Source organism: Phyllobates terribilis, unplaced genomic scaffold (genome assembly GCF_046119375.1).
Source record: "Phyllobates terribilis strain yellow unplaced genomic scaffold, ASM4611937v1 Scaffold_1__5_contigs__length_1240528914, whole genome shotgun sequence".
Taxonomy (NCBI): domain Eukaryota; kingdom Metazoa; phylum Chordata; class Amphibia; order Anura; family Dendrobatidae; genus Phyllobates; species Phyllobates terribilis.
Genome location: NW_027362761.1, coordinates 555,452,188 through 555,740,545, shown reverse-complemented (window position 1 = coordinate 555,740,545; position 288,358 = coordinate 555,452,188). Strand labels below are relative to the sequence as shown.

Sequence of the window (288,358 nt, the reverse complement as noted above, 5' to 3'; positions counted from 1 at the left end):
CTCAGTCCTCGGCCAGTGGGGATGAGGGATGGCTGTTCACAGTCCTCAGCCTGTGGGAATAAGGGATGGCTGCTCACAGTCCTCAGCCTGGTAAGGGATAGGGACACACGGGGAACAATTCACACTTGTCCCAACGGGGACCATATTTTAATTAGCAGCAGTCCTTGTACCCTGACGGGTAGCTATGTACAGTTCCACTTTACCATACTTCAGTAACGGTGTCCTCCTGATGCTTCCTCCTTGTACTCTTCAGACCCGTCCGGATCCTCAGGGTAGTATGTGTCTGGACGATACCGCAGCTCCTCCTCAGTCAGACGGTGTACATGGAGGGCGTACAGTCCTTTGGCACCCTTATGCCGGGTGAAGGTAACCACATCACCCGGATAGAGATCACGTCCGCGGTGCCCGTCCGGGCTGGTATGTTGTGCGAAAAGATCTGCGCCCAGGGGTGGCACTGTGGAGGTTGAGGGCGCCGTAGGGGCGGCAGCGCCCGGGGGTACTCGGCCTTGCGACCAGGCGGGGGTGCTTTGGAAGTAGAGGGCGCTGTTGGAACAGCGGCGTCCTGGTTCACTAGGCCTTGCGACCGGGCCTGGAGAGGGTCGCCGTTGATGACGCCCGGGGTCAGAGAGTGCGACTTTGGGCCTGGGCGCGGGCTGGTGGTGGCGGTGCCCAGGGCTGGAGGGCTCGGCCGCAGGGCTTGTTGCGGGGGCTGGAGCAGGTCGGTGTTCGCAGCGCCCGGGGTCAGCGGCTCCACCAGGGGGCCCGGGAGCAGGCTGACGCTGGCAGCGTCCGGGACAGGGAGACTCCTCTTACCTGCTCCCGCGACCGCTCCTGAGTCACGCGTCTTCTCCTGGTGCTGGTCGGGGCCCGCGACGGCTGGGGCGCTGCCGATGCTGGGCAGCTTAGTCTGCTGCCGGTCCGCCATCTTGCTGTCCGTTCCTGGTGTCCTCCTCCCCCCTAGTGGACCGTGGCCTACCTTGCGATGATCCTCTTCCGTAGGCCGCGGCTCCGCAGTGGATCGTCAGGGTTGAGGACCTTCCGTCGCGCTCCTGTGACGTCGGCGTCTGCTGGGCTCCTTCCAGGACCTTACGCAACGTCCGGACGTGAGGCGGGGCTTCAGTTCTCGCGCGCTTTCGGAGTCCACGCCCCTCTTCTTCCCGCGCGGCGTCCTCAAGATGGCGTCCAATGGCGGGAAAACTCCACGGATGGCGGGAAGAAGGCAGAAGATGGCGCCGGATGGCGGGAAACTTCACCGATGGCGGGAAGAAGGCTGAAGATGGCGCCGGATGGCGGGAATCTTCACCACAGGTAAGTTTGAAAAGTCTCTTTTTCAGGCACGCAGTAACCGGTGGTTGCGGGCACGAAATCCTGCCGACTACGCCAAAGTTGACGCGCCCCTGGGCCTGTGTCGCGCTGCGTTGCGCACGCGGGAGCTTACCCGGAGCCGGATCTCTTGAGGGTTGTAGTCTCGTGGCGGTGACCCGGTCCGTGCCCAGGGAGTCAAACTGAGCGGCGACGTATCAGCGGTAGATGTTGTACGACTACGCCACCCATTGAATGCAGCTATGGAGCTGCCGCTGCAGGACAGTCCGCTGAGGCCGGTGGATGGATGATGCAGCGTAGATGGTATAACCCCCAACGGGAGGGGTATGGCCTCAGGGCAGCAGATGTGGATGATGGGGGTAGCAGGAACCACTCAGAGACGATGCGGTGTAGTTCAGGGTCTTTACTGGTGACAACGATAGACCCTCCCGGAGTACTGGCTAGCGATTGGGGCCTGGTCAGTCCTTGAGCAGATGGGATCTCCCCTGGCCAGGCGGAGTTGTAGGCCTCCCAAACTATCTGTACTCTTCTGGCTACCTTGCTAGAAGCGGGTATAAGTTGCCCACGTCCCTGAGTGTACCGTGTGGTGCTCACCCGTATGGCCGGTGACTCGGGGCCTTCTAGTGGCTTCCGCTCCACGGTGGCGGTGCTGGTCCCACGCGTGTGACCGTGCCTTCGGGTTTCTGGGCCTGAGGACCTGAAATCCCCTGCCGGTCGGCTTCTGCTGCTGGGTAAGAGTTAGTCCCCACAGCCTCGGACGCCGGGTCCGGTAAGAAAGCTTCTCAGTCAGGGCGAGCTCTGCAGCTGCCAGCCCCTGACTCGTAGTAGTATTGCTTCTGCTGTTTCTTGTCTCTACTCTCCTTGACTGACTAACCCTGCCTCAGCCCAGGGTTTATACAGGGGAAGTTCTTCCCCTCCCAAGACTGGGCAGGAGGTGTGGCATGCACAGGATCCCTGACCAAAGGACCTCCCACCTGCTCTCAGACATAACATTACATTACTGTGGAAACCAGACCCCTGGGGTGCCACACATATAAATGAGATCATCCAGCATAAGCAAACTAAAAGGTGTAGTCCAAAAATAAATAGTGAACTAAGTCCTACTGTTGGGAAAGATGCATTACAGTTTTCATCTATTGCACATACATGTTCCTATACAGCACATAAGTGGCAATGAATATATAGTATAAGTAGTGGACAGAGTCCCACTGTTACACGCATGCCGCTAGGTTCAGATAGGGGCGAGACAGGTTACATGAATTCTCTGGAATCCTGGGGGAACAGTTACTCAGCTCGACCATAGACCATGTGCTGCAGCTTCTCTAAGGCACACAGGGGTATTGACCCTCAGGCACAGACACGTAGGTTGTTTCATTTGCTGACCAGACACACTTGAGAAGAATCCTCATAATGGTAGAACAATAGCATTTAATAAGAAGCCGTACAGTCAGTGCAAGTTAAGTCTTATGAGCAACAGGCTCCAGTGACAAACAGTACAGTTTCCTTAGCTGCACAGCAGTTCATGGTCTTCCCAGTATACAGGACAGCACAGTTCTAATGCAAAGGCACATTAATGAACACAGCATTCTATATGGCACAGTGAGATGGAGGGGAGAGGGTTTGCTGAGGGAGATGATCCCTGTGACACCATTTCTTCCAATCTCTATCTTTCTGTCTGACAATACTCTGCACTGCTAGTTCAGGAACTCTACCTGACCTGTGCTTTGCTTCACTCCTGACTTGAATCCTTTTCACTTACAGGGGCGCTTCTGTGAGATACAGAACACACACACTACCTTTCTCTTCGGCTCCAGCCAGACAGTAAACAACTTCCCCGCAATCCCCCTGGGTCTCTGTTAAAACACTCCCTGTCTCCTGTGACTGTGTTAACCCGTCTAGTTGCTGGATGCTTATGGAGCACAACACTTCCTGTCTCCTGTGCTTGTGTTACTTCTAATAGTTGCTGAATGCTTTTAAAGCAACAGCACTACTTCTGCATGTCACACTACCATTAGTATATACACATTGTAATAGTCATCCACTGCACGCACAAATCTCTATAGAGCCCAAGAGTGACAAGGCAAGCCCAAGTGAAAGTCATACCAGAGAAGAACCACCCCTAAGGTGTTCCTATGACTAATGTAAAGATAGAGGGGAGAAAGGAGAGTACTGATGACATGGAGACGGCACACTGCAATGAGATTAATATTTCTAAAATCTATATGTTTATGCTTAGACATTATACATACCTTTCAAAAGGTAAAACTCATTATATCATGCATCTGAGGTTATTTTTACAAATGTACAAGTGCTTTCTCACTAAATTAGAATATCATCAAAAACTTAATTTCAGTTCTTTAATACAAAAAGTGAAACTTATATTATATAGAGTCATTACAAACAGAGTGATCTATTTCAAGTGATTATTTCTGTTAATGTTGATGATTATGGCTTACAGCCAATGAAAACACAAAAGTCATTATCTCAGTAAATTAGAATACTTTATAACAACAGCTTGAAAAATGTTTTTAAAATCCTAAATGTTGGCCTACTGAAATGTATGTTCAGTAAATGCACTCAATACTTGGTCAGGGCTCCTTTTGCATCAATTACTGCATCAATGCGGCATGGCATGGAGGCGATCAGCCTGTGGCACTGCTGAGGTGTTATGGAAGCCCAGGTTGCTTTGATAGCAACCTTCAGCTCGCCTGCATTGTTGAGTCTGGTGTCTCTCATCTTCCTCTTGACAATACCCCATAGATATGGGGTTAAGGTCAGGCGAGTTTGCACAGGGATACAGTTGTTTTTAAACCAGGTATTGGTACTTTTGGCAGTGTGGACAGGGGCCAAGTCCTGCTGGAGAATGAAATTTCCATCTCCAAAAAGTTTGTCAGCAGAGGGAAGCATGAAGTGCTCTAAAATTTCCTTGTAGACGGCTGCGCTGACTTTGGTCTTGATAAAACACAGTAGACCTACACCAGCAGATGACATGGCTCCCCAAACCATCACTGATTGTGGAAACTTCACACTAGACCTCAAGCAGCTTGGATTGTGGCCTTTCCACTCTTCCTCCAGACTCTGAGACCTTGATTTCCAAATGAAATGCAAAATTTACTTTCATCTGAAAACAACACCTTGGACGACTGAGCATCAGTCCAGGTCTTTTTCTCTTTGGCCCAGGTAAGACGCTTCTGGCGTTGTCTATTGGTCATGAGTGGCTTGACACAAGGAATGCGACACTTATAGCCCATGTCCTGGATACGTCTGTGTGTTGCGGCTCTTGAAGCAATGACTCCAGCAGCAGTTCACTCCTTGTGAATCTCCCCCAAATGGCCTTTTCTTAACAATCCTTTCAAGGCAGCAGTTATCCCAGTTGCTTGAGCACCTTTTTCTACCACACTTTTTCATTTCACTCAACTTTCCATTAATATGTTTGGATACAGCACTCTGTGAACAGCCAGCTTCTTTACCAATGAACTTTTGTGGCTTACCCTCTTTGTGGAGTGTGTCAATGACTGCCTTCTGGACATCTGTCAAGTCAGCAGTCTTCCCCATGATTGTGGAGCCTACTGAAACAGACTAAGGGACATTTTTAAACACTTAGGAAGCCTCTGCTGGTGTTTTTTGTTAATTATTCTAATTTACTGAGATAATGACTTTTGTGTTTTCATTGGCTGTAAGCGATAATCATCAACATTAACAGAAATAAACACTTGAAATAGACCACTTTGATTGTAATGACTCTATATAATATATGAGTTTCACTTTTTGTATTGAACAACTGAAATAAATTAACTTTCTGATGATATTCTAATTTAGTGAGAAGCACTTGTATCTTTAGGTGTAAAAGACTTCTTAATAACAAGGCTTATTGGTCACAGGGCTATAAGCAGAGCAATCCCCCCACAATTCGCATTTCAGACAGTTTTTTCCCATAACTAAATTTCTGCATTTACAAAAGGATGCATTTAAAAAATCCAAATAGAAATCCCATATAATGCCTTAATAGCTCTATAGAAATTTAAATAAATAATGTAAGTGTAATATATCGCACTTACAACAAGGCTATTCAATGTAAACTAAAATTGCAACACTGTGTTAATACTATATTATGCTGAAATTAGTCTGACAATTTTATGCTGTTACGGTATAAAGAGAAATGGAGAACAGAGGAATGTGTGATTTATCAGCCTCACATTTCTCTCTATGGTTCAGGGTAAATGATTGGAAGCCATTATATGTATGGATCAAAAAAATTACTGCTATTTTTCTGTTGTATAGCTCCTTCACATAGCTGGCTATCCTGTAACTTCTGCCATAGATCCAATAGCACACTGTTCTTGGCTGTATCAGCTCTATTTGCTGTCCCCTTCCCTACTCTCATGGTTAGAGATAGCAGCAGAAGGGACAGAGAATGGACAAGACATGGTATATCAGAATGCGGAAAGTAAGGAATGCATCAAAATGTTCAGTGATGGCACATCGCAAAAGCTGAACTGTATCAGAGTCTAATTAGGGAGGAAAAAATGTGCATGGCAGTCTACAAGGTTAGGGTGATCATACATGCTATAGTCAGCATACAGAGAGATGAGCACAAATGTCAGACTCTACGGGGTGATCATACACTACTCAGCACAAGGCAGGGAGGCAATATCTTATGGCATGTAGCTAGAGAAAGCAGTATACAGTTACAGACCCTTGTAAGTAACTAGAGGTAACATTAACAATGGTACAATCATTTTTCCATGTCAAATATGGCCAAAGGTATGTACACCGTCTTGAAATTATTTTTCTATTGCTTCAGTCTGTGTCAAACACATATTAAAAAGTCTGAGAACATAAGCACTGGCCTATGAAGAATCCTTCGATCAACAATATTCTTCACCTTAAAGAGGTTGTCCATTAACCTCAGTTATTGGTTTTGTAATAAATACTTAGGCTGTGTGCCCACAATGCGGATTTAATGCGTTTCCGTGGTGGTATTTCCGATGCGGAAATGCATTAAAATTGCTTGTTAAGCTGTCTGCCATGTTTCCCAATGATAATCCGCATGTGCTGTGCACATGCTGCGGAAATGTCCGCTGCGGATTTTCATTGTGGAAAAATCCACAGCACAACCATTTATTGTGCGATTTTGCGGTGAAATCGCCGCCATTGACCTGCATTGAATCGCATAACAGCCACATGTATACATGTGGCTGTTATGCGGTTCAATGTGCGGATGGTACCCGGGTCTGGAGAAGAGGAGACTCTCCTCCAACCCAGGTACCATGGTACCTGCAAGTTAAAAAAGAATTATAAAGTAAAAAATAAAGTACACACCTCTCCGGCGGCCCCTGGTCTGCTCCCAGGGGCATCCTCTGTTCTCGGCAGCCCGCGGTGTACTGGCAGGACCTGCAGTGACGTCATTTAGTCAACTGATGGTCACGCGACCGTTGACGTCAGCGGTCAGGTGATGGTCACGTGACCATCAGCTGACTAAATGACATTACCGCAGGTCCTGGCAGAACACCGCGGGCCGCTGAGGAAAGAGGACGTCGCCTGGAGCAGACCAGGGGCCGACGGAGAGGTGTGTATGAATATATATATAATTTTTTTACTTTATAATTCTTTTCTTTTACTATAGGTGCAGTATTTTAAGCAAAAATCTCAGTCACACAATATAAATCCATGCCAGTTGTATGGATTTATATTGTATGACCAATTTGTCAAGCCCTTTTCCAAGTAACGCTCAAAATCGCTTGGAAAAGCGCTTGATAAAACGATTGCATAAACGCATGTAAAAACGCTTAAAAAAATGCTTTTCCCTGGCAGAAAAAACGCATGTAAAATCTGCATGCATTTTTTCTGTCAGGGAGAGGAAAAAACAAAAAACGCTCAGGAAATTTCTGCTTAAAATCTGCATCGTGGGCACATATCCTCAAGGGTAATGCCCCTAAAGATTCCATATACCTTTTCTGACAAGTTTCTTGTTATTTTATGCCATTTTGCTTTGCTTCTGAGCTGGTGTCACAGCCATCACTTCCTCTTCAGGCTCTTCTGCTCCCTTATGACTACATTTCCCATCATTCCTTGTGCTGGGCTGCAAGCCAGCAGTGAGCCCATACAGTACAGACCAAAAGTTTGGACACACCTTCTCATTTAAAGATTTTTCTGTATTTTCATGACTATGAAAATTGTACATTCACACTGAAGGCATCAAAACTATGAATTAACACATGTGGAATTACATACTTAGCCTTCAGTGTGAATGTACAATTTTCAAAGTCATGAAAATACAGAAAAATCTTTAAATGAGAAGGTGTGTCCAAACTTTCGGTCTGTACAGTATATGTAATTCTGCCTACACCCCTCCCAATCCTACTCTAGCATCACACACAGGTTTAGCACAATCTCCTGTATCGGACACTGCAGGGAATAGAAGTAATGTATAAAGCACCATTACACCAGCCCTGACAATACAAATTATCCTCTACTCCCCCTCACTGACAAGGATGATGTCAGGGCTCAAACCCAGCAGCTCTTGTGCACCAGGCGGCAGCTCTTCCCATTGAGCTATTCAGCTCACTGGACAGTTGGCTAACTTAGATTCTAGTAACTGTATTATTCCTGAGTAGTTCCACTCTATGTTGTTCGTGATTGGCTTCATCCTGATTGAACACACTATTTCAACCTGGCCTGGCACCTACTTCCTTCCAAGATTATTGAGTTCCCAGGCTCTAGATCAGCTCTCCCTTCTCCTGCTGCTTCATACAACTTCATACTCCTTTCCTGTGTACCGATTCCTGGTTTACATGACTACGCTACTTGACAAAACCTTCAAGATTATACTGCTTTCCTGTGTACTGATTCTTGGCTTCCCTGTCTACGTTACCTACTGCTGCTTCTAATGGTTGCAATATCACTACTCCAACCCAGGTCTGTTACAGAGGATGGGGTGAATAAATGGATGGATAGATAGATGGGGAGAGACCTGAATATAAGGAAACATTCCACTTTTAGTATACTGAAGACAACTGCTTAAAAAAAGCAATGACATACACCAAAGACAACTGCTTAAAAACAGAAACCTGATTAAATTGCTACCAATGCTGAAATTTTTTTAAAGTACCTCATAGGAAAATGATGGCTGTATCACAGATTATTTAATAAAAAATGGGGTTGCTAAATAGAACAAAATATAAATAGCATACTAAAGTGAGAAATAGGAAGTTAATTGCCTTCACTATACAGCCAATGAAATAAGTATTGAACACGTCACCAATTTTCTAAGTAAATAGAATTCTAAAGGTGCTATTGTCATGAAATTCTCTCCAGATGTCGGTAACAACCTATCACCTCCACTCAGGCAAAGAAATCAAACCATAGATGTCCATAAATTATGTGTGATAATGAGAAATGAAACAGGGGAAAAGTATTGAACCCGATTACTGAAATGTAATACTTCGTACAAAACAGTTTGTTGGTGATGAAATCTTCAAGACGCCTCCTGTATGGAGAAACTTGTCGCAGGCTTTGCTCAGGTGTGATTTTGGCCCATTCTTCTAGACAAACACCCTTAAAATCCTGAAGGTTCTTTGGGCTCCTTCTATGAACTTTGAGCTGCAGTTCCTTCCATAAATTTTCTTGTGGATTCAGGTCAGGTGATCGGCTTGACCATTCTAGCAGCTTTATTTTCTTTTTCTGAAATCAAATAAGAGTTTTCTTGGCTTTGTCTTTGAGATCGTTGTCTTGCTGATATGTCCACCCTCGTTTCATCATAATTCTTCTGGTAGATGGCGGCAGATTTCTATCAAGAATGCCTCAGTACATTTGTCCATTCATCCTTCCTTTAATTATATGAGGTTTGCCAGTGTCATATACTGAAAATCATCCCACACCATAATGTTCCCTTCCCACCTCCAAACTTCAGTGTTGGTATGGTGCTTTTGGGGTGATATGCCTGTTAACCTCCAAATTTGATGTGTATTATGGCATCCAAATAGTTACATTTTGGTCTCATCTGATCAGACTATATTCTCCCAGTATTTCACAGGCTTTACTAAATGTTGTTGAGAAAACTTTAAACGCGCTTGAACATGCTTTTTGCTCAGCAGTGGAGTCTTGTGTGGTGAGTGTGCATACAGGCCATGGATGTTGAGTGCATTTCTTATAGTTTTCTTTGAAACAATTGTACCTGCTGATTCCAGGTCTTTCTGTAGCTTTCCACAGATGGTCCTTGGCTCTTGGACAACTCTTCTGATAATTCCTTTCACTCCTCTGTTTAAAATCTTGCAGGGAGCACCTGGTCATGGCTGGTTTCCGCTGAGCGGATGAAGTCACCGCTGCAGGTATGATGGTCTGAAGAGACACAAAAAAGTAGTGGTGACGTCACCTGCTCAGCGGTACCGTGCGGACTGTATACACGAGATTGCTGTTAATGCTGCTGGATGGGGCACCACAACATGGAGAAGTTTTCCCTCTACAAATCCAGTATACGGTTAATCTAATCTTTCAAATGGGATTGAATTTACTTGCTATATCCATGAGACAATCATATGGACAAACGGTGAAATTTCAATCTCCTTACTATCTCTCTTCTTAGTACACACACCACATCTTTTCCCCTGATGAAGCCACAGCATTAGTGGCGATACGCGTGGGGTAATGGCCCTCTATTGATCTTCCCACCCTCTGCACACTGCGACAGCCCCACTTCTAACCCACTGGCTGGAGTTTTGGAGGTATTTATTCCTAACTCCAGGGATTTACATTCCCTTTATTTTTGGGTTTATTTCTTTAGATGCCTCCCCCCTGTGGGTTTTTCTATTGAATTTAATAGAACCAGGATAGACTGGTAGCTTATTTTGAGAGCATAGAGGCTGACACGGGTTAATTTGCACTGATAGATGCACTTTAATGTTTCAGACACCCATTTATGGTATCTTTGCTTTGGGATAGGAGGTTTTACTATCATCATTTTTTGGCTATTGTTGGTACATATTGATATGTGATACTTTTTTGTGGTTTCTACTGAAGCATCATGCTTTTTTAAATGCTTTTAAGTTTCTATGTTGTGTCTAGTTCTGTATTCACTCAATAAAAATTATGATATTTTTTATCCATATGCTCCCTGTCTAATTATACATGACGCGCCCCCTGGACCGTGTGTGTATGGGAATACCCGGAGTCGGGTCTCTGTATAATGCTGGGGGGTTGTAGTCTCCATGGCGGCGACCCGGTCCCATGGCTCAGGGTGGTCAAACCAGTGGCGGATCTGTTTCTTTGGTTTTGTAATGTTTAAGTGTCCGACTACGCCACCGGTGGATTGCGGTCACTGAGAACCGCCGCTGCAGGGCAGACCGCTGAGGCCGATGTTGTGTGCGCAGCAGAGGGTAGTATAACTCCCCACGGGAGGAGTATAGCCTCAGGGCAGTGTCTATAGATGGTGAGGGTTGTGGTGCATGGGCGCAGCAGAAATGACTCAGAGTCCGTGCAGTGCAGTTCAGGGTCTTTACTGTTGGTAATGAAGAAGGCCCTGCCGGGAGTACTGGCTAACATTAGAGGCCTGGTCAGTCTGTGAGTGAACAAGAGTCCCCCTGGCCAGGTGGAGGTGTAGGCCTTCCCGTCTGACTGCACTCTTCCTGGCTACCCTGCTGTAGTCGTGTAGTAGCCCACGTCCGTGAGTGTACTGTGTGGTGCTCACCCATAAGGCTGGTGACTTGGGGCCTTTGGTGCCTTCCGCTCCTCGATGGCAGTGCCGATCCCTTGCTTGTGACTGAGCCTCTGGGCTTTCTATGGCCAGAGGACCTGAAATCCCCTGCCAGGTGGTTTCTGCTGCTGGGTGTATATATCCCCCACAGCCTCGGACTCCAGTGTCTGGTTCTCTGCGTCTCTCTGCCAGGATGAGCTCTGCTCCAGTCCCTGGTCTTCAGCTCCTGGCTCCTACAGAGCTCCTTGCTGCTCCTTTGTCCCTCTCTCTGGAACTAGACTCTGCTTTAACGGTCTAAACCCGCCCCAGATCCAGTTTATAAAGGGCAGGTTCCTCCCCTCCCTGGACTGGGGCAGGAGGTGTGGCATGCAATAATGCTCCTGACCAGGACAACCCATGCTCGCTCTCAGACATGGTATTTCTACCACTGTGGCAACCAGACCCCTGGGGTGCCACATTCCCCCCTAGTAAATTTTAGTACTCCGAGACTAAACAAATTTTATGAAAACATAACATAACAGGGTATAAACAATAACACAACAACATATGTACAAGAAGTTTAGTCTTTAGAGGTCACGGCGCTTCCGTGACCAGGTGTCCAAGTCACCCAAGAAGTATTTTGAGGGACCTGTCCCAAACCGTCCACGTAGGCCCTGGGTGGCTACAGGGCATAGATGATCCGGCATTGGACCACGTCTTCAGCCACCTCCACGGGTTTTTGTTCTGTGGTCTGGGACAAAAAGGGGCCCTTTACAGGTGCAACTACAAGGTACAGTTCCGGTTATTCATTGTCCATAACCTGTTAGTCCATGAACCCAGTCTTTTAACTAGAAAAACACAATTAGTGTGCAGTCAACAACCATTTTAACATTTGCAATATACAGGCATTTATATCACATTTTAAATTCTCCAGCGAGTGGGCATTTGACCCCTAGTGCTCCTGGTGGACCTACGTAACACACTATCTGGTGGTGTTCTTTCTAGGTCCCCTGTTTCTACCTTTTGTGTAGTGGGCTCACTAGTGTCTGTACTACAGGTGTTTGGAGATGTTACGGGTAGGTTGGGCAGCTTTCTGCGTACTCTTTGGCTTACCACGGGCATGCCAGGCTCACTACTAACAGAGGGTTGATTCTCCTGGGCTGCTGGTATGGAATCTTCTGCCTCCGGGGCCGGTTGCTCTCCCAACACTACTTGCTCTTCTGTAGGCCCTTGAGGGGCTGGCTGGAGAAAGGTAAGGATGGGTACCACAATAGCGTTGTTAATTTATGTCCAGGATCGGGGAAATTCTCTGAGTACTGTACTGACCATTTCTTCCCTTTCCTCTGCGGGTTGAGGGCTATCTTGGTCTTCATCAGTGCTTTGCAGCTGCTCGGGACACTTCTTCAGGTGGTCTCTGGAGACAGTGGCTGTGGTCTCTCCTCCATACTTACTGATGATACATACTTTCGGAATGTCATGACTTGAGGGCAGTACTGTGTACGGGTGTTTCTCCCACTGGTCATCCAACTTATGGAGCTGCCTCTTCCGCTTCAAGACCTGCTCTCCAGGTGCCAGGGGAGCAGCAGGAGCATGCTGGTTGTAAGTCCTCTCTTGCCTTTCTCTTGCTTGAGACAGACTTCTCTCAACACTCTCCTGCACTTTCCGGTACTGCTGCTGCCGTTCTGTATCCCAGTCTGCCTCTGGCGAGGTGTCCTCGGGTGTGAGGACTCCCATTTCCAGGTCAATAGGCAGCTTACCAGGTCCTGCTCTCATTAGGTAAGCCGGGGTGCAGTTGGTGGAATTTACTGGGATGTGGTTATACAAGTCCACCAGATCAGGCAGTTTCTCAGGTCACAGACTACGTTCTTCCAGGGGCAACGTTTTCAGTAAGTCTATCACCACCTGGTTCATTTTCTCGCACAATCCGTTGGTTTGGGGGTGATAGGGCGTTGTCCTTATTTTCTTGCTGCCATAGAGGTTGCAGAACTCCTGGAAGACCTCCGCTTCGAAGGCTGGACCTTGGTCAGTCAACACTTGCTCCGGATACCCGTGTAGACGGCAGAAGTGCTGCTGGAAGGGTCTAGCTGCTGTCTGAGCTGTTAAGTCCTTTACAGGGACCACCACCAGGAACCGGGAGTAGTGGTCTACGATGGTGAGGGCGTAGACGTACCAGGACCTACTTGGAGTCAACTTCACATGGTCCAGGGCTACCAGTTCTAGTGGCTGCTTGGTGATGATAAACTGCAGCTGGGTCTTCTGGCTGGCACGGTCCTTTCTTCTCAGGTTGCACGGGCCGCAGTCTCTGCACCATCTCTCAATGGCCCCTCTCATGCCTACCCAGAAGAACCGTTCACGCAACAGGAACTCCAACTTCTTCCATCCAAAGTGCCCTGCTCCGTCGTGGTATGCCTCCAGGACCATAGCTGCATCTCGTCTCGGGACCACTACCTGCCAGGTCAGATCATGTGTCCGGGAATTGACAATTCTCCGGCACAGCTTCCCCTTGTAGAGAAACAGTTTACTCTTCTCCTTCCAGAGCTGTTTAGTTTCTTCTGGAGCGTCTGGGTCAAGGCGGGCATCAGCCTGTGTCAGCATCTCTTTTACCAGGTGGATGGCTGGGTCACTGTCTTGCGTCTCCGCCCAGCTGTAATGGGGTAAGGGATTGAACGTGGCAGAGTGCCTGTTCCTCACACGGTGGGAACACTGGGTAATCCCACGACGGTGGAACGCAGGGAGTTCAATCTCTTCCAGTTCTTCTGGATCTTCCCCTCCGTCCGGCAAGTTCGGCATCCTGGACAGGACGTCTGCATTGGCATTTGTGCGTCCCGCCCGGTATTTGATGGTGAACTCATAGTTGGATAGGCGGGCCATCCATCTCTGCTCCATGGCACCAAGTTTTGCAGTGTCCAGGTGTGTCAATGGGTTGTTGTCCATGTACACAGTGAACTTGGAAGAGGCAAGGTAATGTTTAAAGCGCTCGGTCACTGCCCATACCACCGCGAGGAACTCTAGCTTGAAGGAGCTGTAATTTTCAGGATTCCTTTTTGTGGGCCGGAGCTTCCTGCTGGCATAAGCGATCACCCGTTCTCTGCCCTGTTGGATCTGGGACAGCACCGCCCCTAGCCTGATGTTGCTCGCGTCTGTGTGGAGAATAAAAGGCTGGCCGTAATCAGGGTACGCCAGGATTTCATCCCTCGTGAGGGCCATCTTCAGTTGGTGGAAAGACTCATCCTCCAGCTCGTCCCATTTGAAGGGCGGCTTCAGGTTTTTGGCCTTCCTGGACTCGCCTATCAGGAGGTCCTGCATAGGAGCTGCCATTTTGGTGAACCCGGAGATGAATCTTCGGTAGTAGCCTACCAACCCGAGGAACTGCCGCACTTCCTTTATGCTGGAGGGTCTTGGCCAGTCCTTAATCACTGTGATCTTATCAGGATCGGGAGCTACTCCGTCAGCACTCACCACGTGTCCCAGGTACTGTACCTTTGGTTTCAGTAGATGACACTTGGAGGGTTTCACTTTTAGGCCGTAGCCTGCCACGGTGTCAAACACCTCTGCCAGGTGTTTCAGATGGTCCTCATATGTTTTGGAATACACGATGACATCGTCCAGGTATAGCAGGACCGTCTCGAAATTCCTGTGCCCCAGGCAGCACTCCATCAACTGCAGGAAGGTTCCCGGTGTGTTGCAGAGCCCGAATGGCATACAGTTGATTTCGCTGAGATCCATCGGGGTGGTGAACGCGGTCTTCTCCTTGTCTGCCTCTGCTACAGGAACCTGCCAGTACCCGCTAGTAAGATCCAAGGTAGAAAAGAAGTTAGCAGTTTTTAATGCAGCTAAGGACTCTTCTATTCTAGGTAACGAGTACGCATCTTTGTGTGTGATACGGTTGACCTTCCTATAGTCTACACACATTCTCATGGTGCCATCTTTCTTTTTCACAAGAACTAGTGAAGCTGCCCAGGGGCTACAGCTGTCCCTGATTACCCCAGCCTCCTTCATTTCTCGCAACATTCCCTTGGCATTCTGATAGAGTACAGGGAGTACAGGTCGGTATCTTTCCTTTATGGGTGGATGGTCTCCTGTGGGGATGTGGTGTTCTACCCCCTTTACTTGCCCAAAGTCTAGCGGGTGTTTGCTAAAGACTCTTTCGTACTCCTGCACCACCCGGTAGACTCCCTGTTTTTGGTGTGAGGGAGTGGAGTCGGTGCCCACATGCAGCTTCTGACACCAGTCCTCCATTTGTTTCTTGGAGCCGTTACCCTCCTCTGGCTGAGATGGAGGCAAGGGTTCCACGGCCTTTACAGAGTTTTGGTTAACGGTGAACAATTTGGCTAGTGTGGCATACCGGGGCAAGTATACTTCTCTTTCCCCAATGTTTAGGATGTGGACGGGTACCCTCCCATGGCGTACATCGACCACCACCCGTGCTGTCAAAATGTTGGGCCTACTGTCTGAGTAGATGGGTTTTACCATGGCTTGGTAGTCCCTCCCTCTTAACCCGATTGCAGTCCGGCACCAGATCATCATCTCACTTTTTGGGGGCATGGCGATAGGGAACGGGTCACTCATCCTAACGCTACCAATCTCACCACCAGACAGTTCTATCTATTGACTTTTCATCAGGGCTCTGATCTCTTTGTGTAGGACACGCTGCTGGCTGGCGCTGGCGTTCATCGCAACCTGCTGTAATATAACAATTATTTCTGCAAGACAATTTTCAATAACATTAGTACCCAAGGTTATTTTAGGGTGGCTTTCACAACGGTCAATGTCCACAATAATCAGTCCTTGCTCTGGCAGTTCAACTTCACTAATTTTTATGGTCACCTCCTTGAATCCCACCTGCGGTACGGGCTGACCATTGCTGGCAATGATGCTCAGATCGTCATCTGCATAGCGGGTAATATCCGAGTCATTCCAGTACCGCTTAAAGAGCACATAGGGGATGGTGGTTACCTGTGACCCGATGTCCAGTAGTGCACTCATAGGAATGCCATCCAGCACCACAGGCAAGACCGGTCGTCCCCCTACGTACTTATCACGCCAGCTCGATGGGCCTGATGATCTTATGCCTGGGGGTCGGCCCTCTGCCCCAGGTTGGGCCCGTTTCAATGACAGTACCTTGCCATATGTCCTGGTTGATTGCAGCGGTGGCAGATGGGTTGTCCGTCTGGTTGTAGCTGTCGCTGGGACTTCCTCTGGATGATGGGATCCTCCTCTGTCGACTCCAGGGGACGTCCTCCGGACTGGAAGCCAGCTGGATCTTTCCTGGGGAAGATACCTGTAAAGACTGCACAGTTCTGGTTAGCACAGCAACGCTTTTGGTTAGTTCTTGGACCTGATGGTGCAGGTCTTCAGCCGGGTCTTTGTCCAAAGCCTGTGCATCAGCTCCCACAGGCTCTGCAGACAAGGGCGCCGCCTCCTGGTGATAGGTGATTGACGCGCCCCCTGGGCCTAGTGTGGATGTGTGTGGGTTACTCAGAGCCGGGTCTCTGGGGGGTTGTAGTCTCCGTGGGGGTGACCCGGTCCCGTGGCTCAGGGTGGTCAGGCCGATGGCAGTCTTTTATGGGGGGTTTTAGGTTAATTGTCCGCCTACGCCACCCGTGGATTGCGGTCAGGGTGTACCGCCGCTGCGAGGCAGTCCGCTGAGGCTCGTGTGGTGTGCGCAGCAAAAGATGGGATAACTCCCCACGGGAAGAGTATAGCCTCAGGGCAGGGAATGTGGATGATGGGAGTGATGGTGCACGGTAGTCCCAGCACTAGTAGTGCTGGTGCGGCGATGAGCAGGAACGACTCAGAGTCTTTGCAGTGCAGTTCAGGGTCTTTACTGGTGATATGAAGGCAGACCCTCCTGGGAGTACTGGCTAGCATAAGGGGCCTGGTCAGTCTGCGAGCAAGCAGGAACTCCCCTGGCCAGGTGGAGTTGTAAGCCTCCCCGTCTATCTGCACTCTTCCTGGCTACCTTGCTGTAAGCGAGTGGAAGTAGCCCACGTCCCTGAGTATACCGTGTGGTGCTCACCCGTATGGCTGGTGACTTGGGGCTTTCTGTTAGCCTCCGCTCCGGGATGGCGGTGCTGGTCCCTTCCTTGTGACTGAGCCTCCGGGCTTCTATGGCCAGAGGACCTGGAATCCCCTGCCGGCTGGTTTCTGCTGCTGGGTGGATATCAGTCCCCACAGCCTCGGACTCCGGTGTACGGTTATCAGATTCTTCTGCCAGGGCGAGCTATATCTCTGCTTAGCTTCCAGCCCCTGGTCTTCTGCTCCTAGCTCCTACAGACCTCCTGCTGTCACTTTCCCTCTCCAGGCTCTGACTCAACTAATCCCGCCCCAGACCCAGTTTATAAGGGCAGATTACTCCCCTCCCAGGTCTGGGCGGGAAGTGTTGCATGCTTAAGGGCTCCTGACCAGAGAAACCTCCCACTTGCTCTCAGACGTAATATTTCTATTACTGTGGTAACCAGACCCCTGGGGTGCCACATGATAGCAGGGCGCCTATGGGTTACAGCGCCACCTGGTGCCGGTTCTCGGAGCACCCGGATGGCCCTGTCTTTGAACTGCGCAAAGTCCAAATCAGGGTTCTGCAGGGCCATTACACGCAGCTGGGTTCGGTGGGCACTGGACTGTAGACCCTCAATGAACTGTTCAGTCAACAGCTTATCCTCATTCCGCACGCTGTCAGGGTCTGCCTGCTTAATGGCTCTCAGGGCCTCCTGCAAATTCAAAGCATAGTCCCGTATACTGTCTTGTGCCCGCTGTTTGCACCCATAAAATTTTAGTTTAATCTCTGCTGAGGTGCGGGTATCAAAAGTGTCCTTTAGACGGGCCAGTATTTCCATTACAGTCCCCTTTTCCCTGGCTGACCAGGACTTCACTTCTCTTTGGGCTGCCCCAATTAACTGGCCTGTCAGTATGCTCACTTTTTGTTCCTCGGACAGGGGGTATACTTTAAAGAGGCTATACAGTCTTTCTTTAAAGTCGCTCAGGGTATGCGACTCCCCTGAGTATTGGGGTAACCACGCCGCTCCAGTGATATACGGCATCATGAACGGCATCACTGCGGCAGCAGCCGCGCTGGCGGTGGGAGCCCCCTCCATTCCTGGCATCTTCCTCCCCCCTAGTTAACCTTGGCCTACCTTCCGTTGCGTTTACTCCGTAGACTGCGGCTCCGCAGGCGATTGTCGGGGTCGAGGACCTTGCGTCGCGCGCTGGTGACGTCGGCGTCCGCTGGGCTCCTTCCAGGACCTTGCAGCATCAGTGCGCAAGGCGGGGCTTCAGCTCTTGCGCGCTTTTGGTGTCCATGCCCCTCTTCTTCCCACGCGGCATCCCAGAAATGGTGCAAAATGGCGGGAAAATGGCGACGGAAAGCGGGAAAACGGCTGCAGATGGCGGGAAACTTCACCACGGTACGTACAGCAGTCTTCCTTCAGGCACGCAGTACCCGGTGGTTACGGGCACGAAATCCTGCTGACTACACCAAAGTTAACACGCCCCCTGGGTCGTGTGTGTAGGGGAATACCCGGAGCCCAGTCTCTGTATAATGCTGGGGGGTTGTAGTCTCCATGGCGGTGACCCGGTCCCGTGGCTCAGGGTGGTCAAACCAGTGGCGGATCTGTTTCTTTGGTTTTGGAATGTTTAAGTGTCCAACTACGCCACCCGTGGATTGCGGTCACTGAGAACCGCCGCTGCAGGGCAGACCGCTGAGGTCGATGTTGTGTGCGCAGCAGAGGGTAGTATAACTCCCCACGGGAGGAGTATAGCCTCAGGGCAGTGTCTATAGATGGTGAGGGTTGTGGTGCATGGGCGCAGCAGAAATGATTCCGTGCAGTGCAGTTCAGGGTCTTTACTGTTGGTAATGAAGAAGGCCCTGCCGGGAGTACTGGCTAACATTAGAGGCCTGGTCAGTCTGTGAGCGAACAAGAGTACCCCTGGCCAGGTGGAGATGTAGGCCTCTTCCTGGCTACCCTGCTGTAGTCGTGTAGTAGCCCACGTCCCTGAGTGTACCGTGTGGTGCTCACCCGTATGGCTGGTGACTTGGGGTCTTTGGTGCCTTCCGCTCCTCGATGGCGGTGCCGGTCCCTTGCTTGTGACTGAGCCTCCGGGCTTTCTATGGCCAGAGGACCCGAAATCCCCTGCCAGGTGGTTTCTTCTGCTGGGTGTATATACCCCCCACAGCCTCGGACTCCCGTGTCCGGTTCTCTGCGTCTCTCTGCCAGGACGAGCTCTGCTCCAGTCCCTGGTCTTCAGCTCCTGGCTCCTACAGAGTTCCTTGCTGCTCCTCTGTCCCTCTCTCTGGAACTAGACTCTGCTCTAACTGTCTAATTCCGCCCCAGATCCATTTTATAAAGGGCAGGTTCCTCCCCTCCCTGGACTGGGGCAGGAGGTGTGGCAGGCAATAATGCTCCTGACCAGGAAAACCCATGCTCACTCTCAGACATGGTATTTCTACCACTGTGGCAATCAGACCCCTGGGGTGCCACATACATACCACTTTTTCTTGCTGTATGTCTTTGGTCTTGCCTTCAGGGTATGTGACGGGTAGAGCAAGCAACATTCATTGAATATTCATTGAACCTTTGGTGCCCTCCTTTTGTGTGTTTCCTCTCCTCTTAGTATGCTATTTATATTTTGTTCTACAGTTATATGAAAAAGTTTGGGCACCCCTATTAATCTTAAGCTTAATGTTTTATAAAAATTGGTGTTTTTGCAACAGCTATTTCAGTTTGATATATGTAATAACTGTTGGACACAGTAATGTTTCTGCCTTGAAATGAGGTTTAATGTACTAACAGAAAATGTGCAATCTGCATTCAAATAAAATTTGACAGGTGCATAAGTATGGGCACTTCTACAGAAAAGTGACATTAATATTTAGTAGATCCTCCTTTTGCAAAAATAACAGCCTCTAGTCGCTTCCTGTAGCTTTTAATTATTTCCTGGATCCTGGATGAAGGTATTTTTGACCATTCCTCTTTACAAAACAATTCCTGTTCAGTCAAGTTTGATGGTCGCCGAGCATGGACAGCCCTCTTCAAATGATCCCACAGATGTTCAATCTTTAGAGAGCCAATGAACATGCAGGGATTGCTTGCCACACACTGTAATGCCGTAACCATGTTGGTTGTGGCATTACAGTGATTGGCTGGCCACACAGCGTCATCAGGTCTATATAAGACCTGGCACCGCTATGCTCGCCACAGTCTACCCTGGAAATAGGCAGAGTAGGGAGAGCTGCTGCTGGGTCAGGGAGAGATTTGCTTGTTTATCATTAGGCAGGGTATGTGACAGAATGCAGTGCATGATAAAGCACAAGAGGGTCCATTGTACATTAGACTTCTGATTGATCCTGCTGTAACAAATATTTGTAGACATAGCCCCAGATATCAGGGGCCAGGGCAAATTTTTTTTAACTTAATCCTGATTATTTGCTTAGAAAGCAATACAGAGTACATCATTTTAGTGCTTCATTTGCTAGTTAGCACTGCAGAATACAGCCAGATCTTTTCCTTATTACAGCGATAAAAATCCAGAAATTTAAACTGAACGTGGAAAACTTTTGGCCTCCGTTTCCATTTTGTTGCAGTGTGTCGGTCAAGCTATTCACACGAGGTCGCTGTGAAGAATAGTATTAGTAAACTACAGTCCTGCTATTTAAAACCGTGGTTCTCTGTCAGACGTATCACATATAGCTGCGTTCCAAAATCAGCCATTTCTGGCTTTCATTTCCATTTTGTTGCAGTGTGTTGGTCAAGTAATTCACACGAGGACTCTGTGAAGAATAGTATTAGTAAACTACAGACCTGCTATTTAAAACCGTGGTTCTCTGTCAGATGTATCACATATAACTGCGTTCAAAAATCAGCCATTTATGGCTTCCATTTCCATTTTATTGCAGTGAGCTGGTCAAGCTATTCACACGAGGTCTCTGTGAAGAATAGTATAAGTAAACAACAGACCCGCTATTTAAAACCGTGGTTCTCTGTCAGACGTATCACATATAATTGCGTTCCAAAATCAACCATTTCTAGTGAATGTGGAAAATATTGTCCTCCATTTAAAATAAGCAAGGTGCGTGGCAAGGGACGGGGAAGTGGAAGTGATGGTGATGGTGCATGCAGAGGCCAAGGCCGTAGCTGTGGGCAAGCTGAAATTGTGCCACAACAAACACCCACATCTTGTCGCTCTACCTTCCTGTCACAATTACTAGGGGACCGCAGAACACCACTATTGACAACAAAGCCGTGTCAAAAGGTTGTTGGTTGGATAGCGGATAATACTTCCAGTCACTTTGCCACCACCACCACCACCCTCTCTTCCACACAGTCAAGTCTCAGTAGCCGTGAGTCTGGACCGCATATTCCTCAACCTGATCCTCCTTCCTCCCACCATGCCAAGTACCCTGAGACAATTGATCCCATACTTGGACACTCAGAAGAGCTATTCACTTTTCCATTTGTAGATTCGGGCCTCTCGCCCGGCTAGCTTCTAGCGAGTCAAGAGGTGAATGCGTGTAGCGATGCCCAAATATTTGAGCAGCCACGGTCACATGAAGGCAAAGGTGGGAAAGTGCAATTACTGTCACAAGAGGTGGATGATGATGATGAGACACAATTGCCAGAAAGTCAGGAGGAGGACCAGGGTGCGGAAGTGGAAGACGAGGTGGTGGATTATATAGTAACTGACCCAACCTAGCAGGGGGACATGCAGAGCGAGGAGAGCAGCACACCAGGGGAGGGAGGAGTAGCACCACAACAGGCAGGAAGAAGCAGTGTGGTTGCCACAGACCGAAGGCGGGAAAGCGTTCCCCATAACGCCAACATGACAGTCAGGCACATGGCAGCAAAGCAACCGACTAAGTGGGCCAAACCCCTGGGTCCAGCAACAGTGTCTGTGGGTGATATCATTGCTTCTTTCGCTGTTGTGCGTGCACGTCAATCCCCTGTCCATGGCGCATGTGAAGATGCCTCCCGCCCAGCACGTGTCATTTCTCCCAGTGTGTCGTCCCCGCATTACAAGAGCAGGTATCCCACAACATTAGCCGTGCCCTCAACAATGCAGTTACTGGGAAAGTCCACCAAACCACGGACAAGTGCTTGTGGGCAGGGACGGTACATTTTGCTGACGACACACTGGGTTAATATAGTGGAAGCTGGGACCCAGATGGACCCTGGGACGGAACACGTCCTCCCGACGCCGAAGATTGCGGGCCCTGGGTCAATCAGGGTTGCCCCCACATTCTACAGCTCCTGCACCTCCTCCTTCTCTTCTGCCTCAATCTCCGAAATGACCACATCAGTCAGAAGCTGGAAACACTACAGCACTGCCTCGGCCAAGCGGAAACAGGCTGTGCTGAGGCTAATATGCTTAGGTGACAAACCGCACAATGCTGAAGAGTTGCTGGCAGCTCTGAAAGAGCAGGCAGATCTGTGGCTGACACCGCTGACCCTACAGAAAGGCATGGTCGTGTGTAACAATGGCCGGAACCTGGTGGCAGTTCTGAGGCGAGCCCCCACACGTACCATGCCTGGCCCATGTGCTTAAAGTCGTGGTTCAGCGGTTTCTCAAAACCTACCCTGATCTGCCGGATCTGCTTGTCAAAGTACACCTCATGTTTGCCCATTTTAGAAAGTCTACAGCTTCCGCTGCTCTTGCCATGCTTCAGCAGCATTTGCAGCTTCCAGCTTACCGACTGGTGTGCGATGTACGCACGCGTTGGAACTCTACATTGCAGATGTTTGGAAGGATTTGTAAGCAGAAGAGGGTAGTGGTTGACTACCAGCATAAACAAGGCCGTCGGTATTCATGTCAGGCTCCACACATAAGACCTCAGGAGTGGACATGTATGTAAGACATCTGTACCATCCTCCAAAACTTTGAGCACTCCACAAAGATGGTGAGCGGCGATGACACCATAATTAGCATCACCATCCCGCTTCTCTGTCTTCTGAAACGCTCTCTGCTTACAACTATAGAGGATGCATTGCAGGTGGAGCACGATGAGCTGGAGCAAGGAATCATACAAGGTGAATCCAAACAACCCAGACTCATCTCATCCCAACGTGGATTGGGTGACAATGAGGAAGAGGAGGAGGAGGAAGAACAGGAGCTAGTTTCCTGCGCTATAGACAGTACTACCTGCACAACTGTCATACCGTCTGTTCAGCGTGGATGGCCTGAGGACAGGGAGGACACGGAAGTCTTGCATGTTAGCCGTGTGGCACACACGGCTGAGTTTATGTTACGCTGCCTTTCCCGTGAACCTTGCGTTGTCCAAATTTTGGGTGACAGTCATTACTGGTTGGTGACACTTCTAGACCCATGCTACAAGGAGAACTTTCTGTCTCTTATTCCCACGCCGGACAGTACTAATAAGATTGGGAAGTACCAGAATGCCCTTGTTGCGGAATTATTTTAAAAAATCCCATCGGAAAACGCTGGCAGCAGAGGTCACAGTTCGTTGGACAACCAAGGATTACAGGCGAGAGAGATACAAATCCAATCCAGCAGAGGCAGGGGAACACTCTCAAAGTTCTGGGACAGTTTTCTCAGACCCTCCCATCGCACAGGCCCTGAGGCGCGGGGTACTCTCTCAAGGAGGGAAAAGTTTCGGAAGACCGTACCAACGTCCTCCATGATTCATCTGTGCCTTATAATTATTGGGTATAGCGTTTTGTCAGAGCGGGTTTTTAGTGCAGCTGGTGGAATTATAACCCATAGATGCATTCGCCTGTCATCTGAAACTGCTAACAGGCTGACTCTTATAAAAATGAACAAGGGCTGGATTGGGCCAGACTTTTCAACACCACCGAATGATAGCAGCGTAACATAAACTCAAATACAGTGTCATTGTTTTGGGAGGTCTAACTCTATACCCATGCACCTCTATCTTCACACCCAGACATGGGTATACGATTTTTAATTTTGTCTATTTGCTCTTGTCCTCCTCCTTCTCCTCATCCTCCATCACCATATCACCACTATATCTACCAAATCACCATATCTACATCTCTTGCAAGGGACGTTGGAGTTTCTCCAAATTTTTGGCAGCCGTTGAATTCACTGCATAGGCAAACAGTATGGGAGACCCAATTCCTAAAAGTGGGAACATTGTTTTCAGGAGGCCCTTCGACCTCTACTTCTCTTGAAAGGGGCATTGGAGTGCCTCCAAATTTTTGGCAGCTGTTGCATTCACTGCATAGGCAAAAAGTATGGGAGACCCACTTCCTAATATTGGGAGCATTGTTTTCAGGAGTCCCTCCGACCCCTCTTGCAAAGGGCATTAGAGTGCCTCCAAATTTTTGGCAGCTGTTGCAGTCACTGTATACACAAGAACAGTATGGGAGAACCACTTCTTTCTAATGGAAACATGACATTACTGTGGCCCATCTCTATGTGTCTTTAACTTGTTATTGGCGTGTTTCCTCAATTTTGGCAGCCTCTGTACTCACTGCATACCCTATAACTGTATAGCAGACCCGCTTCTTTCTAATGGGAACATGTCGTTACTGAGGCCCAGCTCTATGTGTCTTTAAATTGTTATTGGGGTTTTTGCTAAATTTTGGCAGCCGTTGGACTCACTGCATACCCTATAACTGTAAAGCAGACCCGCTCCTTTCTAATGGGAACATGTCATTACTGTAGCTCAGCTCTATGTGTCTTTAAATTGTTATTGGGGTTTTTCCTAAATTTTGGCAGCCACTGTACTCACTGCATACCCTATAACTGGATAGCAGACCCTCTCCTTTCTAATGGGAACATGTCATGCTCGTTACTGAGGCCCACCTCTATGTGTCTTTAAATTGTTATTGGGGTTTTTCCCAAATTTTGGCAGCCCTTGCAGTAACTGCATAGGCATTACCACTATAGGAAACCCACTCCTTTATAATGGTAACATTTTTTTTTACTGAGGCCCACCTCTATGTCTCTTCAAAGGGGTATTGGGGTGCGTCCAAATTTTTGGCAGCCCTTGCAGTCACTGCATACACAATAACAATATAGGAGACCCACTCTTTAATAACAAAGCATATCCGACTGCTGACCCTTTAAGAATAGTAAGGGCCGTCTGATGGCCCCATAAAAATAGTCTTTGTGACTTTCAGAGTCCCTCCTTCATAAATGAAACATGATGCGTCTGATCATGTCTCACACACCACATGGCCAGATAAGGTAGTAAAATGTTAAAATTACATTTCCCGGTGAGTGAATTTTTCACTGTTGAAAGCAATGCAAAAGTGCAAAACCGCATCCAAAACGCTATGTGTGAACATAGCCCAAGGTGTGGAGGAGCATTTTTGGTTTTGGTTATTTATTTTGCCTTATAATCAAGTCATTACCCTGGAAAGGATGTTCCTTAACATTTTTCCCAGGAAAATCCATTTTGATTTCGTTTTTGTATGTTTTATTGTAGGCCCGCAAAAGTGGCATAATACCTCTGACAACGTTGTTGACAGCAGTGACCTGGGAGTCAGAGATGCTTCCAGGGGTCTTCCCCATGCTGTTCCCATGTCATTTGAGCACTGTTCCCATCGAATTTGGCAATTTTTAGGCTCTCTGCAGACCGCCGGGGGTGCCGCCAGAAAAATGCTCGAGTTTCCCATAGACTTACATTGGGCTCATTACTTGGACCGAGCACTCGATAATTCCAATTTGCTCAACCCGAGCATCGAGCACCCGAGCATTTTATTTAGTGCTCGCTCATCACTAATGACTACGCCTGAAAGTAAATGTCCTCCTTGAAGGAGTTGTCCAATACTAAGACAATCCCTTCTAATCTGAATATTTGGCACTGTTAAAATAAAAACACACACACCTCCCATCATTGCGCCATTACAGTGGTGTCAGCAATCGCATCCCTGAGGGTCACATGGTGTTGTACCCAATCAGGGCTGGTGTCAATGTCTCCGCCTTCAGACATAAGTAATCAACAGGAAGTGAGAGCTGCGGCTGGCCACACATTTCCTGTTGATTCCTTATACGTCTGAAGGTGGGGACAGTGACGACAACGCTGATTGGGCACAGGGCTCACGTGTCATAACCTCATGTGAGCCCTGGAAATGTGAGTCCCAACACTGCTAGAACAGTGCCGAGACGGGAGGTGAGTATAAGTGTTTTAACATTGGCAAACATTCAGAATTTGAAGGCGCTTTCCTAGTAGTGGACAACCCCTTTAACAGATTCTTAGGTCCAAACGATTACATAGTTACAGCTCTGCTGATTATTATTGTTCAATATTTATAATGGCCGAAGCTGCAACTAATTAATACTGAGCTTCAAAATTTCCTGAAAAGCCATTGAGCTAAATATCAAAATTCTGGTTGTCTAGCTGGGAGACGAGTTCCTTACATAATGATTTTACCTTGAGCTAAAGTAAGCAAAAAAAAGAAGGAAAATTTAACTATGTTCCAACTAGTGGTATAGGCATGCTGTAGTAATATTCACTCTGGTTATCTAGTCTATGTGGGGGATTTGGAGATCTGCACTCCAAAAAAATGCTTAAGCTGCTCTAATAGTATACTAAGAAATTAATATAATGATTTATTATTCACAGAATTTTCCTTGAGAAACAAGATTATATATATTCATCTTTCGCTATCTTTTCTCTCTTTTTTTTCTCTATATTGTATTAAAATGAGTCAATAAGAATAAACTATGTATAACACACTCATTAACACCTAAGAATTACAATATACTGTAAAAATGTCATTAACACCTGCGAGATACAAAATCTTCGGCCCTCACAATAACACTGCATCAATTTTTTTTTATCGAGCCTGCTGTCAATGAATGGGAATATTCTGCTAAAAGTCAGTAGATTTTTCTAGAAGTCTGTACAATCATACATCGAGATAAAGCAGAAGATTCCCTTAAATTTTATGTACCTATGTTTGTTTCCTTTCAGATACTTGCAAGGCACAGCCCAAGGTCATCATACCAAACTTATCTGAATATCTTCTCCAGCACATAATACCGTCTTGTGGACAAGAGTAAAAATTAAAATCATACTAACCCGCATGAACAAAAAATAACACCTGCATAACATGGATAAAAAATATCCAAGATACCGTACTGTAAACTGCTTGCTATATATAACAATATAAACTGCTTTAATACTGTACCCAATCCACTGTAATATAACTACTATAAATATCCCCCTCTACACAAGAATATTAATACTATATCATGATGCTATACATGCAAAACTATAACTATTAAAATAGTACCCTTTTGTGTAATAATATCAAGGCTATACTAGCCCCACTATGTATAAGAATATAATTTCTATAATACTTCCCTCTATGTGCAAAAACATAATTAGTATAATACTGCCCTATTCGTACTAGAAGATAACTTATTATACTGCCCCCCATGTACAAAAACATAACTACTATACTACTGCTATGTACAAGAATATAACTACTATCATACTGCTCCTATGTTCAAGAATATAACTACTATAATACTGCTCCTATGTACAAGAATATAACTACTATAATACTGCTCCTATGTACAAGAATATACTGTAACTACTATAATACTGCCCCTATGTACAAGAATATAACTACTATAATACTGCTCCTATGTACAAGAATATAACTACTATAATACTGCCCCTATGTACAAGAATAGAACTACTATAATACTGCTCTTATGTGCAAGAATATAACCACTATAATACTGCTCCTATGTACAAGAATATAACTACTATAATACTGCCCCTATGTACAAGAATATAACTACTATAATACTGCTCCTATGTACATGAATATAACTACTATAATACTGCCCCTATGTACAAGAATATAACTACTATAATACTGCTCCTATGTACAAGAATATAACTACTATAATACTGCCCCTATGTACAAGCATATAACTACTATAATACTGCCCCTATGTGCAAGAATATAACTACTATAATACTGCTCCTATGTACAAGAATATAACTACTATAATACTGCCCCTATGTACAAGAATATAACTACTATAATACTGCCTCCTATATACAGAATATAACTACTATAATACTGCTCCTATGTACAAGAATATAACTACTATAATACTGCTCCTATGCACAAGAATATAACTACTATAATACTGCTCCTATGTACAAGAATATAACTACTATAATACTGCTCCTATGCACAAGAATATAACTACTATAATACTGCCCCTATGTACAAGAATATAACTACTATAATACTGCTCCTATGTACAAGAATAAAACTACTATAATTCTGCTCCTATGTACAGGAATATAACTACTATAATACTGCCTCTATGTACAAGAATATAACTACTATAATACTGCCCCCTATGTACAAGAATATAACTACTATACAGTGGGAAAAATTCAGACCCCTTTAAATTTTTCACTTTTTGTTTCATTGCAGCCATTTGGTAAATTCTAAAAAGTTCATTTTTTTCTCATTAAAGTACACTCTGCACCCCATCTTGACTGAAAAAAAAACAGAAATGTAGAAATTTTTGCAAATTTATTAAAAAAGAAAAACTGAAATATCACATGGTCATAAATAAGTATTCAGACTCTTTGCTCAGTATTGAGTAGAAGCACGCTTTTGAGATAGTATAGTCATGATTCTTCTTGGGAATGATGCAACAAGTTTTTCATACCTGGATTTGGGGATCCTCTGCCATTCTTCCTTGCAGATCCTCTCCAGTTCCGTCAGGTTGGATGGTGAACGTTGGTGGACAGCCATTTTCAGGTCTCTCCAGAAATGCTCAATTGGGTTTAGGTCAGGGCTCTGGCTGGGCCAGTCAAGAATGGTCACAGAGTTGTTCTGAAGCCACTCCTTTGTTATTTTAGCTGTATGTTTAGGGTCATTGTCTTATTGGAAGGTGAACCTTCGGCCAAGTCTAAGGTCCAGAGCACTCTGGAAGAGGTTTTTATCCAGGATATATCTGTACTTGGCCGCATTCATGTTTCCTTAAATTGCAACCAGTCATCCTATCCCTACAGCTCAAAAACACTCCCATAGCATGATGCTGCCACCACCATGTTTCACTGTTGAGATTGCATTGGACAGGTGATGAGCAGTGCCTGGTTTTCTCCACACATGCCACTTAGAATTATCACCAAAAAGTTCTATCTTTGTCTCATCAGACCAGAGAATCTTATTTCTCATAGTCTGGGAGTTCTTCATGTTTTATTGAGCAAACTCCATGCCGGCTTTCATATGTCTTGCCCTGAGGAGATGCTTCCGTCAGGCCACTCTGCCATAAAGACCTGACTGGTGGAGGGCTGCAGTGATAGTTGACTTTGTGGAACTTTCTCCCATCTCCTTATTGCATCTCTAGAGCTCAGCCACAGTGATCTTGGGGTTCTTCTTTACCTCTCTCACCAAGGCTCTTCTCCCATGATTGCTCAGTTTAGCTGGATGGCCAGGTCTAGGAAGACTTCTGGTGATCCCAAACTTCTTCCATTTAAGGATTATGGAGGCCACTGTGCTCTTAAGAACCTTGAGTAATGCAGAAATTCTTTTATAACCTTGGTCAGAACTGCGCCTTGGCAAAATTCTGTCTCTGAGCTCTTTGGGCAGTTCCTTTTAGCTCATCATTCTCATTTGGTCTGACTTGCACTGTGAGCTGTGAGGTCTTATATAGACAGGTGTGTGACTTTCCAAATCAAGTCCTATCAATTAAACACAGCTGGACTCCAATGAAGGAGTAGAACCATCTCGAGTAGGATCACAAGGAAATGGACAGCATGTGACTTAAATATGAATGTCTGAGCAAAGGGTCTGAATACTTATGACCATGTGATATATCAGTTTTTCTTTTTTAATAAATTTGCAAAACATTTCTGTTTTTTTTCAGTCAAGATGGGGTGCAGAGTGCACTTTAATGAGAAAAAAAAGGAACTTTTTAGAATTTACCAAATGGCTGCAATGAAACAAAGAGTGAAAAATGTAAAGGGGTCTGAATGCTTTCTGTAATACTGCTCCCTATGTACAATCATATCTAATATATATAATTGTCTTATCCCGTCTGTCTGTCTGTCTGTCCAGGAAATCGCGCGTCGCTGATTGGTCCGGCCGCGGCCAATCAGCGACGCGGGATTTCAGAAAAAGATGGCGGCCGTTAGCGGCTCATCTGCCGCATGGAGGTCAGCGGCGATGCAGCCGGCTGCTGGCAGCATAAGTACCCCGACCGGAGGTGCCGCTGACCTCCATGCGGCTACCGTCGGGAGATCAGCGGCTACAGCCGCTGATCTCCTGACGGCAAGTGTGAAGGGAGGACCGGGGAGCGGCGCCGCCAGTCTGTGAGCGGTGCGGTGCCAGTGTCAGCGCCATCCCCCCCTCCTCCCCTCCCGCTTGCTCAGGGCCCTGGCACCCGGCACCCAGCACAATACTTACCCCTCCCCGTGCCTCTGCAGCAGCTCCTGTCTCTGCTGCACTGTGACATCTCAGGTCAGAGGGCGCGGTGACGTCTATACACTGCGCTCTCTCTTGAGCCATCACAGGTAGTGCAGAGCGGGATGAGGCCGGCGACGCTGGAGTCCACTGCAGCGCCAGCAGCAGGTAAGAAGTGAGGTGAGTATTGGATTTTTTTGTTTTTTTATTGTATGAGGGCATAGGGCATTAAATGGTAAAGTGGGGGTGTGTCACATCATGGAGGGGGCATTATAAGCGAGGGGGGGGACATCCTGCATGGGGCATTATATGGGGGGGGGAGGTGACTTCCTGCATGGGGCATTATATGGGGGGGTGACATCCTGCATAGGGCATTAAACAGGGGGGAGGGTGACATCCTGCATGGGGCATTATAAGGGGGGTGACATCTTGCATGGGGCATTATATGGGGGGATGTGACTTCCTGCATGGGGCATTATAAGGGAGGGGGGAGGTGACTTCCTGCATGGGGAATTATAAGGGGGGGGAGGTGACATCCTGCATGGGCCATTATAATGGAAGGGGGGATGTGACATCCTGCATGGGGCATTATATGGAGGGGATGTGACTTCCTGCATGGGACATTATAAGGGAGTTGAATTCCTGCATGGGGCATTATATGGGGGGTATGTGACTTCCTGCATGGGACATTATAAGGGAGGGGGGGTGACATCCTGCATGGGCCATTATGATGGAAGGGGGGATGTGACATCCTGCATGGAGCATTATATGGTGGGGGGGACAAGGGACATCCTGCATGGCGCATTATAAGAGAGGGAGGGGATGTGACATCCTGCATGGGGCATTATAAGGGAGGGGGGTGACATCCTGCATGGGCCATTATAATGGAAGGGGGGATGTGACATCCTGCATGGGGCATTATATCGGGGGGATGTGATTTCCTGCATGGGGCATTATAAGGAAGGTGACTTGCTGCATGGGGCATTATATGAGGGGGATATGACTTCCTGCATGGGGCATTATAAGGGAGGGGGGGATGTGACTTCCTGGATGGGGCATTATATGGTGGGGGGGAGACAAGGGACATCCTGCATGGCGCATTATAAGAGAGGGAGGGGATGTGACATCCTGCATGGGGCATTATAAGGGCTCCCCGATCCTCACAAACACGGTTTGCTGATTGGTCGCAGCCGCCAGCCGCGACCAATCAGCGATATCTGCCCCAAATTTAAACACGGTCTCCGGCCAATTGGCGCCAGATTTAAAATAAGTACGCCACCGTCGGGAGACATATTCTAGAATACCCGATACGTTAGAATCGGGCCACCATCTAGTAACTATATAATACTGCTCCTATGTTCAAGAATATAACTACTATAATGCTTCTCTTATATACAAAAATATAACTACTATAATACTGATCCTATGTTCAAGAATATAACTACTATAATACTGCCCCCTATGTAAAAGAGTATAACTACTATAATACTGCTCCTATATACAAGAATATATCTACTATAATAAACTATAATAAGCAACAGGGGTTGGAAAACTAAAATACTAAACCGCTAGGATTGGAGAACTAAACCACTACACACCAGGGGATGGAGAACTAAACCACTAGACACCAAGTCTTGGAATCCCCAAGGCTAGCGGGACAAACCTCCGTATCTAACACTTTCTCCACTGCTTCTGCCTCCTCCACCTCCGCCCTCAACCTCTACCTTAATGAGACACGCATTCCAACAGTGCAGAGAGAATCCCCTCCACCTCTGTACTGCACAGCCAGGGCTCACCGCAATCATGCACTGTTTAAATTAATATGCCTTGGAGATCGCAGTCATACAGATCAAGAGTTGTTGGACAGCTATCCATGCCGAGTTTGAGCAATGGCTGTCTCCACTGAACCTGGAGCCAGGGAAGGCCGTGTGTCATAATGGTGTGAACCTGGTGGCGGACCTACGTCGGGGCAACCTAATACACGTTCCTTGATTGGCTCATATACTCAACCTGGTTGTACAGCTATTTCTCTGCCACAATCCCGGCCTGGATGCTCTGCTGCAGAAATCACGGTCGCTGTGTGCTCGCTTCCGCTATTTGCAACCTGTGGGTCATCGACTTGCATTGCTATAGAGATCTTTTGGCCTACTGGTTAACTGGTTGATATGCGATGTTACGACATGGTGTAATTGAACTCTGCACATGTTGCAGAGACTATGGCAGCAACAACGTGCCCTGACGCAGTATGTCATTTTGCAAAGCCTGGGCCAACGCAGTACGGACCTGGTGCAAATCACACTTGCGGAGTGGACACATCTGCACCCTTCTGCACATTTTCAAAATGGCTACTAAGATGGTTAGCACTGACGATGCTGTCATCAGCATCACTATTCTGGTCATCTACATGCTGGAGCAGACTTTGAATAGTCTGTGGGAGGAGGTGGTGGTCCCAGGGGAAGAGGAGGAAGAGGAGGAAGCAGAGGATATCTCTAGATTCCGGACTGTCGTTGCACAGGCGTTTGCCATGGGAGGGTGGATTATAGTGATCAAGGGGGCTTATGGTACCAGACAAACTGTTAGTGATTGTGCAAGAACCAAGGAACAAATGGAGGAGGACGAGGAGGAACAGGTGATGGACGTGCAACAGATGAAGAGGATAATGATCCCCTCTCTGTTGTCAGTGGTTGCCAGTAGGGGATGGAAGAAGCAAGCTTGAGTGTTATCCTGCCACCAACACACTATGGACTTGGCTAAATAAAGAGTGAGCCTGCACCACCTTCTGAATGCATAATGACCGCACCTGAATCTTAACTGCAAATACACATCGCATAAACTTGCGGTGCCAGCTTTAAAATGCAGAAACAATAGTCCAATAGAAAAGAGATGATGAAAAGCTGCACTCACCATTTATGTAAAATTAAGAGTCCTTTATTTCATATTCGGATAAACTGAATGGAAAGCAGGGAGTGCAGGGAGGAGGTGGACGACAGCTGTTTCACGCTCTAACTAGCGCTTCTCCAGTGAGGCTCACAGTGTACATCGCAGTTATAGACTTCCAACCCCGGGAACTTTGAGTCGTCAACGCAAAAACATTGGCAGCCTTGCATCGCTGGGGTCCTGCGTTCCAACCCCATCAAGGACAACATCTGCAAGGATTTCATATGTTCTCCCCGTGTTTCCGAGGATTGCCTCCGGGTACTCATTTTCCTTCCCACACTCCAAAGACATACTGATAGGAAATTTAGATTGGAAGCCCCAATGGGAACAGTGCCACTAACATCTGTAAAGCGCTGTGGAATTAATGGCGCTATATGAGTAAAATAAATTGAAAAAAAATGGAAAAAAATTCTTGGAGTTATTTCACTCCTTTTTTAGACCAGACTGTGCACCTACAGAACAGAGTACGAGTCTGACACGTAGTGAACAACTGGAGAAGATGGTGCAGGAGTATCTTAAGCTGAATATCAATTCCATCAGGGGGAGAGTTTGGACACTTTTGAATTTTGGCCTAGAAAAATTGAAGAGTTTCCTGAGCTCGCCTGTCACGCCTTAGCAGTTTTGTCATGGTTGGCAGCCAGCATTCTCTCAGACTGTGCCCTCAGCGCTGCTGATGTCTTAATGGATAAGCTCATCTGGCTGTCCCCTGAAAGTGTAGACTCTTTAGTAGTGATGAGCGAGCACTAAAATGCTCGGGTACTCGTTGCTCGGGTCGAGCAAATTGGAATACTCGGGTGCTCGACCCGAGCAATGAGCCCATTGTAAGTCTATGGGAAACTCAAGCATTTTTCATTCGGCTCCCCCCGGCAGTCTGCAGAGGGCCTAAAAATTGGCCAAATCTATGGGAACAGTGCTCAAATGACATGGGAACAGCATAGGGAAGACCCCTGGAAGCATTTCTGACTCCCAGGTCACTGCTGTCAACAACGTTGTCAGGGTATTGCGCCACTTTTACGGATTCACAATAAAACATACAAAAACAAAACCAAAATGTATTTTCCTGGGAAATATATTAAGGAACATCCTATCCAGGGTAATGACTTGTATATAAGGCAAAATAAAAAACCAAAACCAAAAATACTCCTCCACACCTTGGGCTATGTTCACACGTAGCCTTTTTGATGCGTTTTTGCACTTTTGCATTGCTTTCAACAAAGAGAAATGCATTCATTGGGAAATTTAATTTTAACATTTTACAACCTTATCTGGCCATGTGGTGTGTGACACATCATCAGACACATGCATACAGTGCTGAAAAAACATGGGAACAGCATGGGGAAGACCTCTGGAAGCATTTATGACTCCCAGGTCAGTGCCTAAAAGTGTGCCCATCATAAGTGATTCTTGGCGCATGCGAAGATGCCTCCCGCCATGCACTTGTCATTGCAGACTTGCAACAATCACCATCCACGTCCTTGTCCCAGTGCAGCGTTCAATTGTCCCTACCCCATTCCTTGGAATGCAAGCTCAAGTATGCAGGCAGCCAACCACCCACCCACAGGCTTCAACACTATACTGCCAAATTTTTGACAGCTGCTTGCACTTGAAATGTGGCCTTTTAGGCTCGTGGAGGCGGAAGCTTTTCAGAACCTCATGCCGGCGGCGGCCGGGTGTCCATACTCGGTCCCGTGCCCTCTCCAGTGCACTTTCTGGGAAGGACTGCCTAACCACAAACACGTGGACAGGTGAATGTGGCCAGGGACGGTACGGAGCCAGTCCACAGCTTTTTTCGCTGAGAGTTGTATTTAACTCGGTGAAAGGCCTGGCATAGAGGGAAACCGTATCTACCCTGGGTGTCATTTCTCCCAGGAAGTCCTCTAATGCAGCTTTTTGCAGAAGCAATGGCAGCCCGTCCAACATCAACTCGCACTTGTCGGTGGTGCTTTGACACACAAACATCTTTCTTTGCGCATTTATTTTCATGAATACAGAGTTGGACAATGGCCTGATCAGCAATGCGGTTTAAGAAATAACATGCATAAGCATGTCCGATCCACATTAAAAAAGCAGCCATAGAGTGTCCGGGAACGTTCCCCCACACTTTTCTTAGCCAGGGATGTTTCTCAGCAGGATTGCACGGGCCCACCAGAGAACTGGAGACTCCGCCGGTGGGCCCTGGCTTCTCCTTCAGGAGAGTTCATAGTGCCGAGGTGAGGCAATGATGATGATAGAGGCCACTATCTGCTTAGTTTTCTATTACTTGGAATACAAGCGCAAGTATGCAGCCAGCCACCCACCCACCTACAGGCCGTAACGCTAAACTGCCAGATTTCTGGGCAGCTGCTTGTAATTGAAATATGGCCTTTTAGGCTCGTGGAGGCGGAAGCTTTTCACAACCTCATGCCGGCGGCGGCCGGGTGTCCATACTCGGTCCCCAGCCGCCATTATTTATCCAGTATCGTCTCCGCCTTCCACAAGCACGGGTCCCACAACATTACCCGTGCCCTCCCCAGTGCACTTACTGGGAAGGACCGCCTAACCACAAACACGTGGACAGGTGAATGTGGCCAGGGACGGTACGGAGCCAGTCCACAGCTTTTTTTGCTGAGAGTTGTATTTAACTTGGTGAAAGGACTGGCATAGAGCGAAACCGTATCTACCCTGGGTGTCATTTCTCCGTCACCAGGTTCCGCCCATTGTCACACACGACCATGCCTGGCTGTATGTTCAGCGGTGAGAGCCACAGATCAGGCTGCAGTGTTACAGCTTTCAACAACTCTGCAGTGCTGGGCAGTTTCTCAATTAAGTATTAAGCATGTTATCTTCAGCACAGCCTGTTGCCGCTTGGCCAAGGCAGTGCTGCAGTGCTGTCAGCTTGTGACTGATGTGGTAATTTCGGAGATGGAGGAGGAGGTGCAGGAGCTGAACAATGTGATTACATGGAGGTTAAATTGGTGACACTGTTTTTTTATACTAAAGAAAGATCCTATTGTTTTGTTTTTTTTACGTTATTTTTTAAGACAAATGCACTCACCAGGAAATGTCATTTTAACATTTTACAACCTTATCAGGCAATGTGGTGTGTGACACATCAGACATATCCTGTTTTATTTATGATGGAGGGACTCTGAAAGTCATGAAGCCTTTTTTTATAGGGACATCAGATGGCCCTTACTATTCTTAATAGGCCAGCAGTCGGCCCTCACTATTGTTAGAGAGCCATCAGCCGGCTATGCTTTGTTGTTCCCATTATTAAATAATGGGTCTTTTATACTGTTATTGCGTATCCAGTGACTGCAAGGGCTGCCAAAAATTTGGACGCAACCCAATACCCCTTTGAAGAGACATAGAAAAGGGTCTCAGTAAAAAAATGTTCCCATTATAAAGGAGCGGGTCTCCTATAGTGGTAATGCCCATGCTGTGACTGCAAGGGCTGCAAAATTTTGGGAAAAACCCCACTAAGAATTTAAAGACACATAGAGCAGGGCCACAGTAACGACAAATTCCATTTAGAAAGGAGAGAGTCTGCTATACAGTTACAGGGTATGCAGTGAGTCCAATGGCTGATCAATTTTAGGAAAAACCCCACTAAGAATTTAAAGACACAAAGAGCAGGGCCACAGTAATAAGTACGACATGTTCCCATTAGAAAAGAGAGGGTCTGCAATACAGTTATAGGGTATGCAGTGAGTCCAATGGCTGACCAGTTTTAGGAAAAACCCCACTAAGAATTTAAAGACACATAGAGCAGGGCCACAGTAATAAGGTAAGAAATGTTCCCATTAGAAAGGAGAGAGTCTGCTATACACTTATAGGGTATGCAGTGAGTCCAACAGCTGACCAATTTTAGGAAAAACCCCACTAAGAATTTAAAGACACATAGAGCAGGGCCACAGTAACAAGGTATGACATGTTCCCATTAGAAAGGAGAGAGTCTGCTATACCGTTATAGGGTATGCAGTGAGTCCAACAGATGACCAATTTTAGAAAAAACTTCACTTAGAATTTAAAGACACATAGAGAAGGGCCACCGTAACAAGGTACGACATGTTCCCATTAGAAAAGAGAGGGTCTGCTATACAGTTAAACGGTATGCAGTTACTCCAATGGCTGACCAATATTGATGAGCGAGCATGCTCGCTACTGCGAGGTGCTCGCCCAAGCATCTCACTGCTCGAGATGCTCGGCGCTCGCCGAGTATTTTCGGGTTGCTTGGGCGGGAACTCGGGTCCCCTCCTTGCATGTTTGACACTCTTTAGAGAGCCAATGAACATGCAGGGATTGCCTGCCATGCACTGTAATGCCGTAGCCATGTTGGTTGTGGGCATTACAGTGATTGGCTGGTGGCACAGCGTCATCAGGTCTATATCAGACCTGGTGCCGCCATGCTCGTCACAGTCACTCTGGATCAGACAGTGTAGGGAGAGCTGCTGCTGCGTCAGGGACAGATTTGATTGTGTATTAGGTAGTGTAGGGAGAAAAACCGTACATTACACATATCCATCTTAACAAACAGTCCTTCTGAGGACTAATCCATCTGCAGAGATATCAGGCAGGCAGGATGTATAGGCAGGCTGTGTATATAGCAGACTGCAGTGCATATAGCACAAGAGGCTGCATTCCAATTCTGACTTCTGCTGCTGTTAGATATTTATATACAAAGGCCCAGGTCTCAGGGGCCAGGAATACTTTTCTTTGGATCTTAATCCTCATTATTTGCTTAAAAAGCAATCCAGAGAACATCATTTTTTCTGCGCCATTTGCTTGTTGGCACTGCAGAATACAGCCAGGTCCTTTCCATATTAGAGCGCTAGAAATCCAGCTATTTAAAACTGTGTTTTCTCCATCAAAAGGATCACATATACATTGTCAGAAAATACTGTCATTTCTGGCCTCCATTAAAAATTTCCTTTAGTCTGTCATTGAAGCAATTCACCGCAGTTTGCTGGTCAAACTACTTACCTACAGGCCAGGTATTTAAAACTCTGTTTTCTCCATCACACGGATCACATATACGTTTGCTCCAAACTCAGTCATTTGTAGTGAGCGTGGAAGATACTGTCCTCGATTTCAAATGGGCAAAGCACGTGGCAAGGGACGGGGAACTGGACGTGATGGTAATGGTGCATGCAGAAGCCGAGGACAAGGCCATGGGCAAGCCGAAATTGTGCCACAACAAACACCCACATCTTCTTGCCTGACCTTCCTGTCCCAATTTCTAGGGGACCGCAGCACACCACTATTGTACCCAGAGCAGTGTCAAAAGGTTGTTGGTTGGATAGCAGATAATGCTTCCAGTCACTTAGCCACCACCACTACCACCCTTTCTTCCACATGGTCAAGTCTCAGTAGCTGTGAGTCTGGACAGCATATTCCTCACCCTGATCCTCCTTCCTCCCACCATGCCGAGTATCCAGAGACAACTGATCCCACACTTGGACACTCTGAAGAGCTGGTCACTTTTCCATTTATAGATTGGGGCCTCTCGCCCGATCCACTTGAAGCAGGGCAAGAGGAGATCGCGTGTAGCAATGCCCAAATATTTGAGCAGCCACGGTCACACGAAGGCGACGGTGGGAAAGTGTCACAAGAGGTGGACAATGATGAGACACAATTGCCAGAAAGTCAGGAGGAGGATCAGGATGCAAGTGGAAGACGAGGTGGTGGATGATATAGTAACTGACCCAACCTGGCAGAAGAACATGCAGAGCGAGGACAGCAGCACACAGGGGGAGGGAGGCAGAGCACCCCAACAGGCAGGAAGAAGCAGTGTGGTGGCTGCAGACAGAAGGCAGGCAACCTTTCCCCGTAACACCAACACAAAGCAAGTTGCCAGTACAACTGTTAGGCCTTCCCGAGTCTGGTTGTTTTTTAAAGACTGTGCCGATAACCCCAAAAAGGCCATTTGCACCACCTGCCAGGCCAGCATCAGCAGGGGTGGCAAAACGACCAGCCTGACCACCACCAGCATGATCAGGCACATGGCAGCAAAGCACCCGACTTTGTGGGCCGATCCCCATGGTCCACGAACAGTGTCTGCGGCTGGCACCATTGCTTCTTCCGCTGTTGTGCATGCAAGCCAATCCCCTGTCCATGGTGCATGCGAAGACGACTCCTGCCCTGCACCTGTCGTTGCACACTCTCAAGTAGCAGCATCAGGAAGCACGTCCATGTCCTTGTCCCAGCGCAGCATTCAGTTGTCTATACGCCAGTCCTTGGAACGCAAGCGCAAATATGCAGCCAACGCCCCACAGGCCACACTACTAAATTCTCACATTTCACGATTGCTTGCGCTCGAAATGTTGCCTTTTAGGCTCGTGGAGACAGAAGCATTCCGCAACCTGATGGCGGAGGCCGTCCCTCGGTACTCGGTCCCTAGCCGGCACTATTTCTCCTGGTGTGCCGTCCCCGCATTACGCAAGCGAGTGTCCCAAAACATTAGCCGTGCTCTCAACAAAGCAGTTACTGGTAAATTCCACCTAACCACAGACACGTGGACAAGTGCTTGTGGGCAGGGACGGTACATCTCGCTGAGGGCACACTGGGTTAACATAGTGGAAGCTGGGACCCAGTCGGACCTTGAGACGGAACACGTCCTCCCGACGCCAAGGATTGCGGGCCCGATGTCAATCAGGGTTGCCCCCATAGTCTACAGCTCCTGCACCTCATCATCCTCAGCCTCCTCCTCCTCTTCAGCCTCCATCTCCGAAATGACCATATCAGTCACAAGCTGGAAGCACTGCAGCACTGCCTCAGCCAAGCGGCAAGAGGCTGTGCTGAAGCTAATATGCTTAGCTGAAAAACCGCACAATGCTGAAGAGTTGTGGACAGCTCTAAAAGAGCAGGCAGATCTGTGGCTCACACCGCTGAACCTACAGCCAGGCATGTTCGTGTGTGACAATGGCCGGAACCTGGTGGCGGCTCTGAGGCGAGGCGAGCTCACACACATACCATGCCTGGCCCATGTGCTTAACCTTCTAAAATCCTACCCTGAGCTGCTGGATCTGCTTGTTAAAGTATGCCGCCTGTGTGCCCATTTTAGAAAGTCATCTACAGCTTCCGCCGCCCTTGCAGTGTTTCAGCAGTGTTTGCAGCTTCCGTCTCACAGACTGGTGTGTGATGTCCCCACACGTTGGAACTCTACACTGCAGATGTTGGGAAGGATTTGTGAACAGAAGAGGACAGTTGTTGAGTACCAGCATCAACAAGGCCATCTGTATTCATTTCAGACTCCACACATAAGACCTCAGGAGTGGACATGGATGTCAGACATATGTACCATTCTCCAAAACTTTGAGGACTCCACCAAGATGGTGAGCGGCGATGACGCCATAATTAGCGGCACCATCCCACTTCTCTGTCTTCTGTAATGCTCTCTGCTCACAATCAAAGAGGATGCATTGCAGGCGGAGCACGATGAGATGGAGCAAGGAACAATACAGGGTGATTACACACAGCCAAGCCTCATCTCATCCCAGCGTGGTTTAGATGACAATGAGGAAGAAGAGGAGGAGGAAGGACAGGAGCTAGTTTCATGCACTATGTACGGTACTACTTGCACAGCTGTCATACCGTCTGTTCAGCGTGGATGGCCAGAAGACAGAGAGAGGAGGAGGGGGAGGAGAGCTTGGTCAGTCATCCTCTTGGTGAGGACACGGAAGTCTTGCCTGTTAGTAGTCTGGCACGCATGGCTGAGTTTATGTTACGCTGCCTTTCCCATGACCCTCACGTTCTCAAAATTTTGGGTGACAGTCATTACTAGTTGGTGGCAATTCTAGACCCACGCTACAAGGAGAACTTTATATATCTTATTCCTGAGGCGGACAGGTCTACAAAAATGGGGCTGTATCAGAAGGCCCTTGTTGCGGAACTGTTAAAGAAATTCCCATATGAAAATGCTGGAGGCAGATGGCACACTTCGTTGGACAACCAAGGAGTACAGGTGAGAGAGACACAACTTCAATCCAACAGAGGCAGGGGAACACTGTCAGAGTTCTGGGAAAGTTTTCTCAGACCCTCCCATCGCACAGGCCCTGAGGCGCGGGGTACTCTCCACAAGGAGTGCAAAGTTAGGGAAGATGCTGAGGAAGTACCTTGCCAACTGTACCAATGTCCTCCATGATTCTGTTGTGCCTTATAATTATTGGGTATCCAAGCTGGATACGTGGAATGAACTGGCTCTCTATGCCTTGGAGGTCTAGGCCTGCACTGCCGCCAGCGTTTTATCAGAGCGGGTTTTTAGTGCCGCTGGTGGAATTATAACTGATAAGCGCATCCGCCTGTCGACTGAAAATGCTGACAGGCTGACTCTTATGAAAATGAACAAGGGCTGGATTGGGACAGAGTTCTCAACACCACCGAATCATAGAAGCGTAACATAAACTCAAATCCAGTGTCTTTTCTTGGGAGGTGTATTCCCATGCACCTTTTCACACCCACACATGGGTATACGCTTCCTGATTTTGGCTATTTGTTCTTGTCCTACTCCTTCTCCTCATCCTCCACCTCCATATCACCAGGATGACCGTGGTCCGTGATGCAACACCCGCATAATTTTTTTAAAGGGTGTTTATGATGCCCGTAAAAAAAATTTTTTATGCAGTATGTTCATGTATACCCCCCAGGGGTAAATATTTCTCAGCCCATACACTTAGTGCATGGGCATTACAAGTATAGGAGGCCCGCTCCTTTCTAATGGGAACATTTTTTTATGAGGCCCTCCTCCAAGTCTCTTCCAAGGGTCATTGAAGTGCCTCCAAATTTTTGGCAGCCCTTGCATTCACTGCATAGACCAACACTATGGGAGACTCTCTCCTTTCTAATGGGAATTTGTCGTTACTGTGGCCCTGCTCTATGTGTCTTTAAATTCTTAGTGGGGATTTTCCTAAAATTGGTCAGCCGTTGAACTCACTTCATACCCTATAACTGTATAGCAGACCCTCTCCTTTCTAAAGGGAATATTGTGTTACTGTGGCCCTGCTCTATGTGTCTTTAAATTCTTAGTAGGGTTTTTCCTAAAATTGGTCAGCCGTTGAACTCACTGCATATCCTATAACTGTATAGCAGACCCTCTCCTTTCTAATGGGAATTTGTCGTTACTGTGGCCCTGCTCTATGTGTCTTTAATTTCTTAGAGGGGTTTTTCCTAAATTTGGTCAGCCGTTGGACTCACTGCATACCCTATAACTGTATAGCAGACCCTCTCCTTTCTAATGGGAACATGTCGTACCTTCTTACTGTGGCCCTGCTCTGTGTGTCTTTAAATTCTTAGTGGAGATTTTCCTAACATTGGTGAGCTGTTGGACTCACTGCATACCCTATAACTGTACAGCAGACCCTCTCCTTTCTAAAGGGAATTTGTCGTTACTGTGACCCTGCTCTATGTGTCTTTAAATTCTTAGTGTGGTTTTTCCTAAAATTGGTCAGCCGTTGGACTCACTGCATATCCTATAACTGTATGGCAGACTCTCTCCTTTCTAAATGGAATTTGTCGTTACTGTGGCCCTGCTCTATGTGTCTTTAAATTCTTAGTGGGTTTTTTCACTAATTTTGGCAGCCATTGCAGTCACAGCATGGGCATTACCACCTGCTCCTTTATAATGGGAATTTTTTTTTTCTGAGACCCTCCTCTATGTCTCTTCAAAGGGGTATTGGGTTGCGTCCAAATTTTTGGCAGCCCTTGCAGTCACTGGATACGCAATAACAGTATAGGAGACCCACTTGTTAATAATGGGAACAACAAAGCATAGCCGGCAGATGGCTCTCTAACAATAGCTAGGGCCGACTGCTGGCCTTTTAAGAATAGTAAGGGCTGTCTGATGTCCCTATAAAAATAGGCTTTATGACTTTCAGAGTCCCTCCATCATAAATAAAACAGGATGTGTCTGATGATGTGTCACACACCACATTGCCTGATAAGGTTGTAAAATGTTAAAATGACATTTCCCGGTGAATGCATTTGTCTTAAAAAATAATGTAAAAAAAAACAACAATAGGATCTTTCTTTAGTAGAAAAATCAGCATCACCAATTTAACCTCAATGTAATCACATTGTCCAGCTCATGCACCTCCTCCTCCATCTCCGAAATGACTACATCAGTCACAAACTGACAGCACTGCAGCACTGCCTTGGCCAAGCGGCAACAGGCTGTGCTGAAGATAACATGCTTAATGCTTAATTGACAAACCGCCCAGCGCTGCAGAGTTGCTGAAAGCTGTAACACAGCAGCATGATCTGTGGCTCTCACCGCTGAACATACAGCCAGGCATGGTCGTGTGTGACAATGGGCAGAACCTGGTCACGGAGAAATGACAGCCGGGGTAGATACAGTTTTCCTCTATGCCAGTACTTTCACCAAGCTAAAGAATATGGCTGTGGTGAAATACAACTCCCACTGAGAAGCTGTTTCAGATTGAAAAACATTGTGCCCACCAGAGGATTTGATTCTGAGGGATAACCTTTCTCACCCGCTCAAGAGCCCCATAGCAGCTGCAAAGTTAGCGCTATCATGAACTCTCCTGAGGTAGAAGCCAAGGCACACCAGAGGATTCTCTGGTGGGACCGTTCAACCCTGCCGAGAAGCAGTGCTTGCTAAGAAAGGTGTGTGGGAAGGTTCCTGGACACTCTATAGCTGCTTTTTTTACTGAGGAGGAAACACACGCAAACACGGGGAGAACATACAAAGTCCTTGCAGATGTTGTCCTTGCTGGGATTTGAACCCAGGATCCCAGCGCTGCAAGGCTTCAGTGCTAACCACTGATCCAATGTGCTGCCGTTCACCCTCTAATATCTAACAGGCTGGAGAAACTTGCACCTACTGCCACTCTATCTTCAGCTCCTCTGTGAGAAAATGTATTTGGGCAGCCACTCAGCGTACCAAATAAAATTCCTGAGAAGAAAATTGAGGATGGCTTCGCTACTGGTACTGGGGGCAATGCTAATACCATGGCGTTGTACCATAGTTTGCTGGAAATATTCCAGGCTGGTAGGAGGCAAGCAAATTCCCACAGAAAACTACCAGCAGTAATGTTCAGGCCACATTTCAAGTGCAAGCAGCTTTAGAGGACTTCCTGGGAGAAATGACACGCAGGGTAGATACGGTTTCGCTCTATGCCAGTCCTTTCACCGAGCTAAATACAACTCTCAGTAAAAAAAGTTGTGGACTGGCTCCGTACCGTCTCTGGCCACATTCACCTGTCCACGTGTTTGTGGTTAGGCGGTCCTTCCCAGTAAGTGAACTGGGGAGGGCATGGGTAATGTTGTGGGACTCATGCATGTGGAAGGCGGAGGCGATACCGGGAAATATAGTGGTGGCTGGGGACCGAGTATGGACACCCGGCCGCCGCCGGCATGAGGTTATGAAAAGCTTCTGCCTCCATGAGCCTAAAAGGCCACATTTCAAGTGCAAGCAGCTGTCAAAAATTTGGCAGTACAGTATTGCAGCCTGTGGGTGGGTGGTTGGCTGCCTGCATACTTGTGCTTGCATTCCAAGGAATGGGGTAGGGACAACTAAACGCTGCACTGGGACAAGGACATGGAAGGTGATTGTTGCAAGTCTGCAACAACAGGTGCATGGCGGGAGGCATCTTCGCATGCTCCAAGGATCACTTATGATGGGCACACTTTTAGGCAGTGACCTGGGAGTCAGAGATTCCTCCAGAGGTTTTCCCCATGCTGTTTCCATGTCTTTTCAGCACTGTATGCATGTGTCTGATGATGTGTCACACACCACATGGCCAGATAATGTTGTAAAATGTTAAAATGAAATTTCCTGGTGAATGCATTTGTCTTGGTTGAAAGCAATGCAAAAGTGCAAAAACGCATCAAAAACGCTACGTGTGAACATAGCCCAAGTTGTGGAGGAGTATTTTTGTTTTTGGTTATTTATTTTGCTTTATATACATTGTACATGTCATGGAAAGGATGTTCCTTAACATATTTCCCAGGAAAATCCATTTTGGTTTCGTTTTTGTATGTTTTATTGTGAGTCCGTAAAAGTGGCATAATACTCTGACCACGTTGCTGACAGCAGTGATCTGGGAATCAGAGATGCTTCCAGGGGTCTTCCCCATGCTGTTCCAATGTAATTTGAGCACTGTTCCCATCGATTTGGGCAATTTTTAGGCCCTCTGCAGACCGCCTGGGGGAGCCGCCTGAAAAATGCTCGAGTTTCCCATAGACTTACATTGGGCTCATTGCTCGGGTCGAGCACCCGAGTATTCCAATTTGCTCGACCCGAGCAACAAGTACCTGAGCATTTTAGTGCTTGCTCATCACTATTGACCAATTTTAGGAAAAACCCCACTAAGAATTGAAAGACACATAGAGTAGGGCCACAGTAACAAGGTACGACATGTTCCCATTAGAAAGGAGAGAGTCTGCTCTACAGATATAGGGTATGCAGTGAATCCAACGGCTGACCAATTTTAAGAAAAACCCCACTAAGAATTTAAAGACACACGGAGCAGGGCCAGAGTAACAAGGTACGACATGTTCCCATTAGAATGGAGAGGGTCTGCTATACAGTTATAGGCATGCAGTGAGTCCAACGGCTGACCAATTTTAGGAAAAACCCGATAAAGAATTTAAAGACACAGAGCAGGGCCACAGTAACAAGTACGACATGTTCCCATTAGAAAGGAGAGAGTCTGCTATACAGTTATAGGGTATGCAGTGAGTCCAACAGCTGACCAATTTTAGGAAAACCCCCACTAAAAATTTAAAGACACATAGAGCAGGGCCACATTAACAAGTTACATAGTTACATAGTTTATAAGGCCGAAAAAAGACAAGCGTCCATCCAGTTCAGCCTATTTCTTGTGCTATTCCGCAGCGTTGATCCAGGGGAAGGCAAAAAAAAACCATGCGGTATAGGCCAATTTACATCATTGAGGAAAAATTCACTTCCCGACACCAATCTGGCAATCAGATTAAATCCCTGGATTAATTAACTATCACTAAGCATAAGATGTAATTTTATTGTTCTCAAGAAAGGCGTCCAGTCCTCTCTTGAACTCATTAAGTGAGTTGGACATCACCACTCCCTCTCCCAGAGAGTTCCAGAGTCTCACGGCTCTGACCGTAAAGAATCCCCTTCTATGCTGGTGCAGGAACCTCCTTTCCTCCAGAAGCATAGTGTGCCCCCTCGTCTTTGTCACCATCCTTGGTATAAACAGGTCATGGGAGAGATCTCTGTACTGCCCTCTGATGTATTTATACATGTTTATGAGGTCTCCCCTAAGCCTTCTCTTTTCCAACGTAAATAGGCCTAATTTTGACAACCTCTCTGGGTATTCTAGTCCCTCCATTCCCTTTATTACCTTAGTCGCCCTCCTTTGTACCCTCTCTAGCTCCAGTATGTCTTTCCTGAGCACCGGAGCCCAGAACTGTGCACAATATTCTAAGTGCGGCCTTACCAGCGCTTTATACAGAGGAAGAACAATGTTCTCATCATATGCCCCTATTCCTCTTCTGATGCATGCCATGACTCTATTTGCCTTCGCAGCTGCTGCCTGACACTGGGCACTCCAATTTAATTTGCTATTAACCAAGACGCCCAGGTCCTTCTCCATGTCAGATTTCCCCAATGGTTTCCCATTTAATATGTATGGGTGACTGCTGTTTTTCTTTCCCATGTGCATGACCTTACATTTATCGGCATTGAACCCCATTTGCCATTTTTTGGCCCAACTCCCCAATTTATCTAAATCCTCCTGTAGCTGTGCCCTATCCTCATCTGTATTAACTACTTTACAAAGTTTAGTATCATCTGCAAATATTGCTATTTTACTATGCAACCCTTCCACTAGATCATTAATAAATATATTAAATAATATAGGGCCCAAGACAGACCCTTGAGGCACCCCGCTAGTAACCCTGACACCCCCTGAGCTTACTCCATTGATAACCACCCTCTGCTTTCTATCACTCAGCCAGCTATTTACCCACTTGCACACATTATCCCCCAGACCAAGCATTCTCATTTTATATACCAACCTTTTGTGTGGCACGGTATCAAACGCTTTGGAGAAGTCAAGGTATACAACATCCACTGACTCTCCCCGGTCCAGCTGTGAGCTCACCTCCTCATAGAAGGCGATCAGGTTTGTTTGGCAGGAGCGATCCCTCATGAATCCATGTTGATATGGGGTTAGACAGTTATTATCATTAAGATATTCTACAATAGCATCCCTAAGGAATCCTTCAAACAATTTACCCACAACAGACGTTAAGCTGACAGGTCTATAGTTCCCAGGGTCACTTTTAGACCCCTTTTTGAATATTGATACCACATTTGCTTGGCGCCAGTCTAGTGGAATAGTCCCTGTCCATAAAGAGTGCTTGAAAATAAGATACAGCGGCCTGTCTACCACATTACTTAATTCTTTTAGTACCCGGGGGTGTATGCCATCTGGGCCTGGTGACTTGTCTATTTTGATATTATTTAGGCGTTTCTGAACTTCCTCCTGGGTTAGGTGGGTGATATTTAGCGGAGGGTTTACTTTATCACTCTGCATTTCCTCCGATAAATTGTTTTCTTTTGTGAAAAAAGTGCCGAAGAAGCGATTGAGTAGGTTTGCTTTACCCTCATCGCCCTCTATGATTTTACCCAGGTTATTTTTCAATGGGCCAACGCCATCAGTTTTAATCCTTTTACTGTTTATATAGTTAAAGAACAGTTAAAGAACAGTTTGGGATTCGTTTTACTTTCCTTGGCAATTAGTCTCTCTGTCTCCTCTTTTTCTATTCTTATTTGTTTCTTACAGATTTTGTTTTTTTCCCTATAAGATATTAGCGCTTCCTCGCTGCCTTCTTGTTTAAGTTTACCGAAAGCCCTTTTTTTGTTTTTCATTGCCCTCTTGACTTCCTTATTTAGCCACAATGGCTTCCTCCTATTCCTAGCCCTTTTATTCCCATAAGGTATGTACCTTCTACAGTGACTATGTAGGACTGTTTTGAAAATTTCCCATTTTCTATCCGTGCTCCTATTACTAAAGATACTATCCCAGTCTATAAGGTGAAGGGCATCTCTTAGCTGATCAAACTTTGCCCTCCTGAAGTTCAGTGTTTTTGTGACTCCCTTGCTGGGCACTCTACTGAAGCACATGTGGAATTGTATAATGTTGTGGTCACTATTTCCCAGGTGCCCCCCGACCTGCACCTCAGTTATTCTGTCTGGCCTGTTAGTTAATATTAAGTCTAAAAGGGCCGTCCCTCTAGTTGGTTCCTGCACAAGTTGTGACAAATAATTGTCTTTGATAATTGACAGAAACCTGTTTCCTTTCTGAGATCTACAGCTTTCAGTTTCCCAGTCTATATCGGGGTAGTTGAAGTCCCCCATAATAATCACCTCATTATTTTTTGCTACTTCGTCTATTTGTGTCATTAATAGACTTTCCGTGGCTTCTGCTATATTTGGTGGTTTATAACAGACTCCTATGATAATTTTATTATTGTTTTTTGCCCCATGTATCTCCACCCATAAGGACTCGACCTCCTCATTTCCCTCCCATACATCCTCCCGTATTGTAGGCTTTAGACACGTCTTTACATATAGACAAACTCCACCCCCTTTCCGATTTCTTCGATCCCTTCTAAACATACTGTAACCCTGTAAGTTAACTGCCCAGTCATAGCTTTCATCTAACCATGTCTCGGTTATTCCCACTATGTCATAGTTACCTGTAGATATTTCTGCTTCCAGTTCATCCATCTTGTTTGTCAGGCTTCTGGCATTTGCTAGCACACAGTTTACACGATTTTGTTTTGTTCCAATCTTCTCCCTGTGGATTGTATTAGAAATTTTCTTACCTCCCTTCCAAGTATCTTGTCTTGGACCTTCTTTGTCGCACTTCATATCTTTCATTAGTATGTTCTCTGATTGCATGTTCGTGTCCGGCGTTTTTCTTCCCATCCCCTCTTCTTCTAGTTTAACGCCCTCCTGATGAGTGTTGCGAGTCTCCTGGCGAATGTGTGTTTCCCGGGTTTGTTGAGGTGTAGTCCGTCTCTGGCAAGGAGTCCGTCATAGAGGTAATTCACACCGTGGTCCAGGAATCCAAATCCTTGTTGTCTGCACCATCGTCTCAGCCAGTTGTTCACATCAAGGATCCTGTTCCATCTCCTGACGCCATGCCCGTCTACTGGAAGGATAGAAGAAAAAACTACCTGCGCATCCAGTTCTTTTACTTTATTCCCCAATGCTTCAAAGTCCTTGCAGATTGTCGGTAGGTCCTTCTTTGCCGTGTCATTGGTGCCAACATGTATCAGAAGAAATGGGTGGACATCCTTGGAACTGATGAGCTTTGGTATCCTATCGGTAACATCCTTGATCTTCGCCCCTGGGAGGCAGCATACTTCTCTTGCGGTTATGTCCGGTCTGCAGATAGCTGCTTCTGTTCCTCTCAGTAGTGAGTCTCTCACCACCACCACTCTTCTTCCCTTCTTGGCTGTCCTTTTTCTTGTCGCTTCTGGGTGTTTCTGGGTGCTCTTTTCTTTTTTGCTTGCTGGTAGTGCCTCATCCTTAGGTGTGCCTTCTTCGTCCTCCACAAGTCCTTGGAATCTGTTTCTCAGTTGTGTGGTTGGTGGTGTCTCCATGGTCTTCTTGCTTCTTTTGGTCACTTGCCTCCACTTGTCTGCCTCTGGAGGTTCTCTGACGCTTCCTTCACTTTCCGTGACCAGTAGTGACGCTTCTGTTCTGTCCAGGAAGTCTTCATTTTCCTTGATGAGTTTTAATGTCGCAATTCTTTCTTCCAGTCCCCGCACCTTTTCTTCTAAAAGAGCCAGTAGTCTACACTTCTGGCAGGTGAAGTTGGTTTCAGCTTCTGGTCGATCTATGAACATGTAGCACATATTGCAGCTCACCATGCAGGTTGTCACATCTGCCATGCTGCTCCTTGTCCCTGCTGACTTGATGTCTGTCTTCTTTGTTGTGATACCCTAGGATAAACAAATTAAACAAATTAAACAAGTTACGACATGTTCCCATTAGAAAGGAGAGGGTCTGCTATACAGTTATAGGGTATGCAGTGAGTCCAACAGCTGACCAATTTTAGGAAAAACCCCACTAAGAATTTAAAGACACATAGAGCAGGGCCACAGTAACAAGGTACGACATGTTCACATTAGAAAGGAAAAGATCTGCTTTACAGTTATAGGGTATGCAGTGAGTCCAACGGCTGACCAATTTTAGGAAAAACCCGACAAAGAATTTAAAGACACATAGAGCAGGGCCACAGTAACAAGGTACGACATGTTCCCATTAGAAAGGAGAAAGTCTGCTATACAATTATAGGGTATGCAGTGAGTCCAACGGCTGTCCAACGGCGTGGGAACATGACACACCAGTCTGTGAGCCAGAAGCTGCAAACGCTGCTGAAACACTGCAAGGGCGGCGGAAGCTGTAGCTGACTTTCTAAAATGGGCACACAGGCAGCGTACTTTAACAAGCAGTTCCGGCAGCTCCGGGTAGGATTTGAGAAACCACTGAACCACGAGGTTAAGCACATGGGCCAGGCATGGTACGTGTGTGAGCTCGCCTCGCCTCAGAGTCGCCACCAGGTTCCAGCCATTGTCACACATGACCATGCCTGGCTGTAGGTTCAGTGGTGTGAGCCACAGATCTGGCTGCTCTTTTAGAGCTGTCCACAACTCTTCAGCATTGTGCGGTTTTTCAGCTAAACATATTAGCTTCAGCACAGCCTGTTGCCGCTTGGCTGAGGCAGTGCTGCAATGCTTCCTGCTTGTGACTGATGTGGTCATTTCGAGAGATGGAGGCTGAAGAGGAGGAGGAGGCTGAGGAAGATGAGGTGCAGGAGCTGTAGACCGTGGGGGCAACCCTGATTGACCTAGGACCTTAGCGTCGGGAGGACGTGTTCCGTCCCAAGATCCGACTGGGCCCCGCCTTCCACTATCTTAACCCAGTGTGCCGTCAGCGAGATGTACCATCCCTGCCCACAAGCACTTGTCCACGTGTCCGTGGTTAGGTGGAATTTCCCAGTAACTGCATTGTGGAGGGCACATCTAATGTTTTGGGACACGTGCTTGTGTAATGTGGGGACGGCACACTGGGAGAAATAGTGGCGGCTGGGGACTGAGTACCGAGGGACGGCCGCCGCCATCAGGTTGTGTAATGATTCCGTCTCCACGAGCCTAAAAGGCAACATTTCGAGCGCAAGCAGTCGTGAAATGTGAGACTTTAGTAGTGTGGCCTGTGGGGCGTTGGCTGTATATTTGCGCCTGCGTTCCAAGGACAGGGGTATGGACAACTGATCACTGCGCTGAAACAAGGACATGGACGTGCTTCCTGATGCTGCTACTTGAGAGTGCGCAACGGCAGGTGCAGGGCAGGAGGCATCTTCGCATGCACCATGGACAGGGGATTGGCTTGCATGCACAACAGCGGAAGAAGCAATGGTGCCACCTGCAGACACTGTTCCTGGACCCTGGGGTTCGGCCCACAAAGTCGGGTGCTTTGCTGCCATGTGCCTGATCATGCTGGTGGTGGTCAGGCTGGTCGTTTTGCCACCCCTGCTGATGCTGGCCTGGCAGGTGGTGCAAATGGCCTTTTTGAGGTTATCGGCTGAGTCTTTAAAAAACGACTCGGGAAGACCTAACAGTTGTACTGGCAACTTCTTTCGTGTTGGTGTTACGGGGAACGGTTGCCTGCCTTCTGTCTGCGGCCATCACACTGCTTCTTCCTGCCTGTTGTGGCGCTCTGCCTCCCTCCCCCTGTTTGCTGCTGTGCTCACTCTCTATGTCCTCATGCCAGGTTGGGTTAATTACTATATCATCCACCACCTCGTCTTCCACTTCCGCACCCTGGCCCTCCTCCTGACATTCTGGCAATTATGTCTCATCATGATCCACCTCTTCGGACACTTTCCCACCGTCGCCTTCGTGTGATCGTGGCTGCTCAAATATTTGGGCATCGCTACACGCGATCTCCTCTTGCTCCGCTTCAAGTGGACCGGGTGAGAGGCCCGAATCTATAAATGGAAAAGTGAACAGCTCTTCGGAGTGTCCAAGTGTGGGATCAGTTGTCTCTGGGTACTCGGCATGGTGGAAGGAAGGAGGATCAGGGTGGGGAATATGTGGTCCAGACTCACGGCTACTGAGACTTGACCATGTGGAAGACAGGGTGGTAGTGGTGGTGGCTAAGTGACTGGAAGCATTATCCGCTATCCAACCAACAACCTTTTGACACTGCTCTGGGTTCAATAGTGGTGTGCTGCGGTCCCCTAGAAATTGGGACAGGAAGGTCAGGCGAGAAGATGTGGGTGCTTGTTGTGGCACATTTCAGCTTGCCCACGGCCTTGTCCTCGGCCTCTGCATGCACCATTACCATCACGTCCAGTTCCCCGTCCCTTGCCACGTGCCTTGCCCATTTTAAATGGAGGACAGTATCTTCCACGCTCACTACAAATGACTGAGTTTGGAGCGAACTTATATGTGATCCGTGTGATGGAGAAAACAGAGTTTTAAATACCTGGCTTGTAGGTAAGTAGTTTGACCAGCAAACTGCGGTGAATTGCTTCACTGACACACTGAAAGAAATTTTTAATGGAGGCCAGAAGTGGCAGTATTTTCTGACAACGTATATGTGATCCGTTTGACTGAGAAAACACTGTTTTAAATAGCTGGATTTCTAGCGCTGTAATATGGGAAGGACCTGGCTGTATTCTGCAGTGCCAACAAGCAAATGGCGCAGAAAAACGATGTTCTCTGGATTGCTTTTTAAGCAAATAATGAGGATTAAGATCCAAAGAAACGTATTCCTGGCCCCTGAAACCTGGGCCTTTGTATAGAAATATCTAACAGCAGCAGAAGGCAGAATTGGAATGGATCCTCTTGTGCTATATGCACTGCAGTCTGCTATATACCCTGCCTGCCTGCCTATATACACTGCCTGCCTGATATCTCTGCAGATGGATTAGTCCTCAAAAGGACTGTTTGTTAAGATGGATATGTGTAATGTATGGTTTTTCTCCCTACACTACCTAATACACAAGTAAATCTCTTACTGACGCAGCAGCACCTCTCCCTACACTGATTCCGGAGTGACTGTGACGAAAATGGCGGCAACAGGTCTGATATAGACCTGATGATGCTGTGCGGTCAGCCAATCACTGTAATGCCACAACCAACATGGCTACGGCATTACAGTGAGTGGCAGGCAATCCCTGCATGTTGATTGGCGCTCTAAAAAGCACCAAACATGCAGGGAGCATCTCGAGCAGTATGATGCTCGGGCGAGCACCGAGCAGTAGCGAGCATGCTCGCTCATCACTACTCTTTATTATACTACTTTGCTGTAGTATGCTCTACTACAGCAAAGAGTTTGAAGTATACACTGACAACAACCCCTTGACTTATGTCCTTTCTACAGCCAAACTGAATGCAACAGGTCAGAGATGGGTCGCTGAGCTAGCTGACTTTAATTTCAGCATCAATTACAGGCCAGGAAAATGCAATGTGGATGCTGACAGATTGTCAAGAATGCCACTAGATCCTGAGGAGTTCATGCAAGAATGATTGGAGGAAGTCAGTCTGGAAGCAATTGAGAGCACTACCCAAGCAGTACAAGCTTATCAGGAGGAAGACACACCATTGTTGTGTCTGTTGACGTTGCAAACCACCATAAAAGCGAGAGAAAAAGATCACCCCCGGTCTATTCAACAACTTCCAAAAGGAAACATCCATAGAGCACAATGGGAAGATCAGGTAGAATACTACTTTATGTGGACCAAAATCGTTTTCTAAGTAAACGGGAGAGAGATAATGAGTTACCATCAGTATCTGTTTTAATTAAAGAATGGACGAAGCTCTACCTCAGTGAAGATGGTATCCTGTATCGTAAAGGAGGACAAAACTGGCAGTTGGTATTACCCAGAGTATTTCGTAGGTTGGTCTTTAAAGAAATCCATGAAAACATGGGACACCTGGGAGTGGAAAGGACAACAAATTTGATCCGTGATCGTTTCTTCTGTCCATACATGCAGAGAAATATTGAGAGGTATGTGACCAGGGAGTGTGGGTGTCTGAAAGATAAACGTCCCAACACATCAACTCGGGCACCTATGGGCAACATCCAAACTACGTATCTGTTTGAGATGGTCTCAGTAGACTTTCTACATCTCGAGACGTGCAAGGGTGGTTACGAATACATCTTGGTGGTGATGGACCATTTCACTCGATTTGCTCAAGCATATCCCACCACCAATAAATCGGGTCGAACAGCAGCAGAGAAGATCTTCAATGATTTTGCTTTGAGGTTTGGGTTATGGACAAGTGGAACGTTTTAATCGTACATTTTTGTCGATGTTGCGCACTTTAACAGCTGATGAGAAGAAAGACTGGAAGAGTTCTCTGTCAAAAGTGGTACATGCCTATATCTGTACAAAGAGCGATGCAACGGGTTACTCACCCTTTTTCCTATTGTATGGACGATCACTAAGACTGCCAATTGACATCATGTTCGATACTCCTGTGTCAGAGACTTACAGATCGTATCCAAAGTATGTTCGTAAATGGAAGGAACGGATGGCAGAGGCATACAACATAATGTCCAAAGTGGTTACGCAAGGATTTAGCAAGAGTAAGGAGTACTATGATCGAAAATGTTATGGAGCAGAATTGGCACCGGAAAGCCAAGTGCTAGTCAAAAACGTACATGAGAAAGGCGGTCCAGGAAAACTTAGTTCGTACTGGGAAGACAAGGTGTATGTGATCGTAAGGAGGAAAGCTGATGACAGCCCAGTGTATGAAATCCGATTGGAAACGGGAGACAAGAAAACCAGAATATTCCATCGGAATTTACTGCTACCCTGTAATTATCTCCCACCACAGCAAGACTTGCCAGAAGTAGACCGACATCGTCTGAGATTGACTAAGGGACCACCACAGACTGGATAGTGACCTTGAAAGTTCCAATGGAGAAGAACACAACGTTGTATTTCTCGGACCTGCAAGGAGAGGGATGTACCATCCTAAGGAGTATGAACCAAGTCCTGAGACTCCAGAGTTCGTACCAAGGAGTACAGATGAAGTCCAAGTAAGATCTGATGATCGAATACTGGCCCTTGAAGAGACCGATCGACACTCTGGAGGAGTGGAGTTACCAGAGCGTGCAGAAACAAGTGACTCAAGAGAAGTACAGGAACTTACAGAGGCAGCTCCAAGAGCATCTGAGGAAGCATGGGAAATGAGTGCGGAGGAAGAAACTTCTGAGACCGAAGTACCCGTGGTCTGTGAGGAACAACCCACCAGGGGGATGTCGACTCGAGAAGTGAGGAGGCCCGTGATGCTGACGTATGAGACACTTGGTGAACTGAGTCAAGTGCCAAAGACTGTCGACTGGAAACAGGTATCTCTGCCTGTGGACCAGATAAGTCAACTTGAGTGATTTTCACCACCGAGAGGCAGTATGGAAGATGTTGCCTGGTGGAAAGACTTGTTTTCATGCTTTGATTTTCCTTAAAAGACTTTGTAGAAACAAAGAACTGTTAAAGCATAGAGAGAGAGAGCTGGTTGAAGACATACGAAAAGCTCCAGCTGAAGAGATGCTGATTGCTTTAATTGTGTTAATTGTTTATTTCTTACAGGCATCCTACAAGAAAAAGGTCATAAGATTAGGTTGTTATCAATGTTTATGAACATTATACCAATTTCACAATGCCAATTTGTATATAAAGTTATCCAACTTTCACCATTGTCTCAAAATTGGTCAGATTGACCAATTAAGATGAATGTTGAGGCCGACATTCAAAAAGGAGGGAAGAGTGTGACTTGTAGAAGTAGTGATGTTGCAGAGTGTGACATCCAAAAGTAGTACTGTTGCTTTAAAAGCATTCAGCAACTATTAGAAGTAACACAAGCACATGAGACAGGAAGTGTTGTGCTCCAGAAGCATCCAGAAACTAGAGGGGTTAAAACAGTCACAGGAGAAGGGGAGTGTTTTACCAAAGCCCCAGGGGGATTGTGGGGAAGTTGTTTGCTGTCTGGCACGAGCCGAAGAGAAAGGTGGTGTGTGTGTTCTGTATCTCACAGAAGTGTCCCTGCAAGTGAAAAGGATTCAAGTCAGGAGTGAAGCTAAGCACAGGTCAGGTAGAGTTCCTGAACTAACAGTGCAGAGTATTGTCAGGCAGAAAGAAAAGGACTGGAAGAAATGGTGTCACATGGATCATCTCCCTCAGCAAACCCTCTCCCCCTCCTCCATCTCACTGTGCTGTAAAGAATGCTGTGTTCATTAATGTGCCTTTGCATTAGAACTGTGCTGTCCTTTACTATTGGGAAGACTGTGAACTGCTGTTCTGCTAAGGAAACTGTACTGTCTGTCACAGGAGCCTGTTGCTCATAAGACTTAACTTGCACTGGCTGTGTTGCTTCTTATTAAATGCTACTGTTCTACCATTTATGAGGACTCTTGTCAAGTGTGTCAGGTCAGCAAGTGAAACAACCTACGAGTCTGTGCCTGAGGGTCAATACCTCTGTGTGCCTCAGAGAAGCTGCAGCACATGGTCTATGGTTACCCTGAGTAACGGTTCCCCCAGGATTCCAAAGAATTCATGTAACCTGTCTCGCCCCTATCTGAACCTAGCAGCGTGCGTGTAACATGTACCCATGAATAAATATTATTATGAAAAAAAAAGAAGCAAAAAATGGTGCTTCATCATCATACTACCAAACAAAAAGTGCAATAAAACGCGATCAAAAAGATGAATGTAAATGAAAATGGTACTGCTGAAAACATCTTCTTGTCCCGCCAAAAACAAGCTGCCATATAGCTCCATCAGCCGAAAAATAAAAAAATTATAGCTCTCAGAATAAAGTGATGCAAAAAACAATATTTTTTCTATAAAATAGTTTTTATTGTGTAAAGACGCCAAAGCATAAAAAAACAATATAAATGTAGTATTGCTGTAAACGTACTGACCCAAAGAATAAAGCTGCCTTATCAATTTTACCACACGCGGAAAAGCATAAAAAAAAAAATCCTGAATTGTTGTTTTTTTGTTTATTAAAAATCAGAATAGAAAGTGATCAAAAAATGTCACATGCCCAAAAATGGTATCAAAAAGAACGTCAACTTGTCCACAAAAATAAGGCCTTACAAGACTCAGACGAAATATGGAAAAATTATAGCTCTCAAAATATGGTGATGCAAAAACTAGTATTTGCAAAAAAAAAAGCGTCTATTAGTGTGTGACATCTGCCAAACATAAAAACCCTATATAAATCTGGTATCACTGTAATCGCACTGACCTGAAGAATAAAGTTGTCTAATCACTTACACCGCACAAGGAACAGTGTAAAAAAGAAATAAAACCAATTCTTCAACTGCTGCTGATTTGTTCATTCTGCCTACCAAAGATCACAGTAAGGCTCGGCTCAAATTTTTCCTGCATTTTGCTCTGAGCGCTTACACCGGGATCTCCGTGTAAATCTTTGAAATACGTGATTCAGATGCTACCCCCAGCAGAAGACCCACTGTAATGGGGCAGATGGAGGCACAGTGGACACCGTCTGGCCTGTGATCCCATGGCTTCTGTCTTTAGGGTTGTGTTAGGGTTAGGAATAGGGTTACGGTTAGGATTAAGATTGTGCTAGGGTTGGGGTTGGGATTTTTTCAAAAATTCAAGAAAAAAAATTATGACGATATAGCGACTAGAGTTGAGCACAAGTGCTCACTACTTGAGTTTGCATCGGGTGCTGGGGTATGCACTGAGTATCGCGGGTGCTCGAGTGACATGCTCGAGTCCCGCCCTGCATGTTTCGCAGCTGTTATACAACCAAAAAAACCATACAGGGATTTCCTGCCATACACGAGCAATCCCCGCATGTTTTTTTTGGGTGTCTAACAACCGTGAAACATGCGTGGTGGGGACTCGAGCATGTCACTCGAGCACCCGCGATACTTGGTGCATAAATAAGTACCCGATGCAAACTCAAGTAGTGAGCCCTTGCGCTCCAGACTAATGACAACATATTCAATCTGATGACCTAATGTTATCAAATTCTGTGTAGTACCTCTGGGTTCAAAATGTTCACTATACCCCTTTATAAAATCCTCGAGGGGTGTAGTTTCCAAAATGGGATCACTTCTGGGGGGTTTCCACTGTTTAGGCACATAAGCGTCTCTGCAAACGCGACATGGCGTCCGTTCTCGATTCCAGCCAATTTTGCGTTCAAAAAGTCACACAGTGCTCCTTCCCTTCTGAACCCTGCCATGCATCCAAACAGTGGTTTTCCACATATGTGGGGTATCAGCGTACTCGGGAGAAATTGCACAACAGTTTTTGGGATCTATTTTCTCCTGTTACCCTTGTGAAAATAAAAAATTTGTTGCTAAAACATAATTTTTGTGGAAAAAGTTCGTTTTTTTTATTTTCACGGCTCTACGTTATAAACTTCTGTGAAGCATCTCGGGGTTCACCACACATCTAGAGAAGTTCCTTGAGGGGTATAGATTCCAAAATGGGGTCACTTGTGGGCGGTTTCCCCTGTTCAGGGCCTCTCCAAATGCGACATGGCGTCCGCTAATTATTCAAGCAAATTTTACATTCAAAAAGTCAAATGGCACTCCTTCTCTTCTGAGCCATGCCGTGCGCCCAAACAGTGGTTTTCCCAAATATATGGGGTATCAGCGTGTTCAGGAGAAATTGCACACCAAATTTTGTGGTCCATTTTTTCCTGTTACCCTTGCAAAAATAAGAAAATTTGGACTTAAAGTAACAGTTTTGTGAAAAAAAGTTAAATGTTCATTTTTTTTCTTCCACATTCCAAAAATTCCTGTGAAGCACCTGAAGGGTTAATAAACTTCTTGAATGTGGTTTTGAGCACCTTGAGGGGTGCAGTTTTTAGAATGGTGTCACTTTTGGGTATTTTATGTCATAAAGGCCCCTCAAAGTCACTTCAAATGTGATGTGGTCCATAAAAAAATGATTTTGCAAATTTTGTTGGAAAAATTAGAAATCGCTGGTCAATTTTTAACCCTTATAACTTCCTGACAAAAAAAAATTTGGGTTCCAAAATTGTACTGATGTAAAGTAGACATGTGGGAAATGTTATTTATTAACTATTTTATGTGACATATCTCTCTGATTTAAGGGCATGAAAATTCGAAGTTTGAAAATTGCTACATTTTTCCAAAATTTCTGATTTATTCACAAAGTAATGCAAGTCATATCGAAGAAATTTTACCACTATCATGAAGTACAATCTCATGAATCATCAATGAATGACAAAGAATGTCATGAAAAAAACAATTTCAGAATCAGTGGGATCCATTGAAGCGTTCCAGATTTATTACCTCATAAAATTACACTGGTCAGAATTGTAAAAATTGGGCCGGTCATTAACGTGCAAACCACCTTCGGTGAATAGGTTTAAACACACAACTGGCAGACTATAAATGGAGTAGAATATTTGTCAGGTTCCCAAAAATGTCAGAATTATTGCCACAGTAATATGGGATCACGTCTGATGACCACGGTTTTAGGCAGCAGCCTTTTAGATATGGTATTGGTCATCGACCAAGTGTGAATAGGTTTAAACACACAACTGGCAGACTTTAAATGGAGTAGAATATTTGTCACGTTCCCAAAAAATGTCAGGATTACTACCGCAGTAATATTTGACCACCTGAGACTATGGACAAGTTTCTCTGCTTCCACAATACAGCAATGCTATTAAAATCATCCAAATCTGGCTGTATGCTGATAACAAGCTAATGGAGCAGTAAAAATGGTGCATTATATTGCTTTTCACCAAAATAATCAGGATTCAAAGCAAAAAGATTATTAGCCCTGATATCTAGGGCTATGGATATGAGTAACAGGAGCAGAAAGAACGTACAATGGACTATATTCTGCTGTATACACTCTCCACAAACTCTGCCTGCCTAACTCCTGTTATCACCAGGATTGATATGCATAAGAATTAGTCCTTAGAAGGACTGTAAGGCTGTGTGTCCACTTTGCGTTTTTTAAGCGTTTCCGCAGCGGCAATTCCACTGCAGAAACGCTTAAAAAACGCTTGATATAAGGTCTGCCATGTTCCCCAATGATAATCCACATGTGCTGTGCACATGCTGCGGAAATTTCCGTTACGGATTATCATTGTGGAAAAAAACGCAGCACTACCAATTATTTTGCGGAAGTGCTGTGTTTTCGCAGCTATTGACTTGCATTGGAACGCATGGAATCCACATCACTGCATCTGTACATGCCGAATCCATGCATTTCAATGTGCGGATGGTACCCGGGTTTGGAGAAGAGGAGACTCTCCTCCATACACAGGTACCATAGGACCTGTACAAAAAAGAATAAAATAAAAAATAAATATTATACTTACCTTCTGATGGCCCCCGGAGTCCTTGCCTCTGCTTGCCGGCAGCTCGCGGTAGACTAAAGGACCTGCGCTGATGTCATTTAGTCACGTGATGGGTCACGCGACCGCTGACGTCGGCAGGTCCTTAAATCTACCACGAGCTGTCGGCAAGCAGAGGCAAGGACTCCGGGGGCCATCAGAAGGTAAGTATAGATTTATTTTTTACCATTCTTTGGTCACACTATATAAATCCATGCCTTTTGCACGGATTTATATAGTGTGACCAAGTTGCCAAGCACTTTCCAAGTGATGCTAAAATCGCTTGGAAAGCGCTTGACAACCCACATGAGGAAATGCATGTGAAGAACGCTTCACATCCGCTTGTCCCTGGCAGGAAAAACGCATGTACAATCCGCATATACAATCCGCATGTACAATGCGCATGTACAATCCGCATGCGTTTTTTCTGCCAGGGAGATGCAGAAACGCTCAGGAAAAAATCCAGAGCATTTCTGCATCGTGGGCACATAGCCTTAGAGTAGATTTCTAATAGTGGTGTGGAATGTCTGTTTAAAATAACCCAATTCTCCCCCTCACTCTTTGACCGGTAGACTGTGACGAGCATAAGGTCCCAGGTATTATAGTTGTGCTCAAAAATTTACATACCCAGCAGAATTTTTCCTTTCTTGGTTTTGTTTCAGAGAATATGAATGATAACAAAAAACCTTTTTCTCCACTCATGGTTATTGGTTGGGTGAAGTCATTAATTGTCAAACTACTGTGTTTTCTCTTTTTAAGTCTTAATCACAGCCAAAAACATCCAAATGACCCTGATCAAAAGTTCACATACCCCAGTTCTTAACACCGTGTATTGCCCCCTCTAACATAAATGACAGCTTGAAGTCTTTTGTGGTAGTTGTGGATGAGGTTCTTTATTTTGTCAGATGGTAAAGCTGCCCATTCTTCTTGGCAAAAAGCCTCAAGTTCCTGTAAATTCCTGGGCTGTCTAGCATGAACTGCGCGCTTGAGATCTCCCCAGAGTGGCTCAATGATATTGAGCTCAGGAGACTGAGATGGCCACTCCAGAACCTTTACTTTGTTCTGCTGTAGCCAATGACAGGTTGACTTGGCCTTGTGTTTTGGATCGTTGTCATGTTGGAACATTTAAGTACGTCCCAAGCGCAGTTTCCAGGCTGATGAGTGCAAATTTGCCTCCTGTATTTGCTGATAACGTGCTGCATTAATTTTTCCTTCAACTTTTACCAAGTTTCCTGTGCCTTTGTAGCTCACACATCCCCAAAACATCAGCGATCGAACTCTGTGCTTTACTGTAGCAATGGTGTTCCTTTCATCATAGGCCTTGTTGACCTCTCTCCAAATGTAACATTTATGGTTGTGGCCAAAAAGTAAAATTTTGGTCTCATCACTCCAAATTACCTTGTTCCAGTAGTTTTGAGGCTTGTCTTTGTGCTGTTTGGCGTATTGTAGGAGATACTTTGTGGAATTTGCGCAGTAATGGCTTTCTTCTGGTGACTCGACCATGCAGCCATTTTTCTTCAAGTGCCTCCTTATTGTGCATCTTGAAACAACCACACCGCTAGTTTCCAGAGAGTTCTGAATTTCAGCTGATGTTATTTGTGGGTTTTTCTTTGTATCCCGAACAATTTTCCTGGCAGTTGTGGCCGAAATTTTTTTTTGTATACCCGACCGTGGTTTTGTTTTTACAGAGCCCCTGATTTTTCATTTGTTAATCACAGATTGAACTCTGCTGACTGGCATTATCAATTCCAAGGATATTTTTTTGTATCCCTTTCCTGTGTTATACAGTTCAACTACCTTTTCCTGTAGATCCATTGACAATTCTTTGGCTTTCCCCATGACTCACAATCCAGAAACGTCAGTGGCTGGATGAAAGATGCAGGAGTCTGTCTGGATCCCAGAAACTCACTCAGCTTTTATGCACACACACTGATTACAAGCAAACAGGTCACAGGTGAGGATGTTACCTTTGGTAGAAATTAAAACCCATTTGTGTCAAATTTTGTGCATGTTATCAGGTCAAAATCACCAGGGTATATGAACTTTTGATCAGGGTCATTTGGATGTTTTTGGTTGTCATTAAGTTTTAAAAAGAGAAAACACAGTAGTTTGACACTAAATGGCTTCACCCAAGTTTTTTTTTGTTATCATTCATATTCTCTGAAACAAGGCCAAGAAAGGAAAAATTCTAACGGGGTATGTAAACTTTTGAGCACAACTTTATATAGACCCGATGACGCTATGGGGCCAGCCAATCACTGTAATGCCACAACCATTGCAGTGACTGGAAGGCAATCCCCGCATGTTAATTCGCTGTCTAAATAGCGCCAAACATGCGGGGCAGGGACTCCAGCTCCCGCCCGAGCATATCAAAATTACTCACTGAGCATCTCGAGCACTGAGATGCTCGGGCGAGTACCAAATAGTGGCGAGCATGCTCGCTCATCACTAGTGCTGATATTCTTCTTCATACAGGGTTTCACATGATAAAATCTAAATTTGTTGTCTTACTACCATGCTACATAAAATCTGAAATGTGGCCTGCTTTAAGTCTTTAGTGTTGATATTCTGTTCCATACAGGGGTTCATATGATAAAATCAAAATTAGTTTTCTTACTACTGTGCTACAGAAACCATGCCACATTTCTGCTTTTAATTCTTTGGTGCTGATATTCTGCTCCATACAGGGGTTCGTATGATAAAATATAAATTTGTTGTCTTACTACCGTGCTACAGAAACTAGGCCACATTTTATGCTAGTATTGTGCTCCAGCCTGGAGTCCCCATTTCACAATATAAATTATTTGTGCTAATAGCATGGTCCAGAAACCAGACAACATTTCAGCAAATAAATATTTTGTGCTAATACTGTTCTCCATCCAGGAGTCCAAATTTCAGAATCTAAATTGGTTGTGCTAATAGCGTGGTCCTGAAACCATGCCACATTTAAGCTTTGGATATGGCTTGGAGCAGCATTTCTAGCTTAAACTTTGATCAGTAACTGGTTGATGAGTGACAGGTGTAGGCCTGGTGCTTTGAGAGGTCTGCCAAATTCAGGAAACACACATAAAGGAGACCCAACTTGGAGACCAAACATTTTCAATAAATATGGGCAGATACCACTAAAGCGGCATCAATTTCTATTTATTTACTTTACTCACTTATATAGTGTAGCGCCCCGAGGGTTCGGTCGCTACAGAGGTATAACATCTCACCCAGAGGTGTGATATCTCACTTCCAGATAAGGATGGAGTAAGGCTCAGGACCCTAAAACCCACATGCACTACACCACATTTCCGGGGGACAGGGCGACAATGCTCCCAAGAGTGAGCACAACTGTCCCTGTCCCTGGCTGGAGTGGGGGTAGGGAACACCAAGAAAGGGGGAACCCGGTAGTGTGTGGGAGGGGAGAGTAGATCCCGGGTGCACTGTATAGGGGAGTATATATGGTGGGCACCATCTTAGAGTCAGGGTTAGAAAGTAGTAGAAAGCAGAGAGAGAAGGAGGCGGGGAGCAGAGGCTCTGCACGGGCTCTGCTCCGCAGGCAGGCCAAGTCTTAAGGCCTGGTCCTGGAGGAGAAGGAAGGAAGGGAGAAGAATGGAGGAAGCTTTAAGAGAAGACTGAAGGGACCACAGGGGTGCGGACCGGCCAGTCGCCACCGCACGCCCGCCGCTACCAGAGTAGGGGGGTCAGGCCAAGAAAGGGAACCGGATCCCTCATCTAGTGGAGGAGAGCAACTACCATCAGCTAGTAACCGGAGGCCGTGGCATTGTACGTGCATGGCCCCTCACTACACCCGTTAGGAAGGCACCACATAGGACCCAGGGAAACGGAACATACGTTTGCCCGCCAAGGCCCAAGGAAGCTGGACAGAAACGTGGTCACTTGTGGGGTACGACAGGCCAGAGAAAGGACACACGAAGGGGGTCCTGAAAAGCACTCCAAAGGTACCTGGGAGTTGCCCGAGCCCCTCACCTGGTGAGCACAGCACGACATGGGCAGCCATAATCTGCAGAAGTGGCTTGGAGTGTAAAACTGTGAGTAAAGACCCTGGACTGCATCACTGGACTCTGAGTCATTACTGTTGCTCCCACGCACCATCACCCCCACCATCTGCAAGCATTGCCCTGAGGCTATACTCCTCCAGTGGGGAGTTATACTACCCCATGCTGCGCACACAACATCAGGCTCAGCGGTCTGCCCGCAGCGGCGGATCTTAGTGACCGCAATCCACGGGTGGCGTAGTCGGACATTTTAATATCATAGAAAAACCACATAAATAGACTGCTATTGGTTTGACCACCCTGAGCCACGGGACCGGGTCGCCGCCACGGAGACTACAACCCCCAGTGTTACACAGAGATCCGGCTCCGGGTATTCCCTACACACACGGCCCAGGGGGCGCGTCATAGCGCCAATAATTCCACAGCACTTTACAGACATTATCAATTTCCCCATAGTAAAAATAGTATATTGGGGCTCTGACCCCCTTCCACTTCAGGCAATCGACCAGATTGAGACTAGTGATGAGCAAGCACTAAAATGCTCGGATACTCGTTGCTCGGGTCAAGCAAATTGGAATACGAGCCCAATGCAAGTCTAAGGGAAACTCGAGCATTTTTCCAGTGCCCCCCCCCCCCCCCCTGGCGGTCTGCAAAGGGCCTAAAAATTGCCCAAATTGATGGGAACAGTGCTCAAATGACATGGGAACAGCATGGGGAAGACCCCTGGAAACATTTCTGACTCCCAGGTCACTGCTGTCAACAATATTGTCAGAGGTATTACGCCACTTTTACGGAATCACAATAAAACATACAATACCGAAACCACAATTGATTTTCCTGGGAAATATGTTAAAGAACATCCTTTCCAGGGTAATAACTTGTATATAAGGCAGAATAAATATACAAAAACAAAAATGCACCTCCACACCTTGGGCTATGTTCAGACAGGGACGGCTCTAGGTTTTCGTGGGCCCTGGGCGAAAGAGTCTCAATGGGCACCTTTAACACATATCACGATTCATGATGCACAGATACGGCAGAGAGATATAGGTATAGTACAGTATAGAATAAATATGACCACCCATGCTGTGCCCTAAATAAGCCCTACACTGTGTCCCGGAGTAAATAATTGCCCCTCACTGCGCTCTTTGCACAACAATTTCCACACATTGTCTCTTATGTTACATAGTGTCTAGTGTTGATCGAGCACTAAAATGCACGGGTGCTCAAAGCTCGGACCGAGCTCGCCGTGATACTCGGGTGCTCGACCCGAGCAACGAGCCCAATGTTAGTCTATGGGAGACCCGAGCATTTTTGCGGTGCTACCCCCGGCAGTCTTTTAAAAGCCTAACAAGTGCCCAAAACGATAGTGACAGTGCTCAAATGACATGGAGACAGCATGGGGATCACCCCAGGAAGCATTTCTGACCCCCAGGTCACTGCTGTCAACAACGTGGTCAGAGGTATTAAGCCACTTTTACGGGCTCACAATAAAACGTTCAAAAACTAAACTGAAACTTTTTTCCTGTGAAATATGTTATGGAATTTCTTTTCCAGGGTAAAGACTTGTGTATAAGGTAAAATAAATAACCAAAAACAAAAATACTCCTCCACACCTTGGGCTATGTTCACAAGTAGCATTTTTTATGCGTTTTTGCACTTTTGTATTGCTTTCAACTGTGACAAATGCATTCACCGGGAAATGTCATTTTAATATTTTACAACCTTTTCTGGCCATGTGCTGTGTGACACATGCATAAAGTGCAGAAAAGACATGGGAACAGCATGGGGAAGACCCCTGGAAGCATCTCTGACACCCAGGTCACTGTCTAAAAGTGTGCCCATCATAAGTGATCCAGAAGATGCAGACTTGCAACTATCCCCGTGCAAGTTCTAGTCCCAGGGCAGTGTTCAATTGTACCTCCCCCATTCCTTGCAATACAAGCGCAAGTATGCAGCCTGCCACCCACCCACCCCCAGGCTGCAATACTATACTGCTTGCTTGCTTGCACTTGAAATTGGGCCTTTTAGGCATGTGGAGGCGGAATCTGGCCACCACGTCATGGCTGCGTTGGCGGCCTGGAATCCATACTCAGTCCCCAGCCGCCCGGCGGCCGGGTGTCCCCGCTTGCTCCCCAGCCTCCAGGGGGCGGCCGGGTGTCCATAGTCAGTCCCCAGCCACCCCTATTTGTCCCGGTAACCTTTCCCACACTTTTCTTAGCCTGGCCAGCTTTAGGGCAGCATTGGCCGAGCCCACCAGACAACCAGACTCCTCCGGTGGGCCCTGGCTTCTCCATCAGGGGAGTTGAGAGTGCCAAGGTGAGGACCATGATGAGGATGATAGAAGTTAGCATCTGCTTTGTTTTGTTGGAATGCAAGCGCATGTATGTAGTAGCGGCTAGGCCTGAGGTGGTCAGCGCTTTGGCGCATATCCTACCTCCTCCGAGGATTGCTGGATGTTTTCCTGCTACTATCCAAGTTCTATGACTCCCGTTAAAACAAAGCTTCAGGTGATAAATGATGGATGAGGTAGTGGCAAAGGAGATAGAGCAGGAGGAACAGGGACCATTCACATCAATATCAGGCCAGTCAACCAGGTATGTCTTGTAGGATATGTTTCTGTAACAAAAGGAGCGGTTTGGCTACACAGTTATAGGGTATACAGTGAGTGCAATGCCTACCAAAAATTTCGAGGCACTCCAATGTCCCTTGGAAATGACATGGAGGTCAGAGGGTCTTAACTAAACCTTTTTTTCCATTTATAGCAACTGGGTCTCCTGTGCACTGTTGGCCTAAGCAGTGAATGGAAGGCTTTCCAAAAATTATGAGGAACTGCAATGCCCCTTACAAGAGCCATGCAGTACAGCATATTACAAACATAAGTCCCATTATTGGGCAGTGGGTCTCCCATAGTATTTGCTTATGCCTTCCAAGCAAAAGCTGACAAAAATAAGAACGGAGGTACTTGCAATGCTGGCACCCTGGTGGTAACTGTAGCGTCGGCGTCCCTGCCTCCTGCTAGGCAGGGACGCTGTTCCCCTCACTTCTCCGCTCCGTGCCCGGCGTCTTCCTTCCGCTCTGCTGGCAGCGCGCGCTGCTTCCCGGCCACTGTGCTTAGGGCGCGAGCGCACGCGCTCCCCCTCTCTTAAAGGGGCCGCGCGCGCCGTCCTAAGGAGTCCCCGGCCAATGGCCTGAGGACCTCACCATATATAAGGCACCTCCTCCAAAATGGAGGTGCCCGAGCAATGTTGTTGCATAGCCTATCACTCTGCTTCAGCCCTCAGGTCCCGTTACCAGATACCTGCCAGTTACCTGCCAGTTACCTGCCAGAATCCTGCTTGATACCTGCCTGTTACTCCTCTATCTACTTGCATTCCTGCGGTCCGACAGTCTGCCTACCAGTCCTGCCAGTCTGTCTATGGATCTGATTGCCCGCTCACCTGGGAGCGCTCATCTGCTACCTGCCTGCTAGCCTACCTGGAGGCTCTGCCGTCACGTGCTGTGACCACCTGCCTGTCCAGAGACTCTTACCCGCTCACCTGGGAGCGCTCATCTGCTACTTGCCTGCTAGCCTACCTGGAGGCTCTGCCGTCACGTGCTGTGACCACCTGCCTGTCCAGAGACTCTTACCTGCTCACCTGGGAGCGTCCGCCTGCTACCTGCCTGCTAGCCTACCTGGAGGCTCTGCCGTCACGTGCTGTGACCACCTGCCTGTCCAGAGACTCTTGCCCGCTCACCTGGGAGCGTCCGCCTGCTACCTGCCTGCTAGCCTACCTGGAGGCTTAGCCATCACTTGCTGTGACCACCTGCCTGTCCAGAGACTCTTGCCCGCTCGCCTCGGAGCGTCCACCTGCTACCCGCCTGCTAGCCTATCTGGAGGCTTAGCCGTCACTTGCCGCGACCACCCGCCTGTCAAGAGACTGTTCCCGTCACTTGCCGTGACCTCCTGCCCTTCTACCCAGAGACTGTCCCCGTCACTTGCCGTGACTACCTGCCCGCCTACCCTGGGGGCCACCCGCTTCCTTACAAGGACTGCCCCTTTGTATCGTTGCTCAGAGGTTCCACCTCCCAAACCCGTTACAACCCGGTGGCACCCAAGCTCCCTCGCTCTCGGACTTGTGTCATGAACTTTCCCGTCAGAGGTCCCAACAGGAGTCCATCCTGAGTCATCTGCGTAGTGTTAACTCCCGCCTGGACACATTGTCTACCTCTTCGGGAGCTGCCTCCACACGCACACTTACTACCCCGGCACCGCCGCAGCCCATCAACACCATGGCATCTCATCCCGGTCCCCGCCTCTCCGCTCCTCCTCGTTTTGGCGGAGATCCCAGCCAGGCACGGGGCTTCATCAACCAGTGCACTCTGCACTTCGAACTGTTGGCACACCAGTTTTCCACCGACCGAGCCAAAGTAGCCTTCATCATGTCCCATCTCACGGGAGAGGCACTGGCTTGGCTAAATCCTCTATGGGAGAGAGGAGACCCCCTGGTGTCCAACCTGCCAGCCTTTCTCACGGCTTTCCGGAAAGTCTTCGACGAACCAGGACGGAAGACCTCATCCGCATCATCTCTGCTACGCCTCCGTCAAGGAAATCTCACCGTGGGCCAATATGCCATACGGTTCCGTACCCTTGCTTCGGAGCTGGCCTGGGATAACGACGCCCTGGTGTCTGTCTTTTGGGAGGGTCTGTCCGGCCGTATTAAAGATGAACTCGCCGGTCGGGACATTCCTACCACTCTCGACGACTTAATAACTCTTGCCACCCGGATAGACATCCGGTTCCAGGAGCGCGCCAAAGAGGTCACCCGTGAGAGGAGGTTTCCACGTCTAGCCCCTACCTTCCAGAAACCCGTCACTTCTCCCGTTACTCCCCAGGCGCACTCACCCGAGCCTATGCAGGTCGACCAGACCAAGATGGTCAAGACCCGTCAAGAGTTACGCCGAGCCGAGGGGAGCTGCTTCTACTGTGGCAGTAAGGAGCACCGGATCCGTTCCTGCCCGGAGAGGTCGGGAAACGCCTGTGTCTAGGATCGCTCAGAGAGGTCGTCCTAGAAAAGAGTAAACCCTCTCCATCTCTGTTGCTGTCGGTCTCTATCATCTGCGGGGAGAACCGTTATTTTGAACTAGCCCAACTTGACTCTGGAGCTGCCGGAAATCTCATTTCTCAGTCCCTGGTAGAGAAATACCGCATTCCCACCAAACCTCTAGCTGTACCCTTGTCTGTCGCTGCCGTAGATGGGGGCCTCTTACCACATCCCATCCAACTCATCACCGAATCTATAACCCTGCAGGTGGGAATTCTGCACTCAGAGAGCATCTTCTTTCATGTTCTGCCTGGACTCTCTCACGCCCTCTTGCTAGGCCTACCTTGGCTTCAGAAACATGCACCCGTGCTTGATTGGCAGACCGGAGAAGTCCTTCGCTGGGGACAGGACTGCCATAAGACTTGTTTAGTTCCCATCCATCCTGTCCGTCCTTCTCCTACCCCAGCCAATCTACCTGGTCTTCCGGTTCCCTATTGGTCTTATGCGGACGTCTTTAATAAAAAGGAGGCAGAGACATTACACCCTCATAGACCATACGACTGCCCAATCGACCTGATGCCCGGCGCTACTACTCCCCGTGGGCGTATTTACCCTTTGTCCGCTGCTGAGACCCGGTCCATGTCTGAATATATTGAGGAGAATCTGGCCCGGGGATTTATCCGGAAATCGACCTCCCCGGCGGGAGCAGGCTTCTTCTTCGTCAAAAAAGAAGGACGGCTCACTCCATCCCTGTATAGACTATAGAGGCCTTAACCAGATCACGGTGAAGAATAAATACCCCCTTCCGCTCATTCCGGAATTATTTGACCATCTGAGGGGGCTAGAATCTTCACCAAGCTGGACCTCCGTGGGGCGTATAACCTGGTCCGTATCCATCAGGGGGATGAATGGAAGACGGCATTCAACACCCGGGACGGCCACTATGAATACCTGGTAATGCCCTTCGGTCTCTGTAACGCTCCCGCCGTCTTTCAAGAGTTGGTCAATGACATCTTCCGTGACCTTCTCTACTCCAGCGTGGTGGTGTACCTGGACGACATCTTGGTCTTCTCTCTGGATCTTCTCACTCACCGGAGGGACGTTCGTCAGGTCCTGCTCAGGCTCAGGCAGAACCACCTCTACGCTAAATATGAGAAGAGCCTCTTTGAGCAGACCTCGCTTCCGTTTCTGGGCTACATAATCTCTCAGACCGGCCTACGAATGGATCCTGAGAAACTGTCTGCCATCTAGAAGTGGCCCCGACCAGAGGGGTTGAAGGCTATTCAGCGGTTCCTGGGCTTCGCCAACTACTACCGCCTCTTCATACCGCACTTCTCTTCCCGGACTGCCCCAATCTCTGCGCTCACCCGTAAGGGCACTAATCCCAGAGAATGGCCGCCCGAAGCAGAGGAAGCTTTTCTTTCCTTAAAACAGGCTTTCTCTTCTGCCCCGGTGCTGCATCGTCCGGACGGCAACAAACAATTCTTCCTGGAAGTGGACGCCTCCTCCTCTGGAGCCGGAGCGGTACTTACCCAAAAGTCGTCTTCCGGAAGAATGGTAACTTGCGGCTTCTTCTCCAAACTCTTCTCCCCTTCTGAGCGCAATTATTCTATAGGAGACCGAGAGTTATTGGCCATTAAGCTGGCACTGGAGGAGTGGCGTTACCTGCTCGAGGGGGCTCTTCACCCGGTAATTATTTACACGGACCACAAGAACTTGACTTACCTCGAGAGCGCCCAGAGACTTAACCCGCGCCAAGCCCGGTGGTCCTTGTTTTTTGCCCGCTTTGATTTCGTTCTTCATTTTCGCCCGGCAGACAAAAACATCAAAGCTGATGCCTTGTCCCGATCCTTCCTGGTGTCTGATCTAGAGGAGGAGCCTAAGCACATCATTGATCCCGCCAGAGTAATGCAGGTGGCCCCCGTGAATCTAAATCGTCTCCCTCCCGGTAAGACGTTCGTAACAGTACCTGATCGGAAGAAGATCCTTCACTGGGGTCACTCGTCTAAGCTAGCTGGCCACGCCGGTCAGAAAAAGACCCTCCAGCTTATTACCCGGCATTACTGGTGGCCTACCCTACACAAGGACGTAATAGACTTTGTTTCAGCCTGTGTGTCCTGCGCCCGCAACAAGGTTCCGAGACATCTGCCAGCCGGTCGCCTCCTTCCTCTTCCAGTATCTGCTGCCCCGTGGCAGCATATAGCTATGGACTTTATTACGGATCTCCCTGTCTCTGCCGGTTGTACGGTTATTTGGGTGGTCGCTGACCGCTTTTCCAAGATGGCTCACTTCATTCCCCTGCCGGGCATCCCGTCTGCACCCGAGCTGGCTAAAGACTTTATCCGCCACATCTTCCGTCTCCATGACCTGCCCCTCCACATCCTGTCGGATCGTGGGGTTCAGTTCTCCTCACGCTTCTGGAGAGCCACATGTAAGCTGTTGGACGTCACCCTGGACTTCTCCTCCGCCTACCACCCACAGTCCAATGGTCAAATGGAGCGGATCAATTAGATCCTGACCAGTTACCTCCGGCACTTCGTTAATGCCCACCATTCGGACTGGGTGGATCTCCTACCATGGGCCGAGTTCTCTTACAATAATCACGAAGCGAATCTTCCTCCAAATCCCCGTTTTTTGTAGTCTTCGGTCAGCATCCTCGGATCCCATTTCCCGTCTCCACCTCGGTGGACAATCCGGCTGCGGAATCTCTCTTTAGCGAATTCTCCTCTATTTGGGAGACTACTCGTTCCGCACTCCTTCAGTCGTCCGAGCAGATGAAAAGACACGCTGACAAAAAACGCCTGGATCCTCCACAATTCCGTCCTGGAGATAAAGTCTGGCTCTCGTCGAAGTATGTCCGGCTCAAGATTCCTTCCTACAAGTTAGGGCCTCGGTTCATCGGCCCACTGGAAGTTATCAAACAAATCAACCCAGTGGCCTATAAATTGAAACTCCCTGCCAACTTGCGGATCCCTAACTCCTTCCATGTATCTCTCCTCAAACCCGTGGTACTTAACTCTTTTTCCAAGTCTACAGGTACGCCTCCTGCTCCGGTTTCCGCTGAAAACGAGTTTGAGGTAGAGAACATTCTGGCCACCAAAAGGGTAAGAGGAAAGACCTTTTTTCTAGTGGATTGGAAGGGGTTTGGTCCTGAGGAGAGAACGTGGGAGCCCCGGGAGAACATCCATGCCCCTCTCATCCTTGATAAATTTCTGTCTGGCCTAAAAAAGGGGGGGCCTAAAGGGGGGGTACTGTAGCGTCGGCGTCCCTGCCTCCTGCTAGCCAGGGACGCTGTTCCCCTCACCTCCGCTCCGTGCCCGGCGTCTTCCTTCCGCTCTGCTGGCAGCGCACGCTGCTTCCCGGCCACTGTGCTTAGGGCGCGAGCCGCGCGCTCCCCCTCTCTTAAAGGGGCCGCGCGCGCCATCCTAAGGAGTCCCCGGCCAATGGCCAGAGGACCTCACCATATATAAGGCACCTCCTCCAAAATGGAGGTGCCCGAGCAATGTTGTTGCATAGCGTATCACTCTGCTTCAGCCCTCAGGTCCCGTTACCAGATACCTGCCAGTTACCTGCCAGTTACCTGCCAGAATCCTGCTTGATATCTGCCTGTTACTCGTCTATCTACTTGCATTCCTGCGGTCCGACAGTCTGCCTACCAGCCCTGCCAGTCTGTCTATGGATCTGATTGCCCGCTCACCTGGGAGCGCTCATCTGCTACCTGCCTGCCAGCCTACCTGGAGGCTCTGCCGTCACGTGCTGTGACCACCTGCCTGTCCAGAGACTCTTACCCGCTCACCTGGGAGCGCTCATCTGCTACCTGTCTGCTAGCCTACCTGGAGGCTCTGCCGTCACGCGCTGTGACCACCTGCCTGTCCAGAGACTCTTACCCGCTCACCTGGGAGCGTCTGCCTGCTACCTGCCTGCTAGCCTACCTGGAGGCTCTGCCGTCACGTGCTGTGACCACCTGCCTGTCCAGAGACTCATACCCGCTCACCTGGGAGCGTCTGCCTGCTACCTGCGTGCTAGCCTACCTGGAGGCTCTGCCGTCACCTGCTGTGACCACCTGCCTGTCCAGAGACTCTTGCCCGCTCACCTGGGAGCGTCCAACTGCTACCTGCCTGCTAGTCTACCTGGAAGCTTAGCCATCACTTGCTGTGACCACCTGCCTGTCCAGAGACTCTTGCCCGCTCACCTGGGAGCGTCCACCTGCTACCCGCCTGCTAGCCTATCTGGAGGCTTAGCCGTCACTTGCCGTGACCACCCGCCTGTCAAGAGACTGTTCCTGTCACTTGCCGTGACCTCCTGCCCTTCTACCCAGAGACTGTCCCCGTCACTTGCCGTGACTACCTGCCCGCCTACCCTGGGAGCCACCCGCTTCCTTACAAGGACTGCCCCTTTGTATCATTGCTCAGAGGTTCCACCTCCCAGACCCGTTACAGTATAGTGGTGGTGGAGGCTGAGGATAAGGAGAAGAACATAAAACAGCCGAAATGAGGAAGCGTATACCCATGTGTGGGTGTGAAGCGGTGCATGTGAATACACCTCCCGAAATAACACAGTGGATTTGACTTTATGTTACTCTGCTGGCTGTCATTTGGTGGTGATGAGAAGTCTGGCCCAATCCAGCCCTTGTTCATTTTGATAAGGGTCAGCTTGTCAGCATTGTCAGTTGACAGGCGAGTGCGCTTATCAGTTATAATTCCCCCAGCGGCACTAAAAACACGCTCCGATAACACGCTAGCAGCAGGGCAGGCCAGGACCTCCAAGGCGTACAGAGCGAGTTCATTTCAAGTGTCCAGCTTGGATACCCAATAATTAAAAGGCACAGAGGAATCACGGAGGACGCTGGTACGGTCGGCAAGGTACTCCCTCACCATCTTTTGAAACTTTCCACTCCTTGTGAAAGTACCCCGCGCCTCAGGGCCTGTAAGCTGGGCGGGTGTCAGAAATCTGTCCCAGAACATTGACAGTGTTCCCCTGCCTCTGCTGGATTGGAGTTGCATCTCTCTCGCCTGTACGCCTTGGTTGAGCAACGAACTGTGACCTCTGCCGCTAGCGTGTTCAGATGGGAATTTTTTTAAGAGTTCTGCAGCAAGGGCCGTCTGGTACTGCCCCATTTTTGTAGACCTCTCCACCTCAGGAATAAGAGAGTGAAAGTTCTCCTTGTAGCGGTGGTCTAAAAGTGTCACCAACCAGTAATGACTGTCACCCAACATTTTGACAACGCGAGGGTCACGGTTAAGGCAGCGTAACATAAAGTCAGCCATGCGTGCCAGACTGGTAACGGGCAAGATTTCCGTGTCCTCACCAAGATGACGACTGTCCATGCTCTCTTCCTCCTCCTCCTCCTCCTCTCCCTCATTGTCCCCCAATGCACGTTGAGATGAGATGAGGCTGGGCTGTGTGTAATCGCCCACTACGGCTTCTTGATCCATCTCATCATACTCTGGCTGCAATGCCTCCTCTTTAATTCTCTGCAGAGAGCATTGCAAAAGACAGACAAGTGGGATGCTGACACTAATGATGGCGTCATCACCACTCACCATCTTGGTGGCCTTCTCAAAGTTTGTCAGGATGGTACATATGTCAGACATCCAGGTCCACTCCTGAGGTCTTATGTGTGGAGTCTGACCTGAATATCGACGGCCTTGTTGCATCTGGTACTCCACAACTGCTCTCTTCTGCTCACAAATCCTTTGCAACATGTGGAGGGTAGAATTCCAACGTGTGGGGACATCACACACCAGTCGGTGTGCCGGAAGCTGCAAACGCTGCTGCAACACAGCAAGGGCGGCGGAAGTTGTAGCCGACTTGGGAAAATGAGCTGACAGGCGGCGTACTTTCACGAGCAGATCTGGCAACTTGGGGTACGATTTAAGAAACCGCTGAACCCCGAGGTTAAGCACATAAGCCAGGCATGGTACGTGTGTGATCTCACCTCGCCTCAGAGCCGCCACCAGGTTACGGCCATTGTCACACACGACCATGCCGGGATGTAGGTTCAGCGGTCTCAGCCACAGATCTGCCTGCTCTTTCACAGCTGTCCACAACTCACAAGCAGTGTGAGGTTTATCACCTAAGCTTATGAGTTTCAGCACAGCCTGTTGCCGCTTGGCAGAGGCAGTACTGCAGTGCTTCCAGCTTGTAACTGATGTGGTGATATCTGAGATGGAGGCTGAACATGAGGAGGAGGATGCGCAGGAGCTATACACTGTGTGGGCAACTATGACTGACATAGGGCCCGCAATCCTCGGTGTGGGGAGGACGTGTTCCGTCCCAAGGTCCGACTGGGTCCCGGCTTCCACTATGTTTACCCAGTGTGCCGTCAGAGAGATGTACCGTCCCTGGCCACAAGCACTTGTCCACGTGTCCGTTGTCAGGTGGACTCTCCCAGTAACTGCGTTGTTGAGGGCACGGCAGATGCCTTGGGACACGTGCTTGTGTAGTGCGGGGACGCCACACCGGGCAAAATAGTGTCGGCTGGGGACCGAGTACCGAGGGACGGCCACCGCCATAAGATTGCGGAAGGATTCCGTCTCCACTAGCCTAAAAGGCAGAGCATTTCCAACGCAAGCAGTCGTGAAATGTGCGAATTTAGGACTGTGGCCTGTGGGGCGTTAGCTGCGAATTTCCGCTTTCGTTCAAAGGTCTGGGACATGGACAATTGAACGCTGCGGTGTGACGTGGACAAGGACGTTGATGCTGTTTCTTGAGAAACTGCCATAATAAGTGAAGACTGAGAGGAGGGGGCATCTTTACATGCAGTATGGACAGGGGATTGCCTTGCACACACAACAGGGGGTTCTATTGCACGCACAACAGTGGAAGAAGCAGTGGTGACACCCGCTGACACTGGTCGTGGACCCTGGGTTTTGCCCCACAAAGTCGGGTGCTTTGCTGCCATGTGCCTGATTATGCTGGTGGTAGTCAGGCTGGTAGTTTTGTCACCCCTGCTGATGCTGGCATGGCAGGTGGAACATATGGCCTTTTTGGGGTTATCAGCAGAGTCTTTAAAAATATTCCAGACTCTGGAAGACCTACCGCTTGTACTGGCAACGTCCCTCGGGTTGTTGTTACGGGGAACGGTTGCCCGCCTTCTGTCTGCGGCCACCACACTGCTTCTTCCTGCCTGTTGGGGTACTCTGCCTCCCTCCCCCTGTGTGCTGCTGGACTCACTCTGCATGTCCTCCTGCCACGTTTGGTCAGTTACTAGATCATCCACCACCTCCTCCTCTTCCACTTGCGCACCACGATGCTCCTCCTCACTTCCTGGCAATTGTGTCTCATCATCGTCCACCTCTTGTGACAAATTGCCAGCATCGACTTCCTGTGGCCGTGGCTGTTCAAATATTTGGGCATCGCTACATGGGATCTCCTCTTCCACCACTTCAAGCGTATCAGGCGAGGGGCACAAATATGGAAATGGACCAGTGAACAGCTCTTCAGAGTGTCCAAGTGTGGGATCAATTGCTGTCTGACGACACTCGGCATGGTGGGAGGAAGGAGCATCAGGGTGAGGAGGAGTATGCGGTCGAGACTCACGGCTACTAAGAGTTGACCGTGTGGAAGACAGACCGGAGGTGGTGGTGCCCAGGTAACTGGAAGTATTATCTGCTATCCAATTAATAACCTGTTCACACTGATCAGTTCTCAATACTGGTGTTGTTCTGTGCTTCCTTAGTAATTCGGTCAAGAAGTGGGAGCCAGAAGATGTGGCTGTTGGTTGTGGCACATTTTCACCTTGGCCACGGCCCCATCCTCTGCACGAACCATCACCAGAACGTCCACTTCCACGTTCCTTGCCACGCGCCTTGCCCATTGTAAAGGAAGTAAAATAGCTTACACTTGCACTGTCAATGGAAAAGGGGTAATAAAAAGTAGATTAGAACCGTGGAAGAGGAAAACCACAGTTCTATTTCTCTGGCCTACACCCGACTCTTTTATACAATCTGAACAATCAGGGAGAAACTATTACTGTTTTTCTTTACGTAAAAAATACCAAAACCTGAATAATAGAGATTTTTTACCGTGGGATGGCAAAACCACAGTTATTGTTTACTGGGGTATACCAGACTTTTTTAAATATATAGATTTGCGGCTGAACAGTGAGCGACACACTCAAACTCTGTTTTTTTAGATACTAAAGGCCCAAAACTGGATAGTACAGAGATTTGACCCGTGGAACTGCAAAACCACACTGGGATTTGTCGGGCCTACACCAGACTATTTTCAACAGATATATTTTTGTGTCACAACAGTCAGAAGACACTACTGTTTTTCTTTACGGAAAATATACCAAAACCTGAATAATAGAGATTTTTTACCGTGGGATGGCAAAACCACAGTTATTGTTTACTGGGGTATACCAGACTTTTTTAAATATATACAGTTATATGAAAAAGTTTGGGCACCCCTATTAATCTTAAGCTTAATGTTTTATAAAAATTGGTGTTTTGCAACAGCTATTTCAGTTTGATATATGTAATAACTGTTGGACACAGTAATGTTTCTGCCTTGAAATGAGGTTTATTGTACTAACAGAAAATGTGCAATCTGCATTCAAACAAAACTTGACAGGTGCATAAGTATGGGCACCTCACCAGAAAAGTGACATTAATATTTAGTAGATCATCCTTTTGCAAAAATAACAGCCTCTAGTCGCTTCCTGCAGCTTTTAATGATTTCCTGGATCCTGGGTGAAGGTATTTTTGACCATTCCTCTTTACAAAACAATTCCAGTTCAGTTAAGTTTGATGGTCGCCGAGCTTGGACAGCCCTCTTGAAATGATCCCACAGATGTTCAATGATATTTAGGTCTGGGGACTGGGATGGCCATTCCAGAACATTGTCATTGTTCCTCTGCATGAATGCCTGAGTAGATTTGGAGCGGTGTTTTGGATCATTGTCTTGCTGAAAGATCCTTCCCCTGCGTAACTTCAACTTTGTCACTGATTCTTGAACATTATTGTCAAGAATCTGCTGATACTGAGTGGAATCCATGCGTCCCTCAACTTTAACAAGATTCCCGGTGCCGGCATTGGCCACACAGCCCCAAAGCATGATGGAACCTCCACCAAATTTTACTGTGGGTAGCAAGTGTTTTTCTTGGAATGCTGTGTTTTTTTGCCGCCATGCATAACGCCTTTTTGTATGACCAAACAACTCAATCTTGGTTTCATCAGTCCACAGGACCTTCTTCCAAAAAGAAATTGGCTTCTCCAAATGTGCTTTTGCATACCTCAGCCGACTCTGTTTGTGGCGTGCTTGCAGAAACGGCTTCTTTCGCATCACTCTCCCATACAGCTTCTCCTTGTGCAAAGTGCGTTGTATAGTTGACTGATGCACAGTGACACCATCTGCAGCAAGTTGATGCTGTAGCTCTCTGGAGGTGGTCTGAGGATTGTCCTTGACTGATCTCACCATTCTTCTTCTCTGCCTTTCTGATGTTTTTCTTGGCCTGTCACTTCTGGCCTTAACAAGAACTGTCCCTGTGTTCTTCCATTTCCTTACTATGTTCCTCACAGTGGAAACTGACAGGTTAAATCTCTGAGACAGCTTTTTGTATCCTTCCTCTGAACAACTATGTTGAATAATCTTTGTTTTCAGATCATTTGACAGTTGTTTTGAGGAGCCCGTGATGCCACTCTTCAGAGGAGATTCAAACAGGAGAACAACTTGCAAGTGGCCACTTTAAGTAGCTTTTCTCATGATTGCATACACCTGGCTATGAAGTTCAAAGCTCAGTGAGGTTACAAAACCAAAAAAAGGGCTTTAATAAGTCAGTAAAAAGTAGGTAGGAGTATTTAAAACAAAAAAATGATAAGGGTGCCCATACTTATGCACCTGTCAAATTTTGTTTGAATGCAGATTGCACATTTTCTGTTAGTACAATAAACCTCATTTCAAGGCAGAAACATTACTGTGTCCAACAGTTATTACATATATCAAACACACCAATTTTTATAAAACATTAAGCTTAAGATTAATAGGGGTGCCCAAACTTTTTCATATAACTGTAGATTTGCGGCTGAACAGTGAGCGACACACTCAAACTGTGTTTTTTTAGATACCAAAGGCCCAAAACTGGATAGTACAGAGATTTGACCCGTGGAACTGCAAAACCACACTGGGATTTGTATGGCCTACACCAGACTATTTTCAACAGATATATGTTTGTGTCACAACAGTCAGGAGATACTACTGTTTTTCTTTACGTAAAAAATACCAAAACCTGAATAATAGAGATTTTTTACCGTGGGATGGCAAAACCACAGTTATTGTTTACTGGGGTATAGCAGACTTTTTTTTAAATATATAGATTTGCAGCTGAACAGTGAGCGACACACTCAAACTGTGTTTTTTTAGATACCAAAGGCCCAAAAGTGGATAATACAGAGGTTTGAACCGTGGAAGTGCAAAACAACACTTCTGTTTCTCTAGCCTACACCTGACTATTTTCAACAGATATATTTGTGTCTGAAAAATCAGAGACACGCTTTATTTTGGGGGGGGGGGGGGGACACACCAAAAGGTTAATAAGACGGGTATTTGTACAGTGTGAAGGAGGAAAAAAAAAGAGGATTTAGATGAAAAAAAAAGGATTTTTCCTGTCCCCTGAGACCTGGAGCTAAGTCCAGCAATTTCAGCAACAGGAGCAGCACACAGGACTGCAATGCAGCGTTTGCTGGTATAACCACTGCGTCTCCTATACAGCCTGCCTGCCTGATATCTGGGATGGATATTAGTCCTGAGAAGGACTGTTTGTTTGATCTGGCAGCCTTTACAGACCCTACACTAACTATTTCGCAGTTTATATCTCTTCCTAAACAAGCAGCGCTGTCCCTACACTGTCTGATCCGGAGCGACTGTGTCCAAGATGGCGGCGCCCGGTTTTAAATACTTGAGGTGACGCTGTGCGGCCAGCCAATCACTATAATGCCCACAACCAACATGGCTGCGGCATTACAGTGACTGGCTGGCAATCCCTGCATGTTCATTGGCTCTGTAAAGAGCGCTAAACATGCAGGGCGGAGCCCCGAGCTCCCGCCCGAGTAACCCGGAAATGCTCGGTGCTCGCCGAACATCCCGAGTAGCGTGATGCTCGGGCGAGTACCGAGCAGTGTCGAGCATGTTCGCTCAACACTAATAGTGTCCACACTGTCACCTTCTATAACATATTCCCATTGTACTGTTCCACTTTTTTTTTTTTTTTTTTTTACTATGACTACCATCATGCTGTATGCCCTGGTGAACTACAACTGTCACATTTCCTCCATTATGAGATATACCCAAAACCCCTTCCTTCTTTATGAACTATGACCTTCACATTGTTTTCCCCCAATGCTGACCCCCCCCACTATGCTTTCACTCCATATTGAGCCCCCTCTTTACACTGTTCCCCCACTCATTACTGAGCCTGTTCTTTACACTGTCCTTTTAATGCTGCCCCTTCTCCATTCTGATCCCCATACTGCCCAATCTCCAGTCACAGAGTCCCCATATTGATCCATTAGCACACTGAGTTCCCCCTATACTTCCCAATCTCCACACCAAATTCTCACATACTACCCCAACTCCATACAGAGCCGTCCCCCTCTTTCAGACCGATCTCCATACTGTCTTATTGCCACAAAGTGACCCCCAACACTGCACCATCTCCATATTGAGCCCCCTATACTGCCGCATATCATACAGAGTCCCACTACACTGCCTCATCTCCACACAAAGACCCCATCACTGACCCATCTTTATAAACAGCATCCCTATGCTACCAATTGCCATGCTAAGCCCCCTATACTGCCCCATCTCCAAAAAGAGTCCCCGTATACTTCCCCATCTCCATATAGAGCGCCCTATCCTGCCCCATCTTGATACAGCAGTGCACCCTATACTGGCCCATATCCATATAGAATCCCCCTATGCTGCCCCATCTCCATACAGAACCCCTATAGTGCCCCATTTCCATATGGAATTCCCCTATACTGCCCCATCTCCATACACAACCCCCTATAGTGCCCATTTCCATACAGAATCCCCCCTATAGTGCTCCATCTCCATATACAACCTCCTATATTGCCCTATAGTGTCAATTTCCATACAGAATCCCCTTACATTGTCCAATCTCCATAAAGAGCCCCATATACTGCCCCATCTCCATATAAAATACACTTATGCTGCCCCATTTCTATATAGAGCACCCTATACTGACCCATCTTCATATTAAAGTGCACTATATTTCCATATTGAGCCCTTTATAGTTCAGCATCTCCATAAAGACTCACTCAGCTGTAATACCGCATCCCTATACAGGCCCGGGTCCCTTTCTATATTAATCCCCTATGTGTATATGGCCATGTCTTCAGCTCTACGAGCGCTTACGGTCTCCTGGCTGCTGCACCCACGCTGTCCGGTCTTCTGCTGCGCTTTCATGATGTCTGTAAAGACGCGAATACAAATGAAAGACCGCAGAACTTGCACTGCCTCCCCCCACCCCCTGACGGCGAGTGGGCCCCCTGCTTGTTCAGGGCCCCGCACTTGCCCGGGTGCTGACACCGGCCCTGTGTTCACACGTAGTGTTTTTGATGCATTTTTGCACTTTTGCATTGCTTTTAACCGTGAAAAATGCATTCACCGGGAAATGTCATTTTAACATTTTACAACCTCATCTGGCCATGTGCTGTGTGACACATGCATACAGTGCTGAAAAGACATGGGAACAGCATGGGGAAGACGCCTGGAAGTCTCATTTATGAAGGAGGGACTTTGAAAGTCACAAACACTATTTTTACAGCCTTACTATTCTTAAAGGGCCAGCAGTCGGCTATGCTTTGTTGTTCACATTATTAAAGAGTGGGTCTCCTATACTGTTATTGCATATGCAGTGACCGCAAGGGCTGCCAAAAATTTGGACGCACCCCAATACCCCTTTGAAGAGACATAGAAGAGGGTCTCAGTAAAAAAAGGTTCCCATTATAAAGGAGGGGGTCTCCTATAGTGGTAATGCCCATGCAGTGACTGCAAGGGCTGCCAAAATTTGGGAACAACCCTAATAACAATTTATAGACACATAGAGCTGGGCCACAGTAATGGCATGTTCCCATTAGAAAGGAGAGGGTCTGCTATACAGTTATAGGGTGTGCAGTGAATCCAACGGCTGCAAACATTTAGTAAAAACCCCACTAACAATTCAAAGACACATAGAGCTGGGCCACAGTAACGAGTACAACATGTTCCCATTAGGGAGGAGATGGTCTGCTATACAGTTAGAGGGTATGCAGTGAGTCCAATGGCTGCCAAAATTTAGGAAAAACCCCACTAACAATTTAAAGACACATTGAGCTGGGCCACAGTAACAACATGTTCTCATTAGAAAAGAGAGGGTCTGCTATACAGTTATAGAGTATGCAGTGAGTCCAACGGCTGCCAAAATTTAGGAAAAACTCCACTAACAATTTATAGACACATAGAGCTGGGCCACAGTAATGAGTACGATAAGTTCCCATAAGAGAGGAGAGGGTCTGCTATACAGTTATAGGGTATTCAGTGAGTCCAACGGCTGCCAAAATATAGGAAAAACTCCACTAACAATTTAAAGAAACATAGAGCTGGGCCACAGTAACGATATGTTCCCATTAGAAAGGAAAGGGTCTGCTATACAGTTATAGAGCATTCAGTGAGTCCAATGGCTGTCAAAATTTAGGAAAAACCCCACTAACAATTTAAAGACACATAGAGCTGGGCCACAGTAACAAGTACGACTTATTCCCATTAAAAAGGAGTGGGTCTCCCATTCTGTTTGCCTATGGAGTGAATGTAAAGGCTGCCAAAAATTTGGAGGAACTCCAATGTACCTTGCAAGAGATGTAGAGGTCGAAGGGCCTCCTGAAAAAAATGCTCCCATTATTAGGAAGTGGGTCTCCCATACTGTTTGCCTATTCAGTGAATGCAACGGCTGCCAAAAATTTGAATGTACTCCAACGCCCCTTGCAAGAGATGTAGAGGTCGAAGGGCCTCCTGAAAACAATGTTCCCACTAATAGGAAGTGGGTCTCGCATTCTGTTTGCCTATGCAGTGAATGCAACAGCTGCCAAAAATTTGGAGGAACTCCAATGTCCCTTGCAAGAGACGTAGAGGTCGGAGTGCCTCCTGAAAAAAATGCTCCCATTATTAGGAAATGGGTGTCCCATACTGTTTGCCTATTCAGTGAATGCAACTGCTGACAAAAATTTGGGGGAACTCCATTGTCCCTTGCAAGAGACGTAGATATGGTGATATGGTTAATATGATGGTGATATGGTGGTGGAGGATGAGGAGAAGGAGGAGGACAAGAGAAAATAGACAAAATCAGGAAGCGTATACCCATGTCTGAGTGTGAAGACAGAGGTGCATGGGAATAGTTAGACCTCCCCAAAAAAAGATGCTGTATTTGAGTTTATGTTACGCTGCTATCATTCATTGGTGTTGAGAAGTCTGGCCCAACCCAGTTCATTTTTATAAGTGTCAGCATTTTCATTTGACAGGCGGATGTGCTTATCGATAATAATTCTACCAGCGGCACTTAAAACCAGCTCTGAGAAAACGACGGCGGCAGGGCTGCCCAGGACCTCCAAGGTGTAGAGAGCCAGTTAATGCCACGTGTCCAGTTCGGATACCCAATAATTATAAGGCACAGAGGAATCACGGAGGACGTTGGTACGGTCAGCAAGGTACTACTTCAGCATCTTCCGAAACTTGCCCCTCCTTGTGAGAGTACCCCGTGCATCAGAGCCCGTGTGATAGGAGGGTCTGAGAAAACTGTCCCAGAACTTTGACAATGTTCCCCTGCTTCTGCTGGATTGGATTTGTGTCTCTTTCGCCTATACTCCTTGGTTGTCCAAAGAACTGTGACCTCTGCCAACGTTTTCTGATGGGAATTTTTTTTTAATAATTCCGCAACAAGGGCCTTCTTGTACTGCCCCAGTTTATTAGGCCTGTCCGGCATGGGAATAAGAGACAGAGTTCTCCATGTAGCGTGGATCTAGAAGTATCACCAACCAGTAATGACTGTCACCCAAAATTTGGACAACGTGAGGGTCACAGGAAAGGCAGCATAACATAAACTCAGCCATGTGTGCCAGACTGCTAACTTCCGTGTCCTCACCAAGAGGACTACTGATCATGCTCCCCTCCGCCTCCTTGTTGTCCTCAGGCCATCCACGCTGAACAGACGGTATGACAGTTGTGCAGGTAGTACCATCTATAGCACAGGAAACTAGATCTTGTTTTTCCTCCCCCTTTCCTCATTGTCACCCAATCCACATATGGATGACATGAGGCTGGGCTGTGTGTAATCACCCTTGTTCCATCTCATCGTGCTCCACCTGAAATGCATCCTTTTTAATTGTGAGCAGAGAGCATGTCAGAAGATTGAGAAGCGGGATGGTGACACTAATTATGGCATCATTGCCTCTCACCATCTTTGTGGAGTCCTCAAAGTTTTGGAGGATGGTACATATGTCTGACATCCATGTCCACTCCTGAGGTCTTATGTTTGGAGTCTGACCTGAATACCGATGGCCTTGTTGATGCTGGTAGTGAACTGCCCTCTTCTGCTCACAAATCCTTCCCAACATCTGCAATGTAGAGGTCCAATGCGTGGGGACATCATACACCAGACGGTGAGCTGGAAGCTACAAACGCTGTTGAAGCACGGCAAGGGTGGCTGAAGCTATAGCTGACTTTCTAAAATGGGCACACAGGCGGCGTACTTTGACAAACAGATCCAACAGATCCGGGTAGGTTTTGAGAAACCACTGAACCACGAGGTTAAGCAAATGGGCCAGGCATAATATGTGTGTGATCTCGCCTTGTTTAAGAGCCGTCACCAGGTTCCGGCCATTGTCAAACATGACCATGCCTGGCTGTAAGGTCAGCTGTGTCAGTCGTAGATCTGCCTGCTCTTTCAGAGCTGTCCACTACTCTTCAGTGTTGTGCGGTTTGTCACCTAAGCATATTAGCTTCAGCACAGCCTGTTGCCGCTTGGCCGAGGCAGTGCTTCCAGCTTGTGACAGATGTGGTCATTTTGGAGATGGAGGCTGAAGAGGAGAAGGTGGTGCAGGAGCTGTAGACGATGGGGGCAACCCTGATTGACCCAGGGCCCGCAATCCTCGGCGTCGGGATCACGTGTTCCGTCCCAAGGTCCGACTGGGTCCCAGCTTCAACTATATTAACCCAGTGTGCCATCAGCGAGATGTACCGTCCCTGCCCACAAGCACTCATCCACGTGTCCGTGGTTAGGTGGACTTTCCCCGTAACTGCGTTGTTTAGGGCACGGCTAATGTTGCGGGACACGTGCTCGTGTTATGCAGGGATGGCACACCGGGAGAAATAGTGATGGCTGGGGACTGAGAACCGAGGGATGGCCACCGCCATCAGGTTTGCGGAAAGCTTCTATCTCCACGAGCCTAAAAGGCAACATTTTGAGCACAAACATTCGCGAAATATGTGAATTTAGAAGTGTGGCCTGTGGGCTGCGTATTTGCGCTTGCTTTCCAAGGACTGGGGTAGGGAAAACTGAACGTTGTGCTGGGACAAGGTCGTGGGCGTGCTTGTTGATGCTGCTAGTTGAGAGTGTGCAATGACACGTGCAGGTTGGGAGGTATCTTCACTTGCGCCATAGACAGGGGATTGGCATGCGCGCACAACAGCGGAAGAAGCATTGGTGTCACCCGTAGACACTGTTTTTGGACCCTGGGGTTCGGCCCACTTAGTCGGGTGCTTTGCTGCCATGTGCCTGATCATGTTGGTGGTGGTCAGGCTGCTAGTTTTGCTACCCCTGCTGATGCTAGCTTGGAAGGTGGTGCAAATGGCCTTTTTGGGGTTATCTGCATAGTCTATGAAAAACAAACAGATACAGGAAGACATAACAGTTGTACTGACAACTTACGTCGTGTTGGGGTTACGGGAAACGCTTTCCCACCTTGTGTCTGCGGCCACCACACTGCTTCTTCCTGCATTATGTGGTGCTACGCCTCCCTCCCCTGTGTGCTGCTGTCCTCGCTCTGCATGTCCCTCTGCCAGGTTGGTTTAGTTACTATATCATCCACCACCTCGTCTTCCACTTCCGCACTCTGATCCTGCTCCTGACTTTTTGGCAATTGTGTCTCATCATCATCCACTTCTTGCAACAGTTTCCACCGTTGCATTCGTGTGACTGTGGCTGCTCCAATATTTGGGCATCGCTACACGCGTTCTCCTCTTGACTCACTTGAAGCTGGCCGGGCAAATCTAAAAGTGAACAACTCTGAGTGTCCAAGTGTGGGATCAGTTGTTTCCGGGCACTCAGCATGGTGGGAGGAAGGAGGATCAGGGTGAGGATTATGCAGTCAGACTCACAGCTAATGAGACTTGGCTGTGTGGAAAACAGGGTGGTGGTGGTGGTGGTGATGGCATTATCTGCTATCCAACCAACAACCTTTTGACACTGCTCTGGGTTCAAGAGTGGTGTGCTGCAGTCCCCTAGTAATTGGGACAGGAAGGTCGAGCAACAAGATGTGGGTGTTTGTTGTGGCACATTTTCAGCTTGCCCACGGCAACGTCCTCGGCCCCTGCATGCACCATCACATCCACTTCCTCATCCCTCGCCATGCACCTTGCCCATTTTAAATGGAGGACTATTTTCCACGTTGACAAGAAATAGCTAATTCTGGAACACAGTTATATGTGATACGTCTGACAGAGAATCACGTTTTTAAATAAAAGGCCTGTAATTTACGAATAATATTCTTCACCGAGACCTAGTGTGAATAGCTTGACCGACACACTGCAATGAAAAGGAAGGCAGAAATGGCTGATTTTGGAAAACTTTTATACGTGATATGTCTGACAGAGAAACATGGTTTTAAATAGCTGGCCTTTAATTTACTTATACTATTCTTCACAGAGACCTAGTGTGAATAACTTTACTGAGACACTGCAACAGAATGGAAAAGGAGGCCAATATTTTCTATGTTCAGTTCAAATTTCTGGATTTTTATCTGTGAAATATGGAACAGATCAGGCTGTATTCTGCAGTGCTAACAAGCAAATGGAGCAGAAGAATGGTGTACTCTGAATTGCTTTTTAAGCAAATAACCAGGATTAAGATTAAAAAAAAAAAAAAAAAAAAAAAAAAAAAAAAAAAAAAATTGCCCTGGCCCCTGATATATGGGGCTATGTCTACAAATATATGCAAGAACAGCAGCAGGAACGTTCAATGGACCCTCTTGCACTATATGCACTGCAGTCTGCCACACACACTCCCTGCCTGCTGCTATCACCACTGAATATGTGCAGCTGGATTATTTCTCAGAAGGACTGTTAGTATAGGTATTCCACAACATATATATATCCATCTGAACTAACTATAAACAAGCAAATCTCTGCCAGACTCAGCAGCATCTCTCTCTACTCTGCCTGTTTCCGGGATAGACTGTGACAAGTATAGCGGCGCCAGGTCTTATATAGACCTGATGACGCTGTGCGGCCAGCCAATCACTGTAATGCCCACAACCAACATGGCTACCGCATTACAGTGCGTGGCAAGCAATCCCTGAATGTTCATTGGCTTTCTAAAGAGAGCCAAACATGCAGGGCGGGGACCCGAGTTCCCACCCAAGCAAACCGGAAAAACTCGCCGAGCACCGTGATGCTCGGGCGGGTACCGAGCAGTGGCGAGTACGTTCGCTCATCACTAAGGCTATGTGCCCACGATGCAGAAATGAAGCAAAAAATTTCTGCATCTCCCTGGCAGAAAAAACACATGCAGATTGTGCATGCGTTTTTCCTGCAGAATACATGAGGAATACATGCGGATTCACATGCGTATCCACATGCGTTAACGCATGTGTTTCCGCATGAGGACGGACAAGCACTTTCCAGGCGATAGCATCACTTGGAAAGTGCTTGACAACTCGGTCACACTGTATAAATCCATGCAAGCGGCATGGATTTATATAGTGTGACCGTAAAAATAAAAAATATAAAGCTATACTCACCGCCGATGCCCCGGCGTGTGCTGCAGCGCTCGTCCTGGCTTCTTCCGGGTTGCCGGCACATCGCGAGACAGCCTGCGATCACATGACCGCGACGTCATCTCAGGTCCTGGAAGGAGAAGCGCTGCTGGCAAGCAGAGAGAAGCCGCCGGACAGGTGAATGTAAACTTTATTTTTTATTTTATTCTTTTTTTACAGGTACAATGGTACCCAGGTCTGGATGAGAGTCTCCTCTCCTCCAGAACTGGGTACCATCCGCACATAGAGACGCATAGAATCCGCTTGTAAAAATGTACAGACGCGGATATTATGCGTCTCAATGCAAGTCAACGGCGGCGCTTCCGCAAAATTAATGAACATGCTGCGGATTTATTTGCGCTGCAGAAACGCTGCGGAAAAATCCGCAGCATGTGCATTGACATTGCGGAATGCCATTGGGGACCATGGGGTGCGGATTACCATGCGTTTTTGATGCGTTTCCGCTGCGGAAATTCCGCAGCATAAACGCATGAAAAACGCATCGTGTGCACGCAGCCTAATAGTACTCTTAGTTTATGTAAACTTTTGACTGTGCAGCAAGTAATACAAATGCCTTAAAACATTCTCTTCCTCTCATTCTCGCATTTGGCAAATATTAAAAATTATGGTAATCCTAATTGACCTTAAATGGGAAAGGTTTATTCTGATTTCATATCAGATATTTAGAAAAACATGCATGTGTCTTTTTATATAGTGTATGTAAACTTCTGGTTTCAACTGTATATACAAGAATATGACTACTATAATACTGACTCCTATGTACAAGAATATAACTACTACTAGATGGTGGCCCGATTCTAAAGTATCGGGTATTCTAGAATATGTAAGCAGCCAACCGGGCGCAATCAGCAGAGCGGTGTTTAAATTTGGCGCCAAAATCACTGGTCACGGTCGCGACCAATCAGCGAACCGTGTTAGTGAGGACCGGAGAGCGTGTTTAAATTTGGCGCCAAAATCGCTGATTGGTCGTGGCTGCGACCAATCAGCGAATCGTATTAGCGAGGATCGGTGCTGCCTGTGCGGGTACTTCCGTTGCGAGCAGCCGGGAGATGACCGGCTGCTTGCAGCAGAAGTATCCCGACCGGCGGCGCCACTCCCCGGTCCTTCCTTCACACTTGCCATCGGGAGATCAGCGGCCCTAGCCACTCATCTCCCGACGGTAGCCGCATGGAGGTCAGTGGCGCCGCCGGTCGGGGTACTTCTACTGCGCTGGTCATCTCCCGGCTGCATCGCCGCTGACCTCCGTGCGGCAGATGAGACACTAACAGCCGCCATCTTTTTCTGAAATCCCGCGTCGCTGATTGGCCACGGCCAAACCAAATCAGTGACGCGGGATTTCCTGGACAGAAGGACAGACAGACGGGATAAGACGATTATATATATTAGATAATACTGACTCCTATGTACAAGAATATAACTACTATACTACTGCTCCTATGTACAAGAATATGACTACTATAATACTGCTCCTATGTACAAGAATATAACTACTATAATACTACCCCCATGTACAAGAATATAAGTACTATAATACTGCTCCTATGTACAAGAATATAACTTCTATAATACCACCCCCATGTACAAGAATATAAGTACTATAATACTGCCCCTATGTACAAGAATATAACTTCTATAATACTGCTCCCATATACAAGAATATAACTACTATAATACTGCTCCCTATGTACAAGAATATAACTACTATAATACTGACCCCTATGAACAAGAATATAGCTACTATAATACTGCTCCTATGTACAAGAATATAGCTACTATAATATTGCTCCTATGTACAAGAATATAACTACTATAACACTGCTCCTATGTACAAGAATATAATGACTATAATACTGCCCCTATGTACAAGAATATAACGACTATACTACTGCTCCTATGTACAAGAATATAACTACTATAATACTGATCCCGATATACACAAGAATATAAATACTATACTACTGCTCCTATGTACAAGAATATAACTACTATAACACTGCCCCCTATGTACAAGAATATAACTACTATAATACTGCCCCTATATACAAGAATAACTACTATAATACTGCCCCCTATGTACAAGAATATAACTACTATAATACTGCACCCTATGTACAATATAACTACTATAATACTGCCCCCTATATACAAGAATATAATACTGCCCCTATGTACAAGAAAATAACTACCATAATACTGCCCCTATATACAAGAATATAACTACTATAACACTGCCCCTATATACAAGAATATAACTACTATAATACTGCCCCCTATGTACAAGAATATAATTACTATAATACTGCCCCTATGTACAAGAATATAACTACTATAATACTGCTCCTATGTACAGGAATATAACTACTATTATACTGCTCCCATGTACAAGAATATAACTACTATAATACTGCTCCTATATACAAGAATAGAACTACTATAATACTGCTCCCTATGTACAAGAATATAACTACTATAATACTGCCCCTATGTACAAGACTATAACTACTATAATACTGCTCCTATATACAAGAATATAACTACTATAATACTGCCCACTATATACAAGAATAGAACTACTATAATACTGCTCCCTATGTACAAGAATATAACTACTATAATACTGCTCCTATGTACAAGAATATAACTACTATAATACTGCCCCTATGTACAAGAACATAACTACTATAATACTGCTCCTATATACAAGAATATAGCTACTATAATACTGCCCCCTATGTACAAGAATATAACTACTATAATACTGCTCCCTATGTACAAGAATATAACTACTATAATACTGCCCCCTGTGTACAATATAGCTACTATAATACTGCCCCCATGTACAAGAATATAGCTACTATAATACTGCTCCTATGTACAAGCATATAACTACTATAATACTGATCCTATGTACAAGCATATAACTACTATAATACTGTCTATGTAAATATAATACTGTTAATAAAAAATATTGTCATACTGATTCCAAACATATTTGTATCTTCTTCTGTTTCTCTGGCTAATTTCAGTTCAATGCGGTAGAAATCTCTTTAGAAATATTGCACACTTGACAAATATTGCCAGGTAGTCAAACAGATAAAAAAAATTATCTGGTTTATAACCAACATTTATGAGCAGAATTTTCTGAGTTCACATTTTGCAGGAATACATAATTTACTGGAGATTTTACTGTAAGGTTTTCAATCTGATATAAATAATTCAATATGTTCCGCTACAAATCGGCAGCAGGTGCGCACTGTATACAGATCACTTACACGATTAATCAAACAATTTTCTTCATGTATCTTACAACATGATAAACCCTGAATTAAAAAGGGAAAAAATATTAAAGGGTATTAAAGATTCAATTAGAACAAGTATGAGCACATGGCTTCTTTTTCTGGTAAATTCCACCCAGAACCCATCTAAAAAAAAAAAGTGGTACAAAGAGAGAACACAATGCACAGCAGTATCAAACAGACATCACTGTGCACATATTCTGTCCAATTTCATATCTTGTAGCCATATCAGGGTGTGGAAACCCTAAAGCGATTTAAAAAAAAAAAAAAAGACGCTAATTTTCCTACTAGAGGCTGACCGCTCTCTATACCTGAAAGTATAGCGTAAACTATGACCGCGACAGAGCCACCACAAGACAGAAAACCGCCGGCAAAGCCACTTCAGGAAAATTAACGTGCGAGTTTTCCTGAAGGTACTTCGGCTGGGAAATTTTGTTGGGTGCACGGTCATCTAAAAGTGCACATACTGTAAAGGTGGAGTGGACACCTCTTCAATCAAAGAATTTTTTTTTTAGAAAACTGCAATTTTTTTCTAAGTCCTATGTCCTGATTTATCAAAAACGGCATCTTTCATGCCATTGTTGATGAAGACTGTGCCTTTTACTGAATTTGGTGAAACTTTCAGCAGAAATGCACAAAAGAAAGGTAATCCAGCCACAGATTGCATTATATTTGTCAATTAATGCCACTTTTTAGCCTTAAACATAATAATGTAATTGTTGGTCGCGTTCGACTGTGCACCCTCCAGGTCTATACACACGTCTCATCACTTTTCAACAGTTGGCACAACTGACTGGTGTAAAAATGATGTGTCAAACTGTTTGCACAACCTTGACTTGTGCAAAAATATTGCATAACTTTAAATTGTTTAATGCAGGATTGCTAGCAAAAACTTGTATAACAAATTAAGTCTAATTGGAATGTGGCTGGACATATGCAAATTGCATAATTATGGCTACATGAACGCCAGCGCAGAAGAATCTTCACAGCACACTGTGTGAGGAATCACAAGTCTGCAGTCACATAGAGCGACAGCAGACTTTTAGCCTGAGGCTGGACAACCCCTTCCAATTAGACTTAATACAAAATTACTTTATTCTAGTTAATAAAGCAGAGTCGAAAATGGTTCTAAAAGGATTACTTGGTCTTGAGTCCGGTGCAAACTGCATACAGGAATAAAGACAGCCTTTCAATTCATGATTGGACCAGCGAGTAATGGGTCAATGACCGGCACAAGTCATGCTGGGAGGGGAAAGATAGTTTCAGCTCCTATAGAGCTGGCAGAATGGCAATTATGACTACTAAAAAAAGTGTGTCTTGCTAGTTACAGTGCTTGAGAATTAGGACTGGTCGCATCATTGATGGATCCTCAATTCTGGGCCACACAGATGTCTATGAGCTTATCTTGAAGACCAACATGTCCATGTATCCTGTTCTGTGGCAGTAAACATGACAGATGTCGCTACTACATGGTACATCCTGTATTCTCCTAAGGTTTTCTTGTTAAGCGGCACAAAAACATTTCTAATTTTTTGTCTTTATATATATATATTTTATTGTAATTTCTAAATATTTTTAATACAAAATACACATATAATTAGAGATGAGCCAATCAATTTGCAGATCCAGAGAAGAGGTCAGTAATCTGGAGCGGATTCTTGCAAATCTCCCACGTGCCAGCATCCACGTCCCCTTGTGTTTAGCCTTCAACGTAATGTGTGACCCGCTGCAAGGATGACATCATGACAGGCCGAAAAAAATCAAGAGAGGAACTGTCGACGCTGGCCGGTTGGACGAGGTTCATGCAGACATGTAGTTATATCCTGAGGAAGAAGTGTGCAAGCTTCGAAACGCGTGGATTAAAAACCCATTCATTACAATCTCTGGATCCTGGAATTTATTGCTATTCACCAGCAGTCCACGAATTTATTAAAGGATACCATGTGAACCGGTCAGACCACCTGTGGATCTGCAGCAGCTGTATACTAACTCCCTCAAATTGTTGTGTATACATAACCCTATCAGATTAGCACAATTTTTAGGAAATTAAGCATTTAATACTGGGTAAGACCCTATTGCGCTTTTTTGCTCTTCAGCTCCTGGACCATAATGCAAGTCAATGGGTCAGAGTTTGATCAGTGTCATTTACATAATCAACCCCATTATCTCAGATGAGAGAATTTATGGCCGTCGGCACCTGCCTTTCAAATGTACCTGTACTTTCATACACAACCTGTAAAAAAAAGCAGGAACTTCCTTCCCTCAAGAAAAAAAACAAACAGCTTTTGGTGAAAAACCGATTATGTTCAAGAACGGTTATAAATCTCATACTCTAACTTACCATATGCTCTTTTGAAGCGAGCAGTTCCTTTTTCATCAGCATTCTAACAGCACTCTAGGTGCATGGACTTCCTTTTCCTCACTTTCCAGCCCCCATTGCACTTAATATAGTCCAATCTCTAGTCTGCGCTAAATTAATGTATGACTATAGTAATTCTTCCATATGGACTGTTACAGTAATTCCACGTTTTGATTTGTACCCAATTTCACCCTATTCATTGCAAAGGCTAAAATGATGACTGAATCTGCAGCACAAATTGACTTGATGCAGATTTAAAGGGTTATTCCAAAAATTGCTCATCGCTGGGGGCCCGACCATTGGGACCCGGTCAATCCGGAGATCGGTGCTCTGAAACTCTGAGAAAGAATCCACAGCCCAGTGCTCCACTCCATTCATGGTCTATGGGAAAGATTGAAATAGGCAAGCGCTGTGCGCAGTAGTCCCACAGACAATGTATGAAGCAGAGACTGTACATGCATGCCCCCACTGCATTCAAGATACAGCTTCAGAGCACCGTTCTCAGAATCAGGGAGTAGTCAAACTTCAGTATAAATCGGACAGAGATCGGAACACAATGCATGGACTGGTCAGCGGCAATTCGGACCAGAGCAGGACAGCTGCATAGAAATATATGAAGCTGTCATGCTTGGGTCAAGAGCCGCCGGCCAGTCCGTACATTGCGGTCCGATCTCCGTCCGACAGCGCCCTTAATGTGGGTCTCCGAGGTTGTACCCCAGCGAATCCTCATGGATAGGGAATAATTATTTTTGGGGGGAATAACCCCTTCATATCCACACCACAGGGCAACTTCCATGCAGGCTCCATGAAGACTTTATTTTTTTCACACGGCAAAGATGAGATTTAGTAAAATCGCAATCAATCTGCTGGTAACATATTATACTACAGATTTTCTGCATTGTAGTTGCCCTATGTGAACATACCCCGAGAGGCATTTATGCAGCCTATTTATTCACACATTCATAAATGTTTCTTTTCTCATCTATTCATTGCTGCCAATTTACAAATGTACTATACTATAAGTGAATGTGCTGGAAGGCAAGACGTGACCAATGTGCCATCTGTTCATTCAAATCAATACGAACAACTTCTGTTGGGGAGGAAATGACTCTGAATTTACCTATAATAGGTCTTACGGAAATCGGTAAACCTTTCTTCGTGGGTGTATAAATTTAGAAAATAACAATTGATGAGAATTTGGCAATTTAAAAACACACAATTTGCAATCACGTATCAATTGGGGACACCGTTAAGTCAACATCTAAGTTTAGGAAGTATATATCTCTATAGACATTGTACGGTGCTGCCGGGTGCATGACCGACTCCGTATCCATTCAAACTTCTCACTGCAAAGTTCTCCGGACTCTCATGCTGGTGATTAATGGGGGTTCCAATGATGAAACATGTATCCTCTATATCATGGATTGGTTATAAAGGTCTATAGTGAGAAGATTTGTTATTTAACAATAGGTAACAATGTGTCATATGTCAGGTGCCAGTGTTTAGAGTTGGTTCAGGAGCTGAGCCCGCACCTTATGTCGAAGATGATGCCAGCTAGAATACATAGCCAACATTTTGCTGTAAAAAAACATGTCCATGCACCTCCTGTACAACATGTCTAATATTTTGCTTCTATGTGGGGGTATGCTGCTCCCATACATCTCTGCTCATTGAGATGAATGCACATGAGCTTAAAGAAGCACTACCATTAATTTATTCACACAATCTGTGTATGTGTGTAAGTAGTGTAGAGTGTGTGTGTTAATATATACTCACCTACCGCTGCCTTCTCCAGAGCCATTCTGCTCCTCTTCTCAGTGACATCATTGCTTTTCAGACTAACCGGCTCAATCCATGTTCCTTCCATGAGCCGGAAGTCTCTTTTACAACGCAAGTCTATGGAGCCTTGTTTTGATGCTCCATAGGCTTACATCGTAAAAATAACTTCCGTGTCACACAAAGCGAAGCATAACCAGAAGAGTCTGCCGAGCGGTGACATCACTGAGAAGAGAAGCAGAACAGAGCTGAATGCCGAAGAAGGCGGTGCTAGACAAGTATATTAACATAGATACACACATACACACTGCTTAGACACATACACGGATTTAGTTTAAAAAAAAAACCAAAAAACTTCATGGTAGGGCTTCTTTACTGTGCATCTATACAGAATAGAGTTTAACTGAGAATGGCCCAGAATTAGAAATCCATCTCCAGTGGGATTCTCCAAAGCTTCTCAGTTCCACATTGGAAGGCAAGCCTATCAGAATGTGTTCACGATAACTGCTGACCGTGAATGTTTTCTTACAGACAATGTTGACGTAGTGACATCAGAGCCTCTCTCTGCCCAAAGCAGAAGTCAGAGGTGTATAAAGAGAAAATCCCGCGATCCCAATGTACTTTATAAATCACTGGTGAGGCCACATCTGGAATATGGGATCCAATTTTGGGCTCCACATTTTAATAAGTATATTCAGAGGTTAGAGTCAGTTCAAAGGCAGCATCTAAATTACATGGGATGGAAGGCCTCTCAATGATGAGAGGTTGGAAAAGTGGTGCTTGTTTAGCTTCGAAAAGTGACGCCTCGGAGGAGATCTCATTTACATGTATAAATATATGAGGGGTCAGTACAAAAGACTAGCACATGACTTATTCCTTCCAAAGACCATACTAAGGACCAGGGGGCACTCATTACAGGTGGAAGAAAGGCGATTCCAGCACCTAAACAGGAAAGGGTTCTTTACAGTCAGAGCAGTCAGACTGTGGAATGCCGACTACAAGAGGCAGTAATGGCCGACACTATAACAGCTTTGATACAAGGGTTGGATGATTTCCTCGATACAGGTAACATTGTGAGTTATAGAGAATTTAGTACCAAAAAATGTATAATTGGTGAAGAAAGGTTGAACTTTTTTCAACCTATAACTATGTGATGGAGAACCCCTTCAAATCAATTTCTTGATAACTTAAAATCATCTAATAAAACCATCGTAAGAAATATTATCCAATTGTAAAACCAACAATATAACAATCAAATATAATCAATAAAAGCCACAAAGTAAATTAGTCTGAATTGAATTCATTTAATTTCACACAATGAATAACATATGAATAGGATTATTATTTTTTTTTTTATTTTTTTTTGTTTTAGTTAAGTGCTCTATACGGCTAACCTGATTTGGTAGCGAAAAAAAATGAGCTTTCTTTTAGAAAAAAAAAAAAAAAGTTTAAAAACCAACATCTAGGATCATGACGTAGCATGACAAGAAAGCATGCCTGATGTACCTATGCATCATATAACAGCAATTTCATATTCATTTTGTTTTGCTTTTTTCTTCGTTTTTTTTTGCTCTTAAATGTACAAAAATGCTTCATGAATAAAAACTGTTACAAAAAGAACATTTCAAACAATGTACAAGTTTCTTCTTGCCTCTATAGTCAATAAAATACAAATACAATTTTTTTTTTGTTCTAAAATATGTTTACATACAATCAAAGTAGAACATGCAAGTACACTTTAAAAAAGGCTTTTAAAAACCACTTATGAATACAAACTAAAAATTAGCCAGCACGACTTGTAAAACAATTTTGTGCCCCGTTTTTTTTTTTCTTAAATATATACATATATAACATTTCATGTGCATTACTTAAGAAATAGCTTAGAAAAAAAAAACAAAAACAAACACAAAAAAAAAACCCGCAACGTGGGACCGAAACGTAACAACCCCCTACGTTGATAGATTGGCAGCTCATTCACTTTTCGATATAACGTCTTCCTTTCCATGTAGTGTAAATATAGACTTATATGAAAAATATTAAAATTAAGGAGGGGCGGTGGGAAGGGCGGAGAGATGTGCTTTTGAATTGAACTGGGGAACTTTATTATATTTAATGGGTAAAACTTCGATCTATACACAGCTGAGCCCGTGAGGAAGTTACCGGTGAAACGTTAAAAACAAAAATTAGGTATTTGGAATTGTACATAAAAATTAAAAAAAATTTAGAGATTTTTAGGGACATGCAACATTACAATGAAGAAAACTGCACTGAATATTTATGTAGCAAAACGCAAGAGCACATTTTGCCACACTTAAGATGTAGATGCCAACTGTACATTTGATAACTTTTTTTTTTTGATATTACGGATATCCAGCCAGTTACTTGATCGTAACCATAAATCTTCCATATCCATTAAGCAAAACCCCTAAATGCAATAACACTGTTTGAACCTATTTTAACTCATTAGCATGCTTATTATATACACTTAACGGAAAAAATAAAATACGGTGTTTGTACTCTGCATTTGAGTTGACTTTGAAGCAAAAATGTCGGAAAGAGTCTACATGCTTAACGCAGATCGGTAAAAAGGCCAAAAAATAAGACATATCCTTAAAAAAAAATATATATAGCTATATGGACAATTATGGGGCTTCTGTAGTGCATACGTAGTAGTAAACAAAAATTATATTACATGGATGATTTGAAATTGACGGTACCCAAAATTTTTGAAAATCTAAATTTTTTTTTTTTAATTTTTAAATCTTGCACCTGAGACCGAGAAGCCACCTGTATCACAAGTGAAACATCTATTTTCTCAAAAATATTCACTATGGAACTATAGTCATGCCATGATTTATTAAATACTAAATAATCTCTATGGCCCAGAGGGCTCCTGTACATTATTATTATTATTATTTATGGCTTTCAAAATGGCCCAAAAAATAAAAAAAAGTTATATCACTGTCCACAAGGAATCCAAGATGTATGAGAAGACGCTGATCGTTTCTTTAATAAAGTAATCTCCCTTCAAAGAATCCAGAAGTAATGATCCCGCTCTCAATTTAAGTTCCGACTCAAGCAGTTAGAAACGGATTACATTTCTAATGAGAAATCTGGCAGAAATTTTAAACTTTTTGGCTTCATGCAGAAGAGACTAACTGGATTTTGGAAATTTCTATTTTTTTGGCTTCGCGCAGACGCACTGGATTTTGCAAATTTCTAGTTTTACTACCTTTTTTTTTTTTTTTTTTTAAAGCATTGGACTCCATTCCATGAGTTAAAAATCAGAATGACTTAATGTATAAACGTGTCAAAAGGATGACTTAAGAGTCATCCATAAACATGTCAAGATGAAACCACAAAATAAAAAAAAAAATTTAGGATTTTATTTATTTTTTTTAAAAGTACAAATTTTTACAAAGGGATTTAAGAATAATTTTTACTAATCAATTAAGAAAGTAAGATTCTACTTTAGAAAATATGATTAAGTAATCTGTGGTCAACCAGACAAGATGGAACTTTTGGAGAAGTAGAGGAGCCATACGTGGAGTACTAACTATAGGTATATTTTAGAATCAATTCAATTATTTTGATTTGAAAATCATTTTTTATTACTATTTTTTTTTTCATTTAAGAATCATTACTAATCAATTAAGGAAGATTCTACTTTATAAAATATAATTATGGTAAGTAATCTGTGGTCAACCAGACAAGATGGAACTTTTGGAGAAGTATAAGAGCCATATGTGGAGTACTAACTATAGGTATATTTTCGAATCAGTTCAATCAGTTTGAGTTGAGAATCATATCCTTTATTACTAATTTTTTTTTTCATTTAAGAATAATTTTTACTAATCAATTAAGGAAGTAACATTCCATTTTAGAGAATATGATTAAGTAATCTGTGGTCAACCGGACACGATGGAACTTTTGGAGAAGTTGAGAAGCCATACTTGTAGCACTAGCTATATGTATATTTTAGAATCAAGTCAATCAGTTTGAGTCTAGAATCATATTCGTCTTTACTATTAGCTTTTTTTCGTCTTGGGCCTCGAAATCAGTTCCTAAATTTCAGATTGAAATTTTAAAATCGATAGGTAAAAACGTATCAATAGACAGACTGAGTCACAGACTGTTTGTGATCATGCAGACTGAAAAATGTAATAATTACATTATGTACAACAGAAAAAAAAAAAAAAACTTCATTAAGGCAACCACAATTGGGGTTCCTTCTACCCAATGTGGCTTAAAGTGTGAACATTTTGCAGCTATGATATCCTATAGTTTTAAGATAAGAACACTTGCTCCACTGTAACAACTATCAATATGTCTGGTTTTATTCTAGACGTTGTCCAAATATACAGCTATTTCGGTAATTGCTTAACGTCAAAAAAATTAGAATTGTTTTTAATTTTACTGAAATTAAGTTGGCAACACACTGGAACAGTAGGGTATAACATTACTATGCTCGTCAGTTAAGGTGCAATACAGGGGTACACTGCAAAAAAAAAACCTCCAAAAATTAAAAAAATTCCTGCGGAAGCTAAAATTACTGTATGGCAGATAATGTGCATAATGATGGAATCGAACAAAGCTGACTCCAGTTATGAAGGGAAAAAAAAAAGGCAAATCTGATTTTTTTTTTTAATTAATATTTCCTATGGCGCATAGTTGCAAGTTAGAACAGGCTCATCAAAATGCACTGAAGTGAACCCACCCTCGAATAATGAAAGGGTAGAGTCATGGGAAGGAAGTATCTACATATACAATGTAGATAAATATGATAGAAAAAAAATGTTACACGTTCAATTTTCTGAAACTATAGAATGGCAGAGGGAATAAAGGAGAAAGAAACTTATTTAAAAACATAAATTAAATTCTGTTGATATTTCCCCTAATGTTTACTGGCCATTTATCTTTTGCACAGCTATTGAAGGATTTTACCTTCTCTTGGGTTCCAGAATGGAGGAGAACATATCACTACCCTGAAATAAGAAGGTACATATAGTCTGATTAATAAATATGGGCAATCTTTGTCACAATTGAGTTTAGCATGAAGGTACAAATTTGAAGTCTAATGCCGAGAGATTTGCACATTAACTGTAGAACAAAACGATCGTTTTGTAGCTTTAGTTAAATGAGGTGGAAGGAGGAAAAGAGAGTAGAAAAAAAATAGCTGCAGCTTTTCCAAGGGGTTCTACCCTTTACATTGTCAGCCTGATTATCAAATGAAACACAAGTCTGTATTGAGCTCAGGGGCCATTTTCAGACCCCCCTCGTCTCTTTCTGCATCTTTTTGTCTTCACCTGCTCTTCATTTGGAAGTTTCCTCTTTCCATTTCTTGGCGTTCGAGAATTTTGAGATTCTCTTGCCATATGTATGACTGCTTCGATGATGTCCATAACTGTGTCTCGACTTTTCTTCTCTGGTTCATGTGAATGGAACTTTTGACCTCGTTTGTTGGGGAGGTCCACACATTTCTCTAGAATAGGCATTTGGTCTCTAGAGTCATCGTCAAACAAAACCGATTGCTTCCTTGGGCGACCCCTTCTCTTCTTCACAAAGTTATTGCCAGTCTTGGATTGTCTCTGTAATCTCTTGGCCTTTAGGATTTTGTTCACATGATCCATGTTCTTTTTGGTGGACAGAATTTTGTTGAAGTTGCACATTTTCCTCACTTCGCCCTGGATGGCTTCGATCTCACATCTCTTGAAACGATTTCGGAGTGAGGCATTGGCTAAAGGAAAACAAAACAAATTTTTTTTTTTTTTTAGTTGAATCAACAATACTTAGATCAAAGAAGTTATGTAGAACTACAAAGTGATGGTCTTTTCTTAGAATTCTGAAGTCATAAATATCAGATTGGTAGGGGTCAACTCTCAAACCCTATCAATAAGGTAATTGAAAGAGCTGGGGGGTACCAGCAGAGGTCCCCCTATGTAGTTTACCAGACATACTCTATATCAGTTAGCTGATCGATAGAAGTACCGAGTCTGACCCCAGCCATACCCCACCGATCTGATATTCATGTTGAGTCTTAAAAATAAACCATACATTTTGTAGTAGTCTTGACAAATTATTTAATAGTAAATTTAAAGAGAAATTCCAGTAAAACTTGACAAACTTAATGGCTCATTCACACGTCCAATTTTCTGTGGACAAAAAAAAAAAATTTCTCCACTGTTTCCTTTCTGACAGTCAATGAAAATCAGACCGCACTCAGATGTTATCAGAGTGCAATACGATTTTTTCCATAGATTTGCATTGTCGATTTTCATTCAATGCTTGTCTCAAAATAGGACATGTCTCCAATATGGTCCTTGGACGACTCGGTGAGAGGAAAAAAATCTGACGTGTACAGCCCCATAGACTATCATGGGTACGAGTGCTATCCGTGAAAACTACGGATAGCGCTTGTACAAGAAGATCGGTTGTGTGGATGAGCCTTAAGTGGGGGAAGTACTCCCACTTAAGGCTCTTGCTTTTTTGTTTTATTCTGTTCTATTAGTTTATTCTTAACTATTTTTTTTCTTAAATACTTCTGCATGGCTGGCAACTTTTCCTTTTCCTCAAATTTCATCTAGACTATTTAAGTCTTTTTCAACACTTTATGGTAATAATAGCTTTGACTAGGAATTTAAAATGGTATGTATTGTAGGGATACTTATGGTAAACAATTACCACCTTTGCCTTTAGGATACGTTTTAATTAAGTGCAACCAGAGGCAAAATAAAGCAATACATGTTTCCTATCAATGAGATGTCTAGGTCCTCCAGAGGGAGACTCACTCCTTGCATCCACTCTTTATACTGGTCAACAGTAAAGTCCTCTGAATAGGACAAAACGTTCTAAAAAAAACCCTTCTAAATTATTCAAATCATAAAACACCTTTAATGATTGTGTCTTGTATTAAACGGGTAATCTAATCAAAGACTACCTTTTTAGAATACAGCTGCCATGTCAATCAGATGATCCACATTTGGGAACTCCAGAATAAGTCGATTTTGCCAGGGCAATCTTTACATGGCATATGGACAAAAGGTTGATTTCATGGGACATCCACTGTTTTAATTGTAATACTAATATTAACCACCGGGCGAGCTGTTACAGAACTTTGCAAGAGCAACTTCGACACAAATACAATACAGCAAGCCTCCATTAACTTACATATTTTATCTAAAAATGTTACCATCGTTTGTGGATAATAACTCAATTCCTAGTTACATCTAGGGGCTCGTTAAAAGATCTTGAGCTCCTAGTAGCGAAATCTAGAACTTACACGGCTCTAAAATAGTCTACTAAATAAGGAAAAAAAAAAACTTTCCATAAGCCTACTCTAACCACCAGCATCCACACGTTACAACTACTTCGTCCAGTCAGATATTAAAAAGGTGAAAGCAAAGTTTGGTCTTAATTAGTTAAAACTCATTATTCAGTTTATCAGGTTGTTTTGACTTGGGGGCATTCTGAAGGATGGAGCTTATATTCTGAGTAACATCTGGGCTCCGCAAGCAGATTTCATCTTAGTGAAGACATTTTCAAAGAGATCTCCATTAATTACAGGAAACTCACGGTGCAGTCCAATTTCCCCATTAACAGTTTCTTGTATATTTCAACAATTTATCCCAGCATCTGGACTGCAGATAATTCCCAACATTTTTAAATTACACTTTTAATAAGATTTTCTTTATAGGATTTTTTTTTTTTTTTTTTTTTAATTCCTCATGTGGATAGTTTGTTACCTAAAAAACGTATTGAAATAAATTGGATAGGAAAATGTCAACATATTGAAGACCTCTAAAACAAGGATAGCCAAGACCCATTCCAAATTTTTTTTACCTTTTATTTACTGTTATGAGAGCACACAAATCGTGGACCAACCTACTGAAATGGTCAAACGTTGTACCCACATCTAAAAAGGTTATTATTGGAATCTGTCACCAAGTTTTTGCTACCGTGAGAGCAGCATCATGTAGAGACAGATTTTGATTTCAGTGATGTGTCACTTATGGGGCTGCTTGCTGTCATTTTGATAAAATCCCTGTTTTCTCTGTTGTAGATCTACCAGTTCTCTGAATGCTGAGCGGTGTATAACCACACCACTGCTGCCAATCGGTGCTGGGGGTGGGGTTATACAGAGCTCATGAATATGGAGGACTACCTGGCAGGTTTACTAGTCCCCTACTGATAATTTCCTGCTGAAGTAACAGTGATTTTATCAAAACTACACTTAACAGTCCAGTAAGTGACACATCATTGGAATCAGTCTCTGTCTCTACATTTTGCTGCTCTCAGATTAGGTGGCAAAAACCTGGTGACATATTCTCTTCAAGATTAACAACAACATGGCTGCTAAAAAAATATAGCACCACACCTGGTAGAATCTAGAACTACACCACTATAGCACAGTGATTCTCCGTAATGGGAGCAAAACTGCAATACCAGATACATTGAACGGACATGTGCTGGTTCTGCATCCGGATCACAGTGGCAATCTTTTTCTAAGCTTGTACCTCCTTCTGTTCTTATTCTGTAAGTAACACATAGAACCCTTTGGTTGGGTCTACAGAAATTATCTTGCAGCACCATAGATCCCTATAGTGGTCCAAATTTAGTCCAGTAAAACAATTGGAAATTTCGGTGTTTCATCCAGTATACGGACAGTAAAATTATGGGTGCATCATTCTAATGATTTTAGTGTTGGTCCAGTTTCTGGATAAATCAATGAACTTCAGATGTGAGGACAGATTTAGAATTTATTCAACAACATGTATCACATTAGGATTCATTCACTTAATATACAAGTAATTTTTAATGTCTCAACTTAAGCGATCAAACTTATTTGCAATACCATGCTTGACCACATGTTGTGCCATATCTTAAACAGATTCTACCTTCACCTGCTATCTCTTCCACTTTTCTTGTAAACCTTTCCGGCAGGATCTATTCTAGTTATATACCAGACAGTCACAGACAAGTGTACAGTTATGGCTAAAGGTTTTGAGACAGACACAAATTTTGGTTTTCCCAAAGTTTGCAGATTCAGTTTTTATAGTGGCAATTTGCAATAGCTTTAGATTTTAATAAGTAATCAGGTGAATTTCAAAATATTGCTAAATCATTCCTTACCATGAAAATTAACTTAAACCACAGAAAATCAATTTCCGCTGAAATTCAGCCCTGCCATAAAATTACCTGCTTGCCTCAGTTTGATGATCTCGGTAATTCAGGAGAAAGTGTTAACGAGGACAAGGCAGCTGATATAATTCAATCAGCATGACCGTGTGATAAGAAAAAAACTAGTTACTTTAAGGCTATGTGCCCACGTTGAGGAACTGAAGCATATTTTTTACGCTTCTCCCTGGCGGGAAAATCACATGCGGATTTTACATGCCGTTTTCCCGCCAGGTAGAAGCGTTTGTGAGGCGCCTTTGCATGCATTTCCGCATGCGGGTTATCAAGCACTTCTCCAAGTGATTTAAGCATCACTTGGAAAAGTGCTTGACGACTTGGGCACACTATATAAATCCATGCAACCGGCATGGATTTATATAGTGTGACTAAGTAATAGTTAAAAAAAAAAGAATCAGAATGGTAAAAAATAAAAAAAAGAAAGTTTATACTCACCTACCGATGCATTCTCGGCCCCGTCCGGAGTCTTGAGCGGCTCATGCTGTTGTGTGCAGGACCTGCGGTGACGTCATTGAGTCATGTGATGGGTCACATGACTCAATGACGTGGCAGGTCCTTCACACAACAGTGCGACGGAGGGAAAACATCAGAAGACAAGTATAAACTTTATTTTATTCTTTTTTTTACAGGTTCTTTGGTACCCAGGTCTGGAGGAGAGTCTCCTCTCCTCCAGACTTGGGTACCATCCGCACATTGATTCCGCATGCGGAAACGCAAAATTAATGAACATGATGCGGATTTTTGACCGCAGCATATACGCTGCAGAAAAATCCGCAGCATGGGCATTGACATTGCGGAATGCCATTGGGGATCATGGGGTGCGGATATACATGCGTTTTACAAGCGTTTACGCTGCGGAAATACCGCAGCATATACGCTTGTAATACGCAACGTGGGCACGCAGCCTAAAAGGGGACAGGTATTTGAAATCATTGTCTTCTTGTGTTAACCATGGTTACCTCCAAGGAAATACAAGCTTACTTCATTGCTTTACATCAAAAGAGCTTTACAGGCAAGGACATTGATGCTTGTAAGAATGCCCCTAAATTAACCATTTATCAGATCATCAAGAACTTCAAAGATGCACAATATAAGTAAAAAATGCTTCAGAACACCCAAGGAAGTCTAGCAATGGTCAGGACAGTCTCCTAAAGAGGATTCTGCTATGGGATCATTTTAACACCAGTGCAGAGGTTGCCCAGGTATGGCAGCAGGCAGGCATCACTGCATCTGCACACACAGTAAGGCAAGTCTTTTAGCCAGGTGTCAAGAAAATGAGCCAATTTTCTCCAAGAAAAATAACTAGCACACACTGACATTCTGCAGGAAGTACAAAGATTGGACTGCAGAGGACTGGGGTTAAGTATTTTCTCAGATGAAGCCCACCTTCAGACTGTTTGTGATATCTGAAAGAAGGATTGTCCGGTGAAGAAAATGTGGACACTACCATGTGTCCTGTGTCATGCCAACCGTAAAGCATCCTGAGACCATTCATGTATGGGGTTGCTATGATTACATAATGGAACCTAAACATCCTACAAGGAGAACTTCTCCCAATGATCCAGGAGCAACTTGGTGAAGCTCTTCCAGTACTTCACACCATGTCACAAGGTAAAGAAAATAAATAAGTGGCTCGGTGAACAAAATATCGAAACCCACCTAGATCTAAATCCCATTGAGAAACTGTGGTCAAAGAAAAAAAATCTATACAGATTGTGATAAACTTCAAGCACTGATTAGGGAAGAATTGGTTGTCATCAGTCAGGATTTTGCCCAGAAAAAGAAGGGTCAACGCTTTAAATATTGAGTCTTTGCATAAACTTGATTTGTCAATAAAAAGTTGAAAACTTACAAATTTCTGTACATCACTAACCATAGAAACATCTGATTAAAAGATCTAAAACACTGAAGCAGAATACTTTGCAAATACCAAAATTTGTGTGTCAGTCAAAATTTTGGCAACGACTGTACTACCAAGTACCTTATCCTGAACATGTCTTTTTTCCGTATAAATGCTGAACTATAAACCGTTTAATGGAGAGAGAAAACAAAAAAACATAAAAAATACAATCACTTTTCACATCAATAGGTCATACTGACCTGACTCATTGGATGATGAGAAGAAGGTTAGGAGGGGATTGGGAGGCACTGATGCAGATTCGGCTGCTGGCTTCCTTTTGGTCATATTGTTGGAAGTAGTAGTTTCATTTTTATTGTGTTGAGACAGCTGATCAGGTTTCTGATGAGTGCTTGCTAAACCTGAAAAGATAAAATACAAAAAAAATATCAATTAACGTTTTTACTTTTTTTTTTTTTATTAAAGTTCAAGTTTATACTATAAGTAATAGTTTTAGTTTATCATCCAGCCAATGATAAATCCAAATCCAAGAGCCAGTGGAGATGTGGCATTCGTTAGACATCAAAAAGATTCAAAATTATATATAAAATAAATCCTGCCCAAAAAATGAAATTATTTATATAAAAACACATTTAGAAGGTAAATATATACTAATTTGTAAGAAGTGGTACTGCAAAAAAAGAACACTACTTTAGTATCTACTATTCATAATACATTCTTTTGAGAAGAGTTTCCCTACAAGACCTGCCCTTGCGCAATGAGGAGACCTCCTGCCCTTGCGCAATGAGGAGTCCTCCTGCCCTTGCGCAATGAGGAGTCCTCCTGCCCTTGCGCAATGAGGAGTCCTCCTGCCCTTGCGCAATGAGGAGTCCTCCACTATGAGATAAGATGATCTCCCAAGACTAGGTAATTTTTGTAATGAATTTTAGATATTTCACAATAATTATGGATAGTGATCTCAGAAAGCTTTGACTTCAATTTTAGAGCACCAATACATTCCAATTTCAAGTCCATTTAGCCAAACTTGTTCTCTAGGTTGCTCAAGTTTGCCCGAAATACTGTAGATGGCACTGCGCCTCAAAGAGTAATGCATAGATTAAAAAAAAAAAAAAAAAAAATGATTGCGTTAGTCCAATGGATTTGCATTTATCATAAACTAGTGATAGGGGGCTTCTACAGGGGTCTGATAATAGGTGTTCATACTACTTTAGCCAAAAAGGAATTTTTTATGCCAAGAAGAGAAATGAGGCTCACAGTTACGAATGATCTATAGACACAATTATGCACATATTTACAGATGGGAATGCACTTATAGCCGTCATATAAAAAGCCTATTAGAACATCATAATGTATTAAATCAGCACAACATCCGCTAGAACATCCACATGGTATAAATGATGAATCCACAATAAGGCTGCTTTTTGGAGACATTCAAAACACAACTCAGTATACATTATATTACACTCAATATTTACATATCAGTACATTAGATTCTTCTCTCCCTTAAGTCCTACCAGCCTTGATGCATCATTTATTCCATACACATATTATGAGCTAGGGGCTTGTTACTATGGATATATAGGATGAAGGTTAAACTGCACCGTAACGAGAATCCCTGGCAGGTTGCGGCTTTTAACAGCCATACTATTGAGTGGATGACATGTTAGAGGCCAAAAAGCTTTACATAGTACCTGGACGGGTGACTATATTGGTAGAGAAAGAAAGACTGACATGTAAATTGTGAGCCCCAATGGGGACAGTGCCCATAATGTCTGTAAAGTCGTCTGAATTGTAAAGCGCTGTGGAATATGTTGGCGCTATATAAATAAAAAGATTATTATTTTACATCATTAGAGGGGTCGTCTACAAGGACTGATAAAAGGACGTTCACGCTCATACTATATGTACATATTATATGTATATAAAGAGTCTGGGTGAAAAAAAAAGCGTTACCATAATCCAGACCTGGGCTTACAGGCCTAATAACAGCAGCTGGGTTGGCTCAGAAGAGTGGAGTTATGCCAGAGCTTAACAGAAGTGTTTGGTGAATGCATTTAATACAACTTGGGCTAATTCTGCCTGTAAAACCAAGATTCGGGAGTCTGCTCATTGTACCTGTATAAAGGACTACTTAGGTTATACATTTGTACTGAAGGAAGGCTGTTTTCGTTTTGGAGTTATAAAGTTTATGATGGACAATAAACCTTATGTAGTTTTGATATAAAAACCTATATCAAGCGGCTACCGGAACATCTACTCATGGGAGCACAGCCCTTGCAAAGTTAGTCAAGCATCAAGTCAAATGGATTAATACTCCATTCTAATAGTAGGACAACGAGGAAATCATAATAGAAATGATTATTATTAACCTAAATGGAAAAAACCAAAACCTTGTTGGTATCAATAACTGCCAAGGCAAACCCCAAGGTTGGCCAGGTGTGGCATGACAGTCATTTGACAATAGTGATGACCCTCTGTTCAGAAGATTTTTGGGATGTGGGAGGAAATTGGAGAAAACCATAGAGAGAACACAAAAACTCTGCATAAGTGACTTTATTAGACGGATTTGAACCCTTGACTCCATGGCTAACCACTGAGCCACTATTGCATCTTAAAGGTAATCCTAAAATAACCTACTGTTTAAGTCAAGTTTTTATGCTTAATTTGTTATTACATTTTAGTAATTTTTTAATACATCTTTCATATCACGGTATTTAAAAAATAAAAAAATAAAAAATATTGAAACTTTCCCACTGATCCCTAGGACTATTCTAGACTTGTACATCTTGCGGCTTCAGAAAATCCACATGCACATCAGCAGCAATGAACAGACCTAATCTTTTGTATTGTGGCATCTAATGAGCGTGTGCATATGTCATTGTGCAGGAATGGGGACGGGGGGGGGACGGGGGAGACGACTCTGACATCGCCTGTTGTGAATGGTAAATACTGTGCCATCATCTGTATATAGATATGTTACATGTCTTTGTACTCTTGCCTCTGAAGATGAGGAGCCTGCTGAAAACTTTAAAAAAAGAAGCACTATGAGTCTAAAATAGCCTCAGTGGCCATTGGGAAAAGTTGAAGAACTTTATTTTTTAATAGATTGTATTTGATGATCAATTCCCCTTGAAAAGGAATCTAGAAAATCCAATATCAACTGTTACGTTGGCCTATTAAATACAAGATTACTAGATTATTAGCATTAAAATTCAAGTTTTCATTCCAAAATCGTGTTTGCTCTTCATGTGCTTTACTATGACCGTATAAAAACAAAATAAGCATATGGTTACTAGGAAGTGTGTTTTTTTTATTTTATAAAAAAAAGATAGACTCTAAAAAGCTGTTGGAACAGGATAGCAAAATAATGGATGTTGCTGAAAGTCTCGATTATTCATTTCATCTCCATTAATCTCGTAGAAACCAGATGATGGATTTTGGTAATAACGCCTGTCACCATAAAGTGCAGAGAAGATGAGGTTTCATTGCAGGGCTGTCATACATTTCTTTGACACTACATGTTTAAAAAGGTACAGGAGAATCCATACCATCCGATTGATCAGATGTCATCACATCTATAACAGATACAAGGTCTAAGAAATTATGGAATTTCATATACGAGAAGGTAGAAATGACCTTGTCTTCTGGCTGGACAACTTTGGGCTTCGCAAAAATTAACAAAATCCAACAATGAACCAAGCAATGTGAACTGAGGTCTAAGATGGTACACATGCAAGAAATAGGAGCATGTTCACACTAGCAAAAAGAAGCAAAACCTACAAAAGACAAAAAATATCTCAGACCTCAGTTCACATTGCTTGGTTTTTTGTCTTGTTTTTATTCTGTGCAAATTAAGGGTGTGGCATCCCCCTTGTTGATCTGGTTAGTATATATATAGCTTACCACGGGCCTAGGTGGCCTGAAGTTGGGACCCAGTCCTATTTGTCTACCCTTTTATATGCATTACTTCAACTTTGATATACAGTAAGGTTTTTAATATAGACAGTGTAGGACCGTCCCAATTTAGGGTCACCTTGTCGCTGGTGGGACAGCTTGTATACTTTTTTTGATCAAAAATAGTTCACTAAGTACCCTATATGTCATATGCAACTTTGCTTTACATTTATATATAATGACCGTAGGGTATGAGATATTTTTTGTCTTTTGTAGGTTTTGCTTCTTTTTGCTAGTGTGAACAAAATCCAACAATGGTCTAGCTCCCACATTCTTCCATCATCTCAATATTACTAGTGACTTTAGTTAGGGCAGAAGTTTAGAAACCCAACCAGATCCTGTTCACAAGGTCTCGTTGGGGTTATTTTACTAGGATGAACATTTTGGTAAAACTATAGAAGACACAACCTCCTTTAAGGATTTCTTAATAATAAATCTTTGTAGAATTCTAAGCAAAATAATACAAAAGTGCCATGCTTTACTACGCCTAAAGGAAATGTATGAATAAATTAGTTCTTCCTATAGTCAACAAGGTTGGTCCTTACCCAGTCTGAAATTGACTGTAAAAGGTCAATGTTTCGGGACATGTCCCTCTGACAAGGAATGGTAACACCTAGTGGTCAATCTATTCTGGTCATTTAAAAGGGGATGTCCAATAAGTTATACTCCTCATCTGAGCAGTGTTTCTCAACTCCTGTCCTCAAGACCCACCAACAGGTCATGTTTTCAGGATTTCCTCAGTATTGCCCAGGTGATAATTCCATCACTTGTGCAATGTGAATGGAAATCCTGAAAACATGGTTCTGTTGGTAGGTCTTGAGGACAGGAGTTGAGAAACATTGTGATAGAGGAAATGTGATCACTTGGTGTCTAGATCCTGAGACCCTCACCGATTCCAAGAACAGAGGCCCAAAGTCCCCTGTGTGAATAGAACTGTAGTGAGCATGTGCAACCACCAAGACTGACCGATGTAGTGGTCACACATGCTTAATTCACACAAGGGACTTTAGGATCTCTGTGCTTGTGATTGGTGGGGGTTCCTTGACATGTGTCATTTATGAAACAACCCCTTAAAATGGGCAATTGTGCAATGGTTGTCAAAGTATCATGAAAATATTCTAGTTCTAAAATCCTAAAAAGATTTGGTTTATGAATTCCGGATGCAGCAAATAATCAAAGTCTGCTATTATCGTATGATAAAAGAACCCGGTGATGAACCATTACTGGTGAGATCTTCAGTTCTATCTACAAACAGTCTTCATCGCAGCCGTATTTTCATTGTATGTTGTAAGTAGCTACGCAGCTTTTAATCTCAAGAGCTCAACATTTTACCTTGTTCACGCGAAAACCTTCTAAGAAGAGTCATTACGTAACTCCCACCGCCCCCATCTTCTTTATGTCAAGCCACTCACTTAGAAGAAGGAACACTGTGATGAGAGCTTTGAAACCCTCTCAGGAATTAGATGAGCACCGAGATAGTGATGAACTCCCAGTTAATAAACCCACAAAGCTCATTCCGGCAGACTGATCAATTTCAGCGTGTCCAGAGGCACCGCTCCGACCGCCGACTCACTGCTCCCGGTACTAATAGAGATGAACTTTAACACTGCGCAACACAAGCCGCTCGCTCATTAAGAAGCCAATAAAGATATGACCCAAAATCATTCCATGTAATTAGACTCAATTTTTCAGTTAATTTTTAGAAGCTTGCAGAAAATTAAAGGAATTGTCTCAGTAAATAAAACCCCCTAAACATGACTTTCTTTCAAAAACAGCGCCTCACCTGTACGCAGGTGGTGTGTGGTATTGCAGCTCAACACCACACAGCAGAAATGAAAAACAAACCATGAGCAGATGCAGCATTTTTTCTTTGAAGAAATCACTCACGTTTTTGTAATCTTGGTAAGTTTTTACCATCTCAAACCTACCATTCTAATATGATAATGAGGGTGGTGATTTTTTTTCCAAGTTCGGCTACGTTATACATTCAGTCTTGAGTGCAGGGTCACATGGTTTCGTCACAGCCATTTCTGACAATAGTAGCCAGGCTCAGACTGGCCCACTGGTTAACCGGAGAATCCTCCGGTGGGCCCCTGTGAAGGAGTGCTAATAAGTACTGCTATTACACGATTCATAACTTGCAGAAAAAGGGGTGATATAATTTTTTATTAAACCGCTAGCTAAATTAATATTAAATAGAAGCAAAAGTAAATGTGTGCCCTAGGATCAGGTTACTTTTGCATGTAGCTAAAGTGTAGGCCCCAAGAATCAATGTTACTGGTGGACCTTTGCCAATCCAGTCCAACACTGACAGTAGCTGTCTTCTACTACCAAGAGCTGCAGTTGCGCCAAGCTGGAAACCTTTTTGCAGATGTAGTATTGGCACTGATCAATGGAAATCTCAGAAGTGGAGGCACTGGATATATCCATAGACCTCTGTTAAGCATCACATCCATATTGACACCTGTAGCCATGATCCCCAAAGCCTAGCACTTGGGATTCTGAACTTCTGAAATTTTTGCCATAATTCTAAAACCTAAAATTATTCTGATATACGCTCAATATTAATCAACCATACTGAACTGGAGTTATACAAGTATACATTCTACAAATTACCTGGGCAGCATACAAATTATGTTCACAGATATGAGTCTTTAATACTCCTAGAACAGTCTGTGCTTAGCAGCAATAATGTTACATAATTTAGACATAAATCTCTCTTCCATCTATTTATATATGTTACGTAATGTATCCACACTGATACATAACAAGTCTTCTAATCAGCAAAACGGGCTTTTCACTAAGAAACATAGTACATAGGAGCAGTATTATAGTAGTTATATTCTTATACATAGGAGCAGTATTATAGTAGTTATATTCTTGTACATAGGAGCAGTATTATAGCAGTTATATTCTTGTACATAGGGGCAGTATTATAGCAGTTATATTCTAGTACATAGGGGCAGTATTATAGTAGTTATATTCTTGCACATAGGGGCAGTATTATAGTAGTTCTATTCTTGCACATAGGGGCAGTATTATAGTAGTTCTATTCTTGCACATAGGAGCAGTATTATAGTAGTTATATTCTTGTACATAGGAGCAGTATTATAGCAGTTATATTCTTGTACATAGGAGCAGTATTATAGTAGTTATATTCTTGCACATAGGGGCAGTATTATAGTAGTTATATTCTTGCACATAGGGGCAGTATTATAGTAGTTATATTCTTGCACATAGGGGGCAGTATTATAGTAGTTATATTCTTGTACATAGGGGCAGCATTATAGTAGGTATATTCGTGTACAAAGGAGCAGAATTATAGTAGTTATATTCTTGTACATAGGAGCAGTATTATAGTAGTTATATTCTTATACATAGGAGCAGTATTATAGTAGTTATATTCTTGTACATAGGAGCAGTATTATAGTAGTTATATTCTTGTACATAGGGGCAGTATTATAGCAGTTATATTCTAGTACATAGGGGCAGTATTATAGTAGTTATATTCTTGCACATAGGGGCAGTATTATAGTAGTTATATTCTTGCACATAGGGGGCAGTATTATAGTAGTTATATTCTTGTACATAGGGGCAGCATTATAGTAGGTATATTCGTGTACATAGGAGCAGAATTATAGTAGTTATATTCTTGTACATAGGAGACAGTTTATAGTAGTTCTATTCTTGTACATAGGGGCAGTATTATAGTAGTTCTATTCTTGTACATAGGAGCAGTATTTTAGCAGATATATTCTTGTACATAGGGGCAGTATTATAGTAGTTATATTCTTGTACATAGGAGCAGTATTTTAGCAGATATATTCTTGTACATAGGGGCAGTATTATAGTAGTTATATTCTTGTACATAGGGGGCAGTATTATAGTAGTTATATTCTTGTACATAGGGGCAGTATTATAGTAGTTATATTCTTGTACATAGGGGCAGTATTATAGTAGTTATATTCTTGTACATAGGGGGCAGTATTATAGTAGTTATATTCTTGTACATAGGGGGCAGTATTATAGTAGTTATATTCTTGTACATAGAGGGCAGTATTATAATGGTTATATTCTTGTACATAGGATCAATATTATAGTAGTTATAATCTTGTAAATAGGGGCAGTTATAATCTTGTAAATAGGGGCAGTATTATAGTAGCTACATTCTTGTGCAATCCGATAAAAAAAAATTGCACTCAAAAGTGCAGATCTGTATGTTTTTTCATAGCTGTATTCATCAAAAGAAAAAAAAAATCGCAGCATGCTGCAATTTCACACTGAAATCAGACACTGCGAGATAAAAAAAAAAATTGCATGCCATACGGACCATCAGTGAGGCATCCGATTTTTACAGATACATTACAATTCTGAAACATAGGAAACTGTAAATGGTCCTGTAAATGATTAATAGCCTGCAGAGTAAAAAAAAAAACGGATTGCACACGGATGACAAGTGAAAGAAAATTGTCCCACTCTCCTAGATTCAGATTAGGACCGATTTTTTTATATGCAAGTGTGAGCGATCCCTAAGGCTGTGTGCCCACAATGCAGATTTAATGCGTTAATTTTTAATGTGTGCATTAAACTCGCTTGCTAATAGGTCGCCCATGTTTCCCAATGATAGTCCGCATGTGCTGTGCACATGCTGCGGAGATTTCCGCTGCGGATTATCATTGCGGAAAAATCCGCAGCACAACCATTAATTGTGCGGAATCGCCGCCATTGACTCGCATTGGACCGCATAACATCAGTACTGGTAATGTAAAAGGGAGATGCAGAAACGCTCAGGAACAATCCGGAGCATTTTTCCATCGTGGGCACATAGCCTAATAGTTATATTGTACTTCGGGAGGAAAGTATTTTTTTCTGCCAGTAGTGGGTTTGCAATTTCTTATCTTCACGTCTCCCCACTAACAGAGATCCAGGAGTGTGAGATTTACGTGGGAGAACTCATACAAGCTCTAAGAGGATTTTAGTTCTTTAGCGCGCCTTAATAGGAATACGGTAAAATGTCAAAATGTATAAATTTTCACTGGCGTTACTCGTTGGCCATTGTATTTCTGCATGTCAGGAAAGGGTTAGAAAAATATCTCCCTTCAAATATATTCCCTTATTAGCAGGAGCTAAAAATATTCCTCGTATGGTTCAAAATGTGCAAGCTAGGCCGCACATTGCCAACTAATAAACGATGCTCTATTCGCGGGGTGATTAAAATCTGCAAATTCTATGGCCGGGGGATTTGTGCCGTCTAGTTAATGCATTTACGGAAAAAATTGCTGCGTAGGTCAAATTATTACAAGTCTTCTGGGTGAAAAGATCTAATGAAAGACATTGAAGTACTTTACTGCCCAGCAAAATAGGCGGCTTAGCGACAAAACATGGCGTCTCCCGGCAGCTTAAATGAAATGCAGAGGAAACCTTCCATAGCTTGAATTATAAGAGACTCATCCCAATTCTAACCAGAGCCAAGTCTGAAAAATAAACCTGCATTGGTGTGTGACTCATGCAGTCCGTGGGGAGCGAGGAGCGGAGAGAAGAGGGAGGAGGAGTGTGAGTATGTGTATAATCTAACAGAGCCTAGAGCCTTGGAGATCCTAGACCACTTCAATAGCGCAGGCCGGATTCATTAAAAATCTTGGCTGCGTTCCAGCAGTGAAAATTGAAGCGGTATATTTATTGCTTTTTGCTCAAATAAATCTGAAAACGTGTGAATCATATTCCTCCGAGAGATGGGGGAAGAAGCAATAAACAATCTCTGACTAATACGTACAAATGCAACAAGATAACGGATAAATACATGCAAGAGTTCGGAGAGAAAGTCCACGGCACCAAATGGAAAATTGTAAGAATGGTAATTGTATGAAAATAATAAAGAAACAAACTATAGATAAGTGACGTCAATCAGTCATACTATGGTTAGTAATCATGCACTGGGTCTTTCAACAAATATCCAAGACATCACACTACCAACAACTGCCACCTTCAATTCTATCTGCTTCCATCCACCCTTCCAGTACCCCAAGGAGGTCTAAGTGGGGTTCCTAAACAGTGGCATAACGTGGGGTCCCCACATGGACAGTTTACCTGGATGTAACATGTCAAGAATAAGAGACGGGAAGGGGTGGGGAAAGGACAGGTATATCCACCTACTGTCACCAGTTGTCAGGACGATAATTCAATTGACTGACGAGTGATGAACAGGGCCATGGTTGCTTCCACTACTAGGCCAGTTACTGGGTGAACTCACAGTGAGCGTATGGCATATACACCTCTGATTTCAAAGCATGGAATACATATAGCCAGGAACGGTCACTGCCATCATCACAAAAGCAACGAAAAAAGGAACTACTAGCTGCCACCACCAATCGTTAATTCAGGCCAAATGGACACCTGTTACAGGTAGCGTACGACTTCAGGGGTGCGGTTTACAGAGCAAGAGGAACAGAGCTATTACAAAATTGCAACAAGACAATACGACATATACAATTATATAAAATGAAAAGTAACCATAGAATTACTAAACCTGATGTTACAGGACTGGCTCAAAGGGAACTATGTCTTCCAGAATGACAGTGAGACCCCGAAATTCTGCTCTTTATTAGATCAAGGTTACGCCCACATACCTCCCCTTGAAGAGCTCATGTGGGGTTTGGTTGTGGGATGTGCTAGGCCCTTTATAATTTTATGAGCTCCCCAACTTATAGGATATCTTTGCCGTAGAGGTCACAGGCGATAGATATTGTCGTCATGTTTCTTCTTATCGCAATTTTATCAATCTATAGAAATGAAACATGGCATGGATAGCACCATCCATTGGGCAGATATTAATTTGGTAGGGCCCTGCCAGCCTTACGTTGATGTGAGTGAATGCGTTATGTCCGTCCCTTCACTACAACGCCGAAAATATATCTCCCATAAATATTGGATCAATGCAAAACCCCAAATATTCATCACTAACCACTGGTCCCAAAACGTCTAAGTAGCTTATTTGATCAGAGGAAAGGTAATTCCCCACCTCTGATTAAAAAAATAAGTCTTGCAGTCTTTTTTTGTTCAAAGCATTTTTATGTGGTAATTACCTGGATACTACAGGATGTCTCTACTTCAATGAAGGTTAAAGTGTTCGCTCTCTTTCTCACTTCCCTAAATATAATTAGTTTCTTTTTCCCCCAGCTATAATTAATCCCATATGTTGAATGCGGGGTCCTACTTCAATGGAGGTTGAAGTGTTAGCAATTAATCCTATATTTTCTATGTGAGGGTGAGAGGTCTTATGGATTTTAATTTCTCTTTAGGACATAACATTTCAAAAGAAATAAAGTAGCAACAGCGTCACTAGTGCCGAAGATCCAAGCACCGCACATGCTTAGGACTTCTCACCAGGTACTTGGGATTTGTGGGAAGAGAGCCATTTTGAACTTTATCGATATAAATATGAACCCTCTACATCCTGTAGGCCTACGATCTATAAGACGTCTGTGTCCTAGAGCAGGCAGCACAATGTCATTGCATGGTACAATTCGTACCAGCCAGTGTGCATGTCACTAGGTTTTAATACCCTGAGAAAGGTGCCGGTCTGACGCAGAAACGCGTTGGTATTAATAAAAACAGTTTTTGAATCCCATGGCTCTTCATTCCCGCAGCGCAAGCCTGCCTAAACGTGCCAGCATTCATTTTTGCCATTATACATCTCGAAGAACAATTTCCTGCAGCCATAGCTTTCCATGCCTGATGTGTGCAGGCAAAACACCTACCACCTTTAGGTGAGTGCTACCATCACTTATACCTATCCTTTAGCAGACGGTATTGCCCTATTTGGTGTGACCTTCTCTATGAGGAAATTTAAACAGATTAAATTAGTACAAATGAGTCAATTCTCCCAGTGGCCTCCACCACCTCTTCTCAGATATCCATGGCATGGTGGCCATACACTTCCAATAGCTGTCAGTAAAACACTTCTTCCTTCTAACTTTCTTATATACGTTTGTACTCTGTTTGGCCAAGATGACATATATTCTCAATTGGAGAGGAAAATAAACGGACTTCAGACACCTCTGGTGGTGGAATATCTCCATTGAGGTCGATTGGGCATACTGAAATTTAACAAGCCCAAACAATATTTTCTTCTAATATTTTCCAAAGTTGGCTGAAGATCTAATGCATATACGATGGTTGGAGGGTTCATACAATTGTCAAATGTATATGGGGAGATTAAGGTTTTGAGCTCAATTCATCTTGTTTGGAGACAAGTGGCCCTTCGATCTGCACCGCCTGCTGGCTAGAAGAAATGTGGAGGTTGAGCATGCTTTGTTATCACCTGGAGATGTTGGTTGTTGAAGGACAACAGGGCTGAAGCTGGTCAACTGCAGTAGACTTTGCAGTACAGATTATATCCAGTTTAATTTAATTGTAGATTGTTTGGTCTACTTTTTTTTTATTATGGGAGGCTGGATGACCATCTTGCATTAATATCATTCAGAGAAATTCTGTACAACTAGAGTTAAGCAAAAAGTCTCAAGATTCTTGTCTGGTGTTCATGTCAATCTTCTGTGGCAACTGGACTAGGGTTCTGTGAACTACTCCAGCTGGCATATTGGGCACTTCTGGTTATGCCATTTCATGATACTGCAGGAGCCTAGTAATCAGAAAAATGCCACCATTAAAGCGCTGCCTGAGGAAGTTCACAAGGCCCTTGTTTGGCGGCTGCTCAACTCTATATTTACAGCTGTAATTGTCTGGAGAGGTTTATTAACTTCTGTGGGAGCATGTGGACATGTTCTGAGATCTGTGTGAGAGTCATTGTGCAATGATAGGGAGCAGGTGAGCGGTGACACCGCCTACTGTAAATGCTGTAGGTCTTACCATTCATTGTAACCCTGTCTGTCATGATAATGAGACTGCTGCAAGGTGCCATCTCCAGATCAGGAAATATAAGCCTTACACGAGGCTCAGTGTCCATAGTGAAGAGCTCCAAGACCATGCAAGAAGTGAAGGAAATTAGATTTTTTTATGTACCTTCATCTTTTATCCTGTGATACATACATGTCAGAAGTGGACAATTGTGGTGGTACGATAGGACTGTGGGACCTAAGCCTATGATGACCATGAGCATTTTGGGATTTGGAGTAAGAATTTGAGTAGAATGGGTGGTCCAAAAATTAACAATTCAACCATGTAAACTGGTTTCCCTTTCCGCCTGTAATAAGAGTTATGACAAGGATCCTACAGGACAATCTGTTTTGATACAATTAGTTTACATCTATGACTAATACAAAGCTGACATTTTGGGACAAGAGTTAAGAGCTTTGACTCCAGTTCAAGGTTGCGTAAAATCTCAAACTTCAGAGCGGAGGCTGCTGTAGATTTATTTGGCCTCTGGGAAACTACTCCGCCAGGGGTTGGAATAACAGCATTTGGTGTCATAGAGAAAACATTGTGTACAGCTCTTTAACCCAGCGTCAGACGAGGGCACAGCCATTTGGCACAAACTGAAAGGCGCCTCATACAGATCCAGTATTTATAAAAAAAAAAAAAAAAGGGCTTAAAGCTGTCCACATCATAAGTGACAGAGTCACAGCTAGTAGATAAGCGAAATGCGTTGTCATGATAGATGGGCTGGTGCCAGATTTATACTCCCGATACAACAATAATCTCTTTTTCTGGACAGTCAGATTTATTTTGCAGTGATATAGAGACAAATTATCAGACAACTAGCCTTGCTGAACTTCTAATCCAATAGTTGGGGTCCATTGTACTCAAAGCTTCAAAGTCAAAGAACAGTAATGGAAACTTTCCAAAAAGGATGTTCCAGAGCAGCTGTTAATAGGAAAAGGAGACACAATGACACTTTAAAATATAAAATACTAGACCGTCACCAGTTTTTACCCTCAAGCACTTTGATTTCTTCTCATTTCTTATTGACTATAGTACAACAAACAAGTCTGTGTACGGTAAGGCAGTGTACTGTATAGTGAGTAAAACATCCTGTGATTTCTTTTATAACTACACTCAGCCATCAGCCAGACAGAAAGCAGAAGGTTGCTGTCGTCTCACCACCACTTGACCATGAGATGGACCTAAAAAGTTTCTTTCCCAAAGGAGGAGAATATTACTGTAAAATGGACAGTTGGAGTGTGGGGATGTTGTCCCACTACAGAATTTGCATTAAAGATTCAGAATCTTCATATTATACCTCTGCAGTGATATGGTATATACAAGGAAGCATTGTGCCCAAGAACCAAGCTTTTAAGATGGCAAATTAGGAATAAGTAATATAGTTATGATTATGGTCAGCTCTTGGCCCATAGTTCTGGTCTTTCCTTGTTTGATTGCTCCACACAACAAATGAGAAACCTCACCTTTGACAATCGAGTTAGCAGCTGTTAATAGGAAAAGGAGACACAATGAATCTTCATATTATACCTCGGTAATGATATGGTATATACAAGGAAGCATGGTGCCCAAGAAACAAGCTTTTAAGATGGCTTAAATTTGGAATAACTAGAATAAGTAATATAGTTATGATTATGGTCAGCTCTTGGCCCATAGTTCTGGTCGTTCCTTGTTTGATTGCTCCACACAACAATTGAGATGCCTCACCTTTGACAATCGAGTTAGCAGCTGGTGGCTGTAGCAGGTGTCACCCCATTAGTTCTGCCCAAAGTTATAGAACATACTATACATTCAACCACCTGAGTAAACCATAACAGCAGTTGTATTGAGGACTATGCAAAGTGAAAGTCCAGCTCACTCCCCAAAGCTATGGTGTATGGATCACAGGACAACGGATCCAAATAGGCAAAAAAAGGAGATTTCCAGATCAAATCTTGACTTTGCTTTATTGAATAATCACAAAACAGAATCCAGACAGAAACACCGTAGTCGATCTGACACGTTTTAGATCCGAGGTGATGCTATGACTAAGGAACACCTCTGATCCCAAACCGTTAAAGGATCTACTAGTGTGTATCTAACTGGATTATATTTGTAGATCGTCAATAATACAAAGTCCAGATCTTAATGAAATTTGGTGCTGGAAATCTCCTTATAAAATATGGACACAAGTTGTCCTTATTATAACCCCTGGCCATAATTCTTCCCATGAGTTGGCATTTGTTGCGATTCCCATTTTAACAAAAAGTAACTATACAGGACAGTGCCTGGTCATATCAGTTTTTGGAGCCAGTGAATATACCAGCATTTGGGTTCCCACCAACCTGACTTTCAAGACAAAAGTAGTTAACATGTTAAAGGGGTTCTCCAAGAAATTAATAAAAGGCCCCCATCACATAATTCAAACGGCAGCATGTCCCAATCACGTATCAGAACGGGCTGCAGTTTGAAGCAACACAGCTGTCATGTGCCTCAATTGACAAAGGAGTTGTATTGTAGGCACATATACCGTTGAGCACCTGAAAAAGTGTAAAATATGTTAATACATTTCTCTTCAGCTGACTGAGCATAGAGGACAGAGGCTGGCAAAAAGTTTCTTCTGTGCTCAGTCAGCAGAGAATACTCCTGTCAAACTCTTCTCCTCGGCTCACAGATGTATGTGTGCTTAAAATACTGGTCTTCTGTCACTTGAAACAGGTGTGTTTCTTCAGACTGCAGCCCCTTCTGACACATGACTAGCACAGGTAGCCAATTAAATTATGTGATGGGGGCCATATAATTACATTTTGGGAGAACCCTTATAAAAAAAAAGGGAGTTCATGTTGAAAAAACCTAGCTCATTGCAAAAACATGTTTGGCCAAATAAGAATAATGGACCATCTTGTCTTATAAACCGCTAACAGAGAAGTGACACTCAACAACCCCTTCAAGAATCAGCATGAGTTTGCCAGAAGAGAGTTTATTGGCATGTTAGAAGATGACTTTATTCCAAAAAACTGAAGTGCATCTGGAGATGGAAAAATACCAGAAGCAAAAATACTTTTCTACCACAATAAGAACTTTCTAGCAGAAACCCGGAAAGCAATTTGAGTCCTAGGAGCTTTACCAAAATAAACAGATTGAAAAATTCACGAGGCTGCAAAACACAAACTCTTCGAGAGTCAAACAAACAAAAACAAAAAAGGAAAAATCACCAGCACCACTCGACGACGTTACAGCTCAGTGGCCTCCAAGTCTAAAGAAATGACTCAAGACACCATTAAGAGACACCCGCTGAGAAGTGCTGACCTCTTCTTCACCTGCATTGCCATGAGACTTTGCAAGACATACCTGGTGCTGAAAAGAGTAACCACCCCTGGCATTAAATGAAAGTAATTAGAGTTTACTTTTGTGCCAACAGCCGGAAGGAAAACTCCTGTTACCCACTAAGAGACTCTGAGGGCAGATTTAATATCCCATTTACACCAGTGTATCCATTCACAAATGCAAAGAAGGAGCCATACTTCAGAAGTAGTGAGGAATTCAACCTCTAAATTGATTTCTTCAACTTTTACCGCATAAACATGAAAGTTCTGCTTTTCAAAAGAAGCAGCTAGAACTTTAATTCTGTTCCACCCCTTTTAGTATTTAACAAATGTGTTAAAAAACAAATACGCGGTACATATGTACAAATATATATATATATATTTTTTAAAAACCCCAGCACTGATTTCAAGTGAGCGAGCATATTCAATCTCCGCCCACCCAGCCTAACAGATGGCTGCAGCTTGTACTGAGCAGTGTGAGATGTCAGCACACAACAGGGAGGAGGGTCACTGAAGATCTGTCAAACGAGGTGTTAAGAGATTGGTTGCATTTAAACTTTCAAAAAAGATTATACATTCTGATATAGATTATAAAAAATAAATACACCAGTCTGACCAGGTCTAAATGATGTACACAGTTTCTATTGTGAAATCTGCTGACAGATCTGCTTGAACATGGCTGCTGATGAAGGTGTAGGGCCATCAGCAACTTGCAATTAAAAACATGGCATTTGGCTATTCCCCCGAAGCAATGTTTTTCAATGGAGGTGTCTGGTTTTATGTTGTCCCTTAATAAGCAGTCATTTTGTCATTTTAATGGTGTCGTTCCTGATTGCTCATGTGGGGACCTATATCTATTGGACATTCATGGCATATCGATCTATAACAAAATGTTCGGCTTGAGAACATCCCTTCAAGATCAAGAGCACAACATAAGCTGTGGAGAAGACTTTACAAACAAAGCAGTGTAGATTTAAGAAAGCAGTGCTAGACTTCTAATAAGTTTATACTGTTAAAGGGAATCGGTCATCGGGATTTTGATATATAATCTGAGAGCAGCATGATGTAGAGACCGAGGCCCCGATTCCAGCGTCACTTTCTGGTTTGCATGCTATCATTTTGATAGAATCCCTGTTTTCTCTGCTGCAGATCTAACAGAGCTCGGAATGCTGAGCTGTGAATAACCCCGCCCACAACACTGATTTGCAGCTTTCTTGCTATATACAGTGTACACTGAAAGCTGCCAATCAGTGGTGGGGGTGGGGTTACACAGAACTGTTAGGAGACAAGTCCTGTAGTGATAATCTGATAAAACAGGGATTTAATTGAAACAGTTTACATCATGCTGCTTTCAGCTTACATAGCAAGAACTTGCTCACTTACTTTAAGAGCGATACGTGCATTACAAACTATTTGTCTAAAAGCATAAAAGCAGCCTATCGATTATGACTTGAAATCTCAAAGCTGATTGGTTGCTGAAATCAAACTGACTCCAATTACCTTTTTTTTTGCTCTTTAAGATAGAGAGGAAATGGCAAAATTGTTGCCATAAATAATAATAATTTTTATTTTTTATAGCGCCAACATATTCCGTAGCACTTTACAATGATAGTAATGCACTGGATAGCACGATATAATCCAAAAAACAAAACAAATATCAATTTATACAAGAGCTTTTTTTGTGTTCTGTTCCTTTAAATTAGATAAATGTGAACTTCAATATGATAAATGACGTGACGGCTATTTTTCCACAGTACCTCATAATAATATCACTTAATATAAAAACACCACATCAAGTACAGGCTGCGCTGGCACGTTCCGTCCTGCGCCGTGTTTACTTTCCTGCCCCAGACGTTGCAGACGCGGGGCTTCAGAAACCAGAAATAACTGAACGTAAAAGAGAAATGCTTTTGTGATTGTGATTGAATTACCTGGAAATATTCTTGGAAGGGGAAGAGGAAAAAGCCAAAGTAACCTCAGTGCACACATACTTATGTCATTTTCTGTGTTCTGTACAAAATGTAACACGAAGGACGACCGATATAAAAAAAACACAGCTAAAGCTATTCATACAGTTCTAGCTCTGCGATAACCTCGGTGGTTGAAAGAGGGGAGAATACACTAAAAGCGCAACTCCACTCATAATATATCAAGTACATTTAGAATTTTTCTAAATTCCAGAATCTGTTTATAAAAAAAATTACCCTCTTAACTTGAAGACAATACAGAAAAAATATACAGAAAAAAAGCTATTTTTCTATTCCTGTAGTTATTCCAGTGATTCACTTACATTTCCTGTAAGCGCTTTGCGGTCTTAGTTGCCTGTTTTATACATTACCCTTCGCCCTATGCATTGAGGACGCCAAAAGTCAGGCAGGTGTGCAAGCTGGGGCGCCAAAAGTCAGGCAGGTGTGCAAGCTGGGGCGCCAAAAGTCAGGCAGGTGTGCAAGCTGGGGCGCCAAAAGTCAGGCAGGTGTGCAAGCTGGGGCGCCAAAAGTCAGGCAGGTGTGCAACCAGGATTTATTTATTTATTTTACTCACTTATATAGCGCCATTAATTCCATAGCGCTTTACAGACATTATGGCCACTGTCCCCATTAGGGAATGTATATTGTCAGCCCCATCAGTATGTCTTTGGACTGTGGGAGGAAACCCGACAACCCGGAGGAAACCCACGCAAACACGGGGAGAACATACAAACTCCTTGCAGATGTTGTCCTTTGTGGGATTTGAACCCAGGACCTCAGAGCTGCAAGGCTGCAGTGCTAAACACTGAGCCACAGTGCTGCCCCAGGTTGCCAAAAATTAGGCTTGTGCGCAACCAGGGTGCCATTGTGCGCAACCAGGGTGCCATTGTGCGCAACCAGGGTGCCATTGTGCGCAACCAGGATGCCATTGTGCGCAACCAGGATGCCGTTAGACAAATGTTTTGTCTAACTGCAAAAAACTTGACATGAAGAATGAAGTACGGTTATGTCCTTCCTGAGCTTTACCTGCCCAATGTATTTTGAGAGGTGCATTATGAGATACTCTGTCAGGAGATGCTTATGCCATGTGTGGCCACTGTGAACTGCTTCCCAGAAAGAATTTGTTTTGTATTTGCTTTGGGACAAATTGGGTTTTAACAAAATTCAGGAAAAGGGAAGGTGGAACCGATTTGTACAGATTGTTATTTTGGCAGCCAGGTACAACCGCCAGGTAGAATGGGGTATTTTGTGTGTTGAGTTTCCTGAAAAAAAACACAAACCGTTTTTGGTACATTAATTATTTTTGGAAATAATAGTTTTACTACTTGGGGGCAATGAGGAATAAGTAATATTGTGAGAATATTTCATTAAAAAGAGTAACTCAACTTTTAATCAGCTAATTCAACTTCAAGAACTTTAATTGCCTGTAGCTGGTTGGAGTCCACATTGTGAGGCCCCCCACACCAATCACTTAAGAGATCTACCAAACCGTGAACAGCACAGCAGACAGGAGCACAAAGCTCCTGTCTGACAGCACACGCAGAGCGTTATACAGATTCTATAGGAGACAGATTTTGTATCCTATGCTTTCTATTGACTCCATATATTGTAGTGAGCCATGTGCATTTCTCGGGGGTCTATTGTGCGATAGTAAGGGAATTAGATCCTCGCTGATTAGAAGACAACTAAAGTGCCTGCCAAAGTTGGAAAAACAGCATCAGAACTTACTCAAGATCACCAAGTTAGAGTAACAACCTATCTTTTCAGATGCAGAGCTGCATCAAAATGACCATATTTTCTACAGCAATCCATCCTACTCTAATAACAAGAGAAGAACACTAAATTTAACTTGAAATGTGGTCTATAGATGAATGTCGGCCAAACTTACCATTGTTGACCAGAATGTACACTGCTCAAAAAAATAAAGGGAACACTGAAATAACACATCCTAGATCTGAATGAATGAAATATTCTCATTGAATACTTTGTTCTGTACAAAGTTGAATTTGCTGACAACAAAATCACACAAAAATCATCAATGGAAATCACATTTATTAACCAATGGAGGCCTGGATTTGGAGTCACCCCCAAAATTAAAGTGGAAAAACACACTACAGGCTGATCCAACTTTGATGTAATGTCCTTAAAACAAGTCAAAATGAGGCTCAGTATTGTGTGTGGCCTCCACGTGCCTGTATGACCTCCCTACAACGCCTGGGCATGCTCCTGAGGAGGTTGCGGATGGTCTCCTGTGGGATCTCCTCCCAGACCTGGACTAAAGCATCCGCCAACTCCTGGACAGTCTGTGGTGCAACGTGACGTTGGTGGATGGAGCGAGACATGATGTCCCAGATGTGCTCAATCAGATTCAGGTCTGGGGAACGGGCGGGCCAGTCCATAGCTTCAATGCCTTCATATTGCAGGAACTGCTGACACTCCAGCCACATGAGGTCTGGCATTGTCCTGTATTAGGAGGAACTCAGGGCCAACCGCACCAGCATATGGTCTCACAAGGGGTCTAAAGATCTCATCTCGGTACCTAATGGCAGTCAGGCTATCTCTGGCGAGCACATGGAGGGCTGTGCGGCCCTCCAAAGAAATGCCACAGAACACCAGATTGGCAAAGTCACCACTGGCGCCCTGTGCTCTTCACAGTTGAAAGCAGGTTCACACTGAGTACATGTGACAGACGTGACAGAGTCTGGAGACACCGTGGAGAGCGATCTGCTGCCTGCAACATCCTTCAGCATGACCGGTTTGGCAGTGGGTCAGTAATGGTGTGGGGTGGCATTTCTTTGTCAGCACATTTAACTTTGCACAGAACAAAGTATTCAATGAGAATATTTCATTCATTCAGATCTAGCATATGTTATTTGAGTGTTCCCTTTATTTTTTTGAGCAGTGTATATTGGAGGTGCCCCGACTCACCTATTGGCAAATATTTGTGAAAAGAATGATCTGATTTGTTGGATTTTTGGAAGCCTAACAAGTAGTTGGACTCAAAATGTAGAAAAGTTAACATTTTGGAATGTCACAAATGCAAAGATTAGGTTCAGATTATTCAAGACCGCTGTTGTTCATGCCGGTCTTTTTGAGGGTGTGTGCTGGAGTAAGGTGCTCCCGATTCACGAAGAGGAGCACACCTTTTCATGAATCTGGAGCGTCTGACCTTTGTGCAATACACAATAAAACTCATCCAAGTCCGGAACTAGAGTGTGATATCTGAAGTATGGAACACCAAAACTTGTGATGAACTAGACAAACTGTGGTGTCACGCCTCTGCCACACCCTTGCCCTGTCCGAGCTTCGTCAATTTTGGCAAAGCTGGGAGAAACTAGGGCGAAAACGCCAAAAGTTTAAAAATTTAGGCACAATTTCAAGTTGCTCCTAAATTTTGTGACTTTTCAAAGCTTTTACACTGGAAACTTGTGAAAGCTTTAACGACTTGGGCCCATAGTCTTCTCTTTACACAACCCTAATCTTGGCCCAATCATTGTATCGGGCAATAAAATTAGGATTTGTATGGTCAAAAAATAGAGGCAACCTTATAACATGGGTGTAGTTATGCAAGGTTCAGAGGTACAAGTACCACCTGGACGTGGAGGTTTGAAAGGCCCAAAGATACTAGGTCTCATCAGAAGACACTAATATTAGAAATTGAGCATGCTAAGTGACAAGTGGGTGGTAATTGTAGAGCTTTTGCATAGGAGGCTTCAGATTACGCCTCTCTACACCATAAAAAGATTATCATCTATAAGATTAAGATCAAGAGTGGACATACCATAGGTGCAAACTGTGCAACTGTCCAGGAGCCCTAAAAAGGCAAGGAGGGGCTAAACCCCCATTAAAAATGCCACTAAGCTCAAAATTACTGATAGACTCTGATTCAGAAGATTGATTAGTTACAGTAGGGAGGTCTACAACCAGCCCAGCGCTTTTGATTAATTAGCTGCTAAACAGCAGTGGTCCCACATACTATTTCTACACTGGTCCACCTACAGTCTATATCTGCCCCTGATTAAGAGTTTTATGGTAGAACTTGGTGTGAAAAAATGAAAGAAAATGAATATGACTACCACTATGACTTCCCATAAGCGTATGTATCCTTGCAAGACACATTGGCCATATATATATATATATATATATATATATATATATATATATATATATATATATATATATATATATATATATATATATATATATATATATACATACATACATACACACACATATACATACACACACACACACACAATATATAGTCATATTTATTTCTACCTAGCAAAGATATCCAAAGATGACCATCTTGCTTATATTCAGTGTCGCTTAAGAACTAGCCCGAAGTCATGTGGATTTAAGGAAAGTCACCATCAAAAAATAACCTATTAAAATCAGGGACTTGCGATATATAGTTTCTAACTTTTTGGCAATGTTTTCTTTTCATTTCACAATAGATCTTAAAAATCTAAATTAGTAACCTTGCAGTTCTCACAATGGCCACTAGGGCATTTTTTAGACTCCTACTTCCTGTCCTTTCAGGAAGAGGTTTTCAGCAGGTTCCTTTTCAAAAGCAGGATTACAATGACAAGTAACACATCTGATAGCACAGAATCTACTGTTCACAAGGACATCACAGCTCCTTCATTGTGGCTAATGTACATGTGTTTCCTGAAACAAGAATTCAAAGTCTAAAAAAGCCCCAGTGGCCTGTGTGCAAATTTGTGATATGTGGAGAAAAAACATTGCCAAAACGTAACAAAATTAAAGTAAAAACCTGATTTCAACAATAGGTCTTGTTCCATTAATAGCTTCCCTTTAAAGTGTTTTTTTTTTATCCTGACCTAGAGGGGTTCCTTAATATATGGATTATCTAAAATTTACACAAAAATGTAAAGTCTAGAAGTAAAAAAGTTTGGTAGCCCAAAGAAAAAAAAAAAAGTCCATCTTCATTAAAAGTTCTTGGCTAAACACCAGGAGACCATTTAGCAAAGAGGGTCTTTTATTGAAGATCACTATGTATAGCCTTGGAGGATTGACTAATGTGGGAGGAGTATAGTAATATGTCCTAATTGCCTAAAAGGGCAGAGACCCACTAGATACAGACTTAACGGCTCTTCTCTTAAAATATTTCAAAATTCCAGGGGTTTTTTTAATACAAAATTGCCAGCACTATCGATAAAAGTTTCTGAAGTTTTTGAAATCATGAAAAAAAAAAAAACCTTGAAGTGGAACTGAATGCTCTTCAACAAAATTCTAATTGTGTAGAAGAGAAGAGCCCCACTAGATATGCACCACAATAACAGTTAATAAAACTTAACTTTTATTATAATTTTTGTTAAAATATATGCGATAGGGTATAGATGGAAATTTCATATTAACCCTGTAGAAAAATAGTTTTTTTTTTTTTTTTAGAGTGTCATCCAAATATAGCCAAATATTGATTGCATAAAACTTAAATTCACGCCTTTGTCCCATCCCCTGATGACGCCATGAATTTGGCGAAACATGTGCTGCATATTTAAGCTTTGCGCAATCAATATTTGCCTAGCTATCTTTGGGTGACACCCCGAAGTGCCATCAAATACTCCAGATATACAATTGCTACTGAACATAATCTAAACAAAAACTTTTTCTATATGGAAAATATGAAGTTTTCATATCAAATATATATTTTAACAAAGATTTGATAAAGGTTAACTTTTATGACCTGTTATTGAGGGGGTCATATCTAGTGGGGTTCTTACCTTTTGGGCAATTGGAACTGAATGCTCTTCAAAATAATACTTGAAATATTTTTCAAGAATATCAAAAACTTTAGAAACTTATCGAATGCGTACACAATTTTGAAAAAAAAAAAACCCAAAAACTTGGAATTTTTAAATATTTTAAGAGAAGAGCCGAGAAGTCTGTAGAACAAGAGGAAAAATTTCATTCCCATACCTAAGGATTTTCTCAGAGTTGACTATTCTTAGTAACTCATATTATATAACTATTTTTGGATTGTGAAGAGCATTAAGTCTCCGGTACAAATGAACTGTGCCCTTCCAGAAGAACGTGAACCACAGTTGACTTCTGCGTCTGGATCGCTCTGCTGCACTCGCTTCCCGAAAATATTTAAGGAAACAAAGACGCCAAGATAAACTCAGATGAATACGATAAGAAGGGAAAAATAAGTTAAGAAAAAAGGGACATTCAAACCTTCTTAGGAAAAAAGTAAGAACACAATGTACAAAGTTAATTGGGTAGCACGCTGGAAGTTACTCTGCATTCCTCATGATGCAACGTCTCTTAATCCTTTGGATTTCCAAACACATAGGAAAAAATAAAAATCTCAAAAATTATTTATTTCTCAAGTGAAAAAGCATGTGACAACCGGACAAACAAAAGTAAACATGTCAGAATAGAGAGGCTAAAATGAGAACCAGACAGATTCCAGAGAAACTCGGGGTGGTTTGGGTTATTAAAAAAATATGACCATGGAGGCTACTTAAGCGTAAGATAACAAAATAAGCCGTATTTACCTACTGGTGTCCTACCAGCTCATCAACGGTGTATGTTGATGGGACTGAAACGATCTCCTGTCTAAATCACTGGCCACTGCAGCCAATCACAGGGCTCAGTCTTGTGCTATAAGCAACAGTGATTGTCAGCAGTGGTCATAAGCAGTAAACAAGGTCATCAAGACAACAAATAGTACTGGGATGAAACAACAAGTGGTGCTGGACACCAGTAGATATACCATATGTCTGCATCCGACCTGGTTGGTATGGAATAGTCTTACAAGGAGAGTTCCAGCAGAATGTAATAAAGATAAAAAAATCCATTTGACCGGCGTTCCCCAAGGCAAAACAAAAAAGGATCATTCTCCGGAGTTGATGAAAATGAGAATAAAAATGTATAAAAAAAAAAAAAAAAAAACACAATGCGTTTCGGCAGTATCAGGCCTTCCTCAGGTGTCTAGAAATCAATCAATGCAATGGCTACAAAGAGAAGTTCATTATATCAATTGTTTTCTAGGGTACAGCAGAAAAATGCGGTGTTTTTTTAACACGTTTTTATTCTCATTTTCATCAACTCCAGTGAATGATCAACTTTTTGCCTTTGGGAACACAGGTCACCTGGATTTCCTCCTCCTGAAGAGCAATAGTAGTTAAGAAAAGTAGCTTTGGTCACATGTTTTAATGAGACAAGAAGCCTTAAAGAGTTTTCCTAAATCAATATGGAGAGTTTTTGATGGTGGGGGGTGAGGCGTTCGTAAGTTGGGGTCATATCTTCCTTCCCTTTGAGCAAGAATGGACCAGCAGAGGACTACTCTAATCATGTCCTTGTTGGCAAATTGATATTACTTAATTTTCTGTGGGGGAAATCTCCATTAATTACAGAGTGTTAAACTTGACCTTTGAAGGCCATTATACAGTTCACCTATAGAATAAATGTGTGTAAACATTTCAAAAATACAAAAATTATCCTTCATAGTTCTTGAGTTCCAGCCACATCTGACTTCAGAGAAAAAACATCCCAGCATTTTTTGGGTTCATTGAAGAACTGAAATTCTAAAAGTCCATTTAGGTCATGAGAGATGTGTCTTTCGAACGCGTTGACCGTTTTCAACAGAATAGTGAGTTCAGCTCTGGAGTGCAATGCAGAATTTACCTCAGGTAAATAATGTAATTAAGTGCACAGCAACTAAGCCAGCAGAACAGCGATTGCAGCTCTGAAATAAAATACAAAATGTAACCAAGGATCAGTAATGTAATTATATGTACTCAGTGACAGCACCAGCCGAATAGTGAGTGCAGCTCTGGAGTATAATACAGGATGTAACTCAGGATCAGTACAGGATCAGTAATGTAATGTATGTACACAGTGACTGCACCAGCAGAATAGTGAGTGCAGCTCTGGAGTATAATACAGGATGTAACTCAGGATCAGTACAGGATCAGTAATGTAATGTATGTACACAATGACTGCACCAGCAGAATAGTGAGTGCAGCTCTGGAGTATAATACAGGGTGTAACAAAGGATCAGTACAGGATAAGTAATGTAATGTATGTACACAGTGACTGCACCAGCAGAATAGTGAGTGCAGCTCTGGAGTATAATACAGGATGTAACTGAGGATTAGTACAGGATCAGTAATGTAATGTATGTACACAGTGACTGCACCAGCAGAATAGCGAGTGCAGCTCTGGGGTATAATACAGGATGCAACTCAGGATCAGTAATGTATGTACACAGTGACACCACAAGCAGAATAGTGAGTGCAGCTCTGGAGTATAATACAGGATGTAACTGCGGATCAATACAGGATCAGTAATGTATGTACATAGTGCGTAAATGAGCAGAATAGCGAGTGCAGCTCTGATGCCTTATATAGGGGGTATGATACAAGATAAGTTTGTGTCCACTTTACAGGTGCAGTTCAACAGCAAGACCATAATACCGAGAATCATATGATCATACTTGGGGAACCTGATAATCTGCTGCTTATGACATTGGTTCATTCTTGCCTAGTTTTAGTTCATTGACAGGAGAGTGGAGCCCTGTTTTCCCACGATGCTTCATACTCTAGAAGAGCGCAGTTTTAAGTGCTTCGCTCCTCTGGCATGACATCTAAAACACTAAGCTGCGTAATGATTTAACAAATACCACCTCTACCTCAAGAGGCTTCTGGGACGGCTGCCATTTTTTCACACCTGGCTGCTGTCATAATACACAAATTAAAAAAATAAAAATGCGTTGATCAGATCAGCTGTAATTTGTAGCAGATATTTGTTACATTTATACCCTATGTCTCAAAGGAGAAATGTGAAGACCATTCCCCGGGAAAGAAATCCCTCCACCTTCCCCGTCATCCAAGGCCTGAGACTGGGGACCAGTTTCCAGCTATGTGAGAACTCGATGCAAGAAAACTCTTTGATCGTAATTACTCTTCTCCCTTGGTACTTTGGATTATCAACATCGTTTAGCATAAGCCCAGCTTGGTATGACCCAACAATGTATAACATGCCAACATGGTTTCACTGAAGCAACCATTAACCTGTGTATTATATGTATTATAGTATATTCTAAAAAGATACTTATGAGACTGAAAACACTATACTAATTGTCTACAGCCATACATTCCTTGATTTTGACAACAGTATCGTTAAATTTATTCTTATAACCATTCTCCATTTGCTAGTCATTTTTTTCTATGGTTTCCGATAAAAAAAAAAAAAAAATTACATATTCTTCCTCCTAATCATTGGCTATATGTTGCATGTCACTGACAAACATTCACCCAACTTCACGTTTTTTCTGTAATGGATGTTGTCCCCTTTTTTAAAAACAGTTTTTCTAATTATAACGACAGGGCTTCTCTTGTGCTGCCCTTATCCACCAGAATTGCCTTTACTTGCCTTTGGCTTGTCCATATTTACAGAATGGCCTGTATATTATCAAAGTCTCACTTTTATTAAAGGGACTGTCAGCACAGAATGACTGTTCAAACCAAGCAAGGGCCAAACTTTTAAGTACACCTTCCCACCTACTTGTTTTCCTCAAGCTCCACCTCCCTCCTCTTTGATTGACAGCTCTGACTTTATGAAGTCAGAGAATGGCAGAGATTGATGGAAAACAAGCAGGGGGGGGGGGGAGGTGAACTTAAATCTTTGGACCCTATCTGCAGGTAAATACAGTTTTAAATATACATGGTTTTCTAATTGGAATTGGCGGCAGGGAGAAAATGAAATTCTATTCTCCCTGCAGCTGCTCTTTTCCCTTCGCTTCTTGATTGACATCCTGCTGTGCATCTTGTGTGTGGAGCTGGATGTCAACCCACGAGCAGGTGGAAGGAATATAGAGCGCTCACTTCGAGCTGAGTGCTGACTGTTCACAACCACCATTGCCACCCCGATGACTGGAAGCGAGCAGCTGTAAGGAGGGTGTAACTTCATTTTCACCCTGCGTTTGCACCTCCAATTAGAACGCAACATATGCCTGCAGATTACCTTTATGGCTGCAGGTATGTTTTTTTTTTTTTTTTTGCTGGAAGGCTCGTTTTTATGATTTACCCTATTTTTAGGCTGTGAAAGTTTTTTTTTTTCCCAAGATGATACAATTTTTTAATGTTACAACAGCTTGCTCAGCCTACAACTATTCCACCTGACCTGCCCATAAATTTCCACAATGGCCACGGCTGAGCGTGCATGTATTCTGAATGTGGAGAGGTTAATAAGCCGGTGCCAAACCGCTCTTTAAATGATTACTGCCCCCAGGGAACAAAAAGATCAGGTATTTATTCTCTGTGTCATCTATCGGGGAAGTGTCGGGGAGGACTCCATGAACTTAGAAGATAGAGGCCAGTTTCTCTAATGTAAATGGCTACCTTCAGATGGTTTTTGCATTTCACCTAAATGGATCAAGGGTAATTAAAGAAAAAAATACTCAATAACTTCACATATTTAGGAAAACAGCTTTGTCTTGGTCAACTGAGAATGTTTTATCCGTGATAAGGGAAAGAAAAACTTGGCAAAGCATTGCACGTTGTCCAGCAGGAGCGTGTAAATTTCCTTGTCTGCATAATCTTTCATGTGGTCAATGCTGAAAACATTGACGGGAAATAATGATCGTGCTGGATGGCAAAGAGTTCAAGCAGGATAATATTTATGAGCAAATAAGCTGGAACATAAACGTATTCTGAGATCCAGATAAAGAATACAGTAAAGAAGCCAAGAAGTAAAAATGAAATGGGATTAGGTGCATAATAAAACTACGGGCATCGTACATTTATGGCCACTGAATAAATCCTTTAAAGGCAGTATTCCACCGTTCCATTAATCTCGAATAACAATCTGCTATAGGCATCAGGAAGACAGCTATACACTGGTTACCCCCTAGCTTTCCTAAAACTGATGAAAGTTCTAGCTATGGCTGCATATTGGATAGGTTGGGTGTTACTTGAAATGCCATCACTGAGTTCCTATTTGCGCATTTCTGTCTATAGTCGTAAGTTCAATTCCTTTCATATTGAGCGTGATCAATGAGTGGAACATGCGGCCACGAGAGGTGGCGAGTTAGCCTTCAATGGACTCTTCAAACAGAGGCTGGACAGACATCTGTCTGAGATGGTTTAGTGAATCCTGCATTGAGCAGGGGGTTGGACATGATGACCCTGGAGGTCCCTTTCAACTCTACCTTTCTATGTTCATGTTACTCAATTTGGGCCAAGCATAATGGCCCCGATTCATCTAACAGTTTTCACCAGAATTCTAGTGCAAAACTATTTGAAAAAAAGCAAATTTTTTTTGGCCACAAATCTTCACATTTTGACTCCAACCTTTTTAAAGATGAGCAGAACTTAGCAAGGAAAACATTTGGCCAAGCACAGCCGACAAATTCACCATAATTTATACCAAAAGAGAGGGGTAAATTACGACAGAACTGTACTCTAGTCCAAGACGAGAGGAGGACATGTTTTATCATGGTTGTGCAAGCTCTTAAAGAAATGTCCACTGGAATACTACGGAACAATTTCATTAAGACTGGTGTGTAAAACACCAAGGTAACTTACCAATTTTTCCTGAACCCATGACAGCACACCTTGAGAGAGGGATCCGCCCCACCAAGGACAGGAAGCAGTCTGAAATAAAAGGGCGGTACCTCTCCCTCGCTTCAGTTGATTACAGAACATTGAAAGGACCTCCAGAAAAGGTTAGACACATAACCAACACCTACAATATTATAATAAATATATATATCTCCCAAAACGTAAAGTGCTCACCAGGGTGTGAGAAAGACAGGGGGGGGGGGGGGGGGGGACTACAGGTGCTGTCATGGGTTCAGGAAAAACCGGCTACCGGTAAGTAACCTTGGTGTTTTGCCCTCACCCATGACAGCACACCTTGAGAGAATTTTGGAGAATATGAGCACCCTATGGAGGGACCACCGCCTGAAGTACCCTCCTCCCAAAGGTGAGGTCAGAGGAGGATAGACCCAACCTATAGTGCTTGTAGAAGATGGATGGTGCAGACCAAGTAGCACCATATCTGGTCAAATGAGACATCCGCTCTCTCTGCCCAGGACGTCGCTACAGCTCTGGTGGAATGAGCTTTAATACCGTCCGGTGCCAGAACAGCTGTAGATATGCAAGCTAGACAAATGGCCTCCCTAAGCCACCTAGAAATAGTTCCCTTTGACACCCCGTGACCTTTCCTACTCCCCTGAAAGGCCAGAAACAAGGAGTGGTCCTTCCTCCACTGACTAGTCATATCTGTGTACTGTAGTAAAGCCCTTCTAACATCTAGATTGTGGAATCTAACCTCCCCGGGTTTTCTTGGGTTACAGCAGAATGAGGGAAGCACAATCTATTGATTACAGTGGAATCTGGAAACTTCTTTTGGAATGTATGCTGGATCTGTACGTAGGACGACCAGGTCATCATGAATTTGGGTGTATGGGGGATCGACAGAAAGGGCCTACGGGCCGATGTTAGGGCCAATAGGACAATGGTTTTGAGGGTGAGGAGCTTTGGAGAGATAACCTGCAGGGGTTCAAATGGGTTACCAGAGAGTGCGTTTAAAACCAAATTCAGGTCCCAGGGAGGAACTCAGAGCCCGAACTGGCTTAGCTCTGGAACAGGATTTAATGAATCTAGAGACCCACCCGTTCCCTGCCAGGATAGAAATATAGGGCAGACACCTGAACTTTAAGTGTTCCCGTAGCTAACCCCAAGTCACATCCCTTCTGTAAAAACTCTAGGAAAATCTTTAATTGGAGGTTTATCCGACAATGGGGAGTCTATAAAATCCAGGAATTTTCCCCAGATTCTGCTATAAATCTTGTTATGGGCTTCCTACTACCTACCCAATAGGGTGGAAACTGGGCCCGGTGAAAACCCCCTATTCCTCAGTAACATCCTCTCAAATTCCAAGCAGCCAGATGGAAACCTTTGGCTTGTGCATGGAACATCGCCCCCTGGATGAGAAGGTCTGGCAGAACCCAGGGATCCGAGAGACATTAGATGAAGTAGGGAGACCCAGGGTCTTTTTGGCCAAAAGGGGGCTACCAGAATTATCCTTGCCCCCTCCTGAATTTTCCTCACAACTGCCGGGATCATTACTATCGGTGGAAAAGCATAGGCCCTCCTGAACTTCCAAGGTACCTGGAGAGCGTCTACAACATAGGGATTCTCTGTTGGAATCTAGTGAACAGAAATTCTCCACCTTCCTGTTCGCCCTGGTGGCGAACAAATCTATGTCCGATGACCCCCATAATTGGATAATCTGCTGGAAGACTATCGGGTTTAGAGCCCACTCTCCCTGTCTTAGAGTGTGGCAACTGAGAAAATCTGCCCTTGAATTCTCCACCCCCCAGATGTAAAGAGCACTGAGGGATGGGAGATGCTGTTCTGCTAGCTGCAGGATTCTGCTTGCCACTACCATCAGGGAGCGTGATCTTGTTCCACCCTGGTGATTTATATAAGCCACTGTCATCTGATTGTCGGACCTAATCTGGACATGGTGACCCTGTATGTGGGGAAGGAAGCCTATCAGGGTTTTCTCCACTGGCAAAAGCTCTTTTAGGTTCGATGTCCCTATTTCGTGACGCAACCAGAGCCCCTGAACCGAGAGATCTGCTAGATGACCCCCCAAGCCAGAGCCACTTGCACCTGTTGTAATTGTATGGTCGACTGGTCTGGAGCACTGCAAGCCTGAGGTCAGATTCTCCCCGTTTGTCCACCATGAGAGGGAGTCTACCGTCTCTAGGGAAAGAGATGGTCCTCTTTCTAAATGTCCGTTGATGGATTTTTGCGCTGACAGGACATCCCACTGAAGAAGCCTCATATGACCTTGGGCCCATTTGACCGCTGGGAGACAGGATGTCATGGAACCCTTGAGACCAAGCTGATTATTTTGCAAACCTTGTCCTCCGGAAGGAAGCATGCTTGGAGTTGGGAATTTAGGGTCAAGTCCAGAAAGATCCGAGTCCTTGAGGGGAATAGTTTTGATTTTTGAATATTTATCAACCATCCTAGCTGATGTAAGGCTGTCCTGACCTCTAAAAGTTGAGGAACAGTGGTCTTCTGATTTCCCTATTACCAGAAAGTCGTCTAAACAGGGAACAATCACCACGTTTTTGATTCGGAGAAAAGCGGTCACCTCCGCTATAACCTTTGTAAACACTCTCGGTGCTATAGAGAGTCCAAAGGGTAGGGCAGTAAATTGGAAATGCCTCAATTCTCCATGGATGAATAGGGCTACCCTCAGGTATTTCTGGTAGTCTGGATGGATTGGGACGCGATAATAGGCATTTTTTAGGTCGATAACTGCCATTAAACAATTGTGGTGTAGAAGTTTTATTGCAGAGTTCACCGATTCCATCTTGAAAGTCTGGTTCTCTATCAGCTGATTTAGACTTTTGGAGGTTGATAATGGTCCTTAAGGACCCATTTGTTTTTTTTTTATCACAAATAGGGGGGAATAAAATCCCCTTCCCCTTTGTGAATCCGGAACTTCGTGAAGGACCCGCTTGTTGACTAAATCTCGCACCTCCGACTGTAGGGCTATCTGCTCCTCCCTGGACTTCCTCTTGGAGGTGATCATGAAGGTTCGGTGAGGTATTTGACTTAAGCGTATCTTTAGGCCATTCTTTATGGACACTCAACACCCAGGGATTTGAAGTAATGGCTTCCCAAGCTGGGATAAAATGGGAAAGCTTTCCCCCGACCTCTAGCCCTGAGTCATTGGGAAGATTTTTTGGTACTGGGAGGATGGCCCCCCAAACATGTAACCAGAGTCTTTTTTAGATCTGGGCTCCCATCTTTTCCCTTCTCCCAGAGGGCGACCCCGGTTAAATCTTTTCCTCCAAAAGTAGGACCTTTTTGTGAACCCTGGGAAACCTCTCTTCCTGTCGCCAGCCTTCTCCAAAAGCTCATCCAGTTTTTGGCCAAACAAGAGTTTACCATCACAAGGAAGGGAACATAGTTTATCTTTAGACTGCAGGTCTTCTGGGCAACCCTTGAGCCACAGGGCCAGTCTAGCAGCATTAGATAAGTTTGCAGACCTGGCAGCGAGTTTAACCGAATCCGCTGAGGAGTCCACAATGAAAGAGGACGCTGCCTGTAGTAAAGGTAGATTGCAGAGGACTTTATCTCTGGATAACTTTTTATCCTTGAGCTGGTCTCCTAATTGTTGAAGCCACAACATGAGTGACCTGGCGACACAAGTGCCTGCTACCGCTGGTTTCAGGCCCCCTGCCGCCGCTTCCCAGGTGTGACGCAGGAAGGAGTCTGCCTTCTTATCTAGAGCATCCTTTAGACTGCCCGAATCTACCAGGGGTAGGGACGATTTTTTGGATGATTGAGCGACAGACACGTCAACTTTAGAAATTTTATCCCAGGACCCAGAGACACTATCCTCGAAGGGGTACCTTCTTTTAGAGGATGAGGATAACACTCCCGATTTCTCCATTCCCGGTCTATAAGGGTCTGAATTTTAGGATTCACTGGAAAGGAGCGTCTCTTTTTTTCCCTCCAGGCCTGCGAACATAATGTCTTCCAGGGACCTGGCTGCCTTCTCCTCCCTCAACCCCATGGTTGATCTGACAGCTCTGACAAACTTGTCTGTACCCTCAATAGGGAAACAGGGCCTACCACTGTCTGATGAAGAGGAGGATGATGAATTACTGAGGCATGGATCCTCCCGACTGGGAGGATGAATCATAGTCGGAGGAGATATCCTTCTGGATGACCCTGAAGCGTCCGACACCTTACTTCTCCTGATGCTGCTACAGTTACTGGACCAGCTGTCCGTGTGAGAGGCGTCCAACTGCTTCTTCCACTGGCGTTGCTGAATTGGAGGGGTCAGCTGCTGCTCCTGGCTGTCCTGGTGTGCCATTGCTGCTATACCACAAGCACGAGTATAGGCAGCGTTTGACCAGGATAACCCCCCCACCTAAAATAGGGCACATCCGGAACCTCCTCCGGTTCAGGTGTCCTCCCCCCTCCTGACGCCCGCCGGCCGAGGTTTCAAAAGCCGGCCAGCAAGCGCTTACAGGGCGCCGCCATGATGGATCCGGGTGCCGCCACCCGGAAGATGCCGCTCCCGGCGTGCGGCCAGCCAGGAGCCTGCGGCAGGGAGAGGACAGCGCAGCGGTCTGCGGGGAGCCGGAGCCCTCCTCACCACCTGCGCATGCTCAGACATGGCTCCAGGGAACAGAGGATGGCGCTTCTGGAACATGGAACTCTGTTCACAGGCTGGCGCCCGCTCTTCCACACCGGAATGAATAACTTCTTTCCCTATCAGTATGTCTTTGGAGTGTGGGAGGAAACCGGAGAACACAGAAGAAACCCACGCAAACACGTGGAGAACATACAAACTCCTTGCAGATGTTTTTCCTTGGTGGGATTTGAACCCAGGACCCCAGCGCTGCAAGGCTGCAGAGCTAACCACTGTGCCACCCATGATATTGGACAATAGATGACAAACTGTGTATGCAAAAATCTCCCATCAAAATCAGGGATGTCAAACTCAAACACACAGAGGGACAAAATGAAAAACTTGAACAAAGCCAGGGGCAAACCAGTATACAGAATAATGGGCCCCACATAGTCCTCCACACAGCAGAATAATGGGCCCCACATAATCCTCCACAGAGCAGTATAATGGGCCCCACATAGTCCTCCACACAGCAGAATAATGGGCCCCACAGTCCTCCACACAGAATAATGACCCCCATATAGTCCGCCATACAGAATAATGGCCCCACATAGGGGTGGTAGTTCTGGTATCGGGGGCCAAATATAACCACCCCGGAATTTGACGTGTGAGCTAAATCGATGCATCTCAAACTCCAGTTCTTACGGCCCCACAACAGATCATGTTTTCAGGATTCCCTTAGTATTGGTGATGGCATTATCATCAAGGCATCAGACATTGACACAGGTTATCTAACCTGTGAAATACTAAGGAAAACCTGAAAACATGATCCGTTGGGAGACGTCGAGGGCTGGAGTTCCGCGGCCTTATAGATTTAGATCAGTGTTACCCAAACTTGAGTCCTCAAGACCCCCAACAAATCATGTTTTTAGGATTTCCTTAGTATTGCACAGGTGATGGAATTATTAAGGCATTACTCATTGCCACAGGCTCTCTGACCTGTGCAATACTAAGGAAATAATGAAAACATGATCTGTTGGGGGGGCTGTGAGGACTGGGTTTGGGAAACACTGATTTACATCGATTCCCAGAGGGAGCAACCCTTCCACCAACATTAGTAGCAAAATAAAGACTTCTCTTACCACTAAAGCCCTCCATACAATTCCTTTCATTGACAGAATGGCGTTTTAGACAATTGTTGAGCCGTCGGCTATCTCAGCTGGTTTTCCCATACCCAGGAGCACTTGTTGTGTTGAGAGTTTTATTCTTTATATAGAGAGCCGCTGCCAGATGTCAGGCAATGTCTTATCTCCGGCTAACAAAAATATCAGTAGAGAACAAAAATAGAAACAGACATGCTGGATGGATTTCTTCCCGACAATAAATTTACCGGGGCTCACATACTCATTAGCCTGTCGGCCAAACCTGTAGATATCGGCAGGTTCAGCCGTCAATGATCTAAGTGTGTATGTGGGGTCTTTAGAGTCTCCCTGAGTAGGAGAGGTCGGTGGCCAGATATTCTACCATTGTCATCAAGCTTGTGCATTTTCTCCCACTCTCTATCCATCAATATATGGACTGGATAACATTGTGTAACTAAAAATTTCCCTAGGGAATTAAAAAATATCCAAAAAGAAAAAGTACTGGTGACTCCAACCAATTTAATTGTGTATAACAGCGTTTCATGAATTATGCTGGTGAAAGCCAAATGACAATCTATTGACCGTTGACTTTATTGTGCATGAAGAGGTAACCGTTGGACCACCAGTTGACCTCTGGTTACCTGCTTCCATCCACTGTGTGTCTATTGAAGAAGCCGCTACACCTGAGATTACTACTGCTAGAGTAATGTCAGGAGTTTCAGACCTTTCAAATTGCTATAATCACCAATCATCCTCTCGAATGAGTCTATGGACTCATTCTCTGAGAATCTATTTAGAATCCATTGCATTACACAAATTAAATCCTAGCTTGAGCAGCTGATAAATCCATTTTCCTTTGGAAAAAAACTCAGTCAACCACTAGTCTTCTACTGGAGATTTATAGCAAACAAGACAGAAGACACAGAAGACAGTCCGGAATAAAGATTATAGACCGGAAACGTCGAGAGAGCGCAGAGCACAGCTTCAATCAGGGGTTATATTTCTAGGATTATAAAGTCAGACATCCAAGGCAGCCTCATCTACGAGTTAATGTATGTTTGTGGTTTGGGAATGAGAAGACTGAGGTTTGAGGTTGTCGTCCATGTGAAAAAAACAGGAAGCAAAAATAAATTGCGTAACTACTTTGTTGAGAGCTGAACTTCTAGCAGCATCTTCTACTTTTGTTCTCATAATGCATCAAGAGCTTAACATTTTCGCCCGATTTGAGTTTTCGGATTGGTTACAGGTATTAATGTTAGGATGTATTAGCTTACAGTAGCTCTTTATTACCCATTATATAAACAAGACAACGATCATCTCAGACTACTTAGACATTGTACAGATCCCTAACAACCACAAAAGGAGAACCAATACTCTTAACATAATGTAGATTACTACTTTAGAAAATAAACTTAAAAAAAATAAAAACCTGTTCATACACACAATTTGTTGAACAAGCTTAGGTTTCTTTTTTTGATTTTTTACAGAAACAATGAATAATTAGAGATGAGTGGATCTTTAAAGGGAGCCTGTCAGGTCCCTCATGCCTCCGGAACCACCATGAATTGTGTCTACATATCTAAATACCCTGCTTAACAGTCCCTTTATTTCATTAAATGCAAACAAATCTTTAGAAAAAGTATTTCTAAAGTCAGTTTATGATATGTAAGTGAAGCCTACCACTAGTCGATGTGGCGTTAGTGTCCCCAGCCTACTCGGCCTACTTAGCATGTTATCACACCCCTGTGGGCGTGATAACATGACTTACAATTGCAGGCATCATTGCCAGCACCACACAAACCTCGCAGCTTCTTTCCCTCACTACGTTGAGCCTCCGAAGTCGGGTGTACACGTCCCGGATTCAGAGATGCGCACTGTGCATGATCGGAAGTCTACTGCACTTCCGATCATGCGCAGTGCGCGCCTCTGTGAAGACAGGATGCATACACCCAGCTTCAGAGGCTCAATGTAGCTTGGGAAAGCAGCACTGTCGATGATGCTGGCTCTTGTAAGCCATGTTAACATGCCCACAGGGGTGTGATAACATGTTAAGTGGGCCAACTTAGTCTGGTGACACTAACGCCCAATCGACTAGTCAAAGGCTTCATTTACACATCATAAACAGACTTTAGAAATACTTTTTCTAAAGATCTGTTAGTGTGTTTTACACAATAAAGGGACTGTTAAGCAAGGATCTATATATTTTTTTAATGTGTAGAAAGAAGCAACATGTTCATTCTTGACTTTTTGCTTGAAAAAAAAAAACTTCAATTATTACTGTCTTATATTTGAAGAGGATTTTCAAAATACACACAAAAAAAAATCTGTCTGAACACACACCAAATGCATACAGATAAAATTGCTAATTATATATATATTATATATATATATTATATATATATTATATATATATTATATATATATATATATATTATATATATATATATATATATATTATATATATATATATATATATATATAAGCTTGAAAACATTAAGAATGCTTTGCTTTGAAGTGTTTTTTTTTTTTTTAAAAAAAAGCATTTGACATGGATTTTTTCAGCCAGAAAAATCAATGGAAAAAACTGCTGAAAATACTTTTAAGGCAGCACTCCATGGGAAGAAAAAAAAAAAGTTTGGAGGAATCTTTGGTTCGTCTACATTCTAGAAGTCAATTTTCTATTAAATGAGTCTCCAAAATAGAACTATTTTGCATACTCCGGTCCTCGCTCCGCCTGTACCAGTCGCTGTCACATTGTGTTCAAGATTATTGAAATTGTTCTTGTATTATACCCCCTTTTTCACATGTAAAGCGCCATGGAATAAATGGCGCTATAATAATAAATAATAATAATAATAATACTCCGTGTTAGGGAGTCTCCAAATTCTTCCATAAGAACCAGCACTCGAGCAATGCAATGAAAGAAGCGTAACAGGAGGAGAACATTAGAATCCAAGAGTTAAGACTCCCATACACATTAAACTAATGTTGGCCAAACCAACTGATATCAATGAGTTGGGATGACACTAATATCTAAGGTGGTGCCAGATAATTGAAGGTAATGGGAGAGGTTGATCAGGAATGTCCGATTTTAGCAGAGATGTTTGTTGGCAGTGCTCATGTGTATGAGGGAACTGGACAAGATGATTGTTGGCGGAACGATATTTTGGCCAGCAGCCATCTAATGTTCTAATGTATGTGGCCTGCTTTAGGGTACATTTACACTGAAAGATTATCACAAACAAGTGTTTCTAAGAATGCTTGTTTCCCAATAATCTAAACATGCTGCCAATAACCTGAGTATTTGTCAGGTGAAATGATCTTTAATGGGATTGTCCACAATTCGGACAACCTATTCTGAATCCCTGTGTTTCCCCCCAATAAAATAACCTTTATACTAACCTCTGGTGTCATCAAGGACTCTGCCGGGGCTTGCGTGACATTGTTATGTCACGCAATCCCTGGGACCAATCAGTGCTGGCTCCACTCTTTTCCCGTACAGACATTATTGACATCCAGAGGAGGCGAGATGGCAACCACGGTCCTGACGTCCGCCGGATGTTTTGATTTCTCCAACAGCAGGGAGAGTCAGTGCAGACACAACTGGAACAGCGCTGGCACCAGAGAGCAGTGTAGATGTTCTTGTTTTACTGTGGGGAACATAGGGACTCAGAAGGGGTTGCCAAAGCAGTGAACAACCCCTTTAAGCTTGGAGAAAAATGATAGTTCTCAACAGCACATCGTACTGCGGAAAAGAATGGTACAGATCAATCATATTAATGATAATTCTGTGCGAGTGGAAGTGCTGTCGGTCTGACTACACAGGCTATTAAACAACTTCTGATTGGCTTCAATGAAGATAAATCGGCAGTCATTTAACAGGCGCGGTTTGGCCAGTGTTAATGCGCCTCGTTCTTTCTATGGGCTTCCCCCATTTAGAAATCTAAGCCGTTCTAAAACAGTGTGAACAATGCAGCTATAAAAGCTGTAAAACCATGTAAAATAAAGAAATAAAAAGAAATTAGTAGGAGTAGAGCAGAAACGAGCAAGCTATGCATGGTGGATGATAGAATGCACATATTGGTATTGCCCTATAAACTTATCAGCACACTCCCACTCCTAAAGTGTAGTTCCTGTAATGTGTTCATAAAAAGCAATTCTAACCTATAAAATATGTGAACCCACATTATAAAACGTAATTGGTTAGACATAAGGGATATGGACGAGAACTCAAGATTTACTGCATTACTTTATCATGACTTAATTAACTAGATATCCATTTTGGGGGGAGGAGAGATTATTCCATCTAAAAATATATTGGACTTAATATAAAGGATACAAATTGCAAATTCCTTCCACTTTCTGTAGCTTGAATCCAAGAACATGGCCGGGAGAACATTACTCAAGTCCCCAGCTCATTGTTGAACACCAAAGTCCATTTAATTACAGTTTCATTTTCACTGTAGTTTTTAATTAAGAGAACATTTTTTTTTGCCAATAGAAGCAGAGTAATATCTTCACAAAGAGCCATCACACAAGTTGCAATCAGAAAACCAATGAACATTTTAATTGAGCTGACTTTTTTTCCCGAAAAACATTAAACGACTTAAATTAAACATGGCCCTCGCTTTAATTATACTAAAATATAATTATGCCCTAACAGAAAATGTATACATTATTTTAACTATCCCCTACCGAGGACCCTAACCGCAATACATTCTCAGGATTCTTTACTTAATTATGTGCAATTTCTGTAATGTTCCAGCCTAACCCTACACATCTACCCAATCCCTTGGGTCACCGCATGGTCAGCGTGGTGATCACCATCTGTGATAAGGTTTGGTGTAATGTAGTGATCACCCTGCTAGTGGGAGCAGTACATTTCTACCTGTAGAATGATGTAGGCACAGCTAGTACTGCCGGCCTCTCACTGTGAATGATTTAGGTAGATCTCCATTGTGATGGGGAAACAGATAGTACTGGCGCTGGTTTCTAAGTTAATGTACTACAAAAGGACAGATGGTACTGCTGCCCTGTTTTCATCACCCTTTGCCATATTTTGCAGTCCGATCTCTGGCACTACTCTTGCCACCAAAAATAATTGTTACATGGTAGACACGAGCTGTTCAAGTTGCACCACTCCAGTGAGGGAGGGGTTTTGTGGTTTTTTGTTTTTTTTTTACTGCAGAGCTGGAGTGGTGCACCTAACATTATACTTACCACTCGCTTTCTTCAGCTGTTATCAGCGCCGCTACGGTCCCACTCCGCAATCTTGTGACTAACATCCGACTGACCGGAAAGTCAGAGGTAACAGTCACAAACTCTCAATGCAAATCTAAGAGAGCCAGAATGAGGCCCTCATAGATTTGCATTGAAAAGTGATCTCCAGCTAACTCCAGCAAACACTGGAGCGATCCAGCAGGTCAAAAAATGCTGGAGACCGACTGGAGCGGCGCAGATAACACATGAATATGGCAGATGGAAAGTATAAGACTAAGTGCAAGAGCCTTACATTAACGCCACTCCACCACTGCAATAAAACAAAAAATAACGCTGGTGTGGTGCTTTAAGATTCACGGTTGTCCATTTAAAAGGGAGCCTGTCGCCAGGATTAAGGCTCCCAAACGCTTTATCAATGAAGATGTTAGAAATCATTAATTTTGATCTTGTATCTTCTAGCAGATTCAGCATAAGGAAGACACAGATTTAATTGATGTGATGAAACGACAAAGAAGTCACAGGACGGAAATCGGCAAGTGTTACTCCTGGCATCCCTCAGGTTGGCTAGGTCATCCTAAGCCACCTGCACATGAACTGAGGGGAGGTGTAGTAGCCTTAGCTTCCACTTTACAATGTTTATGCTATGACTGGAGGTGGCTTAAGATGACATATCTAGACTATGGGACAGTGATCAAGCCAGGAGCTTGACTGTTTAAAAAATAATATTTAACATCTTGACTTTTCATTGCCGTTCTAGCACAATGCTGGATAGCAGGTTAGTGGTCTTGGGGCAGTCTTACTGACTTAAACATTTGAGAATTTCACTTCTGTTAACACATTATAAAGGGGTTGCCAAAGATTAAACTAAATCTGCCTTTTTTGCCTTCCAGAAATAGTCCTCAAAAACAAGAGTGGACCTATGTCTGGGATTGCATCTCAAACTCATTAAAGTCAAAGAAAATAAGTTGCAAAACCTGAACCAAAACAGTACCACATATAGGTCTAATGCCATTTCCAAAAGAAAAAAGGGTTAAAAAAAAAAAAAAATTTAAAAAAAAATTGTAAAACCGGAGGTGGCAACACAACCTATTGAATCTCCATGTAACGCATTGCTTCTTTGGGTCCTCCATCGGGAATACCAGTGTGTTAGAATTCTACCAATAATGTTTTTTGAACCTGTACGTAAAAAGGTCTACAGATGAACCAGGTCGATGAATTTCCACTTGAAGTGAATATCATTATGATAAAATTTAGTAGTATAAATTTCTTACCTGATCCCGAGTGATCGAAAACACTTCTCTCCTTCTTGTTCATTCGAAATGACTGAATGTCTTTCTCCCTATAGGACCCAAAACCTTCAAATGTCCGTCTTTTATTGCCATTCAAGTCTCCATCTCTCTTATCACTGGATGAGCTCATTTCTACAAAAAGGTCCGAAGAGTCAGATCTGCCAATGCAGTCATTTCCAGAATATCGTTTCAAACAGCTATCAGACTCATTGATTAAGTCACTTTTGTCTTTAGACTGAGTCAAGTGCTGCCCATCTGAAAGAGACAAAGAAGAAAGAGTGTCCACCTCGAAAGAGCTCTTTGGACCTCTTTGTCCAGATTCACTATGCTGGTGTTTCGGCCTCTCTTTGTGTTTGCTTTTTTCACTCACTGTGAAAAGGTCTTTACTAGAGGAGCTAAGCTTATCATTTGCCATGTGGCTTGAAAAGCTTGTGGGCTTGCCTGAAAAGAGACCACTGAAATCACTGTGCCCTCCAAGGATACGGTCATCCTTATGCTTGTGCTTATGTTTGTGTTTCCTTTTGTGAAGTCGGCTGCTTGAGAGACCAACAGCTCCAGTTTTGGAAGGAGTCATGTCACCCAAGCCCATGCCTACTGATGTCGGCAGGTGAACTCCATGTTTTGTTTTATGCTTGGCAACAGTAGACATCTTCATATGAGATGATGTATGAAACTGTGGTGGAGGAACGGAGGGCCTCATAAATGGGGAAGTTGCCCCAAGTGTGTGAGACAGATACAAAGGAGCTGGATACTGACCATAATAACCAAGGTTCATCATAGGCATTGATGTGTAAGGCATTCCATATGGTGCATAGTAACTTCCACTGGGAATAGGGTATCCAAACCCTTGCAAAAAAGGCACCTTTGTCATGGTGTCATTGGTTTTGGCGGGTCTACCACGCTTTTTCTTTGATTTCAAGTCAGAGGTCCGGCGAAGGTAGAGCAATGGGTCATACTGGATATATGGCACTGGGTAATAGTGATCAAAATTAATTCTGAAGATACTGGGATAAGGGTTTTCATGGTAAAATGTATAATTTCTGTGAGAAATTCTAAAGACTTGAAACTTGTTTATGAGGTCTTCAAGATCTGCAAGAAATTGAAGATTGTCCCTATTCGGCAACCCTTTTCTCTTTCTCTTGTGCTTTGGCTTTTTAACACTATCATGGGCGAGGAAATTGTCAACAATGAGATGCTTCTGCCGGTGACCATGCTTGCTCTTTGTGCTGGTTTCAGATGGAGTAACCTCTGGATTGTCCAGAGTACAAAAGTCAAAGGAATACCTTCTACGAGACTCTGAGCTCTTCTCTGCTTGATCAGAAGTGCTGTTGTTGTCTGTCCCAATTCCACTGTCACTAGGGATGGTTTCTTCACTGTGAGACTCACTTATTGGTGACAGTGTGACTTCTTTTAAGGAACTGATCTCACATAGATGAGAAGGCGAGTGAGCCATTAATCTTGGAGGCGACAACTTCCAAGAAGTTCCGTGTATTCCTTTTGGGGTTTTTGTTGGAAGAGCACTGATTGGTTGAAGATTTGGCATAGTTTTTAAATCTGAAAATATTGTATCAGTGCTGGCAGGACTAAGGTTTCCATTAGAACCTAAAAGCTGAGCTGCAAAACTGTGAATAGCTGCTGGTGAAGATGCCACAAATGACTGCAAATTGGAAGGCACTGTTGGGTTTTCGGGCTGGCTAGAAACAGGCCTGGTTTGTTTAATGGCTGTTCTACGTTCAGTTTGTTGGGGAACTTGCTCTGCTCTCGGCTTCCTTCCCCTTTTCTTGCCTATATAAATGGTTCCTCTCTTGCTGACATTAATCTGCTTGCCTAATCTAGCATCAAGGGTTGTGGTTACAGTTGCTATTGCATTTGTTTGTGGCTGAGATTTAGATTTCAAGGCCATGCTGTTTGAGCAAGACAAAATTTGGTTTAAGATATTCTTTCTTTTCAAGGTTTTCATTTTATTAATGGTTCTTATTGTCTTTTTATCCAACATTCCAAGTTTTCCAACTTTTTTGTGAAATTCTATCTCGCCAATGGATTTTTCCATTGAAGGTGTCAACTGGACCAGATCAGCAAGACTATGTCGTCCCTTTCTCTTCTTCATGCCAGGAAATTCACGGTTAATGGGACTTACTGGACTAGTCGATGTTCCTTCATGTATTGTCTCCACAGTTAATAACGGTTGTTTCTTTGGTCTACCCCTCTTCTTCTTCACTGGTGTAATCACTGTAAGGCTATCTGTATTAGTGTATAGAGGGCTTGAGGGGGTTATTGGGTAAGCAGAGGGAGGATCAACTACAATTTTTTCAGAGAGGGAAGCAGAGTTTTCATGAGGAGTGTTATTCTTAGGTTTACAATTTGTCCATCTTTTCTTCGCTGCAAATTTAGGATGCTGTAAGTCTGACACTTTAGACCGAACATTCTCAAGAGTGGCTTTAGACACAGGTGGAGTAGAAGATTTTTGTAGACGGGTCAAGCTGTTTACAAAAGTTTTTCCAATGCCTTCATTTACTTCTGACAATTTGGATACCAGTTCATGAGCACTGACTCTACTTTGCTTGATTACTTTGTTTTCCTTCTTATTACCTTGGGGTTGTGAATTGTTCTGATTGACTATTTCATTAATCATTAAGCATCCCGAAGGCTGGTCTGAATCAGGGGCCTTTTTGTCTATGGCTGGCTTCAAAGAAGTTTTTTTCTTGCGTTTATTAACTGGTAGATCCACTGCTGTTGATTTCACTGGAATCATGATGCGCATGCGGCTTGAATCACTCTCATTTGGCCCAGAAGTCAATTCTTGCTGCTGTTGTATAGCCGGAACATTCTCATTATCCTTCTTAATTTCCACAGCATCATTTTTGGGGTCTAGTGCTTTTGGACTACTTTTTGCCCGCTCTGTCTCTTGCACCTGTACGGGTTGACTTGACTCCTTTTTGCCAGATTTCTTTTTTGCATTGCCAAGTGGTTGTTCTGGTGATTCAGATGAACCACCTTTTTGGTCCTCTAACTTTGAAAGCTCTTTACTCTCATTGTTAGAAGCTGATAGAACATTGCTGCTACCACCATTTGGTGAGGAAGCCAAACTGTTATTAACACCTTCCTTTGAAGCAGAGTTTTGACTCCAAGAACTCCCCATGCCAGATTTCTTAGTTTGAGATTTGAGAAATGGAGGAGCCATTTCTGGCTTGGGACTCTGGGTGACAATGGGCGAGTCTTTTTTGCCAGGTTCTGCATTCAGGAATCCGCTCTGTGCTGAAGGGCTGGAGTCAGATTTTGGTGACCAGTCAAGATGATTCTGGTTACTTTTCTGCTGGTGCTTTGGTTTTAAGGTGTTACTGGTGATGTCTGGAGGAACGCTGGAGTTGTAATGAGAGCCTGGATGTTTCGGAAACTTCTCATGCACCTAAAAAAAAAGGAAAAGAGGAATCTCATTAGTCCTTTTGTACAATAGCAAGGATGCTAGAACACATTACTTTAGCAAAATTATTACGTCGTTTATTACTATATATCTTTCTGGTGCCCTGACTTCAAATGTATCAGTACTTTTTATGTGAAATTATGAAAGCTGTTAACAATTCATGCCAAATTTTCTGAAAACTGGATGATGAGCAATATGGCTGCAAGTTCGTAAAGAAGCGATTATGATCCTTCAGGCTAGAAATCAATCTTGTAGAAGCTTTAAGGGCAGCCATATTGTCTGCCACATCAGAAATCAGGATAAGCCGAATTTCATTTTTTTTTTTTTTTTTAAAGTCTCAACCTTTCTGAAGAATTCTGGGGTACCTTTTCCTAAGACTTTCAAATGTTGCTACAGAGGTTCCTCCTGGAAATATATGAATAAATTAACAATTAGATGTTTCCATTTTCCTTGTTAACGCGGTTGGTTTCTGCACAAACTTACATGGTCACCGCTAATTGGACATTGTAGGAACATGCCCAAGTAACAAATATAATAGTAACACCCAGTTGTTGATTTATGCATACGTTTTGCTAGGAGAAATAATAGAGAAAGGGCACGATTTTAAGACATTTGCACAAGAATTGTTAAAAAAGGGAATGTTAGCCAGGCAACTCAACGGCTGACATGTCCTGTCTTGGCCCAAGGATCGTCCGAGTTTAAATTTGTGCAGGTAGAAATTACTGATATATATCAAAGCTTCATAGTCCGTATGGAGAGAACAAGACAGTACACTCAAATACAAGAAGTTTGGTTTCGAACCCTACAATCCCTTTGGTCAATATTTTAATTTCAGAATCTACTTTAATTTTTCAGAAGGAAACATATTTAGCACTCGATAACAGATTACAAGAGATAAAAATCCCAGCAGGTCGCAGGCTTCTTGCTCATATTACATGCCACCCGAGACACGACCAAGTTCTTCTCAGTTCTAAGTCCCCTTACAGATTTATAGGCACAGTTGAAAAGTAATTATTGCTGTCTAATTAAAGATGATAAGTATTAATCACACAGATTTAACCTATTATATACTGCTGCAATTAATCTCTAGGACGACGCTAACACAGATTTTAATACGTCTTTATATTTTGCACTCATAAAAACTAAGTCATTTGGCGGATCGGTTAATTTACTCAAGTTATGGAGCTGGAGAAGGCAAAGTAGCTACAGATTTATAATCTTGGAAAAAAATCTTCCTCGATTGAGACTTGGGTGCATAGTGTCCCGTAAAGATACGACTTCAATGGTTTTAACGTTCTACTCTTAATCATATATGGTAAACCTGAACTTAAGGATAAACCAAAATTTTACTTTGGGATCCCAACCAAAAAAAAAAAAAAAAGCTTAGATTAAGTTATGTGCATGAGAACCAGCAATAAATTCTCAAGAACTGCTTTAGGTTGGGTTCAGACAGCCAAATCAAAAAAACAGGCCGGTCATGTGTGTCAGATGGGTGTCTCAGTTTGGACAAGTCCTGCTGTGCCCACCTTGAGATCTTTAACACATGGTAAGGTTTTAATACTAGAGACCGCATAGGACTGTCCTGGTGGATACACCTCGTCTTGATGGCTTTTATGCTTTTTTTGTGAGATAGCTTTGGAATCCCAACAAAAAATAGCTTACATTAAATTATGTGCATGAAAACCATAAATAAATTCTTAAGAACTGCTTCAGGTCAAGATCAGATGGCCATATGAAAAAAATAGGCCAGACATGTACGCAAATTACACATGTGACTGTCTAAGTGTGACCTTTTGCATATCAGACGAGGGCAGGAGGTGCCTGCTGCTAACATGCATTGGTCTTTTACATAAATTGGACAAAAATTGTCCATACTGTGATATTTTTTTTCCATGCAGATCGTTGGTCCGTGTGGATAATCGGCCATGTGCACTGACACATTAGCTATTATGGGTGTGTGTGTGTTCTCCATGTGCGGTCCAAGGTGCACAAGGACAGCTCATATCTGTATAATATACTCATCTGAACGAGCCCTAAAATCTAGCAGTCTAAATGAATAGAAAGCGGGTAGCATGATGGCTCAGTGGTCAGCACTACAGCCTTACAGCTCTAGGGTCCTGGGTTCAAATCCCACCAAGGATGACATCTGCAAGGAGTTTGTATGTTCTTGTGTTTGCGTGGGGTATGTTTTTCTCCGGTTTTCTCCAACACTCCAAAGACATACTGATAGGGAATGTGGAAAGTGAGCCCCAGACAGTGCCAATAATGTCTATAAAGCGCTGTGGAATAAATGGCAACACATAAGTGAGTAAAATAAAGGGGCTAGAAAAAAAAAAGGTAAACCGGTCCCTCTAGAAAACAGAACTGGCAAGTGCAGTAAAGTTGGCCACACACAATAGAAAGCTACCAGCCAAAACGATCGCTTGACTCACATCTCTCCCTCTCGTCTACCTCATATGCAGGACCCATTCGGCCAAACATTCCTCTGTTCTCTATGAGAGAACTGCTACCAGACTCCTTCGGGAAAAGTTTAGCCATTAAAGTTCCAATTGCCAGATCCTTCTCTCCCAAGAGGAGAACTAGGAGGCAACACACACACACACACACACACACTAGGAGGTCTGTCCATCCTGATAACTTATCTCATGTACACAGGTCCTTAAAAAGGAAAGGGTTCCATGTTACATTCTATTCCAAGAATGAGAAGAAAAATTGGGTGGTGACTTGCTTTTCTAGAACAACAGTGTGAGATATCCTTTGAGGCATCACGGATATACCTAAATGCCCCTCTAACAATTAGGGAAACAGTGTGATTGGCAGACCATCTAATGTGTATGGGGGCCTCCCGACTCTACCCCAACAGATGATGACGTGAGAGGAGAATCCAACCTATTGAATTTCAACAGACTTTTGTTTGACACAGGGATAAGACGTTGTCAGGAGTCTGGCTGCGACTCTTACATGGAGGACACAGGAGCTCATATAGACATCTGGCTGATAGCTCTCCAATGTGTATGCAGTTACTCTATAGTACTGTAGACTTTTGAATCCTCACAGCACGTGCACCAAAAACGCTGTCAGGATTCTCTGATGCCAGAGGTGAGAGCAGGCGGTCAAGTGATTACAAGTAGGTGATTAGCATACTTCCAGCCACATACCGACCAGAAGTGCGTTGTCTCATTCAATACAAGTGAATTGAGAGGGACCAAGCACGTCTAGTCAGCACCGGAGAAACCCAACAGTGCACGGTGAGCGCATTGTGAGGATTCGAAAGTCTGTAGTCACAGAGTGGATGTAAACCTTCATCCCAAACCTGGGAAACCCCTTTAAATGGGAAACTATGGGCTCAAAATGTGATATGAAAAACAAAAAAAAAAAACCTTGAAAAAACAATAGATTTATACTCTGGGTTTAACTAAAAACAATAAAACCGTGAAAAAATAAAATAAACAAATGTACACACATGTACAAAAAAAGCCGGCTGCACACTATAGTACAGTAAGAAAAAATATATATAAAAACAAGCAAACTTTTACAATTTGCCATGTAAAAAAAAAAAAAAAAAAAAAGCAACGTTTCAGCTCCAAAGAGCCTTTGTCAAGCTTGAGAAAGGTTCATACCTCAGAACCGAAACGTTGTGCATAACAATGTGTAATTGCAATAATTTTCTGGGAGAAATACTTCATTCTCTGGGACAATTTCAAGGGCGTGTGTGTGTAATATATATTAATCTACCGTATATATATATATATATATATATATATATATATATATATATATATATATATATATATATATATATATATATATATATATATATATATATATATATATATATACACATATATATATATACACACATACATATATTTGTGTGTATATATACAAATTGTCTCTTCAGAGAGGAAGAGGACTAAAACTCTAGTGCCACCTACAGGAAGTAACAATCCTAAAAGTCAATATCGACCTTTTACCGAGCCTTGTCACATGACTTCGTATAAAAGCCAAGACCAGAAACTCAATAATATATATACATGTGTGTGTATGTGTATGTATAAATACACACAAATACTTATATATGTTACACACAAGTACATTTTACACACACATACACAAACACATACACCAACATACATATATACACACACACAAAGTATGTACACAGATATATACATATACAGACTTTTTTTTTTTTAAAGAATCTCCTGTTTCCTCACGAATCAAAGTTAATTCTGCGACGCCCCCTCTTTAAATCATTTGCAGATCCATCTGCCTTAATGGCTCCGCCAGTGTAATTCCCTATTAAGAGGCTTTATCTGGAGAGATAAGCAGCTGGCTCTCATGTCACTAATTGCTGTCTGCTGTGATTTTAAAACATCTGCACCATTGTGCCCTTCATTTTCATATTCTAATCATCCTAAAAGTTGAAAAACGGTGCATCATTGAAGGCTTCTGTGGGTTAATTACTGCACGCTATCCAAGTAGAGATCATTTTTTAAAAAAAGCACAAACTCAATCAGTAAAGTTTTTTTTTTGTTTTTTTTTTATATAGAGGAAAAAAAAATGGAACAAAACCAGTAGAAAGTAAAAAAAAAATATAGGAGAAAAAAAGAGAAAATACAAAAAAACAAAAAAAAAAAACACATACACTTTGGCATATGGAAATTCATTTTGGAATATTGCAAAGACCAGCCATGAAAAGCCTAAAATCCAAACACACAGGGATACAACGGATGCATAAATGTTGGTATATACAATTACCATAAGAACGATTATAAGAACCTATAAAACAGCCATTTTGAACTCTTATTTAAAATATATATATCATTTCCATATTTCATTTCCAGAACCACTGGAGCTCAAAAACAGATGGGTGAATGGAAAGAGATAACTGCGAGTGAATGGGGATTTCATCACATGGGGTGATGAGGATCCTCCACTCCACGTGAACCTCTATCTTGGCCTCGCACATGGCAAAGGCCGCATAGAATCACAGCTGAAATATCTGTTTGTTTTGTGGTTTGTAAGGGTTGATATCACATCAAAGCATTAGGTTCTTATCTCCTCGGCTCACAGTTCATAACAGTTGATGGAAGATAAAGCAATATAGCCACTGTTATCTACTTCCCGATGACAGGCTTCAAGGTGAAATCAATGTGACATCATCCAGTATTCGGAAACAAAAAAAATAAAATGGATGCAGAAGAACCCTCGGGGAAACTAGACGCTTGTAGAAAATGTGACCTCCTGGAAGAGATAATAGTAATCATAGGCAATGGTTTAGACCGAACAAACCTGCCCATCATTTTGAGTCCCATATCCTGTGATTCCATAAAAAATGCAGATGGGCAGTAGTAGAAATGGTCATCTTTAGCGATTACCTACATGAGTAACATGAGAAGGAATGTATCTTGTAGTGGCTTATGGGACATCAGTGGTGTCCTAATAAGGCATCGTAGCAATATTGAGTCCACTGCCTCATAAAAATTTAGGAAACCTAAAAGTGGGGTTTAAAGTAAACTGAATGATATCTAACCCAATATACAGACCCACCGAGGTCCCCCAAAATTTATGTTGCCAATGGTTGAGTAAGCTTCAAAAGTAACAAGAGAGTGAAAAAGGCACCAGTACAAATTAGACTAAATTCGTCCAAAATGGATTTAATATTTATGGGAGCCGCCCGAAATCTCCTCAGACATAAGTTGTCAAGGGAGTATGGGATCCAGTCTGTTTAATTTTCAAGGACAGATCCTTTTGTCCTCCTCCGATAAGACACTACTAATGGAGTTTAGCAGTGGCACTAACACAGAGAACACAGGGGTGCTTTGCCAAGCAATCCTATATCTAGGGAGTCGGGAGAGAAAGTGGTCGGCCTAATGGTCACTCTACCAACAGGTATCCAACGTGTATGCAGGCTTTAACTGAACACTGCAGTGTCAGCAGAGGATGCCAGGAGAAAGGGTGAGAGCCCCCGTCTATATATCCATCTCTCTATATCCATCCATCTATTATGGTACCCATGTTGGAGAGAGAGGAAATCTGTCTAGGTTAGAATAAATGAATGAGTGATGAGAAATATTTTAATGGTTCCCCCCACACAGACCCTACAACATGGGGTACTCACCCTTCACTGGTGCAGTGCTGGATCCCCTACAGCTGCTCGCATCCCAATGTTTTGACTGCACCAGTGATGTCACTTCAAACACGTAGCTCAGCAACTCATGTTGTCTACCTTGGCACAGCTGCTGAGCTCTGTTATGGTCTACAGTGGTGGTGCACTCTGTTGACGTGACGTCATCGCTGCAGCCAAAGCATGGAGGCTCGAGCAGCGGCGCAGATCCGGCACTAGACCAGGGGAGGACCAGCACCTGCTCGGTTTGTTATTTTAGGCTTTTTACAATGTTTGGTGTCCATTTTCCTGAAAGTGGAAAAACTCTTTAAAAATTGGTGGAGTCACCCTACTTTATACAGTGAATTCAAAAATGCATTTCTAAAGCATCTCCTCTGCTAGGTTAGCCCTACGAAGAGTAGATATTGTACAGACTTCAGCTTACTACAATTTAGGAAAGTTCCCCTTCGTCCCTGGCATCGGGCTCTCATTTCCTGTTCTCAGCCAGTCACCACGACCAGAGATAACAGCACAATATGAATATTGTTTCCTAATAATCAGGAGAGCGCTGCCGTGTTTAGCCGATGTGCCCTTTACAAGTGCGGTTTTGGAAAATCCCCTCTTACACAAGTCCCATGAATGCGGCTTTGTTAGGACGACTTTGCCAGGACATGTTTGTGCTATTTATCTGCCTTTAGGAACATTACGACTGTTTTGACAACTGAATGAAACCATCAATTAAAGTCTATGGGGGCTTTATTAGACATTTATATTGTCAAAGTACTGTACACCTCCCCAAATGGTTCTTAAAGTGATAGCTTAGTTCAATATTGTGAGATTTTTCATTATTTTTGCCTTTAGTGGCATTTGATAAATTGGAACAGAAAGCAGCAACTTTATACTCCGGGAGTTAAGTGCTAGTGCTTGAATCAAAATCCTAAAAATGAAAGATAACTGCAAGTGGGGCAATCTGGTTTACTGCTCCAGCATGTTGTCATCACAGGTATATTATAGGTTCAGATCCTGAGAAAGGTTCAAGACTTACACACGAAACACTACCCTGTTGGATTATTTTTCTTGGAGCAGTAATGGAGATTGCATTGTTGGCTTGCGTCTTCCCTCCATTTATTATGATATTTAATGTTTCTTTTTTTATGCAAGTTGGTAAAATCCTTAATTTATCCAAATCTGTTTGAACAAACCTCTTTATACCTGGCCCAAAAATTGGTCAAGATTTACAGAGCTTTATACAGAACAATGACAACACATGGGAGATGACAGATGCCAAGAATGACCATGTACAAGTCTGTTTATATACCATTTTTGTTAAAAGTTGTATGTTGCACATTTGGGTAAAAAATTTTTTTTTTTACGGCAGGTTTTGTGTTACCTATAGGTGAATACATCGGCTTCGATTCATCAAAATGTTTTTGCCAGAAATCTGTTGTAAAATGCTTAAAGTCGAAAAATTTGAGTATCTCAAATTTGACAACTTTTGGTGTTTCCATGACAGTTTAGCCCAGCTCTACTTAAATGGGTACAGCTGGGGTAGAACAGGAGCATAACAATACAACTCATCTAATTCAAGATGAGCGGTGGTATTACTTATTCCAGAATATTACACCTGGAGTAAGATTTGTGACGAGACGCATGGAGGTGCACGCCACTTTTCAGACGTGCCCGATTCACAAGAAGGAATGCATCTCGTAATGAGTCAGGACCATCTGACTCAAACAGGTCTCCTCATCAAGACCAGCATTGTACACACCAATCTTGATGAATCAGGGCCATTGTACTTCATGCTCATGGAAAACGTAACCTAAACAGAAGCTCAAGCTGGCCACAGCTAAATCTGCCAACTTTGGCAAGACCAACCTACCATCTAATATAATGCCTTCGTTGGAAAGTTGTGAGGTCCCCATACACTTTAAATGGTTGTCCAGTCCCACAAAGATTAGCATGTATGGCTGACAATCTATTTGGGCATCTGGGTGATAACATGAGAAACTTTTGTTCTACCATCAGATACTTTTTTTCAATTCTGAACACATGCATGCACAGCCAAACCGAACATGCCTAGGCTTTCGTTTTAGAGATCATGATGGTCAGAACGCCAGTTTGCCACCAGTTATCTAATTATTGTAGTCAGCCTTAAAGGGAATCAGTCAGCAGGTTTTTGCTTTTGTAATCTGAGGGCAGCATGAGGTAAGGGCTGAGATACTGATTTCTGCGATGTGTCACTTATTAGGCTGTGTGCTGTTTCAATACAATGAGTGAATTATCAGCAGGAGATTAAACACTGCCCAAACTGGTGACAGTGTGCCTACTTGTCCAACCACGCCCCCAGCACTGATTAGCAGCTCACTATCAATAGACAATGTGCATAGAGAGCCTGGTGTGGGCGGGGCTAGCTTTCTGAGCTCTGCTTCATACTAAATCTAAAAACTCTGATCGTATCACAACTGTTGCACCCAGTAAACTAAGTGATACATGGCTGTAATCAGGGTCTCTTTTCCTACATTATGCTGCACTCAAATGAGAAAGCAAAATCTTGGTGACAGATTCCCTTCAACTAACAGTGTTTTAAATACTCTAATCTGATCATTGATCTGTAAACTAAATATGTGCAATCATTGAAAGCCGTATTATAAGGGGTTAATATTTATGCCGAAGACAAACACAGAAAACGAAATTCAGCAAAACCAGTGAAGAGTTAACGTGCGGACAACGCTCGGGGCCTTTCTCCTGCAGGCTCATCATTTAGCAGGGCTGGAAACGCGCTGGGATCCAGTGTTTGTGTTTGGATATCACAGCTATTTTCATTGCTACTGGGGAATAGTCGATAAGGGAAGTGTAAATCAATAGCCCTGTCTCGTTTCAGCAAAGTAATCTACTTTGTAGTGCAGGAGCAAAGGGGAAGGCCTGTATGCAAGTCATGTCCTTAGCTAAACACTAAATGATTAATGCAGAGCATTGCCAGCCGGAGGAGACTGGAGCAGGACACACGATATCCAGTTACTTTATAAGGCATTGCCATTTTTCCCCCCAAACGTCAGCCTGTTTTTGCATTCTGCGTACAGACAAGTGGAGCTTTTTATAGTATCTGGCCTGCGATCTGCAGGTTTTAACTTGCGTTGATTGATTGGGAGTGTAACTAATAAGTCTTACTCTGCAATTAAGGCACGGGATTTGTTGTAGGTTGGCAAGGCCAGTCGAAAAAACACAAGACCTGTCACTGCGAGTCAATGCAAATGTCATCATGACTGCTCAAGCCATTCCTTGGGCTATACAAAAAGGAGAAAGAAGTGGCTTACAGGGGCTGTCCGGTCTTGAGCTACAAGTCTTTACATCGGCGCTGAGAACGGGTGATCAGGTGACCACAAGTGTGTGATTTGCATACTTCCCCGCCACATTCAGACTAGACTTTTCCAGCCTTGCTCAATATACTTCCATTAAGCGAAGCCGCATCCATCTAGTTGGCAGGTGACCGCATGTATGCAAAATCACATACTTGCGATCATGTGCCCATCACTCCAGACAACCCAATTTAAAGGAGTTCTCAAGGACTAGAAAAGGTGGTTTGCTTTTGTAGGAACAGTGCCTTATCTTCCCATAGGTGATATCTGGTGTTGCAGTTTAGTCAAATTCACTTTAAAAACTCTACAGAACAAAAAAAAATAAAAAAAGGAAAAAAGAAGGATATCCTAACAAATCTCCTTAGCTCAGCCTTGTCTTCTCTCCTCAGCATCCTGTGTCTGGCTGTAAGACAACTGGCTGCAGCAGGAGCCTCCCCCCTTTATCTTTGGTCTACACTAAAACAAAAAATATATTACAACGTCCTGCCCACTGATTATAAGATATATGATAACATTTTAACAGGCAGATGTTGACACTAAAATGGCTTAGGAAACTATTGCATAGTTTCATTATTCACTTCAATGAGTATGCAAATTAGCAACTGTCCAGGATTTGCATAGCTTTTCCCCAGGTTCATCGCCTGACAAACATGTCCACCCAAAAAAAAAAAAAAAAACCCAGTACCGCCTAGACTGGTGTTCAAAACGAAATATCAAGTATAAAAGATCTGTAAGCACAAAATGACTGTTCAAACCAAGCACAAGCGCTTGCTTCATCCTCGGTGTGTACCGAGCAGTTTAGTGTACCTTCTTGACTAATTATCTCCTCCTCCTTGATTGACAGCTCTGCCTTTACAGGAGGCAGAGGAGAATGGAGAAAGGTGTAAAACAAGTATTGTGGGAAAAATGTATTGGACATCTTGGCCACACCAAGGGACACCAAGCGCCTGTGCTTTGTTTGAACAGTCATTTTGTGCTGAAATCATCTCTTTCTACATTAATCCACTGAGTATTTTCCATAAATGACAAAAATCCTATTTTTGGCATGGTGATGGAATTTTGCCCCCTTTTTTTTTTTTTTAATGCCATCAACAAACAAAAATTAATCAAACTTATAGGATCCAAAAGATTCCAAAACAAAAAAGCTCATCCTCAACCAAATAAAAATATTTTAAAGTGCTCTTTTTACACATTCTGCACTCATTAGGTTACAACACCCCCCACCCCATTAATGTTAAACATCTAATCCCCAAGAGTATTACTCGATCACATTCTTTAATTAAAGGGGAAAACAAATTGCCCAAAAGACCGAAATGCAGGATTTCTCCTCTGATCTGTGTTTTTCACTTTGGAGAAGAGTTTGAATCACCTTTCAGATCTTAATCCTTTAATCCCACAAAGAATTTGCTCTTGTTTATCACACCAGCGTCCCTGAAATACAGGAAAATGATGACCTAGATGCCGAAAAATGAGGTTGGAGCAACCAATGAGGCCGAGGGGTGTTGACAGCTTCCTGTTGACCTCCTCACTTGGCCATACAAGGGCCTTGCTTCTGCCATCCACACAAAGGAACACTTGTGACATACTGTGATATTAAAAGGGCAAAAATTGGGTAAAAAGGGAGTAAAAAATTTCCCCCGAAAAATTCCAAAAATTGTAAATTCTAACCAATTTGTCTTGATTCATTTCATTTGGCTTTGAGTAGCGTCATCTAGAGGTAACCTCCCACGCTCAGGTAGACTCTGACCCTGGAGCCGTTCTACCGTGTAGTCTTTTATACCGCACAATGTTTATTTCCTACCAGTCTCCCAGAAGACATTTTCGACCAATTTGTGCATGGGAGAATTACAGTTATTATAGGCAGGTCTGACCCGTAGCAACTTCCAAACTAAATGTTCTACAAGCAGCAGCGGCGTTCTTGCAAGCTTGGCCTTTTCTTGCCTGCTGGCATCATTACGGCAGTACAGATCGATAAAACAGCAATACACAAACGTCCAACGTATAATGAGCGGCCAGGAGATATTGAAGCTTTGTATGGCCACAAAGCACAAGAAAGTCATAAAAAACAGATATAGTTTATAGGATGAGAGAGCTGATTATGAATCACAAGACTTTCTACACATTATCCTACAGACACCAGGAGCCAGCGCCACTCCTGTCTTCTTATAGTCCTATATTATAACCTGATGGTATATAAAGTTCAGATCACAATGTAATCTTACAGCAGATAACTACTATAAAGTTATGCCCAAGTAAAAGTTATATTCTTGTACATAGGGGTCAGTATTTTAGTAGTTATATTCTTGTACATAGGAGGCAGTATTATAGTAGTTATATTCTTGTACATAGGGGACAGTATCATAGTAGTTATATTCTTGTACATAGAAGGCAGTATCATAGTAGTTATATTCTTGTACATAGAAGGCAGTATCATAGTAGTTATATTCTTGTACATAGGAGCAGTATTATAGTAGTTATATTCTTGTAAATAGGGGGCAGTATTATAGTAGTTAAATCAAAGTACATTGTTCTAACCGTAGTCCTCATTGCATATTCAGGAGCAGTTTCTCTTTAGTTTGACCACAGAACATTTATCCAAGGGATCATTATAATTTACGGCCTGAGAAGGAAGATACACAATATCTTAATGAGATTCATCCACAAGCCGGCCATATATTCCTAAGAGGCTGGCAGATTAACACAACCCACTGGACCATGGCTTCAGAGGCTCTGCCCTGACAAATTAACTCCAAAATAGACCGATCATAACAAAATGAGCTCCCATGTTCCTCATGAAGGAAAGGTCAACGACAACTGAAGGCATCACTTGCCAAGCACACCCTGCAGGTCTTCAAAAGGAAAAAACCCTCGTCAACAATGTCTATCCTATCCTTTTTCAGAGGAGACAAAGTTGAACTTGTCACTAGACAACATACACTGTTATACCACCATAGACATCAGTGAAGGGGAGAAGAACCTAAAAAAATCCAAAAAAGGTTTTTGAGAAACAAGCCACTTGGACCACTCCAAGAAATTAATCTACTACAGTCAAATGTGTTCATTAGCACAACCCAAACTAGTCTACTCCATCTTGTCCTGGTTCTGCGACAGCTTTACACTTCCATAAAGGTTTCATGTGGACCTATTGCACCATTTTAAGTAGCAGTTGAAAGCTATGGCATTATTGTAAACCCGGCTCTGCTGAATATACATTGAACACAGGCGTATACGGTAATGTAACAGTCACAGGAGGTTTTTAATTAAATTCACAAGAGCAGCAAAACAAGCAGCGGCCTCCATCACCATCTTCAGTTCTTGCACGTCCCCTCGCTCTCACATACAGTCTTGCTTCACGATATTCGTGCTTTCATTATCAAGTTGCAGCAGCTTTTTCTTGGCACAAGAACAGATTTTTGTCTTTGCTCCATAGAAAAGGAGAGGAGGGAGCGAGGGAGGGGGTAGTAATGGACTGACGGGGCGGAGGGGAGAGGGTTCCACCCTTCCAAACACACACTAAAGATACCTGTTTTTTGCTGGAAAAAAAAAAAAAAAAAAAAAAAAAAAAAATCGATAAAACCTAAAAAAAAGGAGCAGATTCTTCTAACCTCGGCTTTTAGATACAAGATCCTTAATATCACATGAATACAGGCAGACCTCTGACTAAATCACTCGATGGAGCATTAAAAGGTGGTCCTGCAGGAGGGTGGTCTGCAGCCAATACGATGGTATTGAAAACCTGTCATAGGAAATATAGTCTGGATGAAGAGGTCTCAAAGTGTTTTTTTTTTTTTTGGAAAGGTTTTAATATATATTACATAATGTAATATACACACATACATATATATACACACATACATATATATACACACATACATATATATACACATACATACATATACACACATACATACATACACACAAATAAGATATTAAAGGGGAACTCCAATCCTTTATACTTGGCATAGCCTGAATAAATGCTTTAAATGCATCAATTTGGGTCCCATTTGCTTGCAGCTTTTTGGAGCTCTTGGAGAAATGAATAACGAGATCTGTGTAGAAGCAGCTACCTTTCCCCTGACCGTGACACCGATTGGGTCAGACTTTCGAGAGATCCCAAATCTATCATACATTTCTGGAACATCCACAGGATACTGTATAAATATAACCAATAGGAACAACCTTTTATGAGTAATAAATGTCAGCGACCGGCAGAAATATACAATTACACATCCTTCACAGTTTGGCACACCATTTATTCAAAGGGCTTTATGCTGCTCTGATCTTTGCCAACAGTTATGTTTTCTGTGCTGTAGCAATGACATGCCCATTTACCCACGTGATGGCTGCAGCCAATCTCAGACCTGAAAAAAGTACAATACGAGACCGCTGAGGTAGCATTGTAGCATAGTAAACAAGTATATCGGTAGAGATAGATATACAGTGCTGGCCAAAAGTATTGGCACCCCTGCAATTCTGTCAGATAATACTCAGTTTCTTCCTGAAAATGATTGCAATCACAAATTCTTTGGTATTATTCTCTTCATTTAATTTGTCTTCAATGAAAAAAAATGCAAAAAGAATTGTCCTAAAGCCAAATTGGATATAATTCCACACCAAACCTAAAAAAAAGGGGGTGGACAAAAGTATTGGCACCCATTGAAAAATCATGTGATGCTTCTCTAATTCGTGTAATTAACAGCACCTGTAACTTACCTGTGGCACCTAACAGGTGTTGGCAATAACTAAATCACACTTGCAGCCAGTTAACATGGATTAAAGTTGACTCAACCTCTGTCCTGTGTCCTTGTGTGTACCACATTGAGCATGGAGAAAAGAAAAAAGACCAAAGAACTTTGAGGACTTGAGAAACCAAATTGTGAGGAAGCATGAGCAATCTCAAGGCTACAAGTCCATCTCCAAAGACCTGAATGTTCCTGTGTCTTCCGTGCGCAGTGTCATCAAGAAGTTTAAAGCCTATGGCACTGTGGCTAACCTCCCTAGATGTGGACGGAAAAGAAAAATTGACGAGAGATTTCAACGCAAGATTGTGCTGATGGTGGATAAAGAACCTCGACTAACATCCAAACAAGTTCAAGCTGCCCTGCAGTCCGAGGGTACAACCGTGTCAACCCGTACTATCCGTTGACGTCTGGATTTTGAGTAACCCCCAAAATTAAAGTGGAAAAACACACTACAGGCTGATCCAACTTTGATGTAATGTCCTTAAAACAAGTCAAAATGAGGTTCAGTATTGTGTGTGGCCTCCACGTGCCTGTTGACCTCCCTACAACACCTGGCCATGCTCCTGATGAGGTTGCAGATGGTCTATGGGATCTCCTCCCAGACCTGGACTAAAGCATCCGCTAAACTCCTGGACAGTCTATGGTGCAAAGTGACGTTGGTGGATGGAGCGAGACATGATGTCCCAGATGTGCTCAATCGGATTCAGGTCTGGGGAACGGGCGGGCCAGTCCATAGCTTCAATGCCTTCATCTTGCAGGAACTGCTGACACACTACAGCAACAAGAGGTCTGGCATTGTCCTGCATTAGGAGGTACGCAGGGCCAACTTCACCAGCATATAGTCTCACAAGGGGTCTGAGGATCTCATCTCGGTACCTAATGGCAGTCAGGCTACCTCTGGCAAGCACATGTAGGGCTGTGCGGCCCTCCAAAGATATGCCACCCCACACCATTACTGACCCACTGCCAAACCGGTCATGCTGAAGGATGTAGCAGGCAGATCACTTTCCACGGCGTCTCCAGACTCTGTCACGTCTGTGGCACCCTGCTACACACAGGTACCACAGGACCCAAAAGGGTGAATGGACGGACTTCTCCACAAGAGGCCCTTACTACACACAGACACCTCCACCCTTCCACCTCATACCACCAGAGGGAGCCCTGTTAGGGATATATATACTGGAAGGTGGAGTTAGGTAGGGAGAGTGTGCTGGCACTTGAGATCAGTAAAGAGGCAGCACCTGTTGAGCTGCTGTGCTGAGGGCAAGCAAAGGCCTAAGCACGTGCTGAAGCCTGAGGGCCTAGAGCATGTCCGGAGGCAAGGAGAGAGGAGTTAAGGGGGCAGAGGAGCATCTTAAGCTCACCCCAGAACACAAGCCGGACACCGGGTCCGCGCCTACAGGGTCCTCTACGCCCAGTAGGAATAACCGGTATACCAGGAGGATTCAAGACCCCTGGTCAACCTGAAGCTACAATCATCTACAGAACTAGGAACCACGAAGGCCCCAGCGTCCAGGGATAATGGTAGCCAGAGAAAAGTTCTTACTACCAAGCAGACAGGTGAGAGTGAAACCGTACAGAAGCTAGGCCTAGTACCAGGCTGGTCAGGAGCTTCAGAGAGAGAGAGGAAGAAACGGATCAGGAGGCCTACTACCCGCTCCCTGGGGAGAGTCCAGAAGTGCACCCTTACAACTAAGTACCCTGGACCATACCTGCCATTTACACTAGTAAAGGTACTGAAGCAAATCCCCTGTGTTCGTGCCTGTTATTCTCACCTGACCCGGCTGGGCCACCTCTCACCTGCATCCCTTCCATCAACCCTGCCCCGGGGCCCGCTCTGCCTGTGGGGAGCAGAAACATCTCAGCTGCCATTCCATCACTCCTGGAGGTCTGCAGCAGCGCTGGTACCCATTACCAGGAACCACAGGTGGCGTCACGAGACAAAACAGTTTATCATCACTTCAAGCAACCACCCCTTTTTAAGAGTGACCCCAGGGTACGGGCCCAGGAGCCGACCGCCGTGACATCCCAAGAAGCTAAAGGCCCGGGTACCGAGTCCCCCATATCCCCCTGGGCGAGTCATGTGTCACATGTGCTCACTCTGAACCTACTTTCATCTGTAAAGAGCATAGGGCGCCAGTGGCGACTTTGCCAATCCTGGTGTTCTGTGGCAAATGGAAAGCGTCCTGCACGGTGTTGGGCTGTGAGCACAACCCCCATCTGTGGACGTTGGGCCCTCATACCACTCTCATGGAGTCGGTTTCTAACCGTTTGTGCAGACACATGCACATTTGTGGCCTGCTGGAGGTCATGTTGCAGGGCTCTGGCAGTGCTCCTCCTGTTCCTCCTTGCACAAAGGCAGAGGTAGCGGTCCTGCTGCTGGGTTGTTACCCTCCTACGGCCCCCTCCACATCTCCTGGTGTACTGGCCGGTCTCATGGTAGCGCCTCCAGCCTCTGGACACTACGCTGACAGACACAGCAAACCTTCTTGCCACAGCTCGCATTGATGTGCCATCCTGGATGAGCTGCACTACCTGAGCAACTTCTGTGGGTTGTAGAGTCCGTCTCATGCTACCACAAATGTGAAAGCACAACCAATATTCAAACGTGACCAAAACATCAGCCAGAAAGCATTGGTACTGAGATGTGGTCTGTGGTCTCCACCTGCAGAACCACTCCTTTATTGAGGGTGTCTTGATAATTGGCAATAATTTCCATGTATTGTTGATTCCATTTGCACAACAGCATGTGAAATTGATTGTCAATTAGTGTTGCTTCCTAAGTGGACAGTTTGATTTCACAGTAGTTTGATTCACTTGGAGTTATATTCTATTGTTTAAGTGTTTCCTTTATTTTTTTTTAGATGAGTGGGGGGAAAAGTATTTGATCCCTTGCTGTTTTCGTAAGTTTGCCCACTGACAAAGACCTGGACAGTCTATAATTTTAAGGGTAGGTTAATTTTAACATTGAGAGATAGAATATCCAAAAAAAATAAATCAAGAAAATCACATTGTATAAGTTAAATAATTTGTTTTTGCATTTTGCAGTGAGAAATAAGTATTTGATCCCCTACAAACCATTATGAGTTCTGGCTCCTACAGACATGTTAGACGCTCCTAATCAACTCGTTACCTGCATTAAAAGACAGCTGTCTTACATAGTCAATCTGTATAAAAGACTCCTTTCCACAGACTCAATTAATAAGTCAAACTCTAACCTCTACAACATGGGCAAGACCAAAGAGCTTTTCTAAGGATGTCAGGGACAAGATCATAGACCTGCACAAAGCTGGAATGGGCTACAAAACCATAAGTAAGATGCTGGGTGAGAAGGAGACAACTGTTGGTGCAATAGTAAAAAAATGGAAGAAATACAAAAGGACTGTCAAGCGACATCGATCTGGGGCACCATGAAAAATCTCACCTTGTGGGGTATCCTTGATCACGAGAAAGGTGATATATTAGCCTAAAACTACACAGGGGAAACTTGTTAATGATCTCACGGCAGCTGGGACCACAGTCACCAAGAAAACTATTGGTAACACATTACGCCTTAACGGTTTAAAATCCTGAAGTGCCAGCAAGGTCCCCCTGCTCAAGAAGACACATGTGCAGGCCCATCTGAAGTTTACCAATGAACACCTGGATGATTCTGTGAGTTATTGGGAGCAGGTGCTGTGGTCAGATGAGACAAAAATTGAGCTCTTAGGCATTAACTCAACTCGCCGTATTTGGAGGAAAAAGAAGGATGAGTACAACCCTAAGAAAACTGTCCCAACCGTGAAGCATGGTGGGGGAAACATTTTGTGGATGCTTTTCTGCAAAGGGGACATGACGACTGCACCGTACTGAAGGGAAGATGGATGGGATCATGTATCACGAGATTTTGGCCAACAACCTCCTTCCCTCAGTAAGAGCATTGAAGATGGATTGTGGCTGGGTCTTCCAGCAAGACAATGACCCAAAACATACAGCCAAGGCAACAAATGAGTGGATCAACAAGAAGCACAGTAAGGTCAGGGAGTGGCCAAGCCAGTCTCCAAACCTTAATCCCATAGAAAACTTATGGAGGGAGTTGAAGCTCTGAGTTGCCAAGCAACAGCCTCAAAATCTGAATGATTTAGAGATGATCTGCAAAGAGGAGTGGACCAAAATTCCTCCTGACATGTGCGCAACCCTCATCATGAACTACAAAAAAAGTCTGACTGCTGTGCTTGCCAACAAGGGTTTTGCCAAATATAAGTATCAAATACTTATTTTTCACTGCAAAATGCCAAAAAAGGTATCTAAATTAATACAATGATTTTCTTGATTTTTTGGGGGATATTCTATCTCTCAATGTTAAAATTAACCTACCCTTAAAATTATAGACTGTTCATGTCTTTGTCAGTGGGCAAACTTACAAAAACAGCAAGGGATCAAATACTTCTTTCCCCCACTGTATACACACATACTATTACAAATTTTCTTTTAGGAGGAGGAACAGCTCTTTTTTGCTTTATGGCATCTCATAAAAATGGTCTCATGTGTCAAATTTGCCCATGGACTGTAATAGATTAGGATTTGCCAAGTGCATATTCCTTATTTCTTGTTGCTATGTACACAAACGATTTGCACGCAGATATAAAACACACACCACCAAGAGCACTAGGCGGAAACTTCTATGGAAATGGGTCTTATTCCAGGTGATCAGGCATTGCATTGTTTTCTTAAGTAACCGTTACGCACAAAAACCACAGACTCTATATAACTGGCCATGATAACTGAGGCTGGCAGTTACAACTGCATGTAATAAACACTGGCTCATAACCACGTAGAGGGGGCGGTGGGGGATCACTAGTTATTATCAGCACCCACAACAGCGTGCTTTGTAAGCAGCTTGTGCCAACGACTGAGCAGAGGGCCTGGCAGGCAGCTCACAATGCAAATCAATAACAAACACTACGGACAGAAGGAACATAAAATATAGTGCGCCATGACTGACACTACATATCCAGCCTCAAAAGGATAGAGGGAGAGCAGCTGGTAACCACAAAAAAGGAAACAGAAGGGTATAACTTTTTAGAAAATATACAAGCACAAACATACAATACGCAATTAGTCCAGTCGAATAAGATGAGACAGAATGTGGGATTGTCATAATCTGTGAAGTGTGAAAGCCAAGCTTGGACAAGCCTACAGGGGAGCAGGTCAATCCTCCAGAGGGCCCTCCACCCCTTTATAAGAGCAGCAGATGACACAATACAGTTCAGTATGTACAAACAAGGGCAGCATCTCAGTGTATGACTATATAGAAGCATAGCAAATTTTGTCAATGAGCGTAATGTAATATTAACATTTAGCTGAAGAGCGGGCCCCTTAAGGTCAAGGTTACTGGCAGCCCCTTGGCATCCCCAATCTGACACTGGTGATAAATGTACGATGGTCAAGGTTTATAGTCAATCATATGTGAAACAAAATAAGATGACATTGTGACAGCAAATACCAAATCACAAACTCTGTTGTGAGACCACTTAAAGTGAACCTCACAGCAGATTTATGTTGGCAGTATGAATCAGACACTGGTTGCGTTATTTCAGCTGTGCATATTTCACTCTGAAGTGCTGCAGAGTTTCAGAGGAAACCAACTTTAAAAATCCGGCCGGGGACTATGGCCCCGATTCAAAATGACAAAATTCTAGCGTAAATCAATTTGAATAGCTGTACAATTTTTTAGCAAGTTTGAGCGGAGAAAAAAAAATTGCGACTTTTGGTATTTTCATGCCAATTTCAACAAGCTCCACCAAACTGGGCAAAGCTGGGGTGCGGCAGGTGGGCGACAGGGCATTGTAACCAGGGCTGTGGGGTCGGTAAGCCAAACCACCGACTCCTCAATTTCACTGACTTCCGACTCCACAGCACTACCTCACTACTGAGCATGTACATAATGTGAATAACAGATTTATCTCAACTAAAAGCAGAGATCCTTAGATCAGGAACACAGAACAGACATTTATAGAACATTTCATAACTTTCCTAAATTCTTATGTACCTGACAGTCACTGACTGCTGCAAAATTTGTGGTGCGGCGCACGGTACTTTTCAAGTATGCCTAATTCATTAAGAGGTGTGAGTCTTTGAATGAATCAGGCGCCTCTGACTCCAGCATGTCTGCTCATCAAGCCAAGTGTGAACAACACCAGTCTTGATGAATTGAGGCCTACATGTCTTGGATGGCTAATGGGAGCCCCCTAGGCTTCTCTACTTTCTCCCAATGTATGACAGATCTATCCTGCGTGGGTATAGGGAGAGACCTGTCAGTCAATTGCAGCGGGAAGGAGAAAAGACATCTTGGACCTGCTTCAGATTCTCAGAGCAGTAATCAGAAACGCTTAGAACCCGGCCAGGTTTTCAAAGTATACTGTTTCTGAAATGAAGCAGCAATAAAGCAGCCAAGGTTTGATTCATGTTGCCCCTGGTGCACTATTATATTAGTTATATTCTTGTACATAGGGGGCAATATTATAGTAGTTCTATTCTATTCCAGTACATAATCGATAGTAGTATAGTAGTTATTTTCTTTTACATAGAAGGCGGTAATATAGTAATATTTTTGTACGTCGGGAGCAGTGTTATAGTAGTTATCTTCTTGTACATAGGAGCAGTATTATAGTAGTTATTTTCTTGTACACAGGAGGCAGGATTATAGTAGTTTTCTTGTACATAGGAGGCAGTATTATAGTAGTTCTATTCTTGTACATAGGATGCAGTATTATACTGTAGTTATGTTCTTTTACATATAATGGCAGTAATAAAGTAGTCATAATTCTTTACTTTCGGAGCAGTGTTATCAGCCTCTATGTCTATACCTGAACTTTGATCTTCATGTGAAGTAATCCATTTCCACACAGACAGTTGCAAACCACAAAAAAACTTCATTCTAAACACTTAACTATTAGATTACCTTAACAATGAATGGCTTTGCCTTATAGATGACCAGTCAGAAGCCTCTAATGAACTGCCCAATTGTACCAGATTAGGAATGTATCGTCACTAATTTAATCCCCATGACAGATGGCCTATTACAATACAAGTGGGCTTCTCTACTCTTGGGGGGGGGGGGGTACACTTTCTTTGCAGCACAAAACTCTGGTAAATTTAAACAAGAGTCCTATAAGTAAATATACGGTAGATCAAATTAGAAAACTATTGCATTTTATTGCCCAATTATATTATATTGCTAAAGTGTCAAAAGACATGTTTTTTGGAATTGGGCATTATAGTAATTCTATATAGAAGGAAGTATTATAGCAGTAACATTTTTGTACAAAAGGAGGAAGCATTATAATTATATTCTTGTATATAGGGGCAGTATTATATTCTTGTTCACAGGGGACATTTTAAACAGCTCTATTCTTGTTCATTGGAACAATATTATAGTAGTTATATTCTTGTACAGGAGAGTAGTATAGGTTTTTTTTTTATTTAGGAGGCAGTATTATTTACATAAAGACAGGTTTATAGCAGTTTTATTCCCACATATAGGAGCAGTTTTATTCCCACATATAGGAGCAGTTTTATTCCCACATATAGGAGCAGTTTTATTCCTACATATAGGAGCAGTTTTATAGTAGTTACCGTATATTCTTGCACATAAGAGGCAGTATTATAGTATTGTAGATAGGAGCAGTGTTATGGGAGTTACATTTTTGTATATATGGGCAGTAGTTGTTGCCTCCATTCTATTTTTAGCAGGGGTTATAACAGTCCATATATTGAGTTCTAGAAGGGGGTGGAATTAACATCAATTGTTCAGGATTTGGGAAAGCTGGGTGCCGTTGAGAGCTATACTGGAGTAGGTGGGGGAGAATACAATATCTGAGCTTTAGGGACTTCCTCTGATTCTGTAAATAGTAAGTAGCATTTCCAGAGCCTTTCACTTTCATGAGCGGCAGCTCCAGCCAGCTGTGCGCTTTATCGGAACATGAGCCCTGCCGGGGACTATTATGCGAGTGGGAGTTTACAGAAATTGCTCTTTGTGGTTTTCGTAACCTGCACTTGGGGTCAACTTGTACAGTAACCAAATAGTGTCATTTTGTTTCCTAAATGAAAAATAAAACATCAGAGGCTGGAGACTCCTCCGCAGGGTCAACCGTAAGGGCACGACACTGAATTATAGCAATGGCAGCATAGTAAAATACAAGGAGCTCACTACTGTGGATACAGTTAGTTACACAGAGACTGCCAGTGAAGAGCACATTATTTATGTATCTCCTATAGGTATGCCACATGGCAGCCAAAAAATGCCACCAGAGGCATAATTAGAAGGTCCTAATGCAAAAATGGTCCTCCAGTCACATCCAAAGCTGCTTTGAAAACAGCTGTAGTTTATATCCAATTTTCAGCTTTGTGACTTCACAGCACTGTGGCGTTGGGAAATTAGCAGAATTCTGAATGCAGCTCTGAAGATGAGGAGTAAAAGACATGAGTGGACTAGTGAACTCCTATGAGAATTTAAATGGAGATGCGCATTTCTGAAACGGATTTTATTCGAATTTATATCCTCTAAACACATACAGATGTAGAAGAACGCAACAGTTCAATCATGAAATTATTTCTGAGGAGCAGCTCCTCAGATGGAGCAGCAGCCTCGAAAACAAAGACCTTCCAATGGGGTCTGTTAATTGTCTCGAACGTGAGAGTTTCTTCGTTAAGCCTCACAAAGGGGAGGTGAGATCATTAGGTGACAACCTCTGTGGCGCACATCATAAATTAGGAGGAGAGAAACAAAGTGTTGCTTGTGCTGTCGTGTTACAAATTATCAGCCCGTGGGCTCGTTGCCAGTTACTATTATCCGCCATCCTCAGCATGTAGGGTACATGTGTGAAGCTACTCTGCCAAACATGAAACAAAAGCTCCATGCAGCTGTTGTCCTGGCTAAACCGAACATAAACCGATTAACTTTCCCGTCTTCCCAGTTAGGCCGCACATCTGACGGAGGGCCGCGTACTAACAATCTGTTATCACCTGGAGGGGGGCTAATAAACTAAATTGCAACATAAGTAATACCAAAAATTATATACCTTTGAAACTGTGCAACAAGTGCAATGTTCATACTGATAGGAGCTTCGAGAGAGTTTCACCCAAGTATTTCCTACATGCTGCTTGTGCAATACATACCAGTCACTTGACAGCAGAAGGGGTTAAAAAAAAAAAAAAAAAAGTTACTGTCATTACAGCCCAATGTTCCAGAACATGTCAACCTTGTGTTAGTTCTCAAACTGAAGCTCCTTTTCATCCCTCAGTCTGGGAAGAAGCAGAGACAGATTTCGGTTAGTTGAGGTGCCAATCCTACGATGGGGGTCCCACCTTTTACAGTACAGACCAAAAGTTTGGACACACCTTCTCATTTAAAGATTTTTCTGTATTTTCATAACTATGAAAATTGTACATTCACACTGAAGGCATCAAAACTATGAATTAACACATGTGGAATTATATACTTCACAAAAAAGTGTGAAACAACTGAAAATATGTCTTATATTCTAGGTTCTTCAAAGTAGCCACCTTTTGCTTTGATGACTGCTTTGCACACTCTTGGCATTCTCTTGATGAGCTTCAAGAGGTAGTCACCGGAAATGGTTTTCACTTCACAGGTGTACCCTGTCAGGTTTAATAAGTGGGATTTCTTGCCTTATAAATGGGGTTGGGACCATCAGTTGTGTTGTGCAGAAGTCTGGTGAATAGACTGTTAGCTGCTTTTTTCTTGCCATAATACAAATTCTAAGAAAAGAAAAACGAGTGGCCATCATTACTTTAAGAAATGAAGGTCAGTCAGTGCGAAAACTTGGGAAAACTTTGAAAGTGTCCCCAAGTGCAGTTGCAAAAACCATCAAGTGCTACAAAGATACTGGCTCACATGAGGACCGCCCCAGGAAAGGAAGACCAAGAGTCACCTCTGCTTCAGAGGATAAGTTTATCCGAGTCACCAGCCTCAGAAATCGCAGGTTAACAGCAGATCAGATAAGAAACTAGGTCAATGCCACACAGAGTTCTAGCAGCAGACACATCTCTACAACAACTGTTAAGAGGAGACTTTGTGCAGCAGGCCTTCATGGTAAAATAGCTGCTAGGAAACCGCTGCTAAGGACAGGCAACAAGCAGAAGAGACTTGTTTGGGCTAAAGAACACAAAGAATGGACATTAGACCAGTGGAAATCTGTGCTTTGGTCTGATGAGTCCAAATTTGAGATCTTTGGTTCCAACCACCGTGTCTTTGTGCGACACAGAACAGGTGAACGGATGGACTCTACATGCCTGGTTCCCACCATGAAGCATGATGGAGGAGGTGTGATAGTGTGGGGGTGCTTTTCTGGTGACACTGTTGGGGATTTATTCAAAATTGAAGGCATACTGAACCAGCATGGCTACCACAGCATCTTGCAGCGGCATGCTATTCCATCCGGTTTGCATTTAGTTGGACCATCATTTATTTTTCAACAGGACAATGACCCCAAACACACCTCCAGGCTGTGTAAGGGCTATTTGACCAAGTAGTAGAGTGATGGGGTGCTACGCCAGATGACCTGGCCTCCACAGTCACCAGACCTGATTCCAATCGAGGTGGTTTGGGGTGAGCTGGACCGCAGAGTGAAGGCAGAAGGGCCAACAAGTGCTAAGCATCTCTGGGAACTCATTCAAGATTGTTGGAAGACCATTTCCGGTGACTACCTCTTGAAGCTCATCAAGAGAATGCCAAGAGTGTGCAAAGCAGTCATCAAAGCAAAAGGTGGCTACTTTGAAGAACTTAGAATATAAGACATATTTTCAGTTGTTTTACACTTTTTGTTAAGTATATAATTCCACATGCGTTAATTCATATCTTTGAAGCCTTCAGTGTGAATGTACAATTTTCATAGTCATGAAAATCCAGAAAAATCTTTAAATGGGAAGGTGTGTCCAAACTTTTGGTCTGTACCGTATATTGAAAGATTGAGAATGTGACAATCTTCAATCAAATGAATAAATAATAAAAAAAAAAAAGTAAAGGTGCCACACAAAAAAAAAAAAAAAAAAACTCGCAAAACCCAAACGTAAGAGGCACAAACAATCCTCCCGAAACGGTTTAGACCGGAACATCACAACAAAAGTCAATAATTTGAGCCCTCTCTGCGTCAAACCCTTCCACCTTGACTGCCATCCAGGTTTCGCCAACCTAGGATTGGTCCCCAATAGGGGAACCAAGGTTGAAGGGCAATAAAGAACCCAACAGCTACACACAACGTCTAGATCTCTAGGACAGATATCCTAGGAAGACAACACTCTAAGACCTTGAGACGATGAGTGAGGGAAGTCCCCTTGGTGGTGGAGGCTACAAAGTGCAAGTTCCAAGTATATAACCTGATTTTAAGAAGTAGTCATCTGACAATGCAGAGCATGTGATAATCCAGCACCACTCAGATCCCATCTATTGCAGATTAAATTTTTTGTTAAATGCATATTGTTTCAGGATTTCGCATTTTCCTACATCTGATTGACCCTGACAATTTTAGTTTGGTGGAGAGGTCCATTCCCTGTGGTTGAGTGATTTGCAGTATCAGTGTAATTTGTAACACAACCCTTGACCAAACTAATTGACTACATGCATCTCTGTTACATTGTTCGTAACACAGTGAGCGGTGAGGTGACTATGTCGAAATTCATGTACACAGCTGTCCAACTCGCACCACGACCTTTGATCAGATTCTTCGTGAAATTCAATCTGCCCGTCATCTGTTCACAAGTCCTGCTTCCTCCAACAATTCCACAGAGCACCTCAGACCACAAGCTCAGCCCTTGAGAGGAAAGATGTCAAAATGTGACTATACCCTCACTATAATATCACGTGTGATCACCTGAGATCTTATGATACCGTAAACACTATGCATTGCCATAGTGAGTAGTGAACAATCAGCATAGCCCTAAAAAAAAAAAGAACACCGTAAATAGTGGTGCCCCTTTTCTTCTGATAATCTGGTGCTTGGCATTTCTGCTGAAATCACACAAACTCCACCCACATTGAGATGTTCAACTGTGTAAATAGGGGTTTTCTTTCCTTTAGTCAGAGGAAACCCCCTTGTAATCTTTACAAGCCTAGGTGTAAAAAGATCATCAAGAAGATCTCTGTACTGTCCCTTCATATATTTGTACACTGTAATGAGATCACCCCTAAACTTATTTTTTCCAAATTGAATAACCTTAAATTTGACAACATGTCTTGATATTACAGTCCAACCATTCCCTTAACTAAGCATACTCTTTGTTTGGCTATGTCCTTATTCACTAGAGCCCAAAATTGAACACAGTATTCTAAGTGTGACCCAACTAGTTTTAAGGCTTCCATTTCATTGACTTTTAGAGCAGTTAACTGGCACTGGTCACTAACGTGGAGTTTCTACGCATATGACGCGCCCCCTGGGCCAGTGCTGTTAGGGATACCCGGAGCCGGATCAGATGGGGGTTGTAGTCTCCGAGTGGCTGTGACCCGGTCCGTGCCCAGGGTGTCAAGCTCAGTGTGTGGCAGTCCTACAGATGTTATTAGTTCTTTGTGTCGACTACGCCACCCGTTGATTTGCGGTCAATACGGCCGCCGCTGCAGCAGGGTCCACTGAGGCTGATGTGAGTGCAGCTCAGGTAGTATAACCCCCAACGGGAGGGGTATAGCCTCAGGGGGTCAGCCGTGGAGGATGGTGGTTGTGAAGGTGCAGCAAGGAGACTCCGAGGCATAAAATGCAGTTCCAGGGTTTTACTTACTGGTGTTGCTCGGGTCACTGTGTACAGCAGTGACCACCCAAGCCGTGCTGCGTCCACCAGGTCCTGGACTCTGTCAACTCCCAGGCAACTCCGGAGTGTGGTCCTGAGCTCCTTTCTGTCTCTCCCTTCTTCTGGCCGTTCCCCACCAGGGATCCACCTAAGTCCGGCTCCCTCGGGCCTCCTGTTGGTAAACCCTTGTCTCTGGGTTCCCTGACCCTATTCTTGGTCTGCCTTTCGGGTGGATTTAGTGGGTGGTCGTGGCAGATCCTGCCCACGACCTCCGGTTCCTGGCTAAGGTGTGCTGTAGCCTCTGCCAGCTTGGGATCCGGTACCCTGTTGCCGACCCTTCACCCTATTAGCTCTCTTATGGGCTCTTGGGGTCCCCTCTGCGCCTCTGGGTCTCTCTCTCTCTTCTCCTCCGCTCTGCTTCTCAGGTTACACTCTGACAGACTGACGTCTCACAGACTGACAACTGACTGACTGACCCTGATCTAAGATGGTGCCCACCTTATATACTCCCTCTATGTGTGAGCTCAGGTGACCAGCACCCAATGAGCTCCTAGCTTTACCCAGGCTGCTCCCCCTATCTGCCCCTACACTACTGGGATGTTCCACCCCCCTCCCACTCCAGCCAGGAACAGACACTGTCGTACCTGCACATTTCTCTAGTGGGAGTACCATCGGTCTGTTCCCCGGAAATGGGATGTGTGTAGTGCATGCAGCCTACTAGCTCAGTTCCACACTCCATCCTTACCCGGGAGTGGAATATCACACCTCTGGGTTGAGGTGCAATACCCCTGTAGCAGCCGAATCCTCAGGGTGCTACACATACACCCATGTCTATTTTAGTGATAGTTTTACTTAATGTTTTCCATTTAGTACATAGTTGTACATTTTATTGTACTGGGCCAAATACATGAGCTTACATTTATCTATATAAAATTCAACTGAAATTTCTCAGCCCAAGCCTCCAGTTTTGCCAAATTCTCTGTAATATTAAATTATCCCATGTGTTGATTACTTTTCAGCGCTTAGTATAGTCTTCAAATACTTAAATTCTACTACGTATGCTCTCTATAAGGCCATTAATAAAAATCGTAAAACAAAGATGACCCAATACCGACCCTTGTGGTACCCCACCGTTAATGACCCAATCAGAATGTATTCCGTTAATAACCTTCTGTTTCCCATCACTGAACCAGTTAACCCAATTACATATTTCCCCTAGTCTCATTCTTGTCATTTTATGTACCAACATTTTATTTAGCATGGTGCTGAATACCTTTGAAAGGTCCAGATAGAGAACATCCACAGCCTTATCCTGGTTCGGTCTGAAACTTGCCTCACAGAAGCTTATCAGCTTTGCTTGACAGGACTGATCTCTCCCTTACATGTGAATGGATGTAGAAGAAGAAAGGTGTCTAAATGTCCTCGCTCCTCCGCATACAATGATGATCTCGTGTCCGATGGATAGATGCAAGAATTAAATAAAAGACCCATTCAGACACGTTTTGCGGACGTTCTGTCCGCTTCCTCAGTGAGTAGCTGCAGCTTTTAATTAAATTCTTACATCTATCCATCGGACATGAGATCATCATTGCATGCGGAGGAGAGCGGACATTTAGACACCTTTCTTCTTCTACATCGGTTCGTTGATACATTTTGGAAACCCTGCGAGGGTTGGCGTTATCTGCAGCTCTCCACATTAGCTCTTATATGTGTTGTGCATCATCACAACATGACAAGGTGAGCGTCCTTTTTATTATTCAACCATTGTTTCATTGGGTAACAGCACCATTTGCACCCCTATTCTATTTTGTTTTATATTACATGTGAATTGGAGAGACCATTCTGGCCAATACAAAACATATGGAGCTGTGCCTATTCTGGAGCACCCTGACCCCTTCAATCAGCTGATCAATGGTGTTGCAAGGATTACAGCTCCAGCATGACCTATACTGAGGGTTAAATTCCTAGAAAATACCTTTAAAATATTTGTCCTTGCATTGTCCTTCACATAGAAGGTAATGAGAAAGTTTTTTCAAGTCTGGAGCGTACGTCGGGTCACAATAAATCTTGACACATGGTTTTCACTACAAATGACTCAACTCAATCAGCAAAAAAGCTTTGGGGAAAATTATATAATCACCTGTGGCGTATCACCACCCCAACACATTTATCATCACAAAGTAACGTGACACTTAACAGGATACTAATGGATGAGAGGAGTGTGAAGTGGTCGAGTATCCGGAGATCTTCCCGGTAATGATCACATCGGGAGTGCAGTCAAAGCAGCATAAAATTTAACTTTCATGGGTAAACCGGCAGCAGAGCTCCATGGGCCATTCAACCTAGTAGGAGATGTGTATGCTAATCATAACGACGTCGTACAATGAACAAACCAAATATCCATCATTAGAGGACATCACGTGGTTTTATTTCCATCATCTTCTAGGATGACTCATTCATGGCGCTATGGTAACCGGTGAACCTACGAGGTTTAGCTGATGAGTGACGTGATGAGAGGAGACAAGGTGACGGAGGTGTTATTTACTGCACAAATTATAGCTGGAATACTGGAGAAAATAATGAAACAACGGGTTCTAATATATAATCAGGGCACAGATACACAGAAGTAGCTGCTCATTTTTTTGCACAATGGTAAGATGTACAATTAAACCGTACCTTTCACACAAAACCTGTGCAAAAGCATGTTCTTGCTGTGATCATCCCCCACAAGTCAAAAATGCTTTTGGTAGTCAAATCAGTCTAATATGTCTACGAGCTGTCCCAATTCTCCGGCTCTACAATCTGTCATCCACTCTTCAAATGAACAGTTCCTTTATATAAAGATTATACAAACACTATAGGTGCTGGAAAGAGTTGACATAAAAGATTCGTATTGCTCTGGTCCAGCATTCAGTCTGCTCCTACATGGCAGCCAGACCAGGGCAGTCTTCACTTCTGCAGCCGGCATCCTTGGCCAAGCATCCTGGGCACCTTTGGTGCTTACTAGGCACTACAACCTCATGGCATTTTGGCTAGAGATGAGTGAATCATTTTGCAAAGCCCCAGTTAAAGTCAGTGCTCTCTGGCCATGGACAGGAGCGGCATGAATTTCCTGAGCTTCGGCCTTTGAGTCGACATAAAAGTGATGACGTACCAGTACAGCAAATCATAAGATGAGCCAAGAATCCCGGAAGGTCAGTAAATTAAAGAATCTCTTGTCCACGGCCAGAGAGCACTGATCTGGATCTTGGACCGGGGTTGCGCAAACTGATCTGCTTATCTCTAATTGTAATGTGAGGCAAAGCAGAGCAAGACATCACTAGAAGCCTAATGACTAGGCCTCAGTGGAGGTCATGACATCACATGGCTTAGTAAGCATTAAAGGTGCTGAGGATGTCAGAAGCAAAATTCAGCTGCCACTGAGGACCGGATCCCGGAGCAGAGAAGTGCAAATCTTTTTGATCAACACTAGTGCTGGAACTTTCTTTTCCTTACTTCTCAACATTCATTATTTTACCATTGTAAGATGGCTGGCCTGGCCTGAAATATTATGCCTGTGTGCAGTTTGACACAGGATAGAATTAGTAGCGACAAACGCCCACTCTCACTTCCTGCACAGGGACAAAGACCCGTACATAAAACAAAGACCCGCTCCCACTTCCTGTGTAGATACAAAAACCCAACCTCAACTTCCTTTATAGATACAAAGTCCCAGCCCCCACTTCCTGTGTAGATACAAAAACCCAACCTTAACTTCCTTTAGATACAAAGACCCAGCCCCCACTTCCTGTGTAGATACAAAAACCCAACCTCAACTTCCTTTATAGATACAAAGACCCAGCCCCCACTTCCTGTATAGAGAAAAAGACCCAGACCCAACTGCTTTCTATTCAAGCTCAAGATCTCGGCTACTTAAGATGGGTTACACTTGTCAACTAGTAGTGAAAAACAATTTAGAAAAAAAAACAAAAACATTCTTGACATGGTTTGTCAGTTCACTTTAAGATCGTGCAGAAAATGATGCAAACATTCTTGCTAAAATCCTGCAAAGAACATAGGGGTAATCTCCAGATCATCAGATCCACTTTGAACAGGAGAATCACTTAGTGGTGCAGTTTACATTAGCATGACAATCTTCTGCTCTGTCAGACAAGGTAGAGGGGGAGGCTCCTGCTGCAGCCTGTTGTCTTTCCATCAGTTTTAACTAAAGTTCTTCTAATTAATTTATGCAAAAGGATTCATGATAAATATGTAATGTATTTCAGTTCTCCAAAGTTGACTGTTCATAGTTGTAGGTAATATTAGGAGAAGCAATGTTGAACTCTATCCAGACAATGTCTGCTTAGATTAATCACAAAATATAATATGTGGTAGACTGAGTAACCGGAGAGCAGGCCTGGCTTCAATAATATCTTACATTTCTCTATAGTCTAAACAGAGAGTATGAATCCAGCAGATGTCTTTTATTTGAACCTTCAAGCTTAGGTAAGCAAATCCAAAACCAACATTGCAAGATAGGGTCTTGCCAACAAGGCTATAGCATGACCTTTTCCTTAAAGCTAACATCATTCTTTCAGATAGATGAAATAATCCACCAATAATGTTAAATTATTATGTCCAGGATAAAACATTAACATTATTCTTAGCAAGCATTTCCTATGAGAGAGAAAACATTTAGTAATTTGGATAAGCGTTATGGGGTTGAAAAGGCTTAAAGGGAATCTATCAGTATGATCAATTGTTCTAAGCTGTCCGTATGGGCATGCAGGTCATCGAAAGTTGAATAAAATGATACCTCGATATCTGAAATCTGATTCCTTACTCCTGAGAAATCCACTTTTTTCTTAATATGGAAGATCTATAGGCCGGACATAGATCTCTCTGCATAGCTTATTTTAAATAAAATGGGGCGTTTCCAGTGTGAGACATGTAATGACTGACAGTCTGCTCTCCTGAATTACATGTCTCACACCGCTAACACCTCCTTTCATTTACAATAAGCTCCGGAGTCAGATTCTCAGGGAGATCTAAGGCCAACACATAGATCTTAGCTCATTTACATATTAAGAAAAGCATGGATTTTATATTTTACAGATAGTATTTTACTTAACTTTCTATAACCTACATGCCCATATAGACTGCTCACCCTACAGACCTAATCTCTTTAAAATAGGACTGAAACAGCACACCATACTTGACTATGAACTATGTCGGGTATTGAAGTATAGAAGTGAATCTGGCCAAGCTACAATCACTGACATAGCCCATGGAAAAATTAAAAAATAAAAAAAAACTAAACTAATCAGACGTCCCTCTGCCGAGTTATCTGTGAAGGAACACATGAACAAGTGTTTAGTCTTCCTGCAGCACACCTACAGGCAAAATGAAGTATTACGCAGATCACAGAAAATCAATAGTTATTTAATGTTGGGTTATCCAAAGCAAGAAATGTTCTTTGTATCCAATCTTCACTACCGTGAAAAGATGGGGGATGTTAAATGGGATATATATATATATATATATATATATATATATATATATATATATATATATATATACATACATATACATATATATACACACATACTCATGAAAATACAGAAAAATCTATAAATGAGAAGAGATATATACATACATACATACATACACACACACATCATACATATATCATACATATATACAGTACAGACCAAAAGTTTGGACACACCTTCTCATTTATAGATTTTTCTGTATTTTCATGACTATGAAAATTGTACATTCACACTGAAGGCATCAAAACTATGAATTAACACATGTGGAATTATATACTTAACAAAAAAGTGTGAAACAACTGAAAATATGTCTTATATTCTAGGTTCTTCAAAGTAGCCACCTTTTTGCTTTGATGACTGCTTTGCACACTCTTGGCATTCTCTTGATGAGCTTCAAGAGGTAGTCACCGGAAATGGTCTTCCAACAATCTTGAATGAGTTCCCCGAGATGCTTAGCACTTGTTGGCCCTTCTGCCTTCAGTCTGCGGTCCAGCTCACCCCAAACCATCTCGATTGGGTTCAGGTCTGGTGACTGTGGAGGCCAGGTCATCTGGCGTAGCACCCCATCACTCTCCTTCTTGGTCAAATAGCCCTTACACAGCCTGGAGGTGTGTTTGGGGTCATTGTCCTGTTGAAAAATAAATGATGGTCCAACTAAACGCAAACCGGATGGAATAGCATGCTGCTGCAAGATGCTGTGGTAGCCATGCTGGTTCAGTATGCCTTCAATTTTGAATAAATCCCCAACACTGTCACCAGCAAAGCACCCCTACACCATCACACCTCCTCCTCCATGCTTCACGGTGGGAACCAGGTATGTAGAGTTCATCCGTTCACCTTTTCTGAGTCGCACAAAGACACGGTGGTTGGAACCAAAGATCTCAAATTTGGACTCATCAGACCAAAGCACAGATTTCCACTGGTCTAATGTCCACTCCTTGTGTTCTTTAGCCCAAACAAGTCTCTTCTGCTTGTTGTCTGTCCTTAGCAGTGGTTTCTTAGCAGCTATTTTACCATGAAGGCCTGCTGAACAAAGTCTCCTCTTAACAGTTGTTGTAGAGATGTGTCTTCTGCTAGAACTCTGTGTGGCTTTGACCTGGTCTCTAATCTGAGCTGCTGTTAACCTGCGATTTCTGAGGCTGGTGACCCAGATACACTTATCCTCAGAAGCAGAGGTGACTCTTGGTCTTCCTTTCCTGGGGCGGTCCTCATGTGAGCCAGATTCTTTGTAGCGCTTGATGGTTTTTGCAACTGCACTTGGGGACACATTCAAAGTTTGCCCAATTTTTCGGACTGACCTTCATTTCTTAAAGTAATGATGGCCACTCGTTTTTCTTTACTTAGAATTTGTATTATGGCAAGAAAAAAGCAGCTAACAGTCTATTCACCAGACTTCTGCACAACACAACTGATGGTCCCAACCCCATTTATAAGGCAAGAATTCCCACTTATTAAACCTGACAGGGTACACCTGTGAAGTGAAAACCATTTCCCGTGACTACCTCTTGAAGCTCATCAAGAGAATGCCAAGAGTGTGCAAAGCAGTCATCAAAGCAAAAGGTGGCTACTTTGAAGAACCTAGAATATAAGACATATTTTCAGCTGTTTCACACTTTTTTGTTAAGTATATAATTCCACGTGTTAATTCATAGTTTTGATGCCTTCAGTGTGAATGTACAATTTTCATTGTCATGAAAATACAGAAAAATCTTTAAATGAGAAGGTGTGTCCAAACTTTTGGTCTGCACTAATTATATATATATATATATATATATATAAAAATATATTATATATATATATATAAATATATTATATATATATATATATAAAAATATATATATAAAAATATATTATATATATATAAAAATATATTATATATATATATATAAAAATATATTATATATATATATATATATATATATATATATAAAAATATATTATATATATATATATATATATATATAAAAATATATTATATATATATATATATATATATATAAAAATATATTATATATATATAAAAATATATATATAAAAATATATTATATATATATATATAAATATATTATATATATATAAAAATATATTATATATATATAAATATATATATATATATATTTTATTTTTTTTTTGCCTGATGCTCTAAAGACACCAGGGCAGGTCCATGTCATGTTGACTTCTGCCTCCTGTCTCCCGACTCTACAGCATATAATTAATGCATGCTCAGAAATAGATCCGTCTGGGGATTTATTTAGGTAACCTGAACATCAGCAGCCATCGAGAACAGGCTAAATATCCTGCATGCTAAATATCAAGATCTGAATGGCATTTTGTACTGAACTTGTAAAATGAGTCTTTTAGACAAAAAAATTTAAATTTATCTATGCATCTCTTTTCAGTATTGCGTTTTATTCTCATCTCTTCCAAATTTTAGAACCAAATGACTGAGAACGTCCATGGTTCTTTCAGACAGTTTACCATCAGTGGGCATAAGGACCCTGTGGGAAACAGACTTTCCCAGACACTGGGGCTGGGGGACCCCTATGGTTCTTTTCAGAGCAGAGTGAAAAAAAAAAAAAAACAGGAGGAAAGAAAATGAAAGAAAAGCCTTTTATTAAGATAAACCCAACAGGTCGAAGGCAAACAAACAAAATGAATGGTTACACTACATCATACGTCATGTCTTCCCCCGCCAATCTCGTTTTCCACTTGTCACATGAAGGGAAATGTTTTGCTTCCCCTTCCTCTGTTTAATGAAAGAAAGGATACAGTCTAATGATTGGCAGGCTTTGGCATGGCTCCCCGAATATGTAGATGTTCAAAGGAGAGCAAAGTCGAGGCAAGGAAGACTGGCAATGAAATGGTTAACACGGACCATTTCCTACGAGGCAACATAAGGGCTATGAGATCATGAGAAGTGGAATTTTTAATTTGATAAACACTTTTGACGAGGGCTACCCCATCTGGCCATCTAGGTTGGGCAAGGCTCCCGAGAGGTTTCTAAGATGCCCATGGCACTGCAGATGAGACCAAGAAGATTGGAGAGCAAATTAACAATGGATGAATATAAGGAGGGAGGAAACCAGTGAGTGAGGATGGATAATTAGCAATTTGGCTGCGCGTCGATACACATGACTGAATCATACATACTAGAAACCCTGAAGCCTGTAGACCACTAAAACACCCAACATCCCATGGCTGTCTAAAATGCTGTTTCATTCCAGTGCTAAAGGGAATCTGTCAGTAGGATTAACCCTCCTAAGCGGTCTATATGGGCATCTAGGTCATAGAAAGTTGAATACAATGATATTTTCGACCAAAGTTTTATTCCAGAGAAATCCACATTTTTCTTAATATGTAAATAATCTGTTAAGATCTAGGAGCTGGACATAGATTTCACTGAGAATCTGACTCTAGATTAAATGAAAAGAAGAGTTACCAGTGTGAGACATGTAGATCATGACAGCAGACTGTCAGTCATTACATGTCTCTCACTGGTAACTCACCCTTTCATTAAAATAAGCTCTGAAGGCAGATTCTCGGCGAGATCTATGTCCTGCCCATAGATCTTAACCGCTCATTTACATATTAAGATAAACGTTGATTTCTCAGGAATAAGACATCGGATCACAGATATCAAAGTATCATTTTATTCAACCTTCTATGACCTATAGATGGCTTAAGAGGGTTGATCCTACTGGCAGATTCCCTTTAATATGCAAAGTTTACTATATTAAAGGGGTACTCCCATCTTTTACACTTATGGTATAGCCTGAGTAAAAGTCAAATTAATATGGGTCCCATTTACTTATCTATTTTTGGAGCTCTTGGGCAACTAAATAACGAAATCTACATATGTGCACCTACCTTTCTTCTGACAGTGTCAGACTCTCGAGAACCCATATCCATCGCACATTTTTGGTATATTCACTTGAATTCATCTCAGTTTCTGATTTTGGTATAATTACAAAATATATAAAGTATATAAAACATTCCCATTCAGTAAATCCAAACTGAGAAAATAGCAATTTGTCCAATAAGAGCACTGTAGAGATAAAATAAGCCTCTCCTAACCAGAGGGACAACTAGGAACCAACTTTGATGATCAGCTTCCTCCTACTTTAAGGAAAAAATATGGACCAATATCTGGTCATTTTTTCATAGCCTCAAAATGTTGAGACAAAATTCTACAAGTAAAACCCAATACAAAAAGGAATTTTCTATTTCAGTTAAAATAAGCCTTTAATTTTAGTAAAAAAATAATCTACTTTCAACCAGAGCACAATGGAAAGAAACTTTCCCTCCGTATCTCAGACTACCCACGCGCCCATAAATCGATACATTAAATTATCCGCCAATATAGACAACTGCACCAAACAAAACCATCGCTCTTAGTAAGGAAGGCAAACATTATCGTAGCCATTGAGGCTTACAGGTTCATTATGAGGCCAGCCCTGGGAAAATGAAGCCTTTTCCTTTTGCTCTCGTTTAAATCAATATTCTTTGTTATGTCTGGGAACTGAGTGGCCTTGCAGTAAGTAATCTCCCACTCGAAAATCTAAAAAAAAGGAACACTTCGTGCAATCGATGACAATAAAAACCAAATTAGGGGAACTAAGGCCTAGAAATAGAAATCCTAATTTATTTATATTGCCTTGAGTTGGCGAAAGAAGAAGAAAGAGGAATAAAAAAATATATATTTCCTATTGTCCACATGTCAGTTCGATTAGGTGGTGGAGATTTCAGATTATAGACGGGGGTTGTTGCTTTCCGCTTGGGAGGTAGAGTTTTTTTCGATTATGTCCCTGTGGGAAAAGAAAGTCCAGGCAAAGAGTGTGTGTGAGAAGTCTCGCCCGTCCTTGTGTGCGGACTGTAGAAGTGGCAGTTGGAAGGAGCATCTCTGATGAGCAAAGGGAACAAAGGCCCCATTCTAGTCGTGTTGTCACATATTAAGGCTAGCATCACGTCCCTGGCTCTTTGTGTGGGTCACCTTGATGAAAAGAAGCCTGTGTCTGACCAGCGGCATTAAAATGTGGATTATCACTCTGGAGACCCCACAAAAATGTCTATCCATTTGATTCTGGAGTATATCGTCGTTATCAGTCCTGGCTGGCAGCAGATTAGCATTTTTAATAAACCAACAAAAGAAGGAGCGGTAGAGTACTTCGTTAACATACGAACGGGAGAGAAACATTGACTACGAGGGCAGGGGGAAGACATTTATAATCAGGAGGCCCTTGTTCCTGACACCTGCAGAATGTTTCGTGCGAGAGGGGGGATGATGGCACTGGAGATGATTAAGTGATTAACCATGTGGCAGGTCCAGGATTATGGAAACGAGTGGGAAAAAAGAAAGAAAGCATGGCAATCAATGAATGGAGGCACCACCACCAGGTTCTGTCTCATTCTCCAGGACATAGTCTACAGAAGATACAACCAATTAGCTGCTGCTGATGCTTACATTCAACCTTGGCTCAGCAGGGAGAGGATAGTACAAAGCAAAGTGAGGATATCATCCCTGTGTATACGTATCAGCCTGGGATCACAACTTCCATGAAAATATACAAAAGACAGCAGACAGACAACCGAGACCTGGCCTAGAGGATCACATTTCTTCAGAGAATTACAAAGAGACAAGTAACAGTGGAGACCACCACCATGTTGGCGACTTCAATAAATGATAACTCCTTTCAAAATCATTTTAAGATGGGGTATTTTTAAGGGCCCATACGCCTTAGAGTGTTTTCACACCTAGTTTTTTTGATGAGTTTTTACTTTGGAAACTCTCCATTTCCACCTTTAAAACTCAAAACTCCTCACAAACTTGAAGTTTCTGCTCACAAAACATTGCAAAAAGTTTCAGCACTCTCATACCATAAAGATAGTGCTCAGGTAGCTCCCTCGTCCCGACAGCCCCTTACACATTGTCAAGCATGAAAGTGTATGGGGTGAACAGGAAGGACAGTTGTCACCTAAGTCACCTTGTATGCCTACCTTAAGAGCCACAACCATGACATACGGTGGAGAACCAACCAGAAGACAAAAAGAAGAAGAGTAACCATATCAAGACTGTGATATGCTGTAGAGTGTCTACCGTCTATAATATTGTATTTAGAAGATTACCTTCTCATGCATCTCCAATCTTGAAGTTTTAGATACTTTTTGTTCTATCCATCCAATAATCTCAAACATTTGAACATACAACAATCATGTTGTAATATATTTTTGAGAACCCATAACATCTCATTATGCTGAGGGTAAAGTTTATTCCTTAATATACAGAAAAAAATACACCCCCCCCCCCTCCAGAAAACAAAACAAACAAAAAAACAGAAACATCATGAGACTGACATCAGGATACCACAGTCATGACTAAGCCAATGAAAGGGACTTATCTTCCCGTAAATGTAGTGACAAGTATCACTAGGAATGGAAACTTTTACACATTCTCAAGAATGTTAGGAGATGACAAATGAGTTATCTTCACTATAAAGGAATCACATTTCTGTTTATTTATCCAAGAACGGATATTGTGATGAATCCATAAGGAATTTAACAAAAAGTGCAAATTAATGTTAAGCTGAAAATAGTGTGTGGATGAATAATTTTGGGACAACATCAAGAAACTGAGAAAACACGTTCACATTATTAAAGAGGAGAACAATTGGGTCATTCCATAAAAAAAAAATAGACCATTTCAATGGAGCGTACCCTAAATCAGCAACGATGATAAATGTCAGTAGAATATAAGCAAATATAAAAGAATAGCAGATAATTTGACACACCAACCAGCAACTCTATAATCAATGTTATCTGGGAGGATGGACATGTTTTACTTGTCTTGAGATGTGACCAAAGAAAATAAAAAATCTTGGAAAAGAACTCAAAATTTTGGTGAAACCCGAAAACATCCTAGAGCATGACCCTGAAAGACTGGGCCAGGAAATGCACAAGGCATAACCAGATGAAATTATGTCACACAACACGTTGTATCTTCAGGTTGTCCACCCATTATAATCCACCAGTAGGTGATCGAAAGACTCCCAGCAGCAGCATACCATACACCAGAAAGAACACATGGATTGTACCATACCACCATTAGCAGATCATACTTACTTGTACAGGCCAAGATTAGTAGAAGACACGTTACCTGTCCAGTGGAAGATTAGGTCAGGTCAACATCTTGACTTGGCCAGTTCGAATTGAGAAGTGTTTGATTTTAGGTAAGCTAAGAAGTTGCAGGTACATTAAATATTAATTATGCATATAGTTGCCACATATTGTACAATACTATAAATTTTCACGGTTGGAACTAGGGCTATATAAAAAGTCAGCTAGCTAGACCAGATTAAAATAGTGCTCATAACTGGCCAGCAATAATATACAAGGCATTGAGGACTACAGGAGAACCCAAAGGTTTAATGGATGTATTCTATAGTCACTACAAGAAAAACTAAAATAAAGTCAGGCATTACATTGTCAAGAGCTTTCACATCCCAGAAAGCCCCTTTGTGGCACCCTGCTACTACAGGTACCACAGGACCCAAAAGGGTGCATGGATGGACTTTTCCACAAGAGGCCCTCACTACAAACAGACACCTCCACCCTTCCACCTCAGACCACCAGAGGGAGCCCTGTTAGGGATATATACAGTACAGACCAAAAGTTTGCACACACCTTCTCATTTAAAGAAATTTCTGTATTTTCATGACTATGAAAATTGTACATTCACACTGAAGGCATCAAAACTATGAATTAACACATGTGGAATTATATACTTCACAAAAAAAGTGTGAAACAACTGAAAATATGTCTTATATTCTAGGTTCTTCAAAGTAGCCACCTTTTGCTTTGATGACTGCTTTGCACAATCTTGGCATTCTCTTGATGAGCTTCAAGTGGTAGTCACCGGAAATGGCTTTCACTTCACAGGTGTGCCCTGTCAGGTTTAATAAGTGGGATTTCTTGCCTTATAAATGGGGTTGGGACCATCAGTTTTGTGCAGAAGTCTGGTGGATACACACTGATAGTCCTACTGAATAGACTGTTAGAATTTGTATTATGGCTAGAAAAAAGCAGCCAAGTAAAGAAAAACGAGTGGCCATCATTACTTTAAGAAATAAAGGTCAGTCTGAAAAATTGGGCAAACTTTGAATGTGTCCCCAAGAGCAGTTGCAAAAACCATCAAGCGCTACAAAGAAATTGGCTCACATGAGGACCGCCCCAGGAAAGGAAGACCAAGAGTCACCTCTGCTTCTGAGGATAAGTTTATCCGAGTCACCAGCCTCAGAAATCGCAGGTTAACAGCAGATCAGATTAGAGACCAGGTCAATGCCACACAGAGTTCTAGCAGCAGACACATCTCTACAACAACTGTTAAGAGGAGACTTTGTGCAGCAGGCCTTCATGGTAAAATAGCTGCTAGGAAACCACTGCTAAGGACAGGCAACAAGCAGAAGAGACTTGTTTGGGCTAAAGAACACAAGGAATGGACATTAGACCAGTGGAAATCTGTGCTTTGCTCTGATGAGTCCAAATTTGAGATCTTTGGTTCCAACCACTGTGTCTTTGTGCGATGCAGAAAAGGTGAACGGATGGACTCTACATGTCTGTTTCCCACCGTGAAGCATGGAGGAGGAGGTGTGATGGTGTGGGGGTGCTTTGCTGGTGACAGTGTTGGGGATTTATTCAAAATTGAAGGCATACTGAACCAGCATGGCTACCACAGCATCTTGCAGCGGCATGCTATTCCATCCGGTTTGCATTTAGTTGGACCATCATTTATTTTTCAACAGGACAATGACCCCAAACACACCTCCAGGCTGTTTGACCAGGAAGGAGAGTGATGGGTTGCTACGCCAGATAACCTGGCCTCCACAGCCACCAGACCTGAACCCAATCGAGATGGTTTGGGGTGAGCTTGACCGCAGAGTGAAGGCAAAAGGGCCAACAAGTGCTAAGCATCTCTGGGAACTCCTTCAAGATTGTTGGAAGACCATTTCCAGTGACTACCTCTTTAAGCTCATCAAGAGAATGCCAAGAGTGTGCAAAGCAGTCAAAGCAAAAGGTGGCTACTTTGAAGAACCTAGAATATAAGACATATTTTCAGTTATTTCACACTTTTTTGTTAAGCATATAATTCCACGTGTTAATTCATAGTTTTGATGCCTTCAGTGTGAATGTACAATTTTCATAGTCCTGAAAATACAGAAAAATCTTTAAATGAGGTGTGTCCAAACTTTTGGTCTGTACTGTATATGGAGGGTGGAGTTTGGCAGTGGATCTTTTTAGTCAGGGAGCAGTCTGAGAGCAGCACGTGAGCTGCTGTGTGTGTTGAGGGCCTCGAGTGTGGCCGAGGCAACAGGAGAGGAGAGAGGAGTTGGGGGGGGGAGAGGAGAGAGGAGTTGGGGGGGGGGGGGCAGAGGAGCATCACAGGCTCACCCCAAGACACAATCCGGACACCGGGTCCGCGCCTACAGGGTTCTCTACACCCAGTAGGGACAACCGGCATACCAGGAGGCTTCCAGACCCCTGGTAATCCTGAAGCTACCATCAGTAACAGGACTAGGAACCACAAAGGCCCCGGCATCCAGGGATAGTGGTTGCCAAGGAAAAGTCCTACTACCAAGCGGTCAGGTGAGAGAGCAACACAACATAGAAGCTAGGCCAAGTTCCAGGCGGGCCAGAAGCGGATCAGGAGGCCTTATACCCGCTCACTGGGGAGAGTCCTGAAGTGCACCCTTCCTAGCAAGTACCCTGAACCATACCTGCCGTTACACCAGTAAAGGTACTGAAGCGAATCCCCTGTGTGCGTGTCAGTCATTCCCCCTGACCCGACCGGGCCATCTCTCCCCTGCATCCCATCTATCAACTCTGCCCCGGGGGCCCGCTCCGCCTGTGGGGAGCAGAAACATCCCAGCTGCCATCCCATCACCCCCGGAGGTCTGCAGGAGCGCTGGTAACTATTACCAGAAACCACAGGTGGCAGAACGAGACAAACTGTTAACAAAAACACTAAAACCCCTTTTAAAGAGTGACCCAGAGGATGGGCCCGGGAGCCGACTGCTGCGACATCCCAAGGAGGTAAAGGCCCAGGTACCGAGTTTCCCCCATATATCCCCCCTGGGCGCGTCACCTTTATTGCTCCATGTTTTACAGTTTTCGAGCTGATGAGCTGAAGGAGTCATCATTCACATTCACTGTAGGTCCAGACCAGAGACTCCAGGAGGTTGCAAAGAAGCATCTGCGATCCATAGACCTGACAAGCTTTGTGAAATATAGATGTGATGCTCTAGAAGTTTTCAAATGAGAGACTAGAAACGGTTTCCTGGCCCGTGATAACTGTACGTAAAAGTTATTTACCGTCTAATAAAGCGTGACGGACCTTACCTGCAGACAAAATAAATCTTCTGACCACTACTACTGACCATACGACTAATGTCTTGCATAAATGTGCCTAAAATGTCCAGCTGGAACCAAACTTTTTGGGTTGTTTTTTTTAAGGATATCCTTACCAAAGTGAAGACTTATTTGTTCACCCTCCACAAGAAACTTTGGGGAAAAAAGGAGCAGTTATGGAACAGTTCCGATCCTCCAACTTTTGCCGCATTCAGCCAGTCAATGGCTTACAGAAAATTTAGCACACTATAGCACCCTATTAGTGTGTTTATTAGCATTATTTAGATTAGAAACACACTCTATACATTTATGACCAGTTATTGCCAGATCTGAGTAAAAAGGCAGCATGGTAGCTCAGTGGTTAGCACTGTTTTGCAGCACTGAAGTCCTTGGTACAATTCCCACCAAGGACAGCATCTGCAAGGATTGTGTATGTTCTCGCAGTGTTTACGTGGGTTTCCTCCGGGTACTCTAGGGCTCACAATGGGAAAAAAACAATGGGAAAAGTGAAAATGGTGTCTAAAGTGGTGTGGAATTTAAGGGGTTATCCAGCCTTAGGGCGCGTGACTGCAAGTATATCGGTCACATGTCGACTAGATGTGCGTGGCCTCGCTCAATGCAAATGAATTGAGTCGAATACATTAGTCTAGTCGGAATTTGGCTGGAAGTATACAAAATCACCTACATCGGGCTCCTGGCGAATCCCCTGTGCACAGTGAATGCAGACTTGTACTTTTATTGGCGCTTTCTAAGTGAACAAAATAAAATTAAAAGGCAAAAATTGTATGTTTTAGTTTGAAAAACACAAGGCTTTATTTTCTCAGAATACAAAATAACTTGTCTGCCCCAGCCAATCTTGAAGGCCACATTAACTTTAGAGCTTTAGACTGGATTGAACTTGTCATAACCACATCCCCTCTAAGACTACAGAGATGCTTTGTTTAAGAGTGACCCCCCTACCAGACTTCAGAAAAACTCATATATTAGTCCTGTCAATTAGCAGTACATTATTTAAGAAAGGCCAGGCCTCTCTAGGAAGCGCTCAAGTGTGACTAAGTATCCCACCTCCTTTCCTTCAAGGAGACAGAAATTTACAGTGGGTCCTTCTTGGCCCACACTACAGAAAATAGGAAAAGCCTGATTTTCCCCCCATCCCTTCCAAGAGGCAAAGGGCACCATTTATTGTCCTGGCCGATAAACAGAAATAATTCACTGGACAGAACAAAGCTTGAGGCTGACACCAGAGCAGCACCCTGCCACACACAAAGCTATGAGCCGACACACGGAAACAAGGGCGGCCATAGTAACGAGAAGCACATTCCAGGCCAGGCTAGGCCTCTCTCACCCACTAGACACTATAGCTGCCATATATTGATTTACCACAGTTGTATGAGGGCACAGAGTGCACATCACCTCTGCCCCATGGCTCAAAGGCCTAGAAAATCACATTATCTGAAGCTGTGCCCCCTCCTTCTCCTCTGGGCCCATCCCCCACAGGATTACAGATACATGTGCTCTTATCTAGGGGTCAGTAGGAAGTTGCTGAATTTATGACCCCCAATAAAAAGTCTAGAAAAAAAAAATCTGGGTTACAATACAGAGCCAACCATAGATAGACATAACTAATCCCCATCCTAAATATTCCAAAAGGATTTCCCATAAGGCCTCGATTATTTGGGCATCCATTTTAACATCTATGGCCACAAGTAATGATTTAAGGATCAAGAGCAGTTCAGTCAACCACCCGCCTTAAACTGTGTCTTAAAGAGGGCCTATCACTTGCCCTTTAATATGGATTTTTTTTTTACCTGGTGTAAATTACACTTTTCTCCTGAAACTGGGCAATTTTTTTCTTTGTTGCGTGCCTCTCCGTTCCGGAGATATCCCCTGTATAGAAAGATAGTCCATTGAGATGACGGGGAGAGGTCCTCCTGGAAATTGAGGGTAAAGAGGGCCGTATCTCAAGAATGGAGAGGCGCAGGAACAAGAGGAAAACAATGCCGGGTTCAGGAGGACAGTGGGGTTTTACTCCAAGCAAAAATAATTATTGCAAGCAACGGGTCCTCTAAAAAAGGAAAATTCACTTAAAGGGAACCCGTCAACAGGTTTGACCAATACGAGATACGGCCACCACCTTTCAACCCTGATATACAGTATTCTATAACGCTGTATATAAGACCCCAATCCCATCTGCAAGTGAAGAAAAAGATCTTTTATTATACTCACCTGGGGGGGCAGTCCGGTTCGAGGGGTGTCGCTCATCTTGGTGTGGTGCCTCCCTTCTTCTTGCAATGCTGTCCTTCTTCTTGCTTCACGTTATCCAGTGTCTCCCCGGCATTGTTTTACTGTGCAGACGTACTTCTCTGCCCTGATGAGAACCGAGCAAAGTACTGCAGTGTGCAGGCGCCGGGAAAGGTCAAAAATACGGCATCCACATGACGCAAGAAGGAGGACGGCATCGCAAGAAAAAGGCAGGCACTGGATGAAGATGAGCGACACCTCTTGGACCAAACCGGAGCACTCCACAAGTGAGTGTAATAAAAGCTCTTTCTTCTCTTGCAGGTCGGATCGAGAGCTTATATACAGCATAATAAAATGCTGTGTAACAGGCTGAAAGGTGGTGACCGTATCTCATATCGCTTTGGAAAACCACGAGGGGAGGAAAGGTGGTAGTTACACCAAATATTCCATTCTTTTAATATGGATCGCAAATTTTTCCAGAAAACTTAGACAAAGGGGTTTTCAGTGGGGTCTTCTGAAGAAAGCAATCCTTGTTCTTGCATGTGACGAAGAGGAAGGTAGCCACCAGTGATTTTCTGACCAGGCTCTTGGCCAGTGATTGGCTGCAGACAACAAATAGGGTCTATGGTTTGTGACATTGGCAGCCAATGTAAATGATATAAAATTCATGGACAAATGAAAATGCAGCACTGGAATAGAGAGAAAGTACATATATAATTTTTTTTCAAACCGCTTTGCTGCCCGGTAGGCATTTTGCCACTTTGCTTGGACAACCCCTCTAATGTAAACATTTGTATGGCTAACCTAGTTACATGTGTAAGGTATGTCTGGAATTTAAGGATATCTACAGGTGGTAAATCATACAGACAGGGGTCAACGAAAACCAGCCCAACTTTGCACAATCCTATGTCTCACATCCATGGTCACCAACTGAAAATCGTAATGTACTGATCTGCTGCTGAAAATTTACAGACTTCCATTCCCTTGAAGGGCTTGTCTCATCACCGACTGATCACCTTGGGCACCTCCGTGAAAGAGCAGGTGGAAATGGCATCTAGTGGAGAATTTTTCCTGCAGCAGCAAAGTAGTATCACATGGCAGACAATGGAGAGGACGGGGTAGCGCGAGTCCACCAGAATGGTTGCCGCTTGTACAGCGTCAGAGGACAATTTTCCTATAATAAAGAGTCACTATGAATTCTATCAAAAATTAATAAATACTTTTGAGTGTGTTCGCCTATAAGAGACGAGACAAAGTGCTAGCCCAGTTCACATTCCATTCATTTACGTGTGTGTACAGACTGACCTGCGCTGCATTCCTGGGATGTGATCGCTTTTCATGTGACACACAATGAAAAAGGAGAAAGTATAAAAGGGAGACTAAAAGTTCTTACACCCTATCCCTATGCCAACACTCACTTTCAGACTTCAGACTCCTCTAAAACAAACATTCTATTTAAAAAAAAAAAAAAAAAAAAAATACAAAAAAAAATGTAGACTTTCATTTATTTTCCCTAGAAACAGTGCCACCGATGTCCATGGGCTGTGCCGGGTATTGCAAGTCAGCCCTATTCAACTGAATGCTAAATACACTGCACAAATATAAGTGCAAGACAAATGAATGCTACTGATCAATTCTACATTAATCTATATTACGGCCCAAAACATTAAAGTGGCACTCAACTTTGGACAGTTTTTATTTGTTTGAAGAGTCTACTGTCAAAAAGTTGATAAAATGTCCAACGCAGGTTCCCTCTTAAGAACCAGTTGTAATTTTTGGGGAAACCTGTTAGCAAACCTTGAATTCCCTTGTGAATAGGCACTGTGCAATAAATTATTTGCCCTATCGTGCCATTGCATTTATGAGTGGTCTATGTAACGCTGGACTGGATAGTCCTCCAACGAGAGACCATTCAACCACAAGAACCACCTCTACTATCTCAACCATGAAACATAAGAAAAGAAAAATTGGATTACCCCCAAGCAGTGAGAAAATGGATTAGTTTCTTTATAACCAAATAATTTTTGCTATCTGCCGATATATGTATGGTCTCTGGATCTCTCAGCAGATAAAGAATGGACATCTCAAGGTAAATGGCCCATACACATTGGACTAAAGTCGACTGAACTTGCTGATAGACAGATTTGGCCTAAAGTATAAGGAGTATTAGTTACCTCAACAATCTGTCTCAGGAGCCCTAAGAATTCAGCATGTCCGATTTTGGGTTGACATGTTCTATGAGAGATAAGCTGCCACCAGAAATATCCAACAGCGGCTCTCGCAGAAAACACAGGAGCGCTCAGCACATCGAGCAGGAGGAGTGTATGGGGGAGTCGCGAGAGATGGCCAAATCAATCAGCCGAAGAACAAACACCTGCAACAGCTATCTAAAGTGCATGGAGGGCTAAAGTATTGCAATGTGCCCTCACTCAATTCTCAATCTTGATAACTCCACTTTCCACTTTTATAATGGCCAATGTAACTAACAAATAAAATAGATTCCACCTATGAGACCTTTGTATTAAAAACTTTAAAATAAACTGTAAAATAAATTTGCACCCTCTCACACTGGTTCAAATGCATTGACTACTTAAAAATTAACCAACCAAGGTAGGAGGCCATCATGTGGCGCCCCTGCGGGTTCAGTCGCCACAGAGGTACTGCATCTCAACCAGAGGTGTGGTATCTCACTCTCAGGTAAGGATGGAGTACTGCCCGGGACCCAAACACCTGCATCCAACACTACACTACTCCAGACCGGCAGGAGGGGCAAGATGCGCTGCTCCTCTGCTGAGCCCTGTCCCTGGCTGGACTGGGGGGAACCATGTAGTGGGTGTGGGTGGAGGAGGTAGTTTAGAGGAGCACTTCAGTAGGTGTATAAAAAGGGATGGAACCATCTAGAAGGCGCCTAGTCAGAGGAGGACAGTGTGTGGAGCAGGAGCTCTGCTCAGGCAGAGCGGGGCTAGTCTGAGAGACCCAGGAGGTGAGGTTGACTGAAGAGAGGAGAGGAGCAGGAAGGAAGGCTCCAGGAGGAACAGAAGGTATCCCAGGGGCACGGGAAGTGCGGACGCCACCCGTACGCCCAAATCTACACGGACGTGGAGGGATCAAGCCGCAGAGGGGACCGGCCCCCAACTAGTGAGAATTGCAATGTTCAGCTAGAAACCGGAGGCTTCTGTACTTTCAGGGTGCAGTTGCCACAGCCATAATTACACCGCCGAAAAGGTGGCCACAGGGGGTTCAGGGGACTGCAGGTCGCCCCACAAGATCCGAGGCTATCGGCTCGGGACACTGATTGTGAGGCGCAGGGCAGGAGGGTGAGAGCCAGCGCAGGAAGACGACTGAGAAGGGCACACAGAAGAGGGTCCCGTTAGGTGCTCTTGGATTATCTGAGGGATTGCTGAACCTCTTTCTTGGTGAACACAGGACGACGTGGGCGGTGATAATCTGGAAAGCGTAACCTGAGGAACTCAACAACTGTGACTAAATCCTTAAGACTGCACCCCACTGTCTCTGTGAATTATTGCTGCGCCATCATCCCCCTGCACCATACTGCACAACATCATCTACCTCATCTATAATCACCACAGCACCGCCCTGGAGCTTAGCTCTACCTGTGGAGAGCTGAATCAACTCTGCTGTATTACCAACAGCTCCAAAGGACCAGCTCCGCAGCGGCGGCTCCATATAGCTGCATACCACAGGTGGTGTCACGAACATTAAACTATAAAAACTATAATCCCCTTTTATTGACCGCCCTGGGTCACGGACCGGGTCACCGCCACTGTGACATCTCCCCTAGCAACGACAGGCTCGGCTACAGAGTACCCCACGGCCCAGGGGGCGCGTCAATCACCACTCGCATATGCATTGCATATCACACAAACGCTTCAGCGGGCCTGTGCACCCCTCTTCATTATGTTTATCCACCCTTTAAAAAAGTGTTACCTACGTAAGCAAAATAACTATTTTGTGTAATAAGATCATTCTGAGATGGAAATTGGTAATTTCAAAAGACTAAGTGAGTTTGTGTCTCATTGAGATTAATAGCTTACCTTAAAGGGGTTTTCTATTATGAGCAGTGGAGTGACAGCCACTAGAATACAAGTAGCTTGTGTCAGCTTTGCTTAGTGTTTTTCATGGTTACTACACTTGTTCAGTCTTGTACTACAAGATCGGAGCAGAATCATTAGGGCATGGTGCATCCCCCCTAATGCAGCAGGGCTACAGTAATTGGACCTCCATCAACTGGACTTTGAAGAAGTGATACTCATCATCCCAATTCCTTGCTGCTCACAATTAGACATCCTTGGTCCTCCACTAACCTCTACTTCCTAGTCCTACTCAATACACAGGAAACGACTGCTTAGCCAATCACTGGCCACAACAGCCTGTGATTGTCTGCAGCTGGTCACATGTCCCTGAGTTGTGACATATGGGAGGATCAGGCAGCCTCAGAACAAAAGTGCTATGGCTCCCACTAGTAAAACCTCTGCCAATCAGCAAGTTTCTCCCCAATCTTGATTTGATTTTGGGACTACCTCTAAGGCTTCCATCTATAAAAAAAACAGCATTTCTTTTCATACAACGAATTCCCATAACAAATGGAGACTAATCTGAACACAGCTGTGTCGTTGCCATTATTTAGTGCTAACAAGGTGGTAGGCGTCTGAGTGACAATGTTCTGGGAAGACTCTACGACCCGGCAGTTTCATCCTGTTCGACGGCTCCGAAAATAGAAGTAGATCTCGAGCACCTGCTGATCACATGTCAGTTACGGTGACTAAATAAATAAAAGGTGCTACCTTTGGCAATGCCCCAAGCTCTCAGATATTATCGAGTACTTCCTTTCCAGCAGCACGTTACAGCCCAAAACCTCCCTCAAAAATTCCAAACCAACCAACAGGGTGAGCATCTTGGCAGCGCACAAGACCAAACAGATTCGAGACCTACTCTCACCTGCTCGGGAGACAAAAATAAAAAGGTTCCATAAACGTTAGAACAAAGGTCATCTGAACCCACCGGGTTTTCACAAAACTGTCGGACCATCTATTGTGCATGACCCTCTCCTGACTCTTACTCTACAGGTGATGGTGAGAGGATGAAGAATTGGGTTGCCCGAATACAAAATGTCAGACCTTCTTGTTTTCAGGGTAAATAAGCCAAAGAGAGGTATCTGGCAGCAGCATTCGCTCCTCCGCCCAATGAGAAACGTGAACGTGCGGCCGAGGAGAGTCAGGAGTGGGAGATAGTGGACGAAAGCACTTTGCCAAAATTTCTGAGTATGATTAAGTCTCACACTTAAACCAGCCTCCCCAAGAACGCCCCCTGGAACATCCACTTGTGTGGGGTTTACATAAATCCCATCCTCTATTCAGCCCAGGAGTCCCAGGAAATCTGGGACAGTTGAAAACTATGTATATTATGTGTATGGTTCAGCTATTCTCTTACATACTTAAAGAGGTTGCCAAGGTTTGTGACGAAACAGCAGACTTTTGAATCCTCACAGTGTGTACACTGCGCAGTGTAAGGATTGTCCAACTCCAGCAGCGATAGAGAAATGCATACTTCTGCCCACATGCTTAGCATCACCGTCAATTCACCTGTATTGAACGAGGCAGTGGAAATCTAGTAGGAATGTGGCTGCAACTATGCATAGCACATATTTGGGGTCATGTGATCACACACTCTCGCTGCCGGCACCGGAGAATCCTGAAAGTGTGCAGTGCGCACATGTTGAGTATTCAAAAGTCTGCAGTTACATAGAGAGACTGCACATTCATCATACACTTGGACAGCCACTAAGTATTCAAAAGCTCCTCCAGGAAACAAAGATGAAAAAGTCATCATACATTTTAGATTCATATTGTCCGAACTCAACAGTTTGAGTATTTGATCGAGAGCCCTCTTATGTGTATAGGCAACGCAACAATATCTACTCCAGCACCAAGGACCAGCATCAAGCTCTTCCGGCAAAAAAAACAACTAAAGGGAGGAAGTGATTGATCACAGAGATCTTTCTCCACCACTGGAAGTAAAGGCCCCATACACATTAGACCAACGTCTTCAAAACCCACTGATATCTACTGGTTCGTCTGACAGTCTAATGTGTATTGTGGTCCCCAACAGATGTTGAGGGATCTAAAAATCTTCAAATTTAAATATAACAAAAAAAAAAAAAAAAAAATCAACCAAATCTATAAATTGCTATTTCATTCAGACTATATAAAAAAAAATATGACCACTTAAGAAAAAAAATAAAAATAAAAAAAAATACAACTCAGGGCCGGATTTCATAGTAGAGTAGCTGCAGAAGTTAATTTGTAGCCGCTTTTATTTCTCACCCATTACACTGCTGATTTGACATAGACCATTGTGAAAGACAATAGAACACCAAACCTCTAAACTAATTTCGCCAGAAAATACTGCTCAGATGGCAAATCGCTCGTCGGCAGAAACAGGAGGAGACTGTTTTACAAGGTTCGCCCCAATCCTACCCAAAGTAGACAGAAGGTAACCCAGGATGTACTTTTTTTTCTTCACTTTACAGGGTCTGTCTACATGGGAAAATCCATTTGGTTAAACAGGAACCCAAAAATAAGCGATCATGGACAGCCCATAATCTGCATAACAAGTGTTTCATTCCACTACAGCGCCACCAAAGGGGAAATAAAGTATTACACTGCTCCTTATAAAATCAATAGGCTGTCTGTGTAACATACAGACATGCTGATTCTCTCCAGTGGGTGAGTCACTTGTAATAACACGGAGTTCCCTAATAAAAATTTTGAAAATGTAATTTCTAAAATTTTGGAAAAATGTTTTTACAGGGTTCAGACAAATACAGAAAATTCTATAAAACATAAAAGATCATTTGCACAAAGTAACGTCATCATGGCAAAAATGTATATTCTTTGGCACCGTTCTAGGCCTATGATAAAAATAAAAAGGTTCCTCATACACTAGACAAGTCATGCAAAACCCACCAATTTTTGCACAATTTCCTAATCTCCTAATTTGTATGTGGCCCTCCTGCTTCTCCGAGAAAGGTGTAGAGAGAAGGATCAGACATGTTGAATTTCAATGCCTGATCCTTTTGTTCTTCCAGGATGCCACGTCAAAGTGAGGAGACTTAAAAGCCATGCATGTTCCTCAGGGTAATTAAACATGCAAATTGTCTCTTCAGAGAGGAACATAAGTAGGAGAAACATTAACCCTTAGACATCAGTTCAGAGCCTCTCACCTAGCCAAATCAGATCTCATACTTTGCACTGATGACGGGCAATGACTCCGAAACACCGTGTCTGCAAACTGAGATTCTGGTTTGGCTTTTATACTAAGTCACATAGCAAGGCTTGTTAAGGATCGATATTGACATTTAGGATTGCTGCTTCCAATAGGGGGCGCCAGAGTTCAAGTCCTCTTCCCATTTAAAGAGGCAATCTGCATATTTATTGTTCTTGCAGGGAGAGTCTGGCATGTGTAGACCACCTTAAACAAAAATTAAATTTTTTCTTTCCCCAATAGCACAATTTTTTTTATTGTCACTTCCCTCATATTTGCTACAACACTATATAGTAATATCTACACTTCACCTAATGAAACAAAAAAAAATGTAAAGAAAAACAAGAATTTTCTAGGGGGCAGTTTGCCAACAGGAAAGGAAATGCAACAATCCGATCACTAGAACCTACGGGGGATCTCCGCACTTATGTCACAGAATCAATTAGAGACACTCGAGAGTCTCGCCCAGGGGAGAACATACTGAGACAAGTTATCTGGAGGTAAATACAGATGGTAATTGGAGAAATATTGAACACCGGGTTTATTGCTTTGATCCCTCAAGGATTTGGCACCAACTAATCACTCCCAGGTAAAGGAGGTAAAAATACAAAACAAAAGCAATCCAGGTTACTGGGGTCTACAGCCATCTTCAAAGACCATATTTGGAAATTCTTAGCTTGTCTAAGACGTTAATTCTGACGAGAAGACCCCCCTTTTTTTTTTTTTACTATAGAGTGGCAATACAAGGAATCTCTATGGAGGTTCTGTCTGGTTCTGCATAACAGACAACACATGGATATGATTGGACACTGTAATACTCTATTTCACCTGTGGGGGAGCTGCAAAGAAACTCAACACTTAATACCAGATTTCTCCACAGATTATAGCGATTTTGTGGGATCCTAGAAGATAGACACTTAGGCCCACATTCAACATCATTTGCAATTTATTGAAGTCGCTTTTTTTTCTCTTTTTTGTCTAGTGATCTTCGCTAACTTTTCGGCATCAAAATCTTCAAAATGGCGCACACGGTAAATTAGTTAGTCACAGAATCCAAAATGTTTTTTCTGATCTTTACCATTTTTTTGGGCCAAAAAAATAGCAAGCCCCCCCCACCCAAAAAAAAAAAAAAAAAAAGTGGCACGTTTGTCAAAAAATGCATTAAGAGTTAAGAACTCAAATGGAAACCTTACTTTAGGGAAGGACTGGAGTGACATGCGCCAAAAAAAAATTGACATTTGGTAAAAGTTGCATTTTATCTGTAAGGATGAACAAAGTCGAGGAAAAAAAAAAATAGACTGCTTAGAAAATGGTGCAAATTGCACAGAAAATAAGGGAGCATGTACTAAAGCCATTTAAAAAAATAAATACTCCAAAAAACTAGAGACAACTTATCAAGGAAACCTTCTAAAATTAAGGAATGAAAAAGCGGGAAACTGCTGCAATTAGATGCTGAAGTTACAACACAAAGCTAATGTCACAGGTGAAAAAAAATTAAAAAAATTGCTACAGCCACCAACAGAAAACAACCGAACAACAGCATATTCACATCAATCTACCAATGAAACAGTGCCCCTAGTGGTCACACTGAATAGGACACATTTATTTTGCTAAAGTAAAACAAGCGTTCACATATAACCAGGTACGTTAGCTACCAGGACGACTATAAAAGATGACTGCCGCTTGAACGTAGCAGAAAGTGTACGTGTTGCCTGGAGCGGGGCAGGTTTGTTGACATTCACAGCAATTAAACTACAAAAGTAATTATCCTTTCTTCTTGAAAGTAAATTGTAACTGTGGAACAGTGAGCTCAGTGCTCAGCGCCAGTTTTTTCACTCAATCAAATGCTAAATTCTAGGTTTTTTCTTCGGTGAGATGATACATTGGGAGGTGGAGAAGACCATGGCTGAAGCCAGAATCGGTCCTCCTAATGCTGCACAATACTTATAAAAGGGGGAGTTTTCCAAATTATGCAATAATGGTTTAGAAAAAAAAAGCATGAAAAAGGTAATTCCGGTTCAGCTTACTTCCGTATTGCGAGATGTGCGTGACCGGTGACATCATGTCTACAGATACCAGCGGAGATGCCTGAACAATCTGCAGGTATCATCACCTATCCTATACTAAAGAGTACATTACTAATAAAGATAGGTGAAGGGTACTTGACGGGACGCAGGTGCAATCAGCAGGGATCAAGGAGTGAAACATCTCCAGCCATGCTCCCGGTAAAGAGCCAAGCGGATCAAAAAAAAAAGCCTTCAAATTTGTTGGGCCATTAACTAAAATGGGTTACTGAAGAGAACATTAGAGGGCCATAACCCTCAAACCATAGATGTTGTGTAATAAAAACGAGATGTGCACCACCCACAAACGCTACAGATCAAGTTTCTCTTCCTCTCTGAAGAAGCCATTTGTGTATTTAAATTCCCAGAGGAGTATTGCATGGCCAATAAGTCTCCTTACACTGGGTTGGCACTCTACAAGGAAAATATTCTTCCTGAGGGCGGAGTCAGACGGTCGTTTAAGTCTGGCCAAGAATGGACCGCAATGAACAGACTGACCGGTGGCTCGTCCGACCCAAGTTTAACAGCTGCATAGTGCGTAGAAATATATGAAACTTTCACGCTTGGGTCGGGAGAGCTGCCAGCCAGTCTATGCATTGCAGTCCAAATCTCAGTCCGATTTATATGGCCCTCTGAATGTGCCCTTAGAGCCCCAGTAAGAGCACTTTAGCCTAGCCAAATCAGATCTCCTGCTTTGCACTGAAGAGGGGTAAAAACCCCAAAACAGGTGTCTGCAAATGGAGTTTCAGTTTTCATTTTTGATCATTAAGTCATGTGGAACGGCTCGTTAAAGGGTCAATTCAATCCTCCTCCACTCCTAAGAGGCTATTTGTATGACCCACAAAATAAGAAACAAACTGCATGAACTCCGAAGAAAAATAGTGTTCCTTAGCCCTCAAATTTCTATGTGGATTGTCACAACGATTCAATAATAATTTTTTTTTTAACCAATAATAAAAGTTGAACGCTTCTTCTAGTGTAAAATGTTACTCCTGTTGGTGTGTTCCTCCCAGGAAAACATGCTGGATGAGAGCTTTGTGCACAAGACGCTTACTGCCTCCTTTTTAGCTCATTTATCAGCACAGTTTCTTCCTGAATGCTTTCCTCCCTATCTGCAGTTTGTATTTTTTCCTGTCCTCCCTTAAAATATAAATGCTTTCCCCCCTCTCCACACTCTGATCTGTGCACAAATTCCACCCTGCTGCTCTTTCTAACACTCTAACAAGCGAGATCCATCAGAAGCCATTTAGGAAGGAAATGAAAAAAATGCAAAGGTGTGCTTAGCCTTTAAAATCATTATTGTCGAAATTCCCAGGGGTTGTATTTATACTGGTAAATAATTTGGAAGGCTTCGGGGTATTCAGATAGAAGGTAGATTATGAACCCCGTTGACGAGGGCAGTGTATATCCTCAGTAACATTGTTCAGAATACGCCATCATTCTAAAAGCACATTACAATAGATAATAAACAGATGATGCACTCCAGCAATACCAAATCCTCGGGCTGGGGGAATCGAGCAGGCCTTTGCTTTGAAGCTTGTAAGCTGACACTTGCCCACTGCTATTAATTCCTCTAACTATCCCAAAGTGGATTTTCATTTGATGTCCTGGCACAGAGCTAATCTGAGGAAGGATCAGAAACCTGAAACCATTGACGGCCACTGATCGGAATATCTCAGGATGGCAGCTGATGGGGCCTATCGCGTTTCACTGACAACCTCAATTGCTTCAGTAATCAAGTGAAAGTCAATACAGAGCATCCTTCAATACGGAGCGGCAAAGACAAAATAGCAGGCGTTTTATCCAGGAATGCCAGACTCGCATGCAAGAGGAGCAGACATAACAAGCACAATCGTTCATGTATGCGGGGGTAGGACAAAATACTGGAGGTCTTCTCTCATTACCAACCCAAATTGACATGATTGGTGCAGACGAACAAGTATGTTCTGTCTTCGTAATGTGCATGTAAGTATGTTCTTCTAAAGTTCTTCTAAAATTTAGAGTTGTGGGGGGGGTTCTGCAAAGAGGACACCCTCTTCAGTCGTTAAATCATACTTTAAGTTGACTTCCATCTGATCTCCGTTGCATAAAACTCATTACTCTGCACTGGTCCTCATGCAGTGTCTGATAAACCATGGTGTGAACATCTGTATGGAGTTGGGTTTTCCCAAAAGCTGGCCATACACATTGGATTTAGGTCTGTCGAGAGCTTCAAACCTAGAGGGTCTAGCCAACTACCTTGTGTGTGAACAATCCCAGACAGATTATGTTGGGGGTGAAAGAAGGATCCGTATAAAAAATTTCTTCACCCAATCCTTTTGTTCTGAAGGCCAACGTCATAAGGTTGAGGGCGTCAGGTACGGTAACTGCCAATCAAACAAGTGACACAGTCTTTATGCCAGGGGCAGATATGCCATGGGTACAACTTCACAGGGCTCCAATAGGTTAGGGGATCAACTGTCATCTATCGATAGTAGACTATCAATTAGATCATGCGTAAAGTCAAGAGCTAATAAAACTCACTGCCCACAATTACTGGTAAATGAGGGAAATAATTAGGTTCTTTATGATGAGATATGAGATAACATACAGTTCTTTAACAGGGGTCGTCTACAATCTTTGTCTGCCTCTACTTTAGACCATGTTACATGGGTCAGTAATTGGCCAAATGTGCGGTCCCAATAATCGGTCGGTGTAAACATGGTGGCAGTCAACCATCCAGCAAATGATTGTTAGCAGCATATTTCGCAGGATGTGTTGTAGAAGTGATCGGTTCCCATAATGCTTGTATATTAAAGGAAAGCTGTCAAAAGGTTTTATAGATTTACAGATTAATATAGAGCAAGAAAGCTTGATTATAATTACAGGAATGTGTGACTACTGGGCTGTGTGCTGTAGTTTCAATACAATTAGTGTTTTATCGGTAGGAGATTATCACTGCAGGACTAGGTGTCAAGTTCAGCTAATCTTTGTAACCATAACCCCGCCCCTACCACTGATTGGCAGCTTCCTATTTACATTGTCAGCAAGCTGCCAATCAGTGGTGTGGGTGGGGTTATACACATCTCAGCATTGAGCACTGCTACAGCTACAGTAGATAAAACAAGAATTCTATCAAAACTGCTCCAAGTAGCCTGCTATGTTACACATCGCTGGAATCAGGGTCTCAAAATCTATATTATGCGGTTCTCATATTACACAGCAAAAAACCTGCTGACAGATTCCCTTTAAGACCATCCTCTCAGTTTGCAAAGCCTTCAAATAGCCGCTGGTCAATCAATGTTCGTCGCTTATAATGGGTAAACCTACCTTTACTCTGCTGATAACCGTTGGATTCTACAATTACTTCCACACTCTTAAAACACAAACTGATAGATGGACTTTGAATGAAATCAGTCCTAAAAGGAGAGCAAATTAAGGCTAGGTTCACAAAAAAAATTAAAGAAATGAGAAAGGTTGAACTGGATGGACCTAGGTCCTTTATTCAACCTACGTTACTATGTTACACTGAAAATACTCTGATGTGGATTTTGGAGTGGTTTTGCTTCAAAATCCACGTAAAAACTCTTTGTGAATGTACCCAAAGAGCCCACAAGAAAATGAGATTGATAGATGATTTTTATAAATTACGTTGCCACCATTTAAGGGGTATTCATCAGTGGTTTCAGAACTGCTCTACACCCCATCGTCCAACACCGCCAGATCCAGGCTGGAATTTTAAGAATGGAGGTGTCCCATACTTTTCTCCCCCCACGCTAGTACATAATCTTACCCAAACATAAACATTATATCAAAGGCTACAACTAGAAGGATGATTAATGGATATTTTGTCCCACACCGGGTGTTCTTTGCAAAGCTTAAAAGAATAATGTAAATACACTGAGGATTGATGAATGGCTTTTTTTTGCAGGAATCTCACGTCTGTCCTACTACGTCATAAATCAGATGTTTGTACCCAAGTTCTCAAGAACTTCTGACCATCAGAGTTAAAACATAACAATCATGGAAGAATATTTGCTCGTACTTTTTAACCGTTCCTGAGGACTGAAATGCGTTGGGCTCATGGTAAACTATAACGCAGGTCTGGAAGTACTTGGACATATATTGCATCAGGTTTATTTTTTAGCATGGTCTGGATTCCATTTTACCATGCATGTCTTTATATATAGCATTAGCTTAACAAGTCCCAGTCCGGAATATGTACGTAGGAGGAGGAACCATGTGTGGTGGGAACATACTGTAGGTTTCTCAGACTTCTCTATATTAAGATGCTGCAGTTCCTTTCTTCTAAAGACTTTACAAGTGGAAGTCAAATTAATAAAAGTGGAAGTAGCAAAAGGGACACTTTTAGAGGAATTTATGCAGACGTATAGAATGGGACACCATCAAATCAATGTATGCTTATGGTCTAAATACTATTATATACCATTCAAGTTACAGCCTGTATTATAGTCTGGAGCCCCGATTACATTTCTGCAAACTTCAGAGCTGAAATCTCCCAGCATTCCCTTCTGGTTATTGTCAGTTTGATTATTTGCACTCCATAGCCTTTACAATAGACACTGAATCTGATGCAGAAAGGAAATTACTTCATTAAAGTAACTCAGGTAACAGGGTTAGGTCCAACAACAGGCGGCATGCTGACAGTTCCCAATGGTAACCAGTCCTGGCCCATTATAAATCCAGAGAAGATAGACATGTCAGTGAATGTCCTGATAGCGTAAACCACTATAGGTAACATTTGTCCACTGATAAAAGTGATCAATAGATGGCATCCAATAGAGATGATCAAACCTTTTGAAAATCGAATGTGTCAACTTTGGCAACTTTTTCCCCCAAAAAATACGATTCATGGTTAATAAATTTGCAGTGAATTGCAGGCAGTCTAACCGCTGGAAATGAGACCCGCACGCACACAGACAGACCAGAGACCCGCACGCACACAGACAGACCAGAGACCCGCACGCACACAGACAGACCAGAGACCCGCACGCACACAGACAGACCAGAGACCCGCACGCACACAGACAGACCAGAGACCCGCACGCACACAGACAGACCAGAGACCCGCACGCACACAGACAGACCAGAGACCCGCACGCACACAGACAGACCAGAGACCCGCACGCACACAGACAGACCAGAGACCCGCACGCACACAGACAGACCAGAGACCCGCACGCACACAGACAGACCAGAGACCCGCACGCACACAGACAGACCAGAGACCCGCACGCACACAGACAGACCAGAGACCCGCACGCACACAGACAGACCAGAGACCCGCACGCACACAGACAGACCAGAGACCCGCACGCACACAGACAGACCAGAGACCCGCACGCACACAGACAGACCAGAGACCCGCACGCACACAGACAGACCAGAGACCCGCACGCACACAGACAGACCAGAGACCCGCACGCACACAGACCAGAGACCCGCACGCACACAGACCAGAGACCCGCACGCACACAGACCAGAGACCCGCACGCACACAGACCAGAGACCCGCACGCACACAGACCAGAGACCCGCACGCACACAGACCAGAGACCCGCACGCACACAGACCAGAGACCCGCACGCACACAGACCAGAGACCCGCACGCACACAGACCAGAGACCCGCACGCACACAGACCAGAGACCCGCACGCACACAGACAGAGACCCGCACGCACACAGACAGAGACCCGCACGCACACAGACAGAGACCCGCACGCACACAGACACACAGACACACAGACAAAGAGACAAAAAGACAGGCAGAGGGAGCATTGATTTTCAAATGCATGCACAGTAAGCGGTGCCATCACATTACCGCTATCACAGACCCAAGGTCACTCCCGGTTGGTGGCGCTCTGATTTGATTGCTGCAAGGTTTTTTGGGAAGCTCGTGCAGTCCGTGATTCATGCAATCTCCTAGAATGTATAAAATGGTGACAGAACGAATTGCCAAAAAATGGTGGAATTGCTCATTGTATGAATTCTTAGGGATCTGCTGATTTCAGAAATTTCAACTTCAAATCAATTCAACCCTAATTAAATTCATCATATCTAGTATCCAACATCACAACAAATAAACTGGAGTGTTCCTTTAATGATTAATTTAAAAAAAATAATAAAAAAAAAAAAAAGCGTAAGCAAATAAGAAAACTAATACATTATCCTCCTATATTCATCGCTCCCCTAAGGAAGGGAGGACTGTCCTATATTCAAAAGTAAAGAAAGTCATGTGCCAGTTTACAAAGGGCTGCTACTTAGAAACCTTGGGTGTTAACATACCAGTCTAACCAGCTAATTAAATAGAGCTATGGAAATTGGTTTGAAACTCAGTGACCGGTTTAGTCATCGGCATTTGTCAATCACGTGCGTCCTCAAAGTATATAAGCAGATATTCATGAAGGGCAATTTCATTCTTGACCATATACATCCAAACCCAGCCAAAGGGAGGAAGGAATGGGAGTATGGGGTGGAGGGGGGTGAGGATATACTAGCACCATTGCCTAATCACACCTACCTGATCAATATTGACCTAGTTTCAAAGATGGAAGAATCTATGGCTTAGCGATAGCTCAGTAGGACAACTATGGCTCATGTACCCTATTAGAGCATATGGACATCAACGAGGGGGAAAGGGGACAGTTTGGGTTAGAATGAGCCCAGTGGGCTCATGTCAAATGCACATAATCATTTACATATGACTTATAAATGGCTCAACGTGGCTTCACCTAAAGGAGCCAAACTTATGCAGATCAAGCTTCAAGAATATTCCCAAAAAATATTTAACAAAAAGATCACCAGGGTCTCCCAGATAGATCGAAAATCAAATGTAACAATCAAATTAGATGAAGCTTTCTAAAAAGGAAAAGGAAAACCAGACCTCCAAAACGAAAACTTTGAGGTGTCCTTTAAAGTGCTAGAAATTGCATGTAGTTCATACCCTGATACAAGTCCATAAAACACCTTCAGGTTTTACAGCTTCTACGGCTCTCATTACCATGACCAATATTTTCAGGTGACTCCTTTCATAAAGTTGTACAGTCAACCATATAATGCTGTACAAAGCTGACAGTTCAGGAGGCATTGGCTCACCAGCATGCCCTTTTATTTCTGCTCCACTCGGTCATTCAAAGGGAATCTTTGACCAAGCTTTTGCTACCTGATTTAAGAGCAGCATAATGTAGAGACAGAGACCCTGATTCCATTGATGTGTCACATACTGGGCAGCTTGCTGTAGTTTTGATGAAAATACATGTTCTCGAAATACATGTAGATTCCTGAAATGAAAGCCACACCCAACAAATATTTTGGGCTTTTCCTGTAAATAAGCCATAAATCCAATGGCCTTAAAGCAAGTGCCAATCTCGTCAATGGATTGGGTGTGGACTTACGGCTTAGCCCTAAGAAGTCCAATAGAGCCTAGCTGCATTACCAAACAAGACCTATGGACAACCAATGAGCCATATTTTTCTCTTTTTTTTTTTTTTTCTTATCCTGGTCAAAGTAGCACACACTAACTAATTATTGGGCTAGCAATTTTGCAGTCACATGCTTCATACCAACAGGACGTAGCCCAATTACAAAAGTGAGAATAAAATTATATAGTCCCGACGCCATGCAGTACATCAACGACACATGGTTCCTTTAAGAGAAGCCTAAGAACCGAAGATAAAAGCAAAGCTGATTCAAGAGAGACCGGAGAAGCACATGAAAGAATCACAAAATGAATATAAATATCAATGTCTGCATAAAAACACCATAAACAAGACGCTCCACAGCTAAATCATGACAACATTTTACAAGCAGAAGACACAAGAGAAAGATAACATTGTATTGTTACGGTGCCAGCGAGGCCCAATAAACTACAGACTCTGGATTTCATTAGCAATATTGTCAGGACCGGTAAAACAAAAGTAACAGCGTTGGAGCAGGACAACTTCTCCAAAGGATGAGCGCATTTTACACTTGCAAATAAAACTTACTAGACTTTCACTCAACTTATTGTTCTTTTACGGCGGTACATGCAAAAAGGACTAAGTAAATTACAACTGTAAGGCTATGTGCCCACGATGCAGAAATGCTCCGGATTTTTTCCTGAGCGTTTCTGCATCTCCCTGGCAGAAAAAACACATGCGGATTGTACATGCGGATTGTACATGCGGTTTCCTGCCAGGGACAAGCAGATGTGAAGCGTTCTTCACTTGCATTTCCGCATGCGGGTTGACAAGCGCTTTCCAAGAGATTTTAGCATCACTTGGAAAGTGATTGACAACTTGGTCACACTATATAAATCCATGCAACCGGCACAGATTTATATAGTATGACCCCAAAGAATGTCAAAAAATAAATCTATACTTGCCTTCCGATGGCCCCCGGTGTCTTTATTCGCTCCGTCCTGGCTTGCCGGCAGCTCGTGGTACACTGAAGGACCTGCCGTCACATAACTAAATGACGTCAGCGCAGGTCCTTCAGTCCACCACGATCTGCCGGCAAGTAAAGACAAGTGCACCGGGGGCCATCAGAAGGTAAGTATAATATTTATTTTTTTATTTTATAGTTTTGTTTTTTTTACAGGTTCTATGGTACCCGGGTCCTGAGGAGAGTCACCTCTTCTCCAGACCCGGGTACCATCCGCACATTGAAACGCATGGAATCAGCATCTACAGATCCAGTGATGCGTAATCCATGGGTTCCAATGTAAGTCAATGGCGGCGAAAACGCAGCGCTTCCGCAAAATAATTGGTAGTGCTGCGTTTTATTCCGCAATGATAATCCGCAGCGGACATTTCCGCAGCATGTGCACAGCACATGCGGATTATCATTGGGGAACATGGCAGACCTTCTACCATGTGTTTTTTAAGCGTTTCTTCAGCGGAATTGCCGCTGCAAAAACGCTTAAAAAACGCATCGTGGGCACACAGCCTAATAGTATACACATAGAATAATATCACTGAAGGAAAAATAAAAAAAATAAATAAATTGCACTATCGGAGAGTATTCAGCTGCCCAATTGATGATTTTGCTCCCAGACTAGGTGATCACGTCAATTTGGTGCAGCTTCCAGAGGACATATGGAAACGTAGAGACTAGGACTAACTGGAAACTCAGGAGAAGACAAAGGGGAACTCAGAGATGGATGTGAGATGAAACGGCAGTAGAAGATAATGTAGCAAAAGTAAACCAGGAACACTGGGGTCTCCATCCCAAGACACAGGTGTGTGTCAATGGGCCTTAAATAGATCTAGGGAGATGAGGTCGTTGATCCACGCCAAGCAACCTGTAAAACAAGAAGTGGAGCACAGCAGAGGGCAGCAGACCCAGGAGAAGGGAGCGGAGACTGGGATACAATTTAAAGGGGTTGTCCAGCACTTCTAATTCTTTTTCTAAAACAATGCTCAAGATGTTGAAAGTCAAAAACAAAAGTAAACTCCGATTTCTCTCTTTCAGAGTACTGCCCGGTGACTGCCTGCCAGTATCAAATGCTTGTCCCTACAGGAAGAGGAAACTAAGCACCTGGCGGGGCACATGGACAGTGCTGCTAAAATGTTTTGGGAGATCTAAAGGGGAGTATACTTTTTTCTGTTTACATAATACTGGGCATGGTTTACAGAATAAAATAAAATTGTCTGGATAACTCCTAAAAATATATGCAGCCCCGTTTTCTAATCCTCCTATAAAACATAAGCATATTGGACCAAAAGTTATGATTAAATTGCAACTCAACCCCATTTATTTCAATAGAATTTAGGTGCAATAAGTAGATACAACCCATGGAAAAAAAGTGCCAGTTTCACAAAAAAAAAATAGATTTAAATAGAAAATAAATATTTTTATCATAATATATAAATATATATATATATATATATATATATATATATATATATATATATATATATATATATATATATATATATATATATATATATATATATATATAATGAAGCTTCAATATACAACAGAGAAGGGGAAAATTGCAGGAACAAAATGGTTTTTGGAGATGTGTTAAAAGATTCATGATTAGTGAAGGAAAAAAAAAAAAAAGGTTTTTGGCGTTGTCGATGTTTGGTAACATTGAGGACAGTGAGAACTTATTGAAACAATGTATTTTGAGCCTGATGAAGGAGTTAAATCACTCCAAAATGCGTTGATTCGGTAAACTTTTTACTGTCCTCTCGTCTTCGGTATATTAGCAGCGCCCAAAAACACATTTATTGTTTTTACTGCCCCCATCCATATTCAGTGGATAATCCTTCCAGCTGGCAGAGCAGCAGCCTGATCCTAGTAACTTCAATGCTTGTACCAAGGTAGCATATACAAACCAAGTTATGTGAGCAAACATCTATTCTACGATTTTTACTTCTTTCTTAAAGCCAACCTGTCAGCAGGATTTTGCTAAGTAAGCTACAGGCATTATGTTGGGGTTCCGGCACTGATTAATACGATACCTGAGGTGAAGAAATCCATCTTGTGGTTCTTGTGTAATCAGTGTTTGCAGTTTTGGAGTTCATGATATGCTCGTGCTCCAGGGCGGGACTGTAGGCCGGGTCTTTCCTTGGTGCTCTAGGCTAGATCAGCAAGAAAAAAACAGCCCACAGGCCTGCACCTTTCTGTATGATGAGGAACATACTTGTGCTTCGGGGCGGCCTTTGGGCAGGTCTTCTCTTACTGATCTGGCCTAAAGCACCAGGATAAGACCTGGCCTACAGACCCGCCCTGGAGCACGAGCATATCATTAATAACCAAAAACTGCAAACACTGATTACACAAGAACCACAAGATGGATTTCTTCACCTCAGGCATCATATTAATCAGTGCAGCAGCCTCAACATGACAATGCCTGTAGTTTACTTAGCAAAATCCTGATGATAGATTTGATTTAAGCAATGAAACTATGGAGCACCTCTCCAGCTCCCAATATATAAACTGTATGAAAGCTGCAACCCCTAATATTAGACACAAGCCACACAACTACAGCCCGACCTAAATGCCAGGACCCAGGTGCCCATTATTACATGATCTTCCAGTCTTAGGCTTCCAAAAGTCACTTAAATGTTATTATTTTTCCACAGTAGATCATGTTGAAAGCTTGATGATTAAGAACAGAATTTATATAACCTTCAGCACCTAGAAAAACAGACCAAGTTATGTACTTGCTTATATTTCACATCTTGGGCAGGTTCCGGTACTTGGCAGCTATTTTTAGCTGGGGACTCCCCACATAGCAAGATCGCTGGGCTGGTAAACATACCAGATATAATTTTATTTCTAGAGCTGGCCACATATGGACAAAGCCAACTGAAGTGGTGATCAATGAGGTCAAATGAGACCTCATGCTAATGGAGTGAAGCTCCAGCAGCGATATCGGCAATGGAAGTCTCAAGTAGACCACAAGTTACTCAAAGTTGGTCTGGCAAAGACACATTGGTGAAAACGCTTAAATGGACAAAGTGGGAGAGGGGGATATTGGCACAGGGAGATATGGTGGGCAAGAGGTCATTGAATTTAAGTTTAATGACCCCGATACATTAGCTAGATATCAGAATAAGGATCATTTAGGCGACAGCAATCTCCCCCGACTCCCCCATAGACATGAACACTTGACCAAGCACTCTTTTTGCTCTCTGGGGAAGGAGGCTCATCTCCTGGAGTCCAAGAAGATTGACCATTGGAAATCCAACAATTTAGATACTTCAAGCAAGGAGTTTTTATGTTCTGACCATGTTTGCGTGAGTGTAAACTGGGCACTCCGGTTTCCGTCCATGCTCCAAAAACACACTGAAATGGAATTTAGATTAAGAGCCCAAGTAATTAATCTGTCCACAGAGTGCTGTGGAATTATGCTACATAAGCGAGTAAAAAAGAACTTTATAAATAAAGAGCAAATAGCTAGACGTCTTTAAACTAGACATTTAGGCCTAAGAGTACCATTTAGCTTTTCTGTGGCACTATAAACTTTGGAGTCACTGTCATAAGGGCCATTGGGAACTTGGAAAAACATTTTGGGTGAGGAAATGGTAAATTTACAAGAATGTTCAAGAGCTGAGGGTAGACGTTCGATGAGTGGATCGCTTTGTCCAACCCCAGTGCAGTCTACGGTCCAGATTAGTGTTCTCGGGTCATGGACAGGAGCAGTGTGACTTTCCTTAGCAACTGTGCTTCCCTACGCCGGCCTGAAGTAATGTCATCTCAATGAAGAGCGGCAGACAAGTGAGGTCTTGCCGGCCAAGTTTTGGATTGCGGAGGGTAAGGAAATTCACGTAACTCCAATCACGGCCAGAGAGCACACACATGGACCAATGGATTGGGATTGCGCAAAGTGATCAGCTCATCTCTAGTGGATGCATGTCCAGTTTTCATCTGAAGATGCAAACAAATGCTCCTTGATTATGAAGCCCGACCTATTATGACCAATCACGTCTGCTCTAGTTTATCAAGTCACTCTTGATAGCATCCACAATACCTTGATTGCATAACTAGAAGCATCAGCTTCTCCACGTAGAGTGGCACTCTAGCACAGGATGAGGTTTCCATCACAGCATCCATGCTTAATAATGATTAATCTGATACCTGCCAACATGAACTCCACGCTCGCTTTACTAAATAATTACTTTGCAGCCTGGATACTGTTTCCAGAGGAGCAAACGAGCCCAGTGTTTATCATCAGGTTACCCTCAATCTCTACAGACAGAACTTTGCCCTTGTAACTTATGAGTAGAGAACACACTGCAAGGTCCATCAAAAATGACATTCATTGCTAAAAATTAAGTTTCAGGTTAACATATTGACCACCTGACCAAATTTACTTTTACATATAAAACATTGCTAGGTTCATTTTAACGGAGCAAAATCAAGAGTCTTTGGCTTCCAACAGGGCTGTGGAGTCGGAGTCGTGGAGTCAAAGTTAGTATAAAATGGACCGACAGACTCCTAAAATATATAATAAATTGGGTACAGTAGTTCAATGCAGTTTGTGGGGAATATTTTTTCATAAGAATTTGGGAAAGTTATGAAATGTCCTATAAATGTCTGTCCTATTCCTGATCTAAGGGTCTAGACTTTTAGCTGAGATGAATCTGTGCTACAGTAAATTTATCACTTAAAACATGAGCCATGTATGAGGGAGTCGGAGTCGTGGAGTCAATGGCATGGAAATTGAGGAGTCAGAGGTTTGGCTTACCGACTCCACAGCCCTGGCTTCCAACCTGATTACCGATATTACAATGACTTCAGCATTAAAAAAGATCTAAATCTTTTGGAAGAAGGCAGTCCTGAGGGGCCTTAGGGGCTGCCCAACAACCTCTTATTAATAGCTTCACAGCCCATCAGAAAAACACTTGATACTTACCTCGCGGACTAGCGCTGTTCCAGCAGTGTCAGTGTTCCCTCTCCCAATCATCCTGGTGATTATTTGTGTCATGTCACATGACTGGTACAGCCAACCAATCAGTGGCTACTCTAATGGAATACTAAATGCCTGCAACAGATCGGCGACCAATGACTGGATGCAGCAGTAATTTTCTAAAATGTCAGATCTAGGAGCACAGCGACAACATCTGCAGGAACAATGCTAGTCTAGGAAATTATTAAAGGTCCCGAATCAGTAAAACTTTCAGGTAAGAAATCTAGGTGTCTTCACGCTAGGCAAGGACTTCTAGCTCTGGTGAGGCCCAAGATGGTTCTGCACATGCACACAATAGGTCCCTTTGGAGGACACCTATATACCGGCTCCCAAGAAGCATTACCTATAAAATACCACACTTGTTAGATCTGTTGAACAGGAACTTGTAACCTCAAAAGCTAGTAAAAGGAATCTCATTAAAAGTACTCTACCCTGTCCTGATGAGAGGCAAGCATCTCGAAACTTGGCTGTCTCCTGGAATAGGTTTCTAAATGAGAAATTCCAGCAGGGGGATCATGCAGTTCTCCACTACACAAAGACCATAATGTGCCTGTACAACTCCTGGGAAGAAAGCCCTTCTTAAACTTCATAAAAGCCAGTCTTTATATTTCTAAACATGTCCATGTCAATGCTTTCCATAAACAGACCTGTGTGTGTGTGTGGCTTCACTTCACCCGTGATGAAAGAAAGATTCATTCCACCAAAATGCTGAAAAAAAAAAAAAAGGTTTAACCAGAGACATCGCTATTAATGGCACCCAAGTTCTGGAGCCACCCTGCCCCACACATTCCATGAATACCTCAGTGGGAAGAGTCTATCACAACCTAATAATCCCAAGCTTAGCTCCCAGGAGGATTTGGAGTACTGGAAGCAGGGAAAGAAAAAAGGCACATTTACACCACACGATTATGGGGAACAAGGGTTTCTTAATAATCATGCAATGTAAATAGACTCCTGATCCCTCAATGAACAACAAAATGCTCATTCATTGGGACGAGATGATCTTTTACCTTGCAAGATCATCGTTCTCGGCAGCGGATCGCTTGGTGTAAACAGGAATATGTGCTGCTGAGAACGGTGGCCTACGTGCACATAACGATCTATTACTGAGCGCTCAGTGTGAATCTCACGTGCGGTCTGTTTTGTCTTTCTAAAGAGGCTATTAAATGACCGCCGATCAGCAAACATGTTGCCGATTGGCGATTGTTTAATGCTGCCAGGTGGCTGATGTAAACCCAGCTTAATGGTGAGTTTACATGACCCGGTTTGTCGTCAGCAGTCATTTAAGAGTCTTGTCAATTTAATTATTTTTAGACATTTTTTACACTGCTTAAAAAAATAAAGGGAACACTCAAATAACACATCCTAGATCTGAATGAATGAAATATTCTCATTGAATACTTTGTTCTGTACAAAGTTGAATGTACTGACAACAAAATCACACAAAAATCATCAATGGAAATCACATTTATTAACCAATGGAGGCCTGGATTTGGAGTCACCCCCAAAATTAAAGTGGAAAAACACTACAGGCTGATCCAACTTTAATGTAATGTCCTTAAAACAAGTCAAAATGAAGCGCAGTATTGTGTGTAGCCTCCACGTGCCTGTATGACCTTCCTACAACCCCTGGGCATGCTCCGAATGAGGTTGTGGATGGTCTCCTGTGGGATCTCCTCCCAGACCTGGACTAAAGCATCCGCCAACTCCTGGACAGTCTGTGGTGCAACGTGACGTTGGTGGATGGAGCGAGACAGGATGTCCCAGATGTGCTCAATTGGATTCAGGTCTGGGGAACGGGCGGGCCAGTCCATAGCTTCAATGCCTTCATCTTGCAAGAACTGCTGACACACTCCAGCCACATGAGGTCTGGCATTGTCCTGCATTAGGAGGAACCCAGGGCCAACTGCACCAGCATATGGTCTCACAAGGGGTCTGAGGATCTCATCTCGGTACCTAATGGCAGTCAGGCTACCTCTTGCAAGCACATGGGAGGGCTGTGCGGCCCTCCAAAGAAATGCCACCCCACACCATTACTGAGCCACTGCCAAACCGGTCATGCTGAAGGATGTTGCAGGCAGCAGATCGCTCTCCATGGCGTCACCAGACTCTGTCACGTCTGTCACATGTGCTCACTCTGAACCGGCCTTTATCTGTGAAGAGCACAGGGCGCCAGTGGCGACTTTGCCAATTCTGGTGTTCTGTGGCAAAGGCCAGGTGTCCTGCATGGTGTTGGGCTGTGAGCACAACCCCCATCTGTGGACATCGGGCCCTCATACCACCCTCATGGAGTCGGTTTCTAACAGTTTGTGCAGACACATGCACATTTGTGGCCTGCTGGAGGTCATTTTGCAGGGCTCTGGCAGTGCTCCTCCTGTTACTCCTTGCACAAAGGCGGAGGTAGCGGTCCTGCTGCTGGGTTGTTGCCATCCTACGGCCCCCTCCACGTCTCCTGGTGTACTGGCCTGTCTCCTGGTAGCATCTCCAGCCTCTGGACACTACGCTGACAGACACCGCAAACCTTCTTGCCACAGCTCACATTGATGTGCCATCCTGGATGAGCTGCAATACCTGAGCAACTTCTGTGGGCTGTAGAGTCTGTCTCATGCTACCACGAGTGTGAAAGCACAACCAACATTCAAAAGTGACCAAAACATCAGCCAGAAAGCATTGGTACTGAGATGTGGTCTGTGGTCCCCACCTTCAGAACCACTCCTTTATTGAGGGTGTCTTGATAATTGCCAATAGTTTCCATCTATTGTCTATTCCATTTGCACAACAGCATGTGAAATTGATTGTCAATCAGTGTTGCTTCCTAAGTGGACAGTTTCATTTCACAGAAGTTTGATTTACTTGGAGTTATATTCTGTTGTTTAAGTGTTCCCTTTATTTTTTTGAGCAGTGTATATACCCCCTTTCACATGTTATGTGCCATGGAATAAATGGCGCTATAATAAACAATAATCCATTCTACCTTAATGGTAAAATTGACATTATGCCATTGGTTCATAGATAAAAAGTAAACCAACTGAAACTAATAGCCTAATGGTCAAAAGGTAATGGATAATATTGCCAATCCTGAGCTCACGAATGCCTATATTTTATTGGGGTTTGAAATTTTAATTTTTGAAAATATTTCTCATTTATCCCCAATTAATATATTAGAACTGACACGGTCCTAAACTGCAAACTATTGAAAGCTCAGATACATATGCATCTGTGACGCCTCTACTCGGAAGCCCTTTTCTTTACCCTGGGAGATGGGGGGACTCAGTCGGGTCCTATGATGGAGAGATGGGATGCAGCCGTGGCCCGGACCCGACCCGTGCTCAGGGCCGTCACATCAAAAAGGATGGTGTGGGCTTATCCGGGTTGAGTGGCTGATTTACGACTACGCCACCTGTGGCACCTGGTGAAGGCCACCAGCGCCGCTGCAGTCCACTGAGGCATGGTGTTATGGCGGCCAAAGTTATTACTAGTCCCCACAGGCGGAGCGAGGCCTCAGGGCAGAGGGACAGGATGGAGAGGGTAGTAGAGGAGTACGGGTGCGGCGTCGTGCAGTGTAGCGCAGAATAAACAGTCCGGAGGCCATAGGGGTGAACTTCCAAGGCTTTACTCACATTAGAGATGGCAGTAGGAAGGCGACTCCCTGCTCCCCGCGGAGTCCTGCGGTCACCGGGGACGGGGATCCGACTACCTCCGAGCAAGTCCAGCATTCAATCGGGACCCCGCACCAGAGTGTTCCTGAACTACAGACCATATCCTTTCCTATCTGTGTGTGTGTAGATAGGCCGGGTCTCCCCCTGAGCTCCTCTCAGAAAAAAGGCACAGGTGGCATCTCTGCTCCTTCCGATACCCAGTGGGATCCTCAGGACCTAACCGGGCTTCCCTGACCAGGACGTGAAGTAGCAAGATCATGTGTCGGGGGCTGGTACCCCTTTTTGCAGCCGGAATCCCTCTGACTAGATCAGCATAGAGAGGACAGGTGGCGTACACTGCTCCGTCTGCAACCTCCCTGGGATCCATTTGCTATGGAGCTACACGCTCGAGCTCCGGGCCTTCTTGATTATGGTCCTTGACCAGGCTGAGACGTTCATTATCTGCAGCGTGCCTCTCGACCCCACGGCTAAGGTACGAGGGCCGTGTCTCCCTCCACTGCAGGTCCACACAGGATCCACTTTCAGGGTAGGAGATCACAGTACATGACAGCCAGCAAACTTGACTAACAAGGAGTGGACTAACTGACTAACTATGAACCAAAATGGCTCTTTATTAAATATGAAAATATTAAGTGTCACTAAATTGTGAGTCCTCCACCCTCACCCACTAACTGGTTCCCTAACTCTTGGTTCCCCAGTCTCCCTGTAACCAGGAAGGCAGCACCTAGTGCATACTAGCCCCCTCTGGTGGAGAAATGTGGTGTTGGATGCAAAGGTTGGGTCCCGACCATCACACTGTTCTTACCTCAGAGGAGGAACACTACACTCCATTAAAGAAGTGCAGCATCCCTGTGGCGATCGAACCCTCAGGGGCGCCACACATCCATCTATCATATCACTTCTATGAGTTTTGTAAAATAGTCTCCTTTGGAATAGTAAGGCCTTTGTGCTTCATTTTCTAGTCCACAGAAAGCGCTATAGAACTATGTGAACACCATCAACGAGTTCATCCTTGATAAGAAATATTTGATTTATCATAATCCAATTGTAATTGGTCTGGATGTTGACTGGAGAGGTCTTGGTCTTTGACAATAGACACACACCTATCATTGAACAAAGCAATACCCTATTCTATATGGACAAGTACCCCCAAAACATTGATTTATATAGAGATGGGATTTTTTTTTTTCTGCTAGAAATCAAATTTGCTTATTTTTTTTCCCCAATGACGAAACCTATAAATAAAAGTCTTTATCATACAGACAGCAGATACTCCCATTTGAGCTACGTACAAGGCATCTTTTTTTAGCCAACCAGTACCATGCTCTGTACCAACGAGAAACAAAAATCATGAAATAGTTCCTAATTTCCACTCTAGGTCACTTCAAAAGAGCCATAATTCGTTCTCAAAATTTGTCTGGCATTTCATTCAGCCAACCAGTACTGGAGGTGAGGTGGGGGTAGAGAGAGCAAGAACCCGAAAACAATGCTATCAAGGACAAACCTCTGGTTTTCTTGATATAAGCTATTTTACATATACAGACCTTTCAATATATAGCAAAGAACACAATTTGAGGTTCTCCTTAGATGTTGGATACCAAAATAACTAAAATGTTCCAGCACTAAACCGCCAATGCCTCAAAAAAAAAAAAAACTTGGAGTTAAACATGAGGTGGTAAGGAGTTCCCATGTGGTTGACCATTCAGTTTCTTCAAGAGCATCTGCCAATATCAGTTGCTACATTTGTAGACTAAGGTCCAAGATGAGCAGCTGAGTTCTGGATGCTTTCAAGTGCTGGCAGAAGCATTTGAGCCATGAACAGCCACCGGACAGGGAGGGACATGTTTATCTACAACTACTAAGGATAATTTATATGGCTGAAGATCACATTCCCAGACAATCTGTTTGGCCACAAACCACAGGGCTCTTTAAAATCTGCTGCCCAAGATAATGACCGGGTTCTGTCCGAGCCATGATAAATGCCTGTAGTCACCAACTAAAAATATACCCAGGAAACTACATCTGATGCGAAGGACAGAAATAGGAGGATCTGGAAAATGTTATCTAGGGAAAGAATATAATTCAGAGGTCCTGGTCATCAAGAATTAATCGGTGTTTTAAGAAGACATTAGTAATCACTATTTTCGTGTCAAATATTAAACATGTCCGCTCAAACTTTCTGGTGTTCCCAATTTTTTTTTTTAGATCCAAGAAAATTCTTAGTGGCAAACTATGGCTATGATTTGTCCAATTTTCCTAGTAGTCCAAAGAGGTAACCATTTCACAGTTCCAGGAGTTCATAAAACTCGATCTATGATACTCAACCCTAATTCAGCCTACCAAGCTCAGAATTTGGATTCCAAAAATATTGTCACTACCTCAATACGCAAGAACCTTCATCAGGCTCGTGAATGTGGTGTCACGGAGCATTATTAATCCAGGATTTTTCACATTTTTTATACGGATTGTATGTATCGATGTATTGAAGCACAGAGAAAGAAATTTTCACTTTAAAAATGGACCTTGTAACCTCAAAACTCCACTAAAGCTAAACGTTCAGTTCTTCAGGACATTATCTCATGTTAACAGGTGGCAAAGTCCTGGATTACAGCCATGTGAAATCATAAACCTCAGCAAGCACAATCCCAGCATAATACACATAGCGGGGTAAACAAGCAGCTGGTTGTAAGGATAGGGGCATGCCAAAGTCCCATATATTTCCACACCTCTCACTTTTGTACATGCCACTTACTGCTGCCAGGTTGGACAGCCAAGTAAAGAGGAAAGGTCAGGGACAATCAAATTTGGAAATTTAAAAAAGGTCTTCAAGAGTCTCAGAATCCTTTATTGTGGATCATTGGAGTTTTATCAGTTCTGGAAGAGGCAGGAGGCTGTTAAACAGTATGGAGGATTTACAATCAGTTTCCTAAGCCCCCTAATCCTCTAAACTTTGACGAGTTTTATGACCCATCGACAGAGTCCCAGTGTTAATGCCTGCACAGCTGTTTGCCTTTTCCAGGCCAATACCCACTTGGAATCGCAAGTAAATTTGAGAGGTGGGTTATTTAATAGCAATACTATAAATTAAGGACTATAAAAACCTACACAACAGCCAAGCTCAAAGAATAAGTAGATAACTTATTCCTGATTCTCATCATTCCTGATGGAGCACATATTTCATATAATCTATACCATGTAATCAGAGGCTTATAACACTGCTCCCAACATACAAAAATATAACTGCTATATTCCCACCTCCTAAGACTATAACTACTATAATACTGCCCCCTATGTACAAGACTAGAACTACTATAATACTGCTCCTATGTACAAGAATATAACTACTATAATACTGCCCCCTATGTACAAGAATATAACTACTATAATACTGCCCCCTATGTACAAGAATATAACTACTATAATACTGCCCCCTATGTACAAGAATATAACTACTATAATACTGTCCCCTATGTACAAGAATACAACTACTATAATACTGTCCCTATGTACAAGAATATAACTACTATAATACTGTCCCTATGTACAAGAATATAACTACTATAATACTGCCCCTATGTACAAGAATATAACTACTATAATACTGCCGCCTATGTACAAGAATATAACTACTATAATACTGCTCCTATGTACAAGAATATTTCTACTATAATACTGCCCCTATGTACAAGACTATAACTACTATAATACTGCCCCCTATGTACAAGACTAGAACTACTATAATACTGCTCCTATGTACAAGACTATAACTACTATAATACTGCTCCTATGTACAAGAATATAACTACTATAATACTGCTCCTATGTACAAGAATATAACTACTATAATACTGCCCCCTATGTACAAGAATATAACTACTATAATACTGCCCCCTATGTACAAGAATATAACTACTGTAATACTACTACTACTTCTTTGAATTATCCACAAAGTAATTTATCACTCTTATGAAAGTCTTATCAAATGGATGACATATGAAGACCACAACTGAGGGAATGAAGCAGCTCTCACCGCTTTACATAAGCAGAGCATGATATTTTATATGGAGGGAAAGGATATTGCATCATTAAAAAGGTTAATGAGCTTAGCAGGATGGAAAGCCACTAACCTAACAAGAGCGCAATTAAAGAGAATTGCATCCATTCATCAATGTCCTGAGCCTGAATGAGAGACAACATCTTTCCGCAGGCCCAAGACAGTATCTCAGAATCCCTTGGCTGCAGCTCAGTAGGAAACCATGCACTGAAAAGAGCCTTCACGGCACAATTCCAGAAAGACACTGCTCTCTATAGTCTGCGTTATACAAAAAGGTGATGACGGACATAGCAAAAAGGAAGTTGAAAACCCTCTTCTGCTGCTGAATCATTGCACGCAATCCCATGCATTCTTAGAAGGAAAGACAAGGACTTTTGGCAGATCGATATAGTTTCCTACTCTTAGTATAGCACCGCCATACACTGAATCGCTGTGTAAAGAATGAATTCATATCAGTCTCCATTTTATTAATCAAGCACAGACTGGGGACTGCAAGAGGATACTAGTGTATGGAAAGGAAAGTCTTGCCAAGACTAGGGGAACATACTAAATTCCATGAGGATGTGGAGCTGGATGGAATCAAATCCAAGACCCTGATGCTTCAAGAGGACAAAGGCTACTCCGTGAGCTACCATGCCACAAAAGGTCTAACTAGAGTCAAGGTTTTGTTGGTGGATTCACACTCCACCATAAATAATCAATATGCTTTCTCCACTGATTATGTCTATTAACTGTCTGTAGGGCTGTAGATATACACACGCCACATTGGACATGCCCCGATTTAAGTTAAAGCATGGATTTTGCCTTCAATTGCAATCTGGCAGCTTCTGGCTTTTACAGATCTGACCTCATACTTGTCACTTATAATCTGCTGGTTCACTGTCTGCATCCTACCTACTTGCATTGAGAGGAGTATCTAATCTGAACCCTTGAGTGCATCTCATCCACAAAGAGTTAAGCTGGACAAACATGAGATTTCTGTTGGCCAAACTTTTGACCATCTCTCTGGACTCTCCCATTCACACGAGCACTCTGTTCAACTAAACATTCACATTTTCAATGGTGGAAAGAGGATAAAGACTCCACTGGCAGTAGCTTATCTCCTCTGAAAATAATAGGATCAGCCATTTAAGTTATAACATTCCCCCTCCCGACTTCTCTCAGGGAAGAGTCAAAAGGCCTCCACATAGATCGGTTGGTTGACCGGGTCCCACCAAAATTGGTGGGTTTGGACCACATTCATATGTGTATGATGGTCTTAAGTCATGATGGGATATTGCAACATATCTACAAAATTGACTTGTATATGGAGGATATTGACATTTTAAAGGGTGTTTCCACATTGTATAAAAAGTTGGCCAGGAGGGAGTAGTTGGGGGGGCTCCTATTGCTCTGTCCATAGGATTGGAAAAGAAATACTTCTATTTTCGCGCCACTCGTAAAACTTCTTTAAAATTTTCATGGTACAAATAAAAAGTGATGTCATCAAGAGGATGTACATGATGTCTCATACCAAAGTGGTTAAATACCATGGTACGGCTCAAATAAGTGCAGGCATACACATTGTCCATAAATTTTATCAGCGTATCAATTCCCAAAGAACCAGCGACATTGCCGAGGAATTTCTAAACAAAACAGAAGATGCAATAAGAATCTCAAACCTGGGAATTGTGGTTAGAGACTTCCACATGGCTGCATGTTAACAATCACATCCATCACCATATCCCACAGCAGTGTACACAGAGGAAAACGAGACCTCTCCTCCACACGGCCTTGTGTGTGTTCTAACAAGACAGGCCTGCAGTCACCAACGATGATGGATGGGCCAATGACACTGCCGGGAAGGAGGAGGAGATGGGTTAAGCAGAGGACTTGGCTTCAAAATAATTAAATTGCCATCAAACCTTTGAATGCAAGTCCAGTTTTATAACTCCATACGTAGACCCGCCGCCAGATGGGTGTTTAGTACAGATGAAGCCTTCCCTTTCTAAGATCACACATGGATGTGTGCCCACGGATGACAACTACAAGGTCTAGAACATACAAGTAAAAGGTCTTGGCAGTGCTATGTACTGCATCTATAATAAAGTACAAAACAATTTAAATGACATGTGCCTATATTACGGTCTTCAAGGGAGTTCCATAGTGTGGACCACCTAATCGTATGGGGAGAACAACTAATCAGATCAAAATTACATGGAACCTTTTTTAATCCAATGGTTGTTCATTAGGTTCAGTGGATGCAGGCATCTTGCTAGGATGGAGAATGGTGTTTAACACCTCTATCTCGCAACCAGAAAAACATGCCTTAAAGAGATCCTGTCACTCGATTAATGCTGCCCAAACCACAGGAAGCATGAATCAAAACCTGGCTGCAAAATTGCAGCCAGGTATGTTTTGCTCTGAAACCCTCTGGAGTTCCAGAAATATGGTTAGAAGATCTGGTTAGGCAGAGATGAGACTAGTCCGGTCAGCTTTTCCAGATGCTGCTGTAGGTGATTGATAGAAGATTCTATAGCTAGACACCTACCCTATATTTTAATACAACTGTCCAGGCTCTGATACATTCTGCTCTGGGTTTAGGCCGCATGAATCTAGTGACAGGTTTCCTTTACTGAAGAATATTAGATGATTTGCGTTTTTTCAGGCTGGACAAAGCCCTTTAAGAAAAAGGTACGCAAAATTAGCTTCCAAGATGGAATACACTGTCCCATGACTCAATGTCCAACCCATTAACAGGCTTTGTAACATTAGCTAAACCCGTCTCCTAGATGTTTTCAGACGGCAATTTTAGAGTTGGCTGGATGAGTGACACAGCTCTTTGGAGGGGGGGGGGGGGGGGGGGGGGGGGATGGTCTCCAGATAGACCACATTCCTTTTGGAGGAGACCAATTGGGATTATATCCAAAGTCATTTTAGAAGGCTCTATGAGAGGGTGAGACATTCAATGAAGCAACCTCCTATAGGCGGCACTAAAGAAAGCACCTTCTTTCCAGAAGAGAGCCAATTTATCCATGTATAGGTTTCATTAATATCTTGTAATATCAATGAACAGGTGGGCACATTTAAAAAAGTTCTCTACAGTGAAGACCAGCACCAAAGGCTTACCCACTTCAGATAACCAAGAACTTACCCTACTAGGATACCACCCATAGGAATATCAGACCTAAATGGTCCACCATTCAGCCAATAAATACACAATGAGGCAGTCTGAATGGGGTTAAATCTACACTATAGTCTACCAATCTTGCCAATTAAAGGACACACTCCCTTATAAAAACCACCAACCACCAATATCCAAAGCAACAAAGACAAATTATCATAATGACAAGTGACAATCTCACAACTGGAGGACTACACTAGAGACCTGATTTAGTAGAAACTACCGTATGTACATGCCATGGATATTGGATGAAAGTATCAAAAAATTTATGATGGAGGGGGGATAAAATGTGAATACAATGTTCTGAATGTAATAAATGAGCCCATTATACATAGTATCTCAGCTTCTCTTTGTGTTTCTGCGCTGAATTTCAAGCCTGGGGGGAGATGGAAAGAAGACAGGGCTGAGGATGATTTCAAGGTAGCAGCAGCGTCAGAAACACAACAGACAGCTGGTGTTTGGGTGGTGGTAAATCACCCTGAAATGAGCCTCTTCCCTCTGCTCAATGAGGCCTAAACAACAAAGGAAGGCACAGCTTGCAGCCGGACAGCCCGCTCGCCAGCCACAGACACAAATGACAGCTTCATTCAGAAGATTGGAGTCAATACAAAAGCCTCGAAATCAATCCGACATCCTGCGACCTCAGACAATGCTCCAAATCTTCTCAGAATCTAAGCCCCAGAAAAAAGAGGGAACGGCATTCATGGCAGATCAAACCCCAAGCTTGGCACTCAATAGAGAGAAAAAAAAAGTATTCCTATTTTATTAGTGGTGTGGTCTTGCCTGCCTGCTTCTTCTTGCTCTCGCCAGGTCCCATTCTTCCAGAGTCGTGCTTTACACATCCAGCCAGCTGCGGAAGCAGCTTTCATATGGAAAAGGGGGTGATGGGTTTAAACCAAGGATCTAGATTAAATTGAGTGATAAAATACTACAAGCTATATGAACCATTATAGTTCAGTCACCTACATAAATCATGCCTTAGTACAACTCCATGTTACTAGCCATCATGGTTGATGAAGGACCACCTGAGAGGAAAGGACGTAGTCACAAACTAAGGGTTACCAAAACTTCTGGTCATAATGGAATATCTTACAAGTGTGTTCCCCTCAAAATAAGTATGTAAGGATGAGTATCTACATGTGAATAGCAATGATGCGACAGTCAAGTTGGCCCTAATTCCAAAAATTGTTAGAAGTCCAAATGGGAAAAGTGACAATTATAAATTCTACGTTTAGGGCAAGTATAAATGTAATATTGAGTAACTTCAAAAATATTTTGCCTTCTATGGATTTGGTTTTGAATAAACTTTTTACTACAAGCCCATCCATGGGAAATGCCATCAATTTGCACTAAAAAAAAGGGCAGGCTCAGAAAGGTAGAAAGCCGCGGATACATGGGCGGTATGGTTTGATTGATAGCGAAAAGTACTACTACTTTCAACAATTTGAGACCAACCACGGCATCTACGTAGAGCACTGGTTCGCAATAGCACGATAAGAAAGGATATCCCAACTTCACAAGATCTTACTCTTTTCACACCCCCAAAGCTAGCCATCTCGCTCTACATATTTCAGAATATATTGAGCCCAGAGGAAAGGGAAAGTAGTGTATTTCTGTATCGCATTGACCGGGCTCAAGCCATGAAGTCTTGCTTTGACTTTCACAAACATGATATTTTGCCTCTTGTGTAGGACATAAAGAAATATTCTCCAGCCTCATGTGCCACTGTGACTTGCACTGAATAAAATGACCATTCACAAGCCCGCAAGTCGTTAGCATGGAAATGGTCTTCAAAAGTCATCCCTGTCAAAGCAAGGAGAGGGTCATCTGTTTCTGGCACACAGATCCATTTTGACCCTCTAAGTAGCTGACAACACTTCCTGCAATAAATGACAAGGAAACAAGGAGGTTAATTTAGCTGTGTGTGTTCAGCATGTAAGGGGCGCTTCTAAATCCCTTCCCCCAAAGCCTTAACCTCTAATGAGGTATATTAGCATTTTAAAAAGTGGGGTATGGCAGGACACTAAAAGGAACCAGAAGGAAAAAAAAATGTCTGCCTTGTCCACAATGGAAAATTGAATCCAATTTGGCTGTCAAGTCTTAAGCTTTTTTTTTTTTTCTCCTCTTGGCCTTTGTAACTTACCTTCTCCAATCCACTTCTCAGCAGGGATCAAAATTAAACAGGCTGCCCATATGCCATGCCTCACTTGTTGTCTGCTCCCTTCACTACCATCTGGTCTATTCTGCTCCGCCAAAGAAAGAGTAGAAGAAAGAATAGGAGGAGGAAGGCCAGACACAATGAGATGGAAGGTGATGACGTTGCCCATCCCATCTGCTCTCTGGCCAGACTTTTGGATGATGACTCAGTGGCCAAGGAACAATTAATCTAAACTCACGTCTTGTTTACTTAACCCAGGCTCAAATAATGATCAGTGGTCATCTATGCTCTGACAGCTGGAACAAACCCCTACGTCCGATTAATGAAGACCATTGACACTAGTAGGAACCTTGAGTTTTTGTAAAAGGGTAAAAGAAAATGGCAGCATCTGCTATGAAGGCTACCTGAATATGTTAGGTCATGTTGTGAAAGATAAAGCTAGCATTAAATAAAATTATGTCTTTTTTTCTAGCTTTTCTCCTACACCTTAAATGGTCATTACAGAAGTGGATAATGGACCTATTTTGAGAACATGGGTTCCTGGACTTCAATCGTTGAAACAGAACTGCACATGTACTAGTTTGTACTACAAGGGTTATGGACACTGCTTGGCATGCTCACCTGGCTGTTTCCATAAAGAAGACCATACATGTCAAACTCTCTGGCCCGTGGGCCAAATCTGGCTACCTCAATGTGGGGCCCACTATTCTGTATGGAGGGCTGTGTGGGGCCCACTATTCTGTATGGAGGGCTGTGTGGGGCCCACTATTCTGTATGGAGGGCTGTGTGGGGCCCACTATTCTGTATGGAGGGCTGTGTGGGGCCCACTATTCTGTATGGAGGGCTGTGTGGGGCCCACTATTCTGTATGGAGGGCTGTGTGGGGCCCACTATTCTGTATGGAGGGCTGTGTGGGGCCCACTATTCTGTATGGAGGGCTGTGTGGGGCCCACTATTCTGTATGGAGGGCTGTGTGGGGCCCACTATTCTGTATGGAGGGCTGTGTGGGGCCCACTATTCTGTATGGAGGGCTGTGTGGGGCCCACTATTCTGTATGGAGGGCTGTGTGGGGCCCACTATTCTGTATGGAGGGCTGTGTGGGGCCCACTATTCTGTATGGAGGGCTGTGTGGGGCCCACTATTCTGTATGGAGGGCTGTGTGGGGCCCACTATTCTGTATGGAGGGCTGTGTGGGGCCCACTATTCTGTATGGAGGGCTGTGTGGGGCCCACTATTCTGTATGGAGGGCTGTGTGGGGCCCACTATTCTGTATGGAGGGCTGTGTGGGGCCCACTATTCTGTATGGAGGGCTGTGTGGGGCCCACTATTCTGTATGGAGGGCTGTGTGGGGCCCACTATTCTGTATGGAGGGCTGTGTGGGGCCCACTATTCTGTATGGAGGGCTGTGTGGGGCCCACTATTCTGTATGGAGGGCTGTGTGGGGCCCACTATTCTGTATGGAGGGCTGTGTGGGGCCCACTATTCTGTATGGAGGGCTGTGTGGGGGCCCACTATTCTGTATGGAGGGCTGTGTGGGGGCCCACTATTCTGTATGGAGGGCTGTGTGGGGGCCCACTATTCTGTATGGAGGGCTGTGTGGGGGCCCACTATTCTGTATGGAGGGCTGTGTGGGGGCCCACTATTCTGTATGGAGGGCTGTGTGGGGGCCCACTATTCTGTATGGAGGGCTGTGTGGGGGCCCACTATTCTGTATGGAGGGCTGTGTGGGGGCCCACTATTCTGTATGGAGGGCTGTGTGGGGGCCCACTATTCTGTATGGAGGGCTGTGTGGGGGCCCACTATTCTGTATGGAGGGCTGTGTGGGGGCCCACTATTCTGTATGGAGGGCTGTGTGGGGGCCCACTATTCTGTATGGAGGGCTGTGTGGGGGCCCACTATTCTGTATGGAGGGCTGTGTGGGGGCCCACTATTCTGTATGGAGGGCTGTGTGGGGGCCCACTATTCTGTATGGAGGGCTGTGTGGGGGCCCACTATTCTGTATGGAGGGCTGTGTGGGGGCCCACTATTCTGTATGGAGGGCTGTGTGGGGGCCCACTATTCTGTATGGAGGGCTGTGTGGGGGCCCACTATTCTGTATGGAGGGCTGTGTGGGGGCCCACTATTCTGTATGGAGGGCTGTGTGGGGCCCACTATTCTGTATGGAGGGCTGTGTGGGGGCCCACTATTCTGTATGGAGGGCTGTGTGGGGCCCACTATTCTGTATGGAGGGCTGTGTGGGGCCCACTATTCTGTATGGAGGGCTGTGTGGGGCCCACTATTCTGTATGGAGGGCTGTGTGGGGCCCACTATTCTGTATGGAGGGCTGTGTGGGGCCCACTATTCTGTATGGAGGGCTGTGTGGGGCCCACTATTCTGTATGGAGGGCTGTGTGGGGCCCACTATTCTGTATGGAGGGCTGTGTGGGGCCCACTATTCTGTATGGAGGGCTGTGTGGGGCCCACTATTCTGTATGGAGGGCTGTGTGGGGCCCACTATTCTGTATGGAGGGCTGTGTGGGGCCCACTATTCTGTATGGAGGGCTGTGTGGGGCCCACTATTCTGTATGGAGGGCTGTGTGGGGCCCACTATTCTGTATGGAGGGCTGTGTGGGGCCCACTATTCTGTATGGAGGGCTGTGTGGGGGCCCACTATTCTGTATGGAGGGCTGTGTGGGGGCCCACTATTCTGTATGGAGGGCTGTGTGGGGGCCCACTATTCTGTATGGAGGGCTGTGTGGGGCCCACTATTCTGTATGGAGGGCTGTGTGGGGCCCACTATTCTGTATGGAGGGCTGTGTGGGGCCCACTATTCTGTATGGAGGGCTGTGTGGGGCCCACTATTCTGTATGGAGGGCTGTGTGGGGCCCACTATTCTGTATGGAGGGCTGTGTGGGGCCCACTATTCTGTATGGAGGGCTGTGTGGGGCCCACTATTCTGTATGGAGGGCTGTGTGGGGCCCACTATTCTATATGGAGGGCTGTGTGGGGCCCACTATTCTGTATGGAGGGCTGTGTGGGGCCCACTATTCTGTATGGAGGGCTGTGTGGGGCCCACTATTCTGTATGGAGGGCTGTGTGGGGCCCACTATTCTGTATGGAGGGCTGTGTGGGGCCCACTATTCTGTATGGAGGACTGTGTGGGGCCCACTATTCTGTATGGAGGACTGTGTGGGGCCCACTATTCTGTATGGAGGACTGTGTGGGGCCCACTATTCTGTATGGAGGGCTGTGTGGGGCCCACTATTCTGTATGGAGCCCATTATACTGTATACTGGTGACCCTGACACTTTGTCCAAGATTTTCATTTTGGCCCTCTGGGTGTTTGAGTTGGACATTCCTGCTTTAGATCAAGTCCCAAAATGTCATACACAATCATACTTGGTTCAATCTTTTGAGCATGTGTTCATATGTTTACAATGGGGAACAGGTGAAAGCGGCTTCCTAAAAGATTGGGTGACCTTATCTTCCCCGAGAACAAAGATTGGGCATACTTGAATCCAACAGTCCGATCCTCCCTCACTCCTCAAAATCTGAGAAAAAAGCCACCCCCCTGCAACAACATCAGCTTTCCTCTTTTGCAGTGGAATTTCTTTACTTTCTGTACTTGAATTTATGCAACTTGTGCTCAAAACCTGTCTTAATATAAAATTAAAGCCCTTTAGTCATTTAGGCAATAATAGTAGACATACATAGACATAGTAGACAGAGATAAAAAAGAATTTGGACATTAAATAAAAATGTATCAAAACCCTGGCTTGCTATTGAATTACATAATAATGAAGCATAACCGAAAGGATTGACTGTTATGTGGAGTTCCTAGAGGGAATCTGTCAGCAGGTTTTTGCTATATAATATGATACCAGCATGATTTAGGGACAGAGACCCCGATTCCAGTGATGTATCACTTAGTTTACTGGGTGCATCAGTTGTGAGAGTCAGTTTCCTCTGAGCAGAGCTCAGTTGAGCTGTGTATAACCCCGTCCATACCGCAGCTTTTTGTGTACATTGTATAGTGACAGAGCTGCAAATCAGCTTTGTGGATGGGGTTGGACTAGGAGGCACAAGGCCAGTTGTCCTGTAGTGATAATCTCCTGCTAAAAAATACTAAATTGTAATGAAACAGAAAACACAGCCCAGTAAGTGATACATCGCTGGAATCAAGGTCTGTGCTCCTACAATATGGAACTCTCAGATTACATAGCAAAAACCTGCTGACAGATTCCCTTTAAAGACAACATCTCAAATAATGTCTAATTTTGCATGTTCCGTGGCGAGATCCATAAAAGAGCACGGAGACAATGTGAGCCACCAGATCATAGGAAGAACGCAATCTAGTAGTTGTAAAAGAACTCTATTAGATATCACTCTAAAAGATCATCTAATGTATCGAAATAAACAGGAGGCACCATCAACAGATTTACATGCTACAAGTGTAAAGTTCAGTCACAGTAAATATTCTCATTAATTCAGAAGCAGCTTCTGCTTCTCTCAGCGGTAATTATTTCACAATCCATTATCATCAACTATGATAATGGCCGTAACTGCCCCAACCTGTTTGAGGACCACAGATAATTGGTTTGTTTTAACACCTTAGTGTTCTGATGTGGTCAGACTGGACTGCTTAATATTTATGACCCCCCCCCATCCCCCATCTATAAAACTTTAGTAATGCTGGGGAATCCAAAGTGCACCCAACCCACCATTATCGAGAAGATGGCTGTGCCTAGAAGTACACTTACAATCATCTACCTATAGAGTGTGGACAGAAACAAGACCATTATAAAAGGACGATAAGATCACTGCTCCCTATAAACTACATCAAACTCATGGTTACTGGGTAAAACGGCACAGAGACAACAACTGAGCCACCATTCTGCCCCATATACATGATGAAGGGTCTAGTTGAATATTTGACCATCTCTAAAGGAGAGAAGCTGAACCATATATAGTAAAGCTTTAGGGCAAGGGCATGCAACATGTAGACCAGGGTTACAGGCGGCGCTCATCATTCTGTAAGGCCCCCAACCACCTGGTTAAAAGACATGCTAATAAGTTTCTGGTCGCTTTCCACATTCACCCTGATCACATGGACAAGTACTAATTGTGCACTTTGTAACCATCTCTGGGACCCCCATATATTGGTAAAATGAGGTTCTGCACACCAATGTGGTTCTCCAGTAAAGTTGAAAAGTAGACATGCATGATGGCAATTTCGATAACGCACCAATAGGGATGAGCGGACCCGTGGAAGTTCGGGTTCAACTGAACTTTAGTCCAAAGTTCGGTTTGGGTACCAGAGCTCTACCCGATCTTTAACCAGAACCCTGTAGAAGTCAATGGGGACCCTAATTTTAGTAGTGTAAAATGGTCGTAGTAAGGGCTAAGGGGCTGCCAAAAGAAGCAGAGTACCCCACAGAATCTCTCTCTATGGACTTAGCCTGGAACTCCAAACACAAACAGTCTTCCAGGAGAAGGCAGTGTCTGGAGTTCAGCACAAGACACCAGGTGTTGGGTAAGAATCCCAAACTTTACACAGTTCAGGTTTGCTCATCTCTACTAAAAGAGCAAGATCACTTTCTAGATTGTGGACAGCAGAGAATGAAATTACTATTCTTGAGCTAGGTCATCCTCAAAGTGAAACCGATCACACATTTATGGCACATGCTTTCGATATGCAAAAAAGTCAGAGATGGTAATGACGCGCCCCCTGGGCCGTGTGTGTGTGGGGATACCCGGAACCGGACCTCTTGTGGATGCTAGGGGTTGTAGTCTCCGTGGCGGCAATCCGGTCCGTGCCCAGGGCGGTCAAACCAAATGGCAGTCTATATGCTGAATGTCCGACTACGCCACTCGTGGATTGCGGTCAGAGTGAACCGCTGCTGCAGGGCAGACCACTGAGGCTGGTGTTGTGGGTGCAGCAGAGGATAGTATAACACCCCACGGGAGGAGTATAGCCTCAGGGCAGCAAGTGTGGATGTTGAGGGTAATGGCGCACGGGAGCAGCAGTAACGACACAGTTCTGTAATGCAGTCCAGGGTATTTACTCATAGTTCTTTATCCACGTTACTACAGCTGGTCATAACGTCGCACTGTGTTCACCCGGTGAGGGGCTCGGCCTACTCCCAGATAACTTTGGAGCGTTTCACAGGACCCCCTTTGTGTGTCCTTTCTCTGGCCTGTCATACCCCGCCAGTGACCTCGCTTCTGTCCGGCTGCCTCGGGCCTTCTCTGGTAAACCTTGACGCCGTTTCCCTGACCCTATGTGGTGCCTTCCTAGCGGGTGTAGCGAGGGGCTGCGCCACATAAAATGTCACAGCCTCCGGTTTCTAGCTGAGGGTAGTTCCCCGCCTCCACTAGCTTCGGGGACCGGTCTCCCCCTTTGGCCTGACCCCCCTACGCAGGTAGATTCGGGCGTGCGGTGGCGACTCGCTGGTCCACACCCCTGGGGTCCCTTCGTTCCATGAGCCTCCTCCGCTCCGCTTCCTTCCTTCCTTTTCCTTCCTCCAGGCTCCGGCCTCTCCCAGGCCTGCCTGCAGAGCAGAGCTCAGTCTGAGCCTCTGCTCCCTGTCCTCTCCTCTTACTGACTGCACTTCTTCTCCCTCTCTAAGATGGTGCCCACCTTTTATACCTCCCTCTAAGTGCACCCAGGAACTCTTCTCTCCCTCCTATGCACTACAGGGTCCCCCCTTCCTCGGTGTTCCCTCCCCCCCACTCCAGCCAGGGACAGGGACTGTCGTGCTCTACTTGGAGCATATTGGTCGCCCTGCCCCCCGGAAATGTGGTGTAATGCATGCAGGTGTCGGGGTCCTGATCCACACTCCATCCTTACCTGGAAGTGAGATATCGCACATCTGGTTGAGATGCAATACCTCTGTAGCGACAGAACCCTCGGGGCGCTACAGTAACGCCCCATTGTAGTACCTTAGATGGGTTCAATTTGACAATGTGGCCCTTGGCTCACAAAAGGGTGTTCATCCCTTCATTAGAGCTATAAACAGAGTACAAACATTAAGGACTGGTAGGCTCTACAGTTCACAGACCTTCATTCTAGGACTTGCTGCCAACAATGCCATCTGAGGAAATCAGTGGAACATATCAACTGTAGAAGTCAATATTGTGGTTATGGTGGATCGAGGAAAAATGGATGAGAGAAAAATCACCAAATTTTAGGCAGAACAGATTTTCAAGTCTCTTTGCCCTGATACATGTCAATGGTAGTCTTTACATCAACCGCAAAATAAGAGAACATTCTTAAAACTTTTTTTTCCCGGTATTTAAAAAAAAAGTCACTGTTCTTACATAACCTCTTGTACTTTCCATTCATTGATGGATTCATGAAATTCTCCACAGCGCCGCCAATTCCTTGTTTACAAAGAAGTGTGGACACAGAAAGAGTCTCTGTGCGTCGGCCATCGCCGGGAAGGAAAATCAAATAAAATGTTACAAACGAATTCTAAAAAGATTCTAATACCTATATAAAAAAGGAAGCCTGTTAGCTAATGGAAAATTTTTAAATAGTGAAGCGATCTCATTGACACCCGTCTCTGTGGAAATAAACACCATGAATGTCCCTTTTGTGCGGGAAATAAAAGTATGGCGGGATAGGTGAGATAATTTCAACAGAAAAGGTTAACAAGAAGGAAAGATCTTCATCAGTCACCAATGGTGCTTCCAGATATCTGGTGGAAAGCTGGAAATGAATATACTTTCCAGTAAAATTTAGGAGGTCAAGTATTACATAAAATACAGGCAGAGAAACATTCAAGAACTTCTATATACAGAAAAAAGATTGTGTGGTGTGTCATGAAGAGAGGAGGCGGCAGGAGAAGGGGGTAGTGGTCAGACATCTTTCTGGGCCAACTGCCAGCACTACAACGTTTCCTAGAAATAAAATGACGTGATTTTTCAGTACATTTGTCTCTAAGGGTCCGTTTACACCGACCGATGTTCACACTAAAGGACCATCGATTGGCAAACAGAGATGAGCGAGTGTGCTCGTTTAACCCTTTCACCGAGCATGCTCGGGTGCTTTCCGAGTATCTTTGGCGTGCTCGTATATTATGTTTGAGTCCCTGCTCCTGCATGATTTATGGCTTTTAGACAGCTTCAACACGTGCAGGGATAGCATGTTTGTTAAGGAATCCTCACATGTGTTCAGGCTGTGTAAAAGCCTATGTAAGAGCCATAAATCATGCAGACGCAGTGACTCGAACAAAATATACGAGCACGCCGAAAATACTCGGAAAGCACCCGAGCGTGCTCGGTGAAAGGGATAAAAAAGCACACTCGCTAATCACTAGTAAACAGGCAACTAGCTGTAAACGATGCGCACTGAGCAAATAGTACAAAGCATGACCCGATTCTCGGCAGCACGAGTCTTGTTTGCACAGGACAATGTGCTGCAGAGAATTTTTTTTTTTTTTTTTTTTTTTATGCTGCACAAAAGATCATTTTACCCGTGAAGGAGTTTTCCTCATTGATCGGATCATCAGTAGGCGGCTTATTCTTTAGAACGCTGGTATATTGGAACTAAAATCAGCAATGGTAGGAGGGGGATGTAGCTGCAGTTTCACTGGACATTGTAAGGGTAGGGTCACATGACAGTTTTCTTCACATCTAAGAAAAATGGTCCGGTTATTGTGACCAGACTGCCGTGATTTTTTTCTCAAACATGGAGAAAAGGAAAAAAAAAAAAAAAAAATGTCTTTACCCTCTTTATTCTGTTATCAGTCCGTGAAAATCTGAACACACTGATGTCATCCGATTTTTCCACAGACCGAAGACTTTTATTGCCAATTTTGAGCCGACACTCGAGTCAAAATCAGACATATATCCGATTTCGCCGGACCACCTCAGTCACAGAAAAAATAAAAAAAAAAAAATAAAAATCGGAAATGTACATCGCCACACAGAATACCAAAGGTACGAGTGCTATCCGTGGCAGCCACGGATAGCCCTCGCATGAGAAAATCAGTCATGTGCACAAGTTTTAATTGTGAGAATTGGGGATGAGGAGCGATATAAAGCAGCATGAGGATACAGGTGCTCAACTTAGAAAATTCTAGACAGCTCTTATACCAGGAAGAGCTCATCTACTTAGGAGTACGGAAAAAAAATTACATTTACAAAAATCAGCACGGAAGGAAAAGTAAAGACTTAAAGCAGACTGAGAATGTTACAAGGACAATTAGTGAGGTTATCAAACACCGGAGAACATTAATACCTGAATAAACATGCACATAGGGGACCTGTTAACAGTAAAGGCCTAGACGCAATTCGCTTGAGCAGCTATATCATCAAGTTCACCTGACCATAAATCTAATGTTCGAGCTAGCTGTCAATTAAAGCTCTGCGGCTCCAAGTCACGGCAGAGATGATCGATTATGATTGACAGCTTCACTTCCAAGGCAGTTCTGGAGCAGCGTTCAACATTTTGCTGGCTGCATTTGAAGGTCCAATTCTAAGTTAATACCCATGGGACATATATTTCTTCAACTGGTCTACCCTTCATTAGTCAAGCAGCAAGTACAGCTTCAGCTCAAAAGAGAATGTCAAAATATAAAATGAATGTAGCTGAAATTCAGGCAACCCCGACCAACCGTATAGAAAAAAAAAAGTGTCAACGCAGAAGCAACGAGTAAGGCTCGTGTGGAACGGGTCATCAACAAACACTGACTCAAGCTTACAGGGACGAGAAGCTTACACTTCTGATCAAGGGACACAACAAAATAGTTGGTCATGCCAAGAGTTTGTTGACCTCATTTTTTTTTTCAGTTACTTGTAAGAGTAATGGTGAAATTAGGCATAACGCAATGTAGGCCCAAGTAGGCCACTGATGAGCCAATTCAATTTGTTTCTTAGCAGCCAATCAACAACGTTCATAAACCTCAATAGAAGACAAACCAAAAAGTTGACACGTGTCAAATTTATATATATTTTTTATAGCTATTCTAGTTTTAATGTTTAAAGATGAAAAGTCCTTAGAGTTCAACATGTTGCTCCAGAGGTCGGCAAAAACTCCACAAGACAATTCACCCCATAGGAGAAAAATTCCTTCCCATCTCCACATACAGCAATCAGACTAGTTCCCTGGATCAACGTCCCCCCCTCACAGAATCTAGTGTACATAACCTGTAATATCATGTTTTTAAAAAAAAGGCATCCAGGGCCTCCTTGTAGTTTTTTTTTTTTTTTTTTTTTTTAGTGAATCAACCATTACATTATGTAAAAGAGCTCCATAGACGATTAAAGCTTCTTTTCTCTAGATGTAGAGGATGCCCCCTTGTCACCGTTGCAGGCCTAGATGTAAAAGATCATTAAAAAGATCTCTGTACTGTCTCCTCATATTTGTACATTGTAATAAGATCGCCCCTAAGCCTACATTTTTCCAAAATGAATAACTCCAAGTTTGATAACCTGTCTCTGAATTGCAGTTCATCCATTCCCTTAACCATGGCCGCTCATCTCTGTAATGCTCTAGTCCAGGTAAGTATTTTTTGTAATACTGGGTACAATTTTGTGCTCTAGTGTATAAGTATGTCCACAGTAGTGACTTGTATAGAGGCAAAATTATGTTCTTGTCATGAACATCAATGCCTCAATTTTTTGCTCCCCATGAGTTTATTTGCCTTAGTGACCAGTGCCAGGCAGCTGCTGGCAAACTTGAGTTTGTTGTCCATCAATACATCCAAGTCTTTTTCAGTGACAGATTTACCCAGTTTTTTAGCATTTAGTATACAATTATACATTTCCTCTGAATGAATGATCTTACATTTAATCAACATTAGTCTTCTGTTGCCATTTCAGCCCAAGCCTCCAGCTTACAAAAATCCTTCTGTAATATTAAATAATTTTCCTCTGTTGATTAACCTGCAGAGTCTAGGATCATCTGAAATTAATGAAAAGTATGCCCTTTACAATGTCACTAATAACTATATTTAAAAGAAGAGGGCCTAATACTGACCCCTGTGGTACCACACTGTTAATTGTGTCCCAATCAGTGTGTTTTCTATTAACAACCAACCGCTTGTTAAGATCACTGAGCCAACTGTTAACCCAATTACACACATTTTCCCCTATTCTCATTTTATCAACCTTATAGATGGCACCATATTGAATGCCTTTAAAAAGTACTGATCTACATAATCCATTCCTTTACCCTGGTCTAGTCCGTAAATCACCACCTCATAGAAACTAATCAGATTAGCCTGAAAAGACTGACCCTTCATAAACCATGTTGATGCTGGACTATGGCGTTATTGTTCTTTAGATACTCTCATAAAGCCTTTAAAAAGTTTTTCTTAACTTTGTCCCTTTTGGTAGTAAACAGATTTTTTTAATTACATTTTTTTTTATTTCAGATTTTTAAGTCAAGTGGTGGTTTTCAAAAGCACAGTGACCACATATAGTCGCAATAGATTTACTTCGGTCTGTAAGATACATGCTCCTCCAATTTTCATGGTCTTTATACAGGGCATAATCTGGATACTCACAAACATGTTTACAGTGCGACGTGTTATAACTCAAGGTAACACAAACCATCCAATACTCCCAATACCCATTTCTAATCTGGCACCTTCATAGCAGAAGGATAATGTAGGACACCTGTCACCGCAGCCGCTAAGTAATTGAGGGCTAAATATTAAACTCTTGTCCGGTGTATGTTTTAGATCTTCATTTAATGACTTTTTAGGATAGTAGTTTTACCTCTCAAAGCTAAGGCTGCTTGTTCAAACTCTGTATACCATTGGATAGTGGGGCACTAGAGCAGGGTTCCCCAACTCCAGTCCTCAAGGCCCACCAACAGGTCATGTTTTCAGGATTTCCTTAGTATTGCACAGGTGATGGAATTATTGCCTGTGCAGGTGATGCAATTATCACCTGTGTAATACTAAGGAAATCCTGAAAACATGACCTGTTGGTGGGCCTTGAGGACTGGAGTTGGGGAACCCTGCACTAGAGTATAGGCATGGAATAGGAAAATAATGCAACGTACAATAGATTGTAATTTTTGCCAAGAGCCATATAGCTATAATGAATGGTAAGGGTGTTGTCTTTACCCTTCAGTGCAGATATATATATTGGTCAACCCAAGGCTTAAAAAGACTGTAACCCAATATTTTCCCATCTACTCTTAGTAAAGTCCTCAGGTATTTAAGTCAACGATACAAGATGAATATACAATATTTTTTGGTTCAATTAGTAACTTGAACAGCACTAGTAAATTACTTTGTACAAATTATCTCTGTCACTTGCACTGCTAACTTTTTACCACATACACAAACTAATGTCGAAAAAACGCCGGTAACGACGGACTTGGTCAGCAGTCTAAGATGTATGGGAGCCATGCAGAACTTATTGCTCCGGCACGTTAGATTTTGCTCTGCCAATCTTATGGTCTCCCAGAGATAAGCTACAACCAGGCATGTCTGTCCACAGCTCTCTGATAGAGAACACACGAGCAATAGGCCGAATGATGGGAGAGTATAGGAATTTATGGCTGGCCATGGAGGTTCCCATCCAAGCAATCAGTTGGACCATTGTTTGGCTGACAGCCACCTAATGTGTATAGTGGGCTTTAGAGTCAAAGCTTTATTGTCAGTCATGTATGAGGCAGCGCCAAGTGAGAAAAGTAAAGTGGTTTATCTTGGGTTCAGATAAGTATGAGGAAATACTAGAACAATACAGGAAGGACACCAAGAAGTTAGAATTTAGAAACATTTTGTACAACACCTCTCTATCAGCTACACGGATGACTGAACAACTACAAAAACATCTAACCAAGTTGCGACACAGAAAAAAAAAAAAACATTTACCAATTTCAGCACAGGCATCAACTAAATGGGTGGTGAGGAAGCTAATAAAAAAAAAAAAAAAGGTGCACCAAACCCACCACCCAAGGACCATCTGGTTTAAAGCAGGGTCATGCACATTAAATATGGATGTACAAGACGGAGCCAGCACTGCGAATCCACAGCTTGACCAGGTGCCTCATGACTACATCTACTGTCAGGGAAGAGAAGGATCGAGCACAGATTTCAACTGTCCAATCCTATTGTTCTAAGGGATTACTTTCTTCTTCCCATTCAAAAACGTGTAGGTTTGTTTGAGTGTGCATGTTTACGGAAGGGATCTGAAGAATCGGCTGTCGACTGGATATCTAATGAGTATGGGCAACTTAAGTCAGGTTGGGATCTTAAAGTTTTCTGCCATTAGAAAACCCCAAAACCCTTATTTGCCACATCCAAATTTTTTTCCATTTTCAACATGCCAACCACCACCAGTCATGATACTTTTTTTCTCCTAACCATCATACATACTCTTAAAGAGACTGAACGGTAAAGGTATTACTTTGTAAAGTAAAAAAAAAAAAAATAACACTAGGTCCACACGTTGCTTTTTGTCACCAACTTTCCCCAGTGTCCAGTAATCTTAGGTCACGGCCCAACTATCAGTATTTGGTCAGTAATTTTTCTCAGCAGTGGGTGATAAATGCAGAATTGGTGACTTGTTTCTATTATACCTTTTCTCTGATTGTTCTTCACCTGGTTTTGGCTCCCACTTCTGAGAAAAAATACTGACCGAATACTGACCAAATACTGATAGTGGGGCCGTGGCCTAACACCTAGCCCAAACTGAGATCCAACATGTTCTCATATGATGTCCCATCAAGCACCTGTCACCAGGAACAAAGAACACTTTCCCACGTTGGCCAGGAAGTTGACTAAATACTACAAAGAAGATCTTTCTGATTTAAAGAAAAAAAAAAAAAAAGTTGCTAAAACACTGGATATAGGGGTCCATAGATGATCAGCCAAAGCTCATTTAAAACCAGAACTTGTCGAAACCAGGTTCTTTGCATCTTTCTTCTGTGTAATGATTGTTGCCTGTCGGCATAATATATTGTAATCATGGCTTCTCTGAAGATGTGTGAAGAGGAAGCGAGTTGACCACAACGTAGATAAAGTTCTCTTTGCATTTCCAATTAGCTTCTTTGCGAAGAAAACCACAAAGTTCTGTAAAAGCATCAAGAAAAACTTATGTACTGTACCTAGTGGCCAAGGTATGAAAAAAATCAAGATCATCTCATCGGCCAGTGGTCTACAACTTGTGGTTCTTTAGCTGTTGCGAGACTAACATTTGCACGTTGTCGGTTTACAGTGGATACGTGGCTTTGGCTTTTTCAGCCAATTTCTTGTGTAACTACATATACCAGCAGTATAGTATAGCGTTGCATGAAGCGAAGCAAAGGTGAAACTATAAAAAGGTCCATAGGTTAGCGCAACACTGAGGTCCTGGAATTTGAAGAGTCTAAAAGATCCAATTGCATAAATAGCAAGACCAGTATGTGAATGACATATGATGGTTGGGAGGGGACAGTAGGGGGACCTGGCTGCAGACTTTAATCTGGGGCCCAGGAGTTTCAGCTCATAGATAAGGTTTGGCTCCTGTAGGCTTTGACAAACCTAAATGAAGGGAGGCAACCCATAGTGCTCTAGCTGTTGTCAAAGTACAATTCCTGACATGTCCCAGCAGGCAATGGCTGATCAGGCGTGCTAATATTGCAGTTCCTTATCAGCTATCAAAGTCGCATGATGCTTTCGCCTGCAGCACAAGTTCTAACACCATCAGCTAATCTTTAATTCATAGTTTAAATGTCACATTACTTCACAAGAAATAATGCTTCAGGTCACCCCAATGTCACAGACTTGATGTTAGTCCACAGATTTGCTGAGAATTCCCAGGTTTCAAAAATGAAGCGTGTAGCTCCTGTTTGTAGCATGCTATGGTTCAATAGGCGCCTTGATAACATCGATCAATGAATACAGCATGAGGTTACAAATAAGGACTTCACATAGCTGCTTTACTATACAGTGATAGGCACAATAATTTTATAGCATCTCCTAAACTATATTAGTAGTATGGAGGGACCCTACAAAAAGCAATAGGTGAACTATGTTCTAGTTGCCAACTGACTTTGTTATTTTACATTACAGGACTTGTAATTTGCAAAGACCCATCGATTGTACTCTCCTTGCCCAGCTTCACAGCTGCTATGGTCTCAAAAATTGGCAGCAGCAGTGACGTTGCATCATCAACACTGCAGCCAATCACTGAGCTCAGTGGCTCATGCCGCCTGCATCAGCAGATCCGCTGAGCTCAGTGATTGTTAATGCTACAGGCAAAGATATTCCCTACTTCCAGTATCTGCTCACCACTGCTGCTCTGGTCTCGAGTACTGGCTGCAGCAGTGATGTCACATCACCACTGCAGACAATCACTGAGCTCGTCTTGAGTTGGCAGATGTGCTGAGCTCAGTGATTGGCCACAGCAGTGATGTGACATCACTCCTACAGCTAAAACAGACTGTAGCAGCACAGTGGAGCCTTATTCTAGAAACAGAGCCACGTACGTCCATGGGAATTGCAGCTCAGTTCGATTGGAGTAAAATAGATCAGAACTGCAAAAAGATATACAACTTGTCGGACAGGTATAAAGCTGGCTCTAGAAGAGAGCAGATGTTTCCCAAATTTGGACAAGCCTTCCCAAACTTCAGAAGGTCCTGTGCATTAAAAAAAAACAAAAAAAACGCTAACAAATGTTTTTCAAAAAGTTTTTAAACCATAAAGAGAAATCTAGATATCTGTGCTCTGGAGGACTGCGGTGTCCATTCCTGCCAACCAATTTCAAAGACTACCTTAAAAATATATTATGGGCCATCACAGTAACCAAATTTCCCTTATCCTAAATAACAAGGTTGACTTCATCTTCAAATAGGGCATTACCAACTTTTAAGTCCTCTTCTCTCTACGCTGCCACAAACTCGGCATGATTATTATAGACGAAGATCCCGGAATTTTTTCTCCCAACTCTCCTTGTATTTGTCCCAGCTTAACTTCCTGTCCTCCTATATTGAGGCCAAAAGAACATGACATCTAGATTATATACCTCCTAATATCAGATGAATAGATATATTTTTTGAGGCTTCTTTCTATAGACTCTTAATAAAGCTCAGTTAATATTTTAACAAAACTGTCGAAACAAGTCAAAACATCTCTTGATGTTCTTGGGCGTCAACTCCTTGCTAGGAGTAGCATGGATTCCTACAACCAATTATTATCTAAGCCTGTTAAAATTAACACCACCTTTCCCTTGTGAAAAAAAAAACAGCATTGAAATGTATATTTTTCTACTCCCATCCAATGAAGACATTTCACTCTAACTACTCCAGGAAGACTTTTCCACCACCAAGGTCACGGCGACCTTGAAACCTCAAGCAGTTGGCATCTGAAGCTCAGGCCCGTCAGTAGCTTGTTACACAGACACAAATGTGATCGGTCACAGTTGGAAAGCCATGTGCTTGTACGGGATAAAATTTCGAGCCTTGCCGTATACAGTTACAAAAGCCCTATTGAGCGTAGTCTTCATTGACTAATTTTTTATGCAATGACAGTTCATTCAATATCCACCATTGTACGTCCTCTAGATCAGCTGCCCAGATAAAATGTAACCGAGCAGATGCCTCGAATGTAAATAAACTAATCTGAACGCGAGTCCGGCTTTTATAGGAGATGTAGTCAAAGTAAAAAAAGGCTGGGAAAAAAAAAATCTGATCTTTAAAGGGTCTTTGAAAGATTGTTCTTTGCCGAAAGCAACAAATGGTCCTGGACTGAACACTTGTATGCTAATTCCCAAGCTTGTGTGATCTAGCATTCAATAAGGTGAAAAGCAGAACTTCATCTACATAACACTTGTTCCGGAGCGTGACTTACACAAAAATATATACATGAATGCATGCAAATGTAAAAACTGCCCAAAGGCACAAAAATCCAGAAGGGTAAACCAGCAAAAAAACAAGTAGACTAAAAAGTGTTATTTTTAAGGTGCAATTACATGCAAAGACTATTTCATGAGAAAGAACTGAAGATAATATCACAAAAAGTGTGTAATACTGGTAAAAAAGTTTATGAAATGGGTGGCAGACCATCTACTGAATAGGACCAGGGATGGAAAGCAGATCAATTGGACTCTGTCCTTGCAGGCACATTTCAACTGTCCATTAGTGAGGCTCAACGCTTATCCCAATTTATATCTAGTACACAGGGTTTACAGGACGTTCATGCCTCTACAGAGAACTGGAGTTCACCCAGATGCCTCAAACATGGGTGGATACAGCAGATCTGCTGCATGTTTTGGAAGCCCGTGCCTTCGAGTTCATTCGAGAAAGCTTTACTGACCTCCTATATACACAGTTTTTCATGTTGATATTGACCCTGACCCTCTTGCTTGTCTACTAAGAATTGTAGACAATGCAGTGGAGGACGTTTCTGTCCTATCGCAGGACGGGTTGTCAATCAATATGCCGAGGAGTGATTACAGTGCACTAACTGTTTAGTTAGCAGTGACTAACAGCCCCGAAGACTGGAAATGAGCGGCTGCAGGGAAAATACAACTATTTTCTCCCTGTTACCACTGCTCCATGGAGCATTTCTCGAAAGGACAGGTTCCCCTTAATAAGCAGTTTAATTTATTTTCAAGAATTTTGATGAAAAGCAAGAGTCAGTCACATCACAACACAGCAGTGGAAATGGATCAGTTGGTTCCCGAAAAGTTGTGTGTTGCATCCAACCACGTGGACAAAGTTGCCATGTAGTGTGAAGCATACCACATGACTTTTTCGGTATCCCATGGTCTGTTATAAAAAGAGCCGTCTTTTAGGGTTATTTTCAGACACATGGGAAAGTGGTCATCATCCCTGCATTCCCTAAATTAACACATGCAACTCACAAAAGTATGGGACTCCCCATGTATAGCCGACACTAGCAGCTGCAACCTCTGACTTGTTCTCAGAATGGCAGGGAATTGAATCAAAGGCTAAAAGAAGAAAGAAACAACCTTCCCTTGGGGGAGAGAGGGGGAAAACACAATACCAGACACTCTCACACTTTACAAATACAACGAGGCCTTATTTTATTTTTCGCCCTCAACAAAAGAGCTATTGGCATTTTCTCCTGATTCTTTGCCGCATCCAGTAGAGCAGATGGCGTCCTGCGCTCTCCAAGTGCCGTTCTGCACACATGGGGGGGTGGGAGGAAGATCCGAACCAGCAGGGTGGATCCAACATCATATTATCTTGTCTGTGTGCATGGAATGTACTCAGGTTATGAATCATGAATGGAAAATGTGTTGAAACCTTCACAGGTTACTATTATTAGAAAGTACGTCACTGAGCACCGGGAATAACTGGGCTCCTAATAAATCAAATGACAAAACATTTGAAGGCAAAACAAGTCTCTAAATGAGGAGATCAGGGAACAAACACAATGTCAAACAGCTCCGAATCCAAAGAGCAATTTACCCAGAAATCGAAAAGTTCAAGACCTGACCGCTTATGTTAATGGGATGACCAGTATGGTTGATATTTTAGCTCCAGTTGGGACGGTTGCCTAGATTTTAACTTCTGTATTAGCAGGCAAAGTTGCCATTTTGGACTAAATTTTTAAAAAAACAAGGGTTGGAGGCCTGTAATGGAAGCCATAGATGGTCCCACATATCTAAGATGGCCCCACATTTCCAAGATGGCCCATTCTTTAGAAGACCAGGTGTAGAAAACCTTCCTGTAGTACATAGTGTAATCTAACGACTCCACATACGTTCACAGCTGAAACGTATAAACACCCTGTGAAATGCAGCAGTTTTCAAGGTCAGGACTGCCATCGCTGGCAGAAAACAAAACATACTTGGCCTGCAGGTTTCAGTTTTATCAAAAAATCACGGTGACCCAGAACAGGAGAGTCAAATTTACATGGAGAGAAAAGTCATAGGTTACCATTTAGAAAACTACAGCAGAATCAAACCTACTTTTGGATTCCTTGATTGACCTTAAAAATTTACAAAATACAGTAGGCAAAAGGCCATCACTGGACATCTCTGACCAACCATTCGAAATGGAGGGACATCCAACCCAATTGTGTTTTGTTAGTGAGCGCTGTGCCAGATAATTCAAGAAGCAGAAATCTGAAGGGGCTTTGAACGAAATGGACATAATGGGCACTTTTTCTAGAAAATGGCGGCCAGTTCTAAAGTCATGGATCCCAACAATGAAATTTTCCAATAGGATCTTTATTATATATTTGGCTGAATGTCCCTCAAATAAGAAAGAATACCACCCAAGCCAAAACGTATCATTCTATCTCAATGATCTCCCCAAATGATTTTATGCTTAAAAACAGTCAATGACTTCTGACCAAGTTGTCTCCAAACCCAACGGGGTTGATACATAATGCTTGGATTTATAGTCCGCTAACAGCATGTTAACCAGAAAGGAGATGGGAATCCCCAACATTTTGGAGCAGTCAGGCACAGTGTGGAATATCCATTTATTTCAGAGCTTGCCAAGAGTAAAGCAAGAAAAATGATGAAAACATCTGTGGGGTGGCAGGATGGGATAGAAGACAGGGACGCATTAATGAGAGATTTCAACCAGCCATGACTTACTGCCTTCGTACATATGGGAACTGGCAGATAAAGTTCAGGAAATCCATGGAAGTTCAGATCTTAATCCACTCTACTAACATGTGAATCCCATTATCCTCCATGGTTCATGGATAAAACAAAAGGACGTTGGTAAATGAGTAGTGCTCAGGATGGAAAACTCTTAAAAGAGCAGAATATGATTACAAAAAGGTCTCTCCCCCATAAAAGACTATACTCCTTTCCATGGAATATCTGGTTCTCATGATGGTGCCATGTCTAAAAACAAAAGCATGCATAGAATAGGCTATGAGAAGGAGGAACAAGAGATAAACCTATGGTTTCACATAGGCCTACAAGTAAACTATAATGATAGTTGCGTTAAATCAAAAACGTTTGGTCTCACACAACGCTGCCCCCCTCCTGTTAGCTTTTGGCCCATATTTTAGAACCAGTGGCCCCCACAAGGCTGGTTCTAATATTTTATATAGCAAGACCGCCACTACTCAAACCATCAAGTTTCCAATTAATTTAATGGTGTAAATGCATGAACAGTTACAAATTCTCCGCAAATTGTTAAAAATAAAAAATGATTCCTTGGCAGATAAACCTTCAAAAACAGCTAAAAAAAAAAAAAAAAAAGTTACACCTCAATTCTTCAGGAATATAATGAGATCCGAGAGATGTAAAACCTAAAGATTTTTTCGTTCTATTTTTTCGTTTCTGCCAAGGATGATAATCGGTAAAACAAGACCATCAAACACATCTTCCACCTTTCATTTCGAGACGCCGGTTGGAGTGGATAACGTCCCATCGCACGGAGCGGCGGGTACTGCCAGGCGCTGGCCACCACCATGCTGTTATTTAAATGACTTTCAAACTTTCTGTGGTTTACCACCCGGCGTTCTTTGCATCGATACAGCACAGCTCATGCCACTGAGCCATATGTAAACATTAGCTGGGAAATGTGTTTTAAAATATCAGCGGGGAGCAAAATCCATTTCTGTAGTTTGCAAACCAATTGTTTCAACTCCAGCGTGAGCCCTGAGAACTTAGCAGATGCCGGCTCGGTCATCAACACGTGCACACAAGCAGCAACGCTAATACTATGCTCACGCCACCAAACACATGCCGCTCGATATTCATTATTAGCATACTATACATACAAGTATGGAGTCCGACCTCATCCAGTGCTGTAATCATAATTCTGCAGGCTACTGAGATGATGTATCCCAGTACCTTTGATGTGCAATAGTTTTAGTCTCACTTATTGAGGAGAGCTTAGTTGCATTTTTTTTTCCCATGGAGCATTTCTTGGAAGTCTCCACACACCAGCTAGATTTCTTAAAAGGGAATCTGTCAGCAGGTTTTTATTCCATATTAATCAGAATGCAGCTCGATGTAGGTAGGCGTGATATGCTGATTCCAGCGATGTGTCACTTAATAGGTTTTGTGCTACTGTTTTAATAAAATCTGTGTTTTATCAGCAGATTATCACTACAGGACTAGATGTTTGGTGCCTCCTAGTCAACTTGCTCTGTATAACTCCGCCTCCACCACTGTGCATAAGCAGAAAGTGGCTAATCAGTGGTGTGGGCGGGATTATACAGAGCTCTGCTACATCTGCAGAGAAAACAGGGATTTTATCAAAAGGATATCAAGCAAAACAAGTGACACATTGCTGGAATCAGGGTCTCAGCCCCTACATTGGATTACATAGCAAAAACCTGAAGTCAAATTCTCTTTAAATGAGATCCAGCATCCTTACCAAAGAGGTATGTTGTCAAACTAGAGACTCAGTTTAACAGCAGAATTGTGAACATAACTTAGAATTTTATTGTATTCTTTTATGCATTTATTAAATGTGTATTATCTACAAAAGTGAAGGGAAACCTACACTTGGGTCTATTAAACCTGTGATAGATCAACCCCAGGAGCCAGGTGGCCAAAACAACCAGAAAATTACTGGTGGCGCTAAAAGGAGTTATTTTCTGATGAAGTCTATGATCCTTGGTCTAAGCACTTGCTGCCAGGTCAGTTAAAAAGTCACACTAGCTCTTGGGGTCATTTATCCAGAAGAGTATTTTCCTACGTAGTGAAAACGCAAAATTTTTTACCCAAAAGTGTCCACACCAAAACGCACAAGCCAATAACCATCTGCACAATTAGTGCTTTAGGACCTTTTAAACGCAAAGTGACCACGAGGAAATCTCATCCACTTTGCTTGAACTGTACAACCACGCGAGGTTTTCCCACACAAAGGGCCAAAGCAAATCTGCTATGTTTTTACAACATGTACCCATAAAGTCTTAATTTTTTTTCTCTCCAATTTAAGCCTGTTTCAGAGGGTGAAAAATGATCAGAAGATCCAGATCCCTTACTGTTCTACTGAACCAAAATTAGATCACCGAATGATGATCAAAATTTGAATTGGTAGAATCCTCGGGAATAAAGAGATTGACCAGGAGAAGAAAAACATGTCTCCGATCTTCCAAAACACAGTGGCATAGCCATCCCCCAGGCCAAATACAGGACTATAGATCCTTCTCTACTTCAATGCTGAGGCAGCTGCACTTCCAAACTCCTCATTGACAGACATGGTGCCATTTCTACAAAGTTAGTAGCCTGGAATCCCCTTTTTAGGTCGACATTTGGATATTTGTTGGAATAATTGGATCCTTACATTTGGAACCTTGTGTGTAGCAAAAAGTAACACCATTGGTTTTGTTGCACTTTGTGACATTGGCGATAATTAATAACCTACTCTATATGTCCTAAAACACTAAAACGAAAAAAGGAAAGTGATCGGAAGATCAACTCTGACTAAGGCACCAGGAGTAAGAAGTGAAATGTGATCTGATCCAGAAGGTCACCATCGTTATTTAAGGAAACAGTACTGGAAATCGCCTGTGTGATTAATACAAAGCTTCACTCATGAAACGATGATAAATGTCAAACCTCCTCCCCAACAATCACATGAATCTAGGTCACACCGGTGGTTTGTGTACAGAGGACGACACTTCCGTCATATGCGACTTTCAGACCCAGCCAATGAAACAGTATCTATCTCTTCATAGAGTACAATTCTTGTACAGAACCTACTCTTTATGCAGAAGATCTACTCAACGTAAGCTATACTTTATCTAAAAAAAAAATCCCCTCCATCTTAAAACCCGGCCATTTGTTTGCCCCTTTTACACCAGGTAGAAACTTTTTAAGCTGCTTTTTGACTTTGTTGCTAGTATTGTCCTTAGGATTGAGGAGGAGAACTTAGGGCGAAATTAGAGGGCCGAATAAATTGGAGCGAGATCAGAACGTTGGTCACTGAGTGGCTGGCGGCTCTCCCGACCAGGGCTTGAAAAATTCATGTATTTCTATGTTATTGTCCCACTTGTGTAAGAACGGGAGAGCTACTGGCCAGTCCATGCACTTGGTTACGATCTTGCTCTGATTTATACGGTCGTTTCACTGCACCTTGACGATAAAGTGTATATGAGCTAAGCAAAAAGGCCTCCTGTGACTTGGTCCATCTCCTCTTCCTGGTCCTTGTAGAAGAAATGCCAAACAGGGTTCAAATGCTTAGGGCATGTTCACACCTAGCGTTTTGCAGCATTTTTTAAAAAAAAAAAAAAACAAGCATAATCAATGAGTTTTCTGGAGGGAAGGGGGTGTTTCTGAGCATATTTTGAGACCTGTTGCTGCGTAGAGGCAAAAAAAATGCATGTTCATTCTTTCAAATGAATGGGTGAAGAACGCAAGTAAAAATAAAAAAAATGCACGTATTGTATGCAGTCTTTCCTACCAGCGTTGCAGAGAAAAAAAAAAGCTTCAAAAATGCAAAATGTGAATATACCCATACTGGTATTTACCAAGTTATTTGTGATGATGAAAGGTGGAGCCGTGCTAATTTTCCGAACACCCATATAGAAGGGGTTAGAACAAATATAATTTGGGACCGTCTACTCCATTGGATATATACCTACTCATGACAGGAGGTCCAAGTGTACTGCAAGTACTCAGAATATAAGTTGTGTATATGAAAAGGCCCAATTAGATGAGTTGATAATGGGCAAACAAAATTTTTGGCCAGCGTAAAATGTCGGCGATCACCTGACGAATGAGCAAAACTCAAGATCGTGGGCCAATCCAATCATTTTTATCAGAAGCACATCGCCTTTATTGAGAACGATCCTTCTGCTAGATTCAGTTTTCATCATCCTGGGTAAACAGGCCAGCAAACAAAGTTAGAAGGAACAAGCCAAAATCAGGCAGTCTTAAAAGGCCTTGGGAGTCTTAGAAATTTCCCCCTAACTGAAATGTGACCATGGTTTCCGATCGCTTACCTTCTTTTTCAGATGAGCTCGCTCGTCTTCCTTTGCAGATTTGCTATTTTTCCCAGATTTGGAGAGTTTCTGCTCTCCAGATTGCTTTATAGTAATTTTAATCTCTGGGGGGCAAATGTAGTTCTCCAGGTTTTTCGGAGGCTTCTTTGCCCTCTTGGTAGTCTGAATCTTAAGTTTTAGACTTCCCTCGGTAAAATTGGCCTCCTTGATGGAAAACTCTTGTTCTTCCAAACCATCTCCTGTCACCCATTTCTCGCTATCCGCGTTGGAGTTCGAATCCACATCTCTGCCGGATACTAGTTCATCCTCTTCTTCTGGTTCCATAGACTCTCCATTTCCAGGTCCAGTCTTAGTGGCCCCAGAGGCTGGCTTTAAGGTGTTGTCTCCACCAGTAGAGCCAGAGGTCGATGTCTTCACAGAAGAAACAGATGGCAGGAAGTCTGTCTCACAACATCGTTGTCGGCTACTGCTACTTCCGTTTTCACGTTGCTCCATGGCAAATCCAACAATCCACTAACTTTTGAGCAAAGTATATTGGAGTTGGACTGGCAACACAGTCTATAGAAGTAGCAGGGTTTAAAGGTTTGCCTTAGAGAGTCCAAAATCAGCAATGGTGAGAGAGAACTGGAAATCTGAAAAAAAGAAGCGGAAACCAGTTTAAAGAACAGAAATCTAATATTTCACTTTAGACGATATCAAAAGGAAAATTTCATAGCTAAAATCTACTCATCATTTCCAATTTTAATTCTCCTTTAAATTTTTTTAATTACCCACAAGGTGAAAACTACCAATAGACATTCTGATCAAAGCTAGGATCTTATTTATGGGCCTTGCCTGGTAATTTCTGTATTTGACAGCCGTGTTGCAAGGTCAAACTTCGTCCTACAATTTCCCAAGCCTACCCATTGTTCAGGAAAGTGGCTAAAGCATATTCTGCGTAACAAGATCTCGCATAATACAATCTCTAAAACAATGTGAAGGGGTTCTCTCATCAGAGGCCAACCTTTCCAAAATGCCACCACAGAAGACACATCTACACCCAAAGCAAAAACAACCAATTGGGTCAAGGAAGTGGACAGCCAAGCCTTTCCGCTGAAGTTGCTAATGCAGGAGAAATATATGGTAGCCATCTATATAGTACACAATGGCAACATGGGGCCACCAGAATAGAAGCCGTTCATACAGATTTTCATGATTTAGGGTTCCCAAAACACTGAGCTAAAAATTGAGGTACAAACGGGACAACTACAGCTAACGGGCACCGTAATAGTGAGGATCTGGTGTGATTGCAAGATGACTGAGTAATTAAAATGTTGTTATTCCCATGTAGGACATCGCATTTTAAAGGGGCTTTCAGGGACTTTATCCCTAGGGTCGATCATCAATGTCCATTTTGTGGGCGTTTGAGACCCGACACCACCGCAAATTAGCTGTTCCCAGCGTCGGCAGCAGCCAAATCCGCTAAGTTATGGAGCTGCATAACACAGCTCTGTCGACTGTATAGTGGCCACAACCAAGTACTACATACCTGCCCTTATTCAAATCAATGGGGGCCGATTTTCAGTATCAGGCTATGGCCACTATTCCATTGAAGGAGCGGTGGAGCTTTGTAACTGAGCAGTTCCGGTTGCCGACGACACCGGGAACAGCTGATCAGCAGAAGTGCCAGGTGTCGTACCCCGACTGATCAGATAACGCCTCTAAGCTCCAAAATGTATTATCCTCATATTTGAAAAAAGTTTCGTTACTGGATTTTTCAGTCCAAGTACAGAAATTTTCATGAGTAGGGGGAAAGTGAAGTAGAGAGGATCAAACAGGGAAAGTCCCATACTCTGTCTGTTGGAACACATGCAGGTTACTATTCTTGCCAAGCAGTTAAAACTTGGCACTGAAACAGCACTGCAGCATAATGATTGGGAGAGAAGGAATTAAAAGAAAATAAATGGGCAGCACGGTGGCTCAGTGGTTAGCACTGTTCCTTTGTGCTGGGGTCCTGGATTCAAATCCCATCAACATTTGCAAGGAGTTTGTATGTTCTCCGTGGGTTTCCTCCCACACTCCAAAGACATCCTGATAGGGAATTTAGATTGTGAGCCCCAATGAGGACAGTGCTGATCATGTCTGTAAAAGGCTGTGGAATTAATGACGTTATATAAGCTACCGCCACCACCACCGTATATTACAATAATTCTGAAATTTGCAATGGATGATAATCAAATAGTGATGAGCGAACCGATTTGATTAAAATCGAAAGTCAAAAGATTTTGAAAAATCAATATACCCAACAAATTTAAACAATTTGCTATTTGGTTCATGTGAAATTTAAAATGTTAATGTTTCGGATTTTTTTTTTTTTTCAACAATGCAGAAGATTGTATCAGCCAGAGAAGATTCACATGACATCAGGAACGAAAGGACAGGCTTCCCCATAATACTTTATCACATGGTATAGTAAAGTAAATCAGGAGGGACTATTAAAGCCTGAATAAAAGCAGAGGCAGGGAATGCAGCAGCCATTTTGGGACGAATCTGGATAGTGTGAGGACGTCACAGCCTACAGTTTAGCAATAGAGATATGGAGAAAAAGGCACACACTGGCGAAGTAAAACATCACAGATATCATATCTGCACAATTCATTGTATCAAAAAGTAGGGGGGGGGGGGGGGATGGTGGAAAAAAAATATACTTTAAAAAAATAAAAAAAAAAAGTCAAATAACTAAGGACACCTGCCAAGTCAAACAATGGAGAACTTTAGCAAAGGAATCTTGACCCGACCAGGTTAAAAACCACATTCCAAGGAGGACACGGCTGAAAGATTCCATCATGTCCGACATTTCAAATGAGACCTTCAAATTACTATTAAACATTAGTAGTTTCCTAACATGTGTATTCGCTAATCTCTAATATATCATTGAGCTCCTTGTACTGATAAGTCCGTGGAGTTTGTACAAGTTATAAGCACCAGGGTCTGACTCCGCCAAGTACACAGATGTGCGGAAGTCGGAGGGTGTGCCGACGAGCCAACCTCTTTACGTTATATCAAGTGTCTGAACAGACAAACATTTCCTAGAAATTGGTTTTCTATGGTTTCTCTGATCTGTCGCTTTAGAGGTGGGAACCTGCTAGTCGATGTTATCGCTGCATATAAATTACTATCACTGAATAGGAGACGTAGAAACAAAGTCAACAAAGAAGAAATTTAGATGCATGTAAACGGGGCCCCAGACAAGGTTACTAATAAATGGAGATTACAGGTGGATATCTCTTAAAGGGAGTCCGTTACCAGATTTTGGCCACCTAATCACAGAGAAGCATATTGTAGAGACCGAGATCCTGATTCTAGCGATGTATCACTTACTTGGCTGCTTGCTGTAGTTTTTATAAAACCACTGTTAGAGGACTAGAAAACCTGCTGCTAGGTAGTCCTCCATAGTCATGAACTCTGTATAACCCCGCCCCCACCACTGATTGGCAGTTCTGTGTACACTGCATATGGGCAGAAAGCTGGCAATCTGGGTGTGGGCGGGGATATACAGATCTCCCATATCGGTAAACTGGCAGATCTGCAGCAGATAAAACAGGGATTTTATTAAAACTGCAGCAAGCAGCCCAGTAAGTGATACATCACTAGGATCAGAGTCTATGCCTCTAAATTAAGCTGCTGTCAGCTTGCATAGAAAAAAAACAAACCTGGTGATAGAAAACCAGCAAGGCTAAGAATTTAAACTTTTGGATAATTCAAAGATTGTCCAAAGTTAGAAAAACATGGCTGCTTCTTTGTGGGAAAAACAGTGCTATACCCATCCACACACTGCATCCGTTATTGTGACTCAGCTTTATTTAGGTAAATGGGGCTTAGAAGCAATATTACTCACAATCTGTGGATAGACGTTACATGCTCAGTGCCCATAGTCTGCCACTGTTCTCGGCAGCACAAGTCGTGTTTACACAGAACAATATACTGTCGAGAATGACGAGATTTTGTGCAGCACAAAAAATCATTCCATCCGATGAATGGGAGTTCCGGGTGATCGGCAGCCTCTTTAGAGATTCTAATTTGGGATGAGAGGATCCATGGAAGTTCAGGTTCGGGTACCCGACCTTTATGCCATAGTTCGATTTGGGTACCAGAACTGTACCCGAACTTGAACCCTATTGAAAACAATTGATACCTAAACTTTGGGTCTGGAAAAGGAAAAATCTCTCTCTGCAATGGACTTACCCTGGAACCCCAAACATTACAATGGACTTCCGTGGAAATCCTGTGTTTGGTGTTTAGCACCGGACACTAACTGTTCGGTACGAAAGCCGAACTTTGAAGCTCGGGTTCGCTCATCTCTAATTATAATGAAACGAGTGTTCCTTGTCATTACCTAGAAATAAAAATTGTGGATCACTCACTAATTGCTGGAGGGTCGGCTACCAAAACCTCCACAATCCCCAAAAAGGGCCTCTGCAGAGCTCTGTCTGCCCATGAACTGAGAGGAGGAGCACAGGCTTGACTTCAAATTGGATTCTGCAAAGCCATGGTCTGATGAATCGTTGGGGGGGGGTCTCAGCAACAGCTGGGGGTCTAAGTATGCAGATCCCCAGCAATCAGTAAATTATCACCCATCTTTGTAATTGAGGATGACTTACAAGTATCCGAAAATCCCTTTAATAATTTCCACCCATCAGGAGCAATAATAGAACCGTTGTGTTCTTTAGCTACAATAACTTGTTTTCTTTTGTGATAGTCATACAGTATTAAATATTAAGGACAGATTTATACATCGATTGGTAATACCAAGGGGCGGACATATATTGGTGCAAGCTGTGCAGTTGCAGAGGTCCAAGTAAGGAGGCCACATCCACCTCCAAAACAGCTTCTGTCATAGGCAGAACTATTAGACAGATGAAGGCCCTTTACAGTCCATGTCCGCCCAAGCAGGGGGGCACATATTTATTTAACAGTTGATAAGTCAGGTTAGTATTGTGCCTGATATAAGCTATGAAGGTTTTTTTTTTTCTATTAATTTTTGGAAACTAGATTCTGCCTCTGCTCAGTAATGTCTCAGGTTCACTAGTTGAGCAGTAGCCTAAAGTCACTTTTTTTTCTAACAGGTGCTACATAAATCACTTCCCTCTTATAGCCCAGACATGGGAGGAACATGTTTCGTTTGGCCGGCACAGCAGACATCATCACTGGCGTACTCCTCGTTAATGTAGGCTGATACACACACATTAATGTTGGGAATGTGGCTCCTTAGACATTAGTCTACAGTCAAAAATTAATGAGCTCACAAATGTTAAAGGGAATCTTCCCGGAGAAGTGACCATCATGGTAGAACGACTGGCCAGGAGAACAGAAAATTTATGCAACCACATTTGCATAAGGAGCCGGCCTATAAAGAGCTCCACTGGGGGATACAAGATCCCTACTACTCCAGGAGAGATGATTATGTATACTATTGTACCATATTGAGTTTCCAACCTACTGCCCGATAACCCATATCTACATCATCTTCCAGATGTCCTCAAGAACAAGTGTCTAATCACCATTGGTGATTCCTCCACCACTCATCTTTTGGGGCCATCTTTGTTTTACTGCTAGTAGAAATATTTTTTACGAGATATGTAAAAAGTCATTAGGTCCACAATGAAACCAGGCTTTGATCGCATAACAGGCACCTACAGCATCTGGCCAGATTGGCTCTTGTAGAAGCCAACCACAGACAGCTTTGGAGGTGGTCATTTTTTGGTTTGGCTCTTAAGGGAGACTTTCAGAATATGGAATCTTACAGGTAATGTTCCATGGGAAAAACATCCAAATTAGCTCCGAGGAGGATAAGTAATCTCACTAATGCCATCTACGGGAGGCAGCGAACCTGTGAAAACATTGCCAATAAGAATACTAGGCTGATTTCTGATGAGAAACAGTTTCTCCAAAGCTTCATCAAGAGCATCTCATGCAACTAACCCAATCCTGGTCTACACTGTTGAGTGGGGGGGGGATTGAGAGTACGTTGAAACAGCTGACTGTAAATGGTTGTCTCTCTTATCCAATGTGTCTATTTACGCTACAAATTTGTTAAAGGGAATCGATCAATAGATTACTGTTACCCTGAGAGGAGCATGATGTACAGCAGGGATGTCAAACGCAAAACACACAGAGGGCCAAAATGAAAAACTCGGACAAAGTCACAGGCTAACCAGTATACAGTATAATGAGCCCCACATAGTCCTCCATACAGAATAATGAGCCCCACATAGTCCTCCATACAGAATAATGAGCCCCACATACACGGTGTGCAGAATTATTAGGCAAATGAGTATTTTGATCATGTGATACTTTTTATACTTGTTGTCCTACTCCAAGCTAGATAGGCTTGAGAGCCAACTACCAATTAAGTAAATCTGGTGATGTGCATCTCTGTAATGAGGAGGGGTGTTGACTAATGACATCAACACCCTATATAGGGTGTGCTTAATTATTAGGCAACTTCCTTTGGCAAAATGGGTCAGAAGAGAGATTTGACGGGCTCTGAAAAGTCAAAAATTGTGAGATGTCTTGCAGAGGGATGCAGCAGTCTTGAAATTTCCAAACTTTTGAAGCGTGATCACCGAACAATCAAGTGTTTCATGGCAAATAGCCAACAGGGTCGCAAGAAGCGTGTTGGCCAAAAAAGGCGCAAAATAACTGCCCATGAATTGAGGAAAATCAAGCGTGAAGCTGCCAAGATGCCATTCGCCACCAGTTTTGCCATATTTCAGAGCTGCAACATTACTGGAGTATCAAAAAGCACAAGGTGTGCGATACTCAGGGACATGGCCAAGGTAAGGGAGGCTGAAAAACGACCAAATTTGAACAAGAAACATAAGATAAAACATCAAGAATGGGCCAAGAAATATCTTAAGACTGATTTTTCAAAGGTTTTATGGACTGATGAAATGAGAGTGACTCTTGATGGGCCAGATGGATGGGCCAGAGACTGGATCAGTAAAGGGCAGAGAGCTCCACTCCGACTCAGACGCCAGCAAGGTGGAGGTGGGGTACTGGTATGGGCTGGTATCAAAGATGAACTTGTGGGACAATTTCGGGTTGAGGATGGAGTGAAGCTCAACTCCCAGACCTACTGCCAGTTTCTGGAAGACAACTTCTTCAAGCAGTGGTACAGGAAGAAGTCGGTATAGTTAAAGAAAAACATGATTTTCATGCAGGACAATGCTCCATCACATGCATCCAACTACTCCACAGCGTGGCTTGCCAGTAAAGGTCTAAAAGAAGAAAAAATAATGACATGGCCCCCTTGTTCACCTGATCTGAACCCCATAGAGAACCTGTGGTCCATCATAAAATGTGAGATCTACAGGGAGGGAAAACAGTACACCTCTGGGAACAGTGTCTGGGAGGCTGTGGTGGCAAATGTTGATCGAAAACAGATCAAGCAACTGACAGAATCTATGGATGGAAGGCTGTTGAGTGTCATCATAAAGAAAGGTGGCTATATTCATCACTAATTTTTTTGGTTTTTGTTTGCCAGAAATGTTTTTCTAAATTTTGTGCACGGATATTGGTTTACCTGGTGAAAATAAACAAGTGAGATGGGATTATATTTGGTTTTTATTAAGTTGCCTAATAATTCTGCACAGTAATAGTTACCTGCACAAACAGATATCCTCCTAAGATAGCCAAATCTAAAAAAAGAAAAACCCACTCCAACTTCCAAAAATATTAAGCTTGGATATTTATGAGTCTTTTGGGTTGATTGAGAACATAGTTTTTGATCAATAAAAAACAATCCTCTAAAATACAACTAGCCTAATAACTCTGCACACAGCGTAGTCCTCCATACAGCATAATGGTCTGCACACAGCGTAGTCCTCCATACAGCATAATGGTCTGCACACAGCGTAGTCCTCCATACAGCATAATGGTCTGCACACAGCGTAGTCCTCCATACAGCATAATGGTCTGCACACAGCGTAGTCCTCCATACAGCATAATGGTCTGCACACAGCGTAGTCCTCCATACAGCATAATGGTCTGCACACAGCGTAGTCCTCCATACAGCATAATGGTCTGCACACAGCGTAGTCCTCCATACAGCATAATGGTCTGCACACCGCGTAGTCCTCCATACAGCATAATGGTCACCACACCGCGTAGTCCTCCATACAGCATAATGGTCACCACACCGCGTAGTCCTCCATACAGCATAATGGTCACCACACCGCGTAGTCCTCCATACAGCATAATGGTCACCACACCGCGTAGTCCTCCATACAGCATAATGGTCACCACACCGCGTAGTCCTCCATACAGCATAATGGTCACCACACCACGTAGTCCTCCATACAGCATAATGGTCACCACACCACGTAGTCCTCCATACAGCATAATGGTCACCACACCACGTAGTCCTCCATACAGCATAATGGTCACCACACCACGTAGTCCTCCATACAGCATAATGGTCACCACACCACGTAGTCCTCCATACAGCATAATGGTCACCACACCACGTAGTCCTCCATACAGCATAATGGTCACCACACCACGTAGTCCTCCATACAGCATAATGGTCACCACACCACGTAGTCCTCCATACAGCATAATGGTCACCACACCACGTAGTCCTCCATACAGCATAATGGTCACCACACCACGTAGTCCTCCATACAGCATAATGGTCACCACACCACGTAGTCCTCCATACAGCATAATGGTCACCACACCACGTAGTCCTCCATACAGCATAATGGTCACCACACCACATAGTCCTCCATACAGCATAATGGTCACCACACCACATAGTCCTCCATACAGTATAATGGTCACCACACCACATAGTCCTCCATACAGCATAATGGTCACGTCACACCACATAGTCCTCCATACAGCATAATGGTCACGTCACACCACATAGTCCTCCATACAGCATAATGGTCACGTCACCACATAGTCCTCCATACAGTATAATGGTCACCACATAGTCCTCCATACAGTATAATGGTCACCACATAGTCCTCCATACAGTATAATGGTCACCACATAGTCCTCCATACAGTATAATGGTCACCACATAGTCCTCCATACAGTATAATGGTCACCACATAGTCCTCCATACAGTATAATGGTCACCACATAGTCCTCCATACAGTATAATGGTCACCACATAGTCCTCCATACAGTATAATGGTCACCACATAGTCCTCCATACAGTATAATGGTCACCACATAGTCCTCCATACAGTATAATGGTCACCACATAGTCCTCCATACAGTATAATGGTCACCACATAGTCCTCCATACAGTATAATGGTCACCACATAGTCCTCCATACAGTATAATGGTCACCACATAGTCCTCCATACAGTATAATGGTCACCACATAGTCCTCCATACAGTATAATGGTCACCACATAGTCCTCCATACAGTATAATGGTCACCACATAGTCCTCCATACAGTATAATGGTCACCACATAGTCCTCCATACAGTATAATGGTCACCACATAGTCCTCCATACAGTATAATGGTCACCACATAGTCCTCCATACAGTATAATGGTCACCACATAGTCCTCCATACAGTATAATGGTCACCACATAGTCCTCCATACAGTATAATGGTCACCACATAGTCCTCCATACAGTATAATGGTCACCACATAGTCCTCCATACAGTATAATGGTCACCACATAGTCCTCCATACAGTATAATGGTCACCACATAGTCCTCCATACAGTATAATGGTCACCACATAGTCCTCCATACAGTATAATGGTCACCACATAGTCCTCCATACAGTATAATGGTCACCACATAGTCCTCCATACAGTATAATGGTCACCACATAGTCCTCCATACAGTATAATGGCCCCACATAGGGGTGGTGGTTCTGGTGTCGCTGGCCAAATAAAACCACCCCATGAGCCAAAGTTTGACATGTATGATGTAGAGGCAGAGACCCTGATTCTAGCAATGTATCACTGAATGAGCTGCTTGCTGCAGTTTTTAATAAAAACATTGTTTTATCAGCTGCAGAATGGGAAAGGCATAAAGCTGACCATTCAAAGCCAAATCCAATAATCTCACAATATTTCACCAGAAAGGTCGGGAGAATAAGGTCCAGTAGGTTTCTCACTAAAGGTTTATATAGATGAAACATCTGACTAACCTTAAAGAAAAATCTGCCACCAGGTTTTTCCTACCACATTGGAGTACCATGAAGTAGGGACAGAGATCATGATTCCAGCGATGTGTCACTTATTGGGCGGCTTGCTTTTTTACTAAAATCCCTGTTTTTTTTTCAGCTGCAGATCTACCAGTTCTCTGAATGCTGGACTCTGTATAAATCCACCCATAGCACTGATTGGCAGCTTTCTGCCTATGCACAGTATACACAGAAAACAGCCTGTATGGCACTGTATGGAGAAATCACAGAGATAATCCACAGGGCTAGAAAACACCAATATAGGTCACATTGTAGGGACATGTGGCTGAATTCAATCAATGTTCAAAAATTACAAGAAATCCATAACCAACCCCTCAATGGACTTTCTTCCTTGGGCGACCCTCAAGCCCTGGCAAATCCCTTTAAGGAACTTTTTTTTTGTTGCATAAACATCCTCAGAACCTTCCAGGATCATTTCCTTCATCCACACACAATGCGGCAAGGACTAATACTTTTTCCATTTCTAATTTGTCATCTTTATTTATTACTCCGGTCGTGAGCGGAGACGAAGCGTTCCTCCAGAAATGCAAGGACAAACTGCTGCCAGGCTGGCAATATTACAGTAAAGGGTTTATTAATGCAGATAAATGCACATATCCGCACATAGATCACAGGATTTATAGCAAAGGCGGTTAATAAGCTTCAGGGGGTAATAAAGCAGCAGACGATAGATTTCCCTCGGTGGAGCATAAACGTTGTCATTTGGAATTACGACAGCGAGCGACGCTCAATCTGACCGCAGCAATGAGTGAAAGCATCTTACACATAAGTGCAGCTTCACCGAGCCCCGAGGAGCCGCTCACACTGACGGGGTCTGACAAGCTTCTCGCTTCCACTTTGTAGCTAAAGAGACATTCTTCATAGCAAGTATAGAATCTTCCATTCCATATGGCGTCTCAGGACAGAGCTCGGCCATAGTCAGGTGACGGCCACGTGCAACTTCCAACCAATTGCAGTTTTTGCTTGGAATAAACTTTAAAAGGGAAATTTTCATCAGTTTTTACTATCCAGCATAACGTAGGGGCAGAAACCCCGATTCCAGCGATGTATCACTTCCTGGGCTGCTTGCTGCAGTTTTGATAAAATCACAGTTTTTCTCTGCTGCAGAGATCTGAATGCTGAGCACTGCATAACCCCACCCACACCAACGATTGGCTGCTTTCTGTGTACACTGTGCATAGGCTGCCAATCAGTGGTGGGGGGTGGGGTTATACATAGCTCAATTATAGACTACCTGGCAGCAGGATTACTAGTCCTCTAATGAATCTCCTGCTGAAAAAAAAAATTGTGATTTTATCCAAACTACACGAAGCAGCCCAATAAGTGACAGATCACTGGAGTCAGTATTTTTGCCCTACATTATGCTTCTCTCAGATGGCAAAAACCTGCTGACAGATTCCCGTTAACTTTGTTCCAAGGGAGATTTAAAGGAATTGTCCACTTTATTGTCAAATGAACAAACTTGTTCTCTGAAGTACGGTTACTGATCCAAATAAAACCTCGGGTTAATTTAAGATTAAACAAAGCTTTGTCGATTATAACAGATGTGTGATTGTGCCACTAGAGACCTGACATGAAGCTTATAGGGGCTGGGTGAGATTTTTGTAACAAGAAAAAAAATAAAAAAGTTGTGTTTTTTTTTTTTTTGTTTTTTGTTTTTTTTAACAAAACCGTGCCACTCTTCCCTAAAGGTTGTGGTTGGTATTGCAACTCTGCCTCAGTAACTTGTATGCAACAGAGCTGCTGTACCACACATGTCCCGTGGGCTTGGGGAGGCGCCATTTCAAGTATAATGCAGTCAACAAAGTGCAGCCAAGCGTAATCCATCAATATCTAATCCATTCTGCTTACCCCACAATTCCCCAACCATACCACAGGGAAAGCAAAAATTCAGACCAGCTTAAAATGGTTATCCCCATCTTGCTATGCCGTAGTGAACTTAAATGCAGGTCACACCGATGGGGGTCTTTCTGGTGAACGAGGTCCGGTTGCACGCTGCTTTTAGTGGAGAGATAGTCATACAAATGAATAGGAATTCTGACTAGTTCTCCAATGACAGCAGCACACATCTTAGGACCCCAGTGTGGAGACGGATGTAGATCCCATCGGTGGGATCCTGTGGATATGCCACAGACGAAGGAGATGGGAATACCCCTTTAATATAAACAATTGACCTCCTAGATATAATATTACAGAGACCTACTCAATATGGCCATAAAAATAAATAAAACTTTTGATAATGTAGCCACCATTCAGTAGTTCTGATTGATGAGGGTCCAGGATCTGAAGCTCCTACTGATCACTGGATGGAAAGTGCAGAAGTGCTCAGTGGGTATAGATCGGTACACCCATATGACTGCACTCTAGTGTAAGCCAAATATTTTTGCCCCCTCCAGTGAATAATAAGTGAGGGTCTCAGGACCTGGTAGATATTACACAAAAACCCCAATTCATCAAGATCAGCAATTTTCTCACCAGTCTTGATGAGGGGGGGCGAGTAGGAGTCAGACGCTCCTGATTCCTTAAGACAAGTATGCCTTGTAATTAATCAGGGACGCCTGACAGGTGGATTGTGTCAAAAATCTTACTCCAGTCACTGACTGGAGTAAGATTATTGGTTGTAATGAACATCATAGCTCGCCATAAATTTGAGTTAATGAAATAAGAATTAGTGCAAAATTGCTTTGATGTATCGGGGGCAAAGTATTTTGAAAGTTCTGGTTCTGCTGATTTTCCTCCAAACTGCAATACCACAATTAGCCAGCATACAGGAGTGGCGCTGTTTCAAGTAAGGAAAAAAGCAGATTTTTTTCTAATCTCCATTATCCCCTTTAAAGGAGACAGTTATTTTGAAACATCCCAAAAGGTTATGTGCAAGTTGTAAACTTTTAGACACATGGGCTTTAAGACTCTCGGAAATTGCTCGATCCTGTTATTCTAAAACTTATCAAGCTCAGGTCTTATAGTCATTGTTGTTCGTGAGATCGACACCCGACCGCAAGTCATACTGAAACTCCAACAGGAAATGCAGCAATAGAATTACTTAGAAGCAAACGCTCAACGTCTTCATCTTCCCACAGTTTGTCTTTTAAGACCAGAGACATATGATCGCACAACCCTTCTCCTGTAACTTTCTAGTAGTTTCCTAATGACAATACTTTGCCTGGAAACTCACGTGTACATTACGACAAACCAGAAGTATCGTGGTCAATGTCTGGAGCACTTACGGCGGGTCAGCAACGCAGAAGAGCCGGCAGCGCGGTCAGATACGGAAAGACGTGTGTACACGCCGAGCGCAGGGGCGCAATGAATAAAGACAATGTAAACAGGAATGGGACCTCTGGGACATAACAGGGAAAGTTCAGTCTTTTCATAATATTAAACATCTCAAAATAACCAATCAACTACTATAAATAATTACATGGGCCATATATTTCAATGTTTCCCATAATGGACAGTATTATAGTAGTTATATTCTTGTATATAGGGGGCAGTATTATAGTAGTTATATTCTTGTACATAGGAGCAGTATTATAGTAGTTATAGTCTTGTACATAGGAGCAATATTATAGTAGTTATATTCTTGTACATAGGGGACAGTATTATAGTAGTTATATTCTTGTACATAGGAGCAGTATTATAGTAGTTATAGTCTTGTACATAGGAGCAGTATTATAGTAGTTATAGTCTTGTACATAGGAGCAGTATTATAGTAGTTATATTCTTGTACATAGGAGCAGTATTATAGTAGTTATATTCTTGTACATAGGAGCAGTATTATAGTAGTTATAGTCTTGTACATAGGAGCAGTATTATAGTAGTTATAGTCTTGTACATAGGAGCAATATTATAGTAGTTATATTCTTGTACATAGGGGACAGTATTATAGTTGTTATATTCTTGTACATAGGGGACAGTATTATAGTAGTTATATTCTTGTACATAGGGGCAGTATTATAGTTGTTATATTCTTGTACATAGGGGACAGTATTATAGTAGTTATATTCTTGTACATAGGGGCAGTATTATAGTAGTTATATTCTTGTACATAGGGGGCAGTATTATAGTAGTTATATTCTTTTACATAGGGGGCAGTATTATAGTAGTTATATTCTTGTACATAGGGGGCAGTATTATAGTAGTTATATTCTTGTACATAGGGATCAGTATTATAGTAGTTATATTCTTGTACATAGGGATCAGTATTATAGTAGTTATATTCGTGTACATAGGAGGGCAGTATTATAGTAGTTATATTCTTGTACATAGAGGGCAGTATTATAGTAGTTATATTCTTGTACATAGAGGGCAGTATTATAGTAGTTATATTCTGGTCTATATAGGACAGGACTATGCACATCTTCGCTTCTCAGGATAATGGCTGAATAAGCATGAAAAAATGACAACCAATTTTTTTGATAGAAAGGACCATAGAGCCGCTGTCACTTTCCTTCCTTCGCTACAATTGGCAGCTCATACAAAGTGAACAGTATTATAGCACCGGAGAACGATCCCGCCAGGGTAAAAGCGAGTAAGAAAGTCATTGCTTTGTCCTGAGGCACAACTGGAAAATAAAATGCCCTCTACTAAATCCGTGACATAAAAGGTTTCCTATGAGCATTACCATACGATCCCAGTGAGAAGAACTACTCTTTTAAGAACAGAGCGGCCATTCAGGAGTTAACGCCTATGCATATACCCTGCACTGCATTAAACAGAAAGGCAATTTAGGAAAGGTCAAAGGAAAACAAGGACAAACCGCAGCAGTCACCAGCAGCACAATACACAGCCAGATGGATCTGGATGGGGAGGAAAGCGCTCGCTCGCCGCCTGAGTCACTCGCTTCTCACCTCAATGTTTAGATACATCACAAAAAGGAAAAGCTGAGCTATAATGTCAGGTCACTGCGTCCATGAGCAGCGGTGTCACCTGGGACAGACATGTCGAGCGGCTGACGCGATATGTTTACCGCTGCGACTGCGTAAATCATTAACAGCCAAGTGTTCTCATTGTTACAAAGGTTGTTGGGATGGATGAAGCAACCAACATGTCACATGGCGGAAAGCTAAATAATGCTTTACCCTTTATTCATATAGCAAATTCTTTACCACCGTTTGGGCTTAAAGGGGTTGTCTCTAAGACGCAATGGGGGGGGTCTTCCTTTAGGATATGCCTCTTTTAAGCAAACCTCTAAGTACAAGCACCTCTTCTATGGTTCTAGAACATTACCATTTGTAACAATCCTCAGCAATATTAGATGGTTGCTCTGCGTTCATGCAGGTGAATGTTATTTTTTTTGTCCGTTTACAAAACTACCCCTTTAAATAGGGTCTTTTAAACTGGGAGTTTGTCCTCCAATTGGTGGCGCTCTACTGATTCTAGAACAGTTTTTCTTTTTGTTCTGTGCCCCTCCGTACCAAAGTTATAATCCCCAGTAATAATGGTTCAAATATTCCCTTCAACCAACTGGGCGTGTACTACAGAACTCCTCAGGGGCGTTTGCCTTTTAAGCCTTTGATGCTGGCCAATTAAAACGCTGCTGCCCCTACAGAGAAGTTCTGCTTGATACGCCCAGTTGGTTTTAGGGAATTTTTCCATCTTTATTACTAGAGAGGGAATGACTTTGGAATGGAGAGGGGAAGAAAAAGATAGGAATGACTGTTCCAGACTGAGTGGAGCAGCGCCAATTGGAGGAGGTACTCGTTTAAATTAAGAAAATCCAGTAAAAGGTCTTAAATACAAAATCAGTACATCTTTGGCCCATTACACAAAGACACAAAGAGAATGTCAGCAGGTTATTTTTCTATAGAATCTTAGAGCAGCATGATGTAGGAGCAGAGACCTTGATTCCAGCGATCTGTCATTCACTGGGCTGCTTTGTGTAGTTTTGATATAATCACAGTTTTCTCACAGTGGTCAGAATGCTGAGCTGTGTATAACCCCGCCCACACCCCTAATTGGCAGTCTCCTGTGTACATTGTCAAACTGCCAATCAGTGGTGGGGGCGGGGTTACACAGATTAGCTGGACTGACTTGCGCTTGACACCTAGTCCTGTAGTGATAATCTCCATGCTGATAAAACACTGATTGTATTGAAACTACACCAGACTGCTGAGCAAATGAGACAACCTTGGAATCAGAGCCTCTTCCCCAATGTTATACTGCTCTCAGATTAAATACCAAAATCCTGCTGACTTATTCCCTTGTAGGCCTATTTATGTGTCAATAATCAGCAAATGAGCATTAATATGAATTCTTGTTCCCAAACATGATGCTGATTGGATTGTCATGGGATGATGACATTATCCACCGGTCTGTCCCCATACAGATTTGTTCACCGGTGGACCATAAACGAACTATGATCAACTCGATTGGTGCTTCTTAGGGGGTCTTAACTTTTTGGATATTTTCTATTTACGGATTATTTTTTTTTTTTTAGCCCGGTTTCCAAAAATTGAAAAAAAAATGGCTCCGGAAGTCCTAAAATGTGGCCATACACTCTAGATTTTGGTCGTTTATCTCATGGCTACCTCTCCTGACTCGTCCATACACAGGCTGAGCGTTTCATTTTCTCTATGAGGGACCACTACAAGACATCGCCTCGCGGAATAAAAGGAACGACCAAACCGGATGCTTCTCCCTCCCCCCAAAACCCCCCCACCCCCGACAAACAGTTGGGAAAAAGTTAGGGAACGCCCAAACGCATTCGGTTTGTATCAGAACCCTTCAAAATAGGCAGTTTCGGCAGACTTTTCTCCAATTTGTATGGAGGTCTCCAGAGGTTCCTACAGTCATCTGTCTACCATGTCTAGGAGTATAATGACTAGATGGAGAAAATGAAGGCGAGATAACTATGCGCCTTCTCAGTCAGATCACAGCCATAATCAGTAGGTTTATATGGAGTGGGCTGTAAAACTGCAATACACTCGGTACCCAAGCCACGTGCCGTATCTCAGCCAAGGTCACACATCTTCAATGCGATTCCGCGAAAACAGAGAATTTCATGGTAAAGCAGCACAATCAGCTGTCACTTCACAAATGGCAAGAGCGTCAAATGGAATATCAAGTATTCTTTACATGAAGACTATAGGGCAGGAAAAACTGAAGGTCGCAGCCTGGAGATTAAGGCAATCGTGTAAATCACATAATAAATTACGTAACAAAATCATTTATGGATCCGGACAAATCCTCAAAATTTCACACATCCAAGGCAGCTGTGGCCAGCTTGGGTGGGAAAGAGAAAAAAAAAAAACCTTGGAAAGTAAAGGGTGGTTTAATTTATTAAGTACTTATCACCTTCCCCTCATCTATGTCTTTACAGGACATGATTTTTTTTTATATAATATTGACTTTACAGATATTGAGGGGGATAAAAAAAAAAAAAACTTTTGTAACTTTTCATTATAAGCTGCATTGTGTGCATACATGAGTAAAAAGCTATTTTTGGACAATTAATTACTTTTTGCCTGCATTTCTCCACTAGTTTTTTTTTCCCTCTGGAGGCTCTATCTCAATTTTAAATGACTGAGCTAATGGGTGTAGAAAATCTGCTGTGAAGTCTCCCATACACAGCACACACAGTCATGAGGCCTTTATGCTCTCCTGTCTTGATACAACACATGTTAAGATGCATGCAGTAAAATAAACATCAGTATTAAGCAGTTTAGCTGTGAATCCAGCTCTGGCAAAGGGTAATCTAGATTGCTGTAGCAGAACACGTTTGTAATCATTTCCGACTCGGATTCTCCCTCTAGTGTCTTTATGTAGCACATGTTCAGGGGAAGCAGAGGCATGGAATAAAATAAACCATAGTACTGAGCAGTGAAGCTGTGAATCCAGCTCTGACGAAAGCAAATATATATTGCTAGAATGCGGTAGCTCATTTCTGGCTTTGCTTCTCCCTCCTCCTCTGTAACCCTCAATAATCTTAAATATGCTTTGAAACCAGACACCTCAATATGCTTTCAATTCATCCTGTCTTGAGCAAGACAGATTTTAGTAAATGATATGTTTAGTAAACAGAGAAAGAAGTGGCTCATATGTGGAGAAAGAAGCAGATTTCTCTGATGTGACATTTTCCAAACTTTCTTGTATATTCGCTTGTAGTACTTGTTTCTGAAAAAGTTTGTTAAAATATTGGCGCCCATAGGAAATATTTCTTATGGGCATCAATGGTAGACTGCACTGCTGTTAAATTTGGGCCCAGACCTAATTGAGATCTTTATATGCCAGACGCCATCAATGTGGCTAGTCTGAGGCAAGCATCACCTGGATTATATTGTTCTAACCTTACATTAAATCGGTAGTAATGAAAATTTACCCACATGGCCATTATTTTTTGGGGTGGGGGAGGAGGCCATAATGATAGCAAAAATCACCCTCAATTAACAATCATCCTTCAATTTGATGAAGTGCTATGCCAGAGCTATAAAAAAAAAAAAAAGTGGCCATGATTCAGAACATTTGCCAAAAAAGGGCCAAGAATAACCAGAAATTCCACTGTACGATGGCCATTCCTTAATTCTATCATACCATGGCTATTTCCCCTTTTGCTCCTTTATCAGGCAATTGCAGCCTTTATCACTGCCAGCCAAAAAAAAAAAAAAAAATGATTCAGGTACTTTTTGTAATCGATTATTGCTGGACCGTCTGAGGTCACGAATGGCCAGCAGACTAGTTTAACTACTTTTGCCTACTCATGGATTGGCACCATATTGATACAGCCGGTGAGGAAGTTATGGGCGATTTGGGTACATACACAGACTAGAGTCGGCCAACCCCACAGATAACGTCAGGGTCAGCTGAGTCTAAATTGTCTGGTGGCCTCCTGACAATTTCAGCAACCGATCCTTTTCTTCTCCAGAGAATTAGTTTTGCTTATTGAGAACACCGGAGATTGAGGCTGATCAGAGCGTTACTGTGTATGGGGGAGTTGGGAGAGATTGCGGTTGGCCAAATGATCGTTCAGCCAACAAATATGAAAAATATATATTTTATATATAGGCCTTAAGAACCAGCTAATGGGTTCCAGATTTAGGTCGGTCATATACAAGTCCTCAAGCAACGCCAAAGTCCTGGGCCTGAGAGAACCTGTCAAAATCTCATGATGTGCATAGCAATGTCAATTGGTGTTTTTTTAGAGTTTAATTTTCTTTTGTTCGGGGTGTTAATTGGAAGTATATACCATCCAAATAAAATGATACCTAGCCATTTCCATACCCAGCTTGTCAAAGTAGTAACAGAAAAGCCATTTGAGAAGATCTCCACTAAAGTGCGGCTTCACCTTCAGTCCTTCTAACCAAAGTCGCAGCGATGCGGCCGTAGTATTTTTGTGATCACTGTTGTGCAAGACTCTCCTGATGCAATCACTAAAACCTCGAACGTAAGCCGCAAGATCTTATCGGATATCTTCAAAGTGGTCAGTGGAAATCAGATGTTATGTACTAAGTCTCTACTGCTAAAGAGAACTGACAAAACACCATCATTAAAAATGTCGAAAGTTCACGTTGGTGTTTTTCTTCACTCAGACGACTGCATAACATTAAATACACCCTAACTCACTGAATACGCTGGATCATTTAAGGGATTCAGCCACCGGGTTTTTACTACCTAGTCTGAGAGCAGAATAATGTAGGGGCACAGACCCTGCTTCCAGCGATATTTCAGTTACTGGGCTGCTTTCAGTAGTTTTGATAAAAATCACTGTTATCAGCAGGAGATGATCATTAGAAGACTAGTAATCCTGCTGCCATCAGTGATGTAGGTGGGGTTATACAGAGCTCAGCATTCAGAGAACTGCTCGATCTGAAGCAGAGAAAAAAGGGATTTTATTAAAACAGTAAGCAACCCAGTAAGGGATACATCACTGGAATCAGGATCCCTGCACCTACAACATGCAGCTCTCAGATGGGGTTACAGATTCCCTATAAGATTGCTTATATATGGTCAGATGTCTCACACGTACAAACCTTTAGTGAGAAATCTACTGGACCTTATTCTCCCGAGTTATGGGTGAAATATTGGGAGATTATTGGCTTTGAATGGCCAGTTGTACGCTTTTCCACAGTTGTGGACTTGGTAAGCCAAACCTCCCACTCCCAACTCCTCAATTTCCCTGACTTTGACTCTCTCATACATGGCTCATGATTAAGTGATACATTTATTTTAGTAAAACCTTAACATCAGGCTTTTCATCACCATCACCTCAATCCTGTTTACTCTAGCAGTTCTGAGATGAGTGCAGGCATTCCTTTCCCAGTGCCTTTTTCCTCTGATCTGTAGAGGAGGAGATTCACTACTGAGTATGCACATAAACTGCAGCACAGATTCATCTCAACTAAAAGCCTAGATCCTTAGATCAGGAATAGAACAGACATTTAAAGAACATTCCATAACTTTCCTAATTCTTATGAAAAATTTACAGCACACCCTGCATTGTACTACTGAACCCAAGTATTATATATTCTAGGAGTCGGAGTCGATCCATTTTATTCCAACTCCACAGCACTGCCCCTTTCCATTCATATAATCCTATTGTTTCCCCTACACATTCAATAAAAGTAGGCCGACATCTGATGTTTGTGGAATTCTCCCAACGTTACTTCAACTGATGAAATTTGGGGTAGTAAGATCCGAAAGTGAAAATTTTAATGTTCAAGACTTTTTTTCAGGAGGAGTTTGACAGAATCTTTCTCCCCTGTGCCCATTGAAAACATAAAAACAATTAGCCAGGCAGAGCGTTCATGGATATAGGGGAGAATAGGCCTGGACAGATGGCTCTCAGTCATGCCTGTGTATGGCCTGCTACAGTTAAGGTGTGACAGATCCTTCTATATACACATACAGAACAGTTGCGGTATCATTTTTGGCTGTAGATACCTTAAAAAGAAGCTGTTAAAGATGAAAAATTTGATATTGTAGGAAATCCCTATTTAACGGAATAAGGCTGAGCTCAACAACTGCACTCATGGGACAGAGGTTTTAGAGTTTCTTTCCAAACCTTACAAAAGGGGACAGGGGTCCGTTAAGTCTCACGATTTATCAAGACACCTAATCAGACCAAAGTAAATGCCGATTACTAGGGATGAGCGGACCCGTTAAAGTTTGGTTTCTCTGACATGACCCAAACTTTATTCCAAAGTTTCGTTCGGGGACCAATACTGTACCCAAACCTTTGATCTTAAAAATTCTCTTTCCCCCCAGCGGACTCCCCCCGGAACTCCTAACATTGCAACGGACTTCCGGTAGAAGTCCGTGTTCAGCATTGGACAGCAAGTGTCTGGTACGAACCCCGAACGGTTCACTCATCTGTACCGATTAGGTTCAGCTGATAGTCGACTAAAGTGTTTTCACGTCAGCCATCACCGACGCACAAGAAAAACGCTCATTTATCGGGTGTTCAGAGTGTATTCCAACATGAAGAATTGTGCTAATCGACAGCACACCAGCCAGTGTAAACAGAGGAAGTGCTGCCGACAAAACGCTGCTGTACCATCGTATTGATGTTCCTGCTGTTTCCATCAGTTTTTTTCTGCCTGTGCAATCTATCTAGCCTATAAATGAGATCTGATTGACTTGTATTAAGTCAATTGGTGCTTGATAACGAGCTGAAACTGGCCCATTCAAGGCTATGTTCACATGTTGAGATTTTGCAGCATTTTTTTTTATGCAAATTAAAATTTGCTTCTTACTGTACCAACAAAAGCTATGAGATTTCAGAAACCTCATGCACACGCTTGGTTTTCTTTTCCAGTCGCTTTTTTTTTAAAACAATTCTTTCAACTTTTCTGCGCCGTTTTTTCCCCATAGGAAGCAGTGTGAAAACGCGGCAAAAAAAAAAACGCAACCCTGCATTAGTGCAGCATGTTAGCTGCTTTTTCAGTGAACAAACTAACTTTATTAAACATGTACTGTTGACAAATGTCACATAAAAAAAAAAACAGAAAAACCTGCTTTTTGTAAGCAGCTTCTTTACAGCCGAGGGAGCAGGTTTTTCATACAGAATAAAAAAAGTAGCAAAAACCCAACGTGTGAACATAGCTTAAAAGGGTCTTCAGTTCACGGCAGGGTCTTTACAGAGTTGACAATGAGATGTTTGCTTATATTATTAGCCAAACTTGACCTCTCATCCAGAAAAACATACAGGAATTGCATCATCTTTCCTCATTCCTCCCGTTACCAGTATGAAAAGACCAATGAATCAGACAAACTACTAAATACTTTTCAAGTCCATTATAGGGAACCAGTCATGAGAGTTTTATACCTCAAACCAATGATATGTATAAACAGGAGCTTTAAGGCTGATTAAATCCATACCATCATTTTAGAAATCCCTTTTGTTGTTCAGCAATAAAGGAATTGAAATTTTAAGCAAATCAGCTGCAAGTGCTTCAGGGTGGGATATTGCACTTGCAGCTCTCCGGCTCTCTCTCCCAGATTCTGATTTGGCTTTTATCCTAAGCCATATTACAAGACTCGTTAAAGGGTTGATTGTGACTTGTAGGATTGCTGCTTCCAATAGGCCACGCTATAGAGTTCAAGTCATCTTTCTCTCTGAAGAGGCAATTTACATAATAAAATCAAGGTATGAATTTAATCAGTCTTAAAAGCGCCTGTACATAGATGTCATTAGTTTGAGGTATAAAATCCTCATGCCCGATTCACTTTCAGATGCCAAGGCTTGTATCAAATAGCTAATAAACATGTTGAAAAATAGATCAAAAGCAGCACAAAAAAAATAAAGGTGCAAACCAACCCCCCAAGGTACACACCAGTCCTATGTATATCAAAAAAGAGAATGGAGGCAGCACACAAACGAATGATGAAAAAAATGTCTTTTAATAGCCCATGTGGCTGTAGCAACGTTTCGGTCCAAAAATGTGGACCTTTCTCAAGCCTTGATAAAGGTCCACATTTTTGGACCGAAACGTTGCTACAGCCTCATGGGCTATTAAGACATTTTTTTCATCATTCGTTTGTGTGCTGCCTCCATTCTCTTTTTTTAATAAACATGTTGGCTTCGTATTCGTTTTTAAGGATATAACATGATTTTTTTTATCTAGTTTTCTCAAGGTAATATGAATATAAGCCCTATAGTCCCCCGCCTGTCAAGAAAAAAAAAAAATGTGACGATTGTTTGATGGCAACGAAAAAGTTATCTGAAACAATTCATGCTTTAAATTGATAACGTGTTAATAACAATAAGTGTACTTCTTGGCAGGAACCAGACTTCAGCAACTTGAAAAAATATCAGCAGAAAAAATATATATATATTTCTCCCCTTTCTTGGCTAGAAAGAAAATTGAGTTTCTTGGCCGTCCATACACTGAAAAGACTTCTGGTTTCAATTACATCTATTGAGAGCAAAAGAAGAAAAAAAAAAAGTGGCAAAACCAACAGGCCGGGTGCCAAAGGAGCTTGGGTGTAGTCGCTACCACCGTGTTTCCCACAGTATAATTCGTAGGCTTTTGGAAAGTCATACCACAATTTACTAAGGGTTTTAGATACCAGGCAAGAACATGAATTCATTAGGTTGACCAGGAGTGGAGAAAGCTAAAAAGACTGGTCTGAAGGACCATCAGTGGATACTATTGTGGCATATTATACTTTATTTTGTGATTTATGTGCAATTACAGCAATTTATGGATACAAGCGGATAATGAATTCAATAGTAGTTTCGTCAGATCGAGTCGCAGATCTCTAGTCCAGTGGCCACTTTAGTAGTCCGTAGGACTAGTGCCCTGCGAACCTCTTCCAACCTGCCTGCACTACCTGCACCTTTTTTGATTAGTAGGTCAAGCGCAACATCATTGTTGCAGGGTGAAACACACAACATCACCCCAGGTCTACAGATCAGAAGAGGCAATGGAGATTCAAGCAGGAAAGGAAAGGTTGGCAGGGCTATATTCTGGCAACCAGAGTCAGGGTCCTAAGAATCTTATTGCTCAACACTATCCAGACCAGTTTCCCTCTTTTGTAGAAAATTCCCATGCCAAGCATGGCAGGAGATATATCTTTAGGTAGAGGAGGTCTTAAAGTGCAGGTTAAAGTTGATGTTTCCTAGAAGAGATTGTGAAATAATCAAAATAGTAAAGAGTTTCCCATAGCAGAGTGGTTGCAGTTTTCATGCTTCTTAAATACATGAGAGCTTAACTAGTTCCCAAGGGTCTACTCCTTTTTTCATCTTCTACAGAAGTTCTAAAAAGTTGTCAAACAAATAAAAACGAAAATATTGAGGTCGCCTTCAATTGAGTTTATTCTAAATTGAGCAGCTAGGGTCAACTTTCTGTCCAGCCACTAAACTGATATCTCCACCCAGCACCAGCCACTACACTAGCTGCCCCTTCACTTTAGAATTCATTTTCACTCAAAAGCTTTTCCATAGTGTTGTACTGTAATTTATTTCTTCCCACATCTGTCTGCCACACTATCCATGTTCTACATTCAATCAATGCTCTAAAAGATAAACATCCTCCAAAATATCAACCTCTCATCCAATCCTCAATACTTTTCTTGTGCTGCACCAGTTTTCTGGAATTCGTTACCATAGACAATCTCCTTTACGCTTAAAATCCACATCTTATTTGGCAAGCTTATCACATTCCCTAATTTAACTAATCTCAGTTACCCCCATCACTCCTTTCTAGATTACTTTTCAGAACCTGACTCCTTTCAGCAGTGTCCCCTACACTTCTTGCATGCAAATGTTCTTCATATCTTGGCATACACAGACACTGGATGAGTGACGAGTTTATGTAGCTTTGTGTGTACCACTAAAAGATGGCCTAACAATTCTGCAAAACAAGCACTTGTACCATTTGGGTACCTTAGATTGTAAGCATGGATCTCACTTAGGAACAAACTAACATTTCAAACCTACTTGTAGCCATCAAGACATTGAAGAGTTCCTCCAAAAAAGTATCTGGCCTATCATTAGCAAGGAAGAGGGTGTTTATCTATCTTTAGAGAAAAAAACCTTATGCTATGAAGTTCCAAGGACAGAAGTCTTATTTGCATCCCACCAACTTTTCATCAAATCTACAGTATTGGCATCTCAAACAGAAGGAGTAGGAGCCAGTGAGTTATAGCTTAGATAAAAAGACAATTTGAGGTGGTGCAAGGGTTATGATGTTTTAGTGAAGGAGATTATTTAAAGCTTCTTGAGAAGACAAGATCAAAACCTGGAAGCCACTTCTGTGGTCCAAATCAGTAGTCAAGTGATGGATGCTTAGCAGGTTATTAAAAACCAATGACCCTACACGACAAGTGAACCTCATGTCACACTGGTAGTAAATAAAGGGCGAGTGTCATGACACCAGTTCTGTGCAATGAAAATAATACTATCCACTACATAAGAGCAACAGATTCCAACTTTTCTTGTGCTGCACCAGTTCCTTAGAATGCACTACCTCAGATTGGTTTCCAACATCATCTGCGTAATTTGTGTACAAAAAAAAAAAAAACACAACTTTTTAGGAAGGCTTACCTCAATTAAAAAAGAAAAACAAGCCAATACCATCAAGGGCCATTTTAACTGGTACCATTTACCAGACCACTAGACAAAGGTATACCTTAAGCAGTGTTTCTCAACTCCAGTCCTCACGTCAGGAACCACCAACAGATCCTGCTTTCTGGAATTCTTTAATATTGTCCAGATGATAACTTTCTCACCTGTGTAACACTATGGAAACCCAGAAAGCGATCTGTTGTTGGATCTTGAGGACTGGAGTTGGGGAACACTGCCTCAAAGCTTCTGGGCCTAATGTAAAACTGTACCAGTGCCCCCTTATTTTCTTATGTGGTGGGAAGGTCATTCAGGTGCCAATACCTAGCTCCACTTTAACCACAGCCATATTTTACTCTTCGCAGCCATTACAGTACTTCGTGATGAAGCGTCTCCTTCTCCCAGAGAGACAAACAGGCATTTGGGAATTGTCTTCAGCAGCACAAGGAACAGAGTGCGAAAATAAAGAAAAAAAAAAATACAATTTCAGGGAAAAGGAGGCAGACCGGGTCACGGTGAACAAATACATTTCACGATCCGATCCGTTATTTTTACAGCTGTCAAATGTAATGAAACACATTCATTTTGGACACAAAATCTATAATAATTTCACATGTCTGGCACGGCCATAAGCGCTCCTCCCAGTGATTCATTTTACGAACTACAGTGTTTCCATCAAAACAAACAACATTGGCTCTACAGTGATGTAGTGGATTTTCATATCCATAACATCTACGTGTGTATTTTATATACGGTTCGACCACCGAAATGATTATCCCAATGGCTTCAAAACATGAAAATGCCATTTTTTGGAGGACATAAAAGCAGAAGCCCTTAGGGCACCCTAGAAGAGTCCCGAGTGTGATCTGCCTGGGCAATCATGCAGGGAAGTGTCAGAGACCAGGTCAAAGACCAAACTAAGATCAATGTCCTATTTACAAATCAGAAACAGTCTCAGAAATAAGAAGTCTCAGGCCAAATCCATTATAGGACAAACAAATGAAACAAGCATAAAACTGCTTAGAGTAAGACATGGGGGTTATAGGGAGGGTTTACAGTATGGAGCAAATGTCACTGTGTACTTAAGGGGTCTTCGAGACAGTCGGCTCATATAACAGTCAAAACCAAACACAGCGGGGGTTGCTACCCCTGAGAGCCAAGACACAAGTGGTATCCTGTCAATTGTTTTTCTAGACTGGTTTAAACATGAGTGCATGATCCCTATACACGTGTGGGTTGTATTTTGCCTCAAAAGGATGTCCTACCACCACAAGGGCAAAAGGGGAAGAGGGAGGAGAGGGGGCTGATTTGGAGCGCTTTCTCTCTTGTTCCTGTCAAGGATTGAGCTACCCATTGCTTCTCCACAGGATACAAATAATAAGCTCTATCTGCCTTGGGAGAAGCTCCCATCAACAGCAAGATTATCAGTATACTTTACTGCAAGCGGAAGCCAATAGGAAATCCTTGTCACAGCTGCTGTCTGTAATACATATAAGATATACATGGACATAAAAGCGACCCCTATTAAACAAAACCACAAGTGCCAAAAGGTTCATATAGTAAAATAACATGCCCTAAATCCAAGGCAAGCAAAGGTTGGGGGGCACATCAGGCCTCTAGGGGTTCAAGGCAAGGTGTGTAGACCAAGTCAAACAAACAAACAGTCTTAAAGCTGCTACAAAACCTCTTACAAACCGTTAACACATTGTTTATATTACACGCACACAATATTTATATATCAAACACATATAGATACATACATAATATATATTACACACATAGTTTAGGGATCAGTAGCTACAACGTCTGCAGCATCTAAGAAAATAAATTAAAATCAAGAGCAGAGTCTTAAAAGTTAAAGGACAGTCAGTAAATGTTCAGGGTTTTTTTTTTTTCAGTCCTAAACACTCATTAGCCAGTCCTCACTAGACATTCAGTATAAAGCAGAACTAATAGCCCAGTACTGATAGGGTATGTGATGGCTGCAGGCATGCTCTGCTGATGATGATATGGTGGCACAGCTACAGTACTTGTCAGTGGATATAATGTAACAGTCATTGCTGGGGCTGTAGAGCAGAGGAAAGGTTATGTTGTGAGAAGGAAGCTATGGTTGCCTCCATGCTGGTGTATACAAGCCATTAACACCACACACACTCTTGGCTTTCTGGAAATGACTGGCTGTCGTCTTCCTTGCAACCATCTCTTTTCTACAACCATTAATAAGAGGAGAAGCTTTTGACACGACTGCTCCTGATCTGAGACCTCAGCGCTCCTTACAGAAAGCCTCTCTAGCTCCACTTAACCTGCAACTTAGAGCAGCCAGACAAGAAAGGGTCGGCATTGTGGCTGCAGGGAGGACTAAAGCCCCAGCAATGGGGACAACCTAATGTCAACTCTAGATGACCTTGGACAATCCCCATGCACAATATGATCACAATCAATGCAAGTCTACCCACAATAAGAGCAGGAACCAGCAATCTGGCTAATCCACTCTTCCACCAGAGGTCAGTGTAGGAATACCCTTCAGCTGCTGCAGAACCTCCAAAAAGAGCTGACCTAGCTGTCACTCCATGTCACAATAATTCTTGACAGCTTCTACAGCCCGCCACTACCCAGTGATTTATTGCAAGAAAAAAAAACAACGACCTAAAATACCAACAGATCCCAAAAAGAGTCCCCTGCACGGTGCTGCACCCATCTTACCCGTCCTCCAAGCTGGGAGAGCGCTCAGATCCCGGGCTCTGCGGCAATGCCATGTTCATGTGTCACACGGGGGGAAAAATGGCGGCTCCACGAGTCCTGGACTTGCACAGAAGGGAAAAAAATACACTCCAGGGAGAAGGAAGGAGAACCAGGCGGGAGCAGGGGCCCCTCCGGGGGCTGTTGGAGCTCTAGGAGAGGGGGAAGGGGGATAGGACAAGTGGCAGCTGCTCCCTGGGTGGATTCCCCGGCGGGATTCGCTGAGGATCGCAGTTTAGAGCCAGCCGGGGACGCGGATACAATGTTTCCCCAACGTTCGATCCTTGATACAATGTTGCGCGCCGCGTTCTATCCACGGATACAATGTTTCCCCAACGTTCTATCCGCGATCCAACGTTTCGGCACCGCTCTATCCTGCAGCAGGCGCGTCTCCCGGCCGGACACGGTGCAGCGCGGCTCCCCAACCTCTCTCTCCGCTCATCCAGATACTGTAACGTATCACAAAATGTCCGCTCCGCCTGTCTAATGAGATCTGGCCATCCCCCCTCCCTTGTGTGCGAGTCTCTGCTGCCTGTGTGTGTCCCTTTACCGTGGATGTGTGTGTCTCTCCCGCCTGCTCTGTCCGTCTCTCCCCCTCCTCTGGGTGTCTCTCCCTCGCCTGGTCCGTGTGTCTGTCTCTCCCCCCCCCCCCTTCACCCTATAGTCCTGCAGTAGCGAGCAGCAGATGCTAATGAAGCGGCAGGGCTGGGTTAATGCACTCAACACTGCCACTACCTGACACAACATGGCCAGCGTGGGAGGGAGGGGGCCCACTGACTCCTCGTCACAGTCTCAGTGCCATTCGTTTATTCAGAGAGAGGGAAGCAGCTCCAGGCTGCCAGGTTTTATAGCTGTGGGCTAGAGCTGTTATGTCCAGTAATCATTAGAACGGATCCAGCAGCAATCCGTTGGCAAAAAAAAAGTTGTACAGACACAACTTTTTTGTCTACCTGATATAAAATAGACCCATTTTTTTATTAACAGTGAAGTCTATGGAAAACTGATCCGTTAAATAGCAATCCGTTTTTCTTCCATTTGAAAAGGATCTGTTTTTTTCTTCCTTTAGGTAGAAAAAGAAATATATAACATATACTATTGGACACGTGAACGTTCAAGTTATCATCCATTTGAAATTGAGCTAGTAAGCAAAAAACAGATCCTTTTCAAATAGAAAAAAAAAAAAAACAGATGACTATTTAATGGATCCGTTTTCCATAAACTTCAATGTTAAAAAAACATCAGTTTTTTAGCTGGACAAAAAAGATGTGTCTGCACAACTTTTTTGTCAATGGATTTCTGCTGGATCCATTCTAATGGATGATTACTGGACATGTGAACATAGCCATGTCCAGTCTGTTAGGCTGCGTGCCCACGTTGCGTAAACGCTTGTAAAACGCATGTATATCCGCACCCCATGGTCCCCAATGGCATTCCGCAATGTCAATGCCCATGCTGCGGATTTTTCCGCAGCGTATATGCTGCGGTCAAAAATCCGCAGCATGTTCATTAATTTTGCGTTTCCGCATGCGGAATCAATGTGCGGATGGTACCCAAGTCTGGAGGAGAGGAGACTCTCCTCCAGACCTGGGTACCAAAGAACCTGTAAAAAAAAGAATAAAATAAAGTTTATACTTATCTTCTGATGTTTTCCCTCCGTCGCGCTGTGACCCATCACATGACTCAATGACGTCACCACAGGTCCTGCACACAACAGCGTGAGCCGCTCAAGACTCCGGACGGGGCAGAGAATGCATCGGAAAGTGAGTATAAACTTTATTTTTTTATTTTTTACCATTCTGATTCTTTTTTTTTAACTATTACTTGGTCACACTATATAAATCCATGCCGGTTGCATGGATTTATATAGTGTGAACAAGTCGTCTAGCACTTTTCCAAGTGATGCTTAAATCACTTGGAGAAGTTCTTGATAACCCGCATGCGGAAATGCATGCAAAGACGCTGCAAAGACGCCTCACAAACGCTTCTACCTGGCGGGAAAACCGCATGTAAAATCTGCATGCGATTTTCCAGCCAGGGAGAAGCGTAAAAAATATGCTTCAGTTCCGCAACGTGGGCACATAGCCTTAGAATGGTCCCTGCAGCAGTTTGTGGACAAAATACTATGAAGGATGCATTATATTATATAGAAGGTAATGCGTGGCCCATTATACTATACTAGCTATTGAGCCCGTTCTACGCCCGGGGGGCGAGCATTTTTATTGGTATATGGTCTCCCATGCTGGTATGTGCTGCCCCATCCTGGTATTTGTGCTGCCCCCATCCTGGTATTTGTGCTCCCCAATCCTGTTCCCCCATCCTGTTATGTGCTGCCCTCATCCCTATCCTGGTATGCATGGCACCCCTCACCCTCAATCCTGGTACGCATGGCACCCCTCACCCTCAATCCTGGTACGCATGGCACCCCTCACCCCCAATCCTGGTATGCATGGCACATCTCACCACTAATCCTGATATGCATGGCACCCCTCATCCCTATCCTGGTATGCATGGCACGCCTCATCCCTATCCTGGTATGCATGGCACCTCTCACCTCCAATCCTGGTATGCATGGCACCCCTCACCCACA

At 43.3% G+C, this 288,358-nt stretch overlaps 1 protein-coding gene across 1 annotated transcript; it reads right to left on the bottom strand.

Moving 5' to 3' along the window:
- Positions 1-99,391: 99,391 nt before the first annotated feature.
- SETBP1 (SET binding protein 1) lies at positions 99,392-286,557 on the bottom strand. Its single transcript, XM_073680450.1, has 5 exons — positions 285,736-286,557; positions 257,308-257,939; positions 149,116-152,539; positions 107,461-107,619; positions 99,392-101,905 (listed from the first exon to the last, which is right to left on the bottom strand). The coding sequence occupies exons 2-5, from the start codon at positions 257,800-257,802 to the stop codon at positions 101,421-101,423; spliced, it is 4,563 nt and encodes a 1,520-aa protein (XP_073536551.1). The 5' UTR covers positions 257,803-257,939; positions 285,736-286,557; the 3' UTR covers positions 99,392-101,420.
- Positions 286,558-288,358: the final 1,801 nt, after the last annotated feature.

Coding starts and splice junctions, on each gene's coding strand:
- SETBP1 (XM_073680450.1), bottom strand. CDS start 257,802: ATGGAGCAACGTGAAAACGGAAGTAGCAGTAGCCGACAACGATGTTGT. Junction 152,540..257,307: donor GAGCTCATCTGAAAAAGAAG/GTAAGCGATCGG, acceptor CTTTTTTTTTAG/GTGCATGAGAAGTTTCCGAA. Junction 101,906..107,460: donor CTCATCATCCAATGAGTCAG/GTCAGTATGACC, acceptor GTTTTCCTTTAG/CCAATGCCTCACTCCGAAAT.